Source organism: Bubalus bubalis, chromosome 7 (genome assembly GCF_019923935.1).
Source record: "Bubalus bubalis isolate 160015118507 breed Murrah chromosome 7, NDDB_SH_1, whole genome shotgun sequence".
Classification (NCBI taxonomy): domain Eukaryota; kingdom Metazoa; phylum Chordata; class Mammalia; order Artiodactyla; family Bovidae; genus Bubalus; species Bubalus bubalis.
Genome location: NC_059163.1, coordinates 85,856,641 through 86,144,998, shown reverse-complemented (window position 1 = coordinate 86,144,998; position 288,358 = coordinate 85,856,641). Strand labels below are relative to the sequence as shown.

The following is a 288,358-nucleotide window of genomic DNA, read 5'->3' as shown; positions in this document are numbered from 1 at the left end:
CCTGGAAGAGTGGGGTAATAATAGTACTTGCTTATAAGATTATTGTAAGAACTAATTGAGTTAATATATATAAAACATTTGCAGTAGTGCCTAGAACAGCATAAGCATTATATAGTTATGTGCTGTTACCAACTTATTTGCTATTATCAACATTATTAGTATGGTGCTATGTAACATGATTCCCAAAGAGATAAATTCTTTTGACATTTAATAATAAAAGGGAAGATTAATTTAATTTCCTAAGGGCTTTACTGTAGGTGACATTGAATGTCCCCTTTAAGACCTAAAGAAATTAAACATGGCACAGCAAAAAGAGAACATGCAACAAATAAAGAATACTTGAAACTTTCAAGTTTCAAGTTTAATACTTAATACTTGAAACCTGAAGTTTGACCCATAGTGTATATTTTGAAAATACTTATCAAAATCATTCAGAGAGTCTGGCTCTTGGGATGTGGTATATACAGTTTATTGACAGATATTAGGTAGTATTGCCCACTAATAAATATAATGATAATTTGAAATGCATAATCAGATGTATTTATAAAATTCATGAGACATAAATGAGTAGACTGTCAGAGTTCTTCATTTACTGCTTGAGGAGATTTAGGTGTGATGATATATCTGATAGTCAATATTGAAAGCTCCAGTTCATATTGAAATTCAAAATCTTTTTAATAATTTTAATTAAAATTCAAAGGAGTCTAGTGAATTATACCATTAACCTCTCACCACTAGAATTCACAGGATCACATTTTAGGTTGATATGAATAATGAGTTTGCTCGTCTCATCCAAATGTCCTTTTGCACTCCTCCCCATGCCAAAAAGGGGATTATTAAATCACCGTACAGTTGGCAGCGTTTAATGAAAGAAAAGTGGGAAACAAGGATTTGGGGTCAGGACTGTCTTTGGTTGATAATGCAGCATAACAAATTTAAGGAAGCGTTTTCTTGATTTAATTCATTGATATTGGTACCTGATTTTTTTTTTTTAAATCTGAAAATGGTTAATGGTCTGCCAAAGAGGGAAGAGAAGCAGACTTTTTAAACGTTTAAGAAAACAAAAATTTGTCTAAAAAATCTAGTAATGCTCTCTGTGATATGACTGATTACATCTGTGTTTGCATTTTGTGATTGAAAAATAGCTACAGGACTAGTGCTAATCAGTAGGCAGATTATTATGAACTTCTGCATGTTCAAGCAAAAGAGAAGGTGAAAGAATGGAAAGAACCTGTGTGTATTTGAGGAAGATTTCTTTATTGGGGTTGAACTATTCCTAAACTGCACATAAGAAATAACCTGAATTTTAAGAGTGAGGAAGGAACAGTGTGAGGAAGCTGAAGCCAGTCAAAATCAGCAAAACGTTGCAAGTGCCTGAAAAAACTGGTGAGAAAGAAGAGAAACTGTGAACCAACAGTGCTATAAATCCTTTTCACAGGAGCTGAATTGAGATATCTAAAGAGGAAATGCAGCTTTTGTTTTCCTGAACAATAAAGAGGAGTTTTAGTCACTAACAGATTTGAGGAAACCTGCTGATGGCCTCTAAGAAAAAGACCCAAGGAAGCTAATGGCTGATGACTGAAGTTTACGGCAAGTTTCTGTGGACAGGCTATTATGAGGAAGGGAGAGTGTCGGCCTTCACATATCAATTATTGTTTACAGGACAGAGCATCTTATAAAAATTTTGAAATGACCTTCTTCCTGTTGGTCTATATTGGAACAAATGCCACAGCCAGATCAATTGGCAAGGGGTCTCTAAGGAACAATAGACATTCAGGTAGAAAAGTATAAGGCTTGAAGATATATTTGATTTTTACCTCCTCTTATAATGGACGATCATAACTTTAGAGGAGAAAGAAAATTGGGAGTGAGCAAATGGTTGTTTTGTGGAAGAACAGGATTTATTTTCCTTGACCTGTTTTAATCTGCGAGAATGTGTCCTTGATTTGGATTGAATTACTTGGTGGGGACAAAGAACAGTGACCCAGACATTGCCAACATAATCAGTGGGATTTTCATCTAAAAGGAGAGAGAGGAAAGGGAGAGAAAAAATGCTTTTATTATATGAAAACCAAAACACTAGAGTTACATAGATTATGAGAACTCCATTTTATTGAGTTCTTAAGGTACACTATAAGTTCTAAGATTCTTCCATGCATTAGCTTGTTTAATCATCTCCACTAACTTATTTGGTATGATTTTTTTTTAATTTAAATCATCAAATGTAGATTAGAAAACTGGGACCTGAAGATATTAAAAAAACTTCATCAAGGTCATATTGTTAGTAAAGACGTAAAATCAATAGTCTGTCTCTTTGAGCACATGGACTTGAACAGTATTCTGTCTTGCTGACATAAATAGGTGGCAATCATAGAGATCAGATCAGTCGCTCAGTCGTGTCCGACTCTTTGCGACCCCATGAATCGCAGCACGTCAGGCCTCTCTGTCCATCACCAACTCCCGGAGTTCACTCAGACTCATGTCCATCGAGTCAGTGATGCCATCCAGCCATCTCATCCTCTGTCATCCCCTTCTCCTCTTGCCCCCAATCCCTCCCAGCATCAGAGTCTTTTCCAATGAGTCAACTCTTCGCATGAGGTGGCCAAAGTACTGGAGTTTCAGCTTTAGCATCATTCCTTCCAAAGAAATCCCAGGGCTGATCTCCTTCAGAATGGACTGGTTGGATCTCCTTGCAGTCCAAGGGACTCTCAAGAGTCTTCTCCAACACCACAGTTCAAAAGCATCAATTCTTCGGCACTCAGCCTTCTTCACAGTCCAACTCTTACATCCATACATGACCACAGGAAAAACCATAGCCTTGACTAGACGAACCTTTGTGGGCAAAGTAATGTCTCTGCTTTTGAATATGCTATCTAGGTTGGCCATAACTTTCCTTCCAAGGAGTAAGCGTCTTTTAATTTCATGGCTTCAGTCACCATCTGTAGTGATTTTGGAGCCCAGAAAAATAAAGTCTGACACTCTTTCCACTGTTTCCCCATCTATTTCCCATGAAGTGATGGGACCGGATGCCATGATCTTCATTTTCTGAATGTTGAGCTTTAAGCCAACTTTTTCACTCTCCACTTTCACCTTCATCAAGAGGCTTTTTAGTTCCTCTTCACTTTCTGCCATAAGGGTGGTGTCATCTGCATATCTGAGGTTATTGTATTTCTCCCGGCAATCTTGATTCCAGCTTGTGTTTCTTCCAGTCCAGCGTTTCTCATGATGTACTCTGCATATAAGTTAAATAAGCAGGGTGACAATATATAGCCTTGACGTACTCCTTTTCCTATTTGGAACCAGTCTGTTGTTCCATGTCCAGTTCTAACTGTTGCTTCTTGACCTGCATACAGATTTCTCAAGAGGCAGATCAGGTGGTCTGGTATTCCCATGTCTTTCAGAATTTTCCACAGTTTATTGTGATTCACACAGTCAAAGGCTTTGGCATAGTCAATAAAGCAGAAATAGATGTTTTTCTGGAACTCTCTTGCTTTTTCCATGATCCACTGGATGTTGGCAATTTGGTCTCTGGTTCCTCTGCCTTTTCTAAAACCAGCTTGAACATCAGGAAGTTCATGGTTCACATATTGCTGAAGCCTGGCTTGGAGAATTTTAAGCATTACTTTACTAGCATGTGAGATGAGTGCAATTGTGTGGTAGTTTGAGCATTCTTTGGCTTTGCCTTTCTTTGGGATTGGAATGAAAACTGACCTTTCATTAGAAAGGAGAAATCATAGGGAAAGTGCCAAGAAATTTGGTAAAGAAAACATTAAGAGTATCAAGAAGGGGAAAACAAGATGGCGGAGGAGTAGGTGGACGTGGAGTACATCTGTCTGCACGGATACATCTGGAATACACCTTCAGACACATAAGTGCATGCAGAACATCAGCTGAGAGTGGAGAGGAGTACCTGACTAGTGGAAAAGAATATATAGACCCAGGCGAAACTGGGTAGGATGAAGGCACTAGGGGGAAAAGCAGGAGTGTTAGTAGGGTTGGACCTGCCCCGAGCAGGTGGGGGAGCTGAAGCAGGGGCAGATCCCCACAGCAGGGCAATTGTCTGAGTCAGAGGAGAAGCATTTAAGGCTGAGAGTGAAACAGCTGATCTGTGGCCGCCTAAATGGAATGAGAGTCAGACAGTCCTTGCCGCAGCCATACATACCCTGGACAGGGACATAGATCCCCAGGGATTGTGGAGCAATCCCAGGGTGAGGGCTGATGTTGACTGCAGAGTGGGGATGTGAGGGAGGAGACTGTGGTGGGAAACACCTGTGGAGGAAAGCCGGGCAGCCATGGTAACAAGGCGATGCTGTTAAGTCACGCAGGGGGTGGAGCCATCACCATAGCCTCTCTCCTCCCACATGCCAGCAATGGCAGCTAAACAGTAGGGAGGCTGGCCCATCAAATGCCTGAGGCACTGAACTCAGAGTAGGACCCCACCCAGGGTGCTCCGTTAAGTGCCTGACACGCAGAACAGAGAAGGACCCCAGGCAAGGGAGCCCTCTAAGTGACTGAATGGGCAGAGCGACAGAGAAAGACTGGCCAAAGACACCGTCTGATCGCTAGCTACAAGAGACTTGAAAGAAGACTCAGATAGAGACATAACTTCTGTGGTGGAGGCAGTCCGTGTCCCTGCACACTTGGTGCCGCCAGGATCCCTGCAAGACAAGCAGCTGCTCCACCTTCATGCTCAACTCTCACTGGGGCAGAGCAGCCACAGGCAAAAAAATAGTCTTGCATCTATGTGCCCAGGGTTCCTTTGGTAGTGTCCGAGTTTTTGCAACCCTGTAGACTGTGGCTTCTCTGTCAGGGAGGGAGGTTCTCCAGGCAAGAATACTGGAGCGTATTGGCCAATACTGGCTGCCATACCCTTCTAGAGCATTGTATTCTCTGCTGCCCTGGCTGCCAACTCCCCTGAGAACCTGGTGCTGCAGGAGCCCCTGCGACCCAAGCAGCTGCACCACCTCCACACCTGGCCCTCACAGGAGCAAACCAAAGCCCTCCAGGGCAACCCCGGGAGCACACCCCAGTGAACGACCCACATGCAGAGGTGGAGATAAAACCACAATTGAAACCCAGGGGCAGTGTGGCTAAGGAAGAAGACCCAAAACCTTCCCACCAGCTGTACAAGCTGAAGATTAAATCCACACTATCAACTAGGCAGACTCTGTCTACGGAATATATAAAAGGTCATTGAGAGCTCCCACAAAAGAAAACGCACTAGTTTTGATAGCTGTGGACATTGGAGTCAAGAACACAGAGGAGTGGGACCAGATTAGAATCTGAGCTGCACCCACAAATAAGTCCAGAGATCAGCACAGTGTTGAAGGGCAGCCTAGGGAGGTGAGGTGGACTGTGACTCCCAGCGAGGGAAAAGACTCTGACAGCAGTGACTCAAGAAAACACTTATTATTCTCATGTTTTGAATTGTTCTGTAGATTCTTTTGGATTTGCCCCCCCCCCCCCGTTGTAGTTGTCGATTTTATTGGCACTATGAAATCTAATTAAGCTTTTGAGCTTTTTCTTCTTTTTTCTCAGGCACATTTTTTATTGCTCTCATAAACCTCTGCCTCTACATTGGGCCTTTGCAGTTCTGGGGAGTTTTCCTTTTCATTATTTTCTTTTATCATTTTTTAAATTTTAACTTTTTAAGCCTATTATTATTTTTTCTACATTTATTCCTTTGTTTGCTTTCCCCTTTGCTGTTCTTTTCCCCTTGCAGTTAATCTTTAATGTATATAAATCTTCATCTACCTCTATTTAACATTGCATATCTATTCTTTCTTTTCTTTCTTTCCTTACCTCTCAACATATTTGTTAGTATTATTTTCATTGCTTTATTTCCCGATTGGCACCTGGCTTTAGTTTTGTTTTCCAGTTTGTGCTTTAGTTAGTTTTGTTCTGGTAGATATAATTTTTGGTTTCCTTTGATCTCCAGATCAATCTATTGTACTTTATTTTTGTTGGGCTGTTTTGATTTTTCTTATGGGTGTATATGTATATGTGTATATTCATTCACAATTTTTATTGTGGTTATAAACCTCTGCATCTATGTTGGGCTTTTGCAGTTCTGTGAAATTTTCCTTTTTTTTTCCCCTTTTTTCTTTCTTCCATTTTTTTTTCTCCTCTCTTTTTTATACTTTTAACTTTTAAAAACCTATTATATTTTTTCTGCATTTATTCCTTTGTTTTCCTTTCCTATTGTTCTTTTCCCCTTGCAGCTAAGCTTTAATGTGTATAAATCCTCTTCATCTACCTCTATTTAACTTTCCATAACTATTCTTTCTTTCATTCCTTTCTCTCAACATATTTATTAGTTTTGTTTTCATTGCTTTATTCTCCACTTGGCACCTTGATTTAGTCTTATTTTCCACTTGGTGCTTCAGTTAGTTTTATTCTTAACTGGTAAATATAATTTTTGATTTCCTTTGTTTGCCAGGTCAATATATTGTACTTTATTTTTGTGGACTGTTTGACTTTGCCCTTGGGGGTATAGGTATATGTGGATATTCCATTATTTTAATTATTATTTGCCTGAGTTTGTAATTGCCATTTGTCTGGGCTTCATCTTTGTTTTCTCATTTTTGGATATTTGTTTTAGTCTCAGTACCATAACAAACCATTTGTGAAATCTTTATTCCTGACCAGAGATCAAGACCCAAGCCTTTGGGGTAGGAGCACTGACTCCAAAATGCTAGACTACCAGAGAACTAACTCTGCTGCTGCTACTGCTGCTAAGTCACTTCAGTCATGTCCAACTCTGTGTGACCCCATAGACAGCAGCCCACCAGGCTCCCTGTCCCTGGGATTCTCTAGGCAAGAACACCGGAGTGGGTTGCCATTTCCTTCTCCAAGAGAACTAACCCTAGGGGGTATCAAATAGTGAGAACTCACACAGAGGAAACCACTTAAATATAGGACCCAGCATCACCCAACCACCAGTAGAACCCTATGCAGGATACCCCATCTAAACAACAAACAAAGCAAAAATACAAACCCAATCATCAGCAGACAGGATTAGCACCTCACACAGCCTTGCCCATCGAGGAAAAACAAACAAACACACAAAAACTCAGCACAAATATGACCATATATGAAGCTTACACAAACCACTGGACCAAGCTTAGAAAGTCAGAAACCAAAAGGAAGAAAGAATTCAACCTTGAAGTCTGGGAAAAGGAGACCTTAAACACAATAAGTTAAAAAAATAATAATAAAAAGGCAGAGAAATACTACACAAATGAAGGAACAAACTAGAAACACAGAAGTCCAAATAAATGAAGAGAAAATAGACAGACTCCCTGAAAAAGAATTCAGAATAATGATAGTAAAGATGATCATAAACCTTGAAAACAAAATGGAGAAAACCCAAGAATCAATTAACAAAAACCTAGAAAAATTAAAGAATAAACATACAGAGACAAACAACACAATTATTGAAATTAAAAATACTCTAGAAGGAGTCAATAGCAGAATATCTGAGGCAGAGGAACGAATCAGTGAACTGGAAGATAAAATGGTGGAACTAACTTCTGAAGAGCAGAATAAAGTAAAAAGAATGAAAAGAATTGAGGATAACCTCTGGGAAAATATCAGACACAACAACACTTGAATTATAGGGGTCCCAGAAGAAGAAGAAAAAAAGAAAGGGTATGAGATAATTTTTGAAGAGATTATAGTTGAAAATTTCCCCAACATGGAAAAGGAAAGAGTCAATCAAGTCCAAGAGGCACAAAGAGTCCTACACAGGATAAACCTAGGGAGAAACACAACAAGACGGAAACCAGTCAGATTAACAAAGAAAAAACACAAAGAAAGAGTATTGAAAGCAGCAAGGGGGAAGCAACAAGTAACATACAAGGGAAACCCCATACGCTTAACAGCTGATCTTTCAGCAGAAACTCTGCAGGCCAGAAGGGAATGGCAGGATATATTTAAAGTACTGAAAGGGAAAAATCTACAACCAAGATTACAGTACCCAGCAAGGATCTCATTCAAAATTGATGGAGAAATAAAAACTTTTCAGGCAAGCAAAAGTTAAGAGAACTCAGTACCACCAAACCAGCATTACAACAAATGTTAAAGGGACTTTTATAGCCAAGAAATATAAGACACAAAGAAAGATCTACAAAATCAACCCCAAACAATTAAGAGAATGGCAATAGGAACATATATATCAATAATTACTTTAAATGAAAATGGATTAAATGCTAATGGATACAAAAACAAGACCCATATATTCTGTCTACAAGAAACCCACTTTAGACCTAAAGACACATATAGACTGAAAGTGAGAGGATGGAAAAATATATTCCATGCAAATGGAAAGCAAAAGAAAGCTGGAGTAGCAATCCTCTGATCAAACAAAATAGATCTTAAAATAAAGAAGATTACATGTGATAAGGAAGGACACTATATAATGATCAAGGGATTAATCCAAGAGGAAGACATACAATTGTAAATATCTATGCACCCAACAAAGGAGCACCACAATACATAAGACAAACACTAACAGACATAAAAGGAGAAATTGACAGTAACACAATAATAATAGGAGACTTTTACACCCCACTGACACCAATGGACAGATCATCAAAACAGAAAACTAATAAGGAAACAAGTCTTAAATGATACATTCAATGAGATGGATCCCACTGATATCCTCAGGACAGTCCATCCAAATGCAGATGAATACACCTTCTTCTCAAGTGCACATGGAACATTTTCCAGGAGAGATCACATCTTGGGTCACAAATCAAATCTCAGTAAATTTAAGAAAATTGAAATTGTGTCAAGCATCTACTCTGACCACAACACTACAAGACTAGAAAATAAGAGAAAAAAACTATAGGAAATGCAAACACATGGAGATTAAACAATATATTTCTAAATAACTGGTTACTGAAGAAATCAAAAGGGAAATCAAAATTTTCTAGAAATAAATGAATATGAAACCACAACTCAAAACCTGTGGTATGCAACAAGCAACAAAAGCAGATCTAAAAGGGAAGTTTATAGCAATACAGTCCTACCTCAAGAAACAAGAAAAACATTGAATAGACAACCTAACTTTACACCTAAAACAACTGGAAAAAGAAGAACAAAAAAACCCCCAAAATTAGTAGAAGGAAAGAAATCATAAATATCTGAGCAGAAATAAGTGAAAAAGAAATGAGAGAAACATAGTAAAGATTAATAAAACTAAAAGCTTGTTTTTTGAGAAGATAAAAAAAAATTGACAAGCCTTTAGGCAGACTGATCAAGGAAAAATGAGAGAAATATCGAATCCACAAAATGAGAAATGAAAACGGAGAGGTTACAACAGAAATGCAGACATACAAAGGACTATAAGAGACTATTATGAACAACTATATGGCAATAAAATGGATAACCTGGAAGAAATGAATAGATCTTGGAAAAGTTCAATCTTCCAAGACTGAATGAAGAAGAAATAGAAATTATGAACAATCCAATTACAAGCACTGAAATTGAAGCTGTGATCAAAAATCTCCCCAAAAAACAAAAGCCCAGGATGAGATGGCATCACAGGAGAATTCTATCAACCATTTAGAGAAGAGCTAATGCCTGTCTTTCTAAACTCTTTCAAAAAATTGCAGAGGAAGGAAAACTTCCAAACTCATTCTACAAGGCCACCATCACCCTGATACCAAAACCAGACAAAGACAACACAAAAAAGAAAACTACAGGTCAATATCATTGATGAACATAGATGCAAATTCCTCAGCAAAATTTTAGCAAACAGAATTCAGCAACACACCCAAAAGCTCATACACCATGATCAAGTTGGGTTTATTCCAGGAAAGCAAGAATTCTTTAATTATATACAAGTCAATCATTGGGATACACCATATTAACAAATTGAAAGATAAAAACCATACAATAATCTCAATAGATACAGAAAAAGCCTTTGAAAAAATTCAGCACCAATTTATGGTTAAAACTCTTCAAACAATGGACATAGAAGGAATCTGCATCAACATAGTAAAGGTCATATATGATAAGCCTACAGCAAACATTATTCTCAATGGTGAAAAACTGAAAGCATTCCCCCTTAGATCAGGAACAAGACAAGGGTGTCCACTTTCACCACTATAATTCAACATAGTTCTGGAAGTCCTAGCTATAGAAATCAGAGAAGAAAAAGATATAAAAGGAATCCAGATTGGAAAAGAAGAAGTAAAGCTCTCACTGTTTGGAGATGACATGATAATATACATAGATATCCCTAAAGATAGTATCAGAAAATTACTAGAGCTAATCAGTGAATTTAGCAAAGTTGCAGGATACAAAATCAATACACAGAAATCACTTGCATTTCTGTATACTAACAGTGAAAAGAAGCAGAAGTTAAGGAATCAATTCTAGTCACCATTGTAACAAAAATAATTAAATATCTAGGAATAAACTTACCTAAGGAGATGAAAGAACTATACACAGAAAATTATAAGACACTGATGAAAGAAATCAAAGATGACATAAACAGATGGAGAGCTATTCCATGTTCCTGGGTAGGAAGAATCAATATTATGAAAATGACTATACTACCAAATGCAATCTACAGATTCAATATGATACTTATCAAATTACCAATGGCATTTTTCACTGAACTAGAACAAAAAATTTCACAATTCATATAGAAATACAAAAGACCCTGAATAGCCAAAACAGTCTTTAGAAAGAAGAATGGAGCTGGAGGAGTCAACTTTCCTGAGTTCAGATTATACTACAAAGCTATGGTCATCAAGACAGTGTGGTCCTGGCACAAAAACAGAAGCATAGACCAATGGAACAAGATATTTTTTTTGATATTTTTATTTTTTAAAAGGAAGCAGGAATATACAATGGGGCAAAGACGGCCTCTTCAATATATGGTGCTGGGAAAACTGGACAGCTGCATGTGAAAGAATGAAATTAGAACACCTCTTAACACCATGTGCTAAGATAAACTCAAAATGGATTAAAGACCTAAATATAAGACCAGAAACTACAAAACTCTTAGAGGAAAACATAGGCAGAACACTCGATGACATAAATCAAAGCAAGATCCTCTATGACCCACCTTCTAGAATAACAGAAATAAAAGCAAAAGTAAACAATTGAGACCTGATTAAACTTAAAAGCTTTCCAACACCAAAGGAAGCTATAAACAAGGTGAAAAGACAACCCTTAGAATTAGAGAGAATGATAGCAAATGAAACAACTGGCAAAGGATTCATTTCCAAAATATACACGCATCTCATACAACTCAATACCAGAAAAACAAACAACCCAATCAGAAAGTGGGAAAAAGACCTAAACAGACATTTCTCCAAAAAAGACATACAGATGGCTAACAAACACATGAAAAGATGCTCAACATCGCTGATTATAGAGAAATGCAAATCAAAACCACAATGAGATATCACCTCACACCAGTCAGAATGGCCATCAACAAAAAGTCTACAAACAATAAATGCTGGAGAGGGTGTGGAGAAAAGGGAACGTTCTTGCACTGTTGGTGGGAATATAAACTGATACAAGTAAATTGATACCATCACTATGAAAGATGGTATGGAGATTCCTTAGAGTACTGGGAATAAAAGCACCAAATGATCCAGCAATCTCACTCCTAGGCATATACCCTGAGGAAACCAAAATTTAAAAAGACACATGTATCCCATTATTCACTGCAGCACTATTTACAATAGCTAGAACATGGAAGCATCCCAGATGTCCATTAACAGATGAATGGATAAATAAGTTTGGGTACATATACACAATGGAATATTCAGTTCAGTTCAGTCGCTCAGTCATGTCTGACTCTTTGCAACCCCATGAATCGCAGCGCGCCAGTCCTCCCTGCCCATTACCAACTCCCAGAGTTCACTCAGACTCATGTCCATCGAGTCAGTGATGCCATCCAGCCATCTCATCCTCTGTTGTCCCCTTCTCCTCCTGCCCCCAATCCCTACCAGCATCAGAGTCTTTTCCAATGAGTCAACTCTTCGCATGAGGTGGCCAAAGTACTGGAGTTTCAGCTTTAGCATCATTCTTTCCAAAAGCCATAAAAAGAAACACCTTTGAGTCTTTGAGTCAGTTCTGATGAGGTGGATGAAACTAGAACCTAATTATACAGAGTGAAGTGAGTCAGAAAGAGAAAGATAAATATTGTATTCTAACGCACAGATATGCGATCTAGAAAAATGGTACTTAAGAATTTACTAAAAGGGCAGCAGTAGAGAAACAGACATAGAGAATAGATTTATGGACATGGGGAAGGGGGAGGAGAGGGTGAGATGTATGGAGAGAGTAACATGGAAACTTACATTACCATATGTGAAATAGATAGCCAGTGGGAATTTGCTGTATGGCTCAGGAAACTCAAACATGAGCTCTGTATCAACCTAGCCAGATGGGATGGGGAGGGAGATGGGAGGAAGGTTCAAAAAGGAGGGGATATATATTCTCCTATAGTTGAATCATATCGAGATTTGACAGAAAACAAAAATCTGTAAAGCAATTATCCTTCAATAAAAAAATAAATTAAAAAAAAAGAGCATCAGGAAACATATTTATCCTCCCTTTAAGGTGACCAAGCAATAAACAAATCAAGTAAAATTTACATAGAGGTAGGATTTTCCAGCTAGATGAAGAAAGTGGTTGATGGGTTTTAGGAAAACTAAAAATGAATAAAAACAAAAATAGCTAACAAAGGAAATGTGCCAGTTCCTATAGTAATGAGAGTTTCTTCTCATGAGGATTTATCTGGAAGACACATTGGTTTTTTTTAATGTTTATTTTATATTAAAGAATTAGCAGCATTGAGCTAGTTTCAGGTGTACAGCAAATGATTCACTTACATATTTGCGTATGTCTGTTCTTTTTCTAACTCTTTTCCCATTTAGGTTACTATAGAATATTGAGCAGTTTCTTGTGCTATACAGTAGGTCCTCCTTGGTTATTTATTTTGCATACAATAATATGTATATATTATACCCAATCTATTCCTCCCCTCCAACCTTCCCTCCAGGTAACCATAAATTATGAGTGGAAGACAAATTATTTTTAAAAAATTTTTATTGGGGTACAGTTGCTTTATAATGTTGTGTTAATTTCTGCTGTACAATATAGTTAGTCTGTTATACATATACATATATCGACTCTTGTTTTAGATTCTTTTCCCATTTAGGTCACCTCAGATCATTGAGTAGAGTTCCTTGTGCTAAATAGTAGGTTCTCATCCATTGTCTACCTTTATATATAGTGGTGTACATATTGGAGTTGCTTCCCAGGTGGCACTGGTGATAAAGAACCCACCTGCCAATGCAGAAGATGTAAGAGATGAGGGTTTATCCCTGAGGAAGATCCCTTGGAGAAGGGAATGGCTGCCCACATACCCAATATTCTTGCTTAGGGAATCTCGTGGACAGAGCAGCCTTGGGTCTCAAAGAGTTGGACAGAACTGAACAATTGAGAACAGATAACTCAAAAACAAAGAGTTCTTAATAATGAAAGCTTCTAACATGAAAGAGTAAAAGTTGAGGAAGGGGAGCAAGTATAGAGGCATTGCTCTTTTCAGAAAGAGAATTTTGAAGAGTTCAAGTTGATAATATAGAACATCTACTAACACTTAGGTTCTGTTGATTTATTGTGAAATTAATCATGCACAAGAATAGAAACTAGCTGACATGGCCTTAATGACATTAATATTAAAATTATTGCAAACTTGTATAAATTGCATCAGGAAATGTATAACCCTGAGTCAAATGTGGCTTCAGAAAAATGTCACTGTGCCAAAGGGCTTTTTCAAGCATGCTAAAAGCAAGTAGAAGGCAAAAGTAAGTAGAAACCTGCTGCCTGGGACAGATGGTATAATGTTAACAGACGACAGGGGGATAAACAGGATTCCTTCACTTCACAAAGTTTTAGCTACTTTGTCAGAGGAAATGATCCTTCAGCTAGAGAGGGTAGAGCCCATTTTGTCAGGTGGGAATTGATCTGTGAGAGAGGTGAGATAATTTATAGAGTAGACCTGGTGCTTCAAACCATTCACACAAATTGTATCCTCGGTTCCAAGGGAACTCGGGGAGGAGATGGCCGCATGTCTGTTGCTAATACATTTTGAGGAGTTGTGGGAAATGGAAGGACACTAGAAAATTGAAGGCAGAAAATAACATTCTGGTTTCCAATAAATAGAAGACAGAATAGATTATCTACTGCAGATTGGTGAGCCTAAAGCAATTCCCCCAAAATCTACAGAACTGCCCTTTTACAAACTTTGATTGTCCATGCATTACGGGTTTCCATGCCTTGGTGGTATTAATGGAAATGTAAGGGTAGCCATTCCAGAAGAAGGGGCGGGGAGTGAGGAAGAAGAGACACAGAGAGAGCTGAGTATCAGTCCTGAAACTGGGAAACAAAACATCAATGCTTTGCTTTTTTTTTTCAGATAACTCAAAAACAAAGAGTTCTTAATAATGAAAGACTCTAACATGAATGAGTAAAAGTTGAGGAAGGGGAGCTGAATGCTGTACAATTTTTTTTTAATCATGATAAAACCGCCCACATAATACAGTGGATTAATAAGCCCTTGATCTGTGAATAGGATTGCAGTGAACACTACAGCCCTCAGTGAATTGAGTGACAATCAATCAGGAGAGGTTCTCTTTCTTTTCTTTTCCTTTTGTTATTATTTATTTCCTTCTTCCATATCTCCCTTCACCCCACCGTCTTTCCCTATTTCCTTCCTTAGTTTCCCTCTTAGTTTTTAATCTTCTTTCTTCTTTCTTTGCTTAAGTGTATCAGAGAATTTTCTAGACACATGGGTCCTGATTTTCTGTAAGACATTGACAATAGCTTTTAATAGCATTTTTGTGGATGAGAATGAGGGATGGCTTCTGGCATAATTAGGTAGAATTGTGAGGAGTTGATTAATTGGACACAAAGGTTAAAAATTTAATGAGCTGTTAGCATGAAAAGATAGCTAACATGAAGTCTCAGAGCTTTATTTTCTCCACAGTAATACTCAACGTTTTCAATTAATAACTTTATTTCAATTAATAAGGCATGCTGATCAAATTGGCACATTGCATGAAGCTGTGAGAAAAAGCAAATTTATTTTTAGATTCTTTCTTTTAAAACGTTTCTGCAGGCTGGAGGTGGAATAAAACATATCTCTGAGCCCAGCCTGCCCAATGACCATGCAACCCTGCAGGGTGGGTCACCCATGTGGGATGAAAAAGGGAAGCTTCCACCATCCCTCTAGATAAGTACCCAAGTGAGAAAGCTACTAGAGGGCCATATGGGCACATGAAGGTCATTCTCATGACTGCACAGTAAAAGCCAACCTCAAAGCTATCTATGCCAAGAGACGGTAACTTACCTGCACCAGCTGGAGGAGCAGATGAAGCTGAAGAAACGATGTGCTCCCTACAATGATGCTGATGGGCACCCAACCATGAGTGATACTTTCGTTCTGTCCTTGCTGCTCCTGGCTCCTGGCACGAGTGACAGAGGGAAATTAAATGATAGAAACAGGTGGCATAAGAGGGAAAGACCTCTGAGAATTGGATGAAGATCAGAGAGGGATGGGTAAGCATTGGCTGAGGCAATGCTACATTAATTACATTAAATATTCACCTAACTCTGAGTATGTTTTGACTTGTGACTGTAAGTAGCAACACTAGCTGGTGCCAAACAGAAGCAGGATCTTATAGGGAAATTTAGTTTTGTTAACTATTAAAGAATTCCTTTCTCTCTCTCTCTAACTTATCTGATTTGGTACTGAACCATTCCTACTGTTCCTGTTTCACAAGCAAAGCATTTTGAAGAATATCTGGCACTTCAGAAATGCTCGATAAATAACGGTTTCACAAAGAGAAGTCCTGTTTTATAGTATCTAGGCCACAAATAAAAATTAGAATCCTTTTAATATTAAAATTGTAAACTAGGATGTATCCAGAAGAGACTGTCCAAGACAATTTGTAGAGAGTTGGCCCAAAAATTCATCTAGAGTTTTCTGTTGCATCATATGGAAAAGTGCAAACAAACTTTTTCTCCAACCTAATGTTATTCTATCTATAATGCTATTCTATCTATGTATAGGGTTTTGTTGTGGTTTTGGTCATTAAGTTGTGTCTGATTCTTGCAACCCCATGGACTATAGCCCACCAGGCTCCTCTCCATGGGATTTCCGAGGCAAGAATACTGGAGTGGGTTGCCATTTCCTTCTCCAGGGGATCTTCCTGACCCAGGGATCAAACCTGTGTCTCCTGCATTGACAGGCAGATTCTTTAACACTGAGCCACCAGGAAAGCATAGGGGTGTTAAAACTCTCTAAAATGGTCCAAATGTACAAATAATGTGTATAAAATGGATGTGGGAAAGTGGACCAAGATGTGTCTTCCAAGAAAGGATGACAGTCCAGGCCTATGTTGAATAAGGGGAGATCTAAGCCAGATGCCTAGGCATCCAAGCTTGTTATGAGAGAGCCAGAGGAGTGGGTTTCCTACTACTGGTTGTCATGAAGGGAGATTATTTTGAAATACTGCCTAAATGTGTAAAGGAAAAGATATAGGGGAGAAATGACCCCATGTAAACTCAAGAGCAGTAAGTAGGCCAGTGGGTTTCTTAGCGGCATGGGACAAGATGTGGCACTGTGCAGGCATGGGTTGAAAGCTGAGTTATCACCATATATATTACATTTTGTGTTGAGTTTATATTACTACAATGAGTTGGGTTGGGAATTTCAGAGTTATAAAATCTTTTCCTAAAGTAATTCACAGTTTAGTATATTAGGCATATTAAAAAATACACAGATAAATTGCTTTGCCATGAAAGAAATATGTGCCTGTGTACAGTATAGACACAAAAGAGAGGGGCAGGATCAGAGAAGATTCTCAAAAGAAGGAGATGCTTGAATTGAGTTTGGAAAGATAAATGTATTTCTTCCAAATTGACTAGGGAAGGGCCTTTCAGGTAGGGGGATCCCATGACGTTCCACATTGAAGGACATATTGTTATGAAATAGCCTGGCCAATTTAAATGCCAGAAGTACAGGACTATTGGAATGAAAGAGAAATTGTTATGAGAAATGGAAGCTATAAACACATCTAGATCAGGAAGAACCTTACCAGGATGCTAGTATGCTCTACCATTTTCTCATAGAGAATAGGAGACTGGTAAAGATATTTAAAGCCACAAAGTGGAAAATCACACTAGCAAGGGCTTGAAGATGAAGTGGAAGAAAAAAAGAGCAAAGACATACAGAGACTTTTTTGGAGACTGATTCAGTGATGCCTGAAAGGACTGAAGAGGTCCTAAAGGCCACCAGTATTGGAGGTACGGTGGAGAGGAAGAAGAACCGATAGATTTTGATCATCTCCTGGTTTGAGGGTAGGAAGGAGAAAGATAAATAAGTCTTGACTGGATCTCAGCTTTTTGCCAAGAATATTTACCTAAAACAGTAGGAGCCATTTCAGTAAATAAAGATGAGTTCAATTTTAGGTCTGTTGGCTTTAAGGTGTCTAGGGTTACCCGAGTGGCATGTCCTACAGGCCGTTGGCTATATGGATCTGGAGCTCAGGAAAGAATGAATTAGTGATTCTGTTTTCAAGCATGTAAATAGCAGCTGAATCACTATGTTTAATGAGAAGTGTTAGTGTTTAATGAGAGGGAGTGCACACAATTTTAGGCTGCATCAACATTAAACAGATTCCTGGAAGACCAACCATCAGAAGTGATTAGAAGGAATGCTTGGGAAGATAAAAGGAAAACATTTGCACTATATGTAGTAGCAGCCAAGGGATGAGAGTTTCTACAAGACAGACATGGGCAATACTGTGGCAGAGAAGTAAAAACAAGTTGAGAACTTAAAAACTGTAGATGGAGTTGGTTGATTGACTGAGTTGCCAAGGCAGAATTATATCATAGTGAGTAGAACAGGAATGCCACGTGAGAAAAAGGACACAATGAACATAAATTATTAACTTAAGGAATGTGACTCCGATTAATTTCAAAAAGGAGCTATTGCTCTTCAGACACTGGAGAAAAGAAGTGACAGTGAATTGGGTTACAGCTAAATATGAATGTGGAAACAGAAAAACGTCTGATGGCCTTATTTTTCTCAGACAAGTAGGAGGCAAGTGCTATTGAGCTGGCCATAGTGTGCGTGACTGGAGGGCGCCCGACGCCCACACTGAAATATACTCAAGGCATCATACACTCAACCTATAGAAAATCTGATTCTGGATAACCCTGACAGCCTTGACGTTTATTTTTAGCTCTAAATCCATAGATTTAAAAGTGTACTATCTGTGGCCATCTCAAAAATAACTTGAAGCCTAGAATTTTGCCTTGTCAAATCTTCTCTCTCATCCTTCAAAAGCCAGAGTCTCTCTCATCCTATTTTGCCATGTATCTCCACCATCTGTTAATTGTACTCTGCCTGGTGGCCACTATTCTAGCCTGGATGGGAGGGGAGTTTGGTGGAGAATGGATACATGTACATGTATAGGGGTAGATTTACTGTGCACCAAAAATTATCACAACATTGTTAATTGGCTATATTCCCGTATATATGTTCATATATATTCCCATATATATGTAAGTTCAAATTTAAAAATGCAAATATAATCTTGTCACCTACTATTTCTTAAAAACATTTCAGTGGCTTCCCTTGTTAAAGACTAAAATTATTAATACATTTGAGAGGACAGAGTTTAGTCTTATCCCTCCCTTCCCAGACCAATCTCCTCTCTCACCTCGGTCTCTTCAGTGCTACAGCCCTCTCCTGGGCACTTGAATGCCCCTTGCTCCCTCCCACCTCAGGGCTTTAGCTCCTATTGCTTCTCCTGCTTTGTTCACCTCTGTTCTCAACCCCCACAGTACCTTTCAACTACTTAATTCTAACTTATCTTTCAAGTCTCATACCAATTTTAACTTTCATTCAATAAAGCCTCTTTGACTCCCAGATGCCTCCTCTTTTAGTCACAAAGACCACATTTATTTCCCATGTAGTATTTAACATGGTTCTGATTTATTATTATAGCAATAATATTTTGGTATATTAGTATTGTTGAATTAAAGGCTGGCTCCTTAATTGTAGTGTGAGGTCCTTGAAGGCAGAAAAAGTGCCTGCTCTGTTCACTGTAATATCTCCTTTGCTTAGGACAGTGCTTCACTTGATGGATACGTCTTTAAAGACAAAATGAAAGCAAGGAAGAAAGAATGGATTTATTTTCCACAATAAAGTCACCAAGAAGTATGTTAAGACTGGAGAAAGAGAAAGAAAACAGAGAGTAGTTCATTTCTGAATTAATAAGCAGCAGTGGTCAGGAAGATACATATAAAAACTATCAGAGAGTGCTATTAAAAGATTTATTAATGATCTGACCCGTGGTAAAACAAAAATCAAAGCCCTACTAAGTCACAGAGGAAAAAAAAACCCTGATTCATTACAATTAAAAAAAACTATTTAATCAAATAATTTAGTAATCCTGCTTTTTCTTTGAATTTACTAAATCAGACAGTAGACACTTTCCAGTGTTTTTGATTTCTTAACTATCCTATAAGGCAGGTATTAGTATTAATTTCTTTATCAGACAGGGGGATAATGAATCTCTAAGGAAGAAAGTAACTTCCTCAAGACACGTCACTGATGTGAGCTTAAGTTTGCTTGAAAGCAAAACAAAGTTTTTTTTGCTATCTTACTCTCTGTCCCTGTGAACAAATATTGTTCATACAGTACTGTTTCACCGTGAACAGATTTTAAATCTTTAGCACTGAGAAGAAAATCATTGTGTAAAAAAATAATAAACATCTATAAAAACTTCTTTTTATTAGATATTTTTAAAAAATGCAATATGTGCTCTTTCAGAAAATGAAATTTCAGATGTTGTGAGCAAAGCATATATTAGAGAACAGATTAAATAACAAAAAGATCTACCAGTTTGTTCATCAGCATTATCTGTTCTTAGACAAAGGCTACAACATAAGACAGTATTTTATATCATAATAAAATCTTCATATCTTCATATCATATTTGGAATTATTTTATTTGCTTTAGGAAAAACTGTATATGTGTGCAATAAGCAGGACATTTGCAAGCCAAATCCAATCTCAAAAAAATTAATAAGAACAGAAGTAATCAGATAACAATGTATAACCAGAAGTATCTCCTTATGCTTGTTCTAATAGTAACAGTGCTTGAAGTCACAACGGCTGACTTTTGAATCTAATCTGCCAGTGACTTTCAGTACACATTGCTTGTTGGCGTCAATTTAAATTCTTTATCTCAGAAAGAACAGAATAATAGAACAGATTCCCTGGGCAGTGCTAAGGTTAATTAAAAAAAAAAGTCATAAATATACAATATAAGGGAAGAATAAGACTGGTAGCAACTAGCATAGTAATAACACCTATTTCTTGCTCATTCAAAGAGGAAATGTCCTAAAGTTTTGGAAATGAACATTCTCATTGCAAAAAAATATTTTTTCATTACCAAATAAGGGCTGGTAATTTCATAGTGTAAATTGGATTGGAGGATCCTATGAGGTCTCACAGAGAGAAGCCGCTGCAATGATTACCACTCCCTCTCAGCAGGACTCTGGTGCTGCTAAGTGTGATATTCTTGTCCCTTTTCAAAGCTAGAGGTGTTTTCCCAGCTGATAGAATTAACGGGAGAGAATTTTGAAGGATGGGATACTAATAAAATCCATGGAATTAAAAAAAAAAAGAGTCATAGTATTCTTTGCTGCTCAGGGCCATTTTTGCTCACCACTTCTTAAATTACACCCATTGTATGATTTACAGGCATCTTTCTTTTATCTAGAGAGTCATCCAGATCAAAACAGTAATATAGCTTTGTTGACAAATGCCAGAAAACTGACTTTATTCCCAGAGTCCATTTCGAATTTCTGCTTAGTCCCAGGCAGACCGCAAATGGACATAATGACAATCTCAGAGTGATTTTTAATATCGGGCTGTCCATCTTGGCAAAGTTGGTTTTTCAAGGGTATAACCAAGTGTTTCGGCGCTATACTGGGATCATGTAACTCACCAACACTCCCAAGGAAGGCATCTTGCAGGAAAACACTGTTATAACTCGCATGCTTAGCCAGGAGATCAAAAGAGTTTTCTGGATATTGTATATTTGGCAAATTCCAAAAATAAGAGAGGAAAACAGATGTTTTCAGGGGCAGCTGAACACAATAAAATTTTATTCTTCAGCCACTTTTTACGTAAGCAAATACTTTGTGTGTGTGTGTGTGTGTGTGTGTGTGTGTGTTTGAAATCCAGAACGCTACTTGAATTTTAGTTGTATTGAAGGGGCCAGGAGCTTTTAATAGCTTTCCCTTCAGCTAGGATCAGAGAAGGAAGAAAACTGAAGGAGCTATTTTTCCTATGTGACATTGTTTCCAATTAATACACACAAGGATACGAAAAGGGTCATGTGGCTTAAAAAGTCCAGGGTATGGAGATTTGCTGAAATAATTGTCCAGGTTGGAAGCTTCATCAGCCCGTCAGATCTTTCCCCCAGTACCAGCACTTTACTAATATAGTTTAAGAGACCACTGTGTAACCTTCACAGACCAAATATTCACCCAGCAGCACATGATTAAATTCTCAAACATATATAGAAAGAGCCCTGCTGGATATTCTCCTTTCAACTGGCCGGTATTTCAGGCTTCACAATGTAATTTTTTTTTTTAATAACAGCGTGCATTATGAGGAAAGCTGTATAACTGGAGGACTAACCAGCAGTGGTTGAGAAAAGTGGAAGTTGCAAGCCACATGTCTCCTGAAGCTATTAAAAACATCTTAGCAATTCAAAATTCAGTAATGTTTATTGCAAATTCATGTGCATTCTGTTACCTATATTAATCAAAATTATGTGTTAAATTCTAGCACTAAAGATGATATTGGTGAGTATTATTTCTTATATAATCTAAGGGGATGAAAGAGGTTGACACAGAACTTGTTATTATCATGATTAATAACTACGGATAGTGTAGGTTGTGATGGTCAAGTATTAAGTTGGAACTTAGGCTATCACAGAGTGGTTAATCACACAGGTATTGCTGTTTGGATCTCTGGGTTCAAATCTCAGTGTTTTGATTTTGCTAGTTATATGACCTTGATAAGATGTTTTATTTTTCCAAGCCTCAGGGTCTTCATCTGTGAAATGATAGCATTTTCCTAGTGGGGTACAGGATATTGTGGGGATCAAACATTGTTTGTGAGGCATTTCAAACAATACCTGGTTGAACAAGTTGTTCAACAATTGCTTGTTTTTTGTTTTGCTTCAGTTGTTATTAGTAACTTCATTATTACCACCATTTTTCTTTGGATATAAAGTTATATATGTGGCAGATCCTCTGAGTTGGTTTACTTGTTATTAAGGAGAGGACCATCCTTAAGGAGAGGATATCCTTATTAAGGAAAGAACAACCTCAGCTACCTGTGAAGTCCATCCAAAACCTTGAAAAGCTTAAATTGATAGCTTTAAATTAAATTAAAATTCTATTGAGCTTGCTGAGCATGAGGTGGTATAATATTTATGGCAGATGAGGTAACAAGAAGTGAATAGACACTTATACACATCAAATCTGACATCTAGCATTCATGAACTTAGTGAACAGTACTGGATCACTATCTGCATCATCATTTTTTAGACTTGAAAGCCTTATGGTTTTCTTCTACATTTTAGAAGACCTCTTCTGAAGGTTTTATATCTAAAAAATTTGCTCATTCAAATAGAGTAGAGGTCAACTCTCTGTATTAATGTTTTTGGGTTAGTTAAGAACTCTTTTTGTGCTTTTTCTTGCCCTTTAAGACAGTCCTTCCTAATTGGTCCATATATAATAGATGAATGCAGAATATGACCAATTCTTATTATGATAGGTAGTAAGCCATGTATGGGATACAATCATGAGAAAGATAGCATTCTGATCTTCTAAGAGCTTACCATCTGATGGAGAGGATAAACCTAAGTAAGTATAGCAGAACGTGAGGAATACTATTCCTAGAGTTCCACTGGGGCAGACGCGGTGAATGGTCAAGGAAGGGTTCTTAGAAAAGTTAATGTTTGATCTGATTCCTAAATGAGAAGGGCAGTATACATGGAGGAGAGGAATCAAAAAGACAGAATATCTTAGCAAAATTCATGATGTGCTTGGGGGAACTACGGCTTTGTGTTTTCAGCATTCATGGAAAACTCAGGAAGGGGATGGGGAGAAGTATGGTCACATAAGCAGAGCTACATCACAAAGTGCTTTGCAAAGAAATGTAGCTTTTACTCTAAAGGCAATTGGAGTCATTGAGTCCAGGTTCCATGCATGATACTGGATGCTTGGGGCTAGTGCACTGGGATGACCCAGAGGGATGGTATAGGGAGGGAGGAGGGAGGAGGGTTCAGGATGGGGAACACATGTATACCTGTGGCGGATTCATTATGATATTTGGCATAACTAATACAATTTTGTAAAGTTTAAAAATAAAATAAAATTAAAAAAAAAAAAAAGAAAAGCTTTGAGCAGGTAAATGTTATGATATCTGGCTGTGAGGGAGGCAATGAATTTCTGGGTGGTGTCAGGGGGACTAGTAAGTCTAACATAACCTTAGAGGAGGAGCTACAAGCTGGTTCTGTAGATTCTTTGGGTTTTAAAGCTGTCAGGTAGGACTTTGCAGCCATGATTGCTTATTGTCTAAGTATTCATTTTCACATCAATTTTTCTGGCCCAAAGTCTTTTTGCTTTTCTTTTGTTTTTAAAATCTTTATTATCACATTAGAAATTGGAGTAAATAAGAAGTGACTCTCTTGCTGGGTTTGATTAACCAACCACAAAATTTTTCACCAATTCACAAATGTGCTATCATTTTTGCCAGATCATCTAAAACTGAAATGGCCAAGATGTCTTACAATTGCCCTGCATAGGCATATAATCTTATTTTTGCTCTAATGACACTTTCAAAATAGTTAATAGATATTTTTCTATTTTTTCTTTTCTTTTCTTTTTATTTTTTTTTTAGAAATTTAAATTTAATTTTATTTTATTTTTAAACTTTACAATATTGTGTTAGTTTTGCCAAATATGGAAATGAATCCGCCACAGGTATACATGTGTTCCCCATCCTGAACCCTCCTCCCTTCTCCCTCCCCATACCATCCCTCTGGGTCGTCCCAGTGCACCAGCCCCAAGCATCCAGTATCGTACATCGAACCTGGACTGGCGACTCATTTCATACATGATATTATACAGGCTTCAGTGCCATTCTCCCAAATCTGCCCACCCTCTCCCTCTCCCACAGAGTCCATAAGACTGTTCTATACATCAGTGTCTCTTTTGCTGTCTCGTACACAGGGTTATCGTTATCATCTTTCTAAATTCCATATTTTTCTTTTAAATAGTAAGTATAACTTTAAGAGGTATGAAGGAATTTGTTCCCCAAAATATCTTAGTAATATTGAAGGCACATGGGACTGGTTGCTAGTGGAAGAAGCATGGAGGCCTGAGTTGGTTTTATGATAAAGAAAATGTATATTTTCACTTTTTTTAAAGATATTTAGCCAAAATATCTACATAGAAGTGACAAGCTTCAATTTTACTTCTGGCATGTGTGTGCCATTTTGAAGATTATAAAGGAGTTCATAAAATTTGTTCTGGCCTCTGGGAACGGGGAAAATCACGGGGTGGTTTGAAAGTTCACAGAACACTTGGAGACATGCATGCATACATTAAAAAATTTATATTATATGTAACATGGCAGAAAGCCCCATGATTAAACAGAGCTCAGATAAAATTTATTCAGATGGAATTTGAAAGAAGGGAAGAATGGCAGTGGTTTCTGAAACACTTGAAAATTGTGGAAAGGTTTTCTTTTTTCTGTTAGAAAAAGAACTCTAAAAACTTGTAACCTTTAACAAATAAAACAATCAATCGAGCTACCTAAGCTAGATTTTTACCTGGGGCCTATCTAACTTAAAACTGGAAACACAATTAAAAGACACAAGAAATTCATCATTTATGTTTTGTTTTTGCTGATGCTCCCTTTTTTAAAAGTGTGCTCAAATCTTGATGAATTTTTAGGATAGAGAAACTTAAAAATATCTGGGAAATTAGTTCAGCAGCACAAATAAATCATGACAGAGCCTCTGGGGTTGATCATAGGATGAAAATTTTTAGTTTTATGACTCCTTGAGAGGAGTTTCCTGTCAAAATATAGATTATAAGTTGTTTTAACTAGAGGATACTGTATTCTTACAGTTAGCAAGAGGAGAGTTGTACTTCTCTATAGTGATCAGTGAGACTACAAAAAGTATATATAATATAATAGGAAGGAAAGATTGTACAGCACAATACACTGAATATATTATTTAAAACAGAACGGTGATTTGAAATCATATTTTGGAATAGTATAATCATTTTGTTTTTATAGATTTGGTTAATAATGACAACTTTTAAGGAAAAATCAGTATTTTTTGTTGTTGTTCTTTTTTTTTTTAATTTTATTTTATTTTTAAACTTTACATAATTGTATTAGTTTTGCCAAATATTTTAAGTTAATACATCTGAAAAGTGACCTTGCAATGGTCATAGTCCATGATGTGCAGCTTCACTCATCTTGCACAAACCAAGAAATTCAGGGTTACTGCTCTATTATCACATTAAATTTTAAGCTTGATCTTGACCTATAAAGTCTAAGAGCTCCTCCTTCCCTACCTCCCTCCATCCCTCCCCTTCTTCCTTTCTTCCTTGTATACATCTTTTAACCTACTGCCTATTCAAAAAATCTTAGTGCAATTTTCTTTATTCTTTGAACTTTCCACCTGAACACTTTGCTAAGTAATCTTAACTTTATCTTACAGATAATGGTATCGTTGGAGATTATTGAGCATCGGAGTGTTCTGCCTATGAACTCTAGCATCAATTGGTGGGATTACAACCTGGAAGACAGGTGGCTATTATAATGGGTCACACGTGAAAGACTGGGGCTTGGGTTAGGTTGATAGCAGAGGAAATGGAAGGAAGAGATAGTTTTGTAAAGGAGGAACCAGAAGGACTTGCCAATTGGCTGTGTGAAAAGTTACAGTTATAGTTGTAGGTAAGGACTCAGGTGACTCTGTGATAAGAAACAGAAGATGGAGTTACATATAATAGAAAATAAAGAAAGTAAAATATTACAGAAAGAAAATGGTAACAGTGGTAGCAGAAAAAAAAAAAGACAATAATTTTTAAAAGACATGTCACCTAACAGTGTAGACAGTATATCATATTGAAGGGACAGCCTTATTATTCCTCTTAGCTGTTCGTATAACAAGCTGTCTTAGTGATGACTAGGGAAGCTGGACTGTCAAGATGAGAATCACATTGTCCACTGCTATTTTTGTTAGTTTCAATAAACATTCAAAAGATGTAATAAAGGATGGTCAAGGTGAAGATAGAGGCTTGGTTCTGTCAGCCAATTCTGGTTAATTTTTTTCAAGATATATATACAAGTCCCTTCTTTTTCTGCATGTACATGTGTGACTTATAAAAAAAATTAATTAACTTATTTTTGGCTGCACGGGTCTTTGTTGCTTTGTGCAGGCTTTCTCTAGTTGCTACAAGGGGACATTACTCTTTGCTGTGCTGCGCAGGCTTCTCATTGCAGTGGCTTCTCTTGTCGCAGAGCACAGGCTTCAGTAGTTGGGACACATGGGCTTAGTTGCTCTGCGGTGTGTGGAATCTTCCTGGACCAGATGTAGAACCTGTGTCCCCTGCATTGGCAGGTGGATTCTTATCCTTATCCACTGTACCACCAGGGCAGTCCTGTGTGCACCTCTTGATTATAGTCATGATGATCATAACTAGACTATTAAATGCTTACTCAGTGGCAGGAACCATGCAAAGCACTAATAGGCATGATCATATTTACTTTTCACAGCAAACTTTAAAGGTTGTAGTATTATTGTTTACATTTTACAGAAGAGAACACTAGAGTTCCAAAATAAAAAAAAAAAAAAATTGCTCAGCTTCTTGAAGCCAGTAAATGTCCGAGCCAGGATTCAGATCCAAGTAGTCCGACTCCAGAGTCTCAATTTTTAACAAATATACTTTACTCTCAAGTTTTATGTTGGCTTTAAAAAAGGTATACAACTTCTTCATGGATTTACTTCATCTGCAACTTTTTTATATCATGTGGAAAGGGGAGTACTTACACAAATGCAAAATGATAGCATATCACAACTTCTTAATCAGTGTGGCATGAATAAGTGCAGTCTGGATTTCTGTGGGGAAACATCAATTTTGCATCTTTATCCAAGACCATATAATGTGGAAGTGTCAAAATTGCTGTGTGTGCATTTACTTAAGTAATATTTCTCATGAGATAATTCATTCATCAGTTCAGTTCAGTCGCTCAGTCGTGTCCGACTCTTTGCGACCCCATGTATCACAGCACGCCAGGCCTCCCTGTCCATCACCATCTCCCAGAGTTCACTCTAACTCACGTCCATCGAGTCTGTGATGCCATCTAACCATTTCATCCTTTGTCGTCCCCTTCTCCTCTTGCCCCCATCCCTCCCAGCACCAGAGTCTTTTCCAATGAGTCAACTCTTCGCATGAGGTGGCCAAAGTACTGGAGTTTCAGCTTTAGCATCATTCCTTCCAAAGAAATCCCAGGGCTGATCTCCTTTAGAATGGACTGGTTGGATCTCCTTGCAGTCCAAGGGACTCTCAAGAGTCTTCTCCAACACCACAGTTCAAAAGCATCAATTCTTCGGCACTCAGCCTTCTTCACAGTCCAACTCTCATATCCATATATGACCACTGGAAAAACCATAGCCTTGATTAGACGAACCTTTGTTGGCAAAGTAATGTCTCTGCTTTTTAATATGCTGTCTAGGTTGGTCACAACTTTTCTTTCAAGGAGTAAGCGTCTTTTAATTTCATGGCTGCAGTCACCATCTGCAGTGATTTTGGAGCCCAGAAAAATAAAGTCTGACACTGTTTCCACTGTTTCCCCATCTATTTGCCATGCAATGATGGGACCAGATGCCATGATCTTCGTTTTCTGAATGTTGAGCTTTAAGCCAACTTTTTCACTCTCCTCTTTCACTTTCATCAAGAGGCTTTTAGTTCCTCTTCACTTTCTGCCATAAGGATGGTGTCATCTGCATATCTGAGGTGATTGATATTTCTCCCTGCAATCTTGATTCCAGCTTGTGCTTCTTCTAGCCCAGCGTTTCTCATGATGTACTCTGCATATAAGTTAAATAAGCAGGGTGACAATATACAGCCTTGACGTACTCTTTTTCCTGTTTGGAACCAGTCTATTGTTCCATGTCCAGTTCTAACTGTTGCTTCCTGACCTGCATACAGGTTTCTCAAGAGGCAGGTCAGGTGGTCTGGTATTCCCATCTCTTTCAGAATTTTCGCAGTTTATTGTGATCCACACAGTCAAAGGCTTTGGCATAGTCAATAAAGCAGAAATAGATGTTTTTCTGGAACTCTCTTGCTTTTTCAATTCATTCATAGGGTGTAATGTTTCTTAGGGAGACTTTAGCACAAATACCTAAAGAGATTTTTCCCCCCTTGATCTTCCATATCTGAATTATTTTATTCCTTCTCTCTACATAGAAAATTTCTATTTAGAAAGACAGGTCAAACTGAATTCCTTAATAATTCCAGAGAGTTAGTAGCTCTCTTTCTTGGATTATCTAGCACTTTGTATAAGACCCTCACAACTCATTACTTAGAGCAATCATATATATCATGAGGGCAAGGACCATACATTCTTATAGTTCCTATTACCTGATCCATGGTAGAAATGTTTTGGAGATTGTTGAACTATTGTATACATGAAAAGTAAGTGTATTTCAGAATACCATTGCATGCATTTTAAGCCTGAGTTTAATAGCCCCTTGTTCAATGGAGCACAAATGACTTTCAGAAGTCTGGAGGCACTACAGAGACTTGGTGAACAAAACGTTTCATTTATGGGCCAAATGAAATTGTTAATTTTACTTGAAAGCCATAATGCACATTGCCTGTCTACATTTTTAGAAATATGACTGTGGATGGTGCTTTGTTCAATTTTTTGTTTCAGATTCTGAATCTATTCTTGGTTGCCCTGGGTATCATCTTGCTATTCAGAGTGATGTCCAATTAAACTTTCACAGTTAAAATTTCCACCATGACCATTATTTTCTGTGTTTATGGATGGCTCTATGAGTAATCTATTATTTTTTTAATTTCCAATTTGAAACAATGACATGCTCAATTTGCTTCTTTTATTTGTCTAAATATATATGTCTGTGTATATCAATTGTTTTACCCAATCTAGTAAAATTATTGAATTCACTTTAATTATATATTTGCTATGTTTTTCCTTCAACCAGGCGCACTGTAAGATACATCAGTTTTCTTGCTATTAATAATTCTCTTTCTCAGATGGCAAGTTATTGTGCCAGAACTTCCAAATTGCCTGAGTAGTTAGCCAGGGGGGATGATGGATGTAAATGAAGGGTTTATTCAGCACTCTTAGCCCAACGTGATTGTCTTTTTTTGCATTTGGAGAAGAATGAATTTTATACACTACCAGTCAGAAATTATGAAAGGAACCATTTTTCTCTAACCTCCTATTTTAAGTAACATATTTAGACTTATTCCTGCAACTATAGTGGAATCAGTTACTCTGGATATAGTTATGCTCTCATCTACATATAAGTAGAGAGAAAACTGTATTCTGCACCTTCTAACAATGAATAGGAAGGGTTTTGCTTGGCAATGAAATTTGAGTCAAATATTAGCACAGAGATGCACACCCAATTTCCTCCAAGTTGAGTTGCCTACCTTGTTTCAAACCAGAGAGACCAAGTGGACCATGAGACAGTATGTCAGCAGTTAATCATTTAAGTAGCTACTGTCAGAAGGTTACTGTTTGCACAGAATTTTATCTTTTCCCCAAGTACTTTGAGATCACAGTAAGTTGTAATAATGTATAACCAATAATTCAGCAACCATTTCCTGAGTCTCAATTGCATGCTTAGCGCTGTATCAGTCTGTGGAAGTTTAAAGAGTTCCAGAATACAGGGCCCTCAGGCAGTGTGCAGTCTAGAGGGGTCCAGGTATATCAGGCAAATTAATACCAGTGGGATGACTGTTATTCTTTTTTAGTTAAATTTTTATTGAAGTATAGTTGCTTTGCAATTCAGTTTCTACTGTACAGCAAAGTGAGTCAGCTATATGTACACATATATCCTCTCTGTTTCGGATTTCCTTCCCATTTAGGTCAGCACAGAGCACTGAGTAGAGTCCCCTGGGAACACATCAGTTCTCTCTTTTACACATAAAATAGTGTCAATAGTGTATATATGTCAATCCCAATCTCCCAATTAGTCCCTATCTTCCTCCCTCTTTCCCTCCTTGGGGTCTATAGGTTTGTCCTCTACAACTGAGTCTCTATTTTTGTTTTGCAAGTAAGATCATCTGTATCATTTTTCTAGATTCCATATATATGTGCTCATGTACAATAATTGTTTTTCTCTTTCTGATTTATTTCACTCTTTATGACAGTCTCTAAGTCTGGGATGGATGCTACTAAGGAGACATTCAGAGAGCAAATGAAGGCCAGTTGGAGTGACCTACTCACAGCCACAACTGGGAGACACCAGGTGAGGTGTTAAGTATCTGCCCCAACGTTATCAAAGCTAGTGGAAGCACTTAGACTTCTACTCTACCCGCTGCAGCCAGTAAAATGTGCCAAGGTTTCAATACCTATGCAAAGCGAAAGACTGAGGGTTAATTTCTTAGTTTTAATACTTAGACTAAACAGCATTTCCTGAGCCTCAATTTTCTTATCTGCAAACTAAGAAAATCTACCCTATAATGTTTTTCTGAGGACTTAATATATTCAACAATCCTTTACACATTATGTGCTTTCTTCACCGTGCGTAATAAATAGTGACTATTAATTTTAGTAAGGCTCTATCTATGAACTTCAAGTGCTTTCTAGGTGGCTCAGTGGTCAAAAATTCCCCTGCTAAGCAGGAAACATAGGTTCTATTCCTGGATCGGGAAGATCCCCTGGAGAAGGAAATGGCAACCCACTTCAGTATTCTTGCCTGGGATATCCTATGGACTGAGGGGCCTGGTAGGCTACAGTCCATGGGGTCGCAAAGAGTTGGGCATGACATAGGGGTGAAACAACAACAGCAACATATGAACTTTATAATAATAAAATATTAGAGGAACAACGTAGAATTTTCTAGGCAGACTGTAGTCTAGCTCTTTCCTACTTCAATTCAGTTCAGTACAGTTTCTAAATTTAGAACCTACATTTGGAAAAATCCAGTCCCATGGAAAGCTTGGGAACAGTCTGGAAAAAACCTTGGTCATTGTGGCTTTGCTTCCTCCCTCCCTTCTTTCCTTTCCTCTTTCCCTTTGTCCTTCCCTCACTACTTTCCTCCTTTCCTTTTTTTTCTCTTTCAGCAATTGGGACACATTTTATTTGTCTCTGTTGATGGGATTGCTAGTGCCAGTGTTCCTTGGGAGCCAAGGGGTGGGGGTGGCTGCCATAGAGAGGCTGCCTCATACAGAGGCAGAAGGAAAGGGGTTTTCAGGTTCAAAAGAAACCTAGTTTGTGATTGTCTATTCTGCAATCTGAGGAAATTTAAGTGTGCCAAATATGGATTTTTCTAGTCGTCAGTGCATTTAGTGAGTCAATGAATGATGAGAGACAATGTCAAACAAAACCAGACCACAGGAACCGAAGTTGGGAAAATCAGACAAACCTGTCTGAGGGTTTTCTTCCTGCTCTTGGTAATATACACCAAACCCCCAGTCACAGCTGAATAAGCAAGCCTTCAACCTAGAATCTGTATACTGAAATTATTTCCACATAAATCATTAGTTTCCTGATTCCATTTTCAGTTAACATGTTTGTTTAAGGAAAGAGTATGTTAACTTTGAGCAAAAACAACTTAAAATGTCAGTAATAGGAACAATCCTTTTAAAAGAAATTTCTGTACTGTAATGAAAAGAGACCGTTTCTTTTCATAAGATAGAATATCTGACTTCAGTTGTTCCCTGTTCCTCTCATTTTTCTTCTCTTTAATGGAATCATTAGACAAATGGTGCAGCACTTCATGGATCTTAAAACAAATCTTTCACCTGTAAATTCTTTCTAATTTTCTATGCTGGAGATGAGAGGTGTAATGCCACCTGCAGAAGGAGGGGTTACTAAATGACATTTTCAATTGTTAGAGTTCTGTGTGAGTTAGAGACATTGAATTTAGTGGGTTCAATTTTAATCTGTTTTACAAGAAAGTGTCACTTTATATCATGTGAAAATACACTTTCTCAATTGGGACACAAAACACAAAAATATTTCTTTTCACCTTTCAATATATCTCCTAGGGTAAAAGCAAAAAGCCTGTCTTTACTTTTCATATTGTACAGACTATTTTTTCCACAGTCTTCATCCTAGATTAATTATGATGTTTAAAAGCCACTGACTGTCCTAACATTTAATAGGTTTCTTGTTTTAATGTTTATATGTCATGATGACAAAGCATTTGACTTCTACAATGCAAATTTATCTTAGTTAGGGTATGCAAAATATGTTATTACCAAATAAAATAGTGTGTTTAAAAAATTTATTTTATTGAGGTAACATTGGTTTACAACATGAGTTTCACAGTTTTTATCAACAAGATTCATTAAGAGTTGATAACCCAAGCACACCCTTAAAAAATCCTTAGGATTGCATTGCATTTACCTGAAACATCTTTTGATAATGAAGACAATGCAAATAACATTGAAAAGCTAATGTCATCACATGATGGAGTTAGGCAGTTTACCGAAAGCACCTATAACTATTTCCCATAAAAACAGGCACAAGAAGCATTTGCAGCCTTTACATTACATAAAATTGCAAAAAGCAAACAATTTAGCACCGAATTACATTCTACTCCAATCAGTGTCTCATTTTCATTGTTGTCTACAATTTTTTAATCCAATGTCTTTCCTCAGTGTAGGTAGCCTTTTTTTGGAGCCAAGCGGAGGACTCTGAAACTGTCTGTCATTATTGTCTGCAATTTGGAGCTCTTTTCCCAAGACATTATAATCAGTTTTCTTTTAAAGACTAAGTGATAAGTTTGAAAGAGAGTGATGGGCAGAAAATTAAAAATAAAATGAGTGTAAAATGGAAATACATAAAGTAGCTTGAAATATTGTCTTATCATATTTGGCCAATTAGCCTGAAACAAGCTCTAAATTCAAGCTCTTATACATGTATCAAAAGTGGTTCAATTTTAGCCCACATATATGCCTACGATTTCAAAAAATAAATAGAAGACACCTGGTGACAAACATTCCAAAATACCTTATTTACAGCTAATCAACTCTGGACATGATCAATTTTGAACAACAGCTACATTTTGTTGTTATTTCTGACTCTAAATGAAGGGATGTGCATACATAGATTGAATTTGAGTTGGCAGGGTGATAAGAAACAAGTCTTTCTTTATATTGATACCTTTCTGTTTGGAGATAGGTAATTTGAGAAATACCCATACATTTAAAGGTGCTCTATGAAATTATTAAAATCACTTAGCAACTGCATATGATTTTATTTTTTTTTTAATTTTATTTTATTTTTAAACTTTACATAATTGTATTAGTTTTGCCAAATATCAAAATGAATCCGCCACAGGTATATATGTATTCCCCACCCTGAACCCTCCTCTCTCCTCCCTCCCCATACCAACCCTCTGGTTGTCCCAGTGCACCAGCCCCAAGCATCCAGTATCGTGCATCGAACCTGGACTGGCAACTCGTTTCATACATGATATTTTACATGTTTCAATGCCATTCTCCCAAACCTTCCCACCCTCTCCCTCTCCCACAGAGTCCATAAGACTGTTCTATACATCAGTGTCTCTTTTGCTGTCTCGTACACAGGGTTATTGTTACCATCTTTTTAAATTCCATATATATGCGTTAGTATACTGTATTGGTGTTTTTCTTTCTGGCTTACTTCACTCGGTATAATAGGCTCCAGTTTCATCCACCTCATTAGAACTGATTCAAATGTATTCTTTTTAATGGCTGAGTAGTACTCCATTGTGTATATATACCACAGCTTTCTTATCCATTCATCTGCTGATGGACATCTAGGTTGCTTCCATGTCCTGGCTATTATAAACAGTGCTGCGATGAACATTGGGGTACACGTGTCTCTTTCCCTTCTGGTTTCCTCAGTGTGTATGCCCAGCAGTGGGATTGCTGGATCATAAGGCAGTTCTATTTCCAGTTTTTTAAGGAATCTCCACACTGTTCTCCATAGTGGCTGTACTAGTTTGCATTCCCACCAACAGTGTAAGAGGGTTCCCTTTTCTCCACACCCTCTCCAGCATTTATTACTTGTAGACTTTTGGATCGCAGCCATTCTGACTGGCGTGAAATGGTACCTCATAGTGGTTTTGATTTGCATTTCTCTGATAATGAGTGATGTTGAGCATCTTTTCATGTGTTTGTTAGCCATCTGTATGTCTTCTTTGGAGAACTGTCTATTTAGTTCTTTGGCCCATTTTTTGATTGGGTCATTTATTTTTCTGGAATTGAGCTGTAGGAGTTGCTTGTATATTTTCGAGATTAGTTGTTTGTCAGTTGCTTCATTTGCTATTATCTTCTCCCATCCTGAAGGCTGTCTTTTCACCTTGCTAATAGTTTCCTTTGATGTGCGGAAGCTTTTAAGTTTAATTAGGTCCCATTTGTTTATTTTTGCTTTTATTTCCAATATTCTGGGAGGTGGGTCATAGAGGATCCTGCTGTGATGTATGTCAGAGAGTGTTTTGCCTATGTTCTCCTCTAGGAGTTTTATAGTTTCTGGTCTTACATTTAGATCTTTAATCCATTTTGAGTTTATTTTTGTGTATGGTGTTAGAAAGTGGTCTAGTTTCATTCTTTTACAAGTGGTTGACCAGATTTCCCAGCACCACTTGTTAAAGAGATTGTCTTTAATCCATTGTATATTCTTGCCTCCTTTGTCAAAGATAAGGTGTCCATATGAGCTTGGATTTATCTCTGGGCTTTCTATTTTGTTCCATTGGTCTATATTTCTGTCTTTGTGCCAGTACCATACTGTCTTGATAACTGTGGCTTTGTAGTAGAGCCTGAAGTCAGGTAGGTTGATTCCTCCAGTTCCATTCTTCTTTCTCAAGATCGCTTTGGCTATTCGAGGTTTTATGTATTTCCATACAAATTGTGAAATTATTTGTTCTAGCTCTGTGAAGAATACTGTTGGTAGCTTGATAAGGATTGCATTGAATCTATAAATTGCTATGGGTAGTATACTCATTTTCACTATATTGATTCTTCCAATCCATGAACATGGTATATTTCTCCATCTGTTAGTGTCCTCTTTGAATTCTTTCACCAGTGTTTTATAATTTTCTATATATAGGTCTTTAGTTTCTTTAGGTAGATATATTCCTAAGTATTTTGTTCTTTCCGTTGCAATGGTGAATGGAATTGTTTCTTTAATTTCTCTTTCTGTTTTCTCATTATTAGTGTATAGGAATGCAAGGGATTTCTGTGTGTTGATTTTATATCCTGCAACTTTATTATAGTCATTGATTAGTTCTAGTAATTTTCTGGTGGAGTCTTTAGGGTTTTCTATGTAGAGGATCATGTCATCTGCAAACAGTGAGAGTTTTACTTCTTCTTTTCCAATTTGGATTCCTTTTATTTCTTTTTCTGCTCTGATTGCTGTGGCCAAAACTTCCAAAACTATGTTGAATAGTAATGGTGAAAGTGGGCACCCTTGTCTTGGTCCTGACTTTAGAGGAAATGCTTTCAATTTTTCACCATTGAGGATAATGTTTGCTGTGGGTTTGTCATATATAGCTTTTATTATGTTGAGGTATGTTCCTTCTATTCCTGCTTTCTGGAGAGTTTTGATCATAAATGGATGTTGAATTTTGTCAAAGGCTTTCTCTGCATCTATTGAGATAATCATATGGTTTTATTTTTCAATTTGTTAATGTGGTGTATTACATTGATTGATTTGCGGATACTGAAGAATCCTTGCATCCCTGGGATAAAGCCCACTTGGTCATGGTGTATGTTCTTTTTAATGTGTTGTTGGATTCTGATTGCTAGAATTTTGTTAAGGATTTTTGCATCTATGTTCATCAGTGATATTGGCCTGTAGTTTTCTTTTTTTGTGGCATCTTTGTCAGGTGTTGGTATTAGGGTGATGGTGGCCTCATAGAATGAGTTTGGAAGTTTCCCTTCCTCTGCAATTTTCTGGAAGAGTTTGAGCAGGATAGGTGTTGGCTCCTCTCTAAATTTTTGGTAGAATTCAGCTTTGAAGCTGTCTGGACCTGGGCTTTTGTTTGCTGGACGAGTTTTGATTACAGTTTCAATTTCCGTGCTTGTGATGGGTCTGTTAAGATTTTCTATTTCTTCCTGGTCGAGTTTTGGAAAGTTGTACTTTTCTAAGAATTTGTCCATTTCTTCCACATTGTCCATCTTATTGGCATATAATTGTTGATAGTAGTCTCTTATGATCCTTTGTATTTCTGTGTTGTCTGTTGTGGTCTCTCCATTTTCATTTCTAATTTTATTGATTTGATTTTTCTCCCTTTGTTTCTTGATGAGTCTGGCTAATGGTTTGTCAATTTTATTTATCCTTTCAAAGAACCAGCTTTTGGGTTTGTTGATTTTTGCTATGGTCTCTTTTGTTTCTTTTGCATTTATTTCTGCTCTAAGTTTTAAGATTTCTTTCCTTCTACTAACCCTGGGGTTCTTCATTTCTTCCTTTTCTAGTTGCTTTAGGTGTAGAGTTAGGTTATTTATTTGACTTGCATATGATATTAAAACACTCCATTATGTCATATTTCAATACATAGATAAAATATTTTACTATACTCTCTCTAATACCTTTGCATGTCTATAGATAGACTTTCTGAGTGTTCATTTACACCATGTCCACCCATATACACATAGCTGTAAATTGGGCAGTCTGATTTGAGTAAAATTAATCTATCCACATGTCACAACCCTTACCCTTTCTGAGTTTGATGCATCAGAGAAACTTGACTTTAGTCAAACTCTTCTAAGTCCAAGCCATTGTTTAAGATAGTGTACTTTTCCTTTGTGTTCACTTCCATTGTTTTCATATCTGAAAGTGTTGATTTAGCAATCTTTGAAAACCTACTGAAATCTTAAGGTGATTTTAAAGGTATGCCTGTTTGTATCCTATAGCAACATTCAAGAAGCAACTTGTGTGCAGACGGCATATCAGTCTGAGCTCCCTAATTTACTGTTAAGTCCCAAACCCAAATGGCTTATAGGGCTTTTCTGCCTGAAGCTCCTACCCTCGTCACTGCAGCTAGAATTTCAGTCCCACCTTTACAGGACTGGATGTGGGGAGGTGGAAGCAGGTAACAAGTCTAGCAAAATAAAGGACTCCATGAAGGGAGGGAACAGGAAATCTCGTATCTAAAAACAACTCCTTTGGTGAATTTTTGCCTAAATTTTTCTTTCATCTCAAATATAGTTACTAAAAAATCAAAAAGAAGAATTTTTTACAGGGAGGGAAACCATAGTGGTATCTAAGATGATATCCCGTGGGAGACAGATTTAATTCTCAAACACTGAACAGCACTCAGGCCAGATTGTCTTCTCTCTAGCTCAGGTGTTTGTAGTCTCTCAGCTCTGTGATCATTTTTATTCAAGTCAATATGCAAATTCTTTCAGATAACATTTTTTAAAAAATCTTTATTTGATACGTAACCCTGGTAATAAAAAATTAATATTCATATGTTGGCTATAATAAAGTTCATTATTCAGATGATTATTGACAAGGGTTAGAAAATTAGTAGATTTCTTCTATATGCACAATTTTTCTCCTAACCTATTGGTTCTGTTTATTTAGTAGAAGTGGTTACTTATACATGCAGCTGCTGTCTCTTCAACTTTCTCATAGATAAATGGTTCTGAGTCCCACATGAACATTACACTCATTTGGGGAATGTTTAAAAAACACCAGTGCCGAAATCCCGACCTAGTTAAATTAAATCAGAATCTTTGAAGGTGGAGTCTATTTGTATTAAGAAAAACAAACAAACAAACGAAATAAAAAACCTAAGTAATTCAAGATCCAACACATATTAAAAAAAAACTGCCTTAAAAATCTGTTTCCAATTGTTGCTTATTGGGCAACACTTTTGGTTGCAAGCATCATAAATCTACTTTTACTAGCTTAGACAGGATTTAAGCTATGATAGAGACTTGACACCAAGCTTTTGCCTTTTCCTGGGAACATACACTGGGTATAGTGATGGCGTGGTGTTTGGAGAATCTCTTGAGTACGGGGTAAGTATGTTCTCTGTGTGAGAAGAGCAAAAGGCATTTGGTGACCAGAGGGTTGACTATGGCAGAGACTGACTAGCTGGTCACCAAACTGCTTTCTTCTCTCTCCCAGGCACACAGCTAATGATATGCAAGTAGTTTAAGGCCATTGCACTGGGTTCCAGCCAATGGATGGTATGGGAATGATTCTGACATGTGCATTGCTGAACAATAAAAATACTTACATTTCTCACTTGCTCAGTTCTGAGGACTTCAAGGAAGGCAGAGTCACAAGATGGAAGAAGCTGCTGAAGTCGACAAATTGTCAAATGAAAGACACCTCCTAGGAGAACCGTCTTACCCAACCAAACCCATTGAGCTGCTGTATGAGCAGCAGACACATTTTACTGTGGTAAGCCACTGAGATTTGGGGGTTCTTGTTTGCAACATTAAGTCTGTAGAGGAAAGTATCAGAAGACAAGTTTGATGAGAGGATCTCAGGAAGGAAAGGACCCAGGCCAGTTGGGAGATTCTGGCAGGTCCTTTCCTAATCTCATACCTAGAGCATTACATGTAATACAGCTCCAACAAATACCAGCCTTCATACTACCTAATTCTGACCTTCTGTTTGCTGGAAATAATAATCTGAGTGGTCCAAAGTTGATTAGCTATTTAACCCTGGAGCGGTAGTTACTGTAGCCAGCAGAAAAAAGTCCAGGATTGAGAAGACAGGAGATGTTCTCTGCAGTTCACACACCAGTAGCCAGGGCTCTCCTCCCTCAGCCCCATTTTATTATTTTTTCTATTATATTTTAATCATCACTGTTATCATTTTTGCAGTACTTTTGTATGAAAAGCGAAAGTGTTAGTTGCTCAGTCGTGTTCAACTCTTCGTGACCCCGTAGGCTGTAGCCCACCAGGCTCTTCTGTCCATAGAATTCTCCAGGCAAGAATACTGGAGTAGGGTACCATTCCCTTCTCCAGGGGAATCTTCCTGACCCAGGAATCAAACCCAGGTCTCCTGCATTGTAGGCAGATTCTTTACCATCTAACCTACACTTTTGTATAAATCCCTTCAAACCCTATATGAAATTAGTAGGACAAAAAATAAACATATAAATGATAAATAGATGAAGGATTCTATTTCCTTCCTCTTTTTAAATTAGCTGCGGCATTTATTTCTCCACAGCACATTGGCATCATTCCTATCCTCCAAACTCTTCAAAGGTTTCTAACAGTAGTTCACTGATCTCATTTACACATTTCCCTATATCCTGATATATAATTATCCTCTCACCATGAGGACTTAATTCATTTACAACAGCCTGAGTATTCTCTAACAGTCTCCTTGTTCATATTAGGTGGTATTTTCTCCTTGCCAGGCTGGAAATCATTCTGCTTGAGAGGGGAGATAGAAACACAATAACAGAGGAAATGCGCCTCATGTTGCCCATCAACAGTGCCTCACAGGCTGCTGAAGGCAAGCCTTTCTATCTCATCGTCTTTTCTGGTTTGTATTTAAACAAAAGAATAAACATGGTTGTTGAGGGCAATTTTTCAAAGCCTAAACTCATTGGGAGATTTAGATGCAAGGACATTGATCAGCTTGGTATGTGTCATCTTCTTATTTATCTTTAAGTATTTTCTCCACTTTTATATGTGGATTTTAAAGTCTGAGCTGATCAGAGCACACAATATATACTTTTCTTGGCATTCTTCAGGTATCTTCTTCTATCTTTCTCAATAGAATCATTTATGATTGAAAAAATAAATATTATATTTCTAAGAACCCCTAAGCACTTTCTATGACAGAATCTCATATCATGAGATCAATACTATCTCTTTCCTAAATATTTGGATTTCTGCCTTCAAGGATACATGTCTTCATCTTTTCAGTTATTATAAACTCTAAAATGACATAGTTTCTTTGCCTGTTTCATTTTTGCAATGAGAAGAAATAGTGCCACCTGAGGAAAGCTAGTCATCCTTCAAAAGAAATGATTGATGATCACGTTCAGGATTTTGTTCAAGATTTGCTGATTTGGAAATATAATTGTCAATGTATGCAGGGTCACTTCCCTCACTGCAAAACTAGTGAAGAACATTGCAAAATAAAATAAAAAACATGACAATATATGAATTTCTACAAACAGATCTACAACCAGGACATGTAGATATTTGCATTAAATGATGAGCTTATTCTTCCTCTGTAGTCAAATGTGCACAAAATGTCAACCTTCAATCTAAAATCATGAAATCAGATAAATTAAAATGAGTTGGATGATTTTAATCATTGGCACATCATTCTGTGAAAGCATGATGTGTCAACCTTTGCAAGAGGGAAATATCCAAATAGGAATGTTTTTCACACTACTGTTTAGAAATTCTAGACTGTCAATATGTTTTGGGGATTTATTAGTTCTGTGATTATAGTTTACTTCTGGTTTTCATTTGTAGATTTATAAAAAATGAATTATAAATATCAGACTATTTTAAGGAATTATTCATAATTGAAAATAATTTTTAATTCTCAAGTAAATGTTCTGAAATCAATGTGAATAAGTTCCTAGAGGTTTAAGTATTTTCAAGAGTCTCTGAGCATAAGAAGTAGAAGGCAGCTGTGGTTTAGTCACTAATTCATGTCCTACCCTTGCTACCCCATGGACTGCAGCCTGCCAGGCTCCACTGACCATGGGATTTCCCAGGCAAGAATACTGGAATGGGTCACCATTTCCTTCTCCAGGGGATCTTCCAGACATAAAAATCGAATCAGGGTCTCCTGCATTGCAGGTGAATTCTTTACTGACTGAGCTACCAGGAAAGATAAGAAGCTCCATAGCCTACTTAATTTTGAAAATTTTGCTGTAGTTGATTAGACCATTGGCCCTGGATAACACCAAAAACAATTACTGACATCTGGAAGTATGATTTCTCCCAATTTTTTCCCTCCATTTCCTATCATATACACTAAAGTTTTTATTAGATGTATTAGCTCATTGAATCAAGTAACAGTCTTGTCTATAAGCCATTTATCTCCTTATTAAAAACCAAGTATCTCTTATGTTTTGCTCCAAAATCACAGTTTATTTTTGCTCCCAGTCACAAATAACCTGAAAAATCTTGCTTTTAATCCAAACTCCTGGTTTCAGTAAGATTTACTCAGAAAGCCTTAATAGTACAGAAACAAAAATATTTCCTTGCTGTCCCACACTCCCCAAAGTAAATTTGCCTGTTTCTACTTTAAGCTCTTATGTGTTAATAGTTTAAATCTCCAAAAATAATTTCATTTTCTCTATTTTCAGATTCTCTGTGGCTTCATCCACCTGATTCCTGCTAATTTCACTTTAACACAAACTCATCCTTATTGGCCTTGAGTAGTGGTGTTTTTTCTCTCTAAGATGGATTTTTAGCAGGTGAGAATTTGTTCGGGAAAAACTGGCTTAAAGCTCAACATTCAGAAAACAAAGATCATGGCATCTGGTCCCAATTACTTAATGGGAAATAGATGGGAAAACAGTGGAAACAGTGTCAGACTTTATTTTGGGGGGCTCAAAATCACTGCAGATGGTGATTGCAGCCATGAAATTAAAAGACACTTACTCCTTGGAAGGAAAGTTATGACCAACCTAGATAGTATATTCAAAAGCAGAGACATTACTCGGCCAACAAAGGTCCATCTAGTCAAGGCAATGGTTTTTCCAGTAGCCATGTATGAATGTGAGAGTTGGACTGTGAAGAAAGCTGAACACTGAAGAATTGATGCTTTTGAACTGTGGTGTTGGAGAAGACTCTTGAGAGTCCTTGGACTGCAAGGAGATCCAACCAGTCCATTCTAAACGATATCAGTCCTGGGTGTTCTTTGGAAGGACTGATGCTGAAGCTGAAACTCCAGTACTTTGGCCACCTCATGCGAAGAGTTGACTCATTGGAAAAGACCCTGATGCTGGGAGGGATTGGGGGCAGGAGGAGAAGGGGATGACAGAGGATGAGATGGCTCGATGGCATCACTCACTCGATGGACGTGAGTCTGAGTGAACTCCGGGAGTTAGTGATGGACAGGGAGGCCTGGCGTGCTGCAGTTCATGGGGTCACAAAGAGTTGGACACGACTGAGCAACTGAACTGAACTGAACTGATGCTTGTAATCACTTTTGGTTTTTAGTCAGTCACTAAATTGTATCCAACTCTTTGTTCATGGGATGGCAGAGTCGGACACAACTTAGCAACTGAACAAAAAGCAAAAAATATTTATTAGCTAAATAAACTCCAAAGCTTTTCCAGTATTTGGAAGTTGCCAATGGCTTCTTATCTTTATGACAAGAATGAATCTCATGGTCTAGAATACTTCCATATTAATATTATCTCCATTACCCTTTGCGTTTTTCTTTAGCAGTATGTTTACAAGTCAACATGCATTGCCCCAGAAGATTCGCAAAGTTTTATCCTGGTGACTATCTTCTTGAAATACTGCTTTCCTCTCAATAAAACCCAAGAGATCTTATTAACCACACTGAAGGTACAGTTGCAACATTAGTTGGTCTTCTATTAATAATATCACCTGACCATGCTGCCTTGTTTTGCTCGGCAACTTCCTTTCCTGTTTTCCATAACTTTATCAAACATGCTCTACTCTCCCTCAAAACTCTCTTATTTGCCCTCATTTCAAAGGCAATAAAAATCACTTAATGGATGAATAATCTTAATTTGAGCTTGGCAGGGTAGGGAGGTGGGGGTGTGATGTAAAATCCTACCTGTATCTGCAAACCACCTTCTCCTCTTTCTCTTCTCTTGTGGCATTGTAGTTCATTGCTATGTACTGATGAACTAGATGCTGTCACAAGGCTTACAGCCTAGTAGTCAGGGGGAAATGCAAGTGCATCAGTAAGTCCCACATGACTTAGGTGTGGTTGGATATAGGGTACTAACAGAATAGAACTCGAATCAGGCGAACGAGGACTTCTACTGTCTGTACTGCATAAGCCAAGCCTTGAAGAATGAGTATCGGGGACAGTGGTCAGGGCAATAGGAAGGCCTCCACTCTCCCTGTGCTTCTTTTGCAGGACCCCTTCATTTCCTCTCTCCCGTGGTTTGTGAAAACTGAAAGCGTTAGTTGCTCAGTCATGTCTGAGACACTGTGGACTATAGCCTGCCAGGCTCCTCTGTCCAACTTTATCTTTTTTTGGTGTGGAGGCTGTGGCATATGAGATCTTAGTTGCCCCAACAGGAATCTAACCCACACTCACTGCGTTGGAAATGTGGAATCTTAACCACCGACCTGCCAGGGAGGTTCCTCACGCTAACTATGTCTTTATGCTTATTCTCTCACAGAGAACCTGTAATTCTTTTCGAATGTTATGTTCAAATATCCAAATCTGAATATGAACTCATGAACTCCAGACTTCCTAAAATCTATCTTCCAAAGTCTATCTAACCAAAACCTGAATCTTTGTTAGTTTCTCATTATTATCCCCTTTCCAAACTATTCTTTGGTTCATCACATTTTTCCTTAGACGATTCCATATCCATCCTACCATCTAAGTCAAAGGAGGCATTGAAGCTGCAGCCTGATTCCAGGTGACTCTGACCTTGGCTTCTCACCTCCTTAATCCATCCTGAATGTGCTGTAAGAATCGTTTCCCTGGACTGACATGGTCATCTTGTAGGATTCCTACCTCCAGAGTCAGATCACATTGACTAACTGTGGATACCACTTCACCCCTGAGTTACAGGAGAACTGTTTTCTCATCTTCTAAATGAAGATGATGCCAGTGTCTGGCTTGCCCACTGTGGATTATTACTGTGAGAAAACTAGAGAGAACTGTCAAGAGCCAAACTTTTATTATCACATGTTAAGTTTATAACTTCTTCTTACATTTTGAAACTCTATACATTTTTTTGTTTGTTTCCTATTCCACATTTCTTTGCTGCTTCTCAAAATTAACCCATTAGGAGAAGTTTTCCCTGACCTAAAAATACAATAAAAGTCTTCCCACCTGTATATTTTTGTGTGGTGTTTCCCTTTGTCTGAATTATCAGTATCGGGGACAGTGGTCAGGGCAATGGGAAGTATCTCTCTTGTATACATCTGTCAGGATACACTCTTGGGTCCAGTTCCATCTTTATTTTCGCCATGAAATTTTTCTGATAGCCTTAGCCATCATAGTCTCTTCTCTCTTTAAACTTTATCACTGATAACTTGCCCCAGTACTCATTGTAACAGCTAATTACACTTTTGTTGTTACTACTATTTCTCTTTCACTTTAACAACTACCACACTGTAGTAGAGGGGCTTTCCTGGTGGCTCAGACATAAGGAAACTGCTTGCAATGCAGAAGACCCAGGGTTCGATCCCTTGGTCAGAAAGATCCCCTGGAGAAGAGAATGGCAACCCACTCTAATATTCTTGCCTGGAGAATTCCATGGACAGAGGAGTCTGGTGGGCCACAGTCCATGGGGTCACAAAGAGTCAGACATGACTGGGCGACGAACACTTTCTCTTTCACACTGTAGTAGGCTCTCGATAATAGTTTTGACTGACTCATATGAGTAGCAAGTGTTGTATAATATAGCAAATACAAATCCCTCTTTGAAATAGTTGATTCCTAATATCATTTGAAAAAGTCCCAATGAAAGCATTGCATTATAGTAGTAAAACAGAAATCATTGCTTTCTGGATTAGGAATTGCTAGATAAAGCTAAACATACCAATCTTTACATTCAAGTGAACCTTAAAGACAAATCAGCCTAAATAATAAATTGCAAGTCTGTAATGTGCTTGTGTCACTTGACAATGAGTCCCATCAACATAAATTGATACCCTGGGCAGGTTTCTTGTAAATCTTGCTTCACCAGGGCATTGGCTTAAATGCTTAAATAATAGGATGATAGGATTCTTGCTGGCAATTTAATTCTTGATTTCCAGGCTCTGGAAAACAGAGTCTCTCCTCGCCCTCCCTGGAGGAGGGGAGGTCCATTAAAATGTCATTAGTCTGCATGCTTAATGATGTCATTTCTCTTGGTTGTTGTGCAGGTAAATTGCAGGCGTGCGTGGTGATGGTGATGAAGTGCCACTGAGTGAGCCTCACAGATCCCCTCCTTACAACAAAGATCCGGTTTTTCATCACTTTGCAGCGTACTTCCTTTGCCTTATCCATTATGCAAGGAGGTCAGCCAGTTACATTCAATATGACTAATTAAAAAAGAGAACTCCAAGGTAAAATGCACAGAGGCCCTCTGGTAATTGCAGGGATAGCTGTGAATAATAATGACAATTAATGAGTCCTCTAATGGCTTTGTAAATAGTCATTTGCCCACTCACGGGAGGTGAATGACAATTTACACTGAGTGAGGACAGTCAACTCTTGAGATGCATTTGAACATTCTTCTTTTCTCCCTTCTCAAGTCAACTCTGTTTTGGGCATTTCAGAAATTCTGCTGAACCATGCTCCAAACGGTCATGCAGTGTTCCAATGCAAGCAATGCCTTTGCATAGACTACTTTATGAAAAAGCTAACATTAGGCTAAACTGAAGTGCCTTTGGGAATGGTATGAAGGGTGGCCAGATTCAAGTTCAGAGGAAATGTAGAAAGTTGCCAAAAGAAGCATCTTCTAATTTCATAGCTAGCAGGGGCAATAATCGGCATCTATTGAGAAAACTGGGGTTATGTAAGGCAAAAAAATTTGTTCAAGGTCTTATAACTTGTTTTGTTGGAGTTGAGACAAGAAGACAGATATCCTGGCCTTGTGCCAGTAATTTTCTCTGCGCAGACCTCTGAGGGCTCTGACAGTCTTGTGAAGGAGTATAATTGGACTGGGTTAGGAAGACCTCACCACAATGTCATAGAACTATCTAGTAGTTTAACTATAAATGGCAGGTTGCTAGAGAAGGAGCATAAAATTGTACGGGTGAAACAAATACCTGGAAGTATATAAAGGCTGACAGCAAAGGAGAGAGTGAAAACAGAAGACATTTTAATGGACCTCCCCTCCTCCAAGGAGGGCGAGGAGAGAGCATCCAGTCATCTCACATGGACTTAAACACAAGCAAATATCCTGACCTACTGGATAATACTTTATTCTTCTTGGGAAGAGCAAGGATCCTTTTCTCCTCAGGTCATTCCAATTTCTTCAATACCATTCTATCTTCAGATCCTAGATAAAGTGGTATTTTGTTGCGAATATCTTCCTTAATTTCTGACCAGGTCAAATCCTTCTTTCCGCTAGAGAATTTCACCACATTGTGAACCTTTCTTTCGCAGAAGGTATTGTGTCTTTGACCTGCAGTTTATTTGATTAATATGGATTTTCATCACTAGGTTGAAAGACCTAAGGGAGCAGAATAGTATCTATTTTTAATTATTGTTGTATTATTCTTTCCTAGCTTGTGCCTGACACATAGTAGGCAATTTGTTTTAATGAATAGATGAATAAATAAACGTATAAAACAGAGACTCATTTTAGAGGGGAAAAAACACACAGCATATTGCTTTCTGAGGAATGCTGGTTGGATTCTCTCCAGACAGAGCCTGCATCTGCCTCAGTCAGTCAGTCACTCAGTCGTGTCCAGCTCTTTTTGACCCCAGGGATCCTGCTAGGATCCTTTGTCCATGGAATTCTCCAGGCAAGAATACTAGAAGGGGTAGTCACTCCCTTCTCCAGGGAATCTTCACAACCCAGGGATCGAGCCCGAGTCTCCTGTACTGCAGGCAGATTCTTTACTTTCTGAGCTACCAGGGAAGCCCTTATGCAGAATCTTACTTGCTGCAGAATCTCTGGCACTTGGCTGTTACTTGACACTCGGCTTATCAAATAGATTCAGTGATTGAATGGATGCCTGCTTCTTATGTTGGGAGTAAATGTGGGTTTTCACTACTATATTTAAAATTCTAAGAATTTAACAAGTTTACTGGCCAGTGGGAAATCAGTTTGTGAGCGATTTACACATGAAATTATTTAATGTACCATCAGGTCTCTTCATGTTGACTGCTATAGATGAGCACCAACTTTTCTGTTACAAACTCCCTTAAAATTCCCACACTATCTCAGGTTTTTGTTTACATCTGAAAAGGAAATTTCTGAGTGATTTGGCCGGTTCTATTTGGATTTTATTTACAAATTCTCACTTACTAAAACGTAAGGAAGCCTTTCATGAATAGTACTGAGATAGCTGGATATCCAAAGGCAAAAAAAGAAGTTAGATTACCTACCTTATACTATACAAAAATTAACTCAAAATGAATCACAGACCTGTGTGTAAGAACTGAAAGTATAAGATTCTTAGAAGAAAAGTCACAAGTGACCAGAAAAAAAAAGAAAAAGATAAATTGGACTTTAAACAAATTAAGAATTTTGTGCTTCCAAGATAACTCATGTAATAAGATAAAATATTTGGAAATTATATATCTGATAAGGGGCTTGTTTCTCCAAAGGACATATACAATTGTCTAATAGCAAGTTAAGATACACTCAATGTCATTAGTCATGAGGGAAATTCAAATCAAAAACATAATGAAATGTTACTTCATACTCACAGATGCTTAAAAAAAGAGAGAGAATAAGTTGTGTTGGTGAATAAGTGGAAAAAGTGGACCTTACATACACAGCTGGCAGAAAGGTACCATGCTGCTCTCTCTTAGGAGAACAGTTTGGCAGCTCCTCAAAATGTTACACATATAGTTACCATAAGACCAGTAATTCCACTCCTAGGTATATACTCAAGAAAACTGAAAACATATGTCCACATAAGAATTTGTAACTAGAGTGCATACAAACATTATTTATAATAGCCCAAAGTGGAAATAGCCTAAATGCTCTGCAACTGTTGAATGGATGAGCAAAATGTGGGTATATCTGTATAACTGAATATTTTTCTTCCATAAAAAGAAATGCAGTACTAATATTTGCTACAACAGGGATGACTCTTGAAAACATTATGTTAAGTGAAGGAATCCACATGAAAAGGTCCTATACTGAATAGGACCTTTTATATCCTGCTTCTAGAAGAGGCAAATCCGTAAGGAAGGAAAGTTGGGTGGTGCTTTCCAGGAGCTGGGAAGAAGGGGGAAATGGGGACTGCAAACTAGTTGGCACAGAATTTATTTAGAGGGCTATGGAATTATTCTAAACTTTGAGAATGATGATAGTTACACGTCTCTGTGAATATAATAAAAACACCAAATTGTGCACTTTCAAAGGTGAATTTTATGGAATGTGAGTGATGTCAGTAAAGCTGTTATTGAAAAATGAACAGAAAGAAAAACCTCAAGCAAAAACAAGAACTTACACTGGTGTGCATTACAGATATTACATTCTAAGATTAGCTGGAAAATTCTGAAAGAGATGGGAATACCAGACCACCTGACCTGCCTCTTGAGAAACCTGTATGCAGGTCAGGAAGCAACAGTTAGAACTGGACATGAAACAACAGACTGGTTCCAAATAGGAAAAGGAGTACGAAGGCTCTATATTGTCACCCTGCTTATTTAACTTATATGTAGAGTACATCATGAGAAATACTGGGCTGGAAGAAGCACAAGCTGGAATCAAGATTGCTGGGAGAAATATCAATCACCTCAGATATGCAGATGATGCCACCCTTATGGCAGAAAATGAAGAGGAACTAAAAGCCTCTTGATGAAAGTGAAAGAGGAGAGTGAAAAAGTTGGCTTAAAGCTCAACATTCAGAAAATGAAGATCATGGCATCTGGTCCCATCACTTTATGGCAGATAGATTGGGAAACAGTGGAAACAATGGCAGACTTTATTTTTTTGGGCTCCAAAATCACTGTAGATGGGGATTTCAGCCATGAAATTAAAAGATGATTACTCCTTGGAAGGAAAGTTATGACCAACCTAGATAGCGTATTGAAAGGCAGAGACAATTCTTTGCCAACAAAGGTCCATTTATTCAAAGCTATGGTTTTTCCAGTGGTCATGTATGAATGTGAGAGTTGGACTGTGAAGAAAGCTGAGCGCCGAAGAATTGATGCTTTTGAACTGTCATGTTGGAGAAGACTCTTGAGAGTCCCTTAGACTGCAAAGAGATCCAACCAGTCCATCCTAAAGGAGACCAGTCCTAGGTGTTCATTGGAAGGACTGATGCTGAAGCTGAAACTCCAATACTTTGGCCACCTCATGCGAAGAGTTGACTCATTGGAAAAGACCCTGATGCTGGGAGGGATTGGGGGCAGGAGGAGAAGGGGACAACAGAGGATGAGATAGCTGGATGGCATCACTGACTCAATGGACGTGAGTCTGAGTGAACTCCAGGAGTTGGTGATGGACAGGGAGCCTGGCGTGCTGTGATTCATGGGGTCACAAAGAGTCGGACATGACTGTGTGACTGAACTGAACTGAACTGAAGATTAGCTGGAGCTGGTAGTGAGACAAGTTGTGCTTCTATATGCATCATTTTTTGAACCAAATTTATTTTATTGAAGTATAGTTGAATTACAATATTGTGTAAGTTTCAGGTGTACCACACAGTGATTCAGTTAGGTGTGTGTGTGTACGTGTGTGTGTGAATATGTATATATTCTTCAGATTCTCTTCCCTTATAGGTTATTAAAAAATATTAAGTATAGCTCCCTCCAGTTGATCCCTGTTGGTTATCTATATATGCTATTTTTTAAATCCTACAGTTAACACATAAAATACATTTTTAGATTATTTTTGCTCAATATATTTATATTTATTCCTTACAGAATAAGCCATTTAGAATAATGATTATTAGGTATAACTATGAATTACAATCACATAGGGTGCTAATATTTAAACATTTTATTATGAATATTTCATATATACATGTAAGAGTATATATTTAACACAGATGTATCCAGTTAAAGATTTATCACTCTGTGTCTAGTACAAAAAGTTTTGTTATAAACCCTTTGTCATCAACTGTGTTTCTGCCTCTATTAATATGATCATATATCTATTTTCTTTCAATCTATTAACATGATGAATTTCATCAGTTTTCTAATATAAAAGCCTCTTCACATTAAAATGAAAAGCTAGCATATGCCTTGTAAAAATGTCATATTTGTCTGCTTTTTTTCATATGCTGCTGATGGGTATCTGAGAGTGTACTGGGGTGCACTGGAGTCTAACCTCTATGAAAGACCACATACTCTTTTACCAGGTGGCTCATGGTAAAGAATTCTCCTACCAATGCAGGAGACACAAGAGACAGGGATTCCTTCCCTTGGTTGGGAAGACTTCCTGGAGTAGAAAATGGCAACCCACTCCAGTATTCTTGCCTGGAAAATCCCATGGACAGAGGAGCCTGGCGGGCTACAGTTTGTGGGGTCACAAAGAGCCAGACATGACTAAGCATGCACACATGATGCTTTTTATATTCCTAATCCTCTTACCCTAGATATTCTAATTAAATATGTCTGAGAAAACCCATTAATGCTACCTTGTCACTGATGGAATTTATGCCTTTACTTTTCTTACATTCAGAAAGATGGATGGTACAAGCTTGGATGAGAGAAATATCAAAAGCCATGTTCCCTAAATCTGATGCCTATAACACTATTTCTGTAAGATGTCCTGATAACTTGGGATTTCATGATAAAATAAAGCAAGAAATGGTGCACAATTTTGAAGATTTACAGTGAACATTTGCACAGTAAAAGTCCTAAAAAGTCGTGCCAGAAATAATACTATTTTATGTTACTTAATATTTTTCTGAAAACTTATTAATATCTGAAATGAAATCATATTCCATGGAATAAACTTTCATTTTCAAGTGAGGAAACACAATCTCATGGAGGCTTATGGATGACTATCAGTTGGTTAACAGAATTAGGAGGAGATATAATGTTCATTTTTCTTGTTCCACTCTACATATATCTCATAGTAGTGAGGAGGGATACTAAAGAAATGGGTTATGGGTTACAGATGACACACATAGTCCTATATCTGTAGTGAGCAAAAGGACTCAGTTACAGCATATGAAAGACTTTCCAAAGGGGATTTCTGAGATCTGGATAGTCAAGAAAGGAAGGATTACAAAATTACATTTTGGAACGGTGGCCTAGAAAGATCAGGCATTCACCAAAAGGTAAGGGGAACACTCAAGGGTTTAGTTCTCCTACATCTTTTTGACCAGTTGACCTACTATTAATACTAGTTAGCAGGTGTTTGAAAGGACAGTGAGCACCTCTATTCTAATAGATTCTTCAATGTGGGATTAATTTCTGTATATTTAAATTCTGTACAACACAAAACTACTTTATTCCTTTCATTCCTTTAAAACCTCTGCTTATAAGCTTAAGGGTTTGATTAACTTAATTCTACAAAGACAGAAAATTTAAAGTAAAAAAAAAAAAGTAACTTATTCTGTAGTATTATAGAGATCTTTAAAGTGTCAGTCTACTATGACAAATACCTGGACTATTTCCCTTCATATTCTGCCCCTGTGGAGAAACATAATTTATTTATTTTATCTGTATTATACAAATTTTGTTATTTAATAAAAATAGAAATTTTATTTGCTCATTTTCTGTGTCTCAGGAATCTTTTGACAGATTAATTCTTAGATGGAAGTCCATATAAAAAGTTTTGGTGAACACTCGATGACACAAATCAAAGCAAGATCCTCTATGACCCACCTCCTAGAGTAACGGAAATAAAAACAAAAGTAAACAAGTGGGACCTCATTAAACTTAAAAGCTTTTGCACAGCAAAGGAAATGGCTGCCCACCAGGCTCCCCCGTCCCTGGGATTCTCCAGGCAAGAACACTGGAGTGGGTTGCCATTTCCTTCTCCAATGCATGAAAGTGAAGCGTGAAAGTGAAGTCGCTCAGTTGTGTCTGACTCTTAGTGGCTCCATGGACTGCAGCCTACCAGGCTCCTCCATCCATGGGATTTTCCAGGCAAGAGTACTGGAGTGGGGTGCCACTGCCTTCTCCAAAAGAAAACTATAAGCAAGGTGAAAAGACAGCCCTCAGAATGGGAGAAAATAATTGCAAATGAAACAACTGACAAATGATTAATTTCCAAAATATACAAGCAGCTCACACAACTCAATAACAGAAAAACAAACAACCCAATCAAAAAGTGGGAAAAAGACCTAAACAGACATTTCTCCAAAGAAGACATACAAAGGCTAAGAAACACATGAAAAGGTGCTCAACATAGCTCATTATTAGAGAAATGTAAATCAATACTACAATGAGATTTCACCTCACACCAGTCAGAATGTTCATCATTAAAAAGTCTACAAACAATAAATGCTGGAGAGCGTGTGGAGAAAAGGGAATGCTCTTGTACTGTTGGTAGGGATGTAAATTGATACAGCCTCTATGGAAGACAGTATGGAGATTCCTTAAAAAACTAGGAATAAAAGCATATGACCCAGCAATCCCACTTCTAGGCATATACCCTGAGGAAACCATAATTTAAAAAGACACATGTATCCCATTGTTTATTGCAGCACTATTTACAATAGCTAGAACATGGAAGCAACTTAGATGTCCATCAACAGATGAATGGATAAAGAAGTTTGGGTACATATACACAATGGAATATTACTCAGCCATAAAACACATTTGAGTCAGTTCTGATGAGGTGGATGAACCTAGAACCTATTATACAGAGTGAAGTAAGTCAGAAAGAGAAAGTTAAATATCGTATTCTAACGCATATATACGAAATCTAGAAAAGTGGTACTTAAGAATTTACTTACAGGGTAGCAGTGGAGAAACAGACATAGAGAATAGGCCTTATGGACATGGGGAGAAGGGAGGAGAGGGTGAGATGCATGGAGACAGTAACATGGAAACTTACATTACCATATGTGAAATAGATAGCGAACGGGAATTTGCTGTTTATGTCTCAGGAAACTCAAACAGGGGCTGTGTATCAACCTGGAGGGGTGGGATGGGAGGGAGAGGGGATGGAGTTTCAAATGGGAGGGGATATATGTATACCTATGGCTGATTCACGCTGAGATTTGACAGAAAATAGCAAACTTCTATAAAGCAATCATTCTTCAATAAAAAAAAATTAGTTAATTAAAAAAATGAAAAAGCTTTGGTGAAAAGGATTATTGGATTTATAGCTCACCTTTTCAGCCATTCTCCTAAACCATTTACCCTGAGTCAAGGAAGCACTTCCTTAGGACTCCACACAAACACTGAAAAACAGAAATAGATGAGAAATTGGAAGTCCTGTCTACATCCGCTTAATCCCCTCAAGCTTCATCTCCTAGCAGTTGTGTGTAGAAGGGAGAAGGAGCTCTCTTTCATTCCACACTGAGTCAGCCCCCCTTGAAATTTATTCTCGGCTCCTGCCTGACTTTGTCTGCTGTTCTCAGCCTATCCCTGGGTATCCTTTGTGTTTCCTAGAACCAGGCAACTAGCCCCAGGGCTTAACTTTCTCCCAGCCCAGTTCAGTTCTAAGTGAAGGTGAAGTCTCTCAGTCGTGTTTGACTCTTAGCAACCCCATGGACTGCAGCCCACCAGGCTCCTCTATCCATGGGATTTTCTGGGCAAGAGTACTGGAGTGGGGTGCCATTGCCTTCTCCATTCAGTTCTAAACTCGCAGGCAAATCGAGGACTCAGCACTACGCTATTTCTTGTATCCCACATAACTCACAGCAATTATGCTTTTCTGACTTGAGAGATGAGGATAGTAAGAACTGAGTATATTACAGGGAAAATAAGTTAGATGCTAAATATACCTGTTTTTATACTAGAAAAGATAATTTATGTCCTTTATAATATTCCCTTAGTGAGTACGTACTTCCTAGTGTTGCTGCCCTCTGTCTATATCCACATTGCTCAGAAAGTCACTTATTTACTCATTTATTGTGAGTATCCAACCACTTTTGGAAAAGCTTCATTTTACATTTACAAGGAGTTTTTCACCCTATAATTAGCACCCACTCATACACTTCCCCCATCCTCTTACCAAGGAAATCAGTGATTAAAATAAGCCATGGTTTACTTTCAAGAAAGTTAGAAATATTCTGGCTAGAACAATAGCATAATGTGGAGGAACTACAGCAGAACAGGGAGGAATGACACTTATCATTTCAAATCCTGGCCCCTTTAAATTCTCCACATTTTTTTTCCCCTTCAGCTTTTGCTTCATTGTTAAATCTTGAAAAGTAAAGAACTCACAGAAGTATAAATACTAACAACTCACATGTCTTTCTTAGATATAGAATCTACATTCATATTAAAGAAAATAAATATTTTCCAGATATATTCCAGTATATTTCCAGGTACCATAGTATGTTGAGACTTTCCCCAGCTCACTGTGCATGTAACATTTGAGATAATTAGGGAGGAATTTCAATTCCCCACTTCTGATGTATTTCATACCTGCAGAAAATCATAACTATCAAGATTAAAACTGTTACTATTTGCTATATTGATTTAGATATTTTAATAAAATATAATATTACAAATACATCTAAGCCCAAGGTAACAGGGTGGTGTGTATATTTCTCATGTATATGTTTATATTCTACTGCATATGGATGGCAATGGCACCCCACTCCAGTACTCTTGCCTGGAAAATCCCGTGGATGGATGAGCCTGGTGGGCTGCAGTCCATGGGGTCGCTAGGAGTCGGACACGACTGAGCGACTTCACTTTGACTTTCCACTTTCATGCATTGGAGTAGGAAATGGCAACCCACTCCAGTGTTCTTGCCTGGAGAATCCCATGGACAGAGGAGCCTGGTGGGCTGCTGTCTATGGGGTCGCACAGAGTCGGACACGACTGAAACGACTTAGCAGTAGCAGCATATGGATGCAAAAAAAATTGGTACCCATTTTCTAATATTCATCCTCCACTCCAAATACTGAAGCCTACTGGGGCCTATTATTGAGCCTTTCCAAATATTTACCTCTGATTTTCTGCAGTTATTTACACAAAGAAACTAGGAATGTGAGGAAGAAATACCTATATTTTTTTTGGAAAACAAGTCTATTCAGATGTTTTACCTACCTTTTCAAATTTTATTTTTACATCAATTTTACAAATGGGAAAATTGAGGCCCTAAGAAGAAAAATATATATATATATATATATATACATATATATATATATATACACATATATGAAGAAAATGACTTAAACTATACCCATGCCAGGTGGTCGTAAAGAGACAGCGTTAGAAATTCATCTGACACCACTCCTGAACTGGAAATGGGAAAGTTCAGGGTCTCTGCTCTCTAGAGCAGGTTTGTTATTTAAACTATGAAGTGGGGTGTTAAATGGAGGATAGCACTATAATGGAATACGAGTGTCACTTTAACGAGTACCTCACCATTACACTGTATTTAAAGTTTATCACAGAATTTTCCACTGCTACATGTACACTAGAGTCAGTGAGATAGCTTCAAAATAAATTTGATCACGATGATGGAACTTAAGGCTTTCAATAATAAAATCTCTACTAGAAAAGTAACAAAAAATCTTTATAATTATGAATGGAGCGTATGAAACATGCATAATCATTTCTTTATTAGTAGACTTCTGATAATGGTTGATATGCATTTCATTTAAAAAAATAACCATGCATTAATATTATTTTTGTGTCTTCTAAGATTTCGAAGTCAGTGGTTGGAGATTGGTTTATCATCACAAATTTATTTTTGCTTTAAGAAGGCAGCTTATCAGTTGCTTTTGTTGATATTACCTTTAATGAGACTTTGCAACAGTGAAGTGTTCATGTTCTAATGTTTTGATGATCTTAGCTATAAGGCTCTAATATCCAATACACAGAAGACATTGTAATATTACCTCTAAAACTTAATAAGGAACAGCATTTCTTTCTCTGTTTTTCCACAGGCAGCTGGAACTTCTTAACAGTTGTGTGACTAATATAACATGACATCTACTTTCTAATATAGAAACAAGGAAGTAATGCTACTAAGCATTATTGTAAACTGGGTCACAGCTACATAACATATTCTCTGAAAAAGCTGAGTGGTGCTGCAATTAATGAATAACCTGGAACTATAACAAGGCTGAGGTGTTTTTTTTTTTTTTTTTCCCTAACCCATTTTTTATAAGACTAAGTGCAAAGCTTTGCAGAAAGAAAAAACATCTGATGACATGATTATCAGCATACACATAGGACAAATCAAGTAATAAATAGCAGAGGCAAAGGGTAGGTAAGGAAATTAATATTTAAAGATGGTTTTTTCTTTTACCAACATACTATTATATGACTCTCATATCAATTACCTTATATAACCCCCACAGAAAAATCTGTGTTGAAATGATTATTCCCATTTGACTGATAAAAAAAAACTCTGGATCAGACTGTTTAAATTGTCTTGCTGCTGCTGCTGCTGCTAAGTTGCTTCAGTCGTGTCCGACTCTGTGCGACCCCATGGACTGCAGCCTACCAGGCTTCTCCGTCCATAGGATTCTCCAGGCAAGAACACTGGAGTAGGTTGCCATTTCCTTCTCCATAAATTGTCTTGGTAGGAAGTAAATTATCTGAGTGGGGTAGGAATGTCATTCTGCTTGACTCTGGGCAATTTGTTCTTGCTTACTCACTAATTCATGTCTTAGTCTTTGCGACCCCATGGACTGCAGCATGCTGGCTTCCCTGTCCTTCATTACCTGCTGGAATTTGATCAAATTCATGTGCACTGAGTCAGTGATGCCATCCTGCCATCTCATCTTCCGTCATCCCCTTCTCCCAGCATCAGTGTCTTTTCCAATGAGTAGGCTCTTCCAATCAGGTGACCAAAGTATTGGAGCTTCATCTTCAGCATCAGTCCTTCCAATGAATATTCAGGGCTACATTTCCTTTAGGATTGACTAGATGATTTTCTTTAGGATGGACTAGTTGGATCTCCTGGCAGTCCAAGGGACTCTTGAGTCTTCTCCAGCACCACTGTTCAAAGGCTTTAGTTCTTCTGTGCTCAGCCTTCTTTATGCTCCAACCCTCACATCTGTACATGACTACTGGCAAAACCTTTGTTGACAAAGTGAAGTCTCTGCTTTTTAATACACCATCTATTTGCCATGAAGTCATGGGACTGGATGCCATAATCTTAGCTTTTTTTGAATACGGAGTTTTAAGCCAGTTTTTCACTCTCATCTAGTCCTTGCTTTTCTTTGCATCCTACTTATAGTTGCATTTGTTTCTGCCCTTTTATAGTTTAGTAAAAAGATTTCTGTGTATTAAAAACATGTTTTTACTTCATTATCTTAAGCAATTCAGGCTTTCCCTAGTGTGGCACCTGGATGTAATCTCAACTCTGTAACTTGTTACCTATGTGACCTTGATATTAATACACTCACCGTATCTGAGCCTTGGCTTTCCAATCTATCAAAAGAATATAACAGTACTTCTGCCTAGATTTGAGTAGTAGGTGAGGTAGTGCATAATTCTGAGCATCCTTTCACAGGTGTGTTAGCCATTCAGATTTTCTCTTCTGTGCTAGGCTTATTATTGGTTTTCTTCTATTGTTGTTCTACCAATTTTTCTTTCTCTCTTTTCTTTTTTTGGATACACCACATAGAATGTGGGATCTGAGTTTCCTGACCAGGGATCAAACCTGCTCACTAGGCAGAGGAAGTGAGTTTTAACCACTGGATCGCCAGGGAGGTTCACCAGTTTTTCAATTGGGCAATCAATTCAGGCTCTAAATTTAAAGTTGTACTATTTTCTGAAATTATTTGCATGCTTATCTTTCTCTTTTTCTAAGTGACTAGTGTCACCTGACTGAAGGTTTGGGCCTGGCTGGTACTGATGAGGAAGAAAGGAAGATGTGAGAGTAACTGATACACTGACATAATAGATCATGCTAGATTCTGATTTCTATTGTGAGGGGTATAGCATATATCTATATCTTTCTATATATATGCACATAATTATTATTATTTTTAAAAAAGGTAAGGAAAGGAATTTCAGGTTTCTTAGTAGTATGATAGAAGATTTTTGTGACTAGTCAAAGGGAAAGAAAAAGCCTGGAGCTAAGATTGATTACAACAAGCCCCAAACACAGCATTTGAAATCTTACATCATATTGTTATATTATGTAGAATATTATTTATATAGATAGCTATTTTAGTGAGTGTGAAATGTAATGAGTAATTTGGAAGTCTTGTCAATTTCCTAAAAATGGGAAATTAATGCAATGTTAAATGAGTCTGCATTATACAATTCTGTTTTCAATTGTCTGTTCAATGAAAGCAATTACAGAATTCACTTTAATTTAATGACTTCCTTAGATACACTATTATAAAAAAAGAATTATAATGTGATAATACATTTTGTCATTCATTGTCCTTGCTGTTTGCATTTTGTCATTCTGCTCAGGTTGAATACTGATGTGCAGAAGTCTGTTTCATTTCTTTGTCTAATGCAGTAATTTCAAAATGTTTAGGATATTAGGTACTTAAAATAACAATATAACTTTTGTTACTTCATACATATGCCACACAAAGTTTTACTAATTCAAAATAACTATACAAAAATAATAAGTATACAAAAATGACATGAGATTTATTTTAAAATGCATAATTTTGAGAAATAAGGAAAGAATTGAAAATTTAAATCCTATTCCTTGTCAAATATCATTGACATCTGTGGTATTTATTTAAATCTAATCTTTTAACACAAAAGAAATACTTTTATTTATTTTTAGGAAATTTTTTAAAAAGTTTACTAACATTTTGAATTTTCAAAATGCAAAATTTAGTATTCTAAACCATAGTTTAATTTTTTTCATCAAATCAGCTAAAAAGAGAATATATTAGTATCACTAATATATGTATATTAGTGTATATTGTCACCCTGCTTATTTAACTTATATGCAGAGTGCATCATCAGAAACGCTGGACTGGAAGAAGCACAAGCTGGAATCAAGATTGCCGGGAGAAATATTAATAACCTCAGATATGCAGATGACACCACCCTTATGGCAGAAAGTGAAGAGGAACTAAAAAGCCTCTTGATGAAAGTGAAAGCGAAGAGAGAAAAAGTTGGCTTAAAGCTCAACATTCAGAAAACGAAGATCATGGCATCCGGTCCCGTCACTTCATGGGAAATAGATGGGGAAACAGTGGAAACAGTTTTATTTTTTTGGGCTCCAAAATCACTGCAGATGGTGACTGCAGCCATGAAATTAAGAGACGCTTACTCCTTGGAAGGAAAGTTATGACCAACCTAGATAGCATATGCAAAAGCAGAGACATTACTTTGCCAACAAAGGTTCATCTAGTCAAGGCTATGGTTTTTCCTGGGGTCATGTATGGATGTGAGAGTTGGACTGTGAAGAAGGCTGAGCGCCGAAGAATTGATGCTTTTGAACTGTGGTGTTGGAGAAGACTCTTGAGAGTCCCTTGGACTGCAAGGAGATCCAACCAGTCCATTCTGAAGGAGATCAGCCCTGGGATTTCTTTGGAAGGAATGATGCTAAAGCTGAAACTCCAGTACTTTGGCCACCTCATGCGAAGGGTTGACTCATTGGAAAAGACCCTGATGCTGGGAGGGATTGGGGGCAGGAGGAGAAGAGGACGACAGAGGATGAGATGGCTGGATGGCATCACTGACTCGATGGACGTGAGTCTGGGTGAACTCTGGGAGTTGGTGATGGACAGGGAGGCCTGGCGTGCTACGATTCATGGGCTTGCAAAGAGTCAGACAAGACAGAGCGACTGAACTGAACTGAATTTATTCAGTTCAGTGTTTTGGCTCATTAATTCTTTTCAATAAATGTAGAAGTGCTTATAATATATTTATAATGATTGAAACATTAAAAATGTTTAGTTTATGGATATTCTACAATAAATATGTAGTAAACTGTAAACTTTTATTTTTTATCATTTTTCATCTCAAGGCCCAAGTTTCAGTCATTTGAGTATATTTCTTTTAAGTATACACCTGGTACTCAGTATATATGGGCACACTGTAATCTCCCATGTGGAGACAGGTTTCATTCTTTAGACAAAACAAAGAAGTCTTAAAAATATAATGTCATTCCTGAGCATGTGAGCATCTGGAAGGCAACTCCATTTGTAAAAATTGCAGTAGATTTTTATTGTCTAGAATTATACAAATTTATCAATCCAAAATGCACTTACTGTTACTTACGTGAATCAGTTGTGAAACTAAATTTGAAAAGTGCCCTTAACTTCAGAGAAAAACCACACTCAATGAGCTGTAGATGACCATTAAGGAGGATATTTTTCCAAATACTATTTATGACACTGTGCTCATTCTCCTTGATGTCTCTTCAAGGTAAATTACTTGCTTATAGTTACTTTTTTCAAAATTTGATTTTTTTTCATATGATGAGCAGAAACAGTGCATTAGATCCTGCAAATACTCTTTTATGGGTTCACATCACTTCATTTCTGTGCTACCAGTGTCTTAATTTCTGTATTTAGTTGTGTTTATAATGAGTTACAATATGCATTTCACTTTATTCTTGAGATGTCTTCCTTAGAATGTGCTTATGAACATTTTGTTCAGCTGCTGTATTGATGGCAGAAATTAAAGCTGATTGGGCATTTTGGTTAAATGAATTTTTACATACAAATTTAATAAACTCTGCATTTGGAGAAACTTTGGGGAAAGTATGCATTTTAATAATTTGATATTCCCTAAAAACACAAAATCAAGATGCACTATTTTCTATCTTGTAGCTAACTTCTAGGTGCCTTCTTTAAGTTAATGCTATATCTGGTAACTTTGTATGATTGCTTCAAATGTTAAATATTGTGGCCTCAAAGTCTAACACATTTAATACTTTCATAGCTAAGAATTATATAGATTGTCTAAGTTTCCTAAATTCAATTCAGTTCAGTTCAGTCGCTCAGTCATGTCTGACTCTTTGTGACCCCATGGACTTCCCTGTCCATCACCAACTCCCGGAGCTTACTCAAACTCATGTCCATCAGCATGATGGACATCCAACCATCTCATCTTCTATTCTCTTCTCTTCCCACCTTCGATCTTTCCCAGCTCGGGGCCTTTTCCAATGAGTCAGTACTTTAATCACATGGCCAAAATATTAGAGTTTCAGCTTCAGCATCAGTCCTTCCAATGAATATTCAGGACTGATTTCCTTGAAAATGGACTGGTTGGATCTCCTTGCAGTCCAAGGGACTCTCAAGAGTCTTCTCCAACACCACAGTTCAAAAGTGTCAATTCTTCGGTGCTCAGCTTTCTTCACAGTCCAACGCTCACATCCATACCTGACCACAGGAAAAACCATAGCCTTGACTAGACGGACCTTTGCTGGCAAAGTAATGTCTCTGCTTTTTAACATGTTGCCTAGGTTGGTCATAGCTTTTCTTCCAAGGAGCAAATGTCTTTTAATTTCATGGCTGCGGTCACCATCTGCAGTGATTTTGGAGCCTCCCCCCACCAAAATAAAGTTTGTCACTGTTTCCATTATTTCCCCATCTATTTGCCATGAAGTGATGGGACTGGATGCCATGATCTTGGTTTTCTGAATGTTGAGATTTAAGCCAACTTTTTCACTCTCCTCTTTCACTTTCATCAAGAGGCTCTTAGTTCTTCGCTTTCTGCCATAAGGGTGGTGTCATCTGCTTTTCATTGTTCAAAATCAGAATGTTTAATGTGACAGTTGTCCCTGTAAGTTGGATCATATTTCTGGGTTTTAGACCTCAGAATGGTGGGAGGGTTGTATAGACCAGAATTCACAAGTGGTACCAATCTCTGCAGGGCTTCCCAGGTGGCACAGTGGTAAAGAATCTGCCTGCCAATACAGGATATACAGGAGATGGGTTCAGTTCTTGGGTTGGGAAGGTTCCCTGGGGTAGGAAGTGGCAACCCACTTCAATATTCTTGCCTAAAAAATGCCATGGACAGTGCAGCCTGGAGGGCTACAGTCCATGTGGTTGCAAAATGTCAGATACAATTGATTACTCATGCGTGCACCAATCTCTGCAGAGGCAGTAGAGCTTTTTTAAAGATACTGTAATGAGAAAAAAAAAAATTCTGTATCATTCCAGCCTGAAAAAAAATTTGCCTTTGAACTAACCACCTATTATATATCAGGTTAGAGGAATTTTTTGACCTGAAATGATATTGATGATTGTCAAATCTCTTCCCAGGACTGCATGCATAGACACTCATATAATAACCACCTATTCCATTAATATGAGTTTTCGGAATTTTCTTCACTACTGACCTCTGTAATTCCCATCTCTCCCATCAATTTAAACTAGGAAGTGTTTCCTAACCTACTGCCTGGGTCAAGTTCCTTTTGTGTGTGTGTGTGTGTGTGTGTGTGTGTGTGTCTGTGTGTTTATAAGACATTTTTATTGTTTTTTTTTTTTTACCTTTAAATCTTTTAAATTGAAGTATAATTGACATGCAACATTATGTTAGTTTCAGGTATACAATATAATGATTCAATATTTATACATATTGTGAAATGATCAACACAAGTCTAGTTAACATCTGTAAACCTCCATAGTTATAATTTTTTCTTGTGATAAAAACTTTTAAGATTTTCTTTCTTAGCATCTTTTAAATACGCAATACAGTATTATTACCTATAATAGCCACACTGTACATTATATTCCCATCAAGTCCCTTCTTATTTCTCCTTGTAAAGCCATGGAGAGTTTTAACAGAATACTAACATTCTGCATTGAAATGATTGGTCATATGCTTCTTCCCTTGCTTTACTCTAAACAACTGGAAGGCAGAAAGTGTATCTTTTTCATTAACATGTGGCAGTTGTGAATTGTTTTAAGAGTTCTATAATATCAAAGGGCTTCCCAGGTTGCACTGGTGGTAAAGAATCCACCTGCCAGTGCAGGAGACATAAGAGATGTGGATTCAATCCTGGGTTGGCAAGATCCCCTGGTGGAGGGCATGGCAACACACTCCAATATTCTTGCATGGAGAATCACATGGACAGAGTTGGCTGATGGGCTACAGTTCATGGTATCACAAAGAGTCGGACACGACTGTAGAGACTTAGCATGCACACATAAATATCTATTTAGTGACTGAATGACTCATGTATGTGAGGCTATAGCTGAAATGTCAATCCATCTGAAAGGGGTCAATCAATTTCAAGCATCTCTGATATAGACTCTCTGAGGGTCTGAGATACAAGAAATATTTCAACTGATTATAAAGAATGGGTATTTGAGAATAGTTGGCATCATCTTACACATTTAAATTAATGATCTGAAAACAATCAGATGGATATGCATAGGCCTGGGCATTGGTAGATCAATGCTATAAAAAAATGTTAATTCCTATGATTTGGACCCAGGTTCAAGGAGTTTTTTGAGAGAAGTTCATAAGTACAATGTTATCACTTATTTTTATATTTCCTGATTAGTGAAAGCTAAATGAAATATCTTAGGAGCAGATCAATTAATTTTATTGTGTTCATTTTTATATTCTGGATGGAAAAATCAATTCTAAAAATAAATTTACAGAGTAAATTATTAGATTAATATGGTAGTGGTCATAAAGATATTAGATATAGTTCAACAATAAAAGAGCATGGCCATATACGTTTTTATTGTCTGTTATCTCATTGTGTAAAGTCACGATTTATGAAGTGAAATAGTACTTTAACTCTTCTTGCCAGGTATAGCTATCTTTTCATTTGATGATTTTCAATCTTATGAATAACAGTGTCTCCTTGTTAGAGTGGAAGATACTATAGAAAGCACATTTGAAAATGCCACTTGCATATTCCTCTTAAATTTAATCCAATGATGATTGCTTTAAAATTATTCTATCAAACGATTAATGTTAAAGTTAATCATTTTAATTAAAAATTTATTTTGGCGCTGTTCATACTGAGTAGCTTAGCTATACACAGGCATCTCTGAACTCTCTTCCTTTCACTGCAATTTTGTCTATAATATCCTGACAATATCTTTATTTCTGTAAATCTATTAATTAACAGATACTTCACTAGTATTTGTAATGGAGCAATATTGAATGGCTCTAACGTTTGTAGTGGGAGAAGGCAATGGCACCCCACTCCAGTACTGTTGCCCGGAAAATCCCATGGATGGAGGAACCTGGTAGGCTGCAGTCCATAGGGTCGCTAAGAGTCAGACACGACTGAGCGACTTCACTTTCACTTTCCACTTTCATGCATTGGAGAAGGAAATGGCAACCCACTCCAGTGTTCTTGCCTGGAGAATCCCATGGACGGAGAAGCCTGGTAGGCTGCAGTCCATGGGGTCGCACAGAGTCGGACGACTGAAGCGACTTGGCAGCAACGTTTGTAGTATGTGAAACTCTCTCACAGGGCTTTGTAGGTAGGTGATAGAGGTCTAACAAGCTCCTTCAGGAATGGTTCCATGATTTGCTCACATTTTACAGAGCTTCCAGATATGTTTCTTTCTTATTTATACTTATGTTTTGAAGTCCCTAGGGTTTATCCCTAATGCCTAAACCTTGATAAAGTTTGCTAAATATAATAAAATGCCGTATTTAGCAAATCTGAACTACATTAAGCTTTAAAACATAAAATGATTAAATTAGTTTACCTTTGAACGTACTTTATAGGTTCATATATGCCCCCACGAAATACAAACAAACTTGTAAAAACCTAAGTTATCCAAACTGAACATGTCTTATTAATTTAAAAAACTGTGTTCAACCTTTTTGAAGTTCTTAATGATGGAATAAAAAATGATATATGGCCATATGAAGGGAAGAGATAAAATGAATGTGATTGTTTTATTTCAAAAATTGCTATCCAAGAAACTCAAATCAACTGAAAAAAACAAAAATTTTGGAAAGCCGTCAGATAGTACCAAACCAAAATAATTAAAAGATTTTCATAACTCTCCCATGTTCCTCATAATGAAAACTATTACTTTAGAAATAACACTGGGGAAAAAATTTCCTCATGCTTAATATCAGCTAAATTATATAATGCATGGAGGAAACTAGGGACTAATTAATATTAATGAGATGACATGAGTTTGATTCTTGGGTTGGAAAGATCTCCTGGAAGAGAGCCTGGAAACCCACTCCAGTATTCTTGCCTGGATAATCCTATGGACAAAAGAGCCTGGCAGGCTACAGTCCACAGGGTTGCAAACAGTGGGATGTGACTGAAGCAATTTAGCACGCACACAGATGTCTTAATAAGCATGTCTAAAATCTTATATTACACATATAATAATTTTATACAAAAAGAAGACAACTGCACAACATTTTTGATGGAAAGACTGGATGATTTAATGATATTTTAAATTACATTTTATATATAATGCAGTTCCATTGAAAACATTAATAGAATTAATGTATTTATTTACTTTTCTCAAGTACTAAAATTGTGTTGGAGAATAAACAAGAAGAGACAGAACTTTTGAAGAAAAAAGAATTCTAACAATATAAACTAAAAGCTCTATTGATCAACAAAGCTTAATACTGGTGCAGTAATAGTTCAGTAGAAGTACATGAATGGCCCATTTTTAAAACTTGATAAAACTGGCACGCTAAGTCTGTAGGGGGAAGGAAGGAGAGAAATTTGGACAACTGCTATCACCTGACACGTCAGGAGTGGTTTACTGTGGGAAAATGAGGCACCAGCATTCCTCCAGGAGAAGTAGAAGGCATGTTAATATTTGGTGGGGACTTTTTCTCAAACGTAGAAAGCACCTCTCATACCTATCTGTAGTAATATAATACATAATACACTTGAAACAATTTTATTAATATGAATGGAGGCTAATTTGCTCAATAAAATTGGTGACTGTACAGTTGCAGAATAGTGTCAATATGAACAAATGTAGCCTAAATTAAAATATGCCTTTAATCATATATGGACCAGTCAGTAATATATAACACATAGACAAAAAAAAATCTTTCTGTTAAGTATTTGGGTGTCATGGACAAACATTTTTTGTTATTATTTTATCTTCATAAATGCTAAGAAAAGTGCAACTTCATATAATATTACCAATGTAGCATGTTAAAGTTTGCCTATTATTTACGGTTCCCAAATTTCTTGTTCATTTGAACAACCTTACAATGATTATTTTAATCAGAAATACTATCCTAATTACCCACACTAACTTTGTTTTCTTATTTAAAAATGATTTAAGCATGTTAAAAAGGAAAATGGTGAATTTTTAGCAACTTTCGTTTGTACTTTCCACTTGATCCATTCACATTCAAAATCCTTTTAAATTAAATTATTGGTTGCTAAATTATGACTTGATAAATTATGGATGTGAAGTAGCTATCACCTATATATCAACTAAAATGAATGCCATTTGCTTAATCATGTAAATGCTATGCTTAATTTTCTTCCTATTTTTAAACTTATTTTAACAATGAATTCAATGATTTGAGGTTTTATTTTCTTTTTTATCTAAATCTAACATCAAGACATATGTAGCAGACCTGCAGCCTTTGCAGAAATTAGTAAGCATCAGTGTGTCTAAGAGAATGTGACCTTTTCCAGATCTCTTTGGTTTCCTCCTAGCAAGGTAAGGAGCTTCCCTGGTGACTCAGACGGTAAAGAATCTGCCTACAATGCAGGACACCTAGGTTGGGTCCCTGGGTTGGGAAGATGCCATGGAGAAGGGAATAGCAATCCACTCCAGTATTCTTGCCTGGAGAATTCCATGGACAGAGGAGGCTGGCGGGCTACAGTCCAAGAAGTCGCAAAGAGTCAGACACGATATGACTGAGATCTAAGACTTTCACTTTAGCAAGGTAAACAGCAGCCACAATAAAAGACAATCCCTTGCTAGAATTTAACAACGGATAAAGTCAAGAATTTTATTTTATAACCATCTTATAAGTTTCTCGCTTTGTGCTCTTTGAGATGCAAGCCACAATCTCTGATGTCCTGGGTGCTGCTTCTCTTCTAGGCTTCTTGGGTCACAAGGCTGCCGTGACCTGCCCAATTCTGCCCTCCAGAACTGCTCTGATGTTTCCCAAAGAGTTAGGTTTATTTCTGTGGCCTTCCTTGTTTACCTAGGTTCTTCATGTGATAGGCTTTCTAAGACCAGTACCTGAATGCCGTATTTTAGCCTCCCACACAATCACTGTTTTCTCCAGTGCTCATCTTTTTGATAACTTTTCTTATTTGGCTGCTCTGTGAATTTTGGGTCTTTTATGATTCTAGTGGATTAGATCTGAGCAGTTTCTTCCTTTTAAAAAAAGTTGTAAAGGAGGCTAGGAAACAATGCATTCGGCATCCTCTCTGGAGCAGTGGAGGAGTCTGCAATAAATCCATAGAACTTACTGCTGTAGCTTTGAGCTTCGAAACAGACCAATTTGCTTTTCTTTCTGTAGGGTCTAATTCATTAGATTCCTGTTATAAAACTTTTATTGGAGAAGATGAATTGTAAAATCAACTAGAAAGAAAGAATTTGGTGATAAGTAGTATAAATGTCATAATGTGAAGAATAAAATGCTATAGATAAAATAAAAGTATTTATTTGCTGCTGTTAGAAGTGAAACAGCTTGGAAAAGATAATAGTACTGCATTCCCAGTGATGATAAATTTCAGGGTTTTTTTCAAACCATAATATTTTGGCATGCTTCCTATATTGGAGATGTGATTACTGCTCTGTATTATTACAGCACACATACACATGATAATGTGTACACATTTATATATGGATTTGTGTATATAGGGCTTCCCTGGTAGCTCAGACAGTAAAGAATCTGCCTGCAATGCAAGAGACCCAGGTTTGATCCCTGGGGATCAGAAAGGTCCCCTGGAGAAGGGAATAACTACCTACTCCAGTATTCTTGTCTGGAGAATTCCATGGACAGAGGAGCCTGGTGGGCTACAATCCATGGGGTTGTGAAGAGTTGGACACGACTGAGCAAGTAGCACTAACTAAGGCAGACACACACACACACACACACACACACACACATCCATATATTCCATATATATATATACTATATATAAATATATATATATAACATGTGTATTTTCCTGACTAGGGAAGATGATTTGATCTGAAAACAAGGACGATTACTCCTCTTCTATCTAAGGCTGGCGTTAGAGAAAAGTCCCTTGCTCACAAGTTTCTTTCCTAGTCTGTAGATAAGATTGTTTCTGGCAGCATTCTTAAATATAAGAATAAATTAAATACTTGAAAAATAGAAATATTTCTACACAATTAATCAACCGATCAAATGTTAGCTATCATTCTCCATCAAATGTTATATCCTTTTTCTTACTGCTAATATCATAGTCCTCAGAATGAGAAGGAAATATAAAGCTGAGATTTTCATTTTAATATTTTCCTTTAAAATTCCAATTTATTCTGTTTTTAAAGACTTAAAAATGTGTGAAAATCACTACTCTTCCAAGATCATTCCAATTGCCTTGTTTACTAAAAAGTATTTTTTATTTTTTATTAAAAGGAAATTTACCTTTCTATAACTTCTATCTCCTTTTGTGACAGGGTCTTGAGACAAACACATTTTTGAAACCTATTCTTATTCTTGCTAACTTCATTTTCCTTGTCCATACCCAAACTTCTGTTGAGACATTCCCAGTTTCTGTATGTCCTCTACATGTATTATGCTTCTTAGCATCTTGGCTTTACTTTTAATTATTTTCACTACAATTTATTGAGGGTTTATACAAATTTCTAGCGAATTCCAGGCACAGGGAGGCATTACAATTATGAACAAAAGAAAAGCCCTTTTCTCATGAAACTTATAATATAGCTAGGGGAAGCAGACAAGTGAACAAATAATTCATAGGTCAGCTGGTAAGTGTGGTAGGGAGAAGAATCAAGTAGGTAAAGAGTTGGGAGACTGATGGTGTGGGGTCTGGAAAGACTTGTCTGATAAGGTGACGTTTAAGACTTGAAGGAGGGAGGGGGATGAGGGGTGTAGGTGCCTGGGGAAATTGTATTCATGCTAAGGGAACAGGGAGTGTGAAAACTCTGGCCTCCTGTTTGGCATATGCTCAGAGGAAAGTAAGGAGGCTGGTGTGAACTGAAGAAGGTGACAAAGGGGAAAGTGATGGGAAAGGTGGTCAAAGAACCGCTCTGATTGATGTGGAAAATAGGTACAGGCAGCCACATGTGTAAGTGAGAAGTGTTATTAATTCCCTTTGAGAAGATAGTGGGGGCTTGAATTCGGGTGCCAAGTTTGGGTATGATGCAGCATTCTTAGGGTCTAAATAGTTTGGAAGATAAAGCTGACAGGATTTGTTGAAATCTAGATATATTTGGGGTCTCAAAACTTTAAATATGTACATTCTTTTAAATCTCAAAAAGAGTTGTCTGAGACTGTTTGTATCTGAATCACATGAGGAATTTGGACATTCTATCTCATCTAGATTTATGTCCTGACAATTAGTTTTCTGTGGAATATTTTTTGCAAAAATAGTTGCAGACTTGCCCATATGCATATGTTGTTACATTCAATGATCTATTATTTACAGATTACACTGTTTTTTTTCCCTCCATTTAAAGAAAATGGGTTGATATTTTCTAGAACTAATCAATGGGAACTTCTCTTTTCCCTTATTCCTCAATAATAATGCCTAAACAATATTGCATTGTTGTTTTTATAAATATGATGATATGATGATCTACTTTGCACATTCTCTCAGTGTTATGATGAATAAATCCATCCCTTCCAGGAACTTGAATTTAATGAGCATATTTCAGTGTTCAAATATAAATTTTTATTCATTGTTCTTGGACTTTAGTTTCTTTTATCCCATGCTCATTTCTTGGGTTTCTATCCTCAGTTCTTTATTCAGGAAGAAATGAGGCTCAGAGGAACCCCATGATTTGGTCACCTATATAAAAATAGTTGACAGAATTAGAATTTTAAAATGTGGAGATGTTTTAAGTCATTCCGTGTTATTGCCTTCTTATTACCTATAACCGTCTTGTGGCTGTGGATTCTTGTGATTTGAATACGCTTAATTAAATTTATATGAAACCAACTCTTTTGGGACATGCTTTTTTAAGATGAGTATTGTACATCTAAAATAGATAACGCACTAAGTATTTAACAATAGCAAATACTCTTACAGTGGCCAGCTACTGTTTTATGTATTTTAACTCACATAATTGTCACAATAACCTCAAGAGGTGGCTGTTATTATTATCCACAATGTGGAGATGAGGCAATTGTAGTACAGTGAGTGTAAGGAATGTGCCTAAGGAAACTTATACAGTGCTAAGTGGGATTCAGTTCAGTTCAGTTCAGTCGCTCAGTCGTGTCTGACTCATTGCAACCCTGTGAACCCCAGCACGCCAGGCCTCCGTGGGATTGCAAGTAGTTGAACTGTGACTCTGGCTTCAGAAATCTATGTACCACATTATGCACTGGGTTTCTTCAGGTTGAAATAATTCAAATAGTTTGATAGACTTTGTCACAGAAATCACGAGGGAGTCTTATTCATCGGTTCATTTCAGAGACTAGCACGTATGCTGATAAATGCTCACTTTATTATTTCTATCGATTGAAGTTGGCTGAGGGAAGAAGTGGTTGGAGATTGTATGTATTGTATGTTACCTGTGACAAAGGCATAACTTCTTATTACCTAAGTCTGTTGTCGTCTTTCATTTCAGCTTTGCCATGCTACTGAAATGGGATCCATGTGTCCTCAGGGTCTTATCTGAGGGAACAGCATTTATCTTTTCAATATAAAGCTATAGGTTTGGTGATAGTGGCAAGAAGACTGTAGTGGGTAGCCATTTCCTTCTTAAGGGGATCTTTCCAACCGAACCTGGATCTCCTGCATGCAGGCGGATTCCTTACTGGCTGAGCCACCAGGGAAGCCAGCTAAATAAAAATTTGAAGAGAGAGATTTACAAGGGAGATATTCTATTAGATAAATGGAGGGAGAAGTAAGTAGGAGGAAAGGGATAAAGAGACCTTAATAGAATGGACTGAGATGGAAAACTTTTGCTCTGAATACTTATCAAAATAATAGCAGGGAACCATACAAAATTTTTTTTTGGATAATGATGGTGAAGAAAATTTCTATTTTTAATCAAATACAGTTAATTATATGTTTAAGATATATATGCTTTATTATTAAAGGGAATAGAAAAACATATACTTGTTTGATGAAGCAAGAAAGAGTGGTTTGAATATTATACATTATTTCTATAACAAACATGTTTCAGCATAACTACATTAGGCATTGTAGTTAGTTGTTTAAATATATTCTCATTTAATGTTTACAATGACCCAGTAAGTAATACTCCATTGTCTCTATTTTACAGAAAAGAAAACTGTGACTCAGAGAAGTTCCACAAATTGTTTGAGGCTACACAATTTGCTCAAGGCAGGATTGAGATGTAAAACCCAGACACCCCAAATCCACTCTCCTAGCTTCCTAGGGAGTGTGTATAGAGCAAAAAAAAAAGGAAAAGGGAAGGAAAAAGATTCATCTGTTGATTAAAACTTTGGGCTTCAGAGGAGAAACAACATTACTTTAGTGACCATACCAGCAATAGTATTTATTCTGAAGAAATGAGAACCAAAGATATGTTATGCATGTACTACTAATACATCAGTTATTTAACAATTTCAGTAAATGCAGAGTTCTCTTTCTGCTTTTCCTGCTCACCTCACAGGCTCACACAAGAAAATAATCATTTGTATATATATATATATATATATATACATACATACACACACTCATCTATATCTATATATATAGTAGACTATATATATGTACTCATGGCCAAGCTGTGTTCCTAGAGTTGAAGTTAAATCATATATGCAAGACTGTTTGATTTCTTTATTTCTAAAATTATTGACCACAATTGTTTTCAAGCAAACTCCACCAAGCAAATAGTTAATATGTTATCTAGCCACCAAAAACGGGCTTTCAAAATATCATTGGGCTATAAATTGCTCGCATAATTGAATCAACACTCATGGTCAACAGGTTACTTTATGTCATATTAAAACAGTGAGACAGAAGGACGAAAACTCCATAGGGTACATGTGAATGGGTTTGTTGAAATCAAGGCAAATAAAATCTCTTATTGGATGGAGAACTTTTTTTTTTTAGAAAAAATATAGTGTTAGAGGAATATATATTTTCCTCTCTAGCATTCTCCCTTGTTGCTTAATTATTTTGAGGCCATTGTTAAATACAAGCAAAATTTGTTTTTGCATGAGATTTGTAATGTAATTTTTAGAGACTGGTATTTGACAAGCACACATATTTTGATATAGATTTATATCAAATATTGTCTCATCTTTATTAATGTAATCAATTATTATATTTGTAAATTAAGCAATTGGAATAAAGAAAAAGAAGGAACGAAGAGAAGATACTGGCTTGTTTGTCTAAAGGTTTTAGGAAGTTCTTTAAAATTTTAAAAAGTATGCCATTCAAAATGAAGATAATTTATTTAGAGGTTAAATAATTATGTATGTTAAATCTTGAGTCAATAGTTCAATAGCCAGTGGGCGAAATTTGGGAAAACCAAGATATTCTTAAAACTAAAAGTTTTCAGATTTATTATAATCTCACAGCCCAGAGTTCCTCTAAGTAGTTCACTGTAAGAGATGAATTACATAATTAAATTTTGTTTTGTCTGTATTATCAGTCTTAGTAAGAAAAATATACACACTGATTGAAATGAACCAGGGGAGAAGAGACTAGTTGAACTTGGAATTTGGGGGAATTTTGCTCCCAGCTCTCTGCACATAGGTGAATGATACTGTATATATTACTTGGAAAAAATAAGAAAATGCTGAAAGTTAGTTACATTTAAAAAATATCTAGAGATAAGTTCGACTCTTAATTACATGAATTTTACCCGATATGAAAAGTATCTCATCTGATTTCTATAAATATCTATGGGGAAAAAAAGTTAATCTCTAGTTCACAAAAGATAAAATTAGAATGCAAACTGGAGGAAATTAACAAAAAAGCTAGAGCTCTAAATACACAATTGTTATGATTTTATGGAATGCTATCAAGCACATGCTCACCTAAGTAACAGTAAGATTGAGAAATTAAGCCTCACGCCTAACAAAGAATCAACAAAAGCATCAGTTTGTGGTTTGTATCAACACATGCCCAGAAAAATTCTTAACATTTTCTGAAAAATAGAGAAAGCCTTTAGATGCAGTAGGAAAACAAAAGAAAAGCAAACAAAAATCTTAATAAAGTATAAATCCAAAGTTGAATCCTGAAATAAACTATGAGAATTATTGGTTCTCTTTTAGATTATACTTGAATTGTTTGCTTAAAACCACAAACAACAAATAAACAAAAACAAAGATCTTCCATTTCCTTTGAAGAATTATGTCAAGCATAATGTTATTTACAGCCTGTAGAAAAATTACTCTGGTGAAGGATGAATTCATAGGTAACGTTCCAAATTTACTTTGATTTTCTGTTCTGTTCAAATTTTACCCTCATGTATCACTGAAAAGATTAACAAAGCTTTAACGTATCTTCATTGACAAATGAGACAAAAATTCAACTAGCATGACAATTTCCAAATTGGAGAGTAGCCTAAAACTCTAAGACAGGAAGAGTATCATTTCTTCTCCAGAAATTAATTTTTGGATGACGTGGCTGAGAAATAGGTTTTAATTTAGAGAATTTGTGGTGTTTAAAGAGGTAAATTTTAGATTACACTTCTTCTGTTAAATAGGCATTAAAAACATAATCTTCTGCATTAGTATATGCACTGGCATGTATAAAAGTCCATGGTTTAAATGATTGACATATACTACATAAAAGGCACGGGTACATCACTCTACCTGTAAACACATATTAGTATTTTCATTCCAGCCTTATCAATAAAGTTTTTTTTTTCCTTCTGGGATAGAGAAAAAAATATATAAATGCTACATCATTATCAAAGTGGAAATACCTAGATTAATAGTATGGTAATGGCATGCTGCGATTCATGGGGTCGCAAAGAGTCGGACACGACTGAGTGACTGAACTGAACTGAACTGAACTGAAGATTTTTACCCATGGAAAGATGGCCTTACACATAGTAGTTAATATTATGTAAAGTATGCACCTTCACAGTCATTTATCCCCCAAATCTCTGATAGATGGTGTTGGAACCACAATGCAAAATTCACCGAGAATTGCATGTTGGCCAGATAAAATACTATTATGAGCTAATTGCAGATGGTATCCTCCTACAAGATCAAAACAGATCAAGCATGTGGGAGGTTACAACTCTACAACTTGGGCAAGTCAAGGACGTTCCTAAAGAGGATTAACAGAGGAAAACGTATTTTATTTATTCTATAAATAGAATAAATAATAACTGCTCAAAATAAGAATATAAGATTACACTGATAATTTCACAACAAATGCAAAATTGTTTTCAAATTAGCAAGGGAAAATGTACACCCTTAATTCTGATATTGGGTTACTAAAAGTCTCATTTACAGATATCACAGTGTGTTTCTTAAGATTTCAACTTGTCAATTGCATATAATCAGGGTTCTCAGTAAAACATAGTTTCCAAAATGTTATGGTTAAAGGAGGAACTGGATTGTGTCATGATCCCCACACTGGAAGCTGGGTAATGCCATAAAAGCCCACATTATTTCCCAAAAGCTCACATAGGAATTATGCTAGTAATCGCCAATGCGTGCATATATAATAGTTTTCATTTTTATGAAAAAGATAGGAGATTTATTCACACGGTCCTCTATTGACAATCACAAATGCATTAAATGGATAAAAGATGGGGAGTTTGCATTTCGGTTTCATAGTAAAAGTCAGTGTCTTGTGAGTCTTAGTTCTCCTCTCCAGTGCTATCTCACTTTTTGAAGCTCCTGTCTCAGCCATGATGGTAGAGGCTGCCCCAGTCTGTGTAACAGTTTGGACAGTTCCACATTATGATCTCGGTAGTAATTAGAGAGGAAGGTTCTAGACTGAAAGCAAAAAGAAGACAAAGGGAGGTATTAGTTGATTAAATGAGATTGTGCAAATTTATTAAGAAATTCTCCGGCAATGGGACTGCATATAAAATAGGCATTTCTTTCTATTTTCCCACGGATGCCACTTATTTTTACCTTTAGGAAAGATTTGACAGAAGTATAGTTGCAAAATAAAAATGGGTCCAGGAATAACTTATATGGCTTATTTTTCCTAGAGCGTTTGGAGAATTAGCTTTTTTGAATTTTTTAAACTGAAGTATAATTTGACTTACAATATTATATCAGTTTTGGGTATACAACATTGAGTCAATATTTTTATACATTAAATGCCATCTGTCAGTGAGGAGGGCATGGTGTCCCACTCAATATAAAGCACACTTATTTATTGAGGGACTGATGAAGAGGTTGATGGGGGCATGTAATACTAAAGAAGAATGAGGTAAGTAGGGACCAGATGTGGCACAAAATCTACAGAAAAGAAACACTTAGGTTTATGAAATTGGTCACTCTCTGTAAAATTGGGTCACAGCATTAAGATAATCAGTCAACATAATCATAAAACCTGAATTTCATGATTAAAGAAATAACTTGCCATGTTATAAAATGCTTTCTATATTCATTTAGGACCAAAACAGATTTTTTTGAAAAACCATGAGGCTTTTCTACTTCACAAATATTACAAGGTCTTATTATAAAGGTCATTAAAGTGATCTTTCCTGGAATTCTTATGTTCCTAACCAAGCTGGAGTGATTGGCAATTTTTAGATGAATGGCTGAAAAAAGGATTGTAAAATAAGTCTGTGGTTTTAGTTTATTTTATTCCATGAAGACAAAAAACTTGTTAATGGGTTTTTCTCTGGATGTCACTTATCTTGTATTAGAATCCATTGAACACAGTTCTGTGTCTTTTTGATAAAATAATAGAGGTGAATGTTTTTCCTGTGAAATATAGGCAGCCGTTTCCATTTGGTCAAACTTATATCATCTCTCTTAAACCCCTCCCAATATTTTAGCACAAATTAGTCTCTTTCCTCTAAAATTCCCTTAGCAACTTGTATACTGTGGAAATGAATTCCAGATAACTACTTTTTTTTCTTTTTTTTCACCGCATTTCTTCCCTTCGAGTGGATTGTGAACACTTCAAATTCTGGATAAGATGTTTATAGAAGTAGTGGAGTTGTTACATTGATTTCTTGGGAAATCAACGTGATTTTTGAAGTCTTTTTGAAATTATTGGGTTCAAAGGTATAGTTTGAGAACCTTCTGATTCTTCTATTTCCATAGTAACACCTAATCACTTCCATCCTCCTTAGGCCCACACTGTCTTAGGAGAGATAACTCATTATATCTGCTCAGTTGATTGCTAACTAGTTTTCCAATCCTTCTGTCTCCTCATACCATAACTTTTATTGATAGATTTTTCTTCCCTGCCTTTTTGCCGTTTGATATTGTTTTATATATTTTATTATAAACAAGTGGCCATAACTAACTTACTCTCTTATAATAAATCTAGGCTCATAATAACTGTTTTATCCTGTAACCTATTCATGACATTTTGAATTATAATAAGAAATATATAGTTGGTCATTGACTCCATTTCTGGCACAAGGCGCACTTGGAATTTCCGAAGTGAGATAATGGTAAAGGTATACTTTGTTATGTTAATGAAGTGGCTTTTTGTTTTTGTTGTTAAGTCGCCCAGTCATGTCCAACTCTTTGTGACCACATGGACTGCAGCATGCCAGGCTTTCATGTCCCTCACCATCTCCTGAAGCTTGTCCAAGTTCATGTCTATTGCATCGGTGATGCCATCAAGCCATCTCATCCTCTGACACCCTCTTTTCCTTCTGTCCTCAATCTTTCCCAGCATCAGGGACTTTTCCAATCAGTCAGCTGTTTGTGTCAGATGACAAAATAATGGAGTTTCAGCTTCAGCATCAATCCTTCCAAGGAGTATTCAGGGCTGATTTCCCTTAAGGTTGACTGGTTTGATCTTGCTGTCCAAGGGACTCTCAGGAGTCTTCTCCAGCATCACAGTTTGAAGGCATTAATTCTTTGATGCTACGCCTTCTTTATGCCTCCAGCTCTCACAACCATACCTGACCACTGGGAAGACCATAGCCTCGACTATATGGACCTTTGCCGGCAGAGTAATGTCTCTGCTTTTCAACACATTGTCTAGGTTTGTTATAGCTTTCCTGCCAAGAAGCAAATGTCTTCTGATTTCATGGGTGCAGTCACCATCCATGATAATTTTAGACCCAAGAAGAGGAAATCTGTCATTACTTCCACCATTTCTCCCTCTATTTGCCATAAAGTAAAGCTGCTGAATGCAATGATCTTAGTGGTTTTTTTTTTAAACATTTAGTTTTAAATCGGCTCTTTAACTCTCCTCTTTCACCCTCAAGAGGCTCTTTAGTTCCTCTTCATTTTCTACCATTAGAGTGGTATCTGGATATGTGAGGTGGTTGCTGTTTTTCCCTGTGGGACCTGACACACTCTCTCTCTCTCTTTGTAGAGAGTGTCAGTATTGTGTTGGGTTCTGGAGACCCAGCTGGTATCTGAGCCTTGCTTGGTGATATGGAAAAACCTCCCCACCACATGTTGTAATTGTTGATCAGAACAGTTTACTCTCCATGGCTCAACTCACTACCATGCATGGTTATCAGCTCAGTCCAGTTCAGTCACTCAGTCGTGTCTGACTCCCTGCGACCCCATGAATCGCAGCACACCAGGCCTCCCTGTCCATCACCAACTCCCAGAGTTTACTCAAACTCATGTCCGTCGAGTCGGTGATGCCATCCAGCCATCTCATCCTCTGGCGTCCCCTTCTCCTCTTGCCCCCAATCCCTCCCAGCATCAAGTCTTTTCCAATGAGTCAGCTCTTCGCATGAGGTGGCCAAAGTATTGGAGTTTCAGCTTTAGCATCAGTCCTTCCAATGAACACCCAGGACTGATGTCCTTTAGAATGGACTGGTTGGATCTCCTTGCAGTCCAAGGGACTCTCAAGAGTCTTCTCCAACATCATAGTTCAAAAGAATCAATTCTTCGGCACTCAGCTTTCTTCACAGTCCAAATCTCGCATCCATACATGACCACTGGAAAAACCATAGCCTTGACTAGACGGACCTTTGTTGGCAAAGTAATGTCTCTGCTTTTTACTATGCTGTCTAGGTTGGTCACAGCTTTCCTTCCAAGGAGTAAGTGTCTGTTAATTTCATGGCTGTAATCACCATCTGCAGTGATTTTGGAGCCCCCCCAAAATAAAGTCTGACACTGTTTCCACTGTTTCCTCCTCTATTTCCCATGAAGTGATGGGACCAGATGCCATGATTTTAGTTCTCTGAATGTTGAGCTTTAAGCCAACTTTTCCACTTTCCTCTTTCACTTTCATCAAGAGGCTTTTTAGTTCCTCTTCACTTCTGCCATAAGGGTGGTGTCATCTGCGTATCTGAGGTTATTGATATTTCTCCCAGCAATCTTGATTCCAGCTTGTGCTTCTTCCAGTCCAGCATTTCTCATGATGTACTCTGCATATAAGTTAAATAAGCAGGGTGACAATATACAGCCTTGATGTACTCCTTTTCGTATTTGGAACCAGTCTGTTGTTCCATGTCCAGTTCTAACTGTTGCTTCCTGACCTGCATACAGGTTTCTCAAGAGGCAGATCAGGTGGTCTGGTATTCCCATCTCTTTCAGAATTTTCCACAGTTGATTGTGATCCACACAGTCAAAGGCTTTGGCAGTCAATAAAGCAGAAATAGATGGTTTTCTGGAACTCTCTTGCTTTTTCCATGATCCAGAGGATGTTGGCAATTTGATCTCTGGTTCCTCTGCCTTTTCTAAAACCAGCTTGAACATCTGGAAGTTCACAGTTCACGTATTGCTGAAGCCTAGTTTGGGGAATTTTGAGGATTACTTTACTAGCATGTGAAATGAGTGCAATTGTGCGGTAGTTTGAACATTCTTTGGCATTGCCTTTCTTTGGGATTGGAATGGAAAATGACCTTTTCCAGTCCTGTGGCCACTGCTGAGTTTTCCAAATTTGCTGGCATATTGAGTGCAGCACTTTCACAGGATCATCTTTCAGGATTTGAAAAAGCTCAACTGGAATTCCATTACCTCCACTAGCTTTGTTCATAGTGATGCTTTCTAAGGCTCACTTGACTTCACATTCCACATGTCTGGTTCTAGGTGAGTGATCATACCATTGTGATTATGTGGGTCATGAAGATCTTTTTTGTACAGTTCTTCTGTGTATTCTTGCCACTTCTTAATATCTTCTGCTTCTGTTAGAACCATACCATGCATGGTATAGGCACTGGATATACACATTCAATATGTAACAATAATACTTGTATATTTTATACAAAATCATTGTTTACTAGATTATTTGTTTGAGCCCTTTACACATTTGGAAAGAAGTTACTATTCAGTATTTATATTTGAATTGCATCCCAACAGCATACAATTTCCATAAATATCTACTAATCATTTCTATCTGTTGGTCTATCTCTCTTCTAAATATATAAAACTATTGATAGCAAAGAAAGTCAAGAAAAAGGAATCAAGTTTATTGTCTACTAATTTTGAAACAGGTATATATACAGGGTTCTACTGTAACAGGAAAGGATTAATTCTGACTCCATGTTGGAACTGTTTCTTTGACTTGTTTTCCATTGCTTTTGTCATCATAATCATAATTAATGGTCTGCCTCAGAGAATCCTGCCCCTCTGCCTGACTGTTAAAGTGACTTTGTTCAGACCTCTGTCCGCCTGTAGATGGCAGGAAGAAATTAACACATCCCTCTGCCTGAGGCTTGCCATTCTGGTAAATGTTTGCAAGATTAATGGCCTTTTTACATTGTTACTTCACCTTGTCCCATCTCTGATCCATAAAAGAACTGGCATCCAGACCCAGATAAGATGGCTGTTTTGAGATGTTAGTCTGCCATCTTCTCTGTCAGCCAGCTTTCGGAATAAAGTCATATTCCTCATCCCAACATCTCCTCGCTCAGATTCATTGGCCTATTGTGCTGCAGCAGAGCATGCTTGGACTCAGCACTACCAGAGAATTTCAAAGATAAGGAAAATATTACCTCTGGATCCATGGGTGGATACTTTCGACCTTTGCTTTTTCCAAGGCATTTGGTCTTTCCTCCTTCCAATAGTTGACACCAAAAACCCTTTTGGGGATCGAAACTACAAAAGATCAAAGATATAAATGAAAATAAAGATATAATGATTATAAATTATATACAGAATTTTAAGAGAACCTCACCAATTTTACAATGGAAATGCACTTTCATATACTCATGCTTTGATTTAATTTAATTCAATTCTATAAATATTAATTGAATCAATTTGAGAGAATTTAATTAAAATTAAATAAACTATATGTTATATATTTTTGAATATTTCTAATGTAATGAAAAAAGACATATGGGTATTTAGTCTTTTTTTATCATGAAATTATTAGGTTTTTATATTTTACCTATTCATCCATAAAAGATCAAGGATAAATCAACAAAACTACAATCATATATACAAGACTTTACAATATTTATTTTTTTATTTATATGATTTCCCTGTCAAAATATATTAGCAAATTTCTTTGAAATCATTCAATAGTATATATTAAGGTGACAATATAATGTAAACATATTTCTTTAAATACAAACATGAATTTTAAAGCTTCTAAGAAAAATACTGATTTTTTTAAATTTTATTTTATTTTTAAACTTTACAATATTGTATTGGTTTTGCCAAATATCGAAATGAATCCACCACAGGTATACATGTGTTCCCCATCCTGAACCCTCCTCCCTCCTCCCTCCCCATACCATCCCCTGGATCGTCCCAGTGCACCAGCCCCAAGCATCCAGTATCGTGCATCGAACCTGGACTGGCGACTCGTTCCATATATATTATACGTATTTCAATGCCATTCTCCCAAATCATCCCACCCTCTCCCTCTCCCACAGAGTCCAAAAGACTGTTCTATACATCAGTGTCTCTTTTGCTGTCTCGTATACAGGGTTATTGTTACCATCTTTTTAAATTCCATATATATGTGTTAGTATACTATATTGGTGTTTTTCTTTCTGGCTTACTTCACTCTGTATAATAGGCTCCAGTTTCATCCACCTCATTAGAACTGATTCAAATGTATTCTTTTTAATGGCTAATACTCCATTGTGTATATATACCACAGCTTTCTTATCCATTCATCTGTTGATGGACATCTAGGTTGCTTCCATGTCCTGGCTATTATAAACAGTGCTGCAATGAACATTGGGGTACACATGTCTCTTTCAATTCTGGTTTCCTCAGTATGTATGCCCAGCAGTGGGATTGCTGGATCATAAGGCAGTTATATTTCCAGTTTTTTTAAGGAATCTCCACACTGTTCTCCATAGTGGCTGTACTAGTTTGCATTCCCACCAACAGTGTAAGAGGGTTTCCTTTTCTCCACACCCTCTCCAAAATCTTAACAGACTCATCACAAGCACGGAAATTGAAACTGTAATCAAAACTCTTCCAGCAAACAAAAGCCCAGGTCCAGACGGCTTCACAGCTGAATTCTACCAAAAATTTAGAGAAGAGCTAACACCTATTCTACTCAAACTCTTCCAGAAAATTGCAGAGGAAGGTAAACTTCCAAACTCATTCTATGAGGCCACCATCACCCTAATACCAAAACCTGACAAAGATCCCACAAAAAAAGAAAACTACAGGCCAATATCATTGATGAACATAGATGCAAAAATCCTTAACAAAATTTTAGCAATCAGAATCCAACAACACATTAAAAAGATCATACACAATGACCAAGTGGGCTTTATCCCAGGGATGCAAGGATTCTTTAATATCCGCAAATCAATCAATGTAATACACCACATTAACAAATTGAAAAAAATACTGATTTTTTTAACGGTTCAAAACGTTTACACTTTTCAAGGATGAAATTAAAAGGCTAGTGATATAATTCAGTATTTTTTCCAGAGAAAATATGACACAGGTTATACAAATGGTGAGTGGAACATTAGACAACTCTTCATTTCTTTTGTTGAAGGTGAATGATTCTATTGGATCATTCAGATCTCGATACTCATAAAAAATATTATAACATTGTTTTGCGTCCTTGGCCGCACAAAGTTACCAAAGAAAGAATGTGTAATCTAATTATTTGTTTAAACTCAGATATGTAAGAATTTTTGTTTAGGAAGATAGGAAAAAGGAAAGAATAAACCAAATAGGAAGGGAAATTTTAAATTTACTGCTGTGGGAATTGCTGCATGCATAAAACATCGAAAAGGTTTGCATTTTTGTTTCTCAGCAGATGTTTTAGGAGGATGAAGCATAATTGACTAGGATGTAAAGTTAATTAGTTGCAGAATATTTTGTTGCCCTGGGCCCATTCCTATAATACCGATGCACCTGCAATTTGCTTCTGCACATATGTGAACTCATTTAGGGGGAGAGGGAAATTTTCTTCACAGTTCCCTGCCCAATCTATTATTAGAGACCTGATCCTCACAGTCCAGGTTGTCCTAGTACATGTTATCAATTAAAATTAAATACATCACTGGTTAAATGGATAAAAGGAAGACAGAGTCATTTCCAACCTGGACATTTCCAATCTGCATCTTGCCTATTACATAGGCCTTTCTTAGGTTTTCATTAATTTCCCAAGAGGAAGAACAATTTGGCATGCTGTGCAAAATGAAATGGGGGAGGCGGCATAACGGTGCCCCTAAACAGCATCTTCTGCCTCAGGATGAGAATGTTTAACTGCATTAAGGTAAAATACAGCTTTGGCAACCAAGTCAAGATATTTATACACACTGAGAGCATCTCCTCTGCTCTTGGGTGTGCAGAGCCTGTCTCAGGACGGGCTCCCGTCTCTCTCACTCTCCAAACAGCTGTTATGAGGCAGAGCTTAATATGATCTGAGGAAGGAGAGCCATCCAGACTATTGAAAGTCATTCTTTTAGATAGGGTTGTTAAAACCTTGAATCCACATTACTTTGCTGTCCTGGTATCATTTATTGCATTGACAATGTTATAAACACGGAGTCTAACAAAGGACATTTATTCTTGCTAAGTTATATCAATTCCTTGTTTTATGGTTTGGTTTAGCAGGCATGAAATTGTGAAATTAAGATGCAAAGGCTTTCTCAAATAACTGTTAGATAACTTTGAGGACATGAATTGGTTGCCACAAGACTTCTTTTATTACACTGAACATCACTGTAGTTATTAATTTTTGTGATGTGTAAGACATATTAAAAACCATACATTCTGTACTTGTTTGTAATCTCTTCTTTAAAAGTATGATTTTATAGGTTTATTGAACCATAAGGAACTATTTGTAGTAAACAGGCTAAAACCATTCCCTGAACTACTGCAGGGAGTAAGGGGAGGCCATGCTGACACCAATGACTCTTCATGTAAGTGTATTAGAGGACGCTCTGTCTACTTAATCAGCGGGGCATGTGTTGTTATTTCCATGTGTAGGTAAAAACTTCATTAGATGTGTTTTAGTGGATAAGGAAAAGCCCAGTCTTCTTACTGCTTTTCCTGCCCCTCCATTACCCTCTCTAACTGTCTAATTGCTGATTCTAATCTGCTTTGAATTGGGAAATTATATAATCAGGCTTGTAAAATTTTGTCTAAAACATAATAGGCTTGAAGGGAGTCAAGCACATGACCTTTTAAATGTATATTTTGACAGCTTGAAGCTCTTGTTTTTGTTTGTTATTTCGCCTCTTTCCTTTTTTGTTCCATTTTTAATTACCCGAAGTATAGGATTTTATTTCCCAAGCTGACTGCAACCATAACCCCTCCCCACCTCCACTGTCTTCTGCAGGATGCCCTTGCCCCTCCCCAGCAAGAGGAGGAGGTGCCTTTCCCTCCCCGTGGGTTTGGACTGGCACTAGTGACTGGCTTGCAATCAACAGAATATGGTGTAAGTGATGCTGCGTGACTTGCAAGGCTAGGTCAGAGAAGGCCTTGAACCGTGTTCCCTCCACATCTCATTCCCTCTCAGAGCACACAGTCACTACCAGGAGATGCGAGTGGTAAAGACCTGCCTGCCAATGTTCGATCCCAGGGGGCCTAAGATCCCCCTGCAGGAGGGCAAGGCTACCCACTCCTGTATTCTTGCCTGGAGAATCCCATGGACAGAGGAGCCTGGGGGGCTATAGTCCATGGGGTTCCAAAGAGTTGGACATGACTGAAGTGACTTAGGATGTTCACTGCAAGAAAGGCACCCAGAGAGATCTCCTCCCATTGAGCTCAGCTTTGAGCCATCCAGTCTAAGAGCCAAAGATGTGAGTGAAGAAGCCTCCAGAAAACTCCAGTCTCCAGCCATTCAAGTCATACATAGATATTCATGTCTTCCCAGATATGATCCCAGGTATTTTGACCAGAGACAAGTTGTCTTGGCTAGGTCCTGTCTAAATTCCCAGCCCACAGGATCCATGAACATAATAAAATGGCTACGGTTACATGCTGGTAGGTTTTGGGAGGTTTACTGTACAATAATAGACCACTGCAATGTTATACATGATTATATTTGGTTATATACAATGTAATAAATACAGAGTAAAACATGAATGCATCCCTTTCCCAGTTCTGCCTGAAATACTATTCATTTTCATAGGGCTAACCGTGGCCATCAACATTTTATTTCTAATGTGCAAATTACTTGGAGATAAAGATCATCTGTTTCACCTCTGTAACCTCCATTCCTAGGACACTTTCTGCACAGAGTAGGCATGTAAAACATTTACATAAACTTGGGTTGGGAAAGAGCTCACAAAAAGGGAAATTTGTGATATATAAAATGGCTATAAGGTGTTCTATAGGCATATTCTTAGCCAATAAAATATCCTGGTATTCAAAAGGGATGTACTACATGAATAATGAGGACATTCCTTTGACTGCTTTTGAGAAGCATGATGATGTATAAATTCATAGCTAGTATTAATGATGCTATATACACACCTACCAGTGATAATTTATGATGGCAAATAATGGAAATGAAATCAAGCATGAGAATAGACTCACGTTAGTGCTTCAGAGTAATTATAATGAGGTGTAACTCCCAGAAACTTCTGGACTTCATCCATCACAGTAGCTGGGTCAGATCTCAGCTGCTGTCCATCAATAATTAGCAACTGTAGAGTCAAAAATAGTCACTCTATGAAGAACAAAACTATATTAGGTAGACTGATCTGCCTCCCTTGACCTGATAGGATGTTAATCAATTAGATCAGTGTGAATAGAAAGAAAATATGCACTCTTTAGCATACATATGCATATTTACTATTCTGATGTCCTTCCAAATAAAACAACAAAGTTTGCCAAAGACATTATTCATAACCTTTAACTAACGTGATTGTAAATCAGAAATAGACATTGACACTTTCTTGATTCAGTAGTGCAGTAGAAACACGATTTTCCATCTGTTCTGTAATCAGGAAATTATCCAAACTATGAAATCCCATGAGTTAATTTTAGAGTGAAGGGCTTAGAAATAATGGGCATACAGATGAAAATTACCCATCTATTCTCCTTACAAACCATGGCAGAGAACTCACATGGTTGTGAGCCGAACAGGAATGAAGAAGATACAGGATGTGGACACTTTCCTCAAATCCTTATTTCCTGTTCTATCCCAGGTTCTTCCCATTTTGACAGTCTAATCCATGGCCTTCTTTTCTCATAAGAGTTCCATGCGATAGGGGATGCATGCGTATTTGCACATGGTGTTCAATAGATGTGCCATTTAACTGGCAGTTCTGCTACTGGTTACTGCCTATGAAGCACGTGAAGCGTCCTGTGTGAGGACAAGATCCCAAGAACGTGTTTCATAGTCACTTAACATTGTAGTACTACCACTGCCATTAGAAGTGTAAAAATCCACATTTCTTCTTAGGTATGATCATCTCTGATAATAAATTGCTATCTGTGGCAATGTTAATTTATATTTTCTGTTTGTCAGTGCAACACTATCATGATACAATAAACTGAAGAAATTCATTTCACGACATTACCTGAGAAGTAGCAAAGTAAGTGAGCCATCTTTCTATGTGGACCGCATACCAGCCAGGTATTAGACATCTCCTCTGCAAAGTTTTCAGGTCAGATGGGGCCCAATGTCCTGTTGTGATAACTTCATAGAAATTAAACCTCAGGGCAGCTGGATCTTCATGTGATCTTTGGTGCTTGAACAAGAAAGTCAATTGTAAAATCAATCATCATGCCTGCAAACGTATGTGTGCCTGTATATGTTTGATGTGTGGATGAGAGTGTGTGTCTTTTATTCCAAAAAAGTAATGAAAAATGATCACTTGATTTTAGAATGAGAAACAAGGTGAAAAGTACATGCTGTATTGAAACTGAGGCATTGGCATATGGCTTCTCTAGAGTATAAGCCTTCTATACATATCAAGTGGCATTCACGTAAGCCTGTAGCTGTCTTCATGTATAAAATATTTAGGTGCAAGACAAGAGACAGAGTACAAGGATTTTCTCCATGGATCTGATTAGAAGTGAAAAGATGTCAGGGACCAGATGAATCAAGCTTGATGAAAACAGACTTCAACTGGCGGGGGCTGGCTTCCACATTACTGTGCTCTTGTTTCGTTACAGCCGCTCCGGCAAGTTCTGACAATTCCCCAATATCCCTGTGTGGCAGGTGCCACGTGTACAGAGAAGGCAGGTGTCTATAATACTTGTTTAGGTGTCACATTCATGTTGATGTTGCCCAAGGCACTTTGCTTTTTCCCTCCCAAGGGCTTCCACCTAACTCTGCTAATTCCTAAATATGAATTCACTAGGCTGCTTTTTAGTACCAAATCCTCTGAGTCCTTCACATCCAACCATCATTGGTCAAGTTCAAAAGCCCAACACAAGTCAATATAATTTCACAAGCATTTATCAAGGTCCTTGCCAGAACAAAGGACTGCAATAGATTATAGAGATAAAAAGATATAGGTAAGACAAAACGCTATCTTCAAAGAAATGAAAACCTTATATGGAAAGCAACAAATCAACAGATTGTGATAAAGTCATATGTATGATAGAGGTATAAGTTTTTTGCTGTGATAGCCAGACCAATAAGTGATCAGTTCTGAATGAAATGTGAAGGTATTTTTTAATGATTGAAGCTTTTGAGCTAAAATATAGTGAGAAAGATTTGGATAAGCAGAAAAAAAATTAATGTGGAAACAGAAGAACTTTAAAGAAAATCTGAGTGAAGATGAATGAGGTGTGTGGGAATGGATGAATTGCTTTTGCAAGATATTTCAAAGTGAACTTAAAGAAGATTTACTACAGGATAAGTTTGGAAGTATATCACAGCCTGATAGAATTATGTAATATTAGGCCCTATATAACCAACCTAGATAGCATATGCAAAAGCAGAGACATTACTTTGCCAACAAAGGTCCATCTAGTCAAGGCTATGGTTTTTCCAGTGGTCATGTATGAATGTGAGAGTTGGACTGTGAAGAAAGCTGAGCACCAAAGAATTGATGCTTTTGAATTGTGGTGTTGGAGAAGACTCTTGAGAGTCCCTTGGACTGCAAGGAGATCCAGCCAGTCCATTCTGAAGGAGATCAGCCCTGGGATTTCTTGGAGGGAATGATGCTGAAGCTGAAACTCCAGTACTTTGGCCACCTCATGCGAAGAGTTGACTCATTGGAAAAGACTCTGATGCTGGGAGGGATTGTGGGCAGGAGGAGAAGGGGACGACAGAGGATGAGATGGCTGGATGGCATCACTGACTCAATGGACGTGAGTCTGGGTGAATTCCGGGAGTTGGTGATGGACAGGGAGGCCTGGCGTGCTGCGATTCATGGGGTTGCAAAGAGTCGGACACGACTGAGCAACTGAACTGAACTGAGGCCCTATATATGTTAGAAATAAAAACTACTAAGAAAGTAAAGATGATTAACTGATGGATGGTTAAAGAGTAACTAGTGAGTGGTAGTGGAGAAGGAAATGGCAACCCACTCCAGTTTTCTTGCCTGGAGAATCCCAGGGACAGAGGAGCCTGGTGGGCTGCCGTCTATGGGGTCGCACAGAGTCAGACATGACTGAAGCGACTTAGCAGCAGCAGCAGCAATGAGTGGTAGATGGGTAGAAATAAAACTTTTGAACCTCTCTCATAATTGTATATTTATTGACCTTCTCTGTAAATGCTACATACATAGAGACTACATAATATATTTACTTAATATAAGATGTAGAAACAACATAACTTGAATAAATATAAATATACTCTGTGCATTATTAATAAAGTAATGCTAACATTTTTACTTCACACTGTGATAATATGGAATTGTACCTATTCTGCTTTATATTGACTTACACCAGTCTAGCATCAACTTTTTTATATTCATGCAATGAAAAAGATTAGCATAAAAATATGACCAGAAGTCACAAAAGAACTGGAAAAAATAGCACTGCAGGTCCTCTGTGAGGCCCATTATAAAAATGTGGGGTAGAAATTATAGTGGCAGGTGACATTTGTAGGAGTTTCTGAATTATACCTGTCAAGCTTCAGATTTATGGTACTTACTGAAGAGACAGGGCTGGCTAAGTAATAGGTTGCATTATTTTGAAATGTACAGTGGTCTGGGGAACCTACTCTTAGCAATATAGCAGTAAAAAGTATTATCAGAAAAAAAATTATTCCTTTCAAATGTGTATGTTCAAAGAATTTACTTGAAAAAAGAGGCATAGTTTCTCTCTTTTTAAAAAATGGTTGAATCCATGTGGAAATAAAAAGATTCATATAAATCTGCTCTGAGTAGTGATTGTGCTTTCTGCCAGGAAAATGTGCAATACTTTGCCCCATGTATTCACATTCAAAATGTTTCATTAAGGATTAACATCTCAGTATTTTTGGCACAATTAAAAAAAATTATCTTGCTTTGCAACATGAATTTTGATAAAGTGAGAAAGACACATTTTTATATCTTGAGGGAGTCACTGACTCATGGATTCTACTAATAATTTCTGGATTTTGCCCCCAAGACAAGTGTTCCACTTTAGTCCCCAACCTCTTGCAATCTCAGTTTGCAGAACCATATTTTTCTGTCCATTGCTATTTGTTCTCAGCAACATATGTTTATTGAAGAAATTTTGAAAAGCCAAGAGAAAAAAGGAAAAATAAAAATTACATGTTATTTAAAAGTGTTATTAAATGTTTTAATCTTCTTTGTTTTGGCATTAATTTATGTATACATTCATATTCATTGGTTTTTAGTACATATAGATCGTTATCACCATACATTCAAGAGCATCAACTTTAATTAGGTGTTCATTGCAGTAAGCAATTTTACATTTCTCTGGTCAAGTTTATCTCATTCCTGTACCAAGAATTCACACCCTCTCTTTTTGCTCCTCAAACTACTGCCTCCCAAATTATCCCTCTCTTTTTCCTAGGTTAATTCATTCTCAACTTTCTAAAATAAAAGAGACAATCATAGTAACTTTAATTTCTCTATCCCAGACCTCCACATTTACCAGCATGTACATTTATACATTTTTCCTCCCTTAAGTTTCAGTGCAGGGGTTCTTAATAGATACCCACTGATAGAACTGAGAGCTTAGAACTTGGATCTGTAAAAAAAGAAGATGCCTCTTTATTTTTAGTAACTTTTAAACAAATTTAGTAGTTATTGTACCTGTGATTTTACCATCAATAAGAATCAATTCTTTTATATCACATTATAGGTCTTTCAGTTCTATCAAAAGTTGTTTATGCTCATCACTGCTTCAAACAGTAGTATTATCCCCAGCATTAGATCTTGCCATTTAATGATGTTACTTTTAAAAGTAGCAAATTTGATCATTATACTTCTGATATATTGGTATATACTGATTTGATAATTATACTTCTATACACTTGTTTCCTTTGTAATATTATATAGTTTAATGCTTTGAAAATATATTTCTGAAATGGGGCACATAGACTCAGCTGACAGCCAGGATGGACCCAACACAAGAAAAGTAAGACTCTGTAAAGGGAGTGCTGCCTCCCATCTAAGCTGTTTCCTGCCCTAGTGGCTCAGTTGGTAAAGAAACTGCTTTCAGTGTAGGAGACTTGGGTCCGATCCCTGGGTTGGGAAGATCCCCTGGAGAAGGGAGAGGCTACCCACTCCAGTATTCTGGCCTGGAGAACTGCATGGACTGTATAGTCCATGAGGACGCAAAGACTGAGCGACTTTCACTTCACTTCACTTCACTTCACCCTTGTGATATGAAGTTCGGATCCTCCCAGGGCTGATTTCCCGTTTTCCCCTGGGGGGCCTTTAACTGCCCTCTTCCTCTGAAAGTTTCTCATTATTATTCAAATCACCACCACTTGACCCATCCAGACTGCTGTGCATGGATTCTTGTTTGTTAAAGGTTTTACTTCTTCCCCGTCTTTCGACTGAGTGAAAATAATTCAGGCCTTATTTTGCCTGCTTGTCTGATTTCTTAGCAGCTGTTTGATCCTTCATTTGGTTGTGCTCTTTTCCTGGTATTTGGTGTCATGACAGTGCTGGACTTTTTCTTCTATTCCTCTGGCTGCCTCATCCTGTTCTATACTTTTCTCCTCTAAACATTTTCCTTAGATCATTTCACCAGTTTTTACGGCATTTGGCCTCTGAGTTGCAAATTTCCGTCTCCTGCTCAGACCTCTCCCCAAAGCGCCAGCGACCTCTATTATTGCTTTTCGTGTGACAGTGATTCCGTAAGCTCCTGATCTCCATCTATGTCGCATCTTTAGCCTTCCCCATCCCCACACAATGCCTGTATCCTTTTTCAGTACTTTTTCATGGGAATATATGGCTATCATCTAGTTGCCCAGACTGGAAATTCGAGTTATTCTTGACACGGTTTTATAACCAGGTTCTATTGATTTTAATCCCTAAAGATTTCCTGATACTTTATGCCTCACCTAGTTTCTGCTTCCTATTTTTGTCCTTGTTACCGCCATTTCTCAGCAGGACTATTGCTACAGCCTCTAATTGATTTCTCTGAGTGGTCATTTCTTCCACTCCAATCCATTCTTCAAAGATCAGATAGTATCATGTTTTTTAAAAGAAATTCTGGTAGTTACACACTGGCTTAACACTTTTAAAAGGCTTTTGATTACTCAGGGCTTCCCTGGTAGCTCAGTTGGTAAAGAATCCACCTGCAATGCAGGAGACCCCAGTTGGATTTCTGGGTTGGGAAATTCTGCTGAAGAAGATTTAGGCTACCCACTCCAGTATTCTTGGGCTTCCCTCGTGCCTCAGTTGGTAAAGAATCCGCCTGCAATGCGAAAAGACCTGGGTTCAATCCCTGGGTTGGGAAGATCCCCTGGAGAAGGGAAAGGCTACCCACTCCAGTATTCTGGCCTGGAGAATTCCATGGACTTGTACAGTCCGTGGGGTCGGAAATAGTCGGCCATGGCTGAGTGACTTTCACTTTCACCTCACTTTGATTGTTCAAGGAATGGTGGCCACTTGGTCTCCCACTTGGCTTCCAGCTCCCATGTGCCTCTCAGGCTCATCTTCTGCAGATGTCCTCCTTGGCTTTGCTCTCTAATCACATGGACCTTTTTTTTTCTTTAGCTGTGCTGTGGTTCTTTGTACCCAGTGGACTACACATAGTTTCTCTCTCGTCCAGTCTCCCTCTGCCTCACTCAGTTAATACCTACTTGTCCTTCAGTTTTAAGTCTAAAGTTTATTTCTCCAGAGTGCTCTTAAGGCACCTTCCATGCTTCCTCACAGTGCTTTCAAAATTTCGAATGAGATACATACTTATTGGATCAATATCTATTAGGACTTCCCTGTAACTCAGACTGTTAAGAATCTGCCTGCAATGCAGGAGACCTGGGTTCGATCCCTGGATTGAGAAGATCCTCTGGAGAAGGGAATGCCACCCACTCCACTATTCTTGCCTGGAGCATCCCATGGACAGAGGAGCCTGGCAGGTTACAGTCTGTGGGGTCACAAAGAGTCAGACAGGACTGATCGACTAAAACTACTATTCACATATTAGAACGAACACAATGTTTTAATTATCATTCTATGGATTAAAGCCAGCATTAAATGCTGAAGAAGACTCCATTTTGGTGTGACACAATTCTATATTGTTGGTTATTTACTTTTCCTTTTGTTATTATGATTAGTACCCTGATGAATAAAAAAGGATATATATTTTTAATCCTTTTCAGGTTTTCTTATGGCTACTCCCAGAAGAGGAATCATACCACAAAAGTATCTTTACAAACTGTTTGATAACTGTCATCAGTTTTCAAAAAATATCTCCATATATATCCTTCTATTGGAACGTTTGAGCATCTTTATTATGACACCCTTGTCAGCAGAGAGAATAAGGGTAACAGGATGCTAGGATGATATTTATGAGTACCATTTTGATTTTATATTTTGTTGATAAATAATTGGGTTGACCATTCTTACACAGAAATTGTGCAGTTGGATTTGTGTGTGTATGTAAATCATATATCTATGTCTTTTGTTTAATTGCTCATTTTTCTACTATTTATTTATTTTTAACAATTTGCAGGAAGTTTTTTTTTTTTTACAAACTAAGGGAACTAAGCCCTTTACCATGTATTGATAAAGATGGTCTACTTGGATACTTAAGTTTGTTAATTATGACAGACCAACATTTTACATGTTTACATGGTTCAATCTCTTAATGTTTTGATTTTTTTTCTATTATACTATGCTTGAAATTCCTTGCCCAAATTGATATGAATTAGATAGCTCTTATTTCTCATAGTTTTTGCCCGTTTGTATAGCTCTTTTAACATTTGACTGTTGAATACATCTGGACTTTAGTAATTCACCATTGCTTACATTCAAGTTATCACCAAATGCTTTTAACGATATTTTTTACTGCTTCATACCTGGTACCAAGAGTATGCCCTATCTGAAGGGTCAATGAGGATGGTGATGATCTTGGCTTTGGGGACCAGAGATGCAGCTCGTTTGGGAGCCTCTTCTGAATGGAAGTAATTAGCACTCTTTTCAAATAGAAAGTCACTTGTAATGTTGGATGGAGTAGGAAAAAAGTCCATATACCTGAAGGCAGAGAAAGACAATTGATTAATTTGAGGTCTAATTGTTTCCTACCATACTATGGATAGGAAATTATTTAAATATTTTTACATCCATTTATATACATTTTTAATTATTGATATTATAATAGTTAAAATAGAGACTATTCTGTACACTCTGAAAGTGAAAACAATCCCAGGTATTACTGTTCTAATGGGCTATTTACTTAGGGCAGGCAAAAGAGTGAGATGGAATGGGTAGGTTGCTAAGGAACGGAGGGAAAATTCTTTAGATTTGGGTTGATGTTCTGTGCTATTGAAAGCCAAATCTAAAGAAATTAAGTTTACCCTTGGCAAACAGCAGATTGCACCATATTGCCTAGTAAATATTTTAAAATAGTAAATTTATGTTTGCATACTTGAATGCTAAATTCTTAAATTGAGATTAAAGTGCACAAAAGAGGAAAATGTGTAAGTCAGAATAGCTATAAAATACTAGACAGATTAGGGCATAGCTGCTTTCCTCCTTTTTAACTTCTGCATAATTTGTAGTGTGTATAGCAATGTGAACACATTATAGTCTATCTAGAGTAATTAAGGAGATATTTCCTGCCAGCTGATCCTGCGGAGCCTCGGCAGGTTCACCCCTCCATATGCTGTCGGAACAGTCCTCTGTCTGTAGATTATAGAATCAATATGTTCAGAGGTTAATTCAGTGCAAGGCATTAATTATGTGTGTAACCCTCCTCACAGCTCACCACTTCTCTAACCCTCAAATGTTCTAGAAATAAATAATGAGAGCAATTAAGAATTCATATAAGATACTTATTTTCCTCTTTGACATTTGTTATTATGTTTCCCAAATGTGAAGTGGTGAAAAGTCTCATCTATATTCCTGCTTAACAATTTGCATTCTATTTGAGCTCACAGATAAGAGGAAATTGCTGCTCTGCCTTCAGTAACTTGCATGCAATTTCCAAATTCATTTAGTCTTTTTAAATAAGACAGAATAGCGCTATCCTAGGTGCAGAGTGGACACGTCGATGCTCATAATGGGAACTCAAATCTGCTCACTGCCATCACCCTGGCCCCACTCTCATCTTAGCTGCATCTTAAAAGAATGAGCTTTTCATGAGGACAGATTCACGTGTGATGTTGACATAACATTACATGCTATGTTAAGTTGTTTAGTCGTGTCCAACTCTTTGCGACACTTTGGACTGTAGCCCACCAGGCTCCTCTGTCCATGGAATTTTTCAGGCAAGAATACTGGAGTGGGTTGCCGTGCCCTCCTCCAGGGGATTGTCTTGACCCAGGGATCCAACCCACATCTCCTGGTCTCTGCATTGCAGGCGGATTCTTTACCCACTGAGCCATCAGTACATGCTACCCAGGTACGCAGTGAGGGGAGTTTACCTCAGGGGGAATTTGCCTTATATACTTGGGATTTGGAAATCAGGGCCATATTTTCCTTAGAAAATTGGGACATGGCTAGAAAAAAAAAACCAGAGTGAACATCAGTTACAGTATCAGGTTTATTCTGTTTTAGTTTAGGGATAATATTGTGATTTTAAAATTTTCATAACTTATTAAGTACAAAGTAATTTTCCTCTTATGCACTTGTGTGACTAGCATTAATATGGTTTTAGAAACGCTCTGGTATTTGCATGACAAATATCAGCTTAGATTACAATACAACATTTACCATCTATGTGTTTAATGAAGATACAAGTCACAGAGTATAAAAGAAAACAACCTTTTGATTTATTTGTTTTCTCAGGCGTTGTTGTGAAGACAAATTATGTATTTAGTAAAAAAAAAAAAAACCTCTAGACTCAGTGAAATAATAATATGCTTAAGGAGAATTTTAAATATCCTTATGAATAATTCTGATGAAAATATTCCATAATCCTCTTTATTCAATCATATTAATTTACCAGAAAAATATTATCATTATTGCACTGTGCAAATCAAATTATAGGCAACACTGATTAAACATATCATGATTATAAATTAATTTTTAATTCACTATGGTAGAATTGAACATAACAAATTTATTCTATAATTACATAGATGCCTTGCATATACCTATAATTGCTCATCTGTGAATGAGCATGTGCTAATAATGGACTTTGTATTTGTTATTTTTCTTACCAGTCAATTCCCTTGTGGTAGTTGTTTCCATTAAAGAATTGGACTTCTTCAAATGTTTTGGGACTGGGGAGATTGCTGATGATGGAAGGGTGCATAAGAAGAAATAAATAAAGTGCTGTTGTTCCTATTACAAAAAAAAAAGGAGACAAGAGGTTATATAGCAATAAAAGACAAGAAAAATACTGTATTATTATTATGGGTGGAGGCTTGTGGAGTAGCATGTGGGATTTTAGTTTCCTCAACAAGAGATTGCATCCAGGCCCCCTTGCACTGCAAGTGCAGAGTGGTAACCACTGGACCACCAGGGAAGTCCTAAGACAAATATTTAGCAAAATTTTTGCTCAAAAAGTAATATGCAAGACCAAATCCTTCCAGTGTCAAAATCATTTCCTAAAAAGCAGTTAAGTGCATTTCATGCAGCAATGATTTGTGTTCTTATATTAGTCTTCATGGTTCTATTGACCTAAACATTTCATTTAATCTGAGTACATAGTCAAAGTTAAGTAGGTTGATACAGCTAGGGGAGAAATTCAGAAATTGGGTGATTAGATTTCCCTGCTGAAGTTAGATGAGTGGCTGAAGTATCAAAAACATCCAGCACAGTACCTGAACCTCAATTAATACTATGTTCAAATCAATTAAAGTTAATCAAACTATTCAACAGATGTCGACCAGTGCAACTCTGAACAACTCGCTATAGTAATGATTGGTGATAACCCTTGATAAGAAAAACATATTTGCTGGCCTCAGTAGACTTTAAGTGTATTTGTGGATTTGAGTCAAGGAAACAGGTGAGGAAAGTCCCATGATGAGAAAAGAGTAGAGTGCTTTTCCAATATATGAGAAAATGGGTAATTTAGACTTGGGCCGTCAGGGAAGGCTTCCAGGAGGAAGCATTTTCCAAGATTGTACCTTAAAAATTTCAGTATTTCCCGAAAGGCTGAAAGAGGGGTACAAGACTGTGGAAGACAGCCAGTTGACTGTCCTGCCCTGACAAGCCTGATAATGAGGCACTGGGCTGAACAGACTGGCTGACGTCAACCACTGAGTGGATGACATCACAGAAGGCACGAATGTCACAGCTAAACCTAGGTTAAGGCAGAAATCGAGGGCCATAGCAGGAAGGACCATGAAATGACTGGCTCTCATAAATCAAAACTTCCCTTATGGAAAAGGTTATTTCTTTTTGTAACATGGTGCACTCAGGAGACTTTGTTGGATTTCCCAACCCTAGGAGAGTGTGGAATGAACTACACAGGTGGACTGGGGATCTGGAAGAAGAGATCACAGAGAACTGTGTAGATAAAGAAAGTAACAATAGGTCTTAGGGCACCTAGGAAATCCAGAATGGTGGCTCCTAGTAAAATGGCAGGGCAAAATTTAATAAATGCCCTTAAGGAGATTTCATTTTTATAGCATATAAAAAATCATCATCCAATTTCTTTGACTTGTTTGTTCATCTTGGGAAAGCTCAAACCAGCTAAAAGCTTTATCATTTCCACACTGGTAGGTCAAATATGAAAATCTAAAGGTATAAGTTATTGTCTTTATAAATACAACCAGCAAAGAGGAAAACTAGATTTATACTTATTAACCTGTAGTGTCCTAGTAGAACTAAGAAGTAGTAATATTCAATGACAAATGATAGAAGATATGATTTTAAATTAAAATTTCAACATAATTTTACAACATAGAAATGCTTTCTTTCTTTAGTCGTCATTCCAGTGTTAGAACAGCTGTGAGGGAGTTAGTGGAAAATTAATGAACATTTTAAATAACAAGAACAATAACAAAAGTGATATATATGAAAATACATGCTGCATTTTTTTTCTCCCTGCACACGTGTAACTTATTGTTGCAACACAATTTATATTCCTGGAGGAAGAAAAGATTTCGACAGCCAATATCTAATAGTCTGGAAATTTTGTCCACAACCTTTAAAATGATCTACTTGCTTGTATTACAAATATCTTCATCTGGGCCAGGCTTATTTATCGTGACTGTTTGTTTTGTGTTATGGTTTGTGCACTCACTGATGAAAATGCTTGTAGTCAGAGTTGTGAATTCAAAATACAGCAAGTCAATAAAAAGTTTAATTAATCAGGACATGAGCAAAGTATATAAAGCTGTCACATGCTGAAGAAAGTATAAAATAGTCTAATTGAAAGTGTCATCTCATTGGCAAAATACCGTCACTCTCTTTTACTGCATTGTTATACACATGTCCTTCAGCACATGAGAAAATATCATGGGGAAAAGCTGCCTAATAAGCCTAAGGTGCATCAGAAAATAAATCCAAAACATATGTATACATAAGGATTATTTGAAAACAAGCAAAGAAACAAACAAACCACACAGGTAGAATATTTGAAGGTGATAATGACAGTGGTTCTGAAAAAAAATCAATTCAAGGTTGATACACAGTATAAAATATTTTGAATGAAGCCCAAGTTCTCTTTTATAACTTAATTCAGCAGTTAATGAGGCAAAGCCACTAAAAAGGGTAGAAATTAACAATCAGATACCACAACTGTGACATATAAGCTCAAAGTTGTCAAAAATGTGTTGTCTGTTGAACAGCTTTAAAATTCATAGTTAAAAATTTAGTCCATAAGTCTTAATTAATTAAATGAGCAACTTTAGGCTCCCTTAGAGGATCATGGCATAAAGATGATCCATAGTGATGAAGAGAAATTCAATAATGAACTTGAATGGCTAAATATTTCACCAAGGCAAACTTAATCAAATACTATATGACACTGTGTTTCATGACAAACAAAGAAACGCAATAAACCCCACAAACTGCACAGTTGGTTAGTCTTACCTGTTTTTTGTGGCCCAATTACAAGGAATTTTGGTAAATGGTCACAAGTTTTCTCTCTGGACCATATGTCTTTGTGTCTTTTATCATCACATGGATTCTGCAATAAGGAAGAATAATGAATCTTATTGTGTAATCAATACCTGGCTCTGTTCCATAAAAATTGTCAAACCACAGGATCAACTTCTTGCCTGATACCCGTAAGCTAGGAGTTAGACCTTGTTCTGGTTCTGATTTTCAAATTGTTTCCTTCTAAAATGGCACCATCCTTTCCTTCAAGGTTAGAACTCTGAATAAAGTCTCTCCTGCCGTCACTCTTCTCAGGCTTGGCTTGCTGTTCTAACTTCTGAGATTCCACCCTACCTCTGAATTCATGTTTTACGTCTGTATACCTCATCCTTAGCTTGTTTCTACCTGGTTTGAACTCAGGTTTTCAGATATCTGTGCTCTGCCCTAATTATTTCTACTTGTTTTTCTCTAGAGGGCTGGAAAGTCATCCTTGAACTCTGGACTTGGCCAATTTTTTCTTCCCTTTTTACACTATATGTTATTCTCTGCTGATCCAGATAATCTCATAGTTTGGCCATATTCCACAAGCAGATACCACGATTATTTCTAGCCCCTCCTTTCCTCCTAAACAATAATTTAAATTGTGTATATGTCACTGTTGCACAGACGTGGTGAGGAAATGACCCAACATAGCCATACATCCAATTTTATCCCCATCTCAACTTTCTCTTATACCAGCCTCCATTCTGTTCAAGTCGAGAGGTCCAAATTTACCATCCAAATCATGACACTTGAGGAGTAAAAGTCCTAAGGACTTCCCTACTGGTTCAGTGGATAAGAATCCACCTGCCAATGCAAGGGACGCTGGTTCAATCCCCAGTCTGGTAAGATTCCACATGCCCATGAGCACGTGGCCTGTGTGCCAAGCCACCTAGTCTGTACTCTACAGCCCACGAGCTGCAACTACCAAACCCATGTGTCACAACTACTGAAGCCTGTGTGCCCTAAAGCTTGTGCTCCACAACAAGGGATGTCACTGCAATGAAGAGCCTGTGTGCTGCACCAAGAGTTTCCCCCACTGGCTACAACTAGGGAAAGCCCAGGCAAAGCAACAAAGACCCAGGACAGTCATAAATAAATAAATGATCTTTTAAAAAAGGGTAAATGATAGTGATACCACTTTCAAAATATTGACTGACAAAATGGTTTTCTCATATTAGTAATCTAATTAATAAATATATTCAAAAATTATTTTTGCAAAATTCTTTCTAAAAAACATATGTTGACCATTAAAACAATTATAATTTTACATTTATTATTCAAGTTTAAAAATGGCATAAGATAATTAATCATTTATGGTTCATATTTATGTACTTAAATCAATTTTTTTAAATACATATCTGCTCTAATATTATGTCACCCAAGTTCCTCTGAAGAATGCTTTCACTAAACCAGCCAAGTTTCAGGAGCCTATCACCTTGGTTGGTTTTTAGAGGCCCAGTGGCCTGCAGCATGTGCTGACATGCCTTCCAAAGTAAAAGGTGAGTATTGTACTTTGCAATTCCTACTACTAAGATAGAGCAGCTTCCCTGGTGGCTCAGACAATAGAGAATCTGCCTGCAATGCAGGAGACCTGGGTTTGATCCCCGGCTTGGGAAGATCCCCTGATGGAGAGAATGGCAACCCACTCCAGTATTCTTGCCTGCAGAATTCTTTGGACAGAGAAACCTGGCGGGCTACAGTCCATGGGGTCTCAAAGAGTTGGACACGACTGAGTGACTAACACTTTCACTTTCACTAAGATAGAAGCACAAAGCTTGATAGGCTTCTTTGGGTTTTAGACACATTTTTTTTTGGGGGGGGGCCTAGGAAATACTTCTCTGAGTCACCGACTGAATGATGCAGAAACCTGCTGGTTTTGATGGAACCCAGAACAAGAAAGAGCCCTGCAAGAGGTAAGTCTGAAGTCTAAGCAGTCCTCCCGATTGGGCCATGCATTGTGGCAGACCCATGGGACCATGGCCTCTATGGTATAAAAGGACACCAAACAGAGTTTTGGTCAAGCCCCAGAGGAGAATCAGTGTTTACCCTACGGTTCTGCAGCACATCATTCAAACAGTAGCTCCTGGCATGCTACTGGGCCCTGGAAGAGATTATGTTTGTCATGGATTTTCAAAGTAATCACATGGTCACAATTCACTATCATAAGTTTAATGCTGACAGACCAACCAAGTCATAAGTTCAAGTATACCCAGTAGCTATTCATTATAAGATGGAGTGATACAGCTGCAATTTATTTCAAGAAGATACAAAGGCTACAAGTAAACTTTACAAGTTAGTGCCCAGACCCCATGTTACCTATCATGGTCTCACTGATGCCTCTACATCATGGCCATTGATTCAGTGATGCCATCCAACCATCTCATCCTGTTGCCCCCTTCTTCTCCTGCCTTCAGTCTTTTCCAGTATCAGGGTTTTTTCCAATGAGTAGGCTCTTCGCATCAGGTGCCGAAGTAATGGAGCTTCAGCTTCAGTCCGTGCCAAAGTAATGGAGCTTCAGCTTCAGTCCTTCCAATGAATGTTCAGGAATGATTTCCTTTAAGATTGACTGGTTTGATGTCCTTGCTGTCCAAGGGACTCTCAAGAGTCTTCTCCAACACCACAGTTCAAACACATCAATTCTTCAGCACTCAGCCTTCCTTATGGTCCAACGCTTGCATCCATACATGACTACTGGAAAAACCATGGCTTTGACTAGACGGACCTTTGTTGGCAAAGTAATGTCTCTGCTTTTTAATATGCTGTCTAGGTTGGTCACAACTTTCCATCCAAGGAGTAACCATCTTTTATTTTCATGGCTGAAATCACCATCTGCAGTGATTTTGGAGCCCCCCCTCCAAAATAAATTCAGCCACTGTTTCCAATGTTTCCTCATCTATTTGCCATGAAGTGATGGGACCAGATGCCATGATCGTGTTCTGAATGTTGAGCTTTAAGCCAATTTTTCCACTCTCCTCTTTCACTTTCATCAAGAGGCTCTTTAGTTCTTCTTAACTTTCTGCCATAAGGGTGATGTCATCTGCATATCTGAGGTTATTGATATTTCCCCCGGCAATCTTGATTCCAGTTTGTGCTTCTTCCAGCCCAGCATTTCTCATGATGTACTTTGCATATAAGTTAAATAAGCAGGGTGACAATACATAGCCTTGACGTATTCCTTTTTCTATTTGGAACCAGTCTGTTGTTCCATGTCCAGTTCTAACTGTTGCTTCCTGATCTGCATATAGATTTCTCAAGAAGCAGGTCAGGTGGTCTGGTATTCCCATCTCTTGAAGAATTTTCCACAGTTTATTGTGATCCACACAGTCAAAGGCTTTGGCAGTCAATAAAGCAGAAATAGATGGTTTTCTGGAACTCTCTTGCTTTTTCCATGATCCAGCGGATGTTGGCAATTTGATCTCTGGTTCCTCTGCCTTTTCTAAAACCAGCTTGAACATCTGGAAGTTCACGGTTCACGTATTGCTGAAGCCTGGCTTGGAGAATTTTGAGCATTACTTTACTAGCGTGTGAGATGAGTGCAATTGTGCAGTAGTTTGAGCATTCTTTGGCATTGCCTTTCTTTGGGATTGGAATGAAAACTGACCTTTTCCAGTCCTGTGGCCACTGCTGAGTTTTCCAAATTTGTTGGCATATTGAGTGCAGCACTTTCACAGCATCATCTTTCAGGATTTGAAAGAGCTCAACTGGAATTCCATCACTTCCACTAGCTTTGTTCGTACTGATGCTTTCTAAGGCCCACTTGACTTCACATTCCAGGATGTCTGGCTCTAGGTGAGTGATCACACCATCATGATTAACTGGGTCGTGAAGATCTTTTTGGTACAGTTCTTCATAAGTTATCTTTATCCAGGCATAGCCTTCCTGTGTCATAATCCCCAGAGAAAATTATAAGAAAGGAATTAGTGGGACAAACTAAAGCTGCTACTACTGAAGTTGGTCCTGAAACTACTCGACACACCAGGTCAGCTTTCCATACCAGCAGGACTGTTACCCACTGGCTGGGGGAAAGCCAGAGTAGGGGATATAGAGGTGGGAAAATATGGAGAAAATGTGCATTGGTTTCAGCTTTGGAATTGGCTGCAGCAATGAGGCTGCAGTTTCTCCTAATGACCTTCCTCTTATAGGTTTCCCCAGGAATTATGTTCACAATTGTGGAAAAATTGTGCCTGGGTGAGTGTACTATGAGAAGCAAGTATAGCTTTGTGGTACAAGGTGTGGATGGGGCAGTGGTAGAGGTTGAATGCCTTTTCCTCCACTGAAGGAAACACCCTATTTCTGACAAGCTGGGGAGACAGTACTGCCTTGGCCAAATAGAAGCCACTTGACATGAAGTCATGCATCCCTTGCCACTTTCCAGAGATGGCCCATGTCCAGTGATTGACTGATTCAGGGGTGTGACAGCCTGACCAGCTTGCTTCAAGGTCAGACAATTTGTATGATTAGCTCTCTCCCTGCAGATCCAGTTGAGGCCTGACTTTTCTAAGACTGCATCATGCTCTGCTTTTTCCTGTTCCACATTTTCCCTTATAAGCTTTTCCTGAAAGTGTTTCCTTGACCAATCATTGAACCAGATCCCTATCACAGAACTGATGCATTTTCCATCGCCATCTTTCACTGGAACAAGAGTACAGCATAATACAAAAACGCCAGTTATGTATGCAATCTGTGAGAATTTGCCTTACAAAAGGTTCTCCTATACATCTTGAATTTCTTGATGAATTCATCTATAGAAACTGTGATCAAGGAGTTGATTACAAGCCAATAAGCGCAATAATTCTTATCTATTTTACATAACTGAAATTTATTTTATTTTTACTAGTGTTTCTATTTTCTGCAATCTTTTTATTCAGTATTCAATCTCAAATTCTCTGTAGTCTAACTTTAGCTTAACTCTCTGAACATAATTTCTGCTATAGCAGAGAAGGCTAAACTATCTTGTCTCCTTTTCTTCCTTGAGTGACAGAACATCACTATTTTGTTTAGTCTCTGGCTTCCCAGCTAGAGATTATATTCATAATCTCTTGAATTTAGCTTCCTTCATATGAGTCACTCCAGTTTAAGTAAGACAAAATGACGTAAAATATCTTAAAGTCACTCTCCCTAGATTTCCCCTTTTCTACTTACTGCCAGCTGTAATATGGCTACAATTGCACCACCTGCCTTGGACTCAGAAGTGGAAACTGTATATATGTTGAATACCTGCCAAACTGGGGCCCTGGATAACCATGTAGAACAGAGCCATCTAACTCTCCTAGACTGCCTGCCCATTTTTCAGGTAGTTATATGAGTGAGAAATATCTTCCTATTTAGCCCCTGTATTTTTGGAATGCCATCCTTATAGCAACATTGCCATATTCTCACTGTGATTCTTGTGAGAAGATAAAAAATTTGTGTCACAATATGAATTACTGCACTGCATGCTTCAACAAGAACATTTCACTGCAGGAAAAAAAAAAAAAAAGATTCTGGATGAAGTAACCGGTTGCTTTTGATGTAGATTGTTTATATGTTGGCACAATCTTTTTGTCTCATAGTGAATCGTCAACAAATACTTCAAACCTATTCATCGGCCTCTGCTTGCAGTGCAGGAGACCTGGGTTTGATCCCTTGGTCAGGAAGATCCCCTGGAGGAGGGAATGGCTACCCACTCCAGTATTCTTGCCTGGAAAATTCCATGGACACAGAGGAGCCTGGTGGGCTATAGTCTATGGGGTTGCAAAGTGTCAGACAGGACTGAGAGACTGGCACCGAATTAACAAATACCAACACCAACCGAAGCTTCCGTTCTGCTGTATTCACTATTATAGATATACTCATACCCGCATGTGAATCTTTGAATTATTTATATTTCTGGGCAACACTTTTATTTTTTTTCTACAATTCAGGGTCAAAATCTTGCCAATTCTTCTCATTGAAGCTAATATCTGCCATAAATCATTCCTATTTATTTTGGTGGTGCAGCAGAGCTCCGTAGTTAAGAGTGTGAGCTCAGGAGGCTTGTGTCTTAAGCAATTTCCCCAAACTCTCTGGACTTCAGGTTTCTTATCCATTAAATCATGATTGATATTGTTTACCTTGCACAGTTATTGAGAACATTAAATGAGTTAATATATTCAGATCAGATCAGATCAGTCGCTCAGTCGTGTCCGACTCTTTGCGACCCCATGAATCGCAGCATGCCAGGCCTCCCTGTCCATCACCAACTCCCGGAGTTCACCCAGACTCACATCCATCGAGTCAGTGATGCCATCCAGCCATCTTATCTCTGTTGTCCCCTTCTCCTCCTGCCCCCAATCCCTCCCAGCATCAGAGTCTTTTCCAATGAGTCAACTCTTCACATGAGGTGGCCAAAGTACTGGAGTTTCAGCTTTAGCATCATTCCTTCCAAAGAAATCCCAGGGCTGATCTCCTTCAGAATGGACCGGTTGGATCTCCTTACAGTCCAAGGGACTCTCAAGAGTCTTCTCCAACACCACAGTTCAAAAGCATCAATTCTTCGGCGCTCAGCCTTCTTCACAGTCCAACTCTCACATCCATACATGACCGCAGGAAAAACCATAGCCTTGACTAGACTGACCTTTGTTGGCAAAGTAATGTCTCTGCTTTTGAATATGCTATCTAGGTTGGTCATAACTTTCCTTCCAAGGAGTAAGTGTCTTTTAATTTCATGGCTGCAGTCACCATCTGCAGTGATTTTGGAGTCCAAAAAAATAAAGTCTGACACTGTTTCCACTGTTAGACAACATTAAATTGTGCTCTATAAAAAAAAGTGCTTACTCTGTGGGCTCAGTCGCTCAGTCGTGTCCAACTCTTTGCAACCCCCTGGACTGTAACCTGCCAAGCTCCACTGTCCATGGGATTTTCCAGCCAAGAATACTGAATCAGGTTGCCATTTCCTACTTCAGGGGAATCTGCCCAATCCAGGGATCAAACCCATGTTTATTACGTCTCCTGCATTGGCAGGCAGGTTCTTTACCACTAGCACCACCTGGGAAGTTTATTCTGTAATCTCCCATAAACTCTTTTTTTTCCCTTTGTTCAGATTAGTTAGGCAACTGAAGCAGCAGAAAGAGATTACACTTGCTGATGGACTGGTTTATTGCAGATATTCATCCTGAGATCTGACTTCCTGGTCCTTGTCAGAAGCACCAGCAACTAAGGTGACTGCCCATTCTCAGAGTTGGATGGCTAGACTCCTGGGATGCATGAGATATAGGCAAACTTGAAGCTAGGGATTCTTCTACCATATTATCCAGAGACTCCTATATAATCCTAATTCAGTTTATTCATGGATATTTTTTTTTCACACTTATTATACTTAAAGTGCTTCCAAGGTGGTGCAATGGTAAAGAATGCACCTGCCAATGCAGGAGACGCAGGACTCACAGGTTCGATCCCTGGGTTGGGAAGATCCCCTGGAGAAGGAAATGGCAACTCACTCCAGTATGCTTGCCTGAAAAATTACATGGACAGAGGAGCCTGGGGGGCTATAGTCTGTGGGGTCACAGAATCAGACTGAGTGGCTGAGCATGCACACAATATAAATAATCCCTTGATTCCTCTAAATTTGAATCTAGAAATATTGTAACATCTTGCCAGTGTGCCAGAGTGTTAGGAGCTCAGTTGTCCAACTCTGTGACCCCGTGGACTGTAGCCAGCCAGGCTCCTCTGTCCATGGAACTCTCCAGGCAAGAATACTCTCCAGGGGTGGGTTGCCATTCCCTTCTCCAAGGAATCTTCCCAATCCAGGGATCGAACTCAGATCTTCTGCTTTGCAGGCAGATTCTTTGTCTTCTGAGCCATCAGGAAAGCCCACCTTAGCACCAGGTAATTTTATTTTATAGTTTACTCCCATCAGTTTAATTTCCTGGGAAAGTACAACTAAAACAACTAGTGTCTTTGTCTGCCAAAATGAGTGTTTATCCATGTTCTGTGTGTGAGAGTCAAACTCTTTCCAAGTCTTCAATCTGCCTATTTCTGTGAAAGTTTTGTTTCACCAGTTTTGCATGCAGAAATTTGAATGGCAAAGCTATGTATATTGTGATAAAGAAGAAAAGAGGTTTAGTCAAACATACAGAACCAAGAGAGGTCTCACAAAAGATTTTGACTTTCAATAGTGGCACTGAAAAAATCAATCAGTTTGCTCATCCACTTTGTAAGAAAACCATTTGAGCAAATGAACTGAACACCTATTCTGAGATTTGTTCTTTGTTGAGTTATATATGGTGAAATGCAATAAGAATAGGCAATTGACACTGCTTTCCTATTGCTTAATATCTAAAATATAGTAGAAAACTAAATTTCTTTGCAAATGATGCAGTTAAATGATAATATGAGGAGAATAAAGATTAAATTCTATAGTGATCATATGAGTAAATAGCAACAAATAGCTTCTGGGGCCACCATGAAGAACATCATCAGTGACTGAAATTTTTGTGGGTGTTTGAGAAGTAAAATATCTACACAGTTTATACTACAATAGTTTTCAAACATGTATCAAAGCCTGCCTATGCTTATACCAAATGTTTATGGTGCCCATCCTATCACAGTTAATCAACCATTCAGTCCATATTTATCAAGCAACTCTTATGTATTAGAGTGTAGCAATCAAGAAGACAGAGGTCTCCTCTTCAGAGAACTTACATTCTAGTTGAATATAATTATTGGAAATATAACCAACTATTAGTATGCATGTTACATACTATTACTAGAAACACACACTTGAATTAAATAATTCTGGGTACTGAAATGCAGTGAAGGAAATATGACAGGAAGCTCTTACAAAGAGACAGAAATGGGAGGAAGTGCTTTGGCTCTAGTCATCAGGGAAGGCCTCTGGCTTGGGGTGATACGTGAGTTGAGCCCTGAATGACAACAAGTGCTGAAATAATGAAGTGGATGAGTTGGAGTAGCCAAATAGCAAGAATATCCCAAAATAAGATAAGAGGATAAGAGGAAAATAGGATAAGGGGGAGAATGGGTACATGGATATGTATGCTGAGTCCCTTTGCTGTTCATCTGAACTTACCATAGTGTTGTTAATCAGTTATACTCCGACACAACATTAAAAGCTTTTTAAAAAATAAAATAACATTTTTAAAAAGCCATCTGAGAAAGCAGTAAATATATCTAGATTATGTTTAAATATAATACAATGTGAAGAAAAAATATCCAGAAATCAACTGAATTAGGAATTAGGAATTCCTAATTCCTGAACTGAATTAGGAGTCTTTGCATCATTTAGTAGAATAGCCTATAGCTTCAAGTTTGCCTGAAGAAACTCCAAGCTGTTTCCTTATCAGGTATATTTCTGTCCCAAATGTTTTTATTATTAATTCAATTTATACTACTTCAGTGTTTCCTGTAGGTATTTTATAATTGGTGGCATTTGTTTACATTGGTCTGGATAGACTTTATTTCTAACTGCTTTCCTTCTATGTTAGACCATTTTAGGGCTATTGGGATGCCCACATTTCTTCTTTCATCTCTTTTCTTGGTATGTTCCTTCTTGTCTCTGTTAATCACAGCTTTAATAACAGGATGTTTGCATTTCCTATTTTATATTCTGAAAATGTTTGTTTAGACTTTTCCTACTCTGACTCTCCTTTTATTGTCTGAATAACAGCTCACATAATTTCTAACTTTTATTGATCACCGTCTATATTCCAGGCACTTGCTTGATATAGATTATTTCTAATCCTCAAAGCAACCTGGCAAGACAGATATTATTATCCCTTCTTTATAGCTGAGGAAGCTGAGATGCAAGGTGTTTTATTTAGGTCTTGCTGAAGGTGACACAGGACATTAGTTTCAGATTTGAAATCCAAAGCTGGGGTTGTCTCTGCTGTTAAATTGCACGTGTGTGTGTGTGTGTGTGTGTGTGTGTGTATGAGAGAAGGGATGCAGGGGGAGAAGATTCTACAGTGATTATAAGAAAAGGGGTTCATTTGCATGCACTTTCTCGTACTTTGTGCCATTGTTATTGTTTTAATTCTAAAGATCAGAAATTTATAAAGCAATTATATCCCTGAGTGTTCCCTACATATCTGAAACTGTTACACACTGTAATTTTCTGTTTTTAGTATCTAGCATGATAGATATGCTGAAATTTTGGAAAAATACTCAGTTAAAGCTGCTTTAGGCAGTGTATATGATAACAGTGCCAGCATAGTGAAAATGCGTGCAACTATCTCTCACACAGGTAAACGGGATACAGGTAGATTTTGTACATGGAATATATGATGAGGTGAGGCAAATTTACTTTTTGGTAGATATAGGTAGAGTGGACACGAGATTCCCTGAGATGATTAACCAGACTTAGAAAAGGCAAAAAATTCTGGTGAAATTATGTTACTAAGAAGGGTATGAGCACTCAGATTTTCCCTCTCTAATTAAGTAAAAATTTCAAATTTACTATCAAGCTAGAGACACATACTTTAAAAAAGTCACACCACTGTCCTGATCCTGAAATTCATGTTTTATAGAATGATGAAAATAACTTTTGCTCTCATTAGATCTGGTTATTCCAACCTACCTGCCTTTTCTTTACCAACAATTTGTTCTGCTCACCGCTTCTTCACACCCTTCCCTGAGAAGGACACCATGGAACTGATTGGACTGATTATCCTCTCTCAGGTCATGTGTCTTTTCCAGATAACTAGGAGATTCTAGACCTTAATAGCTGAAACATTAAAATTGCCCAGTGCTCAAGGTAGAAGGATTATTTTGTTAATTAGAAACATTTCCAGGTTATCAGTTTTCTCTCCATTCCCTATGCTTGCTTTCTGCTATTCTGACCTCACTCTTTAAAGGAGAATGCTATGAAAGGTGTTTTTGTTTTTCAAGTTCTTCAGCTTCCTCCCATCTTGGTGTGTTGTTTTAAATTTTATTCTGCTTACTAAACTTTGCCATGCACACATCTTTAAAGAAAATTCTTTTCCAAGTCTGCATCATACAAGCTGGTGACTTTCAATGTTTTGTCTCTCAAAGTCATTTAAGCCTAATACAATCCACGTACACTGATGAAGAATTTTAATAGGTTAGGGATATGTATCCTCAGTGCTTCAGTCAGCAAATCCTTATGGAGAAACTCTGAGACACACACCATCTTTGCAAAGACTCAATTCGACCTGCACATCACAAAAGCCAGGGAGTCCATCAGCTCCGTGGAAAAGCTTTTTCTTTCTGTGTGCACTGATCCATAATGAATGCTTTCTCCACAGAACTCCTGTGTAATAGTCTGATTCTTATTCAGAAAACTTTTCTACCAAAGTACTCGGATTTGTGCCTGCATGCTAAATTGCTTCAGTTGTGTCTGACTCTTTGGGGCCTATGGACTGTAGCCCGCCACTGGAGTGGGTTGCCATGCCCTCCTCCAGAGGATCTTCCTGACCCAGGGATCGAACCCAGGAAGGTTCTTTATCACTAGCACCACCTGGGAAGCCCAGTCTGATTTACAAAGGTGCATAAATGCCTGCCTCTGGGGTGAGATTGGTGAAAGAGGCCTGTGGTTCATGGTAATAGTGCCACAAGAATTGCTTTAAGCACAAAATACCTCTGATTTATCCTAAACACCTGTGCATTCTTCACCATATTACACCATCTTTATTCAATAAATTCACACTATTTGTATTTTCCCGTGAAATATTCTCAAAAGCACAGTTGAGCCCAGGGAGAAGTGACAAGTTTACTCTGTAGCTCTGAGTATCTTCAAACATGACTGTACACTCTTGCATACAATACCTTATATTATTATTTATGGCTTATGAATATACTATCAGGGAATCTGGATAACCAACTCAATGAAATAAACTGTATTTTAAACTCTTCTTAATAGGTTGGTCTCATATAATGTTTCACTTGTAGTATATTAAAAGTTATCAGACATTTCTGTAGGGCATACACAAAAAATTCAGTTTTTATTGTTATACTTGGATTAGGGATTCAAAATAGTTATCTGATGATGATTTTGATTCATCAAGTATGAAAGTATTATAATTTTTTTTTCTTCTGCTATCTGCAAGTAGTTTTTCCATGATGAAACCTTAGTAAGGTACTTGTGTGGAGAATTTGACACCTGACAAGATTGTGTTTGCAACTGATTGACGGGAAAAGAAAAATCCATGACTTATGTCACCATTTCTGGATGTCAGAATGTCTGACAGCCTTGTGTGATCAAAAGAATGAAATGGTTCATGGTAAACTAAAGAACTAAAATACTAAAAGAATTAAAATCATGAGGAATTACCTGAGTATTTGGGAAGAATTTCTGAAAGGTTTAAATACTATTCGGAATTAAGAAGAGAAATGTAGTGCTGCAACACGTGAATCCACATGGTGAATAGGAAAAATGTATCAGATGATGATGAAGACTGGCCTCTGCTCTGAGTGTGAAGTGATAAAATTGTTCTGGCTATTTCACCGGAAAGGCTAAAAGATGAATAAAGGGAAGTGAAGACTATGAAATTATAGAACTCTTATTTCCCCAGCTATGGGGATAATTACTTATATATCAGAGTTCCTTTAATCTCAGGGTCTCACCCACAAATAATTTCTAACACTTTTTCTTTTAAGGTCTCACATTTTCCCCCCATAGCCATGAAGCTACTCAGGGCTTCCCTCTCTCATATCTAGATTATTACCTAACTTCAGCTCCTCCCTGTTCTCATTTGTCACGGAAAACAAACAAACAAACAAAAACTTCTGCTATGATCTCTTTTGGCCAACACTTAAAAAAGTATTTCCCGCTCATCTTCAAAACACACTTGTTGCCTATCAAACCCAAATTACTCTGACAGCTCGCAAAGCTTTCCTACTGGCTCGCGTGTGCTCCTCGAGGTCACGTCCCATTATATGCCTGCTCTTACCAAGAACCAAGTGTGCCATTGTCATTGCTCTTTTGCACACAAAAACACACACCCTCTGTGTTTGCTGATACATTTGTGACACTTTAATGACAGTAGCTATGGTACTATGCTAGGTTCTAGATTACGAACATCTTACTCCTTAAGGTTTGCATGAGCCGGTATATGACAAGTACAGGTGTCTGCAATACCATATGGTAAATGCAATACTAGAGTCATAAATAAGGCACAGAGTGAACAAAAAGGGGGAAAATATGAAGACAAATTTATGATGTCATTTTGTTCACATAACCAGTAGCTATAATGGTTTGTAAATTCCATGAAGGCAAAGACCTTTCTTTTTATTATACAGATATTTCAAAAGCATTGTTTGCATAAATTCACACTGAGTACTCCATCCTGTGCTTCTGAAGTCACAAGGTATTCCTGATATTTCGTTCTACATAGACAGCCAATGATAGAAGTATATTTATTTTTCTAAACATAAAACTACCATCTTGGTGTGGTTGGGACTAAAGTGGAGTTCCAGGAATAATAAGGCAACTTGAGCTTCAGTTCTGAGTTGTCCCTAATAAGTAAGTAACTTAGAACAAGACATTGCACCTCCTCGGGTGTCTAAAATGGATAGGTTGAGCTAGATGCCCCACTGCCTCTTGCTGTTACAATCCTTAATTCTCTGTGTCAGCACCAACTTATAGAATCTACAGTGTTTGTATCACTAGACCATGTGATTTGTTTATGTCATAGACATTCAGATCTCATCATTTCTAAGCGGGAGTTAGATGATTTCCCAGCGAGAATCTACCAAGGTGCTAATTCCCTAAGGTTGGCACCCTGTGACTTTGTTCCCCTGTTTCTTTACTTTTGGAGACACTGGCCTGGAAAGAGACAAGCTGCAGCTCTTTGAGCATTCCCTTGGTCACACAGGCGAGCAGGAATCCACATCACGCTTGGCACATTTATTGATAGTGAGACCCTGGAGTGACTGACTGGAGATTGAGACTGAGCTAACCTGACAGCTTGAGAGCTTAAAAGCATCGATTAGTGAATGTTCAATGATCTGACCTTCCAACTGCCTCCATGTTGGGGTTTGGGTTTCTATAATGGGAGTTAAAAAAAAAAAAAAAGAGGAAACCTTATTCCTTTATGCTTTATAGTGATTATTCCACCCAAACAAAAGGGGCATGAACTAATAAAAATCCATGAGTATAATTTTAAGAATCTTACATGCCAGGGACTGCACTGAGGTGGATGTACTCTAGGGATCGAGTTCCTTGTGTGCGCAGTACATATTCTCATGTTAAACAACTTCAAAAGAATCCACTTCCAGTGAAGGGAGAACATTCTGCGTTGTACTTTCCCTGCTGGCCATTGACAGATATTCATATTGCACTTTTTAATTAGGTGACAAAGAAGTTTTCACATATCTGTTAGTTGGTGCTAATGAAAATCTACATAAGGAACCAACGGAAATTAAATAGCTGTTAAGATTATCATTTTGCACGTTTTCTTTTTATTTATGACAATAAAAAAGCGTGAATTGAAAATCTAAGGAAAGATAACAGTTGACTTTTTAAAAGTGAAATACACTAAATAAAAAGACATGTTTATATTAAATATAATACAGTATCTGCAACATTTAGAGAATGTATAGTAGTGCTGCTGCTGCTGCTGCTAAGTCGCTTCAGTCGTGTCTGACTCTGTGTGACCCCATAGACGGCAGCCCACCAGGCTCCCCCGTCCCTGGGATTCTCCAGGCAAGAACAACGGGAGTGGGTTGCCACTTCCTTCTCCAATGCAGGAAAGTGAAATGTGAAAGTGAAGTTGCTCAGTCGTGTCTGACTCTTAGCAACCCCATGGACTGCAGCCCACCAGGCTCCTCCATCCATGGGATTTTCCAGGCAAGAGTACCGGACTGGGGTGCCATTGCCTTCTCCGGTATAGTAGTGACAGAGATACATAATATTAATTGATCTTATCTCTGTAGGGTTGTCATGAATGGACTGTAAAACCTTTAATTAGTGTTGGTTATGCTTATGTGTGGGGCTTCCCTTGTGGCTCAGGTAGTAAAGAATCTGCCTGCAGTGCAGGAAACCTGGGTTCAATCCCTGGAGAAGGGAATGGCTACCCACTCCACTTCTTGCCTGGAACATTCCAGGGACAGAGTAATGTGACAGGCTACAATCCATGGGGTTACAAAGAGTCAGACATGATTGAGTGACACTTTCAATTTCAAGATTATATATATTTTGTAAAATTAAATTGATGCTGTTCAAAGGACACAATGATAATGCTTATAGCTGTTTTGTTTGCTTGCTATTATAAACATGAAATGAGAAGAAGAGAAAACCACCATAGAAAGGAAATCAAAAGTATTGTGCCCTTTATCTTCACTAGACCATTTGCAGTTTTCTGGCTTCCCTGGTGGCTCAGATGGTAAGTGTCTGCCTGCAATGCGGAAGACCTGGATTCGATCCCTGGGTCGGGAATATCTTCCTGGAGAAGGAAATGGCAACCCACTCCAGTACTCTTGCCTGGAAAATTCCATGGATGGAGGAGCCTTGTAGGCTACAGCCCATGGGGTCACAAAGAGTTGGAGACGACTGAGCAACTTCACTAGTTCACTGGATATCCTTTATGACTGGAAAAGTTTTGCTTCAGTGAGTCTATGGTTCTCAAAATCTCATATATGTGAATATTTCCCTGTTCAACTTAACTGTATTTCTGTTTACTAGTCTTTGTTTTCTTTCTTAAATACATTTGGGAACATATGGAATGTTAGTTAATAAGAAATGTTTACAACTTCATTTTTCAGTTAAAAGCAACCATATAAATAGTATAATTCATGTGTTACAACAGGAGACTTTTATTTTATTTTATTTTTTAACAGGAGACTTTTAGTAAACATTTACCCTTGAGTATTATTTAAATACTCTTATAATAAGCTATGTTTTCATAATAGAAATATAAATGAAAACAGCAACTTAAATTTGTGAACTATCTGATGTCTTTTCTGATTAATTATATCATTTATTAAGAACTCCTTAGGAATTTACCTCTATGATACTATTCAAAATTATAACAGTCACACTTACAAATGTCTTTTTTTCTTTGTGCATGCATGTTTCCATGTCTTCCAAAGTGATGCAGTTCTCTAAGGAATAACACTATTTTCTTTTTCTAACTTTCATTTATACCCCTATTCAACTAGCACAGTATTTCATATCTAACATTTGATCATTAAATTTAAAACCATCATATTGACCAAATCTTACTGGAGCTGATGAGTTTTTGATTATGCTCATTTCCAAAGAAAACAAGTACTGTCACTGAGATGGAAAACTAACAGTGAACACAATTATTTATTTTTTAAAACTCATATAGCATTAAGATGTATAAATTTTTCATTTAAAAAAGCATTTTTTTCCCCTCTGAAGATAGTAGAGTTTGGGGCCACTGACTCATTTTTAGATCATCTATGACCTTTGTTAAGTTGGCTACTTTTTATTGTTCCTGTACCATGAATTATAGATATCTTATAAATAAAAATATGTGAGAAAAGAATTGATTTACCATCAATGATTTGTCAAGTTTATAAGTATGTGAGCACTTTTAACTACCATTTATGGGACACAAGGTTTTGCCTTTATGAAATTCAACATCTGTGTAGTATGACTATACACATTATAAAAACTATGTTTTTATTTATCTGTCTGCTTAACATATACACCAAACTGCTGAATAAATCATTAAAATAAAGTATGACTTACGGTAGCTGTTTTAAAACAGATTTAAAAATATGTAACCCTGAATAAAAATAACAAGAAAATGTTCTATTGACTTTGAGAGAAAGCACTGCATTTTATTCTTCTTTGAATTTTCTAGAGCAATTAGCCTTGCCTTATACATAGGAGATGCTCAATAAACATATGGAGGATTTTTTTTTTTTTTACCATATAGACACAGAAGGGCATGTAACATGAATTATGGAATAAAGAGAAACACAAGAGAGGGAGAGGAAATGGTAAAAAGTGTGTTTCACAGTGATTTCTCATTAATGAGGATGCTACTCCTCTACTGACTACTTAGCAGGGGACCATCTGATCTGCTCTCTGCAGTCAGCTTATTGATTGTGTGGGTCAATGTAATCTGATGCATAAAGAACCAAGAAAGTAGAAGGTAGCATTTTTCTAGATAAATGGTAAGAAGCAGCTAGTTTACATTTTCATGCCCTGAGGCTCAGGTGGCTCCCACAAAAAGTTGAATTAAAACTGACAATTCTTTATCAATAGATAGAATCTGTATGGGCTTGAAGCAAAAATTGCCTTTCCTTTTCTATTTAGACTATCTGTGCTGTACACGTACATATCAAGGTCTAGTTATAGGCATTTAGATTATGGTGGCCCTTGATTTCCGTCTTCCTAGACATGTACTCTGTGTGGTCAGATGCTCAGTTGTGATCGACTCTTTGCAATGCTATCCATGGACTGCCTACCAGGCTCCTCTGTCCATGGGATTTTCCCAGCAACAATGCTGGAGTGGGTTGCCCTTTCCTCCTCCAGGGATCTTCCCAACCCAGGGATCAACCCGTGTCTCCTGTGGCACCTGCATTGCAGACAGGTTCTTTTCTGCTGAGCCACTTGGGAAGTCCATCTTCTTAGATGATGGGTCCTGCCCCAGAGCCACAGATGCGAGGCCTTGCACCAAGGCCACAGAAGCAGAGCCCAGAACCAAGGTCACCTCCAAAGCTGACTAAGCCCCTTTGTAACTGTTACCAAAAGCCCCCTGGTAATCACTAACAAGCTTGCTGACTCCCAGTTAGGCAAAGATGCCGACTTCAGTAAACACGCTATAGCACCCCAACCAATCACCTAATGCAAACCATCCAGCAGGAATTTCCTTTGTCTTGAGGCTATAAAAACTGGCTATTAACTCACAAAAATGGTTGACTCTCCCAGGCCTGACAGGAGGTGTTGGCCCACTGTGCTCGCAGTGCCCACTTTATCTCTGCTGTTTTTTCTTGATAAACTTCCTCCTTTCTGAAATGTTCTATGTCTGGAAATTCTTTTCCAACCTGCACTTGGACTGCCTCAACACTAGCTGCTGCTAAGCTGCTAAGTCGCTTCAGTCGTGTCCGACTCTCTGCGACCCCATAGATGGCCTCCTACCAGGCTCCCCCGTCCCTGGGATTCTCTAGGCAAGAACACTGGAGTGGGTCGCCATTTCCTTCTCCAATGCATGAGAGTGAAAAGTGAAAGGGAAGTCGCTCAGTCGTTTCCGACTCAGCGACCTCGTGGACTATAGCCCACCAGGCTCCTCCGTCCATGGGATTTTCCAGGCAAGAGTACTGGAGTGGGGTGCCATTGCCTTCTCCGCAACACTAGCTACCTAACACCTAACCATTTTTCCTGCTAGTCAGTGGCCACGCTAAATGCAAGTCAAAACGATTAGCTCTGAGAAAATACCAACAATGAAACAATATCCTCTAGGCAAAACTTCCAAACCAACTGACTAACAAACAAAACCCCAGAAAAACAAACCCCAAATGCAAATAATCCACAAAACAAATATAAAGCATTATTGAAGAGAATACAACTAGTGGATAAAAAAGAAGTTTGTGTTAAATGCCAGCTATAGTATTTCCAGCAGAGTTTCCAACATCAATTCAGCGCTCACAAATTGCTAGTTTTTTTCTTTCACCCCAGGAGAGAATGTTCAGTGTTACCTGCCAGAGAGGATCTTTTTGCTCAGGGAAGAGCTCAAAGTACTTGTGCGCTAGTTGCACTGGAGGCAGAGTTTGCAATTTCAGGTTGGTCCAGCTCTGAACGAAGTTGGCCAGGTTCACAAAGGTGTACAACCCTAGGCGGTCATTCCCATAGTTTGACAGATGGGTCATGAAAATGCTGATCTGAAAAATAAAAATGACCAGAAATATCATATGCATATGCTCAAAAGTGGCATGGAAGCTCTAAGAGGAACTTCACCTAAACGTGGAATTTTATAAGAAGTACAATTATCATTTTAGGTGGTATTAGGGACTGAATCGTAGTCCCGCCCTCCACATTCACATGTTGAAACTGTAACTCCCAATGTGACTGTATTCAGAGGTAGGTTCTTTAGGGAGGTAATTCAGCTTAAATGAAGTCATAAGGATCCTAGATTGATGGTCTGGTGGTCTTATAAGAAAACAAATACCACAGTGCATTCCCCGCCTCTCTCTCCTTTTCTCTCTGTCTCTCTCTTTTGCTCCCTCACTCCTGCAATGCACAGAAGAGAGGCCAATTGGGAACACAGCCAGAAAGTGGCTGTCTTTAAGTCAGGAAAAAACTGAATTTTCTGGCACCTCCATCATGGACTTGTAACCTCAAAAACTGAGAAAATAAATGTATGTTGTTTAAACCACCCAGTCTGTAATGTCTTGTTATGGCAGTTTGCAAGCTAAAGCTGAAACTCCAGTACTTTGGTCACCTCATGCGAAGAGTTGACTCATTGGAAAAGACTCTGATGCTGGGAGGGATTGGGGGCAGGAGGAGAAGGGGATGACAGAAGATGAGATGGCTGGATGGCATCACTGACTCAATGGATGTGAGTTTGAGTGAACTCTGGGAGTTGGTGATGGACAGGGAGGCCTGGAGTGTTGCGGTTCATGGGGTCGCAAAGAGTCGGACACGACTGAGAGACTGAACTGAACTGAATACTGGTAGAAAGTCACACATATGATTTCTATTTCAAAGTCACTTTTAAGCTCACTCTAAAAATAAAAATTGAAATTGGGATAAGCCAACCTCATTGTTCATTAAAAGTATAGTGTTACTTTACATATTAGCTTTTTTCCTCATTGTGGAATCAACACTATCAAATTCAATAATCTAATAACTTCCAGACTAGCAAAGAACCAGAATCATTCCAGTTTTAAAATTAAACAATTGTTTCAGAACTTTTTTAGTCTATATATGTATATGGGTTGAAATGAAATCAAACTTAAGAATACTTATCTTTTTGTGGTCTAATGAGGAATTTTTACTGCAATAAAGAAACTGTTAATGTTTGCACAGCCACTGATTGCCTTTAGCCAACTACTCTTCCATACTTATTACTTTTTTATAACTTTTCTTTTCTCAGGATTAACTTTAAATATATTGCAGCATTTGGGTATTGTGGATCAGAGTCTAGGAAAAAGTAAAAATCTAGATTGATTGCTCTTGAGAGAGCAACAAAAATTTGAATGTGATTCAAGATATAATCTTATATACAACTCATCAAGGATTGCAGCTGGAATGAAAAAAATAATACCAAATAAAAGAGAACTTGCATAATCTTGGTCTAAACTGAAGAAATTACAAATGCAACTCATTAAAAAGGGAGCTCATCATTTTCTACCATAGACAATACTTCTACTTGTTCCTCAACCTCATATACACATGTAAGCATTTTAAAAATACATTTTATTATTTACTATTTACATATATATTTTGGAACAACGAATACAATTATTTCATTAACTTCATGAGAAAAGTAAGAGTAATATCATGTAGGGAAGACATCTTTCACCTTAAAAATAGTAGAGCTTTATTGGGTTACTATCTAAAATATGAATTACTATCTAACTCAATGAAACTATGAGCCATGCCATGTAGGGCCACCCAAGACTGATGGGTATTGGTGGAGAGGTCTGACAAAATGTGGTCCAATGGAGAAGGGAATGGCAAACCACTTCGGCATTCTTTCCTTGAGAACCCCATGAACAGTATGGAAAGGCAAAAAGATGACACCGCAAGATGAACTCCCCAGGTCGGTAGGTGCCCAATATGCTATTGGAGAAACAGCTTCAGAAAGAATGAAGAGGCTGAGCCAAAGCAAAAGCAAAGCCTAGTTGTGGATGTGACTGATGATAGAAGTAAAGTCTGATGCTGTAAAGAACAATACTGCATAGGAACCTGGAATGTTATGTCCATGAATCAAGGCGAATTGGAAGTGATCAAATAGGAGATGGCAAGAGTGAACATTGACATTTTAGGAATCAGTGAACTAAAATCGACTGAAATGGGTGAATTTAATTCAGATGATCATTATATTTACTACTGTGGACAAGAATCCCTTAGAAGAAATGGATTAGCCCTCATAGTCAACAAAAGAGTCTGAAATGCAGTACTTGGGTGCAATCTCAAAAACAATAGAATGATCTCTCTTTGTTTCCAAGGCAAACCATTCAATAGCATAGTAATCCAAGTCTATACCCCAATCACTAATGCCAAAAAAGTTGAAGTTGAATGGTTCAGTTAAGACCTACAAGACCTTCTAGAATTAACACCAAAAAAGATGTCAACTGATATGAAGAAGAGGTGGCAAGAATACACAGAAGAACTATACAAAAAAGATCTTCATGACCAAGATAACCATGATGGTGTGATCACTCACCTAGAGCCAGACATCCTGGAATGTGAAGTCTACTTAGGAAGGTCACTACAAACAAAGCTAGTGGAGGGGATGGAATTCCAGTTGAGCTATTTCAAATTCTAAAAGATGATGCTGTTGCACTCAGTATGCCAGCAAATTTGCACTCAAAAGATTGAGTGTCACGCTCATTATGCCAGCAAATTTGGAAAACTCAGTAGTGGCCACAAGACGAAAAGGTCAGTTTTCATTCCAATCCCAAGGAAAGGCAATGCCAAAAGTTGTTCAAAGTACTGCACAATTGCACTCATCCCACACACTAGCAAAACAATGCTCAAAATTCTCCAAGCTAGACTTCAACACTACATGAACTGAGAGCTTCCAGATGTTTGAGCTGTATTTTGAAAAGGTAGAGATCAGATATCAAATTGCCAACATTCGTTGCATCATAGAAAAACCAAGATAATTCCAGAAAAACATCTACTTCTGCTTCACTGACTATGTCATAGCCTTTGACTGTGTGGACAACAACAAACTGTGGAAAATTCATCAGACCACCTTACCTGCCTCCTGAGAAATCTGTATGCAGGTCAGGAAGCAACAGTTACAGCAGGACATGGAACAATAGACTGGTTTCAAATTGAAAAAGGAGAACGTCAAACCTGTGTATTGTCACCTTGCTTATCTGACTTATATGCAGAGTACATCATGTGAAATGCTGGGCCTGATGAAGCACAAGCTGGAATCAAGATTGCCAGGAGAAATATCAATAACCTGAGATATGCAGATGACATCACCCTTATGGAAGGCGAAGAAGAACTGAAGAGCCTTTTTTTTTTTCTTTTTCTTTTTTCCTTCTTCTTAGCCTTTTGATGAAAATGAAAGAGGAAAGTAAAAACCTGGCTTGAAACTCAGCATTCAAAAAACTAAGATCATAGCATCTGGTCCCATCACTTCATGGTAAATAGATTGGGAAACAATGGAAACGGTGAGAGACTTTACATTTTGGGGCTCCAAAATCATTGCAGGTAGTGACTGCAGCTGTGAAATTAAAAGATGCTTACTCCTTGGAAGAAAAGCTATGACCAACCTAGACAGCATATTAAAAAGCAGAGACATTACTTTGCCAACAAAAGTCCATCTAGTCAAAGCTATGGTTTTTTCAGTAGTCATGTATGGATGTGAGAGTTGGACCATAAAGAAACCTGAGTACTGAAGAATTAATGCTTTTGAACTGTGGTGTTGGGAAGACTCTTGGGAGTTCCTTGGACAGCAAGGAGATCCAACTAGTCAATTCTAAAGGAAATCAGTCCTGAATATACTTTGGAAGGACTGATGTTGAAGTTGAAGCTCCAATAGTTTGGCCACCAGATGCAAAGAGCTGACTCATGAGAAAGACCCTGATGCTGGGAAAGATTGAAGGTAAAAGGAGAAGGGGACTACAGAACATTGTTGGTTGGCATCACGGGCTTGATGGACATGAGTTTGAACAAGCTCTGGGAGCTGTTGATGGACAGTGAAGCCTGGCATGCTGCAGTCAATGAGGTCACAAAGAGTTGGACACAACTGCACGCGTGAACTGAACTGACTGATCTAAAGTATATGAAGAATTCAAACAACAACAAAAAAACACCAAAAAAGTCCAAACAACCCACTTAAAAAATGGACAGTGGGTCTATATAGACATGATTTTGGGAAGAAGACTTATAGATAGCCAAGAAGCACATGAAAGAATGCTTTACATCATTATTGCTGCTGCTGCTGCTGCTAAATCACTTTAGTTGTGTCCGACTCTGTGCAACCCCATAGACGGAAGCCCACCAGGCTCCCCCATCCCTGGGATTCTCCATACAAGAACACTGGAGTGGGTTGCCATTTCCTTCTCCAATGCATGCAAGTGAAAGTGAAAGTGACGTCGCTCAGTCGTGTCAGACTCTTAGTGACCCCATGGACTGCAGCCTACCAGGCTCCTCCGTCCATGGGATTTTCCAGACAAGAGTACTGGAGTGGGGTGCCATTACCTTCTCCGTACATCATTATTCAGTTCAGTTCAGTCGCTCAGTTGTGTCGGACTCTTTGCGACCCCATGAACCGCAGCATGCCAGGCCTCCCTGTCCATCACCAACTCCCGGAGTTCACTCAGACTCACGTCCATCGAGTCGGTGATGCCATCCAGCCATCTCATCCTCTGTCGTCCCCTTCTCCTCCTGCCCCCAATCCCTCCCAGCATCAGAGTCTTTTCCAATGAGTCAACTCTTCGCATGAGGTGGCCAAAGTACTGGAGTTTCAGCTTTAGCATCATTCCTTCCAAAGAAATCCCAAGGCTGATCTCCTTCAGAATGGACTGGTTGGATCTCCCTACAGTCCAAGGGACTCTCAAGAGTCTTCTTCAACACCACAGTTCAAAAGAATCAATTCTTTGGCACTCAGCTTTCTTCACAGTCCAACTCTCACATCCATATTAGATGGACCTTTGTTGGCAAAGTAATGTCTCTGCTTTTGAATATGCTATCTAGGTTGGTCATAACTTTCCTCCCAAGGAGTAAGCGTTTTTTAATTTCATCGCTGCAGTGACCATCTGCAGTGATTTTGGAGCCCCCAAAAACAAAGTCTGACACTGTTTCCACTGTTTCCCCATCTATTTCCCATAAAGTGATGGGACCAGATGCCATGATCTTCGTTTTCTGAATGTTGAGTTTTAAGCCAACTTTTTCACTCTCCTCTTTCACCTTCCTCAAGAGGCTTTTTAGTTCCTCTTCACTTTCTGCCATAAGGGTGGTGTCATCTGCATATCTGAGGTGATTGATATTTCTCCCGGCAATCTTGATTCCAGCTTGTCCTTCTTCCAGCCCAGCATTTCTCATGATGTACTCTGCATATAAGTTAAATAAGCAAGGTGACAATATATAACCTTAATATACTCCTTTTCCTATTTGGATCCAGTCTGTTGTTCCATGTCCAGTTCTAACTGTTGCTTCCTGACCTGCATACAGGTTTCTCAAGAGGCAGGTCAGGTGGTCTGGTATTCCCATCTCTTTCAGAATTTTCCACAGTTGATTGTGATCCACACAGTCAAAGGCTTTGGCATGGTCAATAAAGCAGAAATAGATGTTTTTCTGGAACTCTCTTGCTTTTTCCATGATCCAGTGGATGTTGGCAATTTTGTCTCTGGTTCCTCTGCCTTTTCTAAAACCAGCTTGAACATCTGGAAGTTCACGGTTCACGTATTGCTGAAGCCTGGCTTGGAGAATTTTGAGCATTACTTTACTAGCGTGTGAGATGAGTGCAATTGTGCAGTACTTTGAGCATTCTTTGGCATTGCCTTTCTTTGGGATTGGAATGAAAACTGACCTTTTCCAGTCCTGTGGCCACTGCTGAGTTTTCCAAATTTGTTGGCATATTGAGTGCAGCACTTTCACAGCATCATCTTTCAGGATTGAAATAGCTCAACTGGAATTCCATCACATTCACTAGCTTTGTTTGCAGTGATGCTTTCTAAGGCCCTCTTGACTTCACATTCCAGGATGCCTGGCTCTAGGTCAGTGATCACACCATCATGATTATGTGGGTCGTGAAAATCTTTTTTGTACAGTTCTTCTGTGTATTCTCGACACCTCTTCTTAATATTTTCTGCTTCTCTTAGGTCTATACCATTTCTGTCCTTTATCGAGCCTATCTTTGCATGAAATGTTCCCTTGGTATCTCTAATTTTCTAGAAGTGATCTCTAGTCATTATTAGGGACACGCAAATGAAAACCACAGTAAGATATCATCTCAAACCTGTCAGAATGACTATTATAAAAAGAGACAATAAATAACAAGTGTTGGATAGGATGTGGAGAAAAGAGAATCCTCATGCTATATTGCTAGGAATGTAAATTGGTGCAGCTACTGTGAGAAACAGTATGGAGGTTCTTCAAAAAATTAAAAAGATAACTACCATGATCCAGCAATTCTACTCTGGGGTATGTATATGATGAAAATGAAAGCACAAGTTAGAAAAGATACATGCATGCCTATCTTTTTTGCAGTGTAATCTATAATAGTCAAGATATGGAAGCAACCTGAATGCCGATCATTAGATGAATGGATCAAGAAGATGCTATATATATATGGTAACACATATATATTATGGAATATTACTTAGCCATAAAAGGAATGAAATCTTGCCATTTGTGATATGGATGGACTTAGAGAGTATTATATTGACTGAAATAAATCAGACAGAGAAAGACAAATGCTGTATGATTTCACTTACATGTGGAATCTAAAACACAAAACAAATGAACAAACATAACAAAACAGAAACAAGGGTCACAGATATACAAAACAAGAAGGTGTTGGCCAGAGATAAGGGGGCTCAGGGGGAAGAGAAATAAGTGAGAGAGATTAGAAGGTACAAACTTTTAGTTGCAAAATCAATGACTCATGAAATATACAGTGTGGGGAATATAGTCAATAAATATGTAATACCTTTGTATGGTGGTAGATAGTAACTAGACATATTGTGGTGGTCCTTTAAAAATGTATAGAAATATATGATATTATACATGTTTCAATGCCATTCTCCCAAATCATCCCACCCTCTCCCTCTCCAATTAAAATAAATAAATTTATATTAAAAAAAATTTTAAAAAAGCAAAAAAAAAAAGTATAGAAATAATGAATCACTATGTTGTATACCAGAGACTAAGATAGTGTGGTACATCAATTATATGTCAAAAACAAACAAACAAATATAAAATCTCACAGAAAAAGAGATCAGATTTGTGGCAACCAGAGGCGAGGCGGTGGGAAGAGGGAGAAGGGAGTGGATGAAGGTAGTCAAAAGGTATAAACTTCCAGTTACAAGATCAATAACTACAAAGGATATAATGTACAACATGATAAATACAATTAACACTTCTGTATGTTATGCATGAAACTTGTAAAGAGAGTAAATTATAAGTTCTCATCACGAGGAGAAAATATTTCTTTTCTAATTTCTTTAATTTTGTGTCCATATAAAATAATGGATAGTCACTAAAATTCTTGTGGTAATCATTTCATAATGTATGTTAAGTCAAGTCATTGTGCTGTACACCTTGAACTTTTTTTTTTAAATTTTATTTTATTTTTAAAACACCTTGAACTTAAACAATGCAGTATGGCAATCATATCTCAATAAAACTAGAAAAAAATAGAGCTTTAGCTTGCACAAGAATTAAGAAAATAGCACTCTGGTAAGGTAGTATAAGCTGTAAGTCAAAGGTATCAGATTCATGGAATGCCCTTTACTAGAAGGCTGAAAAGGATCTTCTGAGGACAGTCCACTAAGCTGGTTAAAGATACTCCTCACCATGGCTGAAGGCAGGGAGGAGAGTGGGAGAACTTGGACTATTCTCCTCAAAATCCTGAACTGCATAAAATATCACCATCAAGTATATAACGCTTACTATGTGTTAGGCATAACTCTAAGCCCTTTACGTGTATGAAACGATTAAGTCCTCACCACAGCCTTATAAGGCAGGTATGGTTATTGTCCCCTTCGACAGATGAAGAAACCACCGCTGCTGCTGCTGCTAAGTCACTTCAGGTGTCCAACTCTGCGCGACCCCATAGACGGCAGCCCACCAGGCTCCCCCGTCCCTGGGATTCTCCAGGCAAGAACACTGGAGTGGGTTGCCATTTCCTTCTCCAATGCATGAAGGTGAAAAGTGAAAGTGAAGTCGCTCAGTCGTGTCCGACTCTTAGCAATCCCATGGACTGAGGCATAGTTAAATAATTTGTTCAGGTCCCATATTCAACGGCAGAGCAGAATCTAAAACCTAGGCAAAGCTGATACATGATATACCCCAAACCTTCACCTAAACAGTTTTATGTATAGAGTTTGACATCCATCATTGCTTTACTTTTGCCTTTTGAAAATAAAAGACCAAAATATGAATACTTCTATAGAAGAAAGTAGAAAATCTAGGTATTATCTTGGCAACATAAAGGTTTTCTTTTTTAACTCAGAATGACAACAGAACATAAATTATTTTTGGACTCACACGATTATTTTTAAGACAACAAGTTATAGCATTTGAAAAGAATTTTACAGATAGGCTACAAATTTATCTTTGAAGGCAGTATTACGCCTATTATATTTCCAGTCCATTTCTACCTGCCCTCCAACCCCCCGGGGTGTATTCAAAGCTTTTTATTTTAAAGGTCAAAAGAGAGAAAAACCATTTTAAAGAATATTCTTTACAAAGCTTGTTTAGATATAAATTTAAATTAAATTCCTCAAATGTTAGTTGATACAATGATTTTGAGATTCATGTGGAATCATTTGAACAGGTTCAGGGTCTTTACATTGGTCAAACTCTCTCTCACTTTTAAGCTCATTTTTTTTTCCCCCAAATAGAAAGTGCCCTCTTGGCAGGACTTAATTATAGATTTTTTAGAACATAACATAGTATCACTAGTTGAGGACCATATAATTGCAATTGCTGTCATGAAAACATCTTTGTAATCACCACAAAATAATATGCATTTGATCCCAATAAGTGTACATTTATCTCATGTCACTACTGTAATTAAGAAATAAGACAGTATAAGTAGAATTGTCCAGGATAATTATAGTTCCTCAGGACTGAAATTATTATGAAAAACCAGGCTGCAGGCAAATGTCTGAAGAAATATTATAAGGTCCTAGAAATCTCCCACCTGCCCTCTAGCACTGTTATTTTAAAATGGAATTTTAAGGCACCTGTCATCTAAAATCCGACAAAACCATAAATAAAAAATACTACTTGGAGAATATGGTAAAAATTATTTTTATATCATGAGCAGATGTGTACTATAGAGTGGGCATTGCCATAACGCTCTTAAAAGATTTTGTGGCCTACTAATTTTGTCGTTTATCCAGAATTTCCTTAGGAGAACAAGTTGTGCTTTCTGAAGGAAGTAAAACACGGATGCAAGGCTAATGGAAAATGCACGTTTGGAAGAAAGCAGTCTGGAGACATTGTGTGGTTCTAAGCTGAGGCACGCCTCTGCATTTAAATGTCCCATTGCTGAGAAAAAAGGCGAGCAACCTGGCCACAACAGTTCCAATAGCTGTGTACCAGGCAGCATGTGTGCATGTTTTACTGGTTAGAAATAAATTAGTGCTGGTACATGGTCAACTGACTGCACTTTAAGAAGAAAAATTCTGTAAGCACAGCTTAACTGTGCATATATGAGTTGCTAAAAGTGCCTATTGAGCAGACAGAACATTTTAGTTTTAGGATTTCTGGCCACATGTCTTGTTTATTAAAAAAAAAAAAAAAAAAAAAAAAAAACTATTCAAAGCATGGAGGAAGAGTAAGACAAATTAATAGTGGATGTTTTCAGAAGCATAGATAAGGAATGTCAAAAGAAATTCAGTATAAAATAGTTGTAAATAAATTTTTACAGACATAATATATTGCTACTTTTTTTACATGACAGTATATGTTCACCACAGGTTTCCCTGATGGTTCAGTGGTAAAAAATCTGCCTGCCAATGCAGGGGATGTGAGTTTGATCCCTGGGTCAGGAAGATCCCCTGGAGAAGGAGATGGCAACACACTTCAGTATTTTTGCTTGGGAAATCCCATGGACAGAGCAGCCTGGAGGGCTATAGTCCATGGGGAGTCGGACACGACTTTGCAACTAAACAATATATTCCTCCACTTATCCTGTGCTTTTATTCTGATTGTTATTTCCTTAAGGATATAGTAAAACTACTCTTGCCCAATACTTCCCAAAGCATCATCTAGAAAAGATATGACTGTGATACATGCTGCAAATGGTTTACAAATGCAAACCAACTGGACCTGGAAATACTGTAGCTCAGAGATTTGCGTGGATTCAGACAAGCAGCGCTTTACCATTCATAGACATCATGTTCAACGGATGAGTTTAAGAATGAGATATCCAATGCTGATGTCAGTAGGCCCCCTGTTGGCAAGTCTTCCAGAGGGGTCACTGAGGCCAGGCCTCTGCCACCACGCTGGCCTCTGGGCCGCCTGCACCTTGTCACTGTCTCTGAGACATGTGTCTCTCCCTCGCTCTCCACACTCTCAACTCTATTATAACCAAACATGAATGAAATCTAAATTCTTCCTTTAATCTGTCGTAAAAATTAAAATCAAGCTGGAAGGTACTCTCATAGTCTAATTATTCATTAAAAACATAAAACAGAGTTTCTCAATGTCAAGTGCAATACACATGCACCAAATTTAGGAAAATCATGACCTGGAATAAATCTATGGAAGGAGGTATCTACTGTTCAAAGAAAGAGGAGGTTTTAAATAAAGTGATATATAAATGTTGGTAACAGGGAATTGGATAAAAATAATGGGACTCTAAAGGGTAACCTTTCATTTCGTCATGCACGTGCTCAGTTGTGTCTGATTCTGTGACCATCTGGACTGTAACCCCCGGGGTTCTCTGTTCATGGAATTTCCCAGGCAAGAATACTGAAGGGGGTTGTCATTTCCTCCTCCAGGGGATCTTATCCTGAATCCAGGGATCGAATCTGTGTCTCCTGAATTGCAGGTGAATTCTTCCCCTGCTGAGCCATGGGGAGGCTAATTTTTAAATGTGGGTAAAAGCACAGCCTGTTGCAGCAACAAACAAAATATTATTCTGTAAATGTGGGCAAGTGACTGCTCTTCTGAGTCTTTAGCTGCAAGTCATTCAATTGTTTTGTATATCATTTTATTTTGTCTCTCTTATTAAGTAGAAAGGATAAGGGAAAAAAGTGGGAAAAAAAAAAAACCCAAAAACAAAGGCTTTATTTTATCCAGAAAATGAAGCATCAACTTTCTCTAAATTGAGCAAAAATATTTTTAGACTGCCAATACCAGAACAGTTTTCTGGCTTTTCCTACTTGTATGACAAACACAATGGCACTGTAAATTGTATGGATGCTAATATCCATAACCAGAAAATCAAGTGTAGTAGCTTAAATAGGAATTTAAAATCATTTTTAGAGCATATATTCTTATTTAAAGTACACTTGAAATATTTGGGTATCAATTCTGTGCCTTATAGTGCCTCTAAAAATGCAATTGTTCACAGAGTTGTCAGATACCTGGTTCATAGGAAAAGCACAGTATTATAACAAATACAGGAAGATACAATAACTTTGCAGAGCAAGAAGAAATGTATCCTGTTTTAAAGGAGCTAGCCCTGTCTTCATGCCACAGCACAGATAAACATTAAATATTAGTGGTTAGTTTCCATTTTTGCCTCTGTGGTCCTATCAGTGTGCTGCTCTTCAGAAAGAGTTCATTGTGTTTAAAAATATGTCCATTAGTTTGTTAAATTATTGATTAGGCTTTTAGTTCTCATAAAATGTGAAGATAGATGGAATATAGGGGAAGGCATCTCTGATGGTTCATCTGATGGGCTTTGGCATTGTACTCATATATTTCCTATAAAAGGAGATCTTATGTCTTTTTGTTCTGAACATAGGCTGGAACCACCAAGAGATACTAAGAATTAAACTACGCTTAACATTGCCAAGTTTTAAGCACTCATTACCAAGTTTTAAGCACTATACCAACATTACCAGCTTTAAGCACTTATGACATAATTGTTGTATTATAATTAGAGGCACCCCAATGCTACCTTTTCAGTCCTGGGCAACTAATAACTTGGTATATGCATATGTCTATGTTTTCAGATGCCAAAAGTAAGGAACATTTGCCCAAATCTAACACAGTTATATTACTTTGACACTCAGTCTAAAAGCCCATCATTAGCTTGGAATTCACTATTGAATTATACCACTTTATTTTTTTTTAAGTATCATATATTGAAAATTTCATCCATGATTGATTTTTTTAAACACATGATGCTGTTGAATCATAATATTAATTTATTTATATAACTTTGCCATGGGGCTTTATGTTCATTTTTGTTGTATTGATAAAGTACTAAGAACTCACCCTGTTTTAGAGAAAAGGTTCATGAAGATCAAAGGGTTTGAGTGTTCTCTCTGAGATTATAGATGGAATCCCAGCAAATCATTGCTCAAAGTTGGGTATGTGAATTCAGAATCAGTGCTCACACCCAAGGTTCTGCCAGAGACTTTGGTAACAAGTTTATCTAATTTCTATTTTCTGCTTTTTCTCCTTCTATCATTTTAATTATCTGGTAGATTTTATTTGTAACAACATAGGTCAAAACTAACATTTCTTTGTGAACTTTTCCTAGAATTGATCCAACATAAAATTTGATTCATGTATTAAATGTTTTTAGAAGTGAAAGAAATAGGTCACTACTTCAATATTTATATCTCTACACATATACAATTTCAACTGATTATTGACTTTGAACATTTCAAAATAATACACAGTGAAGACAGAAATTGCTATTTCATATGGAAAGATTAGCATATTTCTTAATAGAAATGTGTTCTAGAAATTGAAAGTTAACTCCAAACTTTCAATAAAAGAAACATTGATTTCAAAAGACCATTCAAAATGTCTTTCTCTAAAACTGGTCTTAGAAGGAGAAAGAAAAAGAGGACAAGAACAAGAAGAAAGGAACAAAGAAAGGAAGGAAGGAAGGGAGGGAGGGTGGAAGGAAGGAAGAAGGCAGGAGGGCAGGAAGGAAGAGAGCAAACGGAAGAAAGGGAAGCAGAGAAAGGCCCAGAGTCAAACATATTTCACCATCTCTAGGGCAGATGGACAGGAAAAATGTAGGGATGATTTAGTTCATGTCTTTAAATCTCTACTGAGTACACTCCAGCTATTGATTCAACCACTCACCCTGCTTCTCTAAGCAGAGGGAGCTCTTTCCTTCCCTGTGACTTTCAGTGCGGTTTCATGTAAGATGAGCTTCACCACAGGCGTTTATAATTAATTACTGCTCTCAGCTGATGCTTTAGCATCCCACACCCTTGACTATTATAAGGAAGACTTTTCCTGGGTGTGTAAAAAACTAAACTTTTGTTTTTAATTCAGAGCAGGTTTGATGAAGAAAATAATGCTAATCAAACAGTTTAAAAAAAAAAGAGAAAGAAATAATAACATATTATCCTGGGAGTCTTTACTGCCTAAGTCAGAAAACATAAAGGATTTTGGGTTGCTGTTATAATTCACATCGATTTGGTTTGCACACAGTGGGACAGTACCAATATGAAATATGGAACCAAAATGCCTGGGTTTAAGACTGTCTCTGCCCTACCATATAGATTAACATCTCTGATTCTCAGAATTTTCTACTATAAATAGAAACAATAAATTACAGTTTTATAAAATGTATTATCATTATGCATATTCAATTAAGGTAACTATGGAGTAGTTAACATATCTAATAAGTTTTTAATTAGTTGATATACATCTCAGAGGTAATATCTTTTGTAAGCAAAGTTGGTGTTTCTTTGATTTGCTGAAATAACTGCATATATCATGCTTATGATAGTTACTGTGATTTCTAGTCAAACCAGAAAATGTTGGATATATTTACACCAGAGTAAAAATCACTGTTTGATATCTAACATATGAAGCTCTTTTGTAGTCTTCACGCAATTTCTTAATAAATGCAAGTTTTATCCTCCAGAATCACTTCCGACAGCTGCAGTTAAGAATCAATATAGGACAAGATGGTTAAATGTAATCTTTTGTTTTATTTCACAAAGTGCAATGAGATTTCATAGACAGACAGTACTCAAGGGAAGTAATGCCATGAGCTGATGTCTGCCTTGCTCCACCCTTACGCACCTAAATGAAAGAGAACCCCTAGACCCCTACCCTTGTCCTTCAAGGCAGTCACCACCTGACATTATGTATCTGTTTGGTTGTTTCTCGCGCCCTCACTCCCATTTTAAAATGTAAGCTCTCTGAGTTCATACACTCTACCCTGGGTTTGCAAGATGTCAGGGAATACTAGGTGCACAACAAATATTTATTGAATAAACAAATGAGTCCTTGGTATACCATACACTACTTTTGCTAGTAAAAATGTGAAATAACTTCATTGCTTTCCAATTATTCCCCATATTCTCCAAATGTGAGGGGAAACACAAAACACCCTATCCTAAATCCCTGAAAACAGCTGGTATTTAATAGGAGATAATGAATTGCTAAATTACATTTTTTATTTGTATTTTCCATTTCCATTTATCAGGCTAAATGCAACAGAAGTTCCATTCTGCATCTGATTATTTACCAGTGTCCCAGTTTTTCAGTCATAATATTTGGTTAGTGAATTATTAACAAATCAGAACTATTTTGATTCAAGACCAACTAGAGTATAAACACTAATCTTCCTGAATGAAGAAGCTGGGCTGTGACTTCATCAAAGCCGTTGGGAAGAAGGCATCTGTCCTAACAGAGAACAGCGGGCGCCGGCTCTATTTCAGTGAGCAGGAGCTATACTCTCCATTTTTCTTGTACATTAATAGAGGCCTAAGTCATTAAAAGGCAAAACATGCTCACAACCATATTACTATTGAATATATTTGTGTTCTGTCTTGTTTTAATAGTCAAGTCACAATCCAGGTTTTCGATGTTGGCCATAATTGCCTTTTAGCATGGCCTGATTCTGAACAAAGACGTACCGTTTTTACATGAAGGGAGACAACCAACCAAAGCTGCTTCCCATCTGAGCTACTTAGCATTACTCTGTTTTCAAAAGATTGAATCTCCTTTCCAACCATGCTTCAATAGTGCCATGTAAAAGTCATTGAAGTGCAAATTCATAACCCCAGGAATAATCATGGGCAGTTCAGCCCCTGGGCAGAGGAAACATGTCCTTTAATGATCAGTGTAAGCTGTGCTAATAGCCACAGAGTTCGACAGTTTTCAAGGGGGAAAAGAAATAATTTTTATTTCTTCAATCAACCAATTGATTATTTATTTATTTATTAATATTTTAATGTATTAAATATTAATTGCCTACCAAGTGTCAGTCAATTAGGGACTGGAGATATTTTTATTAATAAACTATAAATAGTTTTTGCCTAGAAGAGTTGAGGGTTAAGTGGTGATATAGGAAAGAACATAGCAGATTATAATACAATGTGATGTAGCAATTCCCTACTGTATGACATCACACAGATGCAGGGAGCTGGGCACTGATCTAAGACTTGTAGAAGAGGTCTTCCTTGGCTGGGCAGTGGTTAAGAGTTTGCCTTCCAATGTAGGGGGTATAGGTTCAATCCCTGAAAGTTAAAACAAAAGCAATATTGTAACAAATTAAAAAAAAAGTGGTTCATATTAAAAAAAAACTTACAGAAGGACTTTTGGAAATTTTTTTTGTAAAGAAGCTTGGATTTAAAAATCTGAAAAATGATGAGTTAGGGCCACTTCATGTAAGAGAATGGGTTGGAGTAGCAGTGGGTGACATGAGGCTAAGGTCACATGTTAGAAGAGAGAACTGTGAGTGTGACAGCTGGTGAAAGTTTACATTCCAGAAACTAAAAATGCAATGTAGTCCATTCAAAGGGGCAAGGTAGCAAGAGAAAGGAAAAGACCAGTTCATATAGATCTTTTAAGTTCTTGAAGGGTTTGAGTTTCAATCCTAAGAACGATGGAGAAACACTGACACATTTTGAATAGGGGTGAAGTATAGTCAGGTGTGCATTTTAAGAAATATATTCTGACTTCCTTTTGAAAACAGGTGAAGATTGGAGGTCAGAAGTCATTGAGGAGGTTTTTCTAGTCAAATGATTGAGAGATAATGATGACCTGGCCAGTAGCCATGGGAAGTGACTCAAATTAAACAGATTCGAGTGGTGTTAAGATAATCAGTCGAGGAGTGATGTCAGCAGTGTGAATGAATATGTCCCTCATTTGTGTCTCACCTCAAACAATAACAATTTGACGTACATTCACGGGCCACCTGACATGAAGAACTGACTCATTGGAAAAGATCCTAATGTTGGGAAAGATCGAAGGCAAAAGGAAAAGGGGGCGGCAGAGGATAAGATGGTAAAATAGCATCACTGACTCATTGGACATGAATTTGAGCAAACTCCGGAGATAGTGAAGGACAGAGAAGCCTGGTGCACTTCAGGCTATGGGGTCGCAAAGACGACTGAGTGACTAAACAACAGCATCAACAACGACCAAAGTGCCTTTGAGAAAGCTGTGGGATCCAGAAACATTTCCAAGGGAACTGTAGGGAGTCTATCCCACCCGTGGGTAGGGTAATAGGTATACAGACTTCGGTCCCAGCTGTGACCCCTACAGTGGCCTATGAACTGAGTCCAGCTCCTCTTGGATTCAGCCCAGGGGTCCCTGGAGAACACCATCTTGGACAATCACCCACTGATGATAGAGCCCTGTGGAAGTCCAGATTCCAGTGGAGGAAAAAAAAAAAAATAGAGTTTGGATGCACTGGAGAGGATAAAAGAAAGAGTTCAAGTTTACCCCATATCACCTTTCCCCCAGGAGAGCACAGTTCACTGCCAAGACACATTTTTCTCAAGCCACGATTTCTCCTGAGAAGGCAAGTGAAAGCTTGTGAGGGCGCACCCAGTTCCCCCAGCTGTGCAGAATGCTCCCAAAGAATCCTCATGTCTTTCAACCCATCCAGAGTCCTGAGTCATGAGCTGAATGACTGGTGGATGGGAACAGGCTGGAAGAGGGGCAGATAACACTCTTGGAGGCATTGAAGGGTTGAAGTTCCTTCAATGAGAACTGCTTCTCATTCCATCAAGAAGCCCATCCAGCAGCCTCTGGGCATGCCTGTCTGCAGATTCCTTCAAGTGGGCCACAGGAAACCTCAGAGCTTTGCACGGCTCACCCACACACACGTTTACCCTGTGGAGGGTCCTCAGTACGTGTTCCTGAGACAGCTAGTGAGCATGTGCAGTAAACCAGGTCAACTCTGCAGGCGGGCTCGCAGTGGTGCTCCCGAGACTAACAGTGAGCATGCACAGGAAAGCAGGCCAAGTCTGCAGGCCTCTGAGAGGCTACAGATTTGAGCTTTAGCTCCACTCGGGGAAAGCAAGAGGGAGAGTCTCGGAACCCCGCCTAGTACATAGCTGGATTCAGAGAAGGCATAAAACTAAGAACTCTCAAAAGAGAAGACTGTGAAGCAAACGTATTTATAGAAGAACTGAGAAAGTTTCAGAATTCCTTGCAGGACTGTCAGAGGTATTTCTCTCCTAAAGTCAGTTACTAAAGACTAGAGGAGGTGATTGTTACTTGAAATGCGAAGGCAGATATGCAAGACTTTAAGGAATATAAAAAATCAAGAAAACACCAAGTTCAGTTCAGTGTAGTCACTCAGCCGTGTCTGACTCTTTGCAACCCCATGAACCGCAGCATGACAGGCCTCACTGTCCATGACCAACTCCAGGAGTTTACCCAAACTCATGTCCATTGAGTCAATGATGCCATCTAACCATCTCATCCTGTGTCGTCCCCTTCTCCTACTGCCTTCAATTTTTCCCAACATCAGGGTCTTTTCAAATGAGTCAGCTCTTCGCATCACGTGGCCAAAATATTGGAGTTTCAGCTCCAACATCAGTCCTTCCGATAAACACCCAGGACTGATCTTTAGGATGGAGTGGTTGGATCTCCTTGCAGTCCAAGGGACTCTCAAGAGTCTTCTCCAACACCACAGTTCAAAAGCATCAACTCTTCGGTGCTTAGCTTTCTTTATAGTCCAACTCTCACATCCATACATGACTACTGGAAAAAACATAGCCTTGACTAAACAAACATTTGTTGACAAAGTAATGTCTCTGCTTTTTAATATGCTATCTAGGTTGGTCATAAATTTCCTTCCAGGGAGTAAGTAAGTAAGGAGAATTTCATGGCTGAAATCACCATCTGCAGTGATTTTGGAGCCCCCAAAATTAAAGTCAGCCACTGTTTCCACTGTTTCCCCATCTACTTGCTATGAAGTGATGGGACCAGAAGCCATGATCTTAGTTTTCTGAATGTTGAGCTTTAAGCCAACTTTTTCAATCTCTTCTTTCATTTTCTTCAAGAGGCTCTTTAGTTCTTCTTCACTTTCTGCCATAAGGGTGGTGTCATCTGCATATCTGAGGTTATTGATATTTCTCCCTGCAATCTTGATTCCAGCTTGTCCTTCTTCCAGCCCAGAATTTCTCATGATGTACTCTGCATTTCTCATGATGTACTCTGCACCCTGTTAAATAAGCAGGGTGACAATATACAGCCTTGATGTACTCCTTTTCCTATTTGGAACTAGTCTGTTGTTCTATGTCCAGTTCTAACTGTTGCTTCCTGACCTGCATACAGATTTCTGAGGAAGCAGGTCAGGTGGTCTGGTATTTCCATCTCTTGAAGAATTTTGCACAGTTTGTTGGGATCCACATAGTCAAAAGCTTTGGCATTGTCAATAAAGCAGAGATAGATGTTTTTCTGAAACTCTCTTGCTTTTTCAATGATCCAGTGAATGTTGGCAATTTGATCTCTGGTTCCTCTGCATTTTCTAAAACCAGCTTGAACAGCTGGAAGTTCACAGTTCACGTATTGTTGAAGCCTGGCTTAGAGAATTTTGAGCATTACTTTACTAGCATGTGAGATGAGTGCAATTGTGTGGTAGTTTGAGCATTCTTTGGCATTGCCTGTCTTTGGGATTGTAATGAAAACTGACCTTTTCCAGTCCTGTGGCCACTACACAGTTTTCCAAATTTTTTGACATATTGAGTGCAGCGCTTTCACAGCATCATCTTTTAGGATTTGAAATAGCTCAACTGGAATTCCATCACTTCCACTAGCTTTGTTCATAGTGATGCTTCCTAAGGCCCACTTGACTTTACATTCCAGGATGTCTGGCTCTAGGTGAGTGGTCACACCAGAGACATTACTTTGCCAACAAAGATCTGTCTAGTTAAGGCTATGGTTTTTCCAGTGGTCATGTATGGATGTGAGAGTTGGACTGTGAAGAAAGTGAGCACTGAAGAATTGATGCGTTTGAACTGTGGCATTGGAGAAGACTCTTGAGAGTCCCTTGGACTGCAAGGAGATCCAACCAGTCCATTCTAAAGGAGATCAGCCCTGGGTGTTCTTTGGAAGCAATAATGCTAAAGCTGAAACTCCAATACTTTGGCCACCTCATGCGAAGAGTTGACTCATTGGAAAAGACTCTGATGCTGGGAGGGATTGGGGGCAGGAGGAAAAGGGGACAACAGAGGATGAGCTGGCTGGATGGCATCACTGACTCGATGGACGTAAGTTTGAGTGAACTCCGGGAGTTGGTGATGGACAGGGAGGCCTGGCGTGCTGCGATTCATGGTGTCGCAGGGGGTCAGACAGGACTGAGCGGCTGAACTGAACTGAAGATCTTTTTTGTGTAGCTCTTCTGTGTATTCTTGCCATCTCTTCTTAATATCTTCTGCTTCTGTTAGGTCCATACCATATCTGTCCTTTATTGAGCCCATCTTTTTTGCCGAGAGGAGCTACCCCACGTCCAAAGTCAGGGGCAGCAGCCAAGAGGAGCTACCCCACGTCCAAGAAAATGCCAAAGAATCACAATAATCTTCCAGTAACTAACCCCAAGGATGTGGAGATCATGGAATATTATTCAGCCACGAGAAAGGAGGACATTCTGTCATTTGAGACACTATAAATGTACTTTGAGAGCCTTCTGCTTAGGGAAATAAGGCAAACAGAGGAAATCAAATATCATGTGGTAACACTTATATCTGGAATCTAAAAAAGCCAAATTCATAGTAACAAGGAGTAAAATGTTGGTTACCAGGGGCTCTGAGATAGGAGAAATGGGGAGATGTTGGTCAAAGTGTATAAATTTTCAGCTATAAGAGGAATAGAATCTGAGGATCTAATGTATAGCATGGTGATTATAGCTAAAAATACTGTATTATATGCTCTAGTATATACTCAAAAGTTGCCAAGAGAGTAAATCATAATTGTTCTTACTATACACAGACCACATGATACTTATGTGAGATGATGATGATAATCTTACTGTGGTAATCATTTTGTGATGTACATGCATCAAATCACCTTGTTGTACATCTTAAACTTACATGATATTATATGTCAATCATATCTCTATAAAAACAGAAAAAAATAATGAATCTCTAATGACCTATATGATTATATGTGAAAAGTGAAACAAAGAAGTAATCGAAGATGACATTTAGTTTTCTGGGCTAAGTAACTTGATGGATACTGAAAGAATTTTACTGAAAGGAATAAATAGAAGAAGAGATTAAGAGAAACAAAAGCTTTAAAATAGTGGTCATAGAGAACCAGACAGAAAGCTTAAAGGAAAGCACAGTCTCTTGCTGTGGTTGCTCTGAGGGCCCTGTTGAGATCACATCAATTCATAGAGACTTCAAGATGTATGATATTCTTTAACATTTTGTCCATTTTAGAAGTCGGTTGTAGATCTGAAGGGAGCAAGCAGTTAAATTATTCCAGAACTGGGGACTTGTTAAATTAATGGGATGGAAACAAAGTGGGGCAAGGGATTTCTTAGTAATGATTGGCAGACAGAGACTGACATTATCTCAATGTGCTTTCTATAATTAACAATATATTCAAACTTTAAAGTATATTTTTATACTTTAAACTACTCACTTTTAGCTATAGAACGTCATAAGGAATGGGAAGAAAGAACTGTGAATACTCTGTACAAGTCACTTGAACTGCATATGAAGCAGTATAGCATTATTTGAATGTAGTCTTAGGTTAGTTAAAAATGTATGTTGCAAACTCTAGGGCCACCACTAAAAATCTTTTAAAATGAGGTATATTTGACACACTAAAAGAGAAAATAAAATAGGGTCATTTAAAATGTCCAGTTAAAACCAGCAAAGGCCAAAAAAGAAAGGGTAGGGGGCAAGAGGAAATACAGCAAATAGAATTACAACATGATAGATACTAATCCAACGATCAATAATTGCTCTAATGGTAGATATTTTAAATCCACCAATTAAAAGAAAGATATTACAAGAGTGGATTAAAAAACCAAGACTCAACTATATGCTGTCTACAAGTAACCCACTTTAAATATGACTCAACTAGGTTAAAAGCAAAAGGATGGAGAAAGATATGTCATGCTGACATGAAACAAAGAAAGCTCGAGTACCTGCATTTATTTTAGAAAACTTGGCTCCAGAACAGGAAGGCTTTCAGGGATAAAGAGCACACACACTGCCAAAAAGAGACCCCAGACTTCACACACTCACACATATGCTTTTCATACACTCATGTGCACTGATGCACATATGCATTTAAATATTAATACATTCCCTTGCACACCCATATGTAGCCATGTATGCACACGCACACCATCTTCAAGCTACTGGGGAGACAAGCAGACACAGTTAACATTGGGAGACAGAAAAAACTTTGGGTTGAAAATCACAATTTTCAACTTAAAATATTTATAATGTTCTTATAACTAAAAGTGGCTAGAGAGTTATGGATTCAGGTTAAGATACTCCTACAGAATTCTCTACCTTGTCGGAAGTAGGGTTCAATGCAGCACATGTGAGCGTTCTCAATAAATTTATATAATCATATGTTGTCCAATAATGGTTCTCTAATAGTTCACAGGCTATGGTTTTTCCAGTGGTCATGTATGGATGTGAGAGTTGGACTGTGAAGAAGGCTGAGTGCCGAAGAATTGATGTTTTTGAACTGTGGTGTTGGAGAAGACTCTTGAGAGTCCTTTGGACTGCAAGGAGATCCAAGCAGTCCATTCTGAAGGAGATCAGCCCTGGGATTTCTTTGGAAGGAATGATGCTAAAGCTGAAACTCCAGTACTTTGGCCACCTCATGTGAAGAGTTGACTCATTGGAAAAGACTCTGATGCTGAGAGGGATTGGGGGCAGGAGGAGAAGGGGACGACAGAGGATGAGATTGCTGGATGGCACGACTCAATGGACGTGAGTTTGCATGAACTCCAGGAGTTGGTGATGGACAGGGAGGCCTGGCGTGCTGTGATTCATGGGGTCGCAAAGAGTCGGACATGACTGAGCGACTGAACTGAACTGAATAGTTCATAGTGTGATAGTGTCTTTAAAATGATCTTATCTACATATTTTAACAGAAGAAATGCTTATATGTATGTTAAAACTTTTTTAATATGGGTTAAATCTATACCCATTTATAATATTGATTTAAATTAACTCTCAAGATGTATTGTTTCTCATTTAAAAGTATCTGTCGTTTGTTTTTTTGGTGTTTTTTGCCTTTATTGTCTTTTACTGAAGACAACAAAGTGAAGGATATGAATGGTTCTCCATCTGATGCTGAATAAAGAGTATCATAATAACTCCTCAATTGAAACTCATGATGGACAAACAATATCAAAATACATATTAAGATATTTAAATAGAGGGGTACTAAAATTTTGATTAAAGTAAGCCAGGTAGCTAAAATGAGTTTGGTTTGGAGGCTGACCCTACTGTGGTGATAATCATCTCAGTGACTTGTGACCTTTGTGGTTTTGCAGTGATCACATACAAAGAAAAATTTGTATCCTTCCATTTCACCATTTCTTTAAACCTCTGTCTGGAGAAGGAAATGGCAACCCATTCCAGTGTTCTTGCCTGGAGAATCCCAGGGACGGGGAAGCCTGGTGGGCTGCCATCTATGAGGTCGCACAGAGTCGGACACGACTGAAGCGACTTAGCAGCAGCAGCAGCAGCTACCATTTTTCTGTTTTCCACTCTCTGTTGTGTATTGACATAACTATGGGTGTCGCTGGCCTCAGTCTTTTTATTAAACTAGCAAAATGTTCTATAATTTCCAAGCTGTCAAAATCTGATCTACACGCCAGCAGGCTATACTTTTACATACATGAAGAGCATTGTGAACAAAAACATCCCTATGTGTCCATTTCTCAGTACCCAAACAGTTCCATGCGTGGTTATCTGTTACAGTGGTTCTTTGAGATTTGAGTGTTTAACATGTGTCATCCTCTGTCAGTCTACCATTACAGATTATAGTCTGCTACTGTAGATTTAACAGCATAATACACTCACTGTTGGACCTCCTGTAACACTTGGATCTGGTAACTCAATAAACAGCTGCAGTAACACAAAAGGATTGCTGAAACAGAGATTTTTGGACTGACAGAACGCTAATTTTAATAATGACAAACTGTCTCCGAATTCAACACTTTTCATATTAATGATCCTTTTGCTCCTGAACCAGAGTAATTTATGTGCCTGAAAATTGTCCCTGTGATTTAATTTGGTACTTGTATAGATACCATGTGTCTTTATTTCAGCACATCTGACATGAGTTAAACGTTTCCTTTGTAATATTTCTTCAATGAAAGGCCAAAGAGGCAAGATCTGAATGAAAGTTTTTTCTCTCTTCTGTGTTCCCACAGCACTTTGAATATGGCTTATTTATAATATTTTAATTAATTATTTTCCCACTAGATCATGAGCACATCTGGAGCAGGGAAAACATTTTTATACATTTCTTTGCCCTGGACTCTGCATAGTTCCTGGTATAAGGACAGGAATCACACACTCAGAAGAACTTACGGCAGTAGTTAAAGTATAATAAAATAGTTTGGATTTATAAAAGCAAACCAAAAGATGCAAATGATAAAAAGCTTGAATTCACATTCAAGACAATCAGGGGTGGTGGCATCAGTATTGAACTGAAAAGCTAATTCTTTGCTCTCTACTCTCCAGTAGATAGCCATACTACTTTGCAAAACTTCCTATACATTTTGATAATGTATTTACATTTTAAAATAATAGTGAAAAACATTCCTCCCAAACAAAACATGTCTATGAGTTGAATTTAGGTCATGTGTTGAGTTTCATAAACTTAGAAGAAGACACTCAACTGAAATGTAAATGGCTAAAAGCCGGGCATGAAAAGTAATATATTTTCATAGCCCACTCATTTTGAAGCATAGTTTCACTAACTAGTTGTTTGTATATTAAAAATGATCACTTATTAAAACATACATTTATATTAATTAATAAAATGGATAATAATTCTACTAATAACGTGTTTAAAGTTGCAAAAATAAAATGCAGTTCAATTCATCTCTTTTTTGGCTATACAAATTTATAAATCAAGAGCATAAAGAGATAGTTTTCAAACTGAATGAGTGCTTGCAAATTTGAAAAGTTGCTTTTCCTTTCATTTAAATATTTTAAGCAACCATATATTGATCAAACAATTTTATATATATTGCATCAGAAATTTCTAAATTTCAATAATTGGATCTGTGTTGCATGCTAAGCAAATGCATAAGGTTATTACAAGTAAAATGGAATTTCCATTGAGTTTTCTAGAAAGTGAGCCCCAAATATTTTTTTCTTTAAATATCCATACTGAGATTTAGAAAATTGTGAAGAAATAAGTGAAGAACTGCTTGATCAATATGGCTACTTAAAATATTTAAATTAGAGGAAAAGCAACCTTTGACACTCTGCCAGTACTCATGCAATTTAAATTCTCTTTGTGCTCTTCATAAAATTATTAACATATAATACTTATATTTTCATGAGATCATCATTTAATAGGGAAATAACAGATGTAAAAAGAGACTATAGAACACTTTTAACATCTCTCCTAGTTTTACTTAAGTATCTGAAGTTATACTTACCTGGAATCATTAAATATTATTATGCAGAAAGAAAATATAATCCAATGAAAATATCAACAGAGAAGGAAAGTAAAAAACACAAAAACAAGCAATGCAAAGTTATTATTTAAAATAATAATCTTATTAAGAGCAGAAAGAGAATTTCAAATTGCATGAGTTCTTGCAGAGTTTAGAAGATTGCTTTTCCTTTAATTTAAATATTTTAAGTTACAAGGCAGTTGGATGAACACATTTGCTTTGAAAACAGACAGGAGGTCTTCAGTGTGTTGCATGGTCCAGGAAGAATTTACAAAATGGGTGGAACTTCAATTAGACTTTGACTGTAAGTAAATTTTGACTACCTTCAGAGAAAGCATTTAGTATTATTTCACTCTGGATAGGAAGGAAAGCATGGAAATGGGACACATAAGAGAAAAGCAACTTATGAGCTGATTGTGTTCCCCTAAAATTCATTTGTTGAAGCCCTAACACCCAATATGTCAAAACATGACTGTATTTAAAGACAGAGGCTTTAAAGAAGTGAGTACATTAAAGTGTAGCCTTTAGTACTGACCCTGTGTCTGCAAGTTCAGTCGTGTCTGACTCTCTGCAATCCCATGGACTGTAGTCTGCCAGGCTTCTCTGTCCATGAGATTATTCAGGCAATAATATTATTCACTCCAGAATCCTGGAGTGGGTAGCCATTTCTTCCTCCAGGGGATCATCTCCACCCAGGGGTTGAACCTGTGTCTCCTGTGGGTCTTGCATTAGCAAATGGATTCTTTAACCACTGAGCCATCTGGGAAGCCCAGTATTGGCCCCAATACAATTTAACTGGTATCATTATAAGAAGAAAGTGATATCAAGGATGCATGAGCACAGAGCAAAGATCATGGCAGGACCTGTCTGCAAGCTAAGGAGTGAGGTCTCAGGATCATGGACTTCTAGCCTCCAGAGCTGTGACAAGGTAACTGCTGATGAAGCCACTGGTCTGTGGCATTTTGTTTTGGTGGCCCCAGCATACTGAGACAGTGAGCACACCGTTTCAGCAGAAGTAGAGGATTTATGTGGCTGGACAGTGAAATATAGCTTAAGAAAACTTGAAGCCAGATGGGGGAGATCACTGAACCATCAGCAATGAGAAAGATATTTACGGGGTGATAAATAAAGGCATGGGAGAAGGCAATGGCACCCCACTCCAGTAATCTTGCCTGGAGAATCCCATGGATGGAGGAGACTGGTAGGCTATAGTCCATGGGGTCGCTAAGAGTCAGACACGACTGAGCGACTTCACTTTCACTTTTCACTTTCATGCATTGGAGAAGGAAATGGCAACCCACTCCAGTGTTCTTGCCTGGAGAATCCCATGGACGGAGAAGCCTGGTAGGCTGCAGTCCATGGGATCGCACAGAGTCGGACACGACTGAAGCGACTTAGCAGCAAATAAAGGCATATGTGGCTTCATGGGGGGCTTGTTCACTGCCCTGTGTAGTAGAGAAGTATTGGTCCATGCAGCTCTCCTATTTCATTCTTGGAATCAGACAAACAACTGAATGTCCACCAAGTTCTTCAGAACACAGAGAGGAGTCCCTGGATTCGCTGAGGAGCTCTTTAGATAGATGCAGAAGACACTTCATCATAGCACTTTACTGTTTTCCTGCAGGTTTTCTCCACTTTGTGTGAAGATTTCACACTGCCAATTCTTGACCAAAAGAAATAAAATATTTGTGACATAAGCAATCAGGTTGTGAACTCTAAAAAAGGGAGCAGGTTGTATACTATTGGGTATTATCTAACTTGTAAAGTATTACAAACCTTTTTTATGTTTACAGTTTATAGTTTTGCTCATTACCATGTATTTTTTTGGTAGAACTAAACATTTTTGACAGGAAAAATTTATTTCTCTTACTCTTAGATACTATCTGCTGCTTCATTCAATGAGAAAATGAGAAACATGTGATGAAAGATGGAAAGAAAGAAATCCAGCAGCTTACATGGATCTGGACTTTCCCCATCTCCTCATCTCTTGCCTGCTTGTTGGCAAATAACAAACAGAAGTTTTGAATATTTTTATGTGAGTACAGAGGGCTTAGATTTATGAACCCCTTGCAAACAAAGGACCTCACAGGAGAACTGAGAAAACCAGAAAAGATAAGACATAGTTATGCATTTTAGTGAGTATGTGATATTATCTGTCACATAGACTTATGTAGGTGCTTTTCAAGAAGTGCATAATAGGAATGAGTCCACTGTGAATTATACTTAGAAAACAGCGAAAAAAAAAAAAAAAAAAGAAAACAGCGATAGAGCAACCAGAGGCAAATGTGAAACCAAGTATTCCTAAATGTGCTGAAGTTTTTGTTCTCAAAGAATCTGAATTTAAAATCAGTGTCCAAAGGAGAAACCAAACAATTTATGAATTAAAACTCTTAAGAATGGCATGAGTTTGAGCAAACTCTGGGAGAGAGTGAAGGACACGGAAGCCTGGCATGCTACAGTCCAAGGAGTCACAAAGAGTCTCACACAAGACTGAGCGATGGAACAACAAAGAATATCAAGATCTAACTTGCTTTACTTTAAGCAGCAGCAGCAGCAAACTCTTGGATTACTGTAAATATTAATTTACTTCAAAGATTAAATGTGATTTTTAATGTAAAGAAAGAGATAAATATAAAGCAGCTAATATTGTGACAATGGAATCTGTATCTTTTTAAGAATCATGCAGGAGATTTCAAACCTGAATGAGAAAGAGAACAGTGCTTAAGTAAAAACTGTTAAAGGAAATCTCTGCCTGGACATAATTCTATAAGGCTTAGTGTTGAGCTTTAGACTAAGGGTAACTTGACATTCAGCTGCAGCTGCACAGAAGAGACTCTGTGATGAAAACTTAGAGCCATCTCCTGCCTGCCTGCTGGCACAGAAACAGACATCCATGTGTAGATCTGCTCAGTAATTATTCTATGAAACCCCAAACTATCTAGCTAAATGTAATTTGGCATTTAAAATCCCTGAAATGTTAGACAGTATCTTTGTTCACCTGGAGTACCTTCAGTTCATGTACTAATTAGTTTATTATCCCCATGCAATTTACCTTTTTCACTTTTTGGACTACAGGTCAGCAAGGGACACTGATAATATACCTAGGGATTTCCCACTTGCTGTCATTAGGTAATCTCAGATTTCCTTTATTGTCTTCACTGTGGTGGAAAGGAAGGAAGATTCTTCTCATATAATTGGTTGTCTGGATCCTAACAAATTTACTGGAGTCTGCACATTGATTCTGCTGCTTTCCCCCTTATTCATTACAGCCAGTACTATCTTAGAATGCAAGTATACTCCACTGCAAGTGATGGAAATTACAGGTAGAAATAATACTCCTGAGAAGTAGAATCAGTTCAGTGTCAAGCTGCTTACTTATTAAGGCTCAAGCTTAAAAGCATTTATTTGCCTAGTCATTGAGTAAGAGGACAGCTGAAGTTTAAAAATGTCTAATCACAAGTACATACAAACCTAAATTCTAGGCGTTGCAACTGCCCTAATATGCTCATTTAATTTCATTAATATGCTCATTTAATGCATAATATAATATGCTCATTTAATTTCTGAAGAAACTAAAACTTAAGAGACATACCTACACACAATAACACAGATTGGATTTAAAATGCAAGGAGTTTATGATTCTCAAACCCTCTTAAACAATATTCTATGTGTAATGTATCATTTTCCTGTTAATTCACAATTTTTTTTTAACATTTGATAAAAATTTCCTCCTTAACCCCCTTAATTTTGTTGGCCTTGTTACTGCTTTCCTGACCAGTGAGAAACCCTTGACTTTGGCCCTAAGAAAAACAATTGGTCCCTATTTCTTCTGTAGAGATCATGACAGTCAGCTACTGAATCTTACATTCCATATTTGTTTGGATTTATTTTCTCATTCCACATTTTTGGTACTCTGAAGATCAGAACCAATTTATTCCTATTTTGAATTTATTTTCCTTTATTTCTCTCCCCTTTCCTCTTCCCTCCCTTCCCTGCCTCCCTTCTTCCTCTTTCTTTCTTTTCCCTTCTTTCTTTTTTTTTTTAAATGTTATGTCCACCTCCTGGTTCTCATCCACACATCTCTGCTCTGTCTTCACATTTAGGCAGGCTGGATATTTTCATACTTTCTTAAATAATATCCTCCATGGTAAAAAAGATGCACATCTACATTTTCAAACCAATTTTCATAGACTTTTATATCTCAAAAAAGCACATGTTTTTGAGCAAAAGAACAGCTATCCCCTTTGCCACCAAAGTGAATATTTCAATTTGTAGTCCTTTCTTTGGAAAATAAGGGTATTTTTTCAGATGGCTTTTGCAAGAAGTGGCTCATTTTAGTACATCTTACACTAAATGGATTTTGGTTCTGTTTACTTTAGGCAGGTGATGAATATACAGATCATAGAACTGGCTATTTCTTATCAAATATTAAGAAGTCTAAGGGAGTAGATGGACAATGACCTTGAAGAATATATTAAGTCAAATATTAAGACTGTGCTGAATGAGATGTCTGGCAGAGATAATAAAACCTGTGTTCACTTTAGGTAATAAAGTGTTTAAAGTTAAACCATACTTGGAACAAAGCATAAAACTCGAGAGAGGTGCAGCAAAATTGATAATCCTCTTAGAGGTTTACAAAGACCTTTAGAAAATGTCAAAGCAAACATCAATTATAAACTTCTTTAAAAAATGTTATGTGATGTCTTCAAATGGAACAGCTGCACTTTCCAGGGAGACTGGATGAGAAAAAAAGCACAGAACTTGGTACCAGATGCAACCATCTGTGACTTCTAACTTCAACATTTTCTAAATACTGGCCTTGAGGAAGTTATTTATCCTCTCAGAAACTCAGTGACTCCATCTGCAAACTGGGGATAATCATACCCACATCATAAGGTTATTAAAAGAAGAAAAGTACTTTGGTTCAGAGTGAACAGAAAACTGCGTTTTTGAATGTTCACTGAAAGTACAATAATAACAGAGATGGAGCTTAAGAAATCTTAGTAACTTTCTGAAGCAATTCTTCAATAACTCCAATGTTACAGCACCAAATAATTTGTTGTTTTATACCCTGATAGTTCTTTTAATCATTGTACAGCAAGTATATACAAATTGAATAGTTAAATGTGGAAAGTTCTGATTTCTTTCTAAAGTCTCTTGGCATCTCTTAAAGAGTCTACATTTGTACCATTTTCCAGGTTATAGTTTGGGTGGTAAGAATATTTACAAATCTAATATATTTTATTGGGAGGACTGTGAGTCAAAATATAAATAAAGTGTGTGTTTGTGTGTTCAGTCGCAAAGTCGTGGCCATGTGACCCCAAGTGTCAGAGCCCTTTTAATAACAACAGGAAGTCAAGGGCATTCTAATAAAACTTCATTAACACACAAAGCCTTGCCTATAGAATCACCTTACAAGTAATGAGACTTGACTCATTCATGAACGTCCTGGGAGAAGCCCCAAAACACTTTTTCCTTAAGAGTCATCACCACCAATATTTTCAGTAATTATGGAAGTTGACTACTGCAGAAATTTTCTCCAAACAGATATTAACAGTTGTTATTCCTATCTTAGTATAAAAGCAGTGCTAAGAGATAGTTAAGCATTCCTGCAACTTCTTTCCCAATATCTCCGAAAATCTTTTGTTTTATCTTCTATTTCACTTCTGCTTCCTCAGAAGAACCAGATTAGGCTGGCCCGCCCAAGGTTAATTCTTGGTGGCACTCTCTTCTGTCCTCAGGGCATTTTTCCTACTAATTACCCATTCTCTTCTGTTCAAAGTCAAACTCCTGCAATTTATTCTACCTACTTCTCCACTACCACTTTGCCTACAATCATCTAGGTTTTTTTGTTTTTTTTTTTTTCAATTCTAAAATAGCCTTCAATTTACTTCTACCCTGGAGCATCTATGCAAACTTTCTGCTAAGTCCCCTGACTGAATTTGTCAAATTCTTTCATATTTGTCCCTAAGCACTGACTCATTAGTACTTTAAATTTGGCTTTGGTTTTGACCTCCATATCAGAAACTCTCTGAGCTTCCCTGGTGGCTCAGACGGTAAAACGTCTGCCTACAATGTGGGAGACCTGGGTTCAATCCCTGGGTCAGGAAGATCTCCTGGAGATGGAAATGGCAACCCACTCCAGCATTCTTGCCTGGAAAATCCTATGGATGGAGGAACCTGGTAGGCTACAGTCCATGGGGTCGCAAAGAGTCGTAGACGACTGAGTGACTTACACACAATAACTTCCTCATTGCCAACTCTAGAGGATTTCATCAAACCTAATATCTTCACCCCACTTGAGGTATCAACCTCTTGACAATGTTGACTTTTTCCTCTGCCTCTGCAGTGCTCATCTTCCACCATAATAACAAACTCAGGGCACACTTTCTTGTTTTCTGTTATAGATTCTTTCTCTCTTTTTGAAAAGTCCTCTGAGTCCTGTATACAATCATTTATTTCCTTTTCTCTTGCTATACAATATCCTCTCCCAATACTATAAAAGGTCTCGTTATATAACCACCTTAAAGTAAGGGAATCAGAAATACCTTCAAGATCAGAAAAGTTTACTGCCACGGGTACAGTCTGAGACGTGGCTCTTCCAGGCTTTTCTTAACTCCTTATTTGTTTCTCCAAGTCCATTTCTCTCTACTGTTTCTATCAGTGTAGAATCTTCTTGTCATTTGACTATTGAGTCTATCTTGGCACTAGTCTTGCTGCAAATGTTTCCTTTCTATTTGCATTTTCACCATTTTAATTTATAGTCTATTTACCTCTCCTTAGCTTTATTACAAGACTCTCCTCCCTGGTCCGAATTTCTATCTTTGCCCCCGTAGTTCATTCAGCATCAGCCACCACTTTATTCACCATAAGGCATAACTTTGTCTTTCTCCCTCAGAAATGTTCACTGCATTCAGTACCTGTTAATTAACGCTAAAGCTACTTCAACACTATTTGAGACCATTTGCGATGTAATCCTAACCTCTAGTCCCAGGTCTTGACTCTGATATAACTGCATGCCATTTCTCAAACATAACAATTATTTCCCCATATCTTTGTATATACTCTTGTCTATGTGCTCTCCGTTTTACTTTTGGAAATTCTAGTCCTTCTTCAAACTTACCTTCTGAATAATTGTAGCACTCCATCCTTTTCTTACTGCCTATATCAAACATAACGTGTGAGTTTTTTGTTATGCTAGGTAAACCATATGAAATTGCCCTTTTATAGGCCAAAAAGGGTTGAGTACATGTACTTTTACCTAGTATAACCTAACATCTATCTTATTAAATTAGAAGCTCCTTAAAGATAGCAATGGATTTTAGATGTTTTTGAATTTTTTATAACATATTTATATCTATGATCACTCAATTAATATTAAAACTGAATTTATGAGTTGATAATGAATACTATATACATCATATATAGTTGGATATATTTTGAATAATTAACTTAGTACTATTAGCCTACTTGTATTTTTCTACCCTAAATTTTTTACATCTTGTGCTTTGAGATATAACTCATATACAGAAAGATACATAATATATTTTTAAAATAAGCTTTGGAATCTAGTTGTGTGAGTCTTCCTACATTCTTTTTCTCAAAGAGTCATAAAGTCTATCCTTCTTTTGTATAAGAATGATGCCTTAAAAGTGGAAGCAAAAGTGTTAGTCACTCAGTCGTGTCCAGTTCTTTTCAACCCCATGGACTGTAGCCCACCACACTCCTCTGTCCATGGGATTCTCCAGGCAAGAATACAAGAGTGGGTAGCCATTCTCTTCTCCAGAGGATCTTCCCAACCCAGACATTCAACCTGCTTATCCTGCATTGCCTGTGGATTCTTTACTGCTGAGTCACCAGGGAAGCTGTTAAAGTATCACTCAGTTCAGTTCAGTTCAGTTCAGTTGCTCAGTCGTGTCTGACTCTTTGCGACCCCATGGACTGCAGCACACCAGGCCTCCCTGTCCATCACCAAATCATGGAGTTCACTCAAACTCATGTCCATTGAGTTGGTGATGCCATCTAGCCATTTCATCCTCTGTCATCCCCTTCTCCTCCTGCCCCCAATCCTTCCCAGCATCAGAGTCTTTCCCAATGAGTCAACTCTTCACTTGAGGTAGCCCAAATATTGGAGTTTCAGCTTCAGCATCAGTCCTTCCAATGAACACCCAGGACTAGTCTCCTTTAGGATGGACTTGTTGGATCTCCTTGAAGTCCAAGGGACTCTCAAGAGTCTTCTCCAACACCACAGTTCAAAAGCATCAGTTCTTAGGTGCTCAGCTTTCTTTACAGTCCAACTCTCACATCCATACATTACTACTGGAAAAACCATAACCTTGGCTAGACCGACCTTTGTTGGCAAAGTAATATCTCTACTTCTCAATATGCTATCTAGGTTGGTCGTAACTTTCCTTCCAAGGAGTAAGTGTCTTTTAATTTCATGGCTGCAGTCACCATCTGCAGTGATTTTGGAGCCCCAAAAAGATAAAGTCTGACACTGTTTCCACTGTTTCCCCATCTATTTCCCATGAAGTGGTGGGACCAGATGCCATGATCTTCATTTTCTGAAGGTTGAGCTTTAAGCCAACTTTTTTACTCTCCTCTTTCATTTTCATCAAGAAGCTTTTTAGTTCCTCTTCACTTCTGCCATAAGGGTGGTGTCATCGAGGTTATTAATATTTCTCTCAGCAATCTTGAGCCCAACGTTTCTCATGATGTACTCTGCATATAAGTTAAATAAGCAGTGTGACAATATACAGCCTTGATATACTCCTTTTCCTATTTGGAACCAGTCTGTTGTTCCATGTCCAGTTCTAACTGTTACTTCCTGACCTGCATATAGGTTTCTCAAGAGGCAGGTCAGGTGGTCTGGTATTCTCATCTCTTTCAGAATTTTCCACAGTTTATTGTGATCCACACAGTCAAAGGCTTTCACATAGTCAATATAACAGAAATAGATGTTTTTTCTGGAACTCTCTTGCTTTTTCCATTATCCAGCAGATGTTGGCAATTTGATCTCTAGTTCCTCTGCCTTTTTTAAAACCAGCTTGAACATCTGGAAGTTCATGGTTCACATATTGCTGAAGCCTGTCTTGGAGAATTTTAAGCAGTACTTTAGTAGCGTGTGAGATGAGTGCAATTGTGCAGTAGTTTGAGCATTCTTTGGCATTGCCTTTCTTTGGGATTGGGACTGGAAACTGGACCTTTTCCAGTCCTGTGGCCACTGCTGAGTTTTCCAAATTTGCCAGCATATTGAGTGCAGCACTTTCACAGCATCATCTTTCAGGATTTGAAATAGTTCAACTGGAATTCCATCACCTCCACTAGCTTTGTTCGTAGTCATGCTTTCTAAGGCCCTCTTGACTTCACATTCCAGGATGTCTGGCTCTAGGTGAGTGATCACACCATCCTGATTACTCATTCCTAAATTATTTTCTTTGGACAAAAAACTACATATCGGTATATATATATAATTCTTAATATGCACCTGGACTACATATTAATTATTCAGATTGTGTGCAAATTATTTTCAAGAAAATCTAAGCTAACAGTTATTTTACTTTTTTTTTTTTTTAGGATTACTACTTGTTCTTGTTTGTTGTCATGTTTTTAAGAAAATTATGGTTTGTTGTCAAAATGTTTGTCAGAGTCAGCCACATCTAAATTCAAGGGTTTATGTATGTAAGAATGTATGTATATATGCATGTATTAAATAGATGCTATCTTTTTAGAGCTGTTTTAGGTTCATGGCATTAACTAAACTTAAAAGTACAGAGATTTCCCATAAGCCCTGCTTCCTCACATACATAACTTTCCCCATTATCAACATTCCCCACCATATTGGTACCTTTATTATTATTAATGAATCTACACTGACACATCATTGTCGTCCAAATGCCATAGTTTATGTCAGAGTTTACTCTTAATGTTGTATGTTCTATTGGTTTGGACAAATGTATGACAGATATTCAGGCTTCCTCGGTGGTGCTAATGGTGAAGAACCTAACTGCCAATGCTGGAGACATAAGAGACATGGGTTAGATCCCTAGGTCAGGAAGATCCCTTGGAGGAGGGCATGGCAATCCACTCCAGTATTATTGCCTGGAGACTCCCATGGATAGAGGAGCCTGGCAGGCTACAGTCCATAGGATCACACAGAGTTGGACATGACTGAAGTGACTTAGCACACACACACACACAGGACAGATATTCATGATTATAATATCATACAGAATAGTTTTACTGCCCTAAAAATCCTCTATGCTCTAACTATGCATCTCTTTCTGCTTTCTAACTCCTAGCGATGACTGATATTTTTACTGTCTTCATAGTTTTTGCTTTCCTAGAAGGTCATATAGTTGGGGTTATACAGTTTGTACCCTTTTCAGATGGTAAAGAATCCACCTGGAAAGAGGGGGACCTGGGTTTGATCCCTGGGTTGGGAAGATCCCCTGGAGGAGAGCATGACAAACGAATCCAGCATTCTTGCCTGGAGAATCCCCATGGACAGAGGAGCCTGGTGACCTACAGTCCATGGGGTCGCAAAGAGTCGGACAGAGCTTGATGCTCTGTTATTGGGCATAAAACCGCTGAGAACTGTTATGTCTTCTTGAAGAGTTGATCCCTTATGATTCCTTATCATGTAATTCCTGTTTTTATTCCTGATAACTTCTTGCCTCAAAGTCGGTTCTGTATATCTTTATCCCTGATCTGAGATTGTAAAGAATAGATATCTCTAGAGCACAACTGAGGAAGTAGAAGTTAACAGTAAAAGGCATGCAAGAATTAGGATTGGGGCTTTTGCCTGTGAACAGCATCAGCTCCCTGATCCCCACTTTATTTCTGAGTCTTCTTTTTCCTTATTCTTCTGTGGCACCAATGAACCAGCAATGCGGTTCATTACTGGGCTGGTCCTGACAGTTTTTGCTTCGTTGTCCTTACTCTTTGTTCCTACTTTTGCCTTTCATTCTGTGTAGTTCTGAGTTTATGTCCTATATAATTTTCTTCTTCTCTAGGGATATGTCTTTAACATTTCTCATAGGTAAGTATACTGGCAACAAATTCCTTCAATTTTTGTCTGAGAAAGTCTTTATTTCTCCTTCATTTTGTAGGATTATATCAGTTCACAAAATTCTAGTTTGGTGGATGATTTTCTCTCAAGATTTTAAATATTTTACTCCATTTTCTTCATTTTTCCTATTTATTTACTTATAACAGAGTTACATTATGGTATTTTCAGGTTTAAAACACAGTAATTCAGTATTTCTTTACAAAATGATCACCATAAATCTAGTTACTTATGTCATCCTATAAAGTTGTATATTCCCTAGTATGTATATTACATCCCCAAGCCTTATTTATTTTATAAGTGGAAATTTGTACTTAATTCCCTTCACCTACTTTGCGCAGCCCCCACTGTTTCCTTCCCTAGCAACCACCAGTTCGTCATCTGTATCTCTGAGTCTGTTACACTCCACTCTCTTCTTACTTGCATGGCTTCTGGGAAGAAGTTGGATGTAATTTTTATGTTTGTTTCTGTCTAGGTTTAGGTGTTTTTCTCTCTGGCTTCTTGTTTTATTGGCATTTATCCTACAAGATACTCTCTCAGTTTCCTGGCTGCATGGTTTGGTATCTAACACCAATTGGGGGAAATTTTCACTGCTTATTACTTCCAGTATTTCTTCTTTTCCTTTTCTCTTCCTCTCCTCGTAATTCCATTACATGTATATTATACCTTTCTTAGCTGTCCCAAGGTTCTTAGATGTACTGTTTTTTTTTTTTTTTTTTTTTCCCCCAGTCTTTTTTCATTGTTTTTTGGTTTTGGAGTTGTTGTTGTTGTTTTTTTTTTTTTTTTGCGATCCGTGATATCAGAGACACTTTCGTAAGTCATATCCAGACAAGTAATAACCCCATCAAAGGCATTAAGTTACAGTGTTTTTGACCTCTATCATTTCTTTTGGTGCTTTCTTTGAAATTCCATCTCTCTGTTTACATTGCCCATCTATTCTTTCATGCTGTATACCTTCTTTATTAATCATAAAGGTATTAAAAACCTTGGTCTGCTAATTCCAACATCTGCTGTATCTGAGTTTAGTTCTGATGCTTGCTTTGTCTATTCAAATTGTGTTTTTGTTTCTTACTATGCCTTTAATTTTTTTTAATAGCCTGACATGATGTCCTAGATAAAAAGTACTATGTTAAATAGATGTGTGTTGATGTGGTGGTGAGGTGTGGGAGAAGGTGAAGCAGTTTATGGTCCTATGATTAGCTCTCAGTCATGTGGTGAGCCTATGTCTTGGACTGTGAATTTCTTAGGGACTTTTCAGTCACCTTCTTCATTCAGGTGGGACGGGATGGCTACATTGGCCTGGAGTTGGGTGTTTTCTTTCTCCCAGATCAATTAGGTTCTTATAAAATCCCTTTAGGCTAGGCTTTGGTGAAAAGTGTCTCCCAAGAGAGGATCTTGTTAAGAAAGACAAAGTGCTCTGGGGTGTATCAAAATGGTTCCTTTTTTCTTCCCCTTGCTGGAAGCACAAGAAGCATTTCCTCAGATGTTCACTCTTAAAAAATATATATATATTATCAAAGTGTAGTATTATGCTAGTTTTAGGTGTGCTGTATGGTGATATGAATTTGAATACATTATGAAATGATCACCTTGATAAGTCTAGTAACCATTTGTTCCCATACGAAGTTATTACAGTATTATTGGGCACATTCCTTATGCTATGGACTTCCCTGGTGGCTCAGATGGTAAAGCTTCTGCCTGCAAAGTGGGAGATCTGGGTTCGATCCCTGGGTCAGGAAGATCCCCTGGAGAAGGAAATGGCACCCTACTCCAGCACTCTTGCCTGGAAAATCCCATGGGTGGAGGAGCCTGGTGGGCTACAGTCCATAGGGTCACAAAGAGTCGGACAACTGAGCAACTTCACTTTCACTTATGCTATATATTACATTCCTGTGGCTTATTTTATAACTGGAAGTTTCCTGGATGAGCTTATGAAATGTAAAACTTACAAAAGTTTGGGGAGTCCCCTGGGACTGGGTGCCCCTGTTGAACTCTCAGACTTGTCTCCACTGAGCCTCCAGTGACATAATAACTACAGTTCAGGTTTTTTTCTACCTGGCCACTGGTTTGCATGGGGGTTTCTACTCCAGTAAGTTGTGATTATCCCTATTCATTGGAGTTTCTAATTTTGGGGATAGCAGTTTGCCCTATGACCTAAGTTCTCTGACCTAAGAAGACTTGTTGATTTTTCTTTTTATTTATTGTTTGGATGGAGTAGTGACTTACAAACTCTTTGTATACCAGACAAGAAATCTGAAGTCTGGTTTGACTTTTAGTAAAGAGAAACAGACAACAACAACAAAAAATTTAAAACAACAACTCATGTGCTATCTTTAAACTTGAAACACTTGTAATCTAAACTTTGGTTTCCCATTTTAACTCTCCAGCATCTGGAAATCTCTAGATTATTGACAATTACAGGGATTTTCACTCAACTTGTAGATGCCAAAGGCAGAAGCTAATGGAATGAAATAAGATTCTTCAAGGTTGACTTAGGGTTCCTTTGAGATTGGCATTATAATTCCTATATAGATATTTTTAAAAAATGTTAGTCTTGATGTCATGTATCTTTTGTAATATTAATGACTTAAATATGAAAATATTTGCTCTTCGATTAATGCATATTTAGAAGTATGAAAGAAGAATTTGAGAGATCTAAATCACAAAAAGTTATACTTTTTTATATGAACTATTCATATCTGAGTAACAATACTCTTTTCAATTCCTATTTCTCACTCAAGTGAAAAGTCCTTACTGTAATGTATATCACATACTTATTATCTGTTTTTTCTCCTCAACTAACACATTAATAAATATCTACAATATGAAAAAATCTGAAACAGTAGGATAATCAGTGTAGAAGCAGAAAGTCTCACAGAATATTCTTGTTTATTTATTCTAGAATTGAATAAGCTATTAGTAATGATCACTGCTATTATTGTCAATCATAATTTCATCTAACAAGCAAATTTTAGTATCAATGATACATGTTCACTTTATGTGTACATGATATATCAGATTCCTTAAAGATCATAAAAATGCATATAAAAGAGAAATATATGTGTATCTGAAACTTACTTTTGACAATATTTATCCAATTGCTTTGCCACATAGATGCTAGAAATAGCCGAATATTAAAAGAAATTTTTAAAATAATTGTGTTGGTAATTCTGAGATATTGGACAAAAAGAACATGTATCATTTCGGTAAGTTCTAGAGGTTTTCAATAAGGAACAAGATATAATATATCATTACCAATATTATTAAATATATGCAATTCCAAATAGACTGATAGGTATTAAATCGATTATCTTCCCACTAATTACTATAGGTCACACATCCATTATAGAAATTTTCAGGTGATCAAGCAATTTTGAGGCTTTGTTATCCTTGCCCATCCATAAACTAACAGTTAATTAAGGACTGGACCAGACCCCAAAATGAACATTGTCACTCTCCGGTAATGGGTTTGTAGAGTCAAAAATTTCCACATACACTTAAAGCTACTTTGTTTACATCATCAAATCAGGCTGAAAATGAAAAACAAATGGACAAACAAACAAACAAAACAGGCTATAATAACTTACTTAAACTGAGTCTCTTTCTTCATCTGTCTTTCCCTAAATACAGTGGCATGGTGGAAATTCTTTCTTTTTTCCCCCTCTTAAAGATCAATAAGTGGTACATGTACAACCTTAACCTAATTAATATACCACCCTATAAAACTCTACATTATACATCCTTAGACCACTTCACTGTTAATTTGTAAAGCTTGTTAAATGGTCTATTTATCCTTGATAGAATTATACAGATAATATTTAGCTTCTTCTTAAAGCCACTGTATAGCACACACAAATTGAATCTCTGTAATGTGTTAATAGGGATTTCTTATCAACTTATCAACTACTCACAGAGAAGACTTAATCTGACTTTTTAATCAGAATGTCCTTATTAGTGTAGATAAAGGGCTTTATTTGACTTTGCCTTAGATTGAGAAGCAGAGCACCACTGAGATGGACCAGATGGTCATTACCGAAATGGTGATGACCAGATGGTCATCACCATTTGGTCACCACCAGATGGTCAACACCAAAATCAGATTGATTATATTCTTTACAGCCAAAGATGGAGAAGCTCTATACAGTCAGCAAAAACAAGACCAGGAGAAGACTGTGGCTCAGATCATGAACTCCTTATTGCCAAATTCAGACTTAAATTGAAGAAAGTACAGAAAACCACTAGACCATTCAGGTATGACCTAAATCAAATCCCTTATGATTATACAGTGGAAGTGAGAAATAGATTTAAGGGCTGAGATCTGATAGACAGAGTGCTTGATGAACTATGGACGGAGGTTCGTGACATTGTACAGGAGACAGGGATCAAGACCATCCCCGTGGAAAAGAAATGCAAAAGAGCAAAATGGCTGTCTGAGAAGGCCTTACAAATAGCTGTGAAAAGAAGAGAAGTGAAAAGCGAAGGAGAAAAGGAAAGATATAAGCATCTGAATGCAGAGTTCCCAAGAATAGCAAGGAGAGATAAGAAAGCCTTCCTCAGTGATCAATGCAAGGAAATAGAGGAAAACAACAGAATGGGAAAGACTAGAGATCTCTTCAAGAAAATTAGAGATACCAAGGAACATTTCATGCAAAGATGGGCTCAATAAAGGACAGAAATGGTAGGGACCTAACAGAAGCAGAAGATATTAAGAAGAGGTGGCAAGAATATACAGAAGAACTATACAAAAAAGATTTTCATGACCCAGATAATCACGATGGTGTGATCACTGACCTAGAGCCAGACATCCTGGAATGTGAAGTCAAGTGGGCCTTAGAAAGCATCACTAAGAACAAAGCTAGTGGAGGTGATGGAATTCCAGTTGAGCTATTTCAGATCCTGAAAGATGATGCTGTGAAAGTGCTGCACTCAATATGACAGCAAATTTGGAAAACTCAGCAGTGGCCACAGGACTGGAAAAGGTCAGTTTTCATTCCAATCCCAAAGAAAGGCAATGCCAAAGAATGCTCAAACTACTGCACAATTGCACTCATCTCACACGCTAGTAAAGTAATGCTCAAAATTCTACAAGCCAGGCTTCAGCAATACATAAACCATGAACTTCCAGATGTTCAAGCTGGTTTTAGAAAAGGCATAGGAACCAGAGATCAAATTGCCAACATCTGCTGGATCATGGAAAAAGCCAGAGATTTCCAGAAAAACATCTATTTCTGCTTTACTGACTATGCCAAAGCCTTTGAATGTGTGGATCACAATAAACTGTGGAAAATTCTGAAAGAGATGGGAATACCAGACCACCTGACCTGCTTCTTGAGAAATCTATATGCAGATCAGGAAGCAACAGTTAGAACTGGACATGGAACAACAGACTGGTTCCAAATAGAAAAAGGAATACGTCAAGGCTATGTATTGTCACCATGCTTATTTAACTTATATGCAAAGTACATCATGAGAAACACTGGACTGGAAGAAGCACAAGCTGGAATCAAGATTACTGGGAGAAATATCAATAACCTCAGATATGCAGATGACACCACCCTTATGGCAGAAGTGAAGAGGAACTAAAAGGCCTCTTGATGAAAGTGAAAGAGGAGAGTGAAAAAGATGTCTTAAAGCTCAACATTCAGAAAACGAAGATCATAGCATCTGGTCCCATCACTTCATGGCAGATAGATGGGGAAACAGTGGAAACAGTGTCAGACTTTATTTTTTTGGGCTCCAAAATCACTGCAGATAGTGACCGCAGCCATGAAATTAAAAGACGCTTACTCCTTGGAAGGAAAGTTATGACCAACAAACTAGGCAGCGTATTAAAAAGCAGAGACATTACTTGGCCAACAAAGGTCCGTCTAGTCAAGGCTATGGTTTTTACAGTGGTCATGTATTAATGTAAGAGTTGGACTGTGAAGAAAGCTAAGCGCCAAAGAATTGATGCTTTTGAACTGTGGTGTTGGAGAAGACTCCTGAGGGCCTTGGACTGCAAGGAGATCCAACCAGTCCATCCTAAAGGAGATAAGTCCTGAGCGTTCATTGGAAGGACTGACGCTGAGGCTGAAACTCCAACACTTTGGCCACCTCATGTGAAGAGTTAACTCACTAGAAAAGACCCTGATGCTGGGATGGACTGGGAGCAGGAGGAGAAGGGGACGACAGAGGATGAGATGGCTGGATGGCATCACCGACTCTATGGACATGAGTTTGGGTAAACTCTGGGAGTTGGTGATGGACAGGGAGGCCTGGTGTGCTGTGATTCATGGGGTCGCAAAGAGTCGGACACGACTGAACTGAACTGAACTAGATTAAGAATGATTTTTTTTTTAATTCAAGTTATAAAAACTGCAGAGAACTAGTGAAACAGATACATTTGTTTTTGTGACTTTTTGTTTTCCATTGTCTGCCTGATTTCATGCAGCTTTTTAAAAATAAGGTTTATGATTCAAAGGACTTGCTCATTTTGGATCTCTACTATGTGTAAACAATCCTTGGAATTAATTTTATTCACTATGTAGTCAGTTTGCTAGAGTATTTCATATTTTTAAGCCAACCATTTTCCAATTAATTTTGAATTGTGAACAGCACAGTTGCAATTCTGTTCTTTTCCATTTACTTACATTAAAGATTCATTTTGGGTAATCAGAGAACTTTGTATCAGCCATTTTTTACCTTAAAGGTTTGCTTCTGACACTTTAATAAATTATCCTGTAGTCTATGCTGGAAGGTAACTGAATTTTTTGCTCAACAGCACTCTTGTTGACACCTGTTCATTTATTACCATTTCTTCCATCAGTTGACTCACTTGAGGCTAATTCTGATTAAGTGCTTTCAAACAAGAACCACTATTGGTTTACATTAATGAGGAAATGGTGGAAAGGCAGCTTTCAAACATAAGAAATTAGAAAAAGAAAAATTACAAACCTTGGAATCAATTTTTCTATGAGTCAAAACACAATTATGTATAAGATATGAAACAGGAATGTATTATTTTCATTACATCCTGATGTTTTGCTTCATTTGGGAACTCTGTATTATGAAGGAAAATGAGGAGAAAAGATTGAAAAGAAAGATAGACTTACACAATCATATTTAGGAAGAAAAATTGTGCAGAAAAGCTTGAGTTAGGGAGAAATAGATTTAATCAAGTATCTGGAGTTGGATGATAAAAGCCCCTTTGACTTTTATGTTTGTGCTGTAATTTTTCCATCATGTTATCACCTCTAGCAGCATTTCTTGTTATGAAAGGAGATATTTGGGGAAGATTATTCTACAGATAAGCATTCTTTAGTAAGACACCTTTCACTATAAATGTAATCTTTAAACTTCAATACTGTAAACAAATGGATGTGGTTAACCCAGCTGTTCCCTGACTCAGTTAATTTCACATACCATCGCAGATACAAGATATGTAAAATACTTACTTGCTAAGTTTTTCCCATATTTACTGAAGCAGAATAAAATCATATTCTTTATCTATCTTGTTATAGACCTTCTGATTTTAAGTTTGGAGGATATGTATTATATGTATAAATCTGGTCTTTATCTAGACTGGAGGCAAGCTTCTAATCAACTTGCATTTGAAAATATCCAGCCCTTCTGAAGGGACTGTAATGCATTTATTTTTAAGCCTGTTTGTCAAGACTGGAGTCTTTGTATATTTTATTAAAATTTTGTTTCAACAAATAAAAATAATGTCTCTCATTAAATTTATTAAATGAAATAATGCCTTTATTAAAAATAATATTATCAAAAAATATGTTACAAAGTACAATGCTTAAAATGGACCAATTCTCTTTTATTACTCAATATTATTCCTCTCACAATATCCTAATCAAAATAGTATCTCACTTTTACATAAACCTATAATAGAGGAATGTTTATTTAGTTATTTATTTATTATTTTCAAAATTCACTTATCAAAAATTTTCTCTTCCTATTCTGGGATATCTCACCCTTCAAAAATAAAATATTAAATAAATATATAATTTAATGTTTTATCTTAATCATTATGATGACTATGAATAATGCATGTTGAGGATGAAGAGGTTGTTAGGTAATTTGTTACATACTGGCTGACATGACATCAGGATTAGAGTCTTAAAATATCTCAACCACTAAGACTTATATGAAAGCTGCATTTCTAATTTATATTAATTCAATGGCCATTCAAAAATTTATTTGTTAAGATAACACCAAGTTCCTTGGGCAAATCCTTACTCATTAGTAAAGACAATCTAATGCATTAGTATTAAATGAAAAGGTTATTGAGATGAGTGGCAAGATGCATCATTAAAATGCCAGAAGAGTTGCTAATATCTCATTTGAAATGTAAATTTTGTTTTGAATTTTGACTTAAACAGTTTGGCTTCTAGAGAGCTCTTCTTGGTTGGCATAAGAATTATTCCAAGATAGATAATTCTTGAACTATTGTAAGGGGATGGTATTTGCAGCTGTATTTATTAGCTTATCTTGTCTGTTAAACATTTATGAGCTGGTTTTTTATCATCCAAAATGGCAAGGGAGCAAGAAAGATGAGCTGGGGAAAAGATACTATGAGACCTTGTAGACACCAAAGAGATATGATCATGGGTACAGATCCTGTGTCACGATGCCTTAAATATGCAAGAGCACTTTCTCTTCAGACCGACTCATAAGCTTCGTGAAGAAATAGGGGGGAAATTAAAGGTATCCAATGAAGCATAAACTTTAGTATGTGAGCAAATTGGAAAGTCATCTCAGTCATCCATGTCCTTAATTTCTCAACACTTCCATTTCAGGAAATGAATATCTCTATTAGAAGAAAAAAGAGGCCCTAAAACATCATCATATTTCAATATTATGACAGTCATTCAGAGACTGGGTTTTGTGTCTATGTGTGTGTAGTGACTTGTTCTTTGTTGTAGAGAAAATGAGATTTTCCTTGCAATTACTAATAAGACATAGCAGTTTGGATAATATTCCTAAATATGAGAAAGAAATTTTGCATGTTATTGAATCTATTCTACTGCTCTGTAGATAGATCATTCAGTACCATAACTTTATGTGTCATCTTGATGACAATACATCTTACTATTTCAGATATTACAGACAGAGCTCCTGAGCTGTAGCCAAATAACAAACAGATAATGTTGTGGATGCCTAAAGTATATATCAAAATCAACTTATCAATAAATGTACTCTTAATAGGCCTTTTCCCAACTGGCTCCTCTCCCAATATTCCCCATCTCAGTAAACATGCTTTCATCCATCTACATTTACTTTTTTAAGAGGATAACAATCATCCTCTCAGAATTAGTACCATCCTGGAGCATCAGGAAGTTGAGATGGGGAGGACTCAGATTTCCAGTTCACACTTTTAATACTAGCTTTTGAAAGGCAAGAGCAACTGCTTGTTTCCCTTTAATGTTTCATCAAATTATTTTGCACTCCTGGCATCACCAGACAGAGAATAGGTAACTTGTACTCAGACAGAAGGCAGGTGAGAAGAGAGGCATTTTTATGTCTGCTCCTATAATTTCTCCTTTACTACACATGTTGATCTGATTTTTATTTTCAGGAAGATCCCCTGGAGGAGGAAACAGCAACCCATTCCAGTATCTTTGCCGGGATAATCCTACCCACAGACAGAGGAACCTGGTGGGCTAGAGTCCGCAAAGAGTCAGACATGACTGAGCGACTGAGCAAGCATCCAAATGAACTTTTTAAAATGAAGAAAAATATTGAATATAAGATATTGCTTAGCAAAAGTGTTAAATATGAACTCGAAAAACAAGATTCTCCAGTAAACTGGTGAGATGAACCTCCCTTGAAGGCAACTGTTCTCCCTAGACTCCCTCTGTTCTCAGGGGCTCTCCAGCAATCAAAAATACGTAGCCTCTGCTCAATGTTCTAAGAACAAAGAACAAACCACAAAGCTGTGAGATCTCCAAGAGGGAAACTGTAAAGCTTGGTTAATGCCATAGCAGAGCCAGTGAACTAGTTGTACTTAAATTTGCTTTTGTTTGTTAATGGACCAGTATTTTCCCCCCAGTGACACCAAATAGGATGCACTGAGGTTAATAAGTCTAATTAAAAATATATATATACACACACACACAAGACATTAGATATTCCCTCATAGCCCAGTTGGTAAAGAATCCGCCTTCAAGGCAGGAGACCAGGGTTCAATTCCTGGGTCAGGAAGATACCCTGGAGAAGGAAATGGAAACCCACTCCAGTGTTCTTGCCTAGAGAATCCCATGGAAAGAGGACCCTGGTAGGCTACAGTCTATGGGGTCACAAGGGTTGGACACAGCTGAGCAACTAAGTGAACACACACACACACGTAAGATATTAAATCTATTCCTTTTACAGTCATCTGTTTAACAAATGTGCAAAAATTACACATTTGTGATGTGTAATGAAAAAGTCCTCCTTTTATCATTAAAATTATAAGTTAAAAGTTATTTTTCTTGGGTAGTGGCAGTCTAACAGATTTCTTTCTGTTTTTCTTTAACACAGAAAACATTCCATTAAAGATATTAGGTGAAATATTACAAAACCTGTGTGTTTTTCTAAATATAAGTTCATTTTAAAGTCTACTTTATTGGTTGTTAATTGGAATCTATTATTTTTATCATTATAAGTGACATTAAATGTCAGTGGATAATATAAAATTACAGTATGTTTTCTGTGGTCTAATAATATCTTGATTTTAGAAATAATGTGTTGAAGCTCTTAATTAAAGAAAACAGAAGGAGATGGAAGGTGGAAGGGACAAGGAGGAAGGGAGGGGGAAGGGAAGGAAAAGAGGAAAGAAGTAAAGAAAGAGAAGAAAGAAAAAAGGAAAAAAAAAACCCCACAAAGACTATGGACCCAACATTAAATATTTCCATGTGCTACACGATTTTAAAATTAATTTTAAAAGACTAACCTTCAGAAGTTCTGAGGCTGTTCATTTTGCAAAGCATCCTAGGGAGAAAGGACAGCACATACTGTTCATCTCTTGTACCACTGTCTTCTTTGTGAGCAAAGGACTAACAGGATTTGTTTCTGGCCTCTTTGAAATGAGGATAATTTTTTCAAAAGTTCTAGCAAACTCATGGTGTGATTAAAATAAAAGGCGATCCTTTCTCAAAGAAGAACATATTGATGGAATAGCTTGAATATTAAGAAATAAGAATATTAGTGTTGTCTCTAAATCTGAGCATCACATCAGTCAGTGTCCTTTTGAATGATCCATAAAAACTTGCACAAAGCAGCCCCAGCCCTCTGCTCACCTCATTCCCTCTCTTTACTCTTATCCCATCCTCTTTGTATTATTTGTTTTTTTCCATCCCCTTTTCTTTATATAACTCTGGTTCACTATCTCATTAGATTCCTCACAGGGTGAAACACACTTCTCCTTCAATGACACTCAAAACTCTATACATTCTGTTCAGCTTGAATGTCATATCACCCTTGAAGACTTCTGATTTTTTTCACTCAGTGATAATCTCCCCTCTTCTGTGTTTCTATGCCTTGTGTGATCGCACAAAAGCCATATCCAAATTTTCTGTTGTATGTTTGTTTCTTCCACCAGTCTGTGAAGACTGCACTCTTGTCTTCTTATATCTCTGGCACACTAACCACACTTAATAGGTGTTTATGAATGAATCAAGGAGGCTATGGCTGAGAGGTAGGCAAGGAATTTTCCAAAATACAGATATAGATAGATGTATATCTGCGATAAATGTGTTCAACCCTGGAAGCTGATGTAATATAGTTAGTTATTTCTGTTAAAATCACTCTATCACAAAGACAGATTTTCCCCAAGTTATTATTTTGAACAGTAGTCTAACTTGGAGAGACAGCGAACTATACTGCTGAAAGAATGTGGGTAGAATCTGTCCTCCCAACAGAAGTAGAGGAGATTAAGAAGCGGTGGCAAGAATGCATAGAAAATAATTATACAACAAAGGTCTTAATGAACAGGATAACCACAATGATGTGGTCACTCACCTAGAGAAAGACATCCTGGAATGTGAAGTCAAGTAGGCCTTAGAAAGCATTACTACAAACAAAGCTAGTGGAGGTAATGGAATTCCAGCTGAGGTATTTAAAATCCTGGAAGATGATGCTGTGAAAGTGCTGCATTCAATATGCCAGCAAATTTGGAAAACTCAGCAGTGGCCGCAGGACTGGAAAAGGTCAGTTTTCACTCTGATCCCAAGGAAGGACAATGCCAAAGAATGTTCAAACTACAGGACAACTGTGCTCATTTCACATACTAGTAAGGTTATGCTCAAAATCCTTCAAGCTAGACTTCAGCAATATGTGAACTGAGAAGTTCCAAATGTACAAGCTTGGTTTAGAAAAGGCAGAAGAATCAGAGATAAAATTTCCAACATCCCTTGGATCATAGACAAAGCAAAAGAATTTCAGAAGAATATTTATTTCTGCTTCATTGACTATGCTAAAGCCTTTGACTGTATGGATCACAACAAACCATGGAAAATTTTTAAAGAGACGGGAATACCAAACCACCTTACCTGTCTCCTGAGAAACCTGTATGCAGGTCAAGAAGAAACAGTTAGAATCAGATATAGAACAATGGACTGGTTCAAAACCGGGAAAGGAGTATGACAAGGCTGTATATTGTCCCCCTGTTTACTTAACTTACATGCAGAGTACATCATGCAAAATGCTGGGCTAGATGGCACACAAGCTGGCATCAAGACAACCTCAGATACACAGATGACACCATTCTAATGGCAGAAAGTGAAGAGCAACCAAAGAATTTCTTGATGAGGGTGTAAAAGAGAGTGAAAACAATGGGTTAAAACCCAACATTCAAAACACTAAGGTCATGGCATCCGGTACCATTCAGTTCAGTTCAGGTCAGTCCCTCAGTCATGTCCGACTCTTTGCGACCCCATGAACTGCAGCACACCAGGCCTCCCTGTCCATCACCAACTCCTGGAGCCTACCCAAAGCCATGTCCATCGAGTCTGTGATGCCATCCAACCATCTCATTCTCTGTTGTCCCCTTCTCCTCCTGCTCTCAATCTTTCCCAGCATCTGGGTCTTTCCAAATGAGTCAGCTCTTTGCATCAGGTGGCCAAAGTATTGGAGTTTCAGCTTCAACATCAGTCCTTCCAATGAACACCGGGGACTGATGTCCTTTAGGATGGACTGGTTGGATCTCCTTGCAGTCCAAGGGACTATCAAGAGTCTTCTCCAACACCACAGTTCAAAAGCATCGATTCTTCGGTGCTCAGCTTTCTTATAGTCCAACTCTCACATCCAAACATGACTACTGGAAAAACCATAGCCTTGACTAGATGGACCTTTGCCGGCAAAGTAATGTCTCTGCTTTTTAATATGTTGCCTAGGTTGGTCATAACTTTCCTTCCAAGGAGTAAGTGTCTTTTAATTTCATGGCTGCAATCACCATCTGCAGTGATTGTGGAGCCCCCAAAAATAAAGTCTGACACTGTTTCCACTGTTTGCCCATCCAATACCACTACTTCATGGCAAATAGAAGGGTAAAATATGGAAACAGTGACACCTTTTATTTTCCTCTTCTCCAAAATCACTGTGGATGGTGACTGCAGGCATTAAATTAAAAGATGAAAAAATAAGACAGACAAGTCATAGACAATGACTGCAAAAAAGGCCAGGCAACCACTCTTTGAGGTGGCGACTTTTGACCTGAGACATAAGAGGCAGTAGAAATCAAGATTGACAAATTCCTGGAAGTAGCCCATTAGAAGCAAAATGATGCAAGCACAAAAGCCCTGAAGGGCAAATGATCTTGGCATCTTTGAAGGACTGTGTGGAAACAAGCATGGTGTGGTTTGAGTGGAACTTGTTCAATGCAGAGAAGCCAGCAGAAGGCCAGTCATGGACCAGAGTTTGAATTTTATTCTGAGATTAAGTGAGAAGCCTTTGAAGGCATTTAAGAATGATCACGACATGGTCTGTGTTGGATTTAACAATATCATTCTGACTGCCCTTGGGAATAACAGAGTTGGTGGCCAGAATGGTAACAGTTCTCTGGAGGAGAGATAATGGGGCCATCATCCGGAAGTGGAGAAAATAGCACTAATTGGAACATACTTTGAAAGTAGATGGCTTCTCTGATAGCTCAGTTGGTAAAGAATCCACCTGCAATGCAGGAGACCCTGGTTCAATTCCTGGGTCAGGAAGATCCCCTGGAGAAAGGATAGGCTACCCACTCCAGTATTCTCGAGCTTCCCTTGTGGGTCAGCTGGTAAAGAATCCACCTGCAATATGAGAGACCTGGGTTCGATCCCTGGGTGGGGAAGATCCCCTGGAGAAGGAAAAGGCTACCGACTCTAGTATTCTGGCCTGGAGAATTTCGTGTACTGTATAGTCCACAGGGTTGCAAAGAGTTGGACACGATTAAGCAACTTTCACATTTTTTCACTTTCAGTTTTTTGAAAGTGGAATTGACGGTATTTATTGATAGATTTAGTCATTCAACAGATATACAACAGGACCTACAGTGAGTATCAACATGCAAAACGAATGTCTCCTGATGTTACTTGGGAATATGCCTGCTCTCTACAAAATCGTTTCCAAAGCCAATCATTAGATTGAGTTAATAACTCCTCACACTGTAAGTCACTATCACCGCACTTCTTATGAATGGGTGTCTTTTCTAAAACCTAAATTACTAAAGATTCAAGAATCATTATAAGCTATAGCATATATTTTTTTTAAGGTGTATTTAGCAAAAGATGGAATGGAAGATGATTCCAATTTGGGGCATTGTGATGTGTTTAAAGTTTCTTTTTTTATTTCTTTAAATAGCTCATAATTCCTAAAATCTTTGTCTTTATGATCATAACATTGCAGCCCATGTAGAAAAGTCTACCTGTATTGATTTGATTGCTTGAGCAAGTTATTTAAGTGAACTACAGAATGGACTTCTGAAAAGAAATTGCAAGAGAACGGCAATTTTCAAGTCACATCTTTTATTCACATTTGATTTGATGGTGTACCTATGTGTGAAAAAAAGTTTAAGTGGCTATAATAACAGCTTTAAGAAGGAGCACAATTCTGCTACTTACACTTTATACCTTGAATGGCATTATTGGATACCTTAAATTGGGTTAAAAGCGACAATTGTAAATCAGGGAAACACTTCATGCTTGATATCTTATCTTTTACGTTGCTTAAGCTAGTAATTTTCATACAGGGCTAAACTCCCCATGAACCCTGTTCACAAAAACACAGTCTTTCATGATGAGTAAATCTCTTGGATCCTTCTCTAGTTCTAGTTAATGTTATCACTGAGAGGTTTGAACACTGACTGTTTTGTTAGGTGTGAAGTCCAGTGAAGACAGATCTATAGGGTCAATGCTGGCAGACATGAAAAGTGTCTCCCCATTGTAATATGTAATGAAAGTCAGTCTAGAGTTTTGCATTTGGTTTGTGGGTTTGGGTTTTCTTATTTCTAATAAGTTCAACTCATTCATCTAAATTATCTGTAATTATGTCTCATTTGGGAAGGTCTTCCATTTTTCATATCATTAATTTTATGTACTAAACAAGAGATTGCTATAATTCTACAATACTCCTCATCTGAGCACAACAGTCAGTGTTGGAACATAAAGTATATCAAAGTATGGACCTAGTGTTTCTAGCAAAGCTCCCTATTAAAAAAAAAATAAATAAATAAACCAAAGGCCTTAAAATCAGCAACGCCAGCAACAAAAACCAAAACCTTTGGCAAAAACATCTGAGGTACTTTGGTAGACAACAAAATCAAATTAAAACAAAACAAAACAAAACAGTCTTGACCAACCAAGCAAGCACTGCATTTGATGACACAGTTTGCTTCACTGGAATAAAGAATAATGATAGATATTTTATTGTTTAAAAATAGCTCAGAAAGCACAATAAAGTGACAATCAAGAACATTTTCAGAAGCGAAGCCTATAATAAAATAAATACCTTTGTAAAAGAGAATGCATTTATCACATGATTTATGTGTTCTAGCAGGGAGAAACAATCAAGCAAATTCACACTGTAAATAAACTCAGGGTTTGCAGTTTGCTAACATCCTCAAATATATTTGATAATAAAAGTGATATATACTTCCACTTTCTCAAATAAGAATTACGTCCAAATTATTTACATTTTCTCTGAAAAAAAATCCAACACTAGTTTTTGTCACATCTCATACTCCCTCTAAAGGAATCAACATTAGTTTCCTCATTTCATTTACGGACAGAGAAATTCTGAAGCACAGAGAAACTATACAACTTTTTCTTCAGTATTTAGCCAGCCTGGAAAAATAAAACAAGAATTTCTGAGTTTGGTTAATACATTTACATTCCTGCTGTCCATCTGATTTTATAAAAAGAGAGAGAACTAGCTTCCTCATCTTTCCATCCTTGCCTCTTCTTTTTCCTTCTCTTTCTTCCACATTTGCCCTCTGCTCTCATTTCTTTTCCCCACTTCCTTTTTCTATTCCTTCTTTCTCCTTTCCTTTCCCTTTTCTTCTGAAGCAATTTAAATAACTCATGTGAAATGATGGCATGAAGTCGACACAGGTAGTCTGATGATATAATTTTTATTTACTGTCTTATTGGACAGGTACCTGTTGAGGGAATACTTGTTCCTGAGGGTACATTCAGCACAGGTGAGGGAGATGACATTCACTAAGCATAAAGCTATTTACCACTGTGAGCGGTATTACACACGTGGCTCTTTGTATATATTATACGTACACGTAGCAGTGAGAGCTGACCTGTGAGGGGATCCAGGTGAGGAAGAGAAATCAGAGATAGAGTCTGAGGGAAAACAGTGAGGTGAAGTCGAGAGTAATGGGAATAGAAAGCCAGAAAGAAAAACACCAATACAGTTTGCTGCTGCTGCTGCTGCTAAGTCACTTCAGTCGTGTCCAACTCTGTGTGACCCCATAGACGGCAGTCCACCAGGCTCATCTGTCCATGGGATTCTCCAGGCAAGAACACTGGAGTGGGTTGCCATTGCCTTCTCCAATGCATCAAAGTGAAAAGTGAAAGTGAAGTCGCTCAGTTGTGTCGGACTCTTAGCGACCCCATGGACTGCAGCCCATGGGATTTTCCAGGCAAGAGTTCTGGAGTGGGGTGCCATTACCTTCTCTGCCAATACAGTATACTAATGCATATATATGGAATTTAGAAAGATGGTAACGATATGCAAGACAGCAAAAGAGACACAGATGTATAGAACAGCCTTTTGGACTCTGTGGGAGAGGGAGAGGGTGGGATGATTTGAGAGGGTAGCATTGAAACATGTATACTATCATATATGAAATGAATCAGCAGTCCAGGTTCAATGCATGATACTGGTTGCTTGGGGCTGGTGCACTGGGATGACCCTGAGGGATGGTATGGGGAGGGAGGATGGAGGGGGTTTCAGGATGTGGAATACGTGCACACCCATGGCGGATTCATGTTGATGTATGGCAAAACCAATACAATATTGTAAAGTAATTAACCTTCAATTGAAATAAATAAATTTAAATTAAAAAAAGAAAAGAAAAGTACTGTAGACATTAGAAGGAGTGTGTATCCAAGGCCCTAACCTGTCAGCTAGAATTATAAATCAAAATATTATTTGGGTCTATCACTTCCTTGTTTGAATTCCTTTCCTCTTCTTTTGTGACATGTCATACAAAAATTTCCATGATTTTATTTACCTACTCTTAATGACTTTCGGAGAAGGCAATGGCACCCCACTCCAGTATTCTTGCCTGGAAAATCCCATGGACGGAGGAGCCTGATAGGCTGCGGTCCATGGGGTTGCTAAGAGTCAGACATGACTGAGCAACTTCACTTTTACTTTTCACTTTCCTGCATTGGAGAAGGAAAAGGCAACCCACTCCAGTGTTCTTGCCTGGAGAATCCCAGGGACGGAGGAGCCTGGTGGGCTGCCGTCTATGGGGTCGCACAGAGTCGGACATGACTGAAGTGACTTAGCAGCAGCAGCAATGACTTTACCTTCATTTTGTACTCTTGCAAAACACAAACATTTATAGCTCCCAAAATTGCCATGAGCATTTTACCCTCTGTGACCCTGTACACCTTTCCCCTCTACTGCTGCAAACTCCCATTCCCTATTTCTACCTCACTAGCTCATTCGTCTGATGAGTCCCTACAATGCTCAGCTCAAATACCAACTCCTCTGGACAGGATTCCCAGGCCTTCCTTCATGGAGTTATACACACACATCAATATCCACACAGCAGAACTGCTTTATAGTGAACACATCACGAAGATCTCCTTGAAAAAATCAAATAGTTGAGATATAAATAGTAGCCGAGGTTTAACACTCTAAGCAACTGATGACATTCTAACAACTCACCATAAATTAAGCACCACATTCCCGATAATTTTTATCAACAAGTAATACATTTGAGAGTTGATTGAATCTCAAAGAAGCATTTAACAAATTTAGTGATGGACACCTTTGTTCATCTGATAAGACTGATAAGACTATATGGATGAAAATGACAAGACTTTTTAATTCTTCAGTGGATATCAGCAAGTTTAATATCTATATAATATTAAATATCCTTATTATATCAAAATTATAAGCCACCGATGGAAAATCTAAGACAAAATAATTTGGTTTTCTAAAATAAAAAAAAATGAAAATACGTTTTAGGAAATAATTTGTAGTTTTATTTTCATAATATCTGACTCTGAGGAGCAGCCAGAGGAAAACAAAGTATGAATAACGAAAATGAAATAAAATAAAGTGATCCAAAATGGTCTTTCTTCAATGTACTTCAAATTTTAAAAATAAATAAATATTAAAGAAAGAAACAAGACACTGAAATATCTAGGTGTTATATAATTTGTGGAGAAGAAGAGAGAATAAATGGTGGGGTGAAAACTCACAAATCAAAAAAAAAAAAAAACGCACACACACAAATCAGTATTAATTTTGTGGGCTCCCACAGAATGCATCTACTTTCTTATTATCTCACTAGCCACCAAATCATATAAACACTAATACAGAGCAATTTATTTTTGATAACCACAAATTCATTGATTTTGCTTTCAAAGAATCCTTATTAAGAGCATTATATATGTAATACTTATATAAGCCTCAAAATAGGAGAAATCTATTGACTAACATTTACATAAATAGGAGGTTGTATTTTTTGCTGTTGAAAATTTATTTATGTAAAAGAGCTATTCCACAATCTTTCATAACATGCTTTGGGAAAACTAAATTATCCAGTTACACAAGATGAAACAGACTTCCCCCAATAAAATAATGCTGCTTTCATTTCTTTTTCTAGGGAAACAGAATTGGAAAAAAAAAAAAAAACAGTGCAATTTTATGGATTTGTTCATGATCTAGAAATATATTGGAATGTAAATTGTATCCCATCAGGACCTGTAGGAACTGCTGGTATAGAAAGATGCATGTCTACATAATAATAGCAACCTTTTTCTCATTTGATGAGAAGACAGAGTTCAGGGCTAGGATACAAACTATTCTGGTCTTTTGTGGTGGCAAAATTTACATTCTGAAATACTAATTGCTAAGTAAATTTGACTGCAAAAAAAAAAAACAAAACCATGCACTATTTCCAAATTGGGAGAAAGCAAAAATTTCTTGGCACTCTCTAAAACGTTATACTAACTCTGATTCTGATTTTCAGTGTAGACAAAAACAAAACAGTATTATCTGTAGTGAAGCCATGGATATTAGCTGACTCCATATTCTGCAACATTCCTAGTGTGAGTGTGAATCATTGCAGAAGTGAAGATTCATGTTCTTTTGTAAAGGTTAGTCTTGCAAATCTTTAAGTTTTTTTTTTTTTTTTTAAAGACCAAACAAAAAACTGATAAAGGGAAAAAAAGGTTACTATAGGTCTTTCAGTAAGTGGAAATAGAATTTTCCACAATCTATATACTCTACAGGAGTCCATTCTTCTCACAGTTGGTGGCAGTTCTCCCAGGCTCTAAAGCCTCAGAGCTCCAATACCATTAATTGCTTCACAAGTTCCTGCCCAGATAAGAGGCACATTTCACTGTAGTAGAACAGTTAGAAGTTAATTTATTATTCTTTAATAAATACTGCTGGAACATATGTCAATATCTTCCATGATCCTGAGTTAGAAATATTAACATATTATTTTATAAAGAAGTACGTTTTATGTTCATGTGTGCTAAGTTGCTTTGATTGTGTCTGACTCTTCGTGACCCTATGGACTGTAGCCTGCCAAGCTCCTCTGGCCATAGGATTCTCCAGGCAAGAACACAGGAGTGGGTTGCCATGCCCTCCTCCAGGGGATCGTCCCTGATCCAGGGATCGAACCCATGTCTCCTGCATTGGCAGGTGGGTTCTTTGTGTGTGTGCTAAGTCACTTCAGTTGTGTTCGACTCTTTGAGACCCTGTGGACTATAGCCCACCAAGCTCCTCTGTCCATGGGATTCTCCAGGCAAGAATACTGGAGTGAGTGGCCATGCCCTCCTCCAGGGGATCTTCCTGACTCAGGGATCGAACCTGTGTCTCCTGGGATTCTGGCATTACAGGCGGATTTCTTTATTGCTGATCTACCAGGGAAAACCAGGTGCAGTTCTTTACCACTTGGAATATGCATTTACTTTGTTCTACATGAAATATCTGATGGTTACAATTTTCTATAAAGCACAGCATTCATAGGAAATCAAAATTATCAAAGAATATTTGGATGTCTTGAGTATTAGTAATCTGTAATGCTTTATAATTTTCTTTAAAAAAGATGTGGGATATTTTGTGCATTTTATTTTGCTGTGCTGCATATGTTTCTGTGAATTATCTTACATATCCACTTCCGTATTATTTTAGGATTTAAAAGAACTTAAAGCTTAGTTCAGCTTAGTTCATGTTGATGGCTTCCTAAGCCTTGCATCTGTCTTTAATCTATCTGAAAAGCGAGCACTAATTCATAATGTACTGCACCTGCTATTAGATTCCATGAATTTGGAGACTGATATACACAAGAAAGAAAAGCTCATTAGCCAGCCTAGGTGTGTGAAGGTTCAGGAGACAGTAGTGGAGAAGTACATCACTGCAGTTTCATTATACTCTACTGGCAACTGCAAGTACACCATTCTTTCAGGCTCATATTTTTTGTTCACCTGGATTTGCAACAGGCCAAAATCAGACAAAGGTTAGTGAGTCTAGGCACTGCTCTGGACTTTGGATGATGTAGTGGATTTCGTGGCTCCAGAACTGCCATTTTAAAGCCTTCTAGAATCAGAGAATATTTAGATATATCTGTCAAGAAAACTTAGAAAATTCTATTTTCATATTGTTCTTTGTAGAGCACAAAATTAAAATGAGTTAGAAAAATATTAAATCCAGCAAGGCATATTCATTTTAAGCTTTTATAGTTAGTGGTGACAGCAAGTGAGAAGACTCCAGGCTTCCTCTACTACAGTCAATTGTTGCATATTTTATAGGGTAGTGTCTTGACTTGAATGATAGTGGGTTACCTGGTATAAGCTGTTTCACCTCACACATGATTAAATTATATTTCTTCCTGCCTGTACAAAGATTATATTGAAAATGCAGAAAGAATTTGGCACTAGGGAAATACATGTTAGCATTTGACAAGTGTGGAACAGTGCAGGCAAATATCAGTATGTGATGAGGTCATGATGGAATCTAAAAAAAAAAAAAAAAAAACCAGGAGAAAGTTATCTGAATGTTAAGTGGACAGATGCTTAGCTATTCTTTTGAAATGCCATTCAAACAGCTTTCATTTAATTTTCATTTTTTTACATTAATCTGGGCAAAACCAGTTGGTATCTAAGGAAATCAAGAAACCCCAATTATTGCAGTTTGCTGAATCAAAAGATCTAATGTGCAACAATAACAGGAGTTTATATATGAGTCAAGATGTAAAAATATATTCCAATTTCCATTTTCTGCTTTATGGTGTATTAGAAAATAATGACATATATTTTAAAATGTGTAAAACTATGAGAACAGCATGGCAGCTAGAATCAAAATGAAATTAAAAAAACCATTGAACATGCATAAAGACAAATATTAGAGACTTTTGAGCACAGACTATATAAGGTCTGTTCTAGAGAAGGGCAACACAAAATAATGTGAATTCCTAAAGTGGAAGCCAGACAGAGAAAGCAGCTACGATAGTCTTGGTGTGGTTCATGCCTTTCTGACTGCAGAACAGAGTTGTGGAAGTTATAAACCAGGAAAAACAAAACACAAACAAGGGGGTAGAACTTTTCAAGGATATTTAATTCAGTCCCATTTCTCAAGGCAATAAGAAAGAACTCTATAGCTATTGATTCTATTTTAAAGTACTCTAGAGAGGGAAATTCCAGGATATTCCCTCATATACCTTTCCCAGCTTTTATTATCCTCATAGGATATGTACATACAAATGAATCCAGAAACTATTCAATCAATTCAAATGATCTGCTAAATCTGGCAGTAATATTTCTTTCAGGATACTGATGATAGAAATTTCTTCCTCTTCTACTTCCTTCAATACATCTACCAGTGAATATCTTCTCATTTTATATAATTTTTTAATTCTTATGCTATTGTTTTTGTTTAGTTATTAAGTTGTGTCCGACTTTTTGTGACCCCACAGACTGTAGCCCGCCAGGCTCCTCTGTCCATGGGATTTCCCAGACAAGAATGTTGGAGTGGGTTTCCATTTGCTTCTCCAGGGGATTTTCCTGATTCAAGGATCAAACCCATATCTCCTGCATTAGCGGGAGGATTCTTCACCACTGAACCACCAGAGAAACCCTTAATTCTTATTGTTGATGTTGTTTCACTAAGTTGCGTCCAATTCTCTACAACCTCATGGACTGGAGCACACCAGGCTTCCCTGTCCTTCACTATGTCCCTGAGTTTGCTCAAACTCATGTCCACTGAGTCAATGATGCTATCCAAGCATCACATCCTCTGTTGCCCCCCTCTCCTTCTACCATCAATCTTTCCCAGCATCAGGGTCTTCTCCAAATAGTCAACTCTTCGCCTCAGGTAGCCAAAGTATTGGAGCTTCAGCTTCAGCATAAGTCGTTCCAATGAATATCCAGGGTTGATTATTAATTCTCTTACATGCTGATAAATTACCATTTCCTTTTTCCTCTGACCCTACTATAACTAAATATGTAGTGCTGGTTTGTAATATGTAAAATTAAACCTAATTTTTTTAGGTTTTCATATTTTTTATGTTTTATAATGAAAAATATATACCTATGTCTAAACTGGATAAGAACAGAATTACATAGTTTTAGCATCAGATGAGATATTAAAAGTATTAAATTTGACATTCCTACAAAATTTTTGTTTATACAGCTTCAATGACAAGAAACCAAATATGTCATGAGGCAGTCCATACAATTTGCTGGCAGATTTAATCTATATTTATATAATATTTATACTTAAATAATTCTGGAATTTATGCACTATTTTCTTTGAAAGTAATTTTGGGGCTTTTTATTATTGCCTGTTAAATTTCATCTTGCTAGATTTGGTCGTAAATTCACTGTGCTATGTATACTAGGTATTAGCATTATGATCTGATGTATTTACCATCACTGCCACCTTTGTATCACACTATCTTATCCTTATCCATCCGTTCATTAATATACTGAAAACCCAACACTAAGGACAAAAATCTATGGATCATTTACAAATCCTCAAAGAAAATCACTATGCAAGAGAGATGCCGCAATATAAGGTGTCTATAGTATTTCCAGGATGTGAAAGTTTAGGTCATTATTGAAAAATGAAATAAAGTGAGATTGGTCTTAAATCTTTAGCATTTATACTAACACTATGATCACTTATTCTACTTATAAGCCCCCAAGACATTGGTTTTCCATGTTCAAAATCAGTTCAAACAGTAGGTAGGAGAAGTGATCATCTTTCTCTATGATTTCATGGATGTTGATCATTTCTACTGAAATCATATCTCCCTAAGGGACTTTGATACATTAAAAAAAATGCAGTCAGAGAATCTCCTTTGGGAACAGGCTCTGTGAGGATACAAATAGTCTTTAGAGTCAACATATTAGTGAACTCATGTTGAAAACATACCTTCACATCAATGAATTTATAGGCTTTTTTTCTTCAGCATGATTTTGATGAAAAAGAATAAGGAGATACTCTTTACTCTGACAAAGAATTAAGTGGAAATTAGGGAAAAAGGAGAGACCAGAGGAGAAGACTGGGTATCAGTATTACTTTTTTTCTGTTTTCTTCTTTTCTCATTTTCCTTCCAGAAGGCTTCTTCTTTGCCAGTCTTGCTGAAACCACCTAACTTAAAATAGCCATTAATCAAGCAGTCTCAGTACTTATTTTCTGGATGTCAGTGAAGGACTATTGATCATAGCAGATCAACTCTCAGTTCAGTTCAGTCACTCATTCATGTCCGACTCTTTGTGACCCATTGACTGCAGCACCCCAGGCCTCCCTGTCCATCACCAACTTCCCCAGCCTACTCAAACTCATGTCCATCAAGTCGGTGATATAATTCAACCATCTCATCCTCTGTTGTCCCCTTCTCTTCCAGCCTTCAATCTTTCCCAGCATCAGGGTCTTTTCAAATGAGTCAGTTCTTTGCATCAGGTGGCCAAAGTATTGGAGCTTGGAGCTTCAGCTTCAGCATCAGTCCTTCCAATGAATATTCAGGACTGATTTTCTTTAGAATGGACAGGTTGGATCTCCTTGCAGCCCAAGGGACTCTCAACAGTCTTCTCCAACACCACAGTTCAAAAGCATCAATTCTTCAGTACTCAGCTTTATTTATAGTTCAACTCTCACATCCATACATGACTACTGGTAAAACCATAGCTTTGACTAGATGGAACTTTGTCAGTAAAGCAATGCCTCTGCTTTTTAATATGCTGTCTAGGAAAGCTGAGCACAGAAGAATTGATGCTTTTGGACTGCGGTGTTGGAGAAGACTCTTGAGAGTCCCTTGGACTGCAAGGAGGTCCAACCAGTCCATCCTAAAGGAGATCAGTCCTGGGTGTTCATTGGAAGGACTGATGCTGAAGCTGAAACTCCAATACTTTGGCCACCTGTTGCGAAGGGCTGACTCATTTGAAAAGACCCTGATGCTGGGAAAGATTGAGGGCAGGAGGAGAAGGGGACAACGAAGGATGAGACGGTTGGATGGCATCACTGACACAATGGACATGGGTTTGGGTGGACTCTTGGAGTTTGTGATGGACAGAGAGGCCTGGCATGCTGTGGTTCATGGGGTCGCAAAGAGTCAGACATGACTGAGTGACTGAACTGAACTGAACTGAGGTTAGCCATAGTTTTTCTTCCAAGGAGCAAGCATCTTTCAATTTCATGGCTGCAGTCACCATCTGCGGTGATTTTGTAGCCCCCAAAAATAAAGTCTGTCACTGTTTCCATTGTTTCCCCATCGATTTTCCATTAAGTGATGGGACCAGATGCCATGATCTTAGTTTTCTGAATGCTGAGTTTTAAGCCAACTTTTTACTCTCCTCTTTCATTTTCATCAAGAGGCTCTTTAGTGTTTCTTTGCTTGTTGTCATAGGGTGGTGTCATCTGCATATCTGCAGTTATTGATACTTCTTCAGGCAACCTTGATTCCAGCTTGTGCTTCATCCAGCTTGGCATTTCACATGATGTACTCTGCATATAAGTTAAATAAGCAGGGTGACAATATACAGCCTTGATGTACTCCTTTCCCAATATGGAACCAGTCTGTTGTTCCATGTCCACTTCTAACTGTTGCTTCTTGTCCTACATTCAGATTTCTCAAGAAGCAGGTCAGGTGGTCTGGTATTCCCATCTCTTGAATAATGTTCCACAGTTTGTTGTGATCCACACAAAGGCTTGGTATAGTCAATAAAGCAGAAGCAGATGTTTTTCTGGAACTCTCTTGCTTTTCTGATGATCCAATGGATGTTGGCAATTTGATCTCTGGTTCTTCTGCCTTTTCTAAATCCAGCTTGAACATCTGGAAGTTCACAGTTCATGTATTGCTGAAGCCTGGCTTGGAGAACTTTGAGCATTACTTTACTAATGTGTGAGATGAGTGCAACGGTGCAGTAGTTTGAGCATTCTTTGGCATTGCCTTTCTTCGGGATTGGAATGAAAACTGACCTTTTCCAGTCCTGTGGCCACTGCTGAGTTTTCCAAATGTGCTGGCATATTGAGTGCAGCACTTTCATAGCATCATCTTTCCGGATCTGAAATAGCTCAACTGGAATTCCATCACCTCCCCTAACTTTGTTCGTAGTGATGCTTTTTAAGGCCCACTTGACTTCACATTCCAGGATGTTTGGCTCTAGGTGAGTAATCACACCATCGTGGTGATCTGGGTCATGAAGTTCTTTTTCGTGTAGTTCTGTGTATTCTTGCCACCTCTTCTTAATATTTTCTGCTTATGTTAGGTCCATGCCATTTCTGTCCTTTATTGTGCTCATCTTTGCATGAAATGCATCACTTCTGGTGCCTCTCTATTCATAACAGGACATAGCTACAAAAAATTCCAAGCTTACAGTATCTTTACTTTATTCATCACTTCCTTCCCTCTTTTTTTTGTTTCCCATTTTATTTCCCTCCCTTCCTGTCTGTTCCCATCTTAATTTCCATATTTGGTGTGATGGTTAATTTTGTACCAACTTGACTGGACCACAAGTTAGTCAGCTCAAACATTATTCTGGGTGTGTCCATGAGGATGCTTTTGATGAGATTAACAACCAAATTAGTCAACTGAGTAAAGCAGATAAGGTGGGTGGGTCTGATCTAATCTGCTGAAGGCCAAATAGAATGAAAAGTCTCACTCTTTTGTGAATAAAAAGAAATTTCTTCTGCTCCATTGCCTTTGAACTGATTACTGTGTTTTGTTTTGTTTTTAACCTGCCTAAGAACCTGAAGTGAAACACTGGCTCTTCCTGGTCTCAGTCCTGTCGACTTTGGGGCTAGAACTACACCATCAGCTGCTCTGGTTCTCAGGCTAGAGAACTTCTACTAAAACTATACCATCAGCTCCCCTGGGACTCTAGCTTGTTCACTGTAGATTTTGAGACTTTCCAAATTCCATAATCACATGAGCAAATTCCTTGTAATAATTCTCTCCCCCACCCATCCTCTTAGTTCTGTTTCTTTGAAGAACCCTGGTTAATATATCTGATAACTTCTGCTTATGCAGCTCTAGAACTAAGCCCTGTTTTTTTTTTTTTTAATCTGGGTTCTGTCAAATGCCACCCACAGTGTGTCTCCCTAGAGAGTTGAGTAGCCTCTACTTGGATTGCCTATGACTACACTGTTCATGTTTTGAGCAGCATTATCCCTTACTCCCATATCTTTGTGGACTGCTATTTGTCTGATCCCAGCTTCATATCACTGTACCTAGAATGACTTATATTATCCACACTGTTAATCATCTCTAACATTGCTCCTTCTTCTTTGTCTATCTGGGTTTCTTGCCTTTACTCATGAATCCTACTTTAAGATCACCATTAGTTCACAATGATTAAGTACAGTTTGTTATTGGATTCTAGAAATCTCCTGAAAACTCCCCTCTTCCATTGTTCTATTTCTCCTGCAATTAAAATAACTTTGGTTGGCAATGATTAGCTTTTTAAGTGAGGTTAGTGTTATTTTGTCAGTTTATAGCAAGTGCTACAGGTATAAGTGCCAAATAGTCTTCCATCTTATTTAAAGGACCAACTATTACCCTCTGAGTAACGATTTATGCATGCTTGCATGCTAAGTCACTTCAGTTGTGTCCGACTCTTTGCAACCCCATGGACTGTAGCCTGCCGGGCTCCTCTGTCCATGGCATTCTCTAGGAAAAAATACTGGAGTAGGTTGCTGTTTCCTTGTTCAGGGGATCTTCCCGACTCAGGGATCGAACCCAGGTCTCATGTCTCCTGTGCTGGCAGGTGTGTTCTTTACCACTGTCAAGGGCCAACTGTTAGTCTCTGAATGATGCTATATATGGAGTGCTAAATTCAAAGTTTTTGAAAAGCAGAGTTATAAATACATCTCTTTAATGGCAAGTAGCCCCATGGGCACCCAGGTGGTGAATATCAGTAACAATCAGACCTTGGGGCTAGAGGTTCATGGGAGGGAATCATCATTGTTCTGATGCTTATCCCTTCCCCTGAAGAGGGGACAAGGGCAGATTTGGGGCTGGGAGTGTACCCCAAAGTGAAAACAGTATGAAGATGTGACCCTTGCTTCTATGAAGATCAAATTCTCAATTAATGAAGGAAGGAGTGAAGAGAAAGATTTCCCATATTTGCTTTCACTCACATTCACATGTATGTATCAACTCTCAACAATATTTTGTGATGTTATTGATTCTTTTAAGTCTCAGTGAGCTTGAATTCAACACATACAAAATGAAATATCCAAAAGGAATACTTTTGAGGAACACTGAAGATTGTCTAGTTTATAAGTTTGTCTTACAGGAGAGCAAACAAGTTTTGAAAAATAGAATTTCTTACTAAAATCATAGAGCATCCAAGCTATTCCCCAGTTTAGTGGAACCCCAACAAAAAAGACGATCTGTTTTATTTTTAATAGTCCTGCAGTTCAAAGAAGTTTGTTGATTACTCATACTCAGATGAAGTGCTCATTCCCCATACTCAAAGTCCTTCAAGCTAGGCTTCAGCAGTACATGAACTAAGAACTTTCAGATGTACAAACTGGGTTTACAAAACACAGAGGAACCAGAGATCAAATTACCAACATTCATTGCATCATAGAGAAAGCAAGGGAATTTCAGAGAAAAGCATCTACTACTGCTTCACTGACTATGCTAAAGCCTCTGATTGTGTGGATCACAACAAACTGGAAAAGTCTTAAAGAGATGGGAATACCAGACCGCCCTACCTGCCTCCTGAGAAACATGTATGTGGGTCAGGAAGCAACAGTTTGAATTGGACATGGAACAACTGACTGTTTCCAAATTGGGAAAAGAGTACATCAAGCCTGTATATTGTCACCTTGCTTATTTAATTTCTATGCAGAGTACATCATATGAAATGCCAGGCAGGATGACTCACAATCTGGAATCAAGTTTGCCAGGAGAAATATCAACAACCTCAGATATGCAGATGATACCACTTTAACTGCAGAAAGTGACAAAAACTAAAGAAGCTCTTGATGAGGATGAAAGAGGAGGGTGAAAAAGCTGGCTTAAAACTTGTATCATTCGAAAAGCAAAGATCATGGCATCTGGCCCAATCATACATGGCAAATAGAAGAATAAAAAGTGGAAGCAGTATCAGATTTTATTTTCTTATGCTCCAAAATCACAGCATACAGTGACTTCAGTCATGAAATTAAAAGATGCTTGCTCCTTGGAAGGAAAGCTGTGACAAATCTAGATAGGGTATTAAAAAGCAGAGACATCACTTTGTCCACAAAGGTCCGTCTAGTCAAAGCTATGGTGGTTCCAGTAGTCATATATGGATGTGAGAGTTGGACCATAAAGAAGGCTGAGTGCCAAAGAATTGATGCTTTTGAACTATGGTGTTAGAGAAGATTCTTCAGCGTCCCTTGGACTGCAAGGCAATCAAACCGGTCAATCCTAAAGGAAATCAACCCTGAATATTCATTGGAAGGACAGATGCTGAAGTTGAAGTTCTAATACTTGGGTCACCTGATGGGAAGAGCCAACTCATTAGAAAAGATCCCGATTCTGAGAAACATTGAAGGGTAAAGAAGAGGGCAACAGATAGCATCGTCAACTCAACGGACATGAATCTGAGCAGACTCTGGTAGATGGTGAAGAACAAGGAAGCCTGGAGTGCTGTAGTCTATGGAGTCTCAAAGAGTCAGACACAACTTAGTGACTGAATAACAACATGCATTTTTGCCCCCATTTCCCTACCCCTTCAATCCAATTTACAAGTTTTCATCTATACACAAGGTAGGTTTTTATTTCCTTTCTTCATGGATTACAAATAGCATATATATTATCTAAATTTATTTAAACATACCTGAAGCTTCAACGGAGGCAACTGAAACATAGTTTTGTTTAAAGCATGAATCATTTTCTCCCAGTATGAAAATTTCTTACCCAAACAAGTTAGACATAGCATACAACTCACTATTTCACATTTTCTTGTGTGCAGTGGGATGTAAAAAAAAATGACATGTCTCTCTAAAACCTCAGAAATGGAATCCTTAAGGGAAAAAAAATGGAAAAAGCTGAAGTAATTGCAACATTATCTAGTGACAATATATCCCCATATTGCTATACTTTTCCACATATAACTGGAAATCAAATTGAAAAACTCTGAATAATCAAAGGGCACAATTAAAAGGGACAAATTTTCTAGGTTTAATTCCAAATAAAATTAATGAATATTTTAAAAAGAAGCCTCAGATGACCCTAGTATTTAAAGATAATGCATAGTTATGTATTTTCACGTAGAAGGAAATGGCAACCCGCTCCAGTATTCTTGGCTGGAGAATTATATGGGCAGAGGAGCCTGGCGTGCTACAGTCCACGGGGTGACAAAGTCTCAGACATAACTGAGGAACTAATACAAACATGGTGTATTTTCAATGCAGCTTTTCATTGTGAACATTTTTAGAGATGGCAATATGTATGTCTACTGATAGACATACTACTACTTGAGCTAGAAGCAGATTCAACTTACAGACAAAATCAGATCAGATCAGATCAGTTGCTCAGTCGTGTCTGACTCTTTGCGACCCCATGAATTGCAGCACGCCAGGCCTCCCTGTCCATCACCAACCCCCGGAGTTCACTCAGACTCACGTCCATTGAGTCAGTGATGCCATCCAGCCATCTCACCCTCTGTCGTCCCCTTCACCTCCTGCCCCCAATCCCTCCCAGCATCAGAGTCTTTTCCAATGAGTCAACTCTTCGCATGAGGTGGCCAAAGTACTGGAGTTTCAGCTTTAGCATCATTCCTTCTAAAGAAATCCCAGGGCTGATCTTCAGAATGGACTGGTTGGATCTCCTTGCAGTCCAAGGGACTCTCAAGAGTCTTCTCCAACACCACAGTTCAAAAGCAAAATACACACCACCATATTGTGAATATTTTGTACTCAGTCACGTCTGACTCGTTGTGACCCCATGGACTGTAGCCCGCCAGGTTCCTGTGTTCATAGAATTTTCCTGGCAATAATAAGGAAGTGGGTTGCCATTTCCTTCTCCTGAGTTTCTTCGAGACCCAGAGATCGAATTCACTTGAACCAGTATCTCTTGCTAGAAAACTGTATATATGTCTTTACTACAATTCAAGTATAAGAGCCAACATTGAGATATTATCTTACATTTAATTGTTATAGTCAACACATGGATCTTAACAAATCTGTACTTTTCTTGGTTGACATTTATTAAGGGAATTTAATAACTTGGAGATGTAGTCTAATTTCTCTCTAGTATTTACCATCTACTCTTGTGAGAAGGTTGACAACGGAAACAAAATGAAACATATATTTGAAAGGTCTGATGTTATTGTGAAAAGCATAAATAGGATACTTACTGGGTTTAGAAGGATTGTGAGGAAAAGTTCACCTCCTCTGATACTTTTATCCAGTTCTTGGGGGCCTCCTGGATACTCTTTGTAGAAAATAGTGTGTGTGAACAACCCACAGGTCTGTCGAGGGAGGACCTGAGGAAAAATAAAAAGCAGCATATTGACATGACTTAATTAAAAGTTCCATTGCTGCGTCATGACTTCAGAGTCTGCAGATTATCATTCCTATTGGAGTTTCCCAGTGGATAAAGCCAAAATCTTACTGTAATCAAGAGCTGACACTGGTGTAATTATGTAAATATTAAGAGAGCTGCCCAATCAAAGTCATAGGACACATACATTACAACATTTTCATTCATGCCTAAAAATTTCACCTACCAGCTGAGTTATATTACAGAATTGGTTAAAAAAAAAAGGCTTCTTAGGGTTAATCTAATTCAAAAATAGAGATTCTCCAAGGTTACATTTTTCATGGTATTAGACTGCTTTTTCCCTTAATCCTGAAATACAGTTTACATGTACTTACATCTCAGAGTCCTCAAAACAATGAGTTTTCATCAGCCTCACCACTCTGTTTTGTTTTTACTACTCTGAATTAAAGTTTTAATCCCGGTAATAGTCAAATTATCTAATGATTGCTTCTGGCATGTCTTGTGGTTAATTCTGTTGTAACTCAGAGTGTTCAACAGAGAAAGTGAATAGGTAATTCTATTCCAAAAACTTTGTATTGAATAATAAACTACTTATAATCTAATGGGGTTGAGGACATGTATTCAGTTGCACAGAATAACTATTTATTCTTTGCTTAATTTTCATAAAGGCTTTTATTAAAACCAAGGTAAATGAAAATACATAGTGCTGACTTAAAGGAATGTTTCTATTTAATAATATAGCAAATGGTCACACTATTCAATTAAGGGAAAACTGCTTTCACTCTGATCTGCATTTATATCAGGGTAAAACTTTTAATATTTGCTGGATTTCTATGGACATCAATACCTTTAGTTGCATTTTCAATAGATACATTAAATCTGAGTCTTCTTTAGGTCCTCTAGTACCAATTTACAATAAAAAATTAAAGTTTTATGATTAATGAATGTTAAGTATTATCTCTGGTAACATGTGTGCTATTACTTTTTCTTTGGTTTTAGATACTTATTGGGTAGAAAGATAGATAGGCAGATGATTCTAGTAGTAACCTGAATAATGGGTTGAAAAGGTGTAAATATTTAAAGGAGGGAGAAGAGTTGTAAACCTTTCCTATGATCTTGGCAACCAGTGATGAGAACATGACCTAAGGCACTGGATGTGGGGATGGATGTTTTAAGATGAGCTATTTTATCACAAAGCAAAACAAGACAATTTTTTTCATTCTCATGAATAATTATAAATTCCCATCTGATATACTTTTGGTTTTATTTTCATTTATAGGAACATATGCATCATCCTTCCATCAAATTGTTATTTTTCAGTTAATATATTTGAAAATAAAATATATACCTTCATTTTTATAATATGCTAGGAAGAAAACAATGAAAAACTGCTATCCTAAGATATTCTTCAGTGTCTGAAACTGAAAATAAACTGAGTGGATAAATTTAGCTCTTGGATATTATTTGTTAGATTCTGTCTGTTGATAGTGTAGTGATTTGAGAGGTGTTTTCTTGATTTATGAACCTACATTTTGCCTAGAAAACTCTAAATAGAACCAGCCAAACAAATGGACCTAGAGAAACTCCCCAGAAGTATAAGGTCCAGAGACAAATCCAGAAACTGCAGGGGATGACCTACATGAAACCTGCTTCCAACATTTTGAGCTTGTCTCGAATTTGCCAAAACTACCCCACAGCTTAAGAAGCAAGTCTATAGCCAAGCAGTGTATTAATGTGTGACCATCATGGTGTGAAAGAGATTTATGATACTCATGTAAAAGAGTTTTTTGGAAGTTAGATTTTGTCTTCATTCCACATGTAGGTACTGAGAGCCTTCGATACACACAACAATACATGCTCACCATGATGCTATTGTGAATGAAGCCCTTTCGGTATCGTGCAGGTTTCAAATGCGGATACTCTTCAGTGCTGGTGACCTGAATACCCCAGACCTTCTTCCAAGCTGCATACAGCTGAATATGAACTGGGTAGACCCCTGAGTGATGTGGTGCCACTGCATAGCCCATGTTGATAGGTATTCCATGTTCCTAAAAGAAAGCCAGAATAACATCATATGCCATGTGGTCAGTTTAATTTAATTAAAATCATTTCCACAAATACCTATTTAGGATATATTGAATTCTATGCGAAGGATGAAATACATAAAAACTAATAGGATGGCATTTTTGTCCTTCAGTAACTCATGATCATATGATAATCGTAGTAAATTCATTGGACATGTTGCTCAGTCATGTCTGACTATTTGCAAACCCATGAACTGTAGCCTGCTGAATTTCTCTCTCCATGGAATTTTCCAGGCAAGAATATTGGAGTAGGTTGACATTTCCTACTCCAGTGGATCTTCCTGACCCAAGGACTGAAACTGCATCTCCTGAATTAGCAGACAGGTTCTCTGTCAGCTGGGATGCTAAGATTAATTCTGAATTTTGAATACAGAAAGTTTGGGAGGAAGATAGGAAGAGGACATGGCCCTTCCTCAGAAAAGAACAACAACAAAAAAATGGCATGTGTGTAAGTTGCCCAACTAAGAGATGGAATAGTACAATGTAGGGTGTGTGTCTATGATGTTGAAGACAACCAAAAAGGTAAGTACATACAATAATGTGATGAGCTTTTACTGTTAACATCAGGGATTGGGAATTAATGTATTTGAATGGCATAGACAAGGAAGCTCTGTGATCATGAAGGATCGTGACTGCTCTATGTCTTAGGAAGCAGGATGTGGTGACAACATGCGAAGATGAACCAGAAGTGAGGAAGATGTGAATTAAGCCTGTGCATTACAAAGCTATTGTGATGGTACTGTTTAGAGGGAACGTGAGGACCTAACCTAGATTGTTGGTGGTCAGATTAAAAGCCTACGAAAAAATGCCATATGAGAGTCAGTGATGTTTTGGATACAGTGGGTAAAGGAAAAGTGAAGATTGGTTTTCGATCTTAGCAGCTCAATTTATTTTTATAAAACCTACTGTTTACTATGAGATGCTTGTCTTGGGTAAACAGTGAACTCTAAAGGAAAAGAAGGATAAATTTAAAACAATAATATGAGAAAATTGTAGAAGGATGGTATTACATTGTAAACTACATGATATCGACCTGTAGTCTTCTAATTTCTGCTTCTTTGTATTTCTCCCTTTAAATGCTTATCTGCTTTATAAAGATGCCTTAAAGGGTTGAATCTCATCAATTGAGGGTATAGATGACAATATTCAGTAATACATGAAGGCTGACTGAATCAAAAAACAGAACACAAAAACGTGTTGACTTGACAATTGCCACATATATTTTCTATTATATGATACACAGAGCAGGGAAAGAATTCAGTCTGGCATAATAAGCAAGTAGTGAATGGATCACGTATCTACAATGCCTAAGTCAAGGCCACATTCAGTTCAGAATACAGGCCCTAAAGATTTTGCAAGTCTCCTTCATTCTTCCTTTCACAGTCTGGCCCTCACTGTACAGTCAGATTCACCTCTCTTTCACTAGGAGTATGTGTTTTCTAACATCTATTACAATAAATGGCTCCGTAGAAAAACTGAATTATGAAATCAGTGCTGTAAAATGAGCTGCAGTCTTTGGCTAGGTACTGGGGAAAATTCATTTCTTTGTGTATGCAGAAGAAAAATACTTCTTCCAGGAGCTTCTGTTTTCAATATAAAGTAAGGCTGGCAAAGTCTAGTTATAAAACTACTAGGAAACTACCAGAAGGAAAAGGTAACTACTTTTATGCTGACAATCACTGGGAAACATGTACTGGGAAAAGCCTTAGATCTCTCTGGTTAGTTCCACGTTGCTCAGTGAATGGTCCCAAAGCCTTCTGAGGATCAGTATCATGCAGCAGTCAAAATGTGAATGAGCTGGGTATGACATACAGATAAAGTTTCTCATGAGAGAAGTCTAAGATCAAGTGTGTTCAAATCTCTCTGTCTGGTGAATAGGAGTTGTGTAACTGGTGCTGAGAGAAGTAGTTCTGATTTACAAAAAAAGGGGATGACAACCTGTTATATTCTTATTATTCTTTCAAGTGATTCATATGGTTTTGTATTAGTCTTGTTTCATGATTAAAAGAATAACAAAGTCAACAATGCATGAATTCTAACATCTTTACCAATCACTTTGTTAGTCCTCATTTGTATCACTTCTAGAAGCACAGCTGGTGAAGAATCCACCTGCAATGCAGGAGACACTGGTTCAGTTCCTGTGTTGGGAAGATCTGATCCACTCCAGTATTCTTGGGCTTCCCTTGTGGCTCAGCTGGTAAAGAATCCGCCTACAATGAGGGAGACCTGGATTCGATCCCTTGGTTGAGAAGATCCCCTGGAGAAGGGAAAGGCTACCCACTCCAATATTCTTCCCTGGAGAATTCCATGGACTGTAGAGTCCATGTGGTCGCAAAAAGTCGGACACAACTGAGCAACTTTCACTTTCACTTCAATACTTTATTCCAAATTTTGGGCTCAGAACACTAGATAAGTATGTGAATCTTCTAGAAGCAAAGAGATAGAAAATAAAATCATGAAAGAATTGAAATATTAAACATCTATCTATTCAGCAAAAAAAAAAAGACATTTCACTTTTGACAGGTAGTAAAATAAATTGTAGAACTTTCATGAAAAAAATTAGAAGGTAAAAAGCAATTGATTTGGTGAGTAGGAAGGAAGGGACAGTAAAAGGATTTTATTATATCTATTGATTTCTGGGGGCTTAATGTTCTACTGCTCATAAAGTCATCTTATCACACTGACAACTGGAGCTCAATCAAAATACTAAATCACACTAGACAATTATGGGTTTATACTTTTTCCATCTAAATGATAACACAAAATGAAAAGTAATTCCCTAGTAACTCTTTTTTCTGTTATCAAGGGGCTTGCTGTAGAAACCTTCATTCTTTACTGTCTAGAGCTTAAAACATACTTCACAGTGACTTGGTCAACTAAAAAATGAACTAAATATATTTTCACAAGATCACAAAAATTTCAAAATTTGAAATATTTTCTAATGTGAATATAGGAAACATTTGAGATTACAATATTAGAAATACAAATGACAGAGTAAATTACTTTATATTATTTATTAAAACCATGTCTTTTAAAGAAACTAGGAGTTCTATGATATCATAATATGACATGGCATCACAAATAATGATGGGGAGCTTAACTTGATCTAATTTTCTATTTATGTTAAATTCCCAGTTGACTTGAAAATGAGATAATGGGGTAATTTATAGACCATTAAAAAAGAAGGTCATCAGTTTTCAAAAACTAGAATAAAATAAAATATATTTAGCACCAAACACCTAACAGTAATCGACATGCTCTCATTTAATTTTTCATTAGTCCTTCCTACTGATCATATCTGCTTGTAACTGCTTAGTATCTGATATTTATGAAGTTTTTTTACATTCATGTCTAGCATTATCCTCATAATTTCCCTGTAAGGTAGACTGGATATTATTATCACATATGGAAACTGAGGCTCAGGGAAGGCAAATAACTTGCTCATGTTTACAAATATCAGAGCTAGAATTGTACCCATCCTCTAAATTCATTGCTTCTGCTTTTCTACTCAGTCACTACTACTGTGACCCTCTCTCCCCACTCCCAGGTAATGACTAGAAGCACTTTACTGACAATAGGGAACTGATTTTAATATAAATATATTTCTGAATCAGAACCCCTACCACTATTTTTACTTGGAAGGGTTATAAAGCAAAATTATACACTTCCCAAACTCTGCAGCTATCATTTTTGATGCAAACAAGTTTCAGTCAACCAGAAGTACTTAGAAAAGATGTCAGAAGGCAGTAGGTGGGCAGATGCTAAAGCCTGGCAGCTCCTGGCTCCTCTTGCTGGTATGGAAGATCCCTTCTGAAGCAGAATTTGGTGCCCATTTGCAGGGGAGCAGTGAAAACTTATACTTCTGTCAGAGCTCCAGTAGCAACTTTAGAAATGATTGCTCCCCTAGGGAGCCAGTTCTGTCTGGCTCTGCAAGTCCCAGAGGAGGAGTACAGCCTAGAATCTGCTCCATCAGCCTTTCCAAAGTTTTGGAAGTACTTGAATCTTGAATCGCTGAATAAAAATTCTCTTTGTTTAAAACAGCTCCAAATGACTTCTGCTTCTGTCATGGAAATCTGACTGATACAGGCGGTCTTTTCCCTTTCTAATTAATAGAAAAGGTTTAGGGAGTTCAGGTAAGATGCCAGTGGCTTGAATTCTAGGAAAACTGAGGAGAGCGTTTGCTAAAGTACTGCATGGTTTATCTTCAAGAAAATTCATTAATACTTGAGAAACATTTATTTGTCTAGCTGGTTACTATCATATATGACTATTAATTCCTGGGCTTCCCTGGTGGCTCAATGGTAAAGAATCAGCCAGCCAAGGCATGAGGTGCAAGTCCGGTCCCTGGGTCAGGAAGATCCCCTGGAGGAAGGCATGGCAACCTACTCCAGTACTCTTGCTTGAGAAATCTCATAGACAGAGGAGCCTGGTGGGCTATAGCCCATAGGGTCTCAAAAGAATCAGATACGACTTAGCAACTGAACAACAAAAACATTAAATCTTATGTTGATCAGCCAGTGATTAGTGTACAGAGAAAATAACTAGGAGACCAGTCTTGAGGCAGGAAATAGATGGGCCCCAGGCTGAACAGTTTCTCCCCTGTGGACAAAACCTCCATAATAGCAGAAACTCTATAAAAGCAGGATGCTGGATGAGGCTGGGCTCTGCCCAGATAAGAGATAAAAGACCACATAATCCTCATTCTTGAAGTCAAGGAGACCTCCTGGATTACACATGTGCAGAAAGGCTCCTTGGAGGTAAAAAAGGGAGGGAGTGTCACCTCATGATAAGTGATGTCAACTTCCCATATGCCTCTTCATTAGAATCCATCTTGGTTAAGACCTGAGTTACACATGGGAGGTTCCTGAGATATACCAAATATAGACTCAGAACCAGGCAAATCAAAATGATTGGTCAAAGGAAACCTGGAAGAAATGCCCCATAAAAGTGATTCAAACCACCACAAGGGCATGACTCGGCCTCTGTGCCTGTCCACAAATAACTGTACTCTTTTCATTCTAATAAGCACTTTACTTGTTTCAGTACCTTCAGTCTTTGCGGGAAGTCTCTTCTGCAAAGCTGATGAGTCAGGGCTGTGTCACTGACCACTGGACTTGTGGCTAGATGCCCTCACCACCTAAACCTGACCTTAATATTTGGCCAGAACTGACACCCTGAGTTATAGCACTGCAGGCTGAGGCCACCAGACTGACTAACATGCGATCAGTCTTTAAATAATACATGTCACAGGTCATCTCCATGGTGAAACCATATCATAACAAGAGAAGGTGAATCGATTGAATTGAAATAACATTGCCTAATGTATTAATGTTGACGACTTGCAAGCACCTTTGTGCCAGCATGTAAAGGAATACCCCTTCATAGGATAACCACATCCTAATATATGGGCCAAAAGATCTTCAGGCACAACACAAGAGCTAGAAAAAACAATTTTGTGGTCAATCATTGGTAGGCACTTTTTAGAAGACCTGGCACACCACAGAGAGTCAGAGGAGAAAAGGAGAAAAACGGGAGTTGGGAGATCTGGACTCATGGACATACCAGAGACATTCCCTAGATCGATCACAATAGCTGAAGAGAAACCTGAACAATAGATGGAGGTCCTGATACAGACAGGAGAAGAATCAGACAAAAGGCATTTTTCCCCTATTATTATGAAACCAGACCTAACACATTTTAGGATGGTTTAATATGCCCACTCCTAGCAGCATGCTTGTTTTATAAATATTTTTTAAAGAAAATAGCAAATAAAAATTTGTATTAAATAAATTCATCACAGATATTTAATAAATGAATATAGAAGAAAAATAAATGAAATGATGATTACATAAATGAATATACATGTAAAGCATAAATGAATATACTCATAGTAAAGAGACAATGCATTTAACAATACCCTTTCGAACTTAAATTATTGATTTGTCCTCCTAATTACACAACTTCTAGGGAGTGACACTAGTACCAAAGAAAACAGATCTCATTATCTATTTTTCCTTTTAATAAGGACTTGGAATCACATTGTCAACTTTGAGAATGAGTCTAGGATCATTGATTTTTGCACTGTGTTTTGGGTACTGAAGTTGTCTTCTGTTTTCATAAGTGATAAAAGCAATGGCTGCGTGACCCTGGAAATTGGCTGGGTCAGTCCTGACACTTTTTGGAGCGAAGCCTAGCAAATGGTGACAGATCTCTGGAGAGCTCTGTGTTACAAATGGATTTTTCTTTTGAAAAAGAAATAGCACAGCAATGGCATTGCTTCTATAGTGTGAAATTTCCAATTCTAAGTGGGCTATTTTGGGCAATTGAGACACATCTCTTTAGTATTCTTGACCTGCTAAAGATCTACTTAGCTGCTTAAAGATGACTAACAGGAAAACTAAGTAAGTCTTCATTCACACTGTATAAAATGTAGTTGATTAGGCACTTTCACTGCTAACTTTTTGTGCTCAGAATTCCCACTTTATTGCTAATTATTCAACATATATTTATTATTTATTATTATGTATTAGAGCCATTTTAGTTACAGAGGATATAGCAATGAGCAAATAGAAATCTCTGCCAGCAGGAAGCTTATATTTTAGTGGGGTAAGAACAAGATCATAAACAACATTACAGTTGGTAAAGTGTATTTTATATTAGGGCTTCCAAGGTGGTGCTAGGGTAAAGAAACTGCCTGCCAATGCGAGATACATAAGAGATGTGGGTTCAATCCCTGGGTTGGGAAGATCCCCTACAGTAGGCATGGCAAGCCACTCCAGTATTCTCCACCCATGGACAGAGGAGCCTGGCAGGCTACAGTCCATAGGGTCTCGAAGAGTTGGACATGATTGAAGCAACTTACTACACACAGAGCATAAATATTATATTAGAAGGAGCTAAGAGCTTCCCTGGTGGCTCAAATGGTAAAGAATCCACCTGCATGCAGGAGACCTGGGTTCAATCTCTGGGTTGGGAAGATGCCCTGGAGGAGGGCACGGAAACCCACTCTAGTATTTTTGCCTGGAGAATCCCGTAGACAGAGGAGTCTGGCAGGCTACAGTCTATAGCACTGCTAAGAGTCAGACATGACTGAACAGCTAAGTACAAGAGCTGTGGAGATAAAACACAGCAGAGAAATGAAGAGGAAACAAAGGGTATGGGTGGCAACATTATAATAAATAGATCATTCACTGAGGGTCTCATGAAGAAGGTAGTATTTTGAGTCCAGGTCTAAAGTTGTGAGAGATTAAGCCATACAGATAACTTGGGGAAGATCATTCCAGGCAGAGGGGACAGTACATGCATACATTGCTCTGAGTTGAAAGCCCATCAGGTATTTTTGAGGAAGAATAAGAACTCAATTATATTTGGAGCAGCATGAGCAAAGGGGGAGAGTAGCAAGAGGTGATGTCAAGAGGCCTCATTGCTGCAAGTTCTTTACTGAACAACTCCAGGGGGCACCATTCAAATTGAATATGCTTTTACAGAAGTTGCATGACACAGTATCAATGACAAGAAGGAATGGGTGCAGAGCATGTAAGTCCTTAATATGCCTCAATAAGGATGGTGATGTTTATTTACCTTGAATGACAGGAGGAGTTACTGGGAACTTTTTGAGAAATAGATAATCTAGACTATCATTAAAAACAAAATTCTTCGGGCTGCTATGTTGAGTTAACTGAAAGGAAGTAAGGAGGCAGATAAGAACCAGTTAGTAGGTTTGTATAACAAGTGAGAGATAAGGATAGCATGGAATGGGGTGGGGACAATGTAACTGGTGAGAAGTAATTTTTATTCTGGATATATTGTGAAAGTGGAGCCACGGAAATTGTGATAGATTGAATGTGGAACATGAGAGAAGGTGCTCAACTAGAAGGATGGAATTGCCATCAAATAAGACTGCAAAGTTTAAAAATCAAATAGGTTAGGGGGAGAAAGATAGGACACATGTTTGGGGTTGGACATTCAATTGGATGTACCAGGTAGGAAATCAGTCAAATAAATACATCTAGTGTTTAGAGGAGTTCCACTGGAGACCTAAATTTGGTGAGGTAGCAACATATAGATTTTATTTAAAGTTATAAAACTCATTAAGATCACCAACAGAATGAGCATGCCGACAGAAGAGGAGGCCAGGGGTAAATCTTTGGGACAGATTAACATCAAGAAAGTGGAGAAAATAGAATAAATCCAGGAAATACACATAGAATGACTACTGCAAGCGAGATGGGAGGGACATCAGGAATTTACAATGAGAACTAGGAACTGCCCATTGGGTTTAACACTCAGTGCTGTTTAGGGAACCCAAAAAGAGAAGACCTTATGGAATGGTGAGGAGCAAGCAACCCAGAGTGGATTTAAGAGAGAATAAGGGAGCTGAAATGGCGACAGTGAGTATAACAAAGATTTTAAGAAGTTTTGCTAAAATGAAGGATCAAGAAATGGTGCAGGAGTTGGAGGGAGAAATGACATAAGCACCGGACTTTCTGAAGATGAGAAAAATAACTGCATGTTTATAGAAAGGTAAATGCTTTAGAAGAGCGGGAATTGCCTGAGTTATGTGTATATAGATACATACACACACACACACATATATAATACACATATACAATTATATTACATATATGTATATGTAATGTGTGTGTGTGTATATATATATAATGTATATTTCACCCTCAAGACCCTGGGAGGAAGTTAGTGATAATCCAGGTGCAGAGAAAAGGTTAGGGAAGCTTACTGACCTCGCGCAGCTGGTGTGGTTCTGGACCTGGGCTGAGAGGCCAGAGCCTGCACTCCTGGTCACAAAGGTGCCGAGTGGGGGCATGGGGTTTGGCTGTACCTGAAGCCTGGGGTCCCCAGGGCTGTGTGGGCAGTTGAGCAGCCGGGCCCAGTGGCTTTACTGCTTGGTGTCCAGGGCGTGATCATTTTCCAGAAGGCTCACTGAGGCAGTCGGCCGCAACCTGTGTGTAGGTGTCCTCCTGGTGGAAGCCAGCCTCCAGCAGGGTGTCCACCTGCCTCTCCTTGAACTCGGTGGTGATGTCTGAGTACCTGGACTTCACTAGCTTCCCTGGGAGTGAGGTTGCAGTAGGGCGAGGATGCTCCTGTCTTCAGCAGGCAGAAAGCATGGTCCATAATGAAACAGAACTGGTGTGTGTGCTAGGTCCCCTGAGATGGTGGGTACATGTTGCACGGGATCCCATCAAAGTGACTGGCAGGGTAGGTGCCACCTCCGCCCACTGGTTTTCCAAGGTAAGCACCTTTGCAGGGCGGCCACTGGGCCCAGTTCAGGAGCCAGGAAGATGCTGGAAGACACCATGCCTGCCCTCAATGAGGCAGCGGCATGCATGCAGGTAGGGATCTCCCAGCACTGGGTGATTGACTCACCCGGGATCTGCAGGTCTGACACATCACAGGCCACAGGCACCGCCCACCACGAGGGGATGAGCTCCCGCCGGCTGAAATGTGGGGGCTCGTAGCAGAGGCTCTTGAATGGAGGGCTGGATCCAGAGCCCCACAAGCTCCTGATGCCAGGCCACAGTGTATATTTAAGTCACTGTTAACACAGTTTATGGTAATAAGTGATATATCTATATATTCAAAAAACTGTACTAAATAATTATCACCACCAGAGTCATGGCTATGATGACTATTGCAATCTTTACATTTGTTTTCTGTCTAGACAGGTTCACATGTTGCAGATGAAAATCAAACCTATATTTCCATTTTGCTATCCTGACATTGAAGTAGCAGCTGTAGTGATGGGGCCAAGTAGAAGTTCCCTTTCAACTGATTGATATATTTTTTTTTTCAGTGAAATAAGAAGCTCATCAGTTGAGAGTGAGGATGGGGCAAGATGTGTATATTTTACAGAAAGAGAAGGTATGAAAGAGTGGTCCAGGGGAGTAAGGCTGTGAACAAAGTCGCTACTTAACTTCTGGGCAGCGCTGAGGATCCACGTGAGGTCTGCAGTCCTCATAAAGTGAGAACTGTCCAATGTTAGTCTCAGCCACATTCACTTTCAGGGGTACGGGTATGGACTAGGTAGAGATTTGGATTTAAACTGAGTTGAGACTTTGCAAGGGAGTTTGATGAACCAAGAAGTGTAAAGGAGTTCAGGGAGGATTCCAGGGAATGGTTATGGTGATTGATTATTGAGCAAAGCTGAATAAAGAGGAAAGCAAAGATCTGTGAAGGGTTAGGGGCGGCAAAGACGTGTTATCAAGTTATCTCCAGAAATGCCAGGACTGCCTTTTAGTACCTTTCTATTAGTTATTGCCTCTGTTGCATGTCAAGATCTAGTTCTAGAAGTAACTTAGTGACAAGAGAAATTATACTGGATATTAAATATTTAGAACATGTAACAGTGTTTTTAACCTGGAAGAAATAACACTAGAGAATCTTTGTAAATGTGTTGAGTGATATGGAAACAACAGTAGCATTATCCATCCCATTATGATATCATTTCCACAGTTACTATAAGCAGAAATGAGAAAAAGAAAGTACTCAAAATAATTCTGTTTAATGCAAGTCACAGAATTTTCACATGTTCATTTATAATTTTATCTCAAGTAAATAATATAACTAATTTATCTTGCCATATATATCTATTCTTAGCACCTCAAGTATCTTTTCACAGCATGTATTAAATAAAGAAAATCACTGTGGTTCCTGCTCCACCTGGGCAATCCTATTTCCACAAAAACTGGGTAACCCCAAGCTGCCACAAGTACTGGGAAAGCACCTCTAGTCATTCTTGGACTTTGTTTCTTATTCAGAGTGCCTGCTTCTCGTTTCACTGCTCCTCCTGAAACGCTCTGCAGCAGGAAGGCCTACTTCAGACATCAGAAGCGCTACTGCACATCTTAAGTTTGGTTCTTCTTGGCTACGCTCTTGCTCTGTGTGAGAATGAGAAGGAGGGGATATAAGTCCTGATTGAGATGCCAAATTCTCTAGAGTCCTTCTGGCACCTGATGTGGAGCATCTGGTTAGTTTTGCTTGTTGGACTGGCAACTACTGAGAGATCAAGCCCTGAGCCTTTGGAGTGGGAGCACTGACTCCAAGACCCTAGACTACCAGAGAACTAACCCTGCTGCTGCTGCTGAGTCGCTTCAGTTGTGTCCGACTCTGTGCAACCCCATAGATGGCAGCCCTAGGGAGTATCAAATAATGAGAATTCACACAAAAGAACCACTTGAATACAAGACCCAGCATCACCCAACCACCAGTAGCACCCTGTTCAGGACACCTCATCCAAACAACAAACAAAACAAAAATACAAACCCAATCATCAGCAGACAGGATTACCACCTCACTCAGCCTTGCCCATCAGAAGAAAAGCAAACAAACAAAAACTCAGCACAAATCTCACCCTATAAAAAACTTACACAAACCACTGGACCAACCTTAGGAGGGCAAAAACCAAAAGGAAGAAAGAATTCAACCTTGAAGTCTGGAAAAAGGAGAACTCAAACACAATAAGTTAAAAAAATAATGAATAGGCATAGAAATACTACATAAATGAAGGAACAAACTAGAAACACTGAAATCCAAATAACTGAAGAGTAAATAGGCAAGCTACCTGAAAAAGAATTCAGAATAATGATAGTAAAGATGATAGAAAACCTTGAAAACAAAATGGAGAAAATGCAAAAATCAATTAACAAAGAACTAGAAGAATTAAACAATAAACATACAGAGACAAACAACACAATTACTGAAATTAAAAATACTGTAGAAGGAATCAGTAGCAGAATACCTAAGCAGAAGAACAAATCAGTGATCTGGAAGATAAAATGGTGGAAATAACTTTTGAAGAGCAGAATAAAGTAAAAAGAATGAGAAGAACTGAGGATAGTCTCAGAGACCTCTGTGACAATATCAAACACATCAACATTTGAATTATAGGGGTCCCAGAAGAAGAAGAGGAAAAGAAAGGGTATGAGAAAATTTTTGAAGAGATCATAGATGAACATTTCCCCAGCACAGAAAAGGAAATAGTCAATCAAGTCCAAGGGACACAAAGAGTCCCATACAGGATAAACCCAAGGAGAAACACACCAAGACATACTAATCAACCTAACCAAAACTAAGCACAAAGAAAGAATATTAAAAGCAGAAAAGGAGAAGCAACAAGTAGCATACAAGGGAAACCCAATATACTTAACGGCTGATCTTTCAGCAGAAACTCTGCAGGCCAGAAGGGAATGGTAGGATATATTTAAAGTACTGAAAGGGAAAAATGTACAACCAAGATTACTGTACCCATCAAGGATCTCATTCAAAATTGATGGAGAAATAAAAAGCTTTTCAGAAAATCAAAAGTTAAGAGAATTCAGTACCACCAAAGCAGCTTTACAATAAATGTTAAAGGGATCTATATAGTCAAGAAATACAAGAGAAGAAAAAGATCTACAAAATCAACCCCAAACAACTAAGAAAATAACAATAGGAACATATATATCAATAATTATTTTAAATGTAAATGGATTAAAGCTCCAACAAAAAGAACAGACTGGCTAATTGGATACAAAAACAAGACCCATATATATGCTGTCTACAAGAAACCCACTTCAGACCTCAAGACACATATTGACTGAAAGTGAAGGATGGAAAAATATATTCCATGCAAATGCAAAGGAAAGAAAGCTCAAGTAACAATCTTAAGATCAAACAAAATAGATCTTAAAGATTACAAGAGATAAAGAAGGACACTACATAATGATCAAGGGATCAATCCAAGAGGAAGACATAACAATTGTAAATATCTATGCAAAGTCACTGCAGATGTGACTGCAGCCATGAGATTAAAAGATGCTTACTCCTTGGAAGAAAAGTTATGACCAACCTAGACAGCATATTAAAAAGCAGAGACATTATTTTGCCAACAAAGATTTGTCTAGTCAAAGCTATGGTTTTTCCAGTAGTCATGTTTGGATGTGAGAGTTGGACTATAAAGAAAGCTGAGCACTGAAGAATAGATGCTTTTGTACTGTGGTGTTGGAGAAGACTCTTGAGAGTCCCTTGGACCGCAAGGAGATCCAACCAGTCCATCCTAAAGGAGATCAGTCCTTAGTGTTCATTGGAAGGACTGATGCTGAGGCTGAAACTCCATTACTTTGGCCACTTCATGCGAAGAGTTGACTCATTTGAAAAGACTCTGATGCTGGGAAAGACTGAAGGCGGGAGGAGAAGGGGATGACAGAGGATGAGATGGTTGGATGGCATCACTGACTCAATGGACATGAGTTTGGGTAGACTCTGGAGTTGATGATGGACAGGGAGGCCTTGTGTGCTGTAGTCCATGGGGTTGCAGAGGGTCAGACACAACTGAGTGACTGAACTGAACTGATGCATCCAACATAGGAGCACCTCAATACGTAAGACAAACACTGACAGACATAAAAGGAGAAACTGACAGTAACACAGTAATAGTAGGAGACTTTCACACCCTACTCACACCAATGGACATATCATCAAAATAGAAAGTTAATAAGGAAACAAAAGTCTTAAATGATACATTAGATGAAATGGATCTCACTGATATCTTGAGGACATTCCATTCAAATTCAGAAGAATACATCTTCTTCTCAAGTGCACATGGAACATTTTCCAGGATAGACCACATCTTGGGTCACAAATGAAATCTCAGTAAATTTAAGAAAATTGAAATTATATCAAGTATCTATTCTGACTACAATGCTATGAGATTAGATATCAATTACAAGAGAAAAAACTGTAAGAAAAACAAACACATGGAGATTAAACAACATGTTTCTAAATAACCAACAAGTTACTGAAGAAATCAAAAGGGAAATCAAAAAATTTCTAGAAACAAATGACAATGAAAACATGACAACTTAAAACCTATGGGATGCAGCAAGAGCAGTTCTAAGAGGGTAGTTTATAGCAATACAATCCTACCTCAAGAAACAAGAAAAAATATCAAATAGAAACCTAACTTTACACCTTACACACCTGGAAAAAGAACAAAACCCCCCTCAAAATTAGTAGAATGAAAGAAATCATAAAGATCTGAGCAGAAATAAATGAAAAAGAAATGAAACAAACAATAGTAAAGATTAATAAAACTATAAGTTGGTTCTTGGAAAATATAAACAAAATTGATAAACCTTTAGCCAGACTTACAAAGCAAAAAAGAGAGATGAATCAAATCAGTAAAATTAGAAATGAAAAAGGAGAGATAACAACATATAATGCAGAAATACAAAGGATTAAGAGACAATTATGAACAATGGGCTTCCCTGGTGGCTCAACTGGTAAAGAATCCACCTGCAATGCAGGAGACCTGGGTTTGGGAAGATTTGGGAAGACCTTCCCTGGGTTGGGAAGACCTTCCCTGGGTTGGGAAGATTCCCTGGAGAAGGGAAAGGTTACCCACTCCAGTATTCTGGCCTGGAGAACTCCATGGATTATACCATGGGGTCACAAAGAGTCAGACCGGACTGAGCAATTTTAATTTTCACTTTCATTATGAACAACTATATGGCAATGAAATGGATAACCTGGAAGAAATGGAAAGATTCTTAGAAAAGTTCAATCTTCCAAGACTGAACCAGGAAGAAATAGAAATTATGAACAACCCAACCACAAGCACTGAAATTGAAGCTGTGATTAAAAAAAAAAAAAAGTCTCCCATAAAAAGAAAACCCAGGACCAGATAGCTTCTCAGGAGAATTCTATCAAACATTTAGAGAAGAGCTAATGCCTATCCTTCTAAAACTCTTTCAAAAATTGCACTTCCAAACTCATTCTATGAGGCCACCATCACCCTGATCCAAAAATCAGGTCAAGACAACACAAAAAATGAAAACTGCAGGCCAATATCACTGATGAACATAGATACAAATATCCTCAACAAAATTTTAGGAAACAGAATTCAGCAACACATCCAAAAGCTCAAACACCATGACAGCTGCTGCTGCTGCTGCTAAGTTGCTTCAGTCGTGTCCGACTCTGTGCGACCCCATAGACGGCAGCCCACCAGGCTTCCTCGTCCCTGGGATTCTCCAGGCAAGAACACTGGAGTGTGTTGTCAAGTTGGGCTTATTCCAGGGATGCAAGGATTCTTCAATATATGCAAATCAATCAGTGTGATATACCATATTAACAAATTGAAAGATAAAAATCATATGATCATCTCAACAGATGCAGAAAAAGCCTTTAACAAAATTCAGCATCCATATATGTTTAAAAGTCTTCAAAAAAATGGGCATAGGAGGAACCTACCTCAATACAGTAAAGGCCATATATGATAAGCCTACAGCAAACATTATTCTCAATGGTGAAAAATTGAAAGCATTCCCCCTAAGATCAGGAACAAGATAAGGGTGTCCACTTTCACCACTATTATTCAACATAGCTCTGGAACACCTAGCTACAATAATCAGAGAAGAAAAAGAAATAAAAGGAATCTGGATCAGAACAGAAGCAAAGCTCTCACTGTTTGCAGATGACATGATACTGTACATCAGATAAGATCAGATCAGATCAGTCACTCAGTCATGTCCGACTCTTTGCGACCCCATGAATTGCAGCACGCCAGGCTTCCCTGTCCATCACCAACTCCCGGAGTTCACTCAGACTCACGTCCATCGAGTCCGTGATGCCATCCAGCCATCTCACCCTCTGTTGTCCCCTTCTCCTCTTGCCCCCAATCCCTCCCAGCATTATAGTCTTTTCCAATGAGTCAACTCTTCGCATGAGGTGGCCAAAGTACTGGAGTTTCAGCTTTAGCATCATTCCTTCCAAAGAAATCCCAGGGCTGATCTCCTTCAGAATGGACTGGTTGGATCTCCTTGTAGTCCAAGGCACTCTCAAGAGTCTTCTCCAACACCACAGTTCAAAAGCATCAATTCTTCAGCGCTCAGCCTTCTTCACAGTCCAACTCTCACATCCATACATGACCACAGGAAAAACCATAGCTTGACTAGACGAACCTTTGTTGGCAAAGTAATGTCTCTGCTTTTGAATATGCTATCTAGGTTGGTCACAACTTTCCTTCCAAGGAGTAAGCGCCTTTTAATTTCATGGCTGCAGTCACCATCTGCAGTGATTTTGGAGCTCAGAAAAATAGTCTTCTACTGTTTCCACTGTTTCCCCATCTATTTCCCATGAAGTGATGGGACCGGATGCCATGATGTTCGTTTTCTGAATGTTTTTTTTTTTTTTTTTTAAGCCAACTTTTTCACTCTCCACTTTAATTTCATCAAGAGGTTTTTTTAGTTCCTCTTCACTTTATGCCATAAGGATGGTGTCATCTGCATATCTGAGGTTATTGATATTTCTCCCGGCAATCTTGATTCCAGCTTGTGTTTCTTCCAGTCCAGCGTTTCTCATGATGTACTCTGCATATAAGTTAAATAAACAGGGTGACAATATACAGCCTTGACGTACTCCTTTTCCTATTTGGAACCAGTCTGTTGTTCCATGTCCAGTTCTAACTATTGCTTCCTGACCTGCATACAGGTTTCTCAAGAGGCAGGTCAGGTGATCAGTTTTCCCATCTCTTTCAGAATTTTCCACAGTTGATTGTGATCCACACAGTCAAAGGCTTTGGCATAGTCAATAAAGCAGAAATAGATGCTTTTCTGGAACTCTCTTGCTTTTTCCATGATCCAACAGATGTTGGCAATTTAATCTCTGATTCCTCTGCCTTTTCTAAAACCAGCTTGAACATCTGGAAGTTCACGGTTCACATATTGCTGGAGCCTGGCTTGGAGAATTTTGAGCATTACTTTACTAGCGTGTGAGATGAGTGCAGTTGTGCGGTAGTTTGAGCATTCTTTGGCATTGCCTTTCTTTGGGATTGGAATGAAAACTGACCTTTTCTAGTCCTGTGGCCACTGCTGAGTTTTCCAAATGTGCTGGCATATTGAGTGCAACACTTTCACAGCATCATCTTTCAGGATTTGTAATAGCTCAACTGGAATTCCATCACCTCCACTAGCTTTGTTCATAGTGATGCTTTCTAAGGCCCACTTGACTTCACATTCCAGGATGTCTGGCTCTAGGTACTGTACATAGATATACTTAAATATAGTATCAGAAAATTACTAGAGCTAATCAGTGAATTTAGCAAAGTTACAGGATACAAAATCAATACACAGAACTCACTTGCATTTCTGTATAACAGTGAAAAATCAGAAAGAGAAATTAAGGAATCAATCCCATTCATCATTGCAACAAAAAGAATTAAATATCTAGGAATAAACTTACCTAAGGAGACAAAATATGTGTACACAGAAAATTATCAGACACTATTGAAAGAAATCAAAGATGACATAAACAGATGGAAAGATATTCCATGTTCCTGGTAGGAAGAATCAATATTGTGAAAATGACTATACTGCCAAACACAATCTACAGATTAAATGTGATTCCTATCAAATTACCAATAGCATTTTTCACAGAACTAGAGCAAAAAATTTCACAATTCATATGGAAACACAAAAGACCCCAAATAGCCAAAGAAGTCTTGAGAAAGAAGAATGGAGCTGGAAGAATCAACTTGCTTGACTTTAGATTATACTACAAGGCCACAGTCATCAAGGTAGTATGGTACTGGCACAAAAACAGAAATATAGACCAAAGGAACAGGATAGAAATCCCAGAAATATACCCATGCAACTATAAGTACCTACATTTGACATAGGAGGAAAGAATATACAATGGGGCAAAGACAGCCTCTTCAATAAATGGTGCTGGGGAAACTGGACAGCTACATGTAAAAGAATGAAATTAGAACACTTCTTAACACCATGCGCAAAGATAAACTCAAAATGGATTAAAGACCTAAATGTAAGACCAGAAACTATAAAACTTATAGAGGAAACATGGGCAGAACACTTGATGACATAAATCAAAACAAGATCCTCTATGACCCATCTCCTACAGTAATGGAAATAAAAACAAAAGTAAACAAGTGGGACCTGATTAAACTTAAAAACTTTTGCACAACAAAGGAAACTATAAGCAAGGTGAAAGACAACACTCAGAATGGGAGAAAATAATAACCAGTGAAACAACTGACAAAGGATTAATTTCCAAAATATACAAGAAGCTCATACAACTCTATGCCAGAAAAACAAACAACCCAATCCAAAATAGGAAAAAGATCTAAACAGACATTTTTCCAAAGAAGACATACAGATGACTAACAAACACGTGAAAAGATGCTCAACATTGCTCTTTGTTCAGATCAGATCAGATCAGTCGCTCACTCGTGTCGGACTCTTTGTGACCCCATGAATCGCAGCACGCCAGGCCTCCCTGTCCATCACCAACTCCCGGAGTTCACTCAGACTCACGTCCATCGAGTCCGTGATGCCATCCAGCCATCTCACCCTCTGTCGTCCCCTTCTCCTCTTGCCCCCAATCCCTCCCAGCATCAGAGTCTTTTCCAATGAGTCAACTCTTCGCATGAGGTGGCCAAAGTACTGGAGTTTCAGCTTTAGCATCATTCCTTCCAAAGAAATCCCAGGGCTGATCTCCTTCAGAATGGACTGGTTGGATCTCCTTGTAGTCCAAGGCACTCTCAAGAGTCTTCTCCAACACCACAGTTCAAAAGCATCAATTCTTCGGCACTCAGCCTTCTTCACAGTCCAACTCTCACATCCATACATGACCACAGGAAAAACCATAGCTTGACTAGATGAACCTTTGTTGGAAAAGTAATGTCTCTGCTTTTGAATATGCTATCTAGGTTGGTCACAACTTTCCTTCCAAGGAGTAAGCGCCTTTTAATTTCATGGCTGCAGTCACCATCTGCAGTGATTTTGGAGCTCAGAAAAATAGTCTTCTACTGTTTCCACTGTTTCCCCATCTATTTCCCATGAAGTGATGGGACCGGATGCCATGATCTTCATTTTCTGAATGTTGAGCTTTAAGCCAACTTTTTCACTCTCCTCTTTCACTTTCATCAAGAGGCTTTTGAGTTCCTCTTCACTTTCTGCCATAAGGGTGGTGTCATCTGCATATCTGAGGTTATTGATATTTCTCCCAGCGATCTTGATTTCAGCTTGTGTCTTCCAGTCCAGATATCTATTTCACACCTTGTCAGAATGGCCTTCATCAAAAATTCTACAAACAATAAATACTGGAGAGGGTGTTGAGAAAGGGGAACACTCCTGCACTGTTGGTGGGAATGTAAAATGATACAGCCACTATGAAAGACAGTACAGAGATTCCTTAAAAAACTAGGAATAAAGAAACCATATGACCCAGCAATCCCACTGCTAGACATATACCCTGAGGAAACAAAAATTTAAAAAGACACATGTATCCCATTATTAACTGCAGAACTATTTACAATAGCTAGAACATGGAAGCAACCTAGATGTCCATCAACAGATGAATGGATAGAAAAGTGGTGGTACATATACACAATGGAATATTACTCAGCCATAAAAAGGAACAGATTTGAGTCAGTTCTGATGAGGTGGATGAACCTAGAACCTGTTATACAGAGTGAAGTGAATCAGAAAGAGAAAGATAAATGTTGTATCCTAACACGTATATGGAATCTAGAAAAATAGTACTGAAGAACTTATTTACAGGACAGCAATGGAGAAAGAGTCTTAGAGAAAAGACTTCTGGACATAGGGAGAGGGGAGGAGAGGGTGAGATGTATGGAGAGAGTAACATGGAAACTTACATTACCATATGTAAAATAGCCAATGGGAATTTGCTGTATGGCTCAGGAAACTCAAACAGGGGCTCTGAATCAACCTAGAGAGGTGGGATGGGGAGAGAGATGGGAGGAAGGTTCAAAATGGAGGGGATATATGTATACCTATGGCTGATTCATGTTGAGGTTTGACAGAAAATGAAAAATTCTATATGGAGGGGATATATGTATACCTATGGCTGATTCATGTTGAGGTTTGACAGAAAATGAAAAATTCTATAAAGCAATTATCCTTCTATAAAAAATAAATTGAAAAAAAAAAAGAAAAGAAAATCTACCTGCTTATCTATGTTCCTGAAATAAAGCACTGGTTTAAGTGAAATGCCTATGGTATGTGTGTGTGTGTGTGTGTGTGTGTGTTAGACAAGTTGAGAAGAGCAACTTGTTCTTTTTGAAGCTGGCTGGAATGTCCCTTATTTAAAAATTTTTACACATTTCCTAATCTTTGGATGTTTCTACAATTATATGGCTGATGATTTGGAATCATTAATTTAAGCATTTCACTTTGCAGAAATATATTTGCATAAACTATTATTTTCTCTGAGCAATGGGATTTATTTCTAATATTATTTTTGAGTCATCCTGAAATTTCCCTTAGGAGTCATTTTTTGCCTTAATGTCAGCTTAATGCATTTATGGAAAAATGCTTTAAACATTTGGTATGAGAATGAGACATTCCTCTGGTTGTAAATTTCCTCCCCCATCTCCGAAATACAGGGTATTATTACATTTTGTTCTTCTGTGACATTGTGTACCTTCTCTAAGAGTTAAACTAATTTCCATCTGTGATTGTTTCCAATTTCGTGGAAACTTTATGAGCCTGTTAAATAAATTTCATCAAACAAAAAGTAAGTTTATGTTAACAAATGGTGCCTATATAATAAAAAGCAAATCATGATCACTTAAGTAACTGCCTATAAAGATGATTAAATTACCGGTTTTCTGTAGACATGTTGTCATACCAAATATTATATTTCCATTTTCTTATCCTCATGTTAAAGTAGCATCCCATTTGGAAATCAAAGTATCAGTGCAGTTTTCATCTCAAAACAACTTCAGTCAATCACTCCAATTCTCATGTATTAAAAACCGGCTTCAACTCTTTCCACTGTCAACATGTTTGAAAACAATTTCTCATATTCTCATATTATTCAGGATACTGAGAAATGACTGCAGGGATCTGAAGTGTTGACTCTCAAGAGGTAATCACAGAATGATGAAAACATTCAACCACTATAGATAAAAACATAAAAAAAAAACCCAAAAACCTATTGAGCTGAATGAATTTTTCAAATTGAAAAAACAAAAGAGAAAAACACATGTTAATTAATGCTTTTGATGGATTATTCAATCTGAATAGGGTATGCTCAGTAGAGTGGAGTTAAATTTTTGAAAAAATCTTAAAAGTCTCAGATTTTAATTAGCTCATAATCACTTAATTGCAAACAACTTTGGTTATTGAGGCAAAAAATGAAAATTTGTCAGTGAAATGTAATTATGGTATTATTGAATATTCTAAGAATTCACTCACAGAACTGCTATCTAATAATTGATTGATAATTAGCATAAAATTTTCACCATCAACACTTCTTAAAAAGTGTTAGGCCATGTTTGTGTGCGTGCATGCTAAGTTGCTCAGTCATGTCTGACTCTTTGCAACCCTATAGACTGTAGCCTGCCAGGCTCCTCTGTCCATGGGATTCTCCAGGCAAGAATACTGGAGTGGATTGCCATGCCCTCCTCCAGGGGATCTTCCCAACTCAGGGATCAAACCCGAGTCTCTGCTGCTCCTGCATTGCAAGTGGATTCTTTTACCACTGAGCCATTGGGGAAGCCAAGGCTTATTTAGGGCATTCCATATGAATATTCCTTTGAAGGGTCTACAAAGTTTAGAAATGGGGGCAATTTGGATGTAGGCAAATCTAAAAATGACTTATGAGAAAAAATGCAATGGAAAAGCATTGGATAGGAAACAGTCAAACTTTGTATCAGAAAAACAAAAATGAAAACAAAAAACAATGGATTAAAAAAAGAAGCAGCAGCAGCTTATTTTTCTTGAGTAATTGGAAATCTGGAGATAAGTGGTTGGTTCAGAAGTTCAAGAATGACAGAAGTGAGGTCTCTGATTCTCTTGGCCTTTCCTTCATAGTTTTAAGATGGATGTGTCATTTCCAGCCAATATGACAATATACTGGGCAAGAGAAAGGAACAAAGGCAGAGTGCAAAAGGGCAGACATCAACCATATCTCACCTGCTTTCCTGGAAGTTCCATACAACAGCATAGTCTTGCATCTAACTGGCCAGAACGATAGTAAATGCTCTCTACCTTAAAGAAAAAGCTGAAAAATCAGCCCTCTAGCTAGACATTTTGGCTCCACTATCACACTTCGGCTTTATCCACTAGGAACAGTGTAAAAATGGGTACTGAGGATGCATTTAGAAGTGATCTGCTGCTGCTGCTAAGCCGCTTCAGTCGTGTCCGACTCTGTGTGACCCCATAGACGGCAGCCCACCAGGCTCCCCCGTCCCTGGGATTCTCCAGGCAAGAACACTGGAGTGGGTTGCCATTTCCTTCTCCAATGCATGCAAGTGAAAGTGAAAGTGACGTCGCTCAGTCGTGTCAGACTCTTAGCGACCCCATGGACTGCAGCCTTCCAGGCTCCTCCGTCCATGGGATTCTCCAGGCAAGAACACTGGAGTGGGTTGCCATTTCCTTCTCCAATGCATGCAAGTGAAAGTGAAAGTGACGTCGCTCAGTCGTGTCAGACTCTTAGCGACCCCATGGACTGCAGCCTTCCAGGCTCCTCTGTCCATGGGATTTTCCAGGCAAGAATACTGGAGTGGGGTGCCATTGCCTTCTCTGTTAGAAGTGTTCATCAAGTACTAAAGACATCTGTACCCTGAAATGAGAATGAAGAAATAAGAATTCTCAGTACCTTGTTGCTAAGCAGCCCACTTCCTAATCTTATGTATAAAAGGCACATAAGAGTCCTGATCTAGGAGGTTACAGGAGAGCAGTAAATTAGGATACATTAATTAGGGGAGGTGATATGAGAATCTGGAGAATTGGAATGTCAAAAGATAGCATTCTAAGCAAAAGTGATCAGTACAGCTGAAGTTAGGGTTCCTGAGACCCTCAAATCCAGGGGGAAAAGCTCCTGCATATTCTGGCCCCACAAGAACCACACAATCTAATTTTCTCTTAATTCCCAACTCAAACCTCTTCTGACACCAAATCAATTTCTTCTTCCTTTCTTCAACTCTTTATGCTCCTTTTGGAGATTCATAAGGGCAAGAGTTAAATGTATTCTGTGTTCCACAAATTTCATTATTTCTAAGGGCACAGCAGGTTTAGATGTGCATTAATTAGGGATTCATGAAATACTGTCCATCATTATGATTCAAATTTGATACACTTTCCAGCTTCCCTGGAGGCTCAGAAGGTAAAGTCTTCCTGCAATGCAGGAGACCTGGGTTCAATACCTGAGTCAGGATGATCCCCTGGAGAAGGAAATGACAACCTAATCCAGTATTCTTGCCTGGAAAATCTTATGGATGGAGAAGCCTGGCGGGCTACAGTCCATGGGGTTGCAAAGCATTGGACACTACTCAGTGACTAAACAACAACAACAGTGATGGTGAAGATGACAAACACTTTTTGAAACACTTATGCGCCAAGCACTTAGCTTAGCATTATACACATATGACTAGGTACACACATCATCTAATCCTCATAGAAACCTATCAGGTGGAAACTATTATCATCCCCATTTTACATGTTGAAAATTAACGCACAGGAATTTTCAGTCATTTGCTAAGGACACACATGAGCTTAATTAATACTCTGGGCAACTACACAGGGCTTCCACAGGGTAAACTCATGTCATAAAAGATGTTTATGTATAAAAATAACTAACTTTTTGTTTTCTTCAGAGGAAAGTGAATTTTTCTTTTGTATTTTGTGGACAGTACTATATAAACGAAACTCAATATTTAAAGGAAATATGTATTTACCTTATAGTAAGTAAATTAAATACTAACAACTACTTTAAGCAGTTATCAGCTTACCTCCTAGGGGAAATCTTTGTTGCAATTAATATATGTACCAGCAGCTGAAAAGAATTGGAGTTCCTCTAGTTAATCTTAAAATATTTAAATACATAAAAAACATAAAGCAGAAAGAATGACATTTAAGATTTTCTAGTTACTAAAAATAATGATAAGATACTCAGAACAGACAGATGCAAACCTTGATAGATTCATGTTAATGTATCTGAGTAATGTAAATAGCTCATTCTCCTTCAATCATTGCTGCTCAATATTAAAGTGTATTTTATAGCTGGTATTTATTCCTTTGAATTTAAACACGTTCAGGAAAAAATAGCCACTTTACAGAAAACAAATGTTGCAGCTAAGATAGGAATATGGGGGATGGGGGTTTCTAATGGTGCCCTCTACTAAAAATATCAAATAGATAAATATGTATTGCAGAAATTTTCTGTCTAGGGGAAATTCTTTCATCTACCTGTCAATACTACACTGGTAAATCAAGGACTGACCATGACAAGAAAAGTCACTCCTTTTCTCTAAATCCATTACTCAGCAGTATGAATATTAATAGCTAGTGAAAAACCAATTCTAATTTCCTGGTTAAAAGTTTTCCTATTCTTTATGTCATAGGTTTGGTGAAAACAGAAATTGAGAATCTTAGCAGCTCTTTTTATAAACTAACTAGAATTTTACTAAATAGTATTATCCAACTGTAATAAGAGTAAAAATCCTACCTGCTGTCAACTGGTAGCTGAGAGAGAAGTCAAAATATTTTTGCTTGTTATGCAATACATTGGTCATTATGCCATTAATACACTAAAATTTCCATATTAATCTTTGAAATTTTATATAATACCATCTACTCTCAATACAGGAGATAGGTCTGGATTCTTCAACAATGATTCAACTTTGCAGAGGTCACACTTATTACCTTGGTGAGAAAGATCCCTTGGAGGAGGGCATGGCAACCCACTCCAGGGTTCTTGCCTGGAGAATCCCATAGACAGGGGAGCCTGGCGGGGTACAGTCCATAGGGTCACAAAGAGTCAGACACGACTGAAGCAACTTAGCACACACCACACACGCATGATTAGCAAAAAGCCGTTAGGAAAACAGGGCACACAGATTGGTTTATTTTGCCTTAGAGAGAGACTGTCTGGTTCTCCCACATATCATCAGCTCTTGCTTGGGTTGCTATGTGGTGTAATTGAAAGAACATTGAATTAGGCTCCCCAAGGCAGAATGTGGATTCTCTGTGTGACCAAGTACATGTCATGTATGAACTCAGTTTCTTCATTTGTGAAATTGAGAGCTTTCATTTTTACTCGAGAAGCAAGCCTAAGAAGCATACTCTGATTTTGAAGCTCAAGGCAATTCAAGTTCATATAATTTTAGAGACATCAGGGCTTCAGTAGTCATCTAGTTTGACCACTTCATTTTATTGAAATGGCAACCTGGCTGCTAGACCCAGATAGTATGACAATGGCTAGAAGAGAAAGCTACCGATATTACAAACCACAGACTGGAAAACTAGAAAAAGTAGACACAAGAATTCAAAAAATTCTGTGAACATAGTTTAGGAACAAACAATCCACATAATCGCAGTTGACTGTGAGAACACAGCAAGAACAGAGTATAGTAAAATAATCTGAATCAACATGAAAACTTTTTGCCATCATGAAAAATGTGGCATAATACTTAGTACACATTTATCAATTGAAAAGTGGTAAGTTATGTATTTTAAAAGGTTACTCTCTGAAATGGTTAAAACAGTAAAGTGCTCAAATGCTGAAGATTTTCAGTGACAAATGAATAGCTCACTCACTGTAACACAATATTCCATCTTGATACAGTATATATTAGAGGTTGAATCTATAGGTGTGCAATTTTTTCACACAAAGTTTTATTCACTTTTATTGTAAATAAAACACAAGAGTATTAACAGGAAGGCACAAAGGACTGTGGATTGTGACAGGCAGTACTGTCACAGGAAAGGAATATGGTGATGGAGTGAATGATACTTCTGAACAATATATGAGAAATATATGCATATATAATATAAAAAGCAAAAACAATATATAGGCATAACGATGAAAGGATATCTCTACTGACCACATAGATATGGAAATACTTTTAAACAGCTGGAAAATGCCATCAATAAATAAATGTTCTATATTCAGTAACAAAATCATTTAAATTGCTCATATAATGAGCCTCAAGCTTGCTGGCTGGTGTTCTATAAACTTCCCACTGTGATTTTTAGTATTTTCTTCTGTCTGACACTATTTTGCTCATTACAGGTTTCCAATAAGTATAATTAAATAACTATATTCAAGATTATACAAATATTCCATTTACTAAACATTTGTTCTGTCTTCCAAGGAAATGCCATTAATATTTGATTTCCTTATTTAATGCTTTTTCCAAACTTAAAAATATATGCATTTTGCCTGCTTTAGGATTAAATACCATTACAAAAAATTATTTCCAAAAATAGAGTGGGTTTTAATTTGGAAACCTAGTCTAGAAATTCTAGCTTATCAGGGGAAATTATCAACAATTATAGCCTCATTTCTATCACAAGGCTTAAATTTAAAAGTGGGATGGTAGCTTTGGTATGGAGAATTAGGATAGTGGATTACACAGATTGAACTGTATGATAAAAGCAGTCAAATAAAAGTGGTCTCATCCTTAAGGACCAAGGAAAAGGGGAAGTGGAAGATAAGACTAGAACATAGACAATTTACCTTTAGGCAGAAGAGACAAAGGCAAGACTTTTCTTCTCTCTCCTCAACTTCTTTTCAGTACCGGCAAGGATAACTTTTGAATTAACAAAAGATGAAGTCACTAAAATATTCTTTGACCCATGCCTTTCTAGTTTGTTCTTAAGCATGTGTATGTGGTGTAGAGAATGGGAGGTAGGGAAAGCTCCTCCAAATTCCAGAACCCCAGAGCCTAGAGGGAATGAGGTCAGTGGTGATTTGTAGGAAGAGTAGAACCTTGGGGTCAAAATCAGAGTCACCAAAGCAAATGTCTAGTGTTAAGCAGAAAATTACAAGATATGCAAAGAAACTGGAAAGTGTGACCCATAGATAGCAAAGTAAAGGAAGCAATGCAAACTGCTGTCAAAGGGCTCAGATGCCAGACATAGCAGACAATGATTTCAAATGCATTCTAAGAACTGAAACAAGTCATACTTACACATGTAAAGAAGTGTGAGATGACAACGATTCATTCAATAGAGCATATCAATAAAAAGATATAAATTATAAAAAGGAATCAAGTGGAAATTCTGGAATTGAAAAGTACAATTACTAAAATAAAAAGTTTATTAAAGGGTTTCAACAGAAGAGCTGGCACAGGAAAGATGCCGAAACTTAAAGAAAGATACATTGATTGAGATTATGCAATCTGAAGAACAGAGAGGAAACAAATAATTAAAATTGAATAAAATCTGAGAGAGATGTGGCACACCGTTAAGTGCATCAATGTATATGGGTATTGCCTTAACACCAAAACCAGACAAAGATTTTGTAATAAAAGAAAGCTACTGAAGAATATCCTTAAGAATATAGATGCAAAATCTTCAACAAAATACTAAGCAGTTAAATTCGACAACATAGGTCAAGCATGCACTCTGGCCAACTGAAATTTATCACAAGCATGTAACATTGGTTTAAAAATCTAAAAATCTATTAATGTAATATAGAATCACAATAAAAAAGGGAAAAAAACACACAATAAACTGAATAGACATAAAAAAATGTGACAAATCCAAGAGCCTTTTATGATAAAAATACTCAGCTGAGTAGGAATAGATAGACACTTCAGTTTGATAATGGGTATCTTCAAAAGTCCACAACTAGCATCATGATTAATGGTGAAGGACTGGATTTCTCCTCCTAAATCAGGAATAAGACAAGGATATCTGCTCTTACCATTTCTATTCAAAATTGTATTGCAAGTTCTAGTCAGGAAAATTAGACAATAAAATAAAATAAACTGTATCCAGATTAGAGAAGAAGTAAAACTATCTTTACTTATATATGACATGAGCTTGCATATAGGCTCTCTAGAGGAATCCATTTTAAAAACCTCTTGAACTAACAAGCGAGTGCAGCAAATTTGAAGGTTACAATATCCATATACAAAAAACAATTGTACTTCTACACATAAAAATGAACAACGTGAAATGAAATTAATAAAAAGTCTATTTACAATAGCATTAAAAAGAATACAAGAAGTAGAAATATTTTTAATAAAAGAGGTGTAAAACATATGCTCTGAAAATATAAAATATTGTTGAAAGAAATTAAAGACCACCTAAGTAAATGGAAAAACAGCCTGTTCGAACAGTTAATATTGCTAAGATGAGAGTATTTCCCAAATTGATCCATGAAAGCCATGGATGCTACCCTTATTGAAATTCCAGCTGGTCATTGTGCAGAGATTGATAAGGTGATCCTACAATTCTTATGGAAATTCAAAGAACCCAAATAACCAAACAACTGCTTGTTGTGAGTTCCCTCTAGAGGAGCCCTTATAGTGAGGAACTGAGCACGGAACCAGGCAGCAACTGAGATACTCAGGTCCACAGCCTGAAAGCCCACGAGGCCCTAAGTCTTAACAAAAACCACGTGAGTGAGCTTCAGAGCTGGTCCACCTTCTAGTCGGGCTTCGAAATGACTGCTGCCCCAGCTGGCACTTTGGTTGAAATCTCTTGAGAGATCCTAAACTGTAGGATCTTGTTAAATCATATTTAAATTTCTGACCCACATAAACTGTTTGGTATCAGTGTGTATTGTTTTAAATTGTTAAGTTTTTGACTAATTTGTTGTGAAGCCAAAGATAACAAATATACCCAATTACATTAGTAACTAGAAGTATTTCACTTGGATATTTGTACTACATGGGTATGTATTCTGCAGGATCCCTCAAGAAGTCATGCAATTGCTGAAAATATTTCAAACTTTCCTATGCCTAGATGCTTTGCTTCTTTATATTTCATCTAAATCCATACTCATGTGTCTACTCTGCTGGGTATACAGACTGCCTTATACATCACTGAACCTACAAAATATACTATTTGCTCCATAGTAAACTTTCATCAGGTTGGCTTGTAAACTTTACTTGTAAAGTTTACTTGTTTACTTTACTTGTAAAGTAAACTTTCCTTGGTTGGCTCAATGGAAAGAACCTTCCTGCCATTGCAGGAGATGCAGGGTCGATCCCTGGGTCAGGAAGATCCCCTGGAGAAGAAAAGGCAACCCACTCCAGTATTCTTGCCTGGAAAAGCCCATGGACAGAGCAACCTGGCATGCTTCAGTCCACAAGGGATCACAAAAGGCTCAGGCATAGCTTAGCAACTAAACACAACCACAATAAAAACCCCAAAACTTTTATCAAATCAATGTTTGTTCACAGTTTTACTTTTGATTAAATATTATTACCTTCTCTACATTTCCTGCTTGTGAAATACCCTACTGGTTGTAATTATCAGAGTTTTTTGACATCTGTTATTTGCTATACAGCACTGGGGATTCCCGGGTGGCACTAGCGGTAAAGAACCCGCCTTCTAATGCAGGAGACCTAAGAGACCCTGGGTCGATCCCTGAGTTGGAAAGGCCTCCTGGAGGAGGGCATGGCATCCCACTCCATTATTCTTGCCTGGAGCATCCCAAGGACAGAGAAGCCTGATGGGCTACAGTCCATAGGGTTGCAGAGTCAGGACTGAAGTGACTTAGCATAAGGTTATATACTGCATAATTTAGTAAACACACAGGTTTAGCAGCTAATGAAAGGCAGCACTGTCTCTGTTTTATTTCATTGTGCCATTAATTCCACTATCACATACCTTTTATTTTTTAATTGAAATTTCTACATAGCTGATTTTATGTGCAGGTCACTGCGACACTTACTAATTGTTCACATTCGCTCTTTGCTGAATTTAGATTTTTTATGAGAACTATTTTAGTGTCAGAATTTTTCATATCAGGAATATTGTGTCTTATGAAAACAAGTTATATAGAGTTCAGAAATACATGTAGTGTTTTAAAAGCAGATTAAAAAACCTGTGCCTTTATTTCTAGAATCTTTTACTTATTTACTTATGAATAAGGTTTCAGACTGTTTGATAAAATGTCAAAAAGAAAACAGCATTTTTGAAAAGTCACCATTGAAGAGGAAAAGTGTTCTTTTTTCCCTTCAGGATATTTTCGGTCTGCTACTGTTAGTGAATTAAAAAGCTCCTCTCATTTGGAAATTTTAATGAATATATATATATATATAACTTCCAACAACAAACCACCATTTCTTACTTTTCCCCCACAAATCTATTGTGGAATGAAATAAATAATTCAGGATTATGCTACAGGTATTCTCTCTCTCCTTTGAAAAGGAGATATGGGTTAAGTCAGGAATGATTTTTTGGTAACTTTTGCATCAAGCAGATTAGCTGAATATTCTTGTTCTCTTTAGCCTTAATTTTTTGCTGTCATCTTCAAAGTGTTATTTCTATCTGCATTTCTGTCTGGTGACAGCAAAATGTATGATTTAGTAAAAAGAAAAAAAAAAAGAAGAGTCAAAATTATTTCTCCCACCCTACTGCCTTACTCGTTACAATGACCATATTTGGGTTGCCTGTGCTAATCAATAGACTAATATCTTCTATAACACATTCACATGGCATATATGTTCATGGATTAAACATGCATATATATATAAATGCACACACAAACACACACTATGTACACATGTAGTCATGGATTCAACATAGACATACGTCATTGCCCCCACACACAAACATTCACACTGCAGACTTAAGTGTGTGTGAATTAAGAAATGATGGTGCTTTACAGTAATAATAATTCTTCTTACACAATCAAATAGTAAAGAAACAGTCTTGCAATACGTTTTTCTCCTGATTTTTAGACATATTGCAACACAAACTCTATCCAGAAACAATTCAGAGAAAATCTACAAATGAACCATTTTGTTTGATTGTTTAACAATTTTTTAAATATCAATATGAAGCTATTAATATGTTAGGTGAATCATTTTTGTAAATATTGTGAGAACAGTTGTGCTTTTCACTGATAAAAGCACAGCACACCTCTGTCAGCCAAGGTCAAACCAAGGAATAGGGAGTAACGTCAGGATGGAATAAAAAAGAGATTTAAACACTTTGGATGTTTTTCAATATAAATTGGTCTTTTAGTTTGAAAATCCCTTTCCATAATTGCTTCGATTGTAGCTAGATGAGTATTTCAAGATGTTCATTTCAAATCTGTGGACCAATATCAACAATCACAGAATTTTAGAATTGGAATTGATCAGTGGATTATCTGGTCCTGTGCTTTAGGCTGGCAGATGAGTTGATATAAATTAATTATCTAAAAGCTCTATAGTTTAGAGAGTGAAAAAGGGAATCATTTCTATTTCAGGGGAGGAAACAGAGGCATGAAGACATTAAATGAGGTGCCAGCTGTATTAGAACATGTTACTAACAGTCAAGGGTAAAATGTAGCCTGCCAATATAATGCTTTTCACTATCCTATCCCATCTTAATACTGTGGAGGGTTTTGAAGTGTCATCTGGATATAGAAAGATAATAATTCAATAAGAAAGAAATATGCTTCCTGACTCTCTGGACAACACACATATTGTCATCTTATGTGTACAGGATGACATAAAGCTGGGGTTCTAATGTCACCCCGAGAAGAATCCTGATTCGTTTTATGGAGCTCAACATCAGAAGGAAAAGAACAATATCATTTCAGTATGTGTGTTTAACAGACTTCACTTTAGTTATTATATTTTGATTATGCAAACTATAATAAGATTTTTTTCTTATAAAATATACTGATAGGTTTCAGTCTAGTTTCTAAGCACACTGACTAAACAAATATAAGTGTGCTGAATGGACTCTAAATAGCTTTCAACATTTCATTACAAAGCAATTACATCTGAGTCTGTCCCAGTGCTCTCAGCATGGCTTTAAAAAATTTTACACAAACAGGTGAAATCAACCATTATGAAATATAATCTACATGCCTAAAAAGCAAGGTTTCAGAGAGAAAATGAGGTGGGGGGAGGCTCAAGCCAAATGATAAATACAGTTTATTTTCAAGGTAACTGCTCTGAGAAAATTCAGCATGCTTACTCAAGGTAAGTTTATTTTTTGAAAAAGGAATATTTACTTAATTTTCCAATGTTATGAAGCAGCACAAAATTTTTTAGACATTCCCCAAAAGCAAGTGAGGATCAAACTTTTGTAAAGCCATATTTTGAACAATATTTTTTTTTTAAGTAAGATATAACCACATAATAGTCTGGATTTAGAAAGATCATAATTGATTAATAACCATTGAATGCTGATTGTATGCTAAGTACATTCTACATATCCACAAAGTGGTCCTATGAGGTGGTTGTCATGATTATTCTCATTTTTACAGATGGGGAAACTGAGACACAGAGGCTAAGTAATTTTGGTTCAAGTTCAAACAGCCATTGATGGAAAGCCAGGATTCAAACACAGTCTTGAGTCCATGATCTTAACTGCTTTTTATGCTCCCACAATGACTAGTGAGATCCTACGTGCAGATCTGACATAAGTCTTGGGATTTAGAGATGGAAAGAAGGGTGATCTACTAACATAATAATTAGGCATAATGTTATAAAATATTTTAGTACTTATAAGGCCTTGGGTTTGTGCCTCCCAATTTGACCTTAGAAAAATGATATCTATCAGCAATTACACAGTGCAAATACACTATTTATTAAAAAAAAAACCACCTTAAGATGGAGGCCTTTGGGGGACTCACATAACCCTTGTGACCATCTACCACACTGTGTGAAGATGTGAGAATATGCCTCTGAGTGTTTTTCTGGGGAAAAGATTTCTTTCAGTAGATTGTTAAAAGGATAGATGATTTACTTCCTATCTAGCACCGGGGTGGGCAAACTTTCTCAGTAAAGGTCCAGATAGTAATTATTTGAGGTGGACTTTGTAGGACATCCAATCCGTTTTGCAGCTACCCAACTCTCCCATTGCAATGGAGAAGCAGCCGCAGACAATGCATAAAGAGAAGAGTGTGGTGCTATTCCAATAACACCTTATTTATGGACATTGAAACATGAATTGTATGTAATTTTTATGTCACAGAATATTATTGTCTCTGTTTTTCATTTTAAAACATAAATTCAAAAAACCCAAACAAAATTATCTTAGCTCAAGAACAATATAAAGCAAATAACAGGCCAAATTTGGCTCGTTGGCCATAGTAGCCCAACTCCTAGTCCAGGGCAATGGTTCTCAAAGTGCAGTTCCAACAGCAAAGGCATCCTCTGTAAATTTGTCAGAAATGCAAATTCTCAGGCCTATTTGACAATCTACTGAACCAGAAACCCCAGCATATGTGTTTTAAAAAGTCTTCTAAGTGAAAAAGATACATGCTTGGTTTGAAAATCACTGGTCTAGAGTCATTGTTCTAGGGAATCAATTTATCTATTTATTCATTGAAAAAGCAAGAGAGTTACAGAAAAACACCTGTTTCTGCTTTATTGACTATTCCAAAGACTTTGACTGTGTGGATCACAATAAACTGTGGAAAATTCTGAAAGCAATGGGAATATCAGACCGCCTGACCTGCCTCTTTAGAAATTTGCATGCAGGTCAGAAAGCATCAGTTAGAACTGGACATGGAACTGACTGGTTCCAAACAGGAAAAGGAGTACGTCAAGGGTGTATATTGTCTTATTTAACTTATCTGCACAGTACATCATGAGAAACGCTGGGCTGGAAGAAGCACAGCTGGAATCAAGATTGCCGGGAGAAATATCAATAACCTTATGATACCACCCTTATGGCAGAAAGTGAAGAAGAACTAAAGAACCTCTTGATGAAAGTGAAAGAGGAGAGTGAAGAGGCTGGCTTAGAGCTCAACATTCAGAAAACAAAGATCATGGCATCTGGTCCCATCACTTCATGGCAAATAGATGGGGAAACAGTGGTGGACTTTATCTTTTTGGGCTCCTAAATCTCTGCAGATTGATTGCAGCCATGAAATTAAAAGATGCTTACTCCTTGGAAGGAAAGTTATGAACAACCTAGACAGAATATTCAAAAGCAGAGACATTACTTTGCCAACAAAGGTCTGTCTAGTCAAGGCTATGGTTTTTCCAGTAGTCATGTATGGTTGTGAGTGTTGGACTATAAAGAAAGCTGAGCACCGAAGAATTGATGCTTTTTTTTTTTTTTTTTTTTTTAATTTAATTTAATTTTATTTTTAAACTTTATACAATTGTATTAGTTTTGCCAAGTATCAAAATGAATCCACCACAGGTATACATGTGTTCCCCATCCTGAACCCTCCTCCCTCCTCCCTCCCCATTCCATCCCTCTGGGTCGTCCCAGTGCACCAGCCCCAAGCATCCAGTATCGTGCATCGAACCTGGACTGGCAACTCGTTTCATGCATGATATTTTACATGTTTCAATGCCATTCTCCCAAATCTTCCCACTCTCTCCCTCTCTCACAGAGTCCATAAGACTGTTCTATACATCAGTGTCTCTTTTGCTGTCTTGTACACAGGGTTATTGTTACCATCTTTCTAAATTCCATATATATGCATTAATATACTGTATTCATGTTTTTCTTTCTGGCTTACTTCACTCTGTATAATAGGCTCCAGTTTCATCCACCTCATTAGAACTGATTCAAATGTATTCTTTTTAATGGCTGAGTAATACTCCATTGTGTATATGTACCACTGCTTTCTTATCCATTCATCTGCTGATGGACATCTAGGTTGCTTCCATGTCCTGGTTATTATAAACAGTGCTGCAATGAACATTGGGGTACACGTGTCTCTTTCCCTTCTGGTTTCCTCAGTGTGTATGCCCAGCAGTGGGATTGCTGGATCATAAGGCAGGTCTATTTCCAGTTTTTGAAGGAATCTCCACACTGTTCTCCATAGTGGCTGTACTAGTTTGCATTCCCACCAACAGTGCAAGAGGGTTCCCTTTTCTCCACACCCTCTCCAGCATTTATTACTTGTAGACATTTGGATCACAGCCATTCTGACTGGTGTGAAATGGTACCTCATAGTGGTTTTGATTTGCATTTCTCTGATAATGAGTGATGTTGAGCATCTTTTCATGTGTTTGTTAGCCATCTGTATGTCTTCTTTGGAGAAATGTCTATTTAGTTCTTTGGCCCATTTTTTGATTGGGTCATTTATTTTTCTGGAGTTGAGCTGTAGGAGTTGCTTGTATATTCTCGAGATTAGTTGTTTGTCAGTTGCTTCATTTGCTATTATCTTCTCCCATTCTGAAGGCTGTCTTTTCACCTTGCTAATAGTTTCCTTTGATCTGCAGAAGCTTTTAAGGTTTATTAGGTCCCATTTGTTTATTTTTGCTTTTATTTCCAATATTCTGGGAGGTGGGTCATAGAGGATCCTGCTGTGATGTATGTCAGAGAGTGTTTTGCCTATGTTCTCCTCTAGGAGTTTTATAGTTTCTGGTCTTATGTTTAGATCTTTAATCCATTTTGAGTTTATTTTTGTGTATGGTGTTAGAAAGTGTTCTAGTTTCATTCTTTTACAAGTGGTTGACCAGATTTCCCAGCACCACTTGTTAAAGAGATTGTCTTTAATCCATTGTATATCCTTGCTTCCTTTGTCAAAGATAAGGTGTCCATATGTGCGTGGATTTATCTCTGGGCTTTCTATTTTGTTCCATTGATCTATATTTCTGTCTTTGTGCCAGTACCATACTGCCTTGATAACTGTGGCTTTGTAGTAGAGCCTGAGTCAGGTAGGTTGATTCCTCCAGTTCCATTCTTCTTTCTCAAGATCGCTTTGGCTATTCGAGGTTTTTTGTATTTCCATACAAATTGTGAAATTATTTGTTCTAGCCCTGTGAAGAATGCTGTTGGTAGCTTGATAGGGATTGCATTGAATCTATAGATTGCTTTGGGTAGTATACTCATTTTTACTATATTGATTCTTCCAATCCATGAACATGGTATATTTCTCCATCTATTAGTGTCCTCTTTGATTTCTTTCACCAGTGTTTTATAGTTTTCTATATATAGGTCTTTAGTTTCTTTAGGCAGATATATTCCTAAGTATTTTATTCTTTCCATTGCAATGGTGAATGGAATTGTTTCCTTAATTTCTCTTTCTGTTTTCTCATTATTAGTGTATAGGAATGCAAGGGATTTCTGTGTGTTGATTTTATATCCTGCAACTTTACTATAGTCATTGATTAGTTCTTGTAATTTTCTGGTGGAGTCTTTAGGGTTTTCTATGTAGAGGATCATGTCATCTGCAAACAGTGAGAGCTTTACTTCTTCTTTTCCAATTTGGATTCCTTTTATTTCTTTTTCTGCTCTGATTGCCTGTGGCCAAAACTTCCAAAACTATGTTGAATAGTAATGGTGAAAGTGGGCACCCTTGTCTTCTTCCTGACTTTAGAGGAAATGCTTTCAATTTTTCACCATTGAGGATAATGTTTGCTGTGGGTTTGTCATATATAGCTTTTATTATGTTGAGGTATGTTCCTTCTATTCCTGCTTTCTGGAGAGTTTTTTTTTATCATAAATGGATGTTGTATTTTGTCAAAGGCTTTCTCTGCATCTATTGAGATAATCATATGGTTTTTATTTTTCAATTTGTTAATGTGGTGTATTACATTGATTCATTTGTGGATATTGAAGAATCCTTGCATCCCTGGGATAAAGCCCACTTGGTCATGGTGTATGATCTTTTTAATGTGTTGTTGGATTCTGATTGCTAGAATTTTGTTAAGGATTTTTGCATCTATGTTCATCAGTGATATTGGCCTGTAGTTTTCTTTTTTTGTGGGATCTTTGTCAGGTTTTGGTATTAGGGTGATGGTGGCCTCATAGAATGAGTTTGGAAGTTTACCATCTTCTGCAATTTTCTGGAAGAGTTTGAGCAGGATAGGTATTAGCTCTTCTCTAAATTTTTGGTAGAATTCAGCTGTGAAACCGTCTGGACCTGGGCTTTTGTTTGCTGGAAGATTTTTGATTACAGTTTCAATTTCCGTGCTTGTGATGGGTTTGTTAAGATTTTCTATTTCTTCCTGATCGAGCTTTGGAAAGTTGTACTTTTCTAAGAATTTGTCCATTTCTTCCTCGTTGTCCATTTTATTGGCATATAATTGTTGATAGTACTCTCTTATGATCCTTTGTATTTCTGTGTTGTCTGTTGTGATCTCTCCATTTTCATTTCTAATTTTATTGATTTGATTTTTCTCACTTTGTTTCTTGATGAGTCTGGCTAATGGTTTGTCAATTTTATTTATCCTTTCAAAAAACCAGCTTTTGGTTTTGTTGATTTTTGCTATGATCTCTTTTGTTTCTTTTGCATTTATTTCTGCTCTAAGTTTTAAGATTTCTTTCCTTCTACTAACCCTGGGGTTCTTCATTTCTTCCTTTTCTAGTTGCTTTAGGTGTAGAGTTAGGTTATTTATTTGACTTTTTTCTTGTTTCTTGAGGTGTGCCTGTATTGCTATGAACTTTCCCCTTAGGACTGCTTTTACAGTGTCCCACAGGTTTTGGGTTGTTGTGTTTTCATTTTCATTCGTTTCTATGCAAATTTTGATTTCTTTTTTGATTTCTTCTGTGATTTGTTGGTTATTCAGCAGCGTGTTGTTCAGCCTCCATATGTTGGAATGTTTAATAGTTTTTCTCTTGTAATTGAGATCTAATCTTACTGCATTGTGGTCAGAAAAGATGCTTGGAATGATTTCTATTTTTTTGAATTTACCAAGGCTAGCTTTATGGCCCAGGATGTGATATCCTGGAGAAGCTTCCATGTGCGCTTGAGAAAAAGGTGAAATTCATTGTTTTGGGATGAAATGTCCTATAGATATCAATTAGGTCTAACTGGTCTATTGTATCGTTTAAAGTTTGTGTTTCCTTGTTAATTTTCTGTTTAGTTGATCTATCCATAGGTGTGAGTGGGGTATTAAAGTCTCCCACTATTATTGTGTTGTTGTTAATTTCTCCTTTCATACTTGTTAGCATTTGTCTTACATATTGCGGCAAGAAGAAGATATAACAATTATAAATATATATGCACCCAACACGGGAGCACCGCAGTATGTAAGAATTGATGCTTTTGAACTGTGGTGTTGGAGAAGACTCTTGAGTGTCCCTTGGACTGCAAGGAGATCCAACCAGTCCATCCTAAAGCATGTCAGTCCTGGGTGTTCATTGGAAGGACTGATGTTGAAGCTGAAACTCCAGTACTTTGGCCACCTCATGCGAAGAGCTGACTCATTTGAAAAGACCCTGATGCTGGGAAAGACTGAAGGCAGCAGGAGAAGGAGATGACAGAGGATGACATGGCTGGATGGCATCACTGACTCAATGGGCATGAATTTGGGTAAACTCTGGGAGTTGGTGATGGACAAGGAGGCCTGGTGTGCTGTAGTCCATGGGGTCTCAAAGGGTCAGACACGACTGAGTGACTAAACTGAACTGATTTATTCACCCTTGCAACAAATACTTTTTGAGGAGACAGTTATTATGTACTAGAATACAATAAAAATCTGACTTAGGTGGTACAGTTGTAAAGATACTGCCTACCAATGCAGGAGACGCAAGAGATGTGGGTTCAATGCCTGGGTTGAGAAGATCCCCTGGAGGGGGAATGACTACCTACTCCAGTATTCTTGCCTGGAGAATCCCATGGATGGCATCATTGACTCAATGAACATGAGTTTGAGCAAACTCTGGGAGATAGTGAAGGACAGGGAAGCCTGGTGTGCTGCAGTCCATGGAGTCACAAAGAGTTGGACATGAATTAGCAACTGAGCAAGAGCAAGGAATACAATGGAGAAAGTACTATTTTCCCTATTCATAGTATAATACTTTCATAAAGCAGGAGATGGTAACTTTCAGACAATGACCTAATTTTTTGAATACATGTTATAGCACATCATGACCCAGTACATATACATGTACACACACATGCCTGAAACAGAATAATACAAAGCAGTATGTCCACTTAACACTTACGGTGGCAAAATTGCTTCAGTTGTGTCCAAGTCTTTGCAACCCTATGGACTGTAGCTTGCCAGGTTCCTCTGTCCATGGGATTCTCCAGACGAGAATACTGGAGTGAGTTGCCATGCCCTCCTTCAGGGGATCTTCCCAACCCAGGGATCAAACCTTCATCTCTTGTGTCTCCTGCATTGGCAGGTGGATTCTTATCAGTAGCTCCACTGGAGCAGCCCTAACACCTGTGGCACACTCCTGTATTTTCTGTTCTGTTCTATTTCTATTGGACTAAACCCAATAAGCTGATTTTACAATCCACTAATATATCACAATTCATAGTTTGAAAAATACTTCAATAAAATGTACTCACCAGTGCAAATTCCTTGTTGAGAATCATCTGCTCAACTAAAGATGACTCATTGTGGAAGAGGTGGGGCTGCATATGGCTCCACATGTGAGGAAACCACCAGAACTCATCCACAGACCGAAGCAAAAGGTCATCTCCCTCATCCTCCTCTTCAGTCCCTGTAAAACATATAAAAAATGGCTTAAGTGAAAAATTTGTATTAGCTTAAAGGTTATGTTTGTCAGATTATTCTTCTTGCTACTGATACCTAAATCCAATTTTGTGTTGTTTTAATACAAGAGAAATGACCATAGCCTAAATTATATCAGAGGCAGTGGGACTAGGGGTTGGGATGGGAAGGGGTAAGTGCAGATGTTGTTTACATTTAGATTTTAGGGATATTTTATCACTGGCATTGTTTAGATTTGTTAGCATATGGTGGTAACAACAACATCAGCAAAAAACAGACCACGTTTTAGTCTCTTTATTTTTGTTCTAAAGTTATCAACTATTAATCCTCTCCTTTATTGGATGCATAGGGGAAACCTGGTAAAAGATGATTATTCTTTTTACTCTTAAAAATATTTCTGCATATAAGCCCAATATTGAACTGAATAATTTTAAATTTAAATGATGATGTCTGTTAAATTTTTTTTATTATAAAATATATTCTTATTGAAGACAGGCAGAAAGCATAGACAATGATATATAAAACTCAGAAACAAAACCAAAACCAAAAATCATCTTTGGAACTAAGCAGTAGAAGCATTTTTGTATTTTTCATTAACTCTCTTTCTACTTATTTTTTCAAAAGTTGAGATCTTACTGTACAAATATGTTTGTGTCCTTATATTTTAGACTTACCATTACAAACATAAATATTTCTCATTTTGATATAATAATTTAATAAAATGTAAACAACAAATCAATTAACACAATATAAACTTGAATTGAGAATTTAAAACTAGTATTAATTTTTCATCCTCTATTAGGAAAATTTGTTAACAATGCCTAATGCATAGAAAAAAACCATTTGTCATACAAGAGGGGAAATAAGGGAAGGAAAACAACATCAGCAAGTTAGTTCCAAGGAAATTCGCTATATTGCAGCAATCCAAGGACATTTTCATGGTATGAAATCATAACTTTTGTACAGTTTTATAACAGTTCAATTTTAGAATATTCTCAATCAGTAACATAATTGATTCCTATATGGTCTCTGGATACTTAACTAAACAAGCAAAGTAACAAATCCTGGCTTACAGTGTGAGGTGGATTTATTTGGATAATTTTTTTCTTCAAATTGGAGTATGTTTTATGATGATTTTATATTGTTTACTTTAAAAAATATTAAAGGAATTTTTAAAAGAGTCTTCTTTGAATATTCCTTTTCAAGTGTCCTGTAGTAAAGGCAGCATGAATCGTGAAGGAGTGCCATGAGAGGGTTAAAGCCTATATTTGTTAAAGTGTATCCTTGGCTATGTGATCTTGTGTAAGTTAATTTGTTTGAGTCTTAGTTTCCTGGTTTAAAATGGAAGTATAAAAATCTATCTCATGGGCTCTTGTGAAGAATCAATGAGATCAACTTATTAAAGCACTTAACATTGTGAATTGTTGATTCATAAATATTAAGATCGCTTTCTTCTTAAAAATAGTACCTACTGGTTTATGCCTGTGGTGTTCTAAAGTTGCATATTTTCACACATTCTTAAAAGTATTGCCTTACCTAGATTATCAAATTCTTGAAGTCTGAAATTGGATCCTTTTAACTTGCATTGTATCATGCCACTTCCCCAGGAAGGTAAATAAAATAAAACTTTACCTCAGTCTATATTAGTATATAGTCACTGAATTTTAGAACCTTCATGTATCAGCTTAAGTGCATGTCAACGTTTGTGTGTATTTATATGTATGCGTTATTCTTGGTATATATCTTATAATCCATAATTCTCAAAAGGTGTAAGGACCAACAAGTTTAATTGGCAGTATTACTACTATAATAGTTGCTACTATATATAAAGAGAAGTTTTGAAAGTGATAAAGTTCTATAAATAAGATAAGCAGAAAAAAATTCTTAATTTTGTTAACTTGAGCCAAAATTATTAGTATTATGGACTTACAATTCATTGGTTTTGTTAATATATTAAGAATTTCAAATATTGAAATCCAAATGTAAAGAAGTTTGTCACTTCCTCAGATGGATTTTAAGTATAAAGTGTTTTTAAATTACTCAAATTTAAAGATAATTTTTCTGACTACTGATATAAACAGATGCATGACTGATCACAAAATCTTGGTAATTTTTATACCAGAAAGTGTGGTAATTTGTAAGCACTCCCCACAATATTAGGAGCGATGTTTAAGACCTCTTTGTTTTTCACTCCATGGATTAATTTCCCATCAGCCTTTCTCTTATTTTATACAAGTCATATAATTCAAAGCCACATAAGGCAAGCTGATGACATTAGAATTGCTTAATGAAAAATATGACATCAAGTCATGCTGAGGGATCAAAGAAGAATTTCAAATGTTTTTGAATCCAGCTAAATGAAAATATTAAAATTTTTGACTCATTTGTAAATACTTATTTTTTGATACCTAACATATGATTAAATTACATGTGAGAATATAATTTGTAGTTCATATATGACTATTTAGCACTGGAGAAGGCAATGGCACCCCACTCCAGTACTCTTGCCTGGAAAATCCCATGGACAGAGGAGCCTGGTAGGCTGCAGTCCATAAGCTCGCTAAGAGTCAGACACGACTGAACGACTTCACTTTAACTTTTCACTCTCATGCATTGGAGAAGGAAATGGCAACCCACTCCAGTGTTCTTGCCTGGAGAATCTCAGGGACGGGGGAGCCTGCAGGGCTGCCATCTGTGGGGTCGCACGGAGTTGGACATGACTTAAGCGACTTAGCAGCAGCAGCAGCAGCTAGTCTGTTCAGGTGTCTGTGTTCAAATGGACCCTTTTACCTCTAACCTGATTAGATTCAAATCTACATCACTGTTAATTTAAAAATATGGAATTTTTATTCTCATTTAAAATTTATCTCATTTTACTTTCCTGATTCCCAGAAGATAAAAGTGTTTAATTCAGAAGTAAAATATTTATGCACTCATTTCTTTGTTTCTGCTTTTGGAGTATCTGTGTTATATGATAAGAGTATGCCTCTAAAAGTTTTTTAGTCTGCCAAATAAGTTTAGCAAGTTCTGGGCTGTAGATTAGTTTCCATAAGGCACAGTTGTGACATTAAAATCAGATACATAAAATTCCAGAATCTTATCAGTTTTGTATAAATGTTTGTCTTATATTTGCTATTATATGTGAAATATTGTAATTCTGAAACGGCAAGAAGAGGTTTCTAACTTTCTTCATGTATTGAATCTGGCACACTTTCATATAGGTGAGTATAGAATAAATTAAACTTAAATATACTAAATAAAAAGAATTGTTTGATGATTAAAATTGATTAAAAGCTATCTATAGTCCAAATTTGGAAAACAGAGACATGTGAATAATTCACTATTTTTAAATAATATTTGATTCTTATACAAAAATATTTAGTAGTAAAAATATTTGCATATCATGACATGCTATGTACTGTTCTATATGAGAGATATTTTTATTCCCATTTTGGAGATGCAGACATTGAGGCACAGAAAAGTAATCTGTTTATGTTCACATAGCTAGTGTAATGTCAGAACCTAGATTTAAACAAAAGCAGGTTGTTTCCAATGTCTAGTCTTTGAAGCAGCACGTTATAAAGTAAAACAAAAGCAAGCAAAAGAGAATGAATGTAACACTTTTTCACTTTTATATTTAAAAGTTAGTTTTTTTTATAAGATTCTGTTTTGTTTATATAAAAGTGAACTCTCATGGAAAAGACATATATTTTTCCAGTTTGAAAATATACACGAGGTAATTGTTTGTGTTATATTCAATTTATTGTCAATTACAAAAACTGGTAATGATTGTCACCAGAAATCCTGCCCCACAGAAAATATTTGTAGCTCTCCATCCCTGCAAGTCATCTTGATCCTGTAATGTCTCCATTTTTCAATTGAGCTTTCATTGTGCAATTCCAATCATGTTTTAAAATATTTCCAGACTAAAAGATTATACTCTGAACTCCATGCTTTTATTATTATTATTATTTTTTTTTTTTACTTTCAATCAGCAGAACGTCCTTCCTCTTTCATTTCATTTTGGCACCCATGAATGAATGACTTTTAGGAATGTGCTTTTTGGGCGACATTGTTTTCAGCATGTGAAGGACAGAGAAACTGAACAGGAAAGAATACATGGAAAATACAAATAAGTGAAGCATTCTAGGAATACAGAATCTATCTTTATTGCACTAGGCATATGTGATTAAGTGTCTTCAAAACAATGAAACTCATCAATCAGCATCTTCATGCATTGGAAAATCAGATCATTCTGGGAGAATCTGAGACGGTGATTGTGACAAGGCCACCTTCTCATGGTTACCTGCCACAATCAAGAGTATAGATAAGGAAAGAACTTTTCTGATTTGTTACACTCCTGATAGTTAAACCTTCATATAGGAAGCGACTAGATAGGGAAGAGGCATGACCTAGCGAAAGTGAATACTATCAACATTTAACTCCAATCTGGAAGAAACCTTGATATCCTCAAGTAAATAAATAAGTACTTAATATAGCATGAGTGTACCCTTGGAAAATGTCATGGATGCATTTCAATGATTCTACACATAATGTAACCAATCAAATAAAGCTTTATATTTATGTGAAGGTAATTAAGCTTCCAGAACTTACAAATATATATATTGCAGAATCTGTAAAGCACATTATCCCAGAGCAAAACAGAGTAGTGTTTCTTCCATTATTTTTATTAGGTCAGTACCAACATAAAGTGTCAATAAGGTCCAATTAAGAGATATAATTAAAATATCTTTTTTTTTATTATTGTTTGGTTTCTTCCTCCAACAACTGTCTCCGTGATATTAACCAGTGTGTTCATTTCCTAGTGGGATGTGTAGTGTGTACATGCTCAGGATTATAAAAAAGAAATGGGAAGTGTTATAACCTGCTATCAACATTAACTCTGCAAACGTCTGACAGGTTTAGTAGATTTGAATATGAAAAGTAAATAAAAGCTGAGGCAGTTATCCAGATATATTTCAGCTGGAAGAATGCCTTTTACTTTTCTTATACAGCTATTTAAGACAAAATAGTATTGTTTGTGTGTGAACTCCAAACAATCCCATATTTTTTCCCCGGCATGAGTAGATGTAGTCTTTAAAGTTATCTGCTTTATAACTTCATAATCAGTGATTTTTAGGTCTGAACTCATTTCTTGAGGGGGTTTTGAAAAAGGTTTATAAAACCATGTCTATTTTCAAAATTGTAAGCTAGAATTGCTGTGGCTGTGCAGATGTGATGACCCAAATCTTTTACTGCAAGATATCCTTTTAAAATATACAGTGATTTCATTTATCAACTGGCCTAAATACCAATTTTCCTTCTATTACTTTAAACAGATTTACATGTTTCAAAGCAGGAGGGAAAAAAGCATTAAAGAAAAGCCAATATGACACTGCTGCTTCAATATTCTAATAAACCTCTTGAGCCTCTTTGGGTAAACATTAAAAAACCTCTTTGGGTAAATGAACTGAACTTATGATAATTAAAGACTACCTTTGCATGGGATATTTTTAATGCGTCAATAAATTGCACGCATAGAGAATACTGTGAAATGTTTTTACTACAATACTATGAAGTAACAACAATGGGAAGCCCTAAACAAAGCATTTAGCTTTCACCAAAGATGCAGAAATAGTAGCAGATAGTAGGCATTGCCCTAATACAAACCCTAAGACACCATTTTGTGCCATTAAGACAATCACTTTCACTCACATAGTTTTCTCCATACTAGTACCTGCCATTATCATGCTGCATTCAGAAAATAAGAGTCAAATTCTGGAGGTAAAGATGGGTAAAGAGGTGAAAAATAGCAGAACATGGAGTAGTCCATGAGCACCAATCACATTTTGAGGATTTGTTCGAAGGCTGAGACTGACAAGAAATGAAACTGTGATTGGATAGATGTGGTAAGAAATACAAGTTTGAGTGTGATGGTTTTAATGCATGTTGGCCAAATCATTGTAATATTTTTAAGGAAAATCCTGAAGGGACAATAAATTAAGCAAGATGACGCTTAACATCTATTAAATTTCTTTGAAGCTAAAATTCCTCTCTTACCACTATATGTTTTCCAAAGAAAAAAATATACTAAAAATATGTGTCCCTAGGTTGTCCTACAATTTTAAAACACTGTCCATTGTTATTATTATCATTATCATCTCATTGTCATCATTTTCATCACCATCGTCTCCATGCTTCACAGGATGCATGGACATAGTTAGAATAATGGTTATAGTTTCTTTTACAGAGTTGACTAAGTCATTTCTCTTCCTGTTTTGCCCTGACTCCAACACTATTTGCCAAAGTAAGCAAGTCTCATTGATTTTGGATTTGGCTACTCATAATGCACCCAAGTTTTTCCCATAATCAGTCTGAATATTCTCTTTCTCCTACTTTTAAAACATTAAAAATCCTCTCTCCTATTTATATGTAGCTGCCTGAGAACACAAAGCTCCTTCTTACCTGTGTGGTAAAACTTCCCTGAAAATCCAAGGTTGAAGGTAAAATTTGCAACCTGAGTGCGCAGTAAATTTTGAGTCTCTAGTAATGCCTGAAATAAATAAGAAATTAACATGATTTTAGAAAAATAAATATGAAGCTTTTGGGATGCCTCTTTTTCAAATGCGTATGCATGAATGAAACAAAATAATGTGGTCTTTGTTGCTTTTTGGGGTTTTGATAGCTACTGTTATGTGCTATTCATATTCCAGGTATTATAATCACTTTTGTTATTATTTTTATTGAAGTTTACCAAATTATGAAGCAGTTAAGTCTTAAGCACATTATAAATTGCTGAGAGGCAATTCTCTAACCACACAGCACTGAAATCATTTTTCATTTCTATGTGAGACATTTCTTGAATTTTAGATTATTATACTTCTTTTCCTTGGGGAAATTTTTTCAGAGTAGTTGAATATAGACAGGTTCTGTATTTGTTGGCAAGGGACAGGAAGATAACTTTAGTTTGAGTTCCATTTGAGTATTTTATTTAACTGTGCAACCTCCTGTCATTTTTAAGGCATACTTATTGAGTTGAAAGCTTGGATTTTTATTTTACAAATTAAAGGGAAATTTATATTTTATAGGATGTTAATTACAGACCTTGAGATATGAACAAGGAAAGTGGAGGTAGGAAATCAGTAATTCCATAAAGAACTATTCTCTAAACATGGAAAAATGTTTCCTAACTTATCATTCTGGAACTATTAGAGGTCAATTTCCTGCTTGTAGAGAGGATAAGAACATCTGGACAGTAATCTTTGAGTCAGACTTAGTCCTCTAAATTTTCTGCCAATCATTCTATTGCTATTATTTCTATGTCAACATATGTAGCATAATTCAGAATCTCATATCCTTGGACATTGTAATTTGATTATTGATTCAGAATGCTTTTTCAATTTTTTAATGAATTTTTAAAAGGGAGTTTATTTTCTTCTGATGTAAGTGAGAGACTCCTCCAACTAGAGATATAACTAAGATTGTTTTTTGGTTACTCCTATCCATTTTTTAAGGTACAAAAGAGCAGAGGTTTAGACAATTTCTTTTGAGCATTAATGAACTTTACTTTTTATTCCCCCCAGAGTTAAGAGAGCTTTCCTGAAAATTTGTAAAGAAAAAAAGAGAATTACAAGGTTGATAAGCTGTATGGTTTCTGGTTATCCAAGGTTACAGTTATACTGGGTATAATCCTGGCTAATCTTAATTAAATATCATCAGCTAAATAGAAAAAGGAAAAAAAAATAGACATACTAGTGTAACTAGGTTTTAAAAGTTACCCCCAAAAGCAATTTATATATGAAAATAAAAAGATAGAATTAAAAAATAAATAGTTGAGCTTATTGCTACATACTCTGGAATATAGCTTTAAATTTTTTTTAAAAATTATGCATCTTTTTTTATTAGGAAGTTTTTTTTTTTTTCCCTGTGTTTCTTGTTTGATTCAATGCACAATCCCTGAGCTTCTATACTTTGAAATAGTTTTTTTTTTTCAAAATTTAAGTTTATTAAGTTCTTCCTGCCCCTGTTCTCACAAGTCCATCCCCATCCACTCCATCTCTGTTCTTGAAATCATTCTTTATTCCATATTTACTAATCCACCATACATTTTTAAATTCAGTAAATATTTATTCTAGATGGATACAGTGTGGGGTTTGGCATAGCCTCTGTCACCTTGGGCTTTCCTGAGAGGGAGAGCGATATTAAATAGAGGATCCTCAAATGCAAAATTACAAATCATAAGAGCTCCAAAAGAAATCTAGAGCATGTTGAGATAGATGCAGTAAGACATTTAATTTAGACTGAGGAAGTGAGCCCACTTGATGCTTTCCTAGGGGCCATCTAAAAAAGTTCAAACCATCTATTTTTTTCCCAGTGTGCCACCAACTTTAGGCAGACCTACATGTCTTTTTCTTGGGCTTTAAAACACTACAGCCTGCTAACGGTTTTCCCATCTTCCTTATTCTATTTTACACTGTGCATCCCAAAGATAGCAATGCACATCACCCTTGTGGTCAGGGAAGCCATTCAATTAGGGACTCAGCTTTGTTGGTCATTTCACTTCTTATTATCTTTTCCCTTATCTGTGAAATGAGATCGTGCTTAGCACTTGTTTCACACAATTATTATGAAGATTACATTGTATAAGGCATACAAAGTGCTTAGCTAAGTGCCTGGTACATAATAAAATCTTGAAAAATGCTGTTGATGACTACTTAATATGGCAATCTCTTACCACAAGGTAGGTATCAGTGGTGTCTCCATGTTTAAGCTGCCTGTAAATCACCCTGTCCTCTGTATTATTCCCCACCTTCTACATTTTTCCATGTCTTTTCTGTTTGTTTGTTTTTTTTTTTGTCCTGAAAAGTGTCCAGCTGTTCCTCATCCCATTTTTCAGCCTTACCCATTTTTAAAACTTGGCCCAAACGTCATCTATTTGTATGAAGCCTTCCCTGATACCTTAAGGCTTTTCCTTTTCTCATGTCCCAAAGTAAGATCGTAAATTGTTTTTCTTAAGACTTGCATCATTTTCATTTACTGCTCATTTTACATATGCCATGTTGCTAAATAGATTTTCATATATGTGGAAGACATTTAAAATGTAATAAAAAGCTATATTAATATACAGCAACCTACTGAGTTAGTTTCATTTACTTCAATTACTAACATTTTTTTCTGATGGTAAAATGATAAAAATGGCTCATGGGCCATACCATTACATGACATAGATAGGATTCTGTATTTCACTGACACATTTATCACATGGATGTCTTATAATCTTAAATTGTAAATTGTGTAGTAAGACAGGCTCTCACAGGGCAGGGCAGATGGATTTTCTTCCACTGGAGCTAATTAGCTATATGAAGAATTTGACAGACCTTTCCATTTCTAAAAGAATTCGAGTTGTCTAGTCACACCTCCCAATATGTAATCTTCATTAATTTGGAGTAAAATAACAATTTCTATAAGCAAAAACAAAACAAATGGATAAAAAAAAGAAAATTCTAAAAGATTCAGAATTTCCTACTTCATTGTAACTAAATGTTCTTTGAGTTTAAAAATTCAAGGAAAGAATGGTTCCATGTCTTTCAGTGATAAAAAAAATAGAGAGAACAAATAAATTAATATGTATAAAATGGATATAACTTAAAAAAATAAAAGTCAGAAATAAATATAAGAGAAAAAAGTGTTAAATCATGAAAATTAAAGAAGAAGTGTAGAAAAATAAAGGATTAAAATACAGGAAAAATGTTAAATATCAGGAAATATCAGACAGGAAAAATATAAATATAAAATAATGAATAAATAAAATACAGTAAAGCAAAAAAAAAACCTTAATTTAGGAAAATTTGTTAATGGACTAGAAATAATATGTCTCAATTTGAAATAAAAATCAAATAATATAATATAGGAAATAATATGCAGCTTTAAATATATTAATTTTATCAGAACATCTTGTGGACAAATTTGACCAACTTTTAAAAATATATGTAAAATAAAACATATTAAATGTTTAGATAATAAACTTTAGTTATTTTAATATTTTATAAGTCATAAAAATACATATTAACTGCTTTGAAGGTTTTCCCTGCATTATTCATGAAGGACTCACTAAGTCATTTGGATACTAAAGAGAATAAATATATAACTTATTTAAGTAAAAGCAAAAATTCATTATTTTAATAAACATAATTTGCATTCATTTAATATTCTTCTAATGAGTTCCTCAGTGTTTAATAAAGCAAGTACAACTCTGTCTTATTGCAAAGTAATGAAGAGAGCAATGCTTTTCAAACTTCATCACACATAATATTTTCTAGAGGAGACTGCTAAAATTGTCAATTCTGTGCACCCACTTGAAGAATTATTGATTTAATCTGTCTATGATGGGACTCAAGGACATGTATTTCATTATAGACCCCTGTTGGTTCTTAAAGAAGGTCAAGCAATTGTTTCCAGATTACCTATAAGAAATGAAATGAATCACCAGGATGCTCCTCCCAGGCCCATTTTCTGGGTATTTTGAATTGGAGAATAGGATGGAGCCTAGGAATCTGTGTTTATAATGGTGGTTCTTATAGCTTCAAACTAGAGATTATAGCCATCAAGGAACTTCAGAAAATATTGTTAGTGCGCTGTTTGTATTAATTTCAAGGTATACTGCATACATTTTAAGCAATTCTGACATTCAGATTGTTTACCATCAGGCTAACTCTATCGGATCATTGAAAAAGCAAGAGAGTTCCAGAAAAATATCTATTTCTGCTTTATCAACTATGCCAAAGCCTTTGACTGTGTGGATCACAATAAACTGTGGAAAATTCTGAAAGAGATGGGAAAACTGATCACCTGACCTGCCTCTTGAGAAACCTGTATGCAGGTCAGGAAGCAACAGTTAAAACTGGACATGGAACAACAGACTGGTTCCAAATAGAAAAAGGAGTACATCAAGGCTGTACATTGTCACCCTGCTTATTTAACTTATATGCAGAGTACATCATGAGAAACACTGGGCTGGATGAAGCACAAGCTGGAATATCAATAACCTCAGATATGCAGATGACACCACCCTTATGGCAGAAAGTGAAGAGGAACTAAAAACCTTCTTGATGAAAGTGAAAGAGGAGAGGGAAAAGTTGGCTTAAAGCTGAACATTCAGAAAACTAAGGTCATGGCATCCGGTTCCATCACTTCATGGCAAATAGATGGGGAAACAGTGGAAACAGTGTCAGACTTTATTTTTCTGGGCTCCAAAATCACTGCAGATGGTGACTGCAGCCATGAAATGAAAAGATGCTTACTCCTTGGAAGGAAAGTTATGACCAACCTAGATAGCATATTCAAAAGCAGAGACATTACTTTGCCAACAAAGGTTCGTCTAGTCAAGGCTATGGTTTTTCCCGTGGTCATGTATGGATGTGAGAGTTGGACTGTGAAGAAGGCTGAGCGCTGAAGAATTGATGCTTTTGAACTGTGGTGTTGGAGAAGACTCTTGAGAGTCCCTTGGACTGCAGAGGATGAGATGGATGGATGGCATTACTGACTCAATGGACATGAGTTTGGATAAACTCCAGGAGTTGGTGATGGGCAGGGAGGCCTGGCATGCTGCCGTTCATGGGGTCACAAAGAGTCAGACACGACTGAGTGACTGATCTGAACTGAACCCTTGCCCTACATGTACGTAATTAATAAGTCACGACTATATGCATACTTTGGTATAGGCTTACACTCTCAGAATTTCAAATCAAATACCAAAGAGTGATAGTTTTTGTCTTCCTTGGACAGTCTTTTATGACATTCAATAATTCAAGATGGGTCCTATTTACATGGCTTCCCAGATATTGCAGTGGTAAAGAATCAGCTTGCAGGAGATGTAAGACACATGGGTTCAGTTCCTAGGTCAGGAAGATCCCCTGGAGTAGGAAATGGCAACCCACTCCAGTATTCTTGCTTGTATTCCATGGACAGAGGAGCCTGGTGGGCTACAGACCATGGGGTCACAAAGTCAGACACAACTGAACAACCAAGCTCATTTATTCTTATAAGGTCTTGATGTGGGAATCAGAGAAGTTACATCTATACTATTTTCCAAGTGGGAAAAAAATGCTTCATGGAAAGTTTAAATGGTCCAACCAGGTAACAAAGCAAGAGTGCCAAAATTGAGCATGTTTGCCTAAACATTTGGTCTGACTTTAACTTCAGGTCTCACTGGAGTATGTCTGTGTGGTCACCCAGGTTGAAACAGACTCAGAATTTCATGAACTTTTGTGCAGAGACTATTTGTCAATGTACAAATGAAGATGGATAGGTCTGACCCAGGGTTAAAATATGAAGCTTTTGAAGTTTGTCATTGATGGTTTGTGCCTCGGTTCTTGCTCATCTCTTTTCCCCTTAAGAGAAATCTCTATTCCTTCAGAAATCTATTCTCTTTCTTTTCCTGATAAACCCTTATTGCTACTCAAAGAAGAAACTATCTGATATAATTTATGTTGCGACAAAACATTATACCAATGTGCTGAGTCTTCTAAATAATTTTATGTGGGGCAGATTAGCTCTGATTGTGGAAAGGGTGAGTTAATTAAGGAAGAATAAATGCAGTCTTCTGATAATAGTGAAGAGATGTGGTGGGGCCAGGTAGAAAAACACCATACTGTTTCAGAGCAATTATCCTCTTGCTTTCTGCCCACCATCTAAGTGTTCCACTGCTGTCCATCTTCTTTCACTTAAGTCTCCAGGAAGCCAGGAATCTGGAACTCTGGCTCTCTACCTCCTTGTACTGTTTTTCACTCATGTATCCATTCAAACAGTATTGACATTGGACCCCTGCTTCTTGTTTTAGGCATTCTTCTAGATACTAAGGACACAGTGGAGAATGGTGACAATATCTAGCATCACTGAGCACTTACTGTGTGTAAGGTACTGTTAGGTACTATGAGAAGCACTCCACTTGAAATATCTCTTCAAGTCTCTCCATGATCCCTTTATTAACCTCATTTCACAAGTGGGGAAGGTAAGTTGCAAAGAGCCTAAATAAACTACCTTAGGTTATGGAGATAGAAAGTGTCTGACAGACAAAACTACTTTGTATATTGTTATCACTCTTTTTAGACATGCAAATGCATGGTAAATCAATTAAATAATTATTTAATTGAATTTTTTATTTTTAATGTTAAAACACTTATTATTGTTGTTCAGTAGCTAAGTCATGTCCCACTCTTTTCAACCCCAGGAAATGCAGCATGCCAGGCTTCCCTGTCCTTCACTATCTCTTAGAGTTTTCTCAAAGTAATGTCCACTGAGAGGGTGATGCCATCCAACCATCTCATCCTCTGTTGTCACTTTCTTCTCTTGCTTTCAATCTTTCCCAGCATCAGGGTCTTTTCCAATGAGTTAGTTCTTTGCATCAGGTGGCCTAAGTATTGGAGTTTCAGCTTTAGCATCAGTCCTTCTAATGAATATTCAGGACTAATTTCCTTTAGGATTGACAGGCTTGATCTCTTTCAGTCCAAGGGACTCTAAAGAGTCTTCTCCAACTCCACAGTTCAAAAGCATCATTTCTTCAGCACTCAGCCTTCTTTATGACCCAGCTCTCACATCTGCACACTACTACTGGAAAAAACATAGCTTGACTATATGGACCTTTGTCAGCAAAGTGATGTCTATATTTTTAATGTGCTATCTAGGTTGGACATAGCTTTCCTTCCAAGGAGCAAGCGTCTTTTAATGTTACGGCTTGCAGTCACTGTCTGCAGTGATTTTGGAGCCCAAGAAAATAAAACCTGCCACTGTTTCCATTGTTTCCCCATCTACTTGCTATGAATTGATGGGACTAGATGCCATAATCTTAGTTTTTTAAATGTTATATAGTATATGCTATTGTTATAGTATTATAATATGCTAAAATAGTGTATGTTATTATTGAAACTACAATAGAGGACCTACATTTTAATCATTTATTATCATTTATGAATTATTGTTATTTATTAATACACACTCTACTTCACCTCACCTAGCATATGATTTATAGTTTAAATTGGTTCCCCTGGCTCCTGGCTGTGAAGGAATCATAGGAAAACTGTAAAGAAAATAGGGAAATCATTCAGGAGGCTTTTGCAGTAGTTCCAGTAAGAGAGAATACAGGCATGACTTCTACTGGTGGTACTGGGCATGGAAAGAAGTAAATAATATAATTATTGTTGAGCTCATGTGGGAAGTAAAGTGGAGTGATTTCATTAATGATTCAGCTTTCTGACATTCAGTGAGATGAAGGAAAAGTTGAGAAAAGTTTTGAAGGAAAAATCAATACTTCCATGGCTACACTACATATTTCTTCCCCAATCCTCCATAGTATGAAAAACAGAGTTTAAAGTCCTACATCATCATTGCTTTCCAATACACATAGCATATAGTTACCAATATGCACAAGATGTGTATGTATTAGTAGGGGAGTGGTCTCAACATACCAGGAGTGATTTTTGGACACCAGAAGTTTAAACATTGATACTGATTAAAAGATACAGGCAAAGGGAAGGATAAATTTGAAAACTGGTTTTACCTTGTAAAATAATATTTAATTCATGTCATGTATGTGAAGAGTTTGCATTTTTTGCTTGATTATCAAAGAACACAATGAAGGTGATATAAATCATTAAACTTGAAGTGCATTTAGAGTATTGTAGATTTTATTTGATTGTATCAGCAAAGCACGCTATGTGTCTTGAACTCCATTTCCAGTGACTGTGGTTGAATTTGTCTTGTGCCCTATACTTTGATCATTGGGGGAATGTCATCGGTATCTGGTATATCTGTCTCCACAGGATTCTAAGGCACCGACTTCAGTCCAATCTGGAAGTATATGAGATAAATTTCTGCTTCTGTTTTTTTATTAGCCCTCTGGTTGTCTCCCTGGAATCAGAAAAATTTCATAAAGGTGGTAAAATACCGCTCCAGTTTCTCTTCAACACTATGCTCAGGTTCGGTCCACAAAGGTCCTCATAGACTGAGTACTCCCTGCTTCCTGTATTTCTGTTTCCATATTTTTCATGTTCTACCTAATTGATTGGGATTTTGAATCAAATAAATAAATTCAAATCAAACATGTTCTCGTAAGACCCTTAAGATATTACCTCTTGAACTTCTGGGTTTTTCCTTTACTATGCTTTTAAGTCTCCCCTTTAATTATATTATTTGATTTTTTCCATATGCTTTAGTCCTAAGTCTCCAGAATGTCCTATAAGAATTTTTTGAGTTGTAAAAAGATACATGTATAACAGAATACATGGTTCATATAGTATGATTATTTCAAAGGATTTTATAGAGTAATGGCAAGAATAATTGTCTTCTTTGCACTAGGCTAAAGTGTTTAAGTAAATGATAAAAGAATAGTGAGATAGAACTATTTTATATTAGGACTTCTTTGGGGATGTAGAATGAAAGTGGTCATTGTAAGCCCAATGACAGAAAGATAGCTTCAGGAATCTAAGGAATCAGAGAGCTGGGAGAAACATAAACATGGACAACAAAACAATGTCAGACCTTTTTTTAGGTGAGGATGGGAGCAAAGTCGTTTAGAACTCAAAATATTTCCAGAGATTCAAAACTGGACCCCAGTTCTCTCTGTGTTAGGTTGAAACTTTTAATATGTAATCTGAATCACCCTGCATAAATAATCCTGACTTCTGTGTTGGAGAGCCTACTTGACAGAAATGCTTTGTTCTGCTATGTCTGCACTGAGGCAGAGACAGAATCATTACCTTCAGAGCTAGCTTGGGGTCCTTGAAGTGTTAAAGCTTGGGCTGCCTTCAATAGTGGGTTATCATGGATGATTTTATTGCAGAACAGCCAACAACCAGTGAAACAAGAGTTCCTGATTACACATTTCCAAATGGTGATCGGTGGGTCACTAAGTCTGTAAAATTTAATAATTCCATGAAAGGTAATTCCATGTTCAAAATGTTTGGGAAACACTCTATTATATGTTTCTTGCATGCTGAGTCACTTCAGTCATGTCCAACTGTTTGAGACCCAGTGGACTGTAGCCCTCCATACTCCTCTATCCATGAAATTCTCCAGAAAGAATGCTGGAGAAGGTTGCTGTGCACTCCTCAAGGGAAATCTTCCCAACCCATGGATTGAACCCACATCTACCTGCATTGGCAAGTGGGTTTCTTTACCACAAGCACCACCTGGGAAGCTATATCTCTTAGGAAGTTCTCAATTCACATTAACATGCTAAAGACTATAGTAGGAAACATTTTGTACCTGACTTAGCTTTCCCCCCAAACTATTTGCCAGTAATGCACACTCCTACCTGCCTAATTTTAAGCTACAGTCTTAGGAAAAAACATTAAAAAGGTGGTTAATACTTTGGAAGTAGAGGTGTTTCCTGGGGTCATGATAGCCTTGATCAAACACAGTTTCTTATTTAGTATCCAATGCAAGGTGCAAAATATAATAGCTGTGATTTTATAAGAGATGTGTTCTGCACATGTACTCAGTTATATAACTGCATTAACTATCTGTATGTATTCTGTAGAAAAAGAGTTCTTTTCCATTATTCCAGGATTTGTTATCCCACAAGAGCTTCAGAACAAAATCAATTTCTTAGTATTATGAAACTGTGGAAATATACTTAGAAATAACAATTACCCTTTTGATAAATATGATGTTACTTCTTGGAGCATCTTGATGAAAAATGATTAAAATCAACTATTAATTGTTTTCATTACCAAAATTATGTTTTATTTCAAGATCAAAATTCTCATTTTATATTTTAGGCCTTAAAAATGCAAGCCTCTAAAGCAGCTGTCTTAATCAAGGTCAGATATTGGCATTCTTCCTTAGGAATCATGCTCTATCTTTGTTCACAACCTCCATTTTGAATTCTTTAATCTCTCATCATTCAGTGCAAGTTTGAGGGCTCTTATAACAGTTCTTGGCACCATACAGATATTCAGTAATTGTTGTCTGGTATTGTAACTGACTTACCTAATTTCATTTCTATAAAAATTACCTTCTCACATGCAATTGGAAATCTTCAACACCAAGGTATTCACTTTTGTTGTTGTTCAGTCACTAAGTTGTGTTCAACTCGTTGTGACCCATGGACTGCAGTACACCAGGCTCCTCTGTCCTTCAGTATCTCTCGAAGTTTGATCAAACTCATGTGCATTGAGTTGGTGAGCCATCTAAACATCTCATCCTCTGTCACCTCTTTCTCCTCCTGCCTTCAATCTTTTCCAGCATCAGGGGCTTTTCCAATGAGCTGGCTCTTGACATTAGGTGGCCAGAATGTTGGAGCTTCAGCATCAGTCATTACAATGAATATTCAATGTTGATATCCTTTAGGATTGATTGGTTTGATCTCCTTGCTGTCCAAAGGACTCTCAAGAGGCTTCTCCAGCACCACAGTTCAAAAGCATCAATTCTTCAGTGCTCGGCCTTCTTTATGGTCCAACTCTCACATCTGTACATGACTACTGGAAAAACCATAGCGTTGACTATAGCTTTGGACTTTTGTTGGTAAAGTAATGCCTATGCTTTTTAATATATTGCCTAGGTTTGTTATAGCTTTCCTTCCAAGGAGCAAGCACCTTTTAAATTCACAGCATCAGTCACCACCCATTGTGATTTTGGAGCCCAAGAAAATAAAATCTGTCACTGCCTCCACTTTTCCCCCATCTATTCTCCAGGAAGTGATGGGACTGATGTCATGATCTTAGTTTTTTTGAATGCTGAGTTTCAAGCCAGCTTTTTCACTTCCCCTCTCAACCTCACCAAAAGGCTCTTTAGTTCTTCTTCACGTTCTGCCATTAGAGTGGTATATTTTGCATATCTGACATTGGTGATATTTCTCCTGATACTTCTCCTGGCAATCTTGATTCCAGCTTGTGATTCACCCAGCCTGGCATTTGGCATGGTGTACTCTGAATAAAAGGGCTTTCCTGATTGCTCAGTTGGTAAAGAATCTGCCTGCAATGCGGGAGACCCTGGTTGGATTCCTCAGTCGGGAAGATCCCCTGCAGAAGGGATAGGCTACCCACTCCAGTGTTCTTGTGCTTCCCTTGTGGCTCAGCTGATAAAGAATCTGCCTGCAAAGCAGGAGACCTGGGTTTGATCCCTGGATTGGGAAGACTCCCTGGAGAAGGTAAAGGCTACCCCCTCCAGTATTCTGGCCTGGAGAATTCCATGGACAGTCCATGGGGTTGCAAAGGGTCAGATATGACTGAGCTACATTCACTTCACTCTGAATAGAAGTTAATAAGCAGGGTGACTATACAGCCTTGATGTACTCCTTTCCCAATTTGGAATCAGTCCATTGTTCCATGTCCAGTTCTAACTGTTGCTTCTTGATCTGCATACAGGTTTTTCAGGAGACATGTAAGGTGGTCTGGTATTCCCATCTCTAAGAATTTTTCACATGTTGTTGTGATCCACACAGTCAAAGGCTTTAGTTTAGTCAACGAGGCAGAATTTTTATGGAATTCTCTTGCTTTTTCTATGATCCAATGAATGTTGGAAACATGATCTCTGGTTCTTCTGTCTTTTCTAGACCCAGCTTGTATATATGGAAGTTCTCAGTTCACATACTACTGAAGCCTAGCTTGAAGGATTCTGAGCATAACCTTAGTTGCACGTGAAATGAGCACAATTGTATGGTAGTTTGAAGATTCTTTGGCGTTGCTCTTCTTTGGGATTGGAATGAACACTGACTTTTTACAGTTCTGTGGCCACTGCTGAATTTTCCAAATTTGCTGATGTGTTGTGTGCAGCACTTTAACAGCATCATATTTTAGTAGTTTAAATTGCTCAGCTGGAATTCCATCACCTCCAGTAGCTTTATTCATAGTAATTAAGGCCCACTTAATTTCACACTCCAGGATGTCTAACTCCAGGTGAGTTACCACACCACAGTGGTTATCCTTTCACTTCTCTTCTTTTCTCATCTTTTTGTAAAGCTTCCTAAGATAGCCACTTTGCCTTCTTGAATTTCTTTTTCTTGGGGATGGGTTGGTTACCACCTTCTGTACAATGTTACAAACCTCTGTTCATAATTTTCCAGACACTCTGTCTACCAGATCTAATCCTTTGAATCTATTCCTTACTTTCACTGTAAAATCATAAGGGATTTGATTTAGGTTATATCTGAATGGCCTAGTGGCCATTCTTTCTTCAATTTAAGTTTGAATTTTGCAATAAGGAGCTCATGATCTGAGCCACAATCAGCCCCAGGTCTTGTTTTTGCTGAAAGGTATAGAGCTTCTCCGTCTTCAGCTGCAAGATTACTGAGATTTTGAATGTTTTGCCTTGGAAACAAACCGAAATCATTCTATTGTCTTCGAGATTGCACCCACTTACTGAATTTCAGACTCTTTTGATGACTATGGGGGCTACTCCATTTCCTCTAAGTGATTCTTGCCCACAGTAGTAAATATAATGGTCATCTGAATTAAATTCGCCCATTCCCACCCATTTTAGTTCATTGATTCCTAAAATGTCAATGTCCATTCTTGCCATCTGCTTTACCACTTGCGAGGTATTCACTTATTAGCCATATTATATCATATCATTCTTTCACTAAAAATTGTAACAATTTCCAAGTATTTCTTGAGCACAGAAGGTGTACTTTCTATTCTCATTTTTATATAACTCCCCATTCTTTCATGGATACACCTTGGAAACATCTGAACTCTGTGACACATTTTTAGGGTCTTAGAGACAGGCTTCCTGCCACAGCTTTGGCAGACATGTTGGTCTTATAATAATTCTAAAAATGTCCTGGAACCAACCATTTTTGTATCTACAGACATTTCATTCAAAATATAAAACAAACAAAAAAATAACTTTCTTGTCAATTTCCATCATTCATGTCCCACAGGAGCAAGGGATATATTACTAAGAGCATCAAGTTGTCTGCAGGTTTTTATCCACTTTCTCTTAGAAAGATATAGTCTCTTCTCATCTTCCCTCCGATTTCTCTCAGTTGTTCTCTATTCAAAATATAAATAAACTTTCAGTGAAAATCTGTATGTCTTTCCAGTATCAAGCTTTTCCTATTTCATTAAGACTGTACTTGAAAATCATACATTTTAAATTTTTACTGACTTTCTGTTATTAACTTAAAAGGAACTAAGGATTGATGCTTTTGAACTGTGGTGTTGGAGAAGACTCTTGAGGGTCCCTTGGACTGCAAGGAGATCCAACCAGTCCATTCTGAAGGAGATCAGCCCTGGGATTTCTTTGGAAGGAATGATGCTAAAGCTGAAACTCCAATACTTTGGCCACCTCATGCGAAGAGTTGACTCATTGGAAAAGACCCTGATGCTGGGAGGGATTGGGGGCAGGAGGAGAAGGAGACGACAGAGGATGAGATGGCTGGATGGCATCACTGACTCGATGGACATGAGTCTGAGTGAACTCCAGGAGTTGGTGATGGACAGGGAGGCCTGGCGTGCTGCGATTCATGGGGTCGCAAAGAGTTGAACATGACTGAGCGACTGAACTGAACTGAACTGAACTGAATCTTCTCAACTGAAGTAACCACTGGGGCAGAGCAAGATTTTAAAGGTGAAAATAGTTGTGTGCAGTAATTATTCAGCAGATTGATATGCTACAAATGATTTGAACAAAGATAAATCACTGACTTTATTGGCTACCAAAAAATTGCATAACATGTGTAGATTAGGTGGCATGTGAAATATACACACACACACACACACACATATTCGACATAGTCACTCAGTCATATTTGACTCTTTGCGACGCTATGGACTGCAGCACGTCAGGCTTCCCTGTCGATTGCCAACGCCTGGAGCTTGCTCAAACTAATGTCCACCAAGTTGGTGATGCCATCCAATCATCTCATCCTCTGTCATCCCTTTCTTCTCCTACCTTCAATCTTTCCCAGCATCAGGGTCTTTTCCAATGAGCCAGTTCTTTGCATCAGGTGGCCAAAGTATTGGAGTTTCAGCTTTAGCATCAGTCCTTCCAATGAATATTCAGTACTAATTTCCTTTAGGATTGACAGGCTTGATCTCCTTTCAGTCCAAGAGACTCTCAAGAGTCTTCTCCAACTCCACAGTTCAAAAGCATCATTTCTTCAGCACTCAGCCTTCTTTATGACCCAGCTCTCACATCTGCACATGACTACTGGAAAAAACATAGCTTGACTATATGGACCTTTGTCAACAAAGTGATGTCTATACTTTTTAATGTGCTATCTAGGTTGGACATAGCTTTCCTTTCAAGGAGTAAGCATCTTTTAATTTCATGGCTTCAGTCACCACCTGCAGTGATTTTGGAGCCCAAGAAAATTGTCTCTCACTGTCTTTCTGAATAAGGATATCTATTTTAGAATACATAGTTTAGCTAATAGATGAATAAACCTACTACATTTATTAGCAAATTTATTATTTATTATCAGGGTCTACTCTTTTAAGGTAGTGCATGATAACTTATTTGCTTAACTTCTAAAAAGCATCATTATTTCAGAATATTGACATGTTTGGATAAAAGGACAGAAATGTCAAATTAAAAAATTAAAGGACATTCCCTTGAAGGCTTAGAAAACAAGCAGTAAAATGTTATTGCTGATAATAGAATTGAACCTAGAGTTAGTTTTTCATTTATTCATTATAATAGCATAAATTCAGTAGTTACCTTATTTGAACAGGTGAAATGACAAAAAATTACTTGTAAATAAACACGTCTATCTGTAGCCACCAAAAAGATTCAAGGAAATACCAAAAACTTTATAAGTAACTGTGCTTCAGCAAGCATTTATCAAATCACTTCTATCTTCAGTCCCCTAGGTCTTGCTAATATAATGTGCCCCTTTAAAAATTATGCAAATAAGTACATAGTCTCTGGATGAAAGCATTTCTGTATTTTATTTTCATGTTATTTTACCATATCTGAATAAATCTAGATTATTTAAAATTTTCATGATCAATTCCATAAACTTTTGGAAATTTTTCATATACTACATAGGCTAATATTTTGCAAATATATATTCAGATACATACATTTTAAAATGCATATCAAAAAATAATTTCCAAAAGCTAAGTATCAAGTCATGTGTCAACTTACATACATTTGGGGCATTAAATCTCTTTTATTGTTTAAATTCATATGTAGTAGAATCTTCTCAATATAACACCAGCAAGGAAAAGATATATCTATTTGTGTTTTGTTTTTTTAAAAATAAGTGTGAAATACACATGTCATTATTCACCTAGATTTGTTTATAACTTAAGTGTATCGTAATTCATGGTACAACTATTTTAAGGTGGATATTTCCTATATTGGTAGACAAATCATCTTTTAGCAACTCTCTCCCTCCCTCTGACAAAACTTAAGAGTTGTGAAAATTGAAAGCTCCTGTGAGATGTTGTCACATCCTCAAGCTCAATTATATTTAAAGTCTAATTACAATTCAGATTCTTAACAAAACAGTCTTGACATCCTCTGATAAACACCTACTAGTCTACCAACTCCACTTCTCAGTAAATAAAGGAAAGCTAGTGAGGTATTCATAGAGGAGACTGACAAAAACAAAAATATATTAATGGTAACATTTTCTGTCCAGTTCTCATTTCCAAACAAAAGAAGGCAGCATTCAAAATATCTCATATGTAAATGATATCTTTAAAGTTCTATGATTGACATTATCCACCTTTCACAGTATATTTTTATAAGGAATTATTCTGGAATTAAAAAGGAATTAAAAATTATTTTAATTAAATTAAAATAATTTAATTTTGAGAAGGACTCTCAAATAAGTGAAATATGTTGTTGTATTTACTTATTAAGAAATATTTGAGTAGCTAATATATTCCAGCTGTCATACATACTAGAGATTTGGCTTTTGAACAAAACTAAGTCCTTTCTTTATGAGTTCATATTCAAGTGGGTGAGACAGATAGTAAACAATAAGCTAATGGTGCAGTAGGATGACAGTCCTAAGACGCCATTGGAGAATTTTGATCAAGCAGAAATAACATATTCATCATATCTTAAAATCTGGTCATTGTATGAAGAATTAATTGCATCAAGGAGGACATGTATGGAAGAAGAAGACATTTAGAAGAAGGAACTATGCTCATTGAGAAAAAAGTGCATTGGAGTTGGTGGTAATGTAAGAGGAAAGTGGTTCAGATTTGGGATGTAGTTTGAAGATATTTAGGACTTTAAATATTAGATGATGAATTGAATACAGGTCATAAGAGAACTGGATGTGGTGCATGATGACTCCTGCATTTGTTCCCCTATTTTGTGTATCAGATGAACACTGGAAATTACCAACCACATTTATTCTTGGGTAGTGAAGTATCTCTTCAACATCCCCAGGGTATCATTTAGTGAACTGGCTTTATCTACAGAAAGCAGGTGTTCCTAATCTATTATTCTTTGTTGTTGTTAAATAACATTTGTTTTCTTTGTGTTTTCATGAAAGCCCCAAAAGTATAGACTTAAAGCAAGCTTTTTTCAAATATTTTTGGAAAAAATACTGGAGTGAATTATAAGGTAAAAGTACTGCTCTAAGGATTTTTTTAAAAAGATGAATATTAGATATATGTTGGAGAGGGCGATGGCACCCTACTCCAGTACTCTTGCCTGGAAAATCCCATGGTCGGAGGAGTCTGGTGGGCTGCAGTCCATGGGATCGCGAAGAGTCGGACACGACTGAGCGACTTCCCTTTCCCTTTTCACTTTGATGCACTGGAGAAGGAAATGGCAACCCACTCCGGTGTTCTTGCCGGGAGAATCCCAGGGATGGAGGAGCCTGATGGGCTGCCGTCTATGGGGTCACACAGAGTTGGACACGACTGAAGTGACTTAGCAGCAGCAGCAGCAGAGACGCAGATGTGGAGAACAGATTCATAGACACAGTGGGAGGAGGAGAGGGTGGGACAAATTGAGAAGGTAAAATAGAGGGCTTCCCAGTTGGCGCTGGTGGTAAAGAACCCGCCTTCCAATGACGGAGACATAAGAGACACAGTTAGATCCCTGGTTGGGAAGATCCCCTGGGGGAGGGCATGACAATCCACTCTAGAATTCTTGCCTGGAAAATCCTACAGACAGAGGAACCTGGGGGGCTATAGTCCACAGGGTCGCAAACAGTCCAGCATGACTGACGCAACTTAGCACGCACGCACATGTTAAATAGATAGCTAGTGGGAAGCTGCTGTATAGCACAGGGAGCTCAGCCTGGTGCTCTGTGATGACCAAAATGGGTGGGATGGGGATGGGGTGTGAGGGAGGCTCATGAGGGATGAGAAATATATATATATGTGTGTGTGTGTGTGTGTGTGTGTAGTTATGACTGATTCGTGTGGTTGTATGGTAGAAATCAACACATGTTATAAAGCAATTATCCTCTGATTTAAAAAAAGTAAATTAAGAAATCTTGCAGAATAAAAAAACTTCATGTAAAAATATACAAATATGCAGATGTTCACTCTTCCTGGTGTAATAAATTCCTTTTTCGCTGAAAGTAAAATTAAAATATAAGAAAAAACCCTAAAAAGACAAAAAAAAAGAGAAAATATATTTAAACATATTTAACTATCTTTATATAAGGAATCTGAAACAATGTAAACTGAAAAGCATATCATTACCATTCTATGTAAATATTGTGGTAAAGATATCAGATATTAAACAGGATTTATACTTTCATTCCATTCTCTGAACTGCTGAAATAAAACTCAATAAAACTTAATTCTTATTTTACTAATTATGACTCATTTAGCATTATAAGAAAAAACTTAACCAAATATTAGAATTTGTTGAAACAATTCTTCTTAACGTCTATAAATTCAGTGTAGTTAACTCTTTAAAATAAGTTCTTAAGGAATCTCTTTCCTAAAATATATTTAATCAACTACAGGAATGCTTCATTTTATTAACCAGCTCTCTAGTTTGACATTGCAAATATCTCTCACCTTGGGCCATGAATGAGATAAAGCCTCTTAAAATCTTACTCTCACATCCTGCAGTATTTTACATTAATTTCTAGAATTACCTTTAGAGATTTTGAGCCATCTTTATTCTTTCTAATTGCTGCCTCTATTATGTAAGACAGGTATTTTTCTACAATATCCTTGTTAATTACTAACATATCCTACATTTACATAATATACTTTTTGGGGCAATTTCTGTGGTAACATTTCAAGGCTAATAGGAAGCAATTTGCTTTCCTTTATTAAGTACATTAAAACTTCATGCCCTAGACATCACTGATGGTAAACATTTGATTCTGCTCAAATTTAGTGCACTGAGGCATTTTGCTGTGCCATATTAGGCTTATTTATGTGCTGTGTTCTGCATTGTTAGCTGCTAATGAGACTTCAACTCTTATTGCTCTAAGGCCTGAACACTAACCTCATTTTAATGAGTTCATTATTTGCTGTCTTCTAAAAGGAAGACAACAAATTTTCCTTTTAATTAAAGGTCAAAACACCTCTGGTGAAGGAAAGAGAAGAGGTTATCAAACCCTAGGAGAAGCTGAGAGATGGCTCTTTCAGATTTCTAAGCTGTGCAGAGTTAATATAGACTGGGCAGGAGGTGGTTTCTCAAGAATATAGACAGTCAATCAATCTCCGGAGACTAAGGTGCATTTAAATTTAAGACAAATGAGAACACTACAGCACGACAGTTAATGTGCCTAAGACTTTGTAAAAAATGAAAGTCAGCCAAAGTAATTAAAGAGGCTTTACTCCTAACCAGAAGGGCCACCTGGATCAATAGGGCTGCAGGAGCAAGATTTGTCTTTTGCATGAGGAATGAGTTACGTAGTTGAGAGAAAACGGCATTTTCATTGAGACTAGAAAAACTAATCTCAAATATTTTATCACAGATTGTGAAGCAAAAGCAAGTCAGTATTTGGGGGGAACTATTTTTAATAATGTATAGGATATGTGGGCTTAGCATGAGGTATAAGAATATGTATAAGCACAGGCAACTTAGCTGCTAAACTGCAAAATTCCTAGGAATGTCAGTTGCTATTTATATTTGCAGGCAATGTATATCTCTAACCACCGGGGAAGGTAAATTTAAATAATATATAGTCCTGTCATAGCAGATAGTAGAGATAACTTGCTACTTATGTAAATTTTAATATGAACCAAAATAAGAGATTAGAGCATAACAATTACATGGAACCTTTGCACTTAGCAAATAGTGTGGTTAGATTAAAATGAAAAACGTTTTCGTTTTGCTCTGACAGCACATACATCCACACATGAATGATTTTAATCTTGTACACGGCTTCCTAATTAATACCTAAATCTTCAATGATAATATATTTTTTAATTTAAACATATGATTTCCATAACTAAATTTACATTTATGCATGAAATCTATTATGTTCCTTTTTATGTTTCTAAGCGTTGTTCCTGACTCAAGAGTATATGACCCATAAACATTTTTCTTCAATAAACTTATTTTAGAATTTTTTTAGATTTACAAAAAAATTGCAGAGATGGTACAGAGATTTCATATATACCAATACTTATGGTATCTTTTATTAGGGTGGTACATTTGTCACAATTAATGAGCCAATATTGATACCTTATTATTAACTAAAGTCTATACTTTATTCATATTCTCACTTTTTCCTGTTTCTGCTTCAGGTACCACATTGCATTTAGGTACATATTTCCTTAAGCTCCTTTTGGCTATGAGAGTCACACTTTTTTTTTTTAACAGAGTTTTAGGTTTACAGGAAAAATAAGCAAGAATTCTCATATACATCGTTTTTCCTATATCTTCTTGCAGATCCGTCATTTGTTACAATGGATGAATTAGGATTTATACATTATTATTAACAAAAGTCCATAGTTTACATTAGGATTCCTTCATTGCATTGTAAAGTCTATGGATTTTGACAAACACAGAATGTCAAGAATCCACAATTACAATTTCATGGGCAATAGTTTAACTTTCCTAAAAATCTCCTGTTTTCCACTTATTCATCCCTTTCCTCTCCTGGCAACCACTGATGTTTTTACTGTTTTCATAGTTTTCCCCTTTCTAGAGTATCATTTAATTGAAATTATATAGTATGTAGCCTTTCCAGATCGGTTTTTCTCACTTAGCAATAAGCATTTAAGACTACTCCATGTCTTTTTGTGGCTTCATAGCTCATATGTTTTTATTGCTGAATAATATTCCACTGTCCAGATATACATATATTGTTTATCCATTGACCTTTTGAAGGGCATCTTGGTTACTTCCAAGTTTGGGCAATTATGAATAAAGTTACTATAAACATTTATGTGCAGGTTTTTGTGTGGACATACGTTTTCAAATCATTTGAGTAAATACCAAAGAGTGCAACCACTGGATGGTATGGTATGAAAATGTTTAATCTTATAGAAGTGAAGTGAAATCGCTCAGTCACCCCATGCGACCCCATGGACTGTACCCTACCAGGCTCCTCTGTCCATGGGATTTTCCAGGCAATAGTACTGGAGTGGATTGCCATTTCCTTCCCCAAGGGATCTTCCCAACCCAGGGATCAAACCTGCGTCTCCCGCATTATAAACAGACGCTTTATCATCTGAGCCACCAGAGAAATAAGGAGCTGCCAAACTGTCTTCCAAAGTGACTTACCATTTTGCATTCCCATAGGCAATGATTGAAAGCTCCTGCTGCTCTACATCCTCCCCAGCATTTGGTAATGTCAGTACTTTGGCTCTGGTTATTCTAATAGGTATGGTAGTGGAATTTAATTGTTTTAATGAGAAGTTTTCTAATGGCATATGCTTTGACTATATGGACCTTTGCCAACAAACTTCTGTATAGGCAAAGCTATGGTTTTTCCACTGGTAATACATAGACTTGAGAGTTAGACTGTAAAGAAGGCTGAACATCAAAGAGTTGATGCTTTTGAATTGTGGTGCTGGAGAAGACTCTTGAGAGTCCCTTTGACTGCAAGAAGATAAAACCAATCAATCCTAAAGGAAATCAACCCTGAATATTCATTGGAAGGACTGATGCTGAAGCTGAATCTCCAATACTTTGGCCACCTGATGCTAACAGCTGACTCATTGGAAAAGACCCTGATGCTGGGAAGGACTGAGGACAGCAGTTGAAGGGGACAACAGAGGAGGAGATGGTTGGATGGCATTATAGACTCAAAGGACATGACAGTGGACTCATGGCAAACTCCAGAAGATAGTGAAGGACAGGGAAGCCTGGACTGCTGTAGTCTGTGGGGTTGCAAAGAGTTGCACACAACTTAGCAACTAAATAGAAAAAACAACATACACTGTCAAATATCTTTTCAAATACTTTGCCATCTTTTTATCTTCTTTGCTGAGGTTATCTATTCAATTCTTTGGCCCATTTTCATTTGGGTTGCCTGTTTTCTTGTTGTTGAGTTTTTAGAGTCCTTTATATATTTGGATGCAAATCCTTTATTAGATATGCATTTTACAAATATTTTCTCTGACTTGTCTTTCCATTCTCTTAATGATATCTTTTGTACAAGACATTGAGTCTTTGTGACCCCAGGGACTATACAGTCCATGGAATTCTCCAGGCCAGAATACTGGAGTAGGTAGCTGTTTCCTTCTCCAGCAGATGTTCCCAACTCAGAGATGGAACCCAGGTCCCCTGTATTGCAGGTGGATTCTTTACCAGCTGAGCCACCAGGGAAGCCCATAGAAGACATCAGAAGTTTTGAATTTTACTCAAGTCCCACTTACCAATTTTTTCTTTCATACATAATGCTTGAAATAATATTTATTTGCTAAATGGATTCAATTCATAAAGTCAGATCAGATTTTCTTGAGCATCTTTTATGTATATAGCACTGTGAATTGGACTAGAGTAAATGAGATAGGAAGGAGATAACACAGGAGCCATTCCTTGTTTTAATGGAGCTTAAAGTTCTATATTATTGTTGATTGTAAGAAATCACTATATATATATATCTTTAAACATAATTTTATGCTTTTGTCTAAATATGCTTAAATGAAATCTAAGGTGGTCAATTATGTGCTGGAAAGTTATGCAATAAATATTAATGTATATTAACTACAAAGCCCCAAATACCCAGTTATGAGAGACAGTAAAATTGGCTATAAATTTTGCCATTGACAATTTCTTTGCTTTGGCTTTTTCCAAATATGCAGAGGGGAAAGCTTAGATTTGGAAAAGAATAGAATTTTAAAAAAGAAGGCTTACTTCAAAAGCTTTTTTTTTTTTAAGTTGAGAAAATATAAAATATTGTTATTCTATGAATAATGTTTGTTGAGAATTTAAAGTTTTTTGAATATTGTCATATAGTATTTCATTTAATGTTTAAAATAATTCTAGGTATTATAATATCTTTATTTCACAGCTGAGGTTAGCAACTCATCTAAAAAATGGTGGGACTCAACCAGGCTCTGAAATCTGAATCTTATGTTTCCAATTCTCTTGTTGCTCATAGTGCCTATGGCTACTTTGCCATGTGTGGCATTATCTACTTATGATAGTTAGCTCAATTATGAATAGTTTAGCTGAGCCACATATTATTGTTATTGTTTAGTCCCTAAGTCATGTTCATTTCTTTGAAAACCCATGGACTGCAGCCCGCCAGGTTCCTTTGTCCACAGGATTTTCCAGGCAAGAATACTAGAGTGGGTTGCCATTTTCTTCTCCAGGAAATCTTCCTGACCTAGGTTTTGAACCTGGTTCTCCTGCAGTAGCAGGTGGATTCTTTACCACTGAGCCACATATATTTTACTTAAAATGGACACTTTAGTTTCAGAATTTAATGTTTCACAGGAAGGAGTCAAAACTTAAGTAAACAAAATAACTTTTAATGTTATATAATTATAACTGTTTCATGATGTGCTATAGATAGTAGTATGTTATTGGAATCTCAAAGAAATGAGACTCAAATTGCAAAGCATTCATATTTTTTTAAACAATTTAGTTGAAAGTTTAAAAAATCTTTTTGCTCATTACTCTTATTGACAGGCTAAGAATCTAGAGGTGTTTTGGATAGAGGAATTTCATCTGGGTCCGCTACTAAACTGCACCCAATTTGAAAGGTTTAAGACTCATTTATTTTGACAGTAACCTGACTTAGTAATGCAGTTCTTCATATTTTTTCCTTATCTGATAAGAATAGAATAAGATGCAAACTTATTAGCTGTTTCTTTGCCCTCTAACCTCCAAATTATTGTGACTGATTTAAAGAAGACCAGTTTTAGATGTGGTGGGGGCAGGGGAAGGATAAGACAATTGAAAGTAGCTCTGTCTCAGCATTAATTCCAAGTTGTTATTATGATATCTTCTAGGGGATACCTATTCTGCTGACTTTTAGATCTGTTTTTGTTTTTTTTTTTTTTTTGATAATTTATGGGTACTTTAGGAACAAATTTAAAATAATCTTTAAATTTACATTCCAGCTCCTGCTTTCAAAACCAAGTGATGGAGGCAATCACCTATACAAGTTTTATGTGAATTCTGAAAAGCTGTGCACTCATCAAGGATATCATCTGCTTAGGAGTTCTCTAGTTATTTAAAGTGAAAATCCCTTTTCTTAAAGTGAACTTCCATAAGGACACTGCTTCTCTGATTTTGTTGTACTACTTCAATTCAGGAGGTAAAAGTAGATTAGTAATTCTTGTTTTGTTTTTTTTTTTTTCATGACTCATATATGGTCAACTACATTCCGTATCTTGACAGGGACACTGTTTATTGGCATGGAGATCAAACCAGTCAATCCTAAAGGAAATGAACCTTGAATATTCATTGGAAGGACTGATACTGAAGCTGAAGCTCCAATACTTTGGCTACCTGATGCAAAGAACCGATTTATTGAAAAAAGACCTTGATGCTGGGAAAGACTGAAGGCAGGAGGAGAAAGGGATGACAGAGGATGAGATGGTTGGATGGCATCACTGACTCAATGGACATGAAGCTGAGCAAACTCTGAGAGATAGTGAAGGGCAGGGAAGCCTTGTGTGCTGCCATCTATGAGGTCACAAAGAGTCAGACATGATTTCGTGACAGAACAACAACAAAGGAATCCTTTGTGATCCTTTATCTGTTTCATTTTTGAAAGCCATATCTAACCTTGCTATTTGGTTCAGAGATTGATGCTGAATTGTTCAGATACATTTGTGTAAGCCCCAAAAGAATGTACTGACTTTTTTTTTATATATACATATTGTGTCTTACCTGTTAAAAATCATATTCTTATTCCCATTCAAAGAAACTTCTACAGATGTAGTACTTAGTATGTACTTGAAACAGTTCCATGGTTTTAGCAGGAACCAAAATAAATAAAAGTAATTGTCACTATATCTAAGAGAAGCAATCTTCTATTGAACAAACAGAACAAAATAAATCTGGAAAAGGGCAGCATGTAAAGAATGTTATTGGGTTTGCCAAAATCTTTTGTTACTAAGGTAGAAGCAACTAGAGGTAAGTACTCAGTGAATCCAAATTAAAAAATAGTGCAGAGGATCATGTTATCTGCCAACAGTGAGAGTTTTACTTCTTTTCCAATTTGGATTCCTTTTATTTCTTTTTCTGCTCTGATTGCTGTGGCCAAAACTTCCAAAATTATGTTGAATAGTAATGGTGAAAGTGGGCACCCTTGTCTTGTTCCTGACTTTAGAGGAAATGCTTTCAATTTTTCACCATTGAGGATAATGTTTGCTGTGAGTTTGTCATATATAGTTTTTATTATGTTGAGGTATGTTCCTTCTATTCCTGCTTTCTGGAGAGGTTTTATCATAAATGGATGTTGAATTTTGTCAAAGCTTTCTCTGCATCTATTGAGATAATCATATGGTTTTTATTTTTCAATTTGTTAATGTGGTGTATTACATTGATTCATTTGTGGATATTGAAGAATCCTTGCATCCCTGGGATGAAGCCCACTTGGTCATGGTGTATGATCTTTTTAATGTGTTGTTGGATTCTGATTGCTAGAATTTTGTTAAGGATTTTTGCATCTATGTTCATCAGTGATATTAGCCTGTAGATTCCTTTTTTTGTGGCATCTTTGTCAGGTTTTGGTATTAGGGTGATGGTGGCCTCATAGAATGAGTTTGGAAGTTTACCTTCCTCTGCAATTTTCTGGAAGAGTTTGAGTAGGATAGGTATTAGCTCTTCTCTAAATTTTTGGTAGAATTCAGCTGTGAAGCCGTCTGGACCTGGGCTTTTGTTTGCTGGAAGATTTCTGATTACAGTTTCAATTTCCGTGCTTGTGATGGGTCTGTTAAGATTTTCTATTTCTTCCTGGTCCAGTTTTGGAAAGTTGTACTTTTCTAAGAATTTGTCCATTTCTTGCATGTTGTCCATTTTATTGGCATATAATTGCTGATAGTAGTCTCTTAAGATCCTTTGTATTTCTGTGTTGTCTGTTGTGATCTCTCCATTTTCATTTCTAAATTACTAGAACTAATCAATGAATACAGTAAAGTTGAAGGATATAAAATCAACACACAGAAATCCCTAGCATTCCTATACACTAATAAAGAGAAAATAGAAAGAGAAATTAAGGAAACAATTCCATTCACCATTGCAATGAAAAGAATAAAATACTTAGGAATATATCTACCTAAAGAAACTAAAGATCTATATATAGAAAACTATAAAACACTGGTGAAAGAAATCAAAGAGGACACTAATAGATGGAGAAACATACCATGTTCATGGATTGGAAGAATCAATATAGTGAAAATGAGTATACTACCCAAAGCAATTTATAGATTCAATGCAATCCCTATCAAGCTACCAACGGTATTCTTCACAGAGCTAGAACAAATAATTTCACAATTTGTATGGAAATACAAAAAAACCTCGAATAGCCAAAGCAATCTTGAGAAAGAAGAATGGAACTGGAGGAATCAACCTGCCTGACTTCAGTCTCTACTACAAAGCCACAGTCATCAAGACAGTGTGGTACTGGGACAAAGACAGAAATATAGATCAATGGAACAAAATAGAAAGCCCAGAGATAAATCCATGCACATATGGACACCTTATCTTTGACAAAGGAGGCAATAATATACAATGGAGTAAAGACAATCTCTTTAACAAGTGGTGCTGGGAAAACTGGTCAACCACTTGTAAAAGAATGAAACTAAAACACTTTCTAACACCATACACAAAAATAAACTCAAAATGGATTAAAGATCTCAATGTAAGACCAGAAACCATAAAACTCCTAGAGGAGCACGTAGGCAAAACACTCTGACATACATCACAGCAGGATCCTCTATGACCCACCTCCCAGAATATTGGAAATAAAAGCAAAAATAAACAAATGGGACCTAATTATCCTTAAAAGCTTCTGCACAACAAAGGAAGCTATTAGCAAGGTGCAAAGACAGACTTCAGAATAGGAGAAAATAATAGCAAATGAAGCAACTGACAAACAACAAATCTCAAAAATATACAAGACACTCCTACAGCTCAATTCCAGAAAATAAATGACCCAATCAAAAAATGGGCCAAAGAACTAAATAGACATTTCTCCAAAGAAGACATACAGATGGCTAACAAACACATGAAAAGATGCTCAACATCACTCATTATCAGAGAAATGCAAATCAAAACCACTATGAGGTACCATTTCACGCCAGAATGGCTGCAATCCAAAAGTCTACAAGCAATAATTGCTGGAAAGGGTATGGAGAAAAGGGAACCCTCTTACACTGTTGGTGGGAATGCAAACTAGTACAGCCACTATGGAGAACAGTGTGGAGATTCCTTAAAAAACTGGAAATAGAACTGCCTTATGATCCAGCAATCCCACTGCTGGGCATACACACTGAGGAAACCAGAATTGAAAGAGACATGTGTACCCCAATGTTCATCGCAGCACTGTTTATAATAGCCAGGACATGGAAGCAACCTAGATGTCCATCAGCAAATGAATGGATAAGAAAGCAGTGGTACATATACACAATGGAGTATTACTCAGCCATTAAAAAGAATACATTTGAATTTGTTCTAATGAGGTAGATGAAACTGGAGCCTATTATACAGAGTGATTTAAGCCAGAAAGAAAAACACCAATACAGTATTCTAATGCATATATATGGAATTTAGAAAGATGGTAAGAATAATCCTGTATACGAGACAGCAAAAGAGACACTGATGTATAGAACAGTCTTTTGGACTCTGTGGGAGAGGGAGAGGGTGGGATGATTTGGGGGAATGTCATTGAAACATGTATAATATCATATATGAAACAAGTCGCCAATCCAGGTTCAATGCACGATACTGGATGTTTGGGGCTGGTGCACTGGGACGACCCAGAGGGATGGTATGGGGAGGGAGGAGGGAGGAGGGTTCAGGATGGGGAACACATGTATACCTGTGGTGGATTCATTTTGATATATGGCAAAACCAGTACAATATTGTAAAGTTAAAAAACAAAATAAAATAAATTAAAAAAAATTTAAAAAATAGTGCAGTATAATGTTAATCAGAAGAGATTTCATTAAGTGAGTTTAAAACAGATCTTTGAAGAAATTATAATATCTGACCTAGTGTACAAAGAGGAAAAAAAAAATCTAAGAAAGGTGAGAGAGAGTATGCAAAAGTGAATTATTTATTATCATATTTTTTGTAAATTGTATGTCTCTTTTCCCCTTCTCAGATTTTAAAGATAAATGAATTATTTTAAATGGCATAACACAGTTTAAATATCTGGCTGTGAGAATATACTTTTGTTGTTATTCATTTGATCAATCATGTCTGACCCTTTGCAACCCCATGGACTGTAGCCATTCATGCTCTTCTGTCCACAGGATTCTCCAGGAAGGAATACTGAAGTGGGGTACTATGCCCTCCTTCAAGGGATCTTCCTGACCCAGAATATACTTTACCTTCCCATAAAATGACATATTGCCAAATTTCCTTTACCTCTTTGTACATGTCCCTAAGTAGCTTCCACATGCATAGTGGCTTTCTGTTAGCTAATATTCTGTCAAATACACCAATTAATGAAAAATAGAGAATATTAGGGCCTGTGCTATTGCTAAGTCCCTTCAGTTGTGTCTCACTCTTTCTGACCCTATGGACTATAGCCTACCAGGCTCCTCTGTCTATGAGGTACTACAGTCAGGAACACTGGAGTGGGTTGCCATTCCCTTCTCCAGGGATCTTCCTAACCCAGGGATGGAATCTGTGTCTCCTACATTGGCAGGTGGGTTTGGCCGAAGAGGACACTATTCAAAATCAATCCCACAGACAAATGTAAACAGTAATTAGGGCCTGTACGGTACTAAAATATGTTGTAGTCCATTCTAAATAACTAGGGAAATATTACATTATTTTAGACTACTTTTGCTCATCAAATGGAGAAGGCAATGGCAACCCACTCCAGTACTCTTGCCTGGAAAATCCCATGGATGGAGGGGCCTGGTGGGCTGCAGTCCATGGGGTCACTAGGAGTCAGACACAACTGAGCGACTTCACTTTATTTTTTCACTTTCATGCATTGGAGAAGGAAATGGCAACCCACTCCAGTGTTCTTGCCTGGAGAATCCCAGGAGTGGGAGATCCTGGTGGGCTGCTGTCTGTGGGGTCGCACAGGGTCAGACATGACCGAAGGGACTTAGCAGCAGCTCATCAAATATTAATTTTGAGTATTTATCAGCATGCAAAAGTGCTAGAAGTTGGTAAGATTCTTTTCTTTTTTTTTTTTTTTTTTAATTTTGTGAAACATGGTGTCTATCCTCAAGGATAATCAGTGTGAAGAAAAAGATTTACCTGAGTAATTATAAAAAGAAGAAGGAAAAATGTCATAAGAATTTTATCAGCAAAGTGCTATGAACATTCAAAAAGAGGCTTGACAGTATTGTCTTGTACCAGGACAACAGGCAAAATACAGAATGAGCAGGCCAAAGGGTGCAGGATAAGGCAGTTGGGGCAGAGAGTTTTGTGAGCCAGACAGGAAAATTTGACTTCAGGATGGTTTTTTGAAGAGGGTTGGAAATAAGCCCTCTTCAAAAAACTGTAATCTTTAAAGTTAGAATAAATTGGCAAATGTGGACAGTTCAATCCTGGCTGTCAGATGGGATTTGGGCATGACAGGGGAAACCAGCAAAACAGAGGTTATTAAAGCAATATTTTAAGAGCTTTGGTGTGGTGTTAGCCGTGAATGCAAAGAAGAGACAAATGGAGTGCCTTGCAGAGGAAGAAAGCATAGGGCCTGTAAGTTTTCTTCTATGCTAAAAAATAGAGAGGAAATAGAGAAATCTTTGAGCCTGAGTATCTGAGAAGACAGGGGAAGCCCACTCACAAAATGATATTGAAGGTAAAGGAAATAACTGGTGTGGATGCTGACACCAATGGAGTGTTAAGTACTTTGAGTTAAAATGATCTGAAGATGAATTAAACATATTATATTCTTGAGAAATGCATGCATATATCCCAAATTTAATCACTTATAAAAGGACAGAAAAAACTCAGAGTTAAAAGTAACCTTGAAACAGTAAGATTTATTCAGACATTTAAGGACATTATTAGAAAGTTGGTAAGTATGGACACTTAATGTCTATTAATTTGCATGTTAATACAGACATAAATTAATGTTAATCTTATAATAAAAATTCATTCCCATTTGTAATGATAATTGTTTTGATCTAGATCTGTGGCCTCACAACTGTCAGTAAATATTTTGAGGTTATGTCCTTAATGCATGAATATTTATTTCTATAAATCAAATACTTATACTCCTATAATCATTTATGTTCTCTATAAAATATGCAAAATAGAAATGAGGAAATTAACATTATTTTCAATGTTTTATTCTATTTGTTAACAGCATAATACCTTTGTTTGGTGCAAACAAAAATTATAATGTCTTAACTGAAAGAAATGTGACTGAACAAGTCAGATCTGATTAGAGATCCTGGCTTGAAAACTGTAATGTGACTTGACAGACAAAGCATGCATCCAGGAAGTGGGAGTACTGTTGGCTGTGCCATTTTCTTGCTATTCATTTGTGCTTGAGTTCCTGGTATTATGTTTAAAAGGCAGTCTATTCCTAGGAAGAGTGTTCAAACTACTCGCTTCCTCTGGGAGGGTTAATATAGTCAAACCAGGGCATACATATCTGTAAATGCCTTTATGTGACTTCATAAACAATATGTAACAAAAGATTGGAATTGAGGAATCAGGGAGGTTGCTACTGTCAAAGTTGTTCACTGTATCACTCCCTTTCTCCTCCAAGGATGCTGTTTATATGGTCTAAGATAGGATGCTGTCTGAGATTCAATCTAGTGGGGCATCAGGGTTCATCTCTACAAAATCATAATTTAGGTCAAATCTTTCTTTCTTTTAGATGAGTATCAATCAGTGTCTTAGTACTTTTTTCCCCAAATGCCAATGGATTGCCTTGTATTCAATCCACACTGGAGTAGTGTTTGACAAAGTTCTTATAGGAGTTAAGGTCACACTGTGGTTAGGAAATCAGGAGTCGGTATGAAAATGAAACTGTTAGTCACCCAGTCATGTATGACTCTTTGTGACTCCAGGCACTGTAGTCCCCTTCCCTGTCTCCTCAGGCTCCTCTGTCATGGAATTCTCTAGGCGAGAATACTAGAGTGGGTAGCCATTTCTTTCTCCAGGGAATCTTCCTGACCAAAGGATCGAGCCTGGTTCTCCTACACTGCAGGTAGATTCTTTACTGCTTGAGTCACCAGGGAAGCCCAAGGAGTCAGTATGCATTCAAAACAAGCTCTACTGCTTACATTACTCACGCCTTCTGTTTCTTAACTTTCCACTTTGTAGACATGTTAGGAATAATTGAAGTAACATACAATACTCCTATATGTGAAAAATGTGTGGTACATTTTAAGATTTCAATAAACACAAATTGTTGTTATATGACAACAAAGAATGTATCTGAGTCATGCAGTTTCCAGAATGTGTGAGATTATGTTAGTTCCACAAAATCAAATGTACATGTATATACTGGAGTTATTTGGCATTACATCAAACCTCCTTTTTTTCATCAGTCTTCAATGTGATATCTTTCAATGTGTTGGGCTGCTGTGTCAGCTGTAGCTTAATTTCCTTTTGGAATATGTTAGTAAATTCCTTCCTCTCTTCTAAAATGTTAATTTTCAATATATGATAGATTATAACTTTATGAAATCAATCTGATGACATTATTTAAAGACAAAACAACTGTGACCCAGTCTCTTTTTCTTGGAAGGGAACTCTTGGGAAGATTTTCAGTATAATTTGCATTTCAAATGTAATGGGAGTTATATTCCATCATTTCATGTAATTATTTATTTTGAATAGATCTTCCTTGGCTGACAATGATTTTCTTGATTTCACACAGATAAACAGGATCCTCGGTTTGTTGAAGTAATACTGACAGTTAATTCTGGGACCTCTTTCAAGATTTCCATCTAATATCCCCTAAAACAGCATTGACTGTGGTATACTAATATATCCTCCACCAAACCTCACTCAGTACACCTTATCCTATTCTACATTTACTTAGTTATATATGTCAACTCTCCCCGACACTCAAATGAGGGTAGAGAAGCTTTCTGTCTTTATACCCTGATATATTCCTCTTGATGAAAGTGAAAGTGGAGAGTGAAAAAGTTGGCTTAAAGCTCAACATTCAGAAAACGAAGATCATGGCATCCGGTCCTATCACTTCATGGGAAATAGATGGGGAAACAGTGGAAACAGTGGCAGACTTTATTTTTCTGGGCTCCAAAATCACTACAGATGGTGACTGCAGCCATGAAATTAAAAGACGCTTACTCCTTGGAAGGAAAGTTATCACCAACCTAGATAGCATATTGAAAAGCAGAGACATTACTTTGCCAACAAAGGTTCGTCTAGTCAAGGCTATGGTTTTCCTGTGGTCATGTATGGATGTGAGAGTTGGACTGTGAAGAAGGCTGAGCACCTTCTTGATGCTTTTGAACTGTGGTGTTGGCGAAGACTCTTGAGAGTCCCTTGGACTGCAAGGAGATCCAAGCAGTCCATTCTGAAGGAGATCAGCCCTGGGATTTCTTTGGAAGGAATGATGCTGAAGCTGAAACTCCAGTACTTTGGCCACCTCATGCGAAGGGTTGACTCATTGGAAAAGACCCTGATGCTGGGAGGGATTGGGGGCAGGAGGAGAAGAGGACGACAGAGGATGAGATGGCTGGATGGCATCACTGACTCGATGGACGTGAGTCTGGGTGAACTCCGGGAATTGGTGATGGACAGGGAGGCCTGGTGTGCTGCGATTCATGGGGTCGCAAAGAGTTGGACATGACTGAGTGAGTGATCTGATCTGATCTGATATTCCATGGGGCTAAAACAGTACCCGAAACATAGAGTGCTCAATAAACATGCAGTGAATGAATGATGACGGTATTTGGAATCAATGGAGATCAATTACTGGGAGGTAGGTGCTCACATTTCACACCTCTAGGGTGAAGACATTTCCAGTGGGGTTGCAATTACTGTCAGTTGGTTGAAATGAATAGAGGGTCATGTTCAAAGGTACACATGTTTTCCTCAGTTTCTGAGTCATTTTATACAACTAGGTATTTGAGCCTGTTGGGTTAGATAATCAGATGATACAATAAGAATAATATTGCAACTTGAAGAACATTTAGATCTTGTGAAAAATAAAACCCCTAGAGTTAAAAAAAAAAATGGTTTTCATTTTTTAAAAAATTTTAATTAATCAACAAGCTAGAACCAAGTAGGTATTCATGATTAACTAACCAGGAAAATGCCACACTGAATAGAGAAAACCATAAAAATCTCAATAGACTTTTTGAGGAGCAGCATCAGAAAAAATCTCTGAATAAATTACCTGCTTTTCTTGGAAGAGGTCACTTTAAGATGTCACTTCTGAAATTCTCTCTGATTTGTAACTATTACAGATCACTGAAGTGGTACCAGAAGTATAATTTTAGAGACTGAAATGTGTGCTGAACTGTTTGCTATAATTCACACAGTTCCCCTCCTAGAATCTCAAAGAAGCATTTAAGTTATTATTTCTCATTCTTTTCTAATTTCCTCTAAACTGGGCAGGAAGTTATACAGTTATGAAATGGTGTTTAATGATATAATCAGATGAAGACAGAGCTATCTCATCACTGTTACAGGAACCGTGAAGCTGGAATCAGTATATGAAATGCTTACAATGATATATTAACATATTTTCATTTGAATTAAGAGATTTGATTCATAATCATTTATATTACTGATTCATTCTCAATAAACTGATATCTCTGCTATTTTTACTTAGAAGTAATAAAAATGAAAGTATTTTGACCTCTCATATATAGCTATTATCATTATACTACTGAAATTCTGACATTGAAATACAATGTTAACTTGAGTAAGTATCTACATTAGACACATGTATAGACATTATTTTGTGTGGTCCAATACATTTCTTCTCAGTTCAGTTCAGTTGCTCAGTCGTGTCCAACTCTTTGCGACCCCATGAATCGCAGCACGCCAGGCCTCCCTGTCCATCACCAACTCCCAGAGTTTACTCAAACTCACGCCCATCGAGTCAGTGATGCCATCCAGCCATCTCATCCTCTGTCGTCCCCTTCTCCTCCTGCCCCCAATCCCTCCCAGCATATGATCAGAGACTAAATGATATATAATGATCCTGACATTTCTGTGCAAATTTTATTTCAATTATCCAAAATTGTCTTCCTAATCATTCATCTTAATTGGAATACCTTGGTTTCTGTTTGCTTCCTATATTGATATTGTACATCTGATTCTTATAAATATCTTTTGTAATTTCTCTATAATAATAATATTTTAAAATCTATTTTGTTACCATAAAAAAAAACCAAACTTCTATTGGTTTTTATTTTTATTTTTTTTTATTTTTAAACTTTACAATATTGTATTAGTTTTGCCAAATATCGAAATGAATCCATCACAGGTATACCTGTGTTCCCCATCCTGAACCCTCTTCCCTCCTCCCTCCCCATACCCTCCCTCTGGGTCGTCCCAGTGCACCAGCCCCAAGCATCCAGTATCGTGCATCAAACCTGGACTGGAGACTCGTTTCATACATGATATTATACATGTTTCAATGCCATTCTCCCAAATCTTCCCACCCTCTCCCTCTCCAACAGAGTCCATAAGACTGTTCTCTACATCAGTGTCTCTTTTGCTGTCTCGTACACAGGGTTATTGTTATTCTCTTTCTAAATTCCATATTTATGTGTTAGTATACTGTACTGGTGTTTTTATTTCTGGCTTACTTCACTGTGTATAATATATTGGTTTTTTGATGTGTTAAAATTATAATGAAGTAAAGATTTAAAGCAGAAATTTGAGTTGCCAACTAACAGTAAATTTTTTGAACCTTGGTTTTCCCATCCTTAAAACAGAAATAAAAAGGTCTACCTTGAAGAATTAATGAAAATCTCCTGCAGTAGGAAATGGAAACCCACTCCAGTATTCTTGCCGGAGGAGCCTGGTGGGCTACAGTCCATGGGGTTACAGAAGAGTTGGACACTACTGAGGCTGTGTGCATGTCATGTCGTTAATGATACAAATCATGAAAACCTGCCTTGTGCATATATTTTTTATGTATGGAGAAATAGAAAACTCAGATAATAAGATTTTTCAAGTTCTTACAGCACGTTCATCTTAGAGATCAGGATGCTGTTTTCTGATCCCTCATTTTCTACTATGCTATTATTCATGTCTAACTCCATATTGCTGTGTCAGAGAACACCTTTGCACCTTAAGAACACAAACACTAATAATATGCAAGAGGCATTCTCAGAGCTGAATCTTCATCTCTTAATTCTGTTTCCAAAGTTCTGTCTCAGCTCTAGAGACACTTGCTGTACCTCCTGAACCTGTCAGAAAGGTGATCAGCCTAGAATGAAATAAACATCCCCTGTTTTTATTACACCAATCTTCTTAAGTTATTTAAACATGGCCAATATTAAAAATCCAGTTTTCATTCAGTGTACATTGGTTTAAATTAAGAACACAAATTACTTGCTAGTGTGAGTCTCTTCACTCAGGCTAAATTAGAAAATGATCTGGAGAACACTTTCATGTGTTCACAAGTGGCCTAATAGACTAAAATGGGGGAAAAAAACCCCCAAAAAACAGAACGTCATGTTCAGAAGAAATAGTGACTTGTTTTTACTTCAATGCATTCTTAACAATCCGTGTTCCTGTTCAACTGAGCAGGCAGTTTGGGTTTCCATGGGGCAGCTGCCTCAACTGCCCTTGCAGTACTTACTTTGAATGTAGGGACCTAGAGGGAGTCCATTATACCTTTTACATTTCCTCATATTTCTCTATTAATCCAGGCTGATGATACTGATACCCACCAGGGCTCTTTAGTTCAGTTCAGTTCAGTTGCTCAGTCATGTTCGATCTTTACGACCCCATGAATCACAGCACGCCAGGCCTCCCTGTCCATCACCAACTCCCGGAGTTCACTCAAACTCATGTCCATCGAGTTGGTGATGCCATCCAGCCATGATCCTCTGTCGTCCCCTTCTCCTCCTGCCCCCAATCCCTCCCAGCATCAGGGTCTTTTCCAATGAGTTAACTCTTCGCATGAGGTGGCCAATGTATTGGAGTTTCAGCTTTAGCATCACTCCTTCCAAAAAACACCCAGGACTGATCTTTAGAATGGACTGTTTGGATCTCCTTGCAGTCCAAGGGACTCTCAAGAATCTTCTCCAACACCACAGTTCAAAAGCATCAATTCTTTGGTGCTCAGCTTTCTTCACAGTCCAACTCTCACATCCATACATGACCACTGGAAAAACCATAGCCTTGACTAGATGGACCTTTGTTCACAAAGTAATGTCTCTGCTTTTGAGTATGCCATGTAGGTTGGTCATAACTTTCCTTCCAAGGAGTAAAAGTCTTTTAATTTCATGGCTGCAATTACCATCTGCAGTGATTTTGGAGCCCCCCAAAATAAAGTCTGCCACTGTTTCCACTGTTTCCCCATCTATTTGCCATGAAGTGATGGGACCAGACGCAATGATCTTCGTTTTCTGAATTTTGAGCTTTAAGCCAACTTTTTCACTCTCTCTCTTTCACTTTCATCAAGAGGCTTTTTAGTTCCTCTTCACTTTCTGCCATAAGGGTGGTGTCATCTGCATATCTGAGGTTATTGATATTTCTCCCAGTAATCTTGATTCTAGCTTGTGCTTCATCCAGCCCAGCGTTTCTCATGATGTACTTTGCATATAAATTAAATAAGCAGGGTGACAATATATTGGCCTTCACCAATCAATAGAAATTGACTAGAGGCTAGACAAGAAATCTATTCAAAGCTTTACTGGGGCTCCTGTGGCTGTAGAAGGGAGCAAAACCAAGTCACAGCTTCCTCTGCTCACTCCCCAAAGGGATGGTGAGCTGGTTCCATATATGGGGTAAGGGTACAGATGTATACAAGGGTCAGACCAGAGGTGTGACTTAGGTGTTTTTCTCACTTCTTAAGTGATGTTGAGTGCAGGGAGAACGCAGAATACCCTGCGATTGTTCCCAATACCCTGTTTCTGCTCTCAGCTCTTCAGAAGTGGAAGTTGTTTTTTTTGTTTTTTGTTTTTTTTTTTTTTTTCCCGCCTTTTTGTATCCTTTGTCCAGAATTGACCCCAACTGCTAATGCATACAGTTATTTTTAGTCCCATATAGTTCCTTTGTATTTTTGTTGCTGGAGCAGACTTTCATCCAGAAGCAAGCATCTCAGCACTGCATAAAGGTTTCCAGGTCCCAGCTTTTCTCAAAATCACTCCTTGCTTAGCAAAGATGATCTTTTTTCAACTTCTGAGCTTCTGTGCATGTGAAGGTACTTTTCACTTTCACTGCTGCTCTAACTAGTATAAAAATTACTCATCTGTCAAATAAACATACAAATCTAAAATTTTCATGATGTGTTTCCCATATCTTCATTACGAGGGAATTTCCTTTTCCATTTTATTTTCATTCCACTTCTCCTAGCCTATTTAGTCATCAATATAGATGAAGGAGACAGAACAAATGTGAAAAAGGAAGATAGGCTCTCCAAGTTTCTAAAGGAAATATATATCTGTAAAATAGGTGATAATATTATCAAAAATTCATATAATCAGCTCTTTAAGGCTATGAAGTATGTCACCATTCTAATTTTTTTGGTGACTAATATTCCCGTACATAAAAATAATATCTACCTCCATTCACAAGTAATCTGAATATATAGGCATAACATTACATGTGAAGAAAGCTATCCCAATGATTCAATCTTTTAGTTTTTGTGGGTCTCTCCTTAATTTCCTACATGATAGCAAGGACTTGGACAGAGGAACTTAATCTTATTTATCTTCATATTTCTTATGTAAACAAATATGCATGGTGAGCTGTCCATAGTACAAACACAGCAGCTTTTGTACTGCACTGAACTGAATACACCATTAGATTTCTCAATATATCCAGAGAGAAATATGACTCACTTTGGAAGAATTATGTAAGTGATGTTTATTTTTGCCCTCTCCAACCATCAAAATCCTGATTGTAATAGTGAAGTACCATTTCTCTGGTTCTAGGGGTTTTATACTTGCATCCTTTTGAAGAGGATTAAAGGATTTGGAAATGACACTCTATATGGGAAATTATATGTAGTCTATGATATATAAGCATCTACAGTACCTTGTGATAGTCATCGCTGATTTTTCTCTGCGGATGATAACTTAAGTGGTGTGGCTAATGGAATCATTCTGCTTTGGACTGGATTTCTGTACTAAGAGGGCTTGGGGATTAATAATTTCCATTCGAGGCTCTTATCCCTTGCCTGCTTTCCTGTCATGTCCTCTAGTCTTAGAATTCTTGCAACTGTCCACAAAACTTAGTGTTTGCTTCGCTAAATGCAAGAAGGGCTGTTTCACACTGCCGCTTTCTCTGCCTATCCCCCAAGTGAGCATCTTGTATGTATAGTCTTTGCTGGAGATATTTTCCTGGCATATTGTGGTTATGAGAGAGGCTTTTTGAAACCTGTTTTAATGTAAAGGATCACTTCCAGCTTAGAATCCAAGTTGAAAACGGATTCTCCAGAGTGCAGAGACCTGAGGGTTATGGCTCATATTGTGCAACTCCATTAACAATTCCCTGGGTAGCAGATGCTCTGGAGTAGGGCATACCTCATTCCCCTGACTAAGGCCTTAGGGAAAAGTCATTTCTAAAAGAAAGTATGCTATGGGCAAGAATTAAAAGCAGCCTCATAACATAAGTGCTAGAATTCAGGCTTCTAAGCCTCATTGCTCTCAGATATATCATCAAAGTGACACTGCTGATAGAGGAAATTTTGTGGTCTGACTATAGTTTTGCAATCAGACGTTTTTTAACTTAACCCCAGACTTAATCAATAGAGTGTTTTGTGGTCTTGCCTCTGTTTGCTGTGATTCCTGCCCCATGATGTATATTTTGCCCTTTGGTGGAGGGTCTCTCACCGGCTTAAAAGATCTGTTTTAAGCCTTGGATTTAAATTGGGTTTGCCTTTCTCAGATGAGTCACTTCAACCACAAAGCCTCATAACAAGACAAGATTTGCTGTACCCTCCATTCAAGGCCTAAACTTTGGATGAAGTTGAGAATGATCAGTTCAGTTCAGTCACTCAGTAGTGTTTGACTCTTTGAGACCCCATGGACTGCAGCATGCCAGGCTTCCCTGTCCATCACCAACTCCCGGAGCTTATTCAAACTCATGTCCATCGCGTCGGTGATGCCATCCAACCATTTCATCCTCTGTTGTCCCCTTCTCCTTCTGCCTTCAGTCTTTTCCAGCATCAGAGTCTTTTCTAATGAGTCAGTTCTTCGCATGAGGTGGCCAAAGTATTGGAGCTTCAGCATCAGTCCTTCCAGTGAATATTCAGGACTCATTTCCTTGAGGATGGACTGGTTGGATCTCCTTGCAGTCCAAGGGACTCTCAAGAGTCTTCTCCAACACCACAATACAAAAGCATCAGATCTTTGGCACAGCTTTCTTTATAGTCCAACTCTCACATCCAAACATAACTACTGGAAAAACCATAGCTTTGACTAAATGGACCTTTGTTGATCAAGTAACGTTTATGGTTTTTAATATGCTGTCTAGCTACAGATCAGTTCAGTTCAGTTGAGTCGCTCAGTCATTTCCGACTTTATGCAACCCCATGGGCTGCAGCATGCCAGTCCTCCCTGTCCATCTCTAACTCCCGGAGTTTAATCAAACTAATGTCCATTGCATTGGTGATGCCATCCGACTGTTGCATCCTTTGTGGTCCCCTTCTCCTCCTGCTTTCAATCTTTACCAGCATCAGGGTCTTTTCAAAAGAGTCAGTTGTTCACATTAGGTGACCAAACTATTGGAGTTTCAGCTTCAGCATCAGTCCTTCTAAAGAATATTCAGGACTGATTTCCTTTAGGATAGACTGGTTGGATCTCCTTGCTGTTCAAGGGACTCTCAAGAGTCTTATCCAACACCACAGTTCAAAACCTTCATTTCTTCAGCACTCAGCTTTCTTTATAGTCCAACTCTCACGTCCATACATGACTACTGGAAAAACCATAGCCTTGACTAGACAGACCTTTGTTGGCAAGGTAATGTCTCTGCTTTTTAATATGCTGTCTAGGTTTGTCATAACTTTCCTTCCAAGGAGCAAGTGTCTTTTAATTTCATGGCTGCAATCACCATCTGCAGTGATTTTGGAGCCCAGAAAAATAGTCTTCCACTGTTTCCATTGTTTCCCCATCTATTTGCCATGAAGTGATGGGACAAGATGCCATGATCTTAGTTTTCTGAATGTTGAGCTTTAAGTCAACTTTTTCACTCTCCTCTTTCACTTTCATCAAGAAGCTTTTTAGTTCCTCTTCACTTTCTGCCATAAGGGTGGTGTCATCTGCATATCTGAGGTTATTGATATTTCTCCTGGCAATCTTGATTCCAGCTTGTGCTTCATCCAGCCTGGCATTTCACATGATATACTCTGCATATAAGTTAAATAAGCAGGGTGACAATATACAGCTTTGATATCTCCTTTCCCTATTTGGAACCAGTCTGTTGTCCCATTTCCAGTTCTAAATGTTGCTTCTTGACTTGCATACAGATTTCTCAGGAGGCAGGTCAGGTGGTCTGGTATTCCCATCTCTTTCAGAATTCTCCAGAATTTGTTGTGGTCCACACAGTCAAAGGATTTGGCATAGTCAATAAAGCAGAAGTAGATTTCCTGGAAAATCCCATGGACGGAGGAGCCTGGTAGGCTGCAACCCATGGGGTCGTAAAGAGTTGGACACGACTGAGAGACTTCACTTTCACTTTTCACTTTCATGCATTGGAGAAGGAAATGGCAACCCACTCCAGTGTTCTTGCCTGGAGAATCCCAGGGATGGCGGAGCCTGGTGGGCTGCCGTCTATGGTGTCGCACAGAGTTGGACATGACTGAGGTGACTTAGCAGCAGATATTTTTCTGGAACTCTTTTGTTTTTCCTATGATCCAATGGATGTTGGCAATTTGATCTCTGGCTCCTTTGCTTTTTCTAAATCTAGCTTGAACTAGATCTGGAAGTTCATAATTCATGTACTGCTGAGGCTTGGCTTGGAGAATTTTGAGCATTACTTTGCTAGTGTGTGAGATGAGTGCAACTGTGTGGCAGTTTGAACATTCTTTGGCATTGCCTTTCTTTGGGATCAGGATGAAAACTGACCTTTTCCAGTCCTGTGGCCACTGCTGAGTTTTCCAAATTTGCTGGCATATTGAGTGCAGCACTTTAACAGCATCATCTTTTAGTATTCGAAGGAGCTCAACTGAATTCCATCACCTCCACTAGTTCTGTTAGCAGTGATGCTTCCTAGGCCATACTTTGGATCAAATTGGGAATGTATCTTGCTTAATTCTTGTTAACAACCATGAAAGATTGAGAGAAGAAGCTTCATAAAAGCAGAGTCAATGTCTATTTTGTTTATTGCTATATCATCAATGAAAAACAATTTCTGATTTGTACTGAGTACTTAAATGCATGTATGCATATGAATAGATAGATTAACATATTAATGACAGCTTTATGCTTCATCAAGATATTTAATCACTTGCTCATTTTTGTAAATGTGCTTTTCAAATTATAATAGGTAATAAAAACTAATCTATATTGAGCATTTAGTAAGCACTGTGCTAAGTACTATTAATATCTACATATTAAGTCATTTAATCTGTACCAACTGGGTATATGTTACTGTTACTGCATGTTATAGATGATGAATCTGTGGCTCAGAGAGGTTAAGTATAATACATCGCTTAAAGTCAAACAGCTGGTATGAGTCAGAAGCCTGGATTTAATCATAGGTGGTATCGCTTCAGAGCACGTGCAGAATCTCTGAATTTTGAATCCTGGCTTGCTAAGTAGTAGTAATATGACCATTTGGATCTTAGCTCACCTCTTACTTCCATCGTCTGTAAAATGGGACTAATATTTGTATCTACACAATAGCTTCTTGTGAGCAATAGTTGAGGTGTTACATAGAAAGTGTTTACAATTGCTTCCTGGCAAACAGAAAGCACTCAATAAAGATGAGTGACTGTGGTCCAGTGGCTAAGACTCTAGTTTGATCCCTGGCTGGGGTACTAGATCCCACGTGCTACAACCAAGAGTAACACATGCTGCAGCTAGAGTTCCCATATGCCACAACTAAGACCCAGTGCAGTAAAAAAAAAAAAAAAGAGAGAGACAGAGAGATAAGTGATTGACATTATCATAATAAAACACTCATTGCGATTGTTTTTCTGGATGTATATTCACTGAACTAAACCTACTGGATTCCTGATTCTACTAAATGGAGAAGATTTAAAGCATAAGAAATGCATGCAAAAAGGACAGAAATTATCAAAGGTCATGGCGTGTTTGTGGAATGATAAAATATTCTGAGTGTCCTTTCTATTCTCTTCTTGCTAAGATGTTGGGAGTTATTTTCTAGGCAACAGGTAGGCACATAGTTTTCCAGGAAGATTATTCTGAAGTTTGGGCTACAGTAGGGAAGGAATCATCATGGTAAAGACAGTTAGGAAGTACATAATACCTCACAGTTCCAACAAGAGATTGAATAAACTCGTAATTCACATGTATTGGAAGACCCTTGGTAGAAGGGTAGAAGTTATCAATTAAAAGATCTGCAGTTAAAATCCTCATTTTGCCAATCTTAGTTTAACTGGCAATATTTCCATCTTTCTAGAATATATTCAAAAACCATAATTAAGTATACACTTTTGACTTTTTCATCAATAGTCATGAACATCTGTTATTCTATGTTGTAATGCAACAATGTGAAATATTAAAATTATGTTTTAAAATGAAAAAATTTATAATTGCTTTAAGGCTATAGTTTATCAATCCAATTCACTTCTAAAATATCATGACAGCTAGCTTATCTTACATTTAGTGGGAATTTATTTGACTAAAATGCCAAGTCAAAATAATGATAAAATGAGGGTAAAGTTAATTGACATAAATTACAGACAATGTAGGAAAATCAAGTACCTTTATTTTAACAGTTTACTTGATTTCCCAGGAATTTAATCTTTCTCTTTTCTTATATAGTGCCTCATGAGAATATATGCTTCTTAGGAGTCTGCTAAGGAATCAAATATCTCCATTAATCAACTCATAATGATAAATCACAAAGATATAAAGGATTTTAAAATGTTTTAGCTCCTTTCCATGTATGCAGTGAGAACTCTGTTTAAACATCATTCCCAGTGGATTGCCAATCATTTTTAAAACAAAATAAAGTAAAACCAAACATCTGCCAAATTCCTTAAAGCAGAAACTTAAAACTCTATCTGTATTGTACAAAATCTTGGTATGGTACTAGTTTTTATGCAAAAAGTCTTTCCCTTGTGCAAGAATATTTGCATCCAACTGTTCAAATCCTGTCTTTCAAGATCTACATCTTTCCTGAAGCCTTCATTGAAATCTTTTGTGCTGTGCTTAGTCACTCAGTAATGTACGCCTCTTTGCAACCCCATGGACTATAGCCCGCCAGACTCTTCTGCCCATGTGGATTCTCCAGGCAAGAATACTGGAGTCGGTAGCCTTGCCCTCCTCCAGTGGATCTTCCCAACCCACGGATTGAACCCAGGTCTCCTGCATTGCAGGCAGATTCTTTACCATCTGAGCCACCAGGGAACCCATGATAATTTTCTCCTTAAAGTGGTCATTTTTCTTTTCCTTGCTAATTATTCATTTCCCCTGTACTAGTACCTGAATTTTTCTCCATTGGACGAGGTCATGGGGGATTCTTAATGCCTGTCCTGCTTTATCTAAGGAGTGAGCATGCACACAAACTAGACCAGCCAGACTCTCTCTTCCAGGATTTTAATTATTCAGTGGAGTGACCCAAAGACAGATGGTTAGAGCTGACTGACTTATTTAAGCGATGCTGTAGAGTATGGCCATTAATTTCCCCCACTTAGACTATCAGGGCTGTCTTGCTCTCTGTTTTGAAAACTACTTTTTTTCAGCTTTATAATAATACATATGTCTTCCAATCAATTGATTTTACTTAAAATAACCATAGTCCGAGCCCATTTGATTGCCAAAGAACAGGTCTGTATATTATGCAACTTTTACTGGAGCCCTATATTAGAATTTAGTTACATCTTTATAAGTGTTTTCACTACTTTTTTCACTAATGTATTAGTCTTGTGTGTATATAATATTACAAATTCCTTCAGGATTAGAATTGTGCTGTATACTGAATTACTTTGCTGTACACATGAAACTAAAACAACCTTGTTAATCAGCTATACTCAAAAATAATTAATTAAAAGAAATAGAGATCATACAAACACTCAGAAAAATAATAAATAGATAACTTCTACCTTAAATTTGTAAGGCTATTATACAATGATGTAAATAGAGTATTATAAAATGGGTACAAGGATTTAATAAATGTTAATTATTTATAATCATTTTATAAATGAAGCACAAAAATTCTTAATGGGTTTTATGTGTTTACATGGTCAATAGTGACTGACTGATGAGTCGATTAGAGTCTGTGTAAGTCCCTGACAACTGGGCAGCCCTTTATAGCAAGAATCTGTTTTTAGATTGCTCACTGACCTATGGCTGCCTTTACATCTCAACATTAAATAAATGTCCTGCCCTTTGCCTATTTCTATCAAATGTAATCTCTTAAATTTTAATTTTTTTATTTAAGTAGCTAAAAATAAATAATTTCAATGTAAAAATATAAACAGTGGAAAATTACTCATTGGTATTAACACAATGCCATGGAGCTTCCCTGGTGGCTCAGCGGCAAAGAATCTGCCTGCAAGGCAGGAGTCACGGGAGACAATGATGGTTAACATATAGGTCAGGAAGATCCTGGGTCAGAAACATCCCTTGGAGGTAGGCATGATAACCCACTCCAGCTTTCATGCCTGGAGAATCTCAGTGTACAGAGGAGACTGGTTGGCTATAGTCCATGGGGTTGCAAAAAGTCAGACGTGACAGAAGCAACTGAGCATACATGCACACACACACTACACGATGCCATAGCCCATTAAAACAAACAAAAGGAACTGGAGGTGTTTTATCATGATCATCATTCAGTACTGATAGATATTTGGCTTTAAATCTGAATTACTTTAAATTTAAATCTGTCAAAACAGTAAATATATGAGATTCTTCGGTGGAGATCTAGAAAAGGTATAGTCTTCCAAATAGTACAATTCATTTTTCATTCCTTTGGGAGTAAAGGGATTTTGCTGATTACTTTTGCAGCTGGCACTCCATAATACTTTATTCCGCAACCCCTAAGCTTTGGGAGCCCTACGTGCAATGAATACAATAAGCGTTCTGAGCTGTAGCCGACAAATGACTTATCTGTCGTTCTGTAAATTAAGCTGGCCTCAAGCATGGAGTTGGTATGTATGTATCTTCATCTTGCTGTTCGTCACAGTAGCCACCCCTTCTCAGTCAACCCCAAATTACAGCACCATTTGAACATTTAATAGGAAGTTATTCTACTGTAACAGATGTATTGGTTTTGAGTATGGTAGTTCCACAGTACTTAATATTTCATCCTTTTCTGGGCTAACTGAGCAAAAAGTTCCTAGGATTGTCTCTAAATTAGGGACTGGAGAAAAAGTGAAAAATAGTTTAACCTCTTTTACAGGAAAATGAAGCTGTAACAAATTGAATTTTCACATGATCAAACTGAAATACAGTTGAATTTACAAGGTTGAATATTTTTCAGTCTTACCATAATGGGGGAATTTTCCCTCTACTTTTAATAAGGATTTGATTCTTTTAAATCAAATCCTTATTAAAGCAATTTTAAATTGCTTATCTTTAATACAATTCTTAAAATTTAATAATTTAAAGTTTTAATTCATCACTGACTCTATGAACATTCACTGCACACCTATTATGTGTTTGGTGCTATATGACCTTAAAAGAATAATTCAGTTACACTCTTTTTATTTGCTTTTAAATAAATATGTGCTGAGTATATTTTGAACTTAGTAGGCCTTTCTAGGGGGCTTCTCAGGTGGTGCTAGTGGTAAAGAACCTGCCTGCCAATCCCTGGATTGGGAAAATCCCCTAGAGGCTGGCATGGCAACTCACTGCAGAATTCTTGCCTGGAGAATCCCATGGACAGAGGAACCTGGTGGGCTACAGTCCATGAGGTCCCAAAGAGCTGGACATGACTGAAGTGACTTAGCATGCACACAGGCTTTTTCAAGGTTTCTGACCCAGAAAAGAATCTCTGAGTAGGCCTTAAAATAGCCTCAGAGATATAAACTCTGATTGATCTTTCTGGATGGATGAGGAAATCTTAACTATAGAATTTCCATCATGCACATATAAGATGTAATACATTTCAAGAGGGCACAATAAAAACTTTTATGTCTAAGTATACTCTTTGTCTTTTCCTTATTGCCATATATATATAGTTGCAAATGTCTTATAAGATGTCATAAGATGATTTTGTGATTCTCCAATGAGTACATTCATTGTCTAAGTCTGGTTCTGTAAGTTTAATATTTTAGATTTTTCCTTTACCTAGACTCATCTTTTACTCAAGATGTTTCCAAGATTTCAACTGAAAGTTTGGATAGTAATCTTAACTGCTGCATTTGCCTCAATTTATCTTCTCCATATATTTGGCAGTAGTAAGTGACAGTTACATTCTGGGACTGTCTTTGAGAGACATAGGCAGCTTTATGAAAGTAAAAATGAAAGTGAAAGTCACTCAGTCATGTCTGACTCTTTGAGATGCCATGGACTATCATCCATGGAATCCTCCAGGCCAGAATACTGGAGTGGGTAGCCTTTCCCTTCTCCAGGGGATCTTTCCAACCCAGGGATCAAACCCAGGTCTTCTGCATTGCAGCCGGATTCTTTACCAGCTGAGCCACAAGGGAAGCCCTGAAATGCTTACTTTATATACTGACCCAAAATATTGTCACATACATACTAGTGTTACACAGTGGATTGCTATTATTCTTGCCTCAAGCAATTGCATACACTTGCACTCACACATAAGGATGTCAGATGGTATACTGTGTTTTCTGAGGTACAGAAAACAATTTGCCTATTAGCCCTCCCATAAACTGCAGAGCATCCAATGTTTTGAGATGAGATCACAGCCATTTCCTTGATCTTGCAGTGCTTTACTAAATAATTTACTGGAGTAACCTTCCAGTAAGGATTCCTAGGGGAAAAACTCCTCGTAAAATTCACTGAATTAACCACTCACTTTCTTCTAAAATGTCTACTCTGGACAAATGAGTCATTGATATATAGGACAGTGTTGGTAATATGATGTGCTCTCTTCAAAATCTTGAGAACTATTTCATTGAATACAGATAATTAAACACGAGAGAGAACTGAGTTAGGGGAAGACTTGCAGCTGGACTGTCATCTCCACAATCTCTTAATTAAAATATTTGTATGGAAACCAAACTAATATTAACTCTTCAAAATAATAGAGTTCTAGTATATCTTCCTCCTGTCTTCCTTTCACCCTATTAGATGACTTACTCTTCTGTGTCACTGTACTAGGGCACATTATATTTTTTATCTAAAGTAATATCATTTGATTACTTTTTTAATTTAATGAATTGCCTCCATAGGGGTGTAGGAGACCCTTTTTTTTTTCACTTTAAAAGTGAATGTAAGATATGATGTCCCAGCTTCTAATTCTTATAGATATCAACAAGCAATGATTGACATGTATACACTACTATATTTAAAATAGATAACCAACAAGGACCTACTGTATAGCACAGGGAACACTGCTCAATATTGTGTAATTGCCTACATGGAAAAAGAATTTGAAAAAGAGCAGATACACATGTATATACAACTGAATCACTGTGCTGTACACTCAAAACTAATTTTTATTTTATACTAATATTAGAGCATGGTTGACTAACCTTGTTAATAAAAATTAAAAAACAAATAAATGATGCATACATATTAAGAACTTGTTGATAAATGGACAAAGATAAAGGAGGGAATAATTTTTAAATCAATTCCCTACATAAAAACAAGAGAAGGACATGATTTACTGATGAAGTAGAAGGTAAGGCTATGAGGGAATCACAATATAAAGAGTTCTAGTATATATTTACAGTCCAGTGTACTTTAAGGCATATTGATGATTATAAAACGTTTTGTGCTATGATCTTCAGTTCTTGTTCTGAAAACTAACACAGAAAAGTAAGAGATTTCCTGAAATTGCTTCTTTTTAGGTTAGGCTTCTACTACTACTACTAAGTCACTTCAGTCGTGTCCGACTCTGTGCGACCCCATAGATGGCAGCCCACCAGGCTCCCCTGTCCCTGGGATTCTCCAGGCAAGAACACTAGGAGTGGGTTGCCATTTCCTTCTCCAATGCATGAAAGTGAAAAGTGAAAGTGAAGTCGCTCAGTCATGTCCAACCCTCAACGACCCCATGTACTGCAGCCTTCCAGGATCCTCCGTCCATGGGATTTTCCAGGCAAGAGTACTGGAGTGGGGTGCCATTGCCTTCTCCTAGGCTTCTACTGAGAAATAATTTAAATGAACTGAAATGCAGGGATCTTAAATGCTCAGTCTAATGAATTTTGTGTAATTGAAGATAACTGGGTAAGCACTAGCTCAAACAAGATATAAAACAGTTATTCTGCATTGAGATCTCTTGAGCCCCTTTTCAGTAAATTCCTCCCTTTGGAGAAACATCATCTTATTTCTATCCCCCTACAGTAAATTTCGTGTTTTAAAAAAATACATTTATTGAGGTATAATTCACAGTACAAAGAAACTAACAACTATTTTAAATGTACAATTCAATGATTTTAGTGTAATGAGTTCACTAGTGACGTTGTCACCTTAAATGTCCCCTCATGACTCTTTAAATTAACCTGCCACCCTATCCCAAGATTTTATATCAGTGGAAACATGTAGTTTCATTCCTTTTATTTACCAGTATTTCAATGTATAGATATATCACAATTCTCTGGATGTTGGACATTTGTATTAGTTTCAATTGTGACTGTATTAAAAAAATTTTAAGAATCATAACTGTAAATGCTTCTAATCCATGAACTAATCAAATTCCTGTATTAAGGCCTCTAATTCTCTAAACAATGTTGATGGTTTTCAATGTAAAACACTTTGCATTTTTTCGTTTTTTGGTAATGCAACTGGTATTCGTTTAAATTTCATTTTACAATTAGAATTTTTATATTTTGTACTTATTTATTGTGTCACATATGGTAAGTTGTCTTTCCAGGGGATTTTTCCATTTCATTCAAGTTTTAAAATTTATTGTTACAGAGCTGTTTATAATTATCCTTTCAACACTTCTATGCTCCGTAATGATAATCCTAATGTTAATTCCACCCCCTCTTTTTTGGTCAGTCTTGCAAGAGATTTATCAGTTTTATTAATCTTTTCAGATAGTCAATGCATGCATGCATGCATGCTAAGTCGCTTCAGTCATGTCTCTGACTCTGTGATCCCGTGGACAGCACCCCACCAGGCTCCTCTGTCCATGGGATTCTCCAGGCAAGAATACTGGAGTGGGTTGCCATTTCCTTCTCCACAGATAGTCAATACTACTTTGTTAATTTTATCTTATTTCCTATTTCTATTTGATTTCTGCTCTTATTTTTAACTATTTTTTCAATTCTATTTACTTTGAGTTTAATTTTTTCTTTCCTTTTTCTAAGTTTTTAAGCTGGAAAACTATTCATTTACACCTTTCTTTGTTCCTAATATAGGTTTTAAAGCTACTAATCTCCATCTCCATTGGAGAAGGCAATGGCACCCCACTCCAGTACTGTTGCCTGGAAAATCCCATGGATGGAGGAGCCTGGTAGGCTTCAGTCCATGGGGTCGCTAAGAGTTAGATACGACTGAGCGACTTCACTTTGACTTTCCACTTTCATGCATTGGAGAAGGAAATGGCAACCCACTCCAGTGTTCTTGCCTGGAGAATCCCATGGACGGAGAAGCCTGATGGGCTGCAGTCCATGGGGTTGCACAGAGTCGGACATGACTGAAGCGACTTAGCAGCAGCAGCAGAAGCAGCAGCAGCAATCCCCATCTAAGCACTGCTTAGCTGTAACCCACATATTTAGATATGTAGTATTTCTGTGACCATTCAATTTAAATATTATATTTCTTCTGAGCTTTTTTTTTTCTTTGACTCATGGGGTTATACAGAAGCAAGCTATTTAACTTAAAAATATTTGAGAATTTTCCATATATCTTTTTGTTGATTTCTTATTGAATTCCTTTGTGCTTAAAAAAAAACAGTGCATTTTTATTTTGATTCTCTGGTATTTGTAGAAAGAATTTTTTATGGCTCAGTATATAGTATACTTTAGTGAATGGTACATGTGTTCTTAAGAAGAATGGACGTCGTATAGTTGTTCAGTATAGTGTTTCAAAGGTATCAATTATCGCAGGTCCATTGTTACCACTGTCCAAATCTTCTGCATCACTGCTAAATTTTTATTTATTTTTTATGTCAAGTATTGAGAGGGGAGTGTTAAAATATCCATCTATAATTATGGATTTGTGTATTATACTATTGTTTTTAATAATATGGCCATCGTGTACTTCACAACTCAGGTTGTAGTTAGTATGCCATTTTCTTGATGAATTGGTCCTTTTATTATTATGGAAATCACTGTTTACATCTGAAAACACCATTTATCCTGAAGTTTATTGTCTGTTATTAACTTAGATAAATTGACTTTCTTTACCACACACTTCCATGCTTCTAATTTTTCTATCTGTTTAATTTCACCATTATATTGAAAATGAGTTGGACCTTACATTTGTCAATATTATAATCTGTCTTTTAATTGGAGTCTGAGTCACTTACATTTAAATAATTACTGATATGGTTACTTTTACATCAACCATCTCATTGGGTTTTTTTTTTTTTTTTAATATCTCTCTTATGGTCAAGGCTGTATATTGTCACCCTGTTTATTTAACTTCTATGCAGAGTACATCATGAGAAACGCTGGACTGGAAGATGCACAAGCTGGAATCAAGATTGCTGGGAGAAATATCAATAACCTCAGATATGCAGATGATACCACCCTTATGGCAGAAAGTGAAGAGGAACTCAAAGGCCTCTTGAAAGTGAAACTGGAGAGTGAAAAAGTTGGCTTAAAGCTCAACATTCAGAAAACTAGGATCATGGCATCTGGTCCCATCACTTCATGGGAACTAGATGGGGAAACAGTGGAAACAGTGGCAGACTTTATTTTTCTGGGCTCCAAAATCACTGCAGATGGTGACTGCAGCCACGAAATGAAAAGACACTTACTCCTTGGAAGGAAAGTTATGACCAACCTAGACTAGCATATTCAAAAGCAGAGACATTACTTTGCCAACAAAGGTTCAGTCTAGTCAAGGCTATGGTTTTTCCTTGTGGTCATGTATGGATGTGAGAGTTGGACTGTGAAGAAGGCTGAGCGCTGAAGAATTGATGCTTTTGAACTGTGGTGTTGGCGAAGACTCTTGAGAGTCCCTTGGACTGCAAGGAGATCCAAGCAGTCCATTCTGAAGGAGATCAGCCCTGGGATTTCTTTGGAAGGAATGATGCTAAAGCTGAAAATCCAGTACTTTGGCCACCTCATGCAAAGAGTTGACTCATTGGGAAAGACTCTGATGCTGGGAGGCATTGGGGGCAGGAGGAGAAGGGGACGACAGAGGATGAGATGGCTGGATGGCATCACTGACTCAATGGACGTGAGTCTGAGTGAACTCCGGGAGTTGGTGATGGACAGGGAGGCCTGGCGTGCTGCGATTCATGGGGTCGCAAAGAGTCAGACATGACTGAGAGACTGATCTGATCCGATCTGATGGTTTATGTGTTCTTTATTCTTACTTTTATGCATTCTTTTGCGTAAATTGAAGATTTTATGTTCTATTAATTCCCCTCTATTGACTTTTTGAATGCCCCAACCAAAAGACAAAGACTGGCTGAATGGATACAAAATCAAGACCCCTACATATGTTGTCTACAAGAGACCCACCTCAAAACAGGGGACACATACAGACTGAAAGTGCAGGGCTGGAAAAAGATTTTCCATGCAAATAGGGACCAAAAGAAAGCAGGAGTAGCAATACTCATATCAGATAAAATAGACTTTAAAACAAAGGCTGTGAAAAGAGACAAAGAAGGTCACTACATAATGATCAAAGGATCAATCCAAGAAGAAGATATAACAATTATAAATATATATGCACCCAACATGGGAGCACCACAATATGTTAGACAAATGCTAACAACTATGAAAGGAGAAATTAACAATAACACAATAATAGTGGGAGACTTTCATACCCCACTCACACCTATGGATAGATCAACTAAACAGAAAATTAACAAGGAAACACAAACTTTAAATGATACAATAGACCAGTTAGACCTAATTGATATCTATAGGTCATTTCACCCCAAAACAATGAATTTCACCTTCTTCTCAAGCGCACATGGAACCTTCTCCAGGATAGATCACATCCTGGGCCATAAATCTAGCCTTGGTAAATTCAAAAAAATAGAAATCATTCCAATCATCTTTTCTGACCACAATGCAGTAAGATTAGATCTCAATTACAGGAGAAAAACTATTAAAAATTCCAACATATGGAGGCTGAACAACATGCTGCTGAATAACCAACAAATCACAGAAGAAATCAAAATTTGCATAGAAATGAATGAAAATGAAAACACAACAACCCAAAACCTGTGGGACACTGTAAAAGCAGTCCTAAGGGGAAAGTTCATAGCAATACAGGCATACCTCAAGAAACAAGAAAAAAGTCAAATAAATAACCTAACTCTACACCTAAAGCAACTAGAAAAGGAAGAAATGAAGAACCCCAGGGTTAGTAGAAGGAAAGAAATCTTAAAAATTAGAGCAGAAATAAATGCAAAAGAAACAAAAGAGACCATAGCAAAAATCAACAAAGCCAAAAGCTGGTTCTTTGAAAGGATAAATAAAATTGACAAACCATTAGCCAGACTCATCAAGAAACAAAGTGAGAAAAATCAAATCAATAAAATTAGAAATGAAAATGGAGAGACCACAACAGACAACACAGAAATACAAAGGATCATAAGAGAGTACTATCAACAATTATATGCCAATAAGATGGACAATGTGGAAGAAATGGACAAATTCTTAGAAAAGTACAACTTTCCAAAACTGGACCAGGAAGAAATAGAAAATCTTAACAGACCCATCACAAGCACGGAAATTGAAACTGTAATCAAAACTCTTCCAGCAAACAAAAGCCCAGGTCCAGACGGCTTCACAGCTGAATTCTACCAAAAATTTAGAGAGGAGCCAACACCTATCCTGCTCAAACTCTTCCAGAAAATTGCAGAGGAAGGGAAACTTCCAAACTCATTCTATGAGGCCACCATCACCCTAATACCAAAACCTGACAAAGATCCCACAAAAAAAGAAACTACAGGCCAATATCACTGATGAACATAGATGCAAAAATCCTTAACAAAATTCTAGCAATCAGAATCCAACAACACATTAAAAAGAACATACACCATGACCAAGTGGGCTTTATCCCAGGGATGCAAGAATTCTTCAATATCCACAAATCAATCAATGTAATACACCACATTAACAAATTGAAAAATAAAAACCATATGATTATCACAATAGATGCAGAGAAAGCCTTTGACAAAATTCAAAATCCATTTATGATAAAAACTCTCCAGAAGCAGGAATAGAAGGAACATACCTCAACATAATAAAAGCTATATATGACAAACCCACAGCAAACATTATCCTCAATGGTGAAAAATTGAAAGCATTTCCTCTAAAGTCAGGAACAAGACAAGGGTGCCCACTTTCACCATTACTATTCAACATAGTTTTGAAGTTTTGGCCACAGCAATCAGAGCAGAAAAAGAAATAAAAGGAATCCAAATTGGAAAAGAAGAAGTAAAGCTCTCACTGTTTGCAGATGACATGATCCTCTACATAGAAAACCCTAAAGACTCCACCAGAAAATTACTAGAACTAATCAATGACTATAGTAATGTTGCAGGATATAAAATCAACACACAGAAATCCCTTGCATTCCTATACATTAATAATGAGAAAACAGAAAGAGAAATTAAGGAAACAATTCCATTCACCATTGCAACGGAAAGAATAAAATACTTAGGAATATATCTACCTAAAGAAACTAAAGATCTATATATAGAAAACTATAAAACACTGGTGAAAAAAAATAAATAAAATAAAACACTGGTGAAAGAAATCAAAGAGGACACTAATAGATGGAGAAATATACCATGTTCATGGATTGGAAGAATCAATATAGTGAAAATGAGTATACTACCCAAAGCAATTTATAGATTCAATGCAATCCCTAACAAGCTACCAACGGTATTCTTCACAGAGCTAGAACAAATAATTTCACAATTTGTATGGAAATACAAAAAGCCTTGAATAGCCAAAGTTATCTTGAGAAAGAAGAATGGAACTGGAGGAATCAACCTACCTGACTTCAGGCTCTACTACAAAGCCACAGTCATCAAGACAGTATGGTACTGGCACAAAGACAGAAATATAGATCAATGGAACAAAATAGAAAGCCCAGAGATAAATCCACGCACATATGGGCACCTTATCTTTGACAAAGGAGGCAAGAATATACAATGGATTAAAGACAATCTCTTTAACAAGTGGTGCTGGGAAAACTGGTCAACCACTTGTAAAAGAATGAAACTAGAACACTTTCTAACACCATACACAAAAATAAACTCAAAATGGATTAAAGATCTAAACATAAGACCAGAAACTATAAAACTCCTAGAGGAGAACATAGGCAAAACACTCTCCAACATACATCACAGCAGGATCCTCGATGACCCACCTCCCAGAATATTGGAAATAAAAGCAAAAATAAACAAATGGGACCTAATTAAACTTAAAAGCTTCTGCACAACAAAGGAAACTATTAGCAAGGTGAAAAGGCAGCCTTCAGAATGGGAGAAAATAATAGCAAATGAAGCAACTGACAAACAACTAATCTCAAAAATATACAAGCAACTCCTACAGCTCAACTCCAGAAAAATAAATGACCCAATCAAAAAATGGGCCAAAGGACTAAACAGGCATTTCTCCAAAGAAGACATACAGATCGCTAACAAACACATGAAAAGATGCTCAACATCACTCATTATCAGAGAAATGCAAATCAAAACCACTATGAGGTACCATTTCACACCAGTCAGAATGGCTGCGATCCAAAAGTCTACAAGCAATAAATGCTGGAGAGGGTGTGGAGAAAAGGGAACCCTCTTACACTGTTGGTGGGAATGCAAACTAGTACAGCCACTATGGAGAACAGTGTGGAGATTCCTTAAAAAACTGAAAATAGAACTGCTTTATGATCCAGCAATCCCACTGCTGGGCATACACACTGAGGAAACCAGAAGGGAAAGAGACACGTGTACCCCAATGTTCATCGCAGTACTGTTTATAATAGCCAGGACATGGAAGCAACCTAGATGTCCACCAGCAGATGAATGGATAAGAAAGCTGTGGTACATATACACAATGGAGTACTACTCAGCCATTAAAAAGAACACATTTGAATCAGTTCTAATGAGGTGGATGAAAACT

General features: G+C 37.4%; 1 protein-coding gene across 1 annotated transcript; it reads right to left on the bottom strand.

Annotated features, from left to right (window-relative positions):
* Nucleotides 1-72,644: 72,644 nt before the first annotated feature.
* LOC112586229 (bifunctional heparan sulfate N-deacetylase/N-sulfotransferase 4) lies at nt 72,645-232,846 on the bottom strand. The gene is made up of 12 exons (XM_025290270.3): nt 232,696-232,846; nt 226,065-226,219; nt 186,687-186,872; nt 184,679-184,807; nt 116,886-117,068; nt 98,232-98,328; nt 95,408-95,531; nt 93,104-93,278; nt 86,241-86,411; nt 85,252-85,361; nt 80,277-80,379; nt 72,645-75,171 (listed from the first exon to the last, which is right to left on the bottom strand). Exons 1-12 carry the CDS (start codon nt 232,805-232,807, stop codon nt 75,052-75,054), a joined length of 1,665 nt encoding a protein of 554 aa, XP_025146055.2. The 5' UTR covers nt 232,808-232,846; the 3' UTR covers nt 72,645-75,051.
* Between the last annotated feature and the right edge of the window lie 55,512 nt (nt 232,847-288,358).

Excerpts from the sequence above, each read along its gene's own strand:
- LOC112586229 (XM_025290270.3), bottom strand. The coding sequence starts at position 232,807 with ATGTTAATTTCTTATTTATTTCAGGCATTACTAGAGACTCAAAATTTA. Across the intron at positions 117,069-184,678 it reads TCACAATCCTTCTAAACCCA|ATCAGCATTTTCATGACCCA; the intron begins GTAAGTATCCTA and ends TTTATTTTTCAG. Across the intron at positions 86,412-93,103 it reads GGGCATACTCTTGGTACCAG|CACCAAAGATCACATGAAGA; the intron begins GTATGAAGCAGT and ends TTCTTGTTCAAG.